The 236,562-nt window shown below is 39.2% G+C and overlaps 6 protein-coding genes, 1 long non-coding RNA gene and 1 pseudogene across 37 annotated transcripts; 3 read left to right on the forward strand and 5 right to left on the reverse strand.

The window, feature by feature from the left end:
- Window positions 1–8,828: 8,828 nt before the first annotated feature.
- On the reverse strand, window positions 8,829–9,255 carry LOC125096384 (60S ribosomal protein L31-like; annotated as a pseudogene).
- An 11,484-nt stretch (window positions 9,256–20,739) lies between these two features.
- On the reverse strand, window positions 20,740–31,307 carry CLK1 (CDC like kinase 1). The gene is made up of 13 exons (XM_047720697.1): window positions 31,159–31,307; window positions 28,616–28,776; window positions 28,149–28,377; window positions 27,082–27,172; window positions 26,618–26,684; window positions 24,136–24,252; window positions 23,881–24,047; window positions 23,044–23,138; window positions 22,817–22,946; window positions 22,093–22,175; window positions 21,581–21,660; window positions 21,229–21,319; window positions 20,740–21,106 (listed from the first exon to the last, which is right to left on the reverse strand). Exons 2-13 carry the CDS (start codon window positions 28,774–28,776, stop codon window positions 20,963–20,965), a joined length of 1,455 nt encoding a protein of 484 aa, XP_047576653.1. The 5' UTR covers window positions 31,159–31,307; the 3' UTR covers window positions 20,740–20,962.
- A 106-nt stretch (window positions 31,308–31,413) lies between these two features.
- NIF3L1 (NGG1 interacting factor 3 like 1) lies at window positions 31,414–72,233 on the forward strand. Of its 6 annotated transcripts, none has more exons than XM_047720699.1 (7): window positions 31,414–31,493; window positions 48,660–49,063; window positions 50,129–50,291; window positions 55,259–55,385; window positions 57,205–57,343; window positions 65,761–65,844; window positions 70,952–72,233. In XM_047720699.1, exons 2-7 carry the CDS (start codon window positions 48,709–48,711, stop codon window positions 71,134–71,136), a joined length of 1,053 nt encoding a protein of 350 aa, XP_047576655.1. In that variant the 5' UTR covers window positions 31,414–31,493; window positions 48,660–48,708; the 3' UTR covers window positions 71,137–72,233. The 6 variants fall into 6 exon arrangements, with proteins under 6 accessions (XP_047576655.1, XP_047576654.1, XP_047576656.1 ...); XM_047720698.1 differs by having other exon boundaries at window positions 31,470–31,493; window positions 48,606–49,063; window positions 70,952–72,232; XM_047720700.1 differs by lacking the exon at window positions 31,414–31,493 and adding an exon at window positions 47,054–47,245 and having other exon boundaries at window positions 48,606–49,063; window positions 70,952–72,232.
- On the reverse strand, window positions 37,753–47,004 carry PPIL3 (peptidylprolyl isomerase like 3). Of its 5 annotated transcripts, none has more exons than XM_047720705.1 (7): window positions 46,862–47,004; window positions 46,030–46,108; window positions 44,597–44,671; window positions 43,108–43,201; window positions 40,744–40,811; window positions 38,512–38,630; window positions 37,753–38,161 (listed from the first exon to the last, which is right to left on the reverse strand). In XM_047720705.1, the coding sequence occupies exons 2-7, from the start codon at window positions 46,030–46,032 to the stop codon at window positions 38,035–38,037; spliced, it is 486 nt and encodes a 161-aa protein (XP_047576661.1). In that variant the 5' UTR covers window positions 46,033–46,108; window positions 46,862–47,004; the 3' UTR covers window positions 37,753–38,034. The 5 variants fall into 5 exon arrangements, with proteins under 5 accessions (XP_047576661.1, XP_047576664.1, XP_047576662.1 ...); XM_047720708.1 differs by having other exon boundaries at window positions 46,869–46,968; XM_047720706.1 differs by having other exon boundaries at window positions 46,030–46,114; window positions 46,862–46,957.
- Window positions 72,234–75,694: 3,461 nt separating the features above from the next.
- On the reverse strand, window positions 75,695–121,539 carry ORC2 (origin recognition complex subunit 2). 10 transcript variants are annotated; one of them, XM_047720690.1, is made up of 18 exons: window positions 121,324–121,538; window positions 118,166–118,214; window positions 116,854–116,957; window positions 116,256–116,399; window positions 105,260–105,349; window positions 100,370–100,462; window positions 99,562–99,593; window positions 96,487–96,547; window positions 94,020–94,213; window positions 92,326–92,424; window positions 88,652–88,761; window positions 86,411–86,543; window positions 85,530–85,626; window positions 82,975–83,121; window positions 82,041–82,212; window positions 79,798–79,859; window positions 78,957–79,075; window positions 75,695–76,889 (listed from the first exon to the last, which is right to left on the reverse strand). In XM_047720690.1, exons 3-18 carry the CDS (start codon window positions 116,948–116,950, stop codon window positions 76,803–76,805), a joined length of 1,737 nt encoding a protein of 578 aa, XP_047576646.1. In that variant the 5' UTR covers window positions 116,951–116,957; window positions 118,166–118,214; window positions 121,324–121,538; the 3' UTR covers window positions 75,695–76,802. The 10 variants fall into 10 exon arrangements, with proteins under 10 accessions (XP_047576646.1, XP_047576644.1, XP_047576643.1 ...); XM_047720688.1 differs by having other exon boundaries at window positions 118,166–118,220; XM_047720687.1 differs by having other exon boundaries at window positions 121,263–121,538.
- LOC125094994 (uncharacterized) lies at window positions 94,207–105,426 on the forward strand. 2 transcript variants are annotated; one of them, XR_007125761.1, is made up of 3 exons: window positions 94,207–94,448; window positions 97,711–97,834; window positions 105,039–105,426. It is a non-coding gene; the product is annotated as an uncharacterized LOC125094994 (long non-coding RNA). The 2 variants fall into 2 exon arrangements; XR_007125760.1 differs by lacking the exon at window positions 105,039–105,426 and adding an exon at window positions 98,711–98,868.
- Window positions 121,540–133,155: 11,616 nt separating the features above from the next.
- HYCC2 (hyccin PI4KA lipid kinase complex subunit 2) lies at window positions 133,156–204,715 on the reverse strand. 11 transcript variants are annotated; one of them, XM_047720715.1, is made up of 15 exons: window positions 204,367–204,428; window positions 203,562–203,595; window positions 200,604–200,650; window positions 178,396–178,491; window positions 170,041–170,118; window positions 169,227–169,328; window positions 164,101–164,280; window positions 159,963–160,043; window positions 158,266–158,381; window positions 152,575–152,670; window positions 148,725–148,841; window positions 144,576–144,663; window positions 141,032–141,191; window positions 140,113–140,280; window positions 133,156–135,821 (listed from the first exon to the last, which is right to left on the reverse strand). In XM_047720715.1, exons 5-15 carry the CDS (start codon window positions 170,089–170,091, stop codon window positions 135,223–135,225), a joined length of 1,758 nt encoding a protein of 585 aa, XP_047576671.1. In that variant the 5' UTR covers window positions 170,092–170,118; window positions 178,396–178,491; window positions 200,604–200,650; window positions 203,562–203,595; window positions 204,367–204,428; the 3' UTR covers window positions 133,156–135,222. The 11 variants fall into 11 exon arrangements, with proteins under 11 accessions (XP_047576671.1, XP_047576674.1, XP_047576668.1 ...); XM_047720718.1 differs by having other exon boundaries at window positions 200,604–200,640; window positions 204,367–204,412; XM_047720712.1 differs by lacking the exons at window positions 200,604–200,650; window positions 204,367–204,428 and adding an exon at window positions 204,602–204,715.
- Window positions 204,683–213,685, forward strand: NDUFB3 (NADH:ubiquinone oxidoreductase subunit B3). 2 transcript variants are annotated; one of them, XM_047720722.1, is made up of 4 exons: window positions 204,758–204,823; window positions 205,449–205,525; window positions 210,800–210,941; window positions 213,395–213,685. In XM_047720722.1, the coding sequence occupies exons 3-4, from the start codon at window positions 210,802–210,804 to the stop codon at window positions 213,549–213,551; spliced, it is 297 nt and encodes a 98-aa protein (XP_047576678.1). In that variant the 5' UTR covers window positions 204,758–204,823; window positions 205,449–205,525; window positions 210,800–210,801; the 3' UTR covers window positions 213,552–213,685. The 2 variants fall into 2 exon arrangements, with proteins under 2 accessions (XP_047576677.1, XP_047576678.1); XM_047720721.1 differs by lacking the exon at window positions 205,449–205,525 and having other exon boundaries at window positions 204,683–204,823.
- Window positions 213,686–236,562: the final 22,877 nt, after the last annotated feature.

Raw genomic sequence — 236,562 nt, forward strand, 5'->3', positions numbered from 1 at the left:
TGTTGGATTCATCAAAGACTTTCCCACAACTGTTGAGATTATTAAGTGTTTTTTGTCTATTTATTGGATTAATTTGGTGCATTACATTGATTGATTTTCATATATTGAGCCATATTCTTTTCATTCCTGGGATAAATCCCATTTGTTCACAGTGCAATCTTTTCATATGCTTGCTATATTTGGTTTTTAGTATTTTGTTGAAAGTTTTTGCATTTGTATTCATAAAGGACATTGGTCTATAGTTCTTTTGTTTCCTTTTTGTTTTTATTTTTTTTTAAGATTTTATTTATTTATTTGACAGAGAGAAAGAGAGATCACAAGTAGGCAGAGAGGCAGGCAGAGAGAGAGGGGGAAGCAGGCTCCCCGCTGAGCAAAGAGCCCGATGCAGGGCTGGATCCCAGGACCCTGAGATCATGACCTGAGCCGAAGGCGGATGTTTAACCCACTGAGCCACCCAGGCACCCCTGGGTAATCTTTACACCCAACAAGGGATTTGAACTCTGATTTCAACAACCCTGATTTCAAGAGTCGCATGCTCTACTGACTGAGCCAGCAAGGTCCTCTGGCCTGCAGTTTTCTTTACTTGTGAGGTCATTGTCTGGGTTTGGTACCTGGTTAACATCAGCTTCATAGAATAATTTGGGAAGTGTTCCTCTTCTGAGTTTGCTAAGAGTTTACAAAGAATTGATGGTAATTTTTTAAACATTGGTGAAATTCACCAATGAAGCCATCTGTGTCTGGGCTTTCCTTTGTGCAAAGATTTTTTTTTTTTTTTAAGTATTATTTTAAGTAATCTCTACACCCACATGGTGCTTGAACTCACAACCCCAAGATGAAAAGTCACATACCTTTTTGACTGAGCCAGCCAGGCCCCCCTCTTCGTGCAAAAGTTTTTAACTACTAATTCAATCTCTTGTTATAAGTCTTCTGTTCTATTTTTCTAAGATTTTATTTGGTTATTTGACAGAAAGAGAGAGAGAGAGAGCACAAGCAGGAGAGCAGCAGGCAGATGGAAAGAAGCAGGCTCCCGGAGAAGCAGGGAGCCTGATGTGGGGCTTGATCTTAACTGACTGAGCCACCCAGGCACCCCTAAGATTTTATTTAAAATTTTTTTTAATTTTATTTTTAAGTAATCTCCACACCTAACTTGGGACTCGAACCCACAATCCTGAGATCAAGAGTTTCATGCTCTGCCAACTGGGCCAGCCAGGCACTCCTATTCCATTTCTTCTATTTCATCTTAAACCAGTTATCGGTGAAAGGAAATTTGGCATTATGAATCAAAATTTTATTTTATTTTTTAAAGATTTTATTCATTTATTTGTCAGAGAGAGTGTGAAAGAGAGCACAAGCAGGGGGACTGGCAGGCAGAAAGAGAGGGAGAAGCAGGCTCCCCTCTGAGCAGGGAGCCCAACTCAGGGCTCAAACCCAGGAGCCCGGGATCATGACCTGAGCCGAAGGTAGACGGTAACTGACTGAGCCACCCAGGCGCCCCTGAATCAAAATTTTAAATAAGCGTATCTTTCAATCCAATAATTCATTTCCATTATATATTCCTATATAAAAAAAAATCACCCCCAAATTTAGTTACATAAAATAACAACTGTTTTATTATGTTCACAGAGTCTGTGGTTCAGGAATTTGGGTAAGGCGCAGTGGAGACTGATTGCCTCTGTGCCATAATGTCTAGGTCCTAATTCAGGAAAATCTAAGGAGTGGAGAGAGGGAAGTAAGTCGAATGACAGAAGTCTGGAAACACCTGGAAGCTGATCTAGGATGACTTGGAGCCTGACTGGAGGACTTACATGTGGCCCTTCTCAGTGACTTGGGCTTCTCATAGCTCGGGAGCTGGATTCCAAAACGCAGCCCCTCAAGAGGGAGCTGCTGAGACCAAGTGTTCCATAAAAACAAGATGGAACCCGCAGAACCTTTTATGATCCTAGTGTGACTTCTGCTATTGTCTATTATTTGAAGCGGTTAGCAGCTCCAAAGAACATGTGAAGTTGTTGATATTGTGGCAGATATTTTTAGAAAAAGCTGCCACACCTATCTTAGAGAAAACTTGTATTTGTTCATTAAAAAAAGCAACTGGCACAATCTTATTTGTAAAGTTTAAAAATGTGTACATATGGGGGCGCCTGGGTGGCTCAGTGGGTTAAAGCCTCTGCCTTCGGCTCGGGTCATGATCCCAGGGTCCTGGGATCGAGCCCCGCATCAGGCTCTCTGCTTAGCAGAGAGCCTGCTTCCCATTCTCTCTCTCTCTCTCTCTGCCTCCCTCTCTGCCTACTTGTGATCTCTGTCTAATAAATAAATAAATAAATAAATAAATAAATAAATAAATAAATCTTTAAAAAAAAATGTGTACAGATATGTACAGATACAAACACAGAAGGAACTGGAAGGGAGTGGGATCTCTGTACCTGTTATCTCCGTGATGGAGATGAAGGAGATGGGGTAAACCTGGGCATTCATATATTTCGATCTACAGTATTTAAATTGTTTGAATCTTTTACAATGAGAATTATTAATCTATTTTTTTGCACAACAAAATAGTAATGTTGAAAATAGTTAAAAAAAGAAAATACCAGTTTTCAATAAGTGACATAATGTATGGATACCTTCGATTTATAAGACAAAAGAATAATGTAAGGCAGGATATATATTGTAGAGGCTGCTTTTAACTTGATCAAGGCAAAAGGACCCACACACAAAGTATCCACAGGCCTTAACCAACCAATAGGTTACTTAGAATCAGGCAGGTATACCAAAAAACGGAAATTCTGTATGTTCCCATACCTCCTCACCTTTAAAAACAACCCCCTTTAAAAACAACCCCCACCTGCTGCCTCGTGGCAGACAGTCTCTGCTTTGCCTTCCTGTTCACTGCTCCTGGCAGTGTATACACTATAAACTTCTATCACCTTTGTTCTGCCTTGGGTGAATTCTCTCACCATGCCACTGGCCCCCCCACATCATCACCCAGCATCTGAGGGCCCCCATCTGATCAGGAGAAACACTCCATGTACAACATAATAAAATGCCATCAACTAAGGCTCAGAGATTAGAAAAACAGGGGTGGGGGCGCCTGGGTGGCTCAGTGGGTTAAGCCGCTGCCTTCGGTTCAGGTCATGATCTCAGGGTCCTGGGATCGAGCCCCGCATCGGGCTCTCTGCTCGGCAGGGAGCCTGCTTCCTCCTCTCTCTCTGCCTGCCTCTCTGCCTGCTTGTGATCTCTCTCTGTCAAATAAATAAATAAATAATCTTAAAAAAAAAAAAAGAAAAAAGAAAAACGGGTGGAGTGTCTGGGTGGCTCAGTTGGTTAAGCCTCCGCCTTCAGCTCAGGTCACAATCCTGGAGTCCTGGGACCCAGTGCAGCATCAGGGTCCCTACTTGTGGGAAACCTGCTTCTCCCTCTCCTCCCAGCTCAGTGCTCTCTCTCTCTCACTTTCAAATAATTAAAAAACAAAACAAAACAAAACAAAAAAACACAAGGGTTTCCAGAGAGATATGAAACATATAAAAGGAGACTTTCTAGAACCTACGATTCAAAGCTCTTTGTAAAGGCAGAGCGATGGCAGTTATCCCATGCTTGACACCAAATTTACAAATCTAGCAGTGGAGTAAATTTCACATGATGCAGGGAAACTAAGAATTTACAGTGGGTAATATACATTTACAAATATTAGTTGCTAATCTGCATACAAAATGAAAATCCCAAGTTTTGCTGTTTAGGAGAAAGTACCAAGCGTTTTTTGTTGGTTGGTTTAAACAAAATCTGAGGGATCCTTCCCATGCTCGCTTTTCTCTCCTTCAATATTCTGTGGCTGTGATTTTGGCTTCCGGCAATGGCAGGATAACTTCTTCCAAACAAACTCTCTTACTAAGAATAACTAGAAAATCTGAACAAAATGTAAAATACATGAGCTTGCAAACACTGAGGAGTTACCAAGGCAGTGATGACTTGTGGGGCCAATATCCTTGAGAAAAGGAAAAGGGGGTGCAAGGAAGCAACCCTTCAAAGTACTGGGGAATTGACCAAGAGTGGCTGAAAGGTTAAGCAGAATTTTAGGCAGCTGCATGGGGTGGAGGGAAAAATGGTGCCGGAAGCCTGTCAAGGAGGACCCCAGGTTTTTCACTTGGGGTCCTGTGGCAGACCCCATTGGAGCCCTGCCCATTTCCCTCAGGTCTTCCCATTACAGTAACTGGAGGTTAACTTCTAGGGGCCAGTATCTCATCTGCATTTCTTTTTCCGAAGTCTTCTTTTGGCTGGCAAAGCCCACGCTACGTTTGGCAGGCTGAAGTGCCAAGAATTCATTCTCTCCAGCCCAGCAGTCCTCAACATTACCCCTTGGGGAGAGCATTCCTCGGCTCTTCTGCCCTGGCTCCCAGAGTTCCGCAGAGCCATTAAGCTCCAGGTACCCCCAACAGGAACTTCCTTGATAATGCGTCTGTCTTGGAGGTCAACACTTTTCCCTCTCCCTTCTTTACTCTGTTATGGGTGTTTTTCTGGAATCACCTCCCAAATAATCTACTTGCGTTTGAAATCACGTTTCAGGGGCTCCTGGGTGGCTCAGTGGGTTAAAGCCTCGGCCTTCATCTCAGGTCATGATCCCAGAGTCTTGGGATCGAATCCCGCATCAGGCTCTCCGCTCAGCGGGGACCCTGCCTCTCTGCCTACTTGTGATCTCTTTCTGTCAAATAAATAAATAAAATCTTTAAAAAAGAACGAAAGAAAGAAATCAAGTTTCAGAGCTTCTGCTTCTGGGAGAACTACCAACTACAGCATTTGGCCCGCGAACTGGTCCTACAGACTGGGGTTCCCAAGATGGGACTCTGGGTGGGGTCGCTCCCTCACCGGCCGGTTCGCAAGGGCCACGCGTGGGGGGAGCAGATCGCCCCGGGAACGCGGTGGCACCGCCGCTGAGACGCCCAGTCGTGAACGGAGCGAGGGTGCAGGTGGCGGGAGACGTGCGGGCTTCCACGGCGCCGCGGGCGCTGGCGAGAGGGCGACGGATCCCGGAGAGACCGGGGCTCGGTCTTGCTAAGTGCGGTGCGTGGGCCCGGCTGTGACTTCGGGGAGCCGCGCAGGAGCCTGCGGGCGACCCGCCCGGCCTCCTCGGGAGTCCCGGGACCGAGCCGTGGCCGCGGCTGCGCACCGGGCTCCTCCACCCGCCCCCGGGGCCGGGGCTGCGGTAGGTCCGAGTCGGCTCCTCTCGGCTACGGGACCCAGACGGGAGGACGGGCAGGGCCGGGAGGACGCGGGAAGTCCTTGGCAGCGGCCCGAACCCGTTCCGCCGCGAGGATTTCTTCCTCCCTCGCCCGGAGCCGGCGCGGCGCGCCTGAAGCGCATCTGGCGAAGCAGACGAAGGAGTGAGGAGTCGCGGGCCTTAGACGTCTGCTCCGGGTAAGTCCCCCCATGACTGCACATCGGGCCCGGTCCCTCCTCGGTCATCCTGGCTGTTGAGTCCCTTTGAAGCATTTGTTCTTTTGTTTTATTTAACTTTTTTTTTTTTTTTTTTTTTTTTTAACTTGAGAGCGTGTGTGCGCGGGCACGAGCGGGGGAGCGGGGTGCGGAGGGAGAGGCACGAGCGGCCTGTGCTGAGCTCGGCGCCCGCCCAGCCCGAGAGCACGGCCTGAGCCGAAACCGGGAGTCGATCCTTCACTGACTGAGCCGCGGCTGCACCGGCTCCGGGTTGCGTAAGTCATTTGTTCCGGTTTGCGCCGTGTAGAGGACGAAACGCCTCCGGTCAACAGGAGCCTGTGTGGAGCCATGACACCGTTAAAGGTACTGCAGCGCCCCCTGATCAGGAGCGCAACCAGGGGAGGTCTGCGGGAGCCAAGACCGATTAAACCCCCTTAAAGATTTTATTTATTTATCAGAGAGAGAGAGAACACAAGCAGGGGGAGCAGCAGAGGGAAAGGGAGAAGCAGACTCCTTGCTGAGCAGGGAGCCCGACGCGGGACTCGATCCCAGGATCCCCGAGATCACGACCCCCGCGAAGGCAGTCGCTCAACCGACTGGGCCGCGCAGGCGCCCTCGAGGTTGCTTTATGACTGAGCGAAGCCAGCGCCGTGCGTAGACACAGCTTGTGCGTGCGCCCTCGCCGCGTGCCCAGGACCCAGAGCGGAGTCGCGGCGGGGCCGGTTGTCACTGTGAAGGCGCCGCGGGAGAGGAGGGACGGGGGTGAACGGGAGGCCCGGGAAGCCACCCGCCGGGATCCCTGCTGCCCGGGGTGCGCGCGCGTGTGCAGGGTGGCGAGTGCCCGGCCCTCCCAGGGGCTCCGAGGAGGAGACTGGCGGACTGCGACTAAGAAGAAAATGATTTTCATTGTAACACCACCTGGCCTAAGTATCCGTTAGGCTCGGAATGGCCCTCTCGGATTTCTTCCTTCCATCGGGTTGCCTGCAAACAACAGGTGTGGGTTTGGATCTCTTTGGTCTGGGAAGCTGTTTGGTTCAGTGGGTGAGCCCCCCGCCCCCCGCCTTTTGGGGGAGAACAAATACTAACAAATCCGGGCTCGGTTCCAGATTCGCTTCTTCTGTGTCCTTTCTGAACTTTTGACTGGGAAGATGGGGGATACTCCCGTTCCCAGATAAAGTCCGTTAGGACAGATTTTGAATAAATGGGGCAGAGAAGAAGCAGGAGGGAAAGGCAGGAGCTGGACATAAAGAAATGCGAGTCCAAACTTAAAATGGACCTCAGCGGGGCGCCTGGGTCGCTCAGTGGGTTAAAGCCTCTGCCTTTGGCTGGGGTCGTGATCCTAGGGTCCTGAGATCCAGCCCCGCATCGCATCGGGCTCTCTGCTCCGCGGGGAGCCTGCTTCCCCCTCTCTCTCTGCCTGCCTCTCTGTCTACTTGTGATCTCTGTCTGTCAAATAAATAAATAAAATCTTAAAAAAAAAAAAATGGACCTCAGCCTTGCAGGTGGCACACCAGCCGCCTCTGCCCTCGCCTCCCCCCAACCCCCCCCCCTGCAGGTACCACCAGCCGCCCCCATACCATCCTCAGGGCTGGCGATGCCAGCAGCTACTGCTCCTTACCCTCATACCCCGAGCTGCTGGGCGACCTCCTCACGAGGTTCAAACTGCAGCATCTCCCAAATCAGCAGGGGCCCCAAGAGCTCCCCTGGACTTCGACCACCCACTTCAGATTTCCCCACAGGAGCCCCAAGTCAAATGGATGGTGGGGAAGAAACGGACTTTTAGCGGACACAGGTGCAACATGTTCAGTGGTAATGTGATTTAAATTTGTTGGTTTCTTTAAACCAGACACGTCTTTAGAGCTACCAGCATTAAATGTGAAACTTTTATTTTACCAAGGCTTACTAAAGGTCAAAGAAATTCATGTCATTTCTGTAGCAACTTGTCAGCAAAAAGAGGACATAGGGGCACCTGGGCGGCTCAGTGGGTTAAGCCTCTGCCTTTGGATCAGGTCATGATCTCAGGGTCCTGGGATCCAGCCCCACATGGAGCTCTCTGCTCAGCGGAGAGCCTGCTTCACCCCTCTCTCTGCATGTCTCTCTGCCTACTTGTGATCTCTCTCTCTCTGTCAAATAAATAAATAAAATCTTTAAAAAAAAACACATTTCTAGGAATTATGAAATATATTCATAAATTTCCAATCTAAAGAATTCTGATGTGGGGCGCCTGGGTGTCTCAGTCGTGAAGATCTGCCTTCAGCTCAGGTCATGGTCCCGGGGTCCTGGGTTTGAGCCCCTCTTGGGGCTCCCTGCTCAGTGGGAAGCCTGCTTCTCCCTCTCCCACTCCCCCTGCTTGTGTTCCCTCTCTTGCTGTGTCTCTTGTCAAATAAATAAAATCTTTTAAAAACTCTGGTGTAACAGAGAGTTTACAATTGTTTAACTACTTACTGTTTTCTCTGGAAACTAAGATCTCATTCATTCGCTCATTTCATTCCAGTATCGTTAATAACAGTGTTATATTAGTTTCAGGTGTACGATAAGTGAGTCAGTAATTCTGTATGTTACTCAGTGCTCAACATGGTAAGTGTACTCTTAATCCCCTTCACCTGCTTCACACATTCCCCCCCCACCTCCCCTCTGGTAACCCTCAGTTCTCTTTATTTAAGAATCAGGGCGGGGGCGGAGGGGGGGGCTGCGCCTGGGTGACTTAGTCCTTAAGTATCTGCCTTTGGCTCAGGTCATGATCCCAGGGTCCTGGGATCCAGCTCCACATCGGGCTCCCTGCTGGGCGGGGAAGCCTGCTTCTCCCTCTCCCACTCTCTGTTCCCTCTCTTGCTGTCTCTCTCTCTGTCAAATAAATAAATAAATCTTTTTTTAAAAAGTGAATCTGGGATTTTGGTTGTTGTTTGTCTCTTTTTTCCTTTGTTTTGTTTTGTTTCTTAAATTTCACATATGAGTGAAATCACATGGTGTTTGTCCTTCTCTGACTGACTTATTTCATTTAGCCCTAGTACCCTCTAGATCCATCCATGTTGTTGAAGATGGCAAGATTTCAGTCTTTTTACTTATTTTTATTTTTTTAATGAGCAGGGAGCCTGATGGAAGGCTCGATCCCAGGACCCTGGGATCATGACCTGAGCTGAAGGCAGACGCTTAACAACTGAACCACCCAGGTACTGGAAGATTTTATTCTTCTTAATAGCTGGGTAATATTCCATTGTATATATATATATACTACATTTATCCATTTATTTATTAATAGACATGAGCTGCTTTCATATCTTGGCTATGGTAAATAATGTTGCAATAAAAATAAGGGTGCATGTAGTCTTTTGAATTAGTGTTTCTGTTTTCTTTGGGTAAATATCCAATAGTGTAATTACTGGGTTAAATGGTAATTCTGTTTTTAATTAATTATTTATTTATTTAATTTTTTTTTTTCAGTTTTATATCTTTATTTCACGATTAGTACTCATCCACAGTAACTGTCTGTAGAATTGGAAAGTGGTGACAGGTACTTAGGTAACCAGCATGTAGAGCTTGTCTGGGGAATCTTCGTTCTCGTTACGTTTTCTGGACAACTGCGCACAGATACGGTATGGAACATTCCTTATTCCTTTGGCCCAGACAGCTTTGTTGCTCCTGGTGTCAGTGTGCTCATCTGGAGTTCCCATCTCCTTCATGGCAAATTTCTGGATCTGAGTGCCCCAGGGGCACACTTCTGAAACCCACTCCATGGATGCGCTTGGGAACATTGATGGTGTGTTCTCTGGTCACTACGGCATTGATGGCAGAATGGCCCTTCTTCTACTCATCACCCTTCTTTGCCAGAGCCATTCTGCTGGGCCCTGGTTGGAAAGACTATTTTTAATTTTTTGAGGGACCTCCATATTGTTTTCCACAATGGCTGCACTGGTTTGCATTCCCACCAATAGCGCACAAGGATTTCTTTTTCTCCAAATCCACAACAATACTTGCTGTTTTTTGTATTGTTGATTTTAGCCATTCTGACAGGTGTGAGGTGATATCTCATTATGGTTTTGATTTGCATTTCCCTGATGAAGAGTGATGTTGAGATATTTTTCATGTGTCTGTTGGCCATCTGTATGTCTTCTTTGGATAAATGTCTATTCATGTCTTCTGCCCATTTTTTTTTTCTTCTGCCCATTTTTAATTGGGTTATTTGTTTTTTGGTGTTGAGTTGTATAACATTTTGGATATTAACCCCTTATCAGATATGTCATTTGCAATTATCTTCTTCCATTCCATGGGTTCTCTTTTTGTTTTGTTGATGGTTTCTTTCACCTTGCAAAAGCTTTTTTAGTATAGTCCAATAGTTTAATTTTGCTTTTGTTTCCCTTACAAAAAGAGACACATCTAGAAAAATATTTTTATGGCTGATGTCAAAGAGATTACTGCCTGTTTTCTTCTAGGAATTTTATGGTTTCAGGTCTCTCCTGTAGGTTTTTAATCCATTTTGAGTTTATTTTTGTGTATGATGTAAGAAAGTGGTCCAGTTTCATTCTTTTGCATGTAGCTGTCCAGTTTTCCCAAAACCAGTTATTGAAGAAACCATCTTTCTCACATTGTATTTCCTGCCTCATTTGTTGAAAATTAATTGACCTTTTAATTGGAGGCTCATTTCTGGGCTCTCTATTCTGTTCTTTTGATCTATGTGTTTACTTTTGTGCCAATACCATATCGTTTTGATTACTACACTGATGTGTATTTTGAAATCTGGGATTGTGATACCTCCAGTTTCGTACTTCTGTTTCAAGATTGTTTTGACTATTTGGGGTCTTTTATGGTTTCATATAAATTTGAGTGTTATTTGTTCTCCTTTTATGAAAAATGCTACTGGTATTTTGATAGGGCTTGCATTATACCTGTAGATTGCTTTGGATTGTGTTGACATTTTATCAATATTTGTTCTCCCCATCCATGAACAAAGAATATCTTTCCATTGTTTGTGTCATCTTCGATTTCTTTCATCAATGTCTTATAGTTTTTAAGGGTATTTTACTTCCTTGTTTAAGTTTATTCCTAGGTATTTTATTGTTTTGGGTACAATTGCAAATGAGATTTGTTTTTGACCTATTTGTTTCTTTTTTATGTTTTGATTTTTGAGTAATCTCTATACCCAACACGGGGCTCAAACTCATGACCCCAAAATCAAGAGTTGCGGGATTCAGGGGCACCTGGGTGGTTCAGTCAGTCAAACATCTGATGTTTGATTTTTGCTCAGGTCATGATCTCAGCGTCTTGAGACTGAGTCCTATGTAGGGGCTCTGTGCTCAGCAGGGAGTCTGCTTGAGATTCTCTCTCCCTCTCCTTCTGCCTCTCCCTGCTGTGCTCACACTCCCTCTCTTTCAAAATAAATAAATAAATCTTAAAAAAAAAAAAAAAAAAGAGTCACATTCTCCACTGACTGAGTCAGCTAGGTACCCTAAGATTGTTTTCTTAATTTCTGCTTCTGCTACTTCATTATTAGTGTATAGAAATGCAACAGATTTCTGTATATTGATTTTGTATCTTGAGACTTTACTGAGTTCATTTGTCAGTTCTAGTAGTTTTTTTTGATGGAGTCTTTAGGGTTTTCTACATGTGTTACTATGTTATCTGCAAATAGTTTTACTTCTTCCTAACCAATTTGGATGCCTCTTATTTCTTTTTCTTGTCTGATTGCTGTGGCTATGATATCCAGTACTATGTTGAATAAAAGTGGTGAGAGTGGACATCCTTGTCTTGTTCCAGATCCTAGAGGAAGAGCTCTGTTTTTCACCTTTGGGTATGATGTTAGCTATGTGTTTTTCATATATGGCCTTTATCATGTTGAGGTATGTTCCCTCTGAACCTATGTTGTTGGAAGTTGGAGACTAAGACTTATAAAAGTAAAAATTCTAGTAAATGTAAGTAAGACTGCTAGAAAATAAGGAAAGAAACTTTGTATGCAAGGAAAGTAAGATAAGTTTTTTTTATAAGAAAGGTATGAGGAGGGGCGCCTGGGTGGCTCAGTGGGTTAAGCCTCTGCCTTTGGCTCAGGTCATGATCTCAGGGTCCTCGGATCAAACCCCACATCGGGCTCTGCCCAGCAGGGAGCCTGCTTCCCTCTCTCTCTGCCTACTTGTGATTTCTCTCTCCATCAAATAAATAAATAAATAAAATCTTTAAAAGAAAAAGAAAGGTATGAGGAATAGGAATACATTTTTGTTGAAGGAAAGGAAGGTAATTTTTTCCTAAAATGAGATTGGTTGTTTAGAGAGAGAAGGCTTAAGACAAAATTTGAATGAAAAAGAAAGTTGTAGGTTTTGAAGGAAACCTTTGGAAAATAATTTTAATGCATGGTCAGGGCTAAGACTGGAATGAAGTACATAACCTTCTGTAGTTGCCTTTAGAATCTCTTACTGCCACTTTGGTAAAATAATTAAATTTAAGCACATTCTTTAAAACCTTCTGAGGTTTGTTTTTTTTTTTTAAAGATTTTATTTATTTATTTGACAGACAGAAATCACAAGTAGGCAGAGAGGCAGGCAGAGAGAGAGGGGGAAGCAGGCTCCCTGCTGAGCAGAGAACCCAATGATGTGGGGCTCGATCCCAGGACCCTGAGATCATGACCTGAGCCAAGGGCAGAGGCTTTAACCCACTGAGCCACCAAGGCGCCCTGAAACCTTCTGAGGTTTTTAACAGACTTCCCAAGATTTGAATTCTAAATGAAGTCTTTTTGACTAACTAGGCTTGTTTATTTGGTGTGTTAAGTTATGTGGGAAGCATTATCAAACATATGATGATAAAATTTCTTAGGTTATATTGCATGGGTAAATGCTATAAATGTTCTAGAAAATTTATTAAATTCCTAAAATTGGGCCCTGGTTACAGCACCATTTAAAGAGAAACTCTTCTCTTGCAGTGAGTTTGCTAAAAAATCCTACACTGTACCTGACTGTGAGAGTAGTAGAGTCTAAAGAAAGCTACATTTATAGCCCTTCAGTGCTAAAATCGGGACCCTGGGGGTGCCTGGGTGGCTCAGTGGCTCAGATGTCAGCTACTATGGTAAAAGATTCACAGTGTATTTCCAGTTGCCAGATTTGAGTTGGTTCTCAGACTGACAATTCATAGATTGAAGGGAAGGCTGGGTTCCCTTAAGGAAGACTCCTTCAACACTTCAGCAAGTGTATACAGTGCCAGTCTTTCTTTGCTTTCCCCAAAGGCCCTTACTATAGTAAATGTAAGCTGGGGAAATTGGGGGATAGCAAGCTCTTTTGAGGGCCTTTTGAGTCAGGGTCTGCTATAAGACTGGGGGCATATGTCCCTCAAAATTTGTATGTTAAAACTCTGATCCCAGTGTGGTGTTATTTAAGAGATAGGGCCTTATAGGAGGTAATTAGGAGCCTTCATGATGGGATCAGTGCCCTTTGAAGAAGATACCAGAGAGCTTGCTCCTTTTCAGTCTCTCTCTCTCTCTCTGACATGTGAGGACGCAGCAAGGTCTGAAAACCAGGAAAAAGGTTTTCACCAGGAACTGAATTAATCAGCACCCTAAGTCTGGACTTCCCAGTCTTCAAAATTGCAAGGAAAAGATATTACTTAAGCCACCCAATCAATGGTATTTTTGTTATAACAGCCCCAAAATAAGACAGGATCTGAACTGGTATTTATCCTAGGGGAAATGGAAATAACCATCATGGCCTTCCTGTTAGAGTCAAGTCCGGATGGTAAATGGAGTCCTGACCCAAGTCTGTCTCACAGGGAGTCCGATGGGTCCCAAGGTCTTACTCTACAGTCATGTCCCCATTCTTTGAAATAAGAATGGACAGTTTAGCAGTTGACGAATTCCTAACATTGATTCCCCAGCTGCAGTATAAGAGATATTGAAGTAGCAAAGGCTGAGTGGAAGCCCCTAAAACTGCTTCCCACCCCAGCCAAGATCATAAATCAGAAGCAAGTCTGCATCTCCGGTAGAGTATTAAAGACGCATGAATGATAACTTCAAGGTCTTTAAAAATGTGGGGATGGTTTTATTTCCCATTTAACTCACCCATTTGGCATCTACAAAAATAAGATGGTAGATAACAATGGGTTACCCTCGATTTAACCAAGTGGTAGCCCCAATTTTAGCTGCTCTGTCAGGTTTAGTATCTACTAGATCGGATCAACATAGTCTATGAAACAGTATGCAAAACAGAAAAGAAACGGAATGCGGCTAGTGATTTGGCCGGTGCAGTGTTTCTAATCACATAAGACAGAGGATGAGGACAGAAGCACGTCACATTTACATGGAATGACCAGCAATTCCTCCTCACGGTCTTGTCCCAAAGCCATATTAGCTCTCCTACTCTCTGCCACAGGATCTGCACACTCCACAGAACATTACGCCAGTCCGTTTGATCAATGACCTCATTTAAATCCAACCTGGGGAAGTGGAAGGTATGCTGACTGTTCTGGAAACACACCTGTAAGTCAGAGGATGAGAAGTAAATCCTCAGAGATCGAGTCTGCCATATCAGCGAAATTTTCAGGAAGAGGACCTGCCAGTACATTCTCTGCCAAGTAGTGAACCCACTGTACCTTCTACCAGTGAAAGAGAGGAGCAGTGCTTGGTAGGCCTCTTTATGCTTTTGGAAATAGCACATCCCACTTAGAAATACTGTTCTTACTCACTTCTCAGGTAACTGGGAAGGCTCTCAATTTTGAGCGAGGCCCAGTGCAAGACCAAGCAATGCAGCAAGTCACACTGTGGTACAAACAGCCCTGCCTCTTGGGTCCGGGAATACTGCGTGGTACTGGAAGTTTCCATGTAGAGACGGATGTTGTGGGAAAGCCTCCAAAGTACGGCTGCGCAGATCTCTCAGATTCTGCTGGAAGGCTGTGCTGTCTGTAGTGGAGATCTGTTCACCATTTGAAAATAGCTTCTGGCATGCAGCTAACCCTGACCGTGAGACATCAAGTGAGTTTGTGACTCGAGCTGCCCACTCTAATCCGAGTATTCTCAGACATTCCTGCCCACCAGGCGCGCACACACACACACACACACACACACACAGCCTCCTGTGAGATGTCTGATATAGGGTGGCTGGCACATCTGTGCCTTCTCCATCTTTCTCTTTTCTCTGGGAGGAAGAAGGGGGAGAGTCTCTAGGTTGGCTTTTCTTGTTGTTGTTTTTAAGTAGGCTCTATACCTAATGTGGGGCTTGAATTCACCACCCCAAGATCAAGAGTCTCATGTTCTACTAACTGAGCCGGCCAGGGACCCTGAGGGTCTCTAGGTTTTATTACTCTAAGAATATAAGCAAATGGCCCCAGGGCCAATGAACCTTTGAAATTTCTGGAGTAGTTCACTTTCTCTGATTTCCAAGATATGTTTGTCCTTCCGTCATTCTTTAACCCAGAACGACAGTCCTTTTTGCGCAGGAAGCCCTAACTGTGAAGAAACACCAAGTGTTCATGGAGCATTGTCTTCCAACACAACCTGTTGATGGGATACATTTTAGGCAGGTCCAGAGGGCACGAGTCGGTCACCTCTTGTACTTATGTTGCACCAGCTTTTCTCCCTCATCTGACACTGTAGGCCTTGGGGCAGTGGAAGGAGGAAGCGAGTGGGTGGCCTGTCATGGATGGGACAGCTCAGGAGGTTGGAATATCTGAAAATAAGCTGCTTTCCCAGCATAGTCCCGCCCAACAGTGACTCTCAAAGATTGTGGTGAGAGAAAGAGCAGGCAGAGCTTGGAGCAGTACACCTGGCCATTGATATGTTTTAGGGACAAAGGTGACCTGATGGGAAGATACACATGGACTCCTGAGCCCCAGGCCAGGGGCCTGGAAGGACTAACAACTGAGAGATTGGAAACAAAAGGTCTGGAGAAAAAGCACGGAGACAGACCCACAGGTGTGGGCAGAAGATACCCGCTTACTCAGAGCACAGCAGGCGCTGAAAATCAAGTGGTCGGGATGATGCACCTGTGAAAGGCCAGCCACCCCCCCCCCCCCCCGCCCTTTCCTGCCCTGGGGCCTCGAAACCAGGATGACAGGAATGGAGACTATGAGTGGACGCAACAGTAAAACTGTATTCTATCCAGTGGGGACATTAAGACTGATACAAACTGCCCCACTGGTGTATGTCTGACCTGCTGGCAGCACAGGTGATGCCTCCCACTGTGGTACTTGGCCTTGAGAAGACAGGGGAGCCATCGGGTGACAAACTTACTGTATCAGACTGCTTCCGCTCTGGAGGCGACGGCGATTTCCCTAAGTGGAATTTGACACATACTCCAAATACAGGTTAGCCTTCCTTGCCCTAGGGCTTTGGCCAGCCAATATCTAGGGTTTTATGGAATGTCTGCTTTATCATAGTGGGATCTTGCTTAAAAGTCATATCAAAAACAGTTTATGACAGGGGCGCCTGGGTGGCTCAGTGGGTTAAGCCTCTGCCTTCGGCCCAGGTCATGATTCCTGCTCAGCAGGGAGCCTGTTTTCTCCTCTCTCTCTGCCTGCCTCTCTGCCTACTTCTGCCTACTTGTGATCTCTATCCATCAAATAAATAAATAATCTTTTAAAAAAAAGTTTATGACAAAAGAGGTGTTATTTTCTTTTAAAGATTTTATTTGAGAGAGAGTGAGTGAGAGAGAGAGCATGAGGGTGAGAAGGGGCAGAGGGAGAGGGAGAAGCAGACTCCCTGCAGAGCAGGGAACCTGACACGGGGCTCAATCCCAGGACTCTGGGAACATGACCCAAGCTGAAGGTAGACACTTAACCAACTGAGCCACCCAGCAAAAGAGGTGTTACAGTGGGCACATGACCATGGGATTTACCAGTCCTACTATACCACCTCACCCCACAAGCTGCTGATCAGATAGAATACTGTAACAGCCTCTTAAAAGTGTTGTCAAGACATCAGCTCAGGGGTGATAATCTGAGAGCGAGCACTATCCTTCATGATGTGGTGATGTGGTATATACTTTGAACCAGTGGCCGTTGTGTGCTGCTATGTCCCCACTGAATAGAACTTGTGTCCAGGAAACAGTAAGTGGAAGTAGTTGCTTCATTCACCATTGCTCCAGCAATTCACTTGGGAACAAGTCCTGAACTAGAGGTTCTGTTCCAAGGACAGGAGGAAACTTCCACAGGGGATTCCCGGTAAGAGTTCCATCAAACCTGCTGCTATGACTGCTGCCTGAGTATTTGGGGCTCTTTATGCTGGTTGACCATCAGTGAAATAAAGATGGCAGCATATCGGCAGGGAAACTGGCCTGATTCCTCTGAAAGACAGGGTTGCTGCTACAGGAGCTGGGCACATACTCTCTTGGTGCATCTAAGACTTGATAATTACAAGTGGGCAATTATACCAACCATGGCCTTACAAGGGCAAGGTAAGCAGAGACTCAGTTGTCAGAAGGGATGAAGGTATGGTCATCCCATCAGGAGCAGCCTTCTAGACCAGCAGAGTACAGATCTAGAATGTATGGTAGAAGAGAGAGGTGATAAATATCAGTATGGACCCCAGGGCCAGTTACAGCAATGCAGTCTTTACAGCTTATTCTAATGAACTTCCTGTTGTTTCTTTTTCCCCCTTTAAAAAAAAAATATATATATATATAGATAGATAGATAGATGTACATATATGTATGTACATCTATCTATATATATATTTTTTTCTTTCAAGATTTTTTTTTTTTATTTATTTGACAGATCACAAGTAGGCAGAGAGGCAGGCAGAGAGAGACAAGAGGAGGAGGCAGGCTCCCCGCTGAGCAGAGAGCCCGATGCGGGACTCGATCCCAGGACCCTGAGATCATGACCTGAGCCGAAGGCAGAGGCTTTAACCACTGAGCCACCCAGGCGCCCCTATATATATATATATATTTTTTTTTTTAAAGATTTTATTTATTTATTTATTTGACAGACAGAGATCATAAGCAGGCAGAGAGGCAGGCAGAGAGAGAGGAGGAAGCAGGCTCCCTGCTGAGCAGAGAGCCCGATGCGGGGCTCGATCCCAGGACCCTGAGATCATGACCTGAGCTGAAGGCAGAGGTCTGAGCCACCAAGGTACCCAGGTGCCCCAGGAGGTTCCTGATTTTAATACTATCAGACCTGATTATTTTATTTTCAAAGGATTATGACCATATATTCAATATAGCAACAATGGAGGATTTTAGCAAAAAAACTAGGAATGATGAACTAGAATCATTATAAAAACCCTAGAGCCAAAATATATCTGAAATTAAGACTTCGATTGATGAAATTAACAGAAGACTGGACAAACTAAAGAAGATCAATAAACTAGGAAACAGACCAGAAGAAAATCCCCAAATTGAAAGATGGGAGAATATGGGGATGCCTGTGTGGCTCAGTCGGCTAAGCGCCTGCTTTCGGCTCAGGTCACAATCTCAGGGTCCTGGGATTGGGTCCCACATTGGGTTCCCTGCTCAGCAAGGAGTCTGCTTCTCCCTCTGCCTGCCGCTCCCCCTGCTTGTGCCCTCTCCCACTCTCTGAAAAAACAAACAAACTTTTAAAAAAATGGAGATGGGAAATATAAAAAGAGAGACACTTCCAGAAAGACAGATTGAAGTATTTTTCCCTGCTCCTTCCACTAAGTACAACTAAAATCCCCAAGCATTATATATAAAACAGAAGAGACTCTGAAAGGTTCAGAGAAGGCAGAGCAGCTGGGGACCTTAGCTGTATCTGATGACTGACATGGCTACATTTCCTGGCTTTTCTTTTTTTAAGATTTATTTGACAGAAAGCATGCAAGCAGGGGAAGCAGGAGAGGGAGAAGGGGGCTCCACACTGAGCAGAGAGCCCTATTGGGGGGATCTACTCAGGACCCTGGAATCATGACCTGAGCCAAAGGCAGATACTTAACCCACTTAGCCACACAGGCGCCCCCTTGGTTTTTATCTATCCTAGACTTGATGCTGGATAAGTTGGCAACCTGGAAACACCAATAGGTACAGACAAAAGTCTTCAATAAAGTTTGTTCTTTCTAGCCAAAGGACCAGGAAAAGGGCAGGCTAGCAAAACAGAGAACTTTTTAAAATTTTCTTTGAGAGAAAGCAAGAGAATGAGTCCGGGGCGGGGCGGGGGGGGGGCGGTGGTTGGAGGGGTAAAGGGAGAGGCAGACTCCCAGCTTGAGCAGGGAGCCCAAAGTGGGGCTCAATCCAAGCGGACCCTGAGATCATGACCTGAGCTGAAGGCAGATACTTAACTGATTCAGCCACCCAGGCACCCCAAGACAGGAAACTTTTAAAAAGACAATGAGTGCTCTACTCCAGCCAAATACCACGGAAAAAAACATGGCATTACTTCTACTCCTGCCAGCAAAAATCAAGTGGGGATCCCAGATTTTCACCCCTGCCAGGCTCTAACAAGATTTCTCAACCCCTGACAAGGTGTTGTCAGAGGCTTGTGAACTGGGACTCTCATCCCTGTTGCGTGATAACGCTCCTTCCAGTCTCCTGTTGTATCCACTTGGAGACCCTGGACTTTCCTCCTCATTCGTGGTGGTAATGGTGGAACATCTCAGAATTTTCGTGCTGTCCAGAGATAATGGGCTGAGGCCACTCCATCCTGTGTCAGCGGAGCCATAGGAGGCGGGAGGCAACAAGTGAAGAGGCAACCCTGCTGAGTTCCAGTGGGGAGTAAGAACTCCCAGCTCTGTCCAGGAGACATTCCAAAGTCCGGCAGCTAGTCCCGGCTAATATTCAAACTAGACAGTCTGGCTCTGGAGTTGAGATCCTCATTCTAGCAACAAGAATTTATACCATGGCCTACAAATATGCTTAATTTTTTTAAATTTCTAAAAAGCCCCAAACTCTCTTCAGCAGTGCAGGAACTGGACATCCACACATAAGATTAATCCTTCAACAAAAATGAACTCAAAATGGATTAGACTTAAATATGAAACACAAAACTGCAGAACTACAAAGAAAACCTCGATGATCTTGGGTATGCTGACTTCTGAGACACTAAATTAGGCATAACCCATTAGAATTTACAATCTAGATTCTAAGAAAACTTCTGCTCTGTGAAAGACAAGACAGACTGGAAGAAAATATTTGTAAAACACATCTACTAAAGAACTATTACCCCAAATATAAAAAGAACTCTTACTATACCCTTACTATTTGACCTAGCAATTACTTCTTATCTACCAAAAAGAACTGGAAACTTATGTCCACACGCAAACCTAACCATAGATATTTTTAGCAGCTTTATTTAGAATTGTCTTTGAAGCATGTAAATGTCCTTTAGTAAGTGAATGGATAAGCTATGGTACATCCAGACTATGAAATACTAACTCAGAAATGAATGATAAAGCTCTAAAAGATGGAGGAAATTTAAATATACATTAAGTGAAAGAAACCTGAAAGGCTAATTACAGGAGTCCAATTATAGGACATTATGTAAGAGACAAACTACAGACAGTAAAGATACCAGTGGCTGCCAGACTATGGGAGGGGAGGGCAGGATAAAAGGCAGAACACAGGATTTTTAGAGCAGTGAAAATGGTTGGTATTCTGTAATGGTGGATTCACGTCCTCTTCCATTTGTACAAACCCACAGAATGTGATGCACCAAATGTCAGCTAGAAAGTAGTCTTTCTAGCTGATCATCTATGATCACCAGACTTTAGGTGATCATAGTTCTAACACATGTACCCCTTGGTGAGGGTTTCTGATAACAGACGACTATGCATGTGTGGGAGTGGGAGGTACATAGGGAATCTCTGTTCCTTCCTCTCAGTTTTGCGGAGAACCCACAACTCTAAAAGTCTTAGAGAAACTAAAAAACAAAACAGAACGGGAAAAAAAACGGACTGTAGAGTCTTAAATGGATCAAGCATAAATAAAACCATAGACAAATGCCTGACTCACTACAGTCACTTAATATTTGACACTTCGCAACAAAGTATTCCAGAAGCTTTTTTTTTCCTTAACATTTATGTAATCTCTATCAAAAAACTCCCCCCCAAAAAACCAAAAAAATAATAACTCTCTATACCCAGTGTGGGCTGAACTCACAACCCTGAGGTTAAGGGTTACGTGCTCCACTGACTGAGCCAGCTAGGTGCCCCTCTGGAAGTTTTTGTTATTTGTTAACAGTCTTGAATGAGAATAAAGGGAGAAAAAAACTGGGGACTAATCTCTAGTTCTTTGTATTCTGTAAAATTTGGACATTACATTTGGTTTCAAGAAGGCAGGCAGATGCTGGCAATCCCTAAAATAGAAACAAATCTAAGTATTGCCAAAGACTTAAAGGAAACCTCCAAAGATGGAAATACAGAGAAGAAAATGGTGCTAAAAACAAACTACAGATTCCTATTAATTTCGTTTAAGCACAAAAATTTTATTCTGAATAAATCATTTTATACAGCAATTACTGGAAAAAATGTTCATTACTTTAGCAATTTACTTAAATCAAATTATCCAAGCAAAATAAACATAGCAATACAAAAATGTAAGAATTTTACAAAAGCTATACAAAATAACTTATTATTTAAAAATTGGACTGATACAGTCTATAAAATCTCTTCAAGAGAACTATAGATCTATGTAGCTTTTTTTAGGGGGTAAAAGAAAGGATGCTTTAAGGCTTCTTTGAGAGTAATCCTTTTAGCTGGATCATACTCCAACATTTTCTCAATGAGGTCAAAGAGAAGCTCATGTTCAGCATCCTGAGAAAGCATAAATTCCTGAAAGGAAAAGAAATAGTCAATAGTCGAAAATTTTCAACTACCATTTATCACAACTTTATTTCTCTACCATAAAAAGAAGGGAAACTCAAGGTTTTAATCGTTTAATGGTCCAGACTTACCTTCAGAGGTTTACAGCGCCTTGAGACATATCTGCCAGCAGAACTGTGTTCGTCCCAGTCTAATCGATCATGATGGAAATATTTACGTTTCCTAAAAACCAATATCCACTGATGTTTATAATGCTGACAATGAAAACTTAAAACATCTAGTGAAAATGACTGGTTTCATCAATTATTATGCTTTTATAGATCAAAGACTAACACTTCACTAGAGACTTGAAAACAGCCTAGCTACTGGCTTCCCAACAAAGGAATCTGTTTAAGTGAAAAAGCATTAGTCTGACTTTTTATAAAGTTCTACAGAAGACCAAGCGGTACAAAGGATGGCACCTACTCTTAAATAAAAACATACCTGGTTTTCTGTATCATATGTTTTGGTAAAGGTCCAAGAATCCTTTCCATCATTGCCAAATGCTCCTTACTATCATGTGTCTAAAACAATAAACAAAACTTGTTAAGCACATTGTGTACTTTGTTCTCATTTAACAGAGCTGCTAAATTTCTAGTCCATAGAAATCAAAAGGAAGGTGATTACTAAAAAGGGCAAATTTTTAGCAAGTTACAGCTGATGATAAATACTAAGGCCCACAGAACAAGCTCACCAGTGATTATCTCCAAATGAACAGGGTAACTGTTACAATATACTTGAAAATTTTTTTAAGTAAAATGATAAATTATGAAGGAAATACAAACACCCAATAGTATGTTACAGAACCTTTATTCCTTTATACTTAACAATTAGTCTATAATTAGGGGAAAAAACTGCCTAAATGTGTATACTTTGCTTTAAAATGTTCACTCACAGAAACACTTTTTTTTTAAAAGCACTTTTTTTGAGCAAAGCCACTGAAACCGATCACTTACTGGAAATACTGTAAACCCAAGGTAGTATTCAATAAGAATACAACCTATACTCCAGACATCACATGGCTGGGACCATCCTAAAGCTGCAAAGCAAAAAGCAAACTGTTAGGAAAAAAAGCTTTATTTCTTGAAGACACTGAAAAACAAACATGAGCTTAATATCTTTAATGTGTATGTATTTTCTTTTCTTTTTATTTGACATTTGACATTTCTTTATTTGACAGAGATCACAAGTAGGCAGAGAGGCAGGCAGAGAGAGAGGCGGAAGCAGGCTCCCCGCCGAGCAGGGAGCCCGATGTGGGGCTCGATCCCAGGACCCCAAGATCATGACCCGAGCCGAAGGCAGAGGCTTAACCCACTGAGCCACCCAGGCGTCCCTAACATTTTTTTTTTTTTTTTTTTTAAGATTTTATTTGAGAGAGAGCACACGTGCGCATCCTTCTGCACACATGAGCTGGGTCGGGGGGAAGGCAGAGGGACAAGCAGACTCCCTGCCAAGGGTGGAGCCCCCCAAAGTGGGGTTCCATCCCAGGAACCAGAGATCATGACCCGCACTGCAGTCAGATGGTCAGCTGACTGAGCCACCCAGGCACCACCTACCCATATTGTGTTTTAAGTTATTAATCTCTTAAAGGGAAAAAGATTTTAGAAAATCCCCACAAAGAATAAGACCAGAACTACAAAGGATATATACAAGTTCCTAAAGCACAATTAAGCAACTTACCCAAAATAACTTCAGGTGCCCTATAATGCCTTGTAGATACCAATGTACTGTGATGTTCATCATCATAAGTTGCGCTTCCAAAGTCTACAACTTTAATATCTGGATTTATTAAGGTACGTTCATCACGTTTCTGAAATCACAAATGATGGGATAAAGAGGCATAATATTAAGAAGGCATATGATATTAACTAATTTCAAACAATGAAAGTGACACACTGAAGACTTACTATTTTGGGATTATATGCCTCTGTGTAGTCAGACTGCACAAATAAGATGTTTTCAGGCTTTAAGTCTGTGTGAGTCAACTTGTTACTGTGCAGAACTGAGAATGAAACAGAAAGTTGTCATCTGAAAATCAAAAACCTAATCAAACTCAAAAGTCCTGCAACAAAAACCTCTCTGATGCTTTTTCTACATGTCCAAAGTTTTCAACATTCAAGAGGCTGCTAGAAAACTACCTACTACCCTCAAAGTTAGTCCACCAGCAGCGAACCACTCAAAAGTGAAGAAGTTAAATTTTTATTCATGAAGCCAAGATTTGCCTATTTCTAATGATGGCTTTTAACATTTGTAAAATTGTGTGAATTATTTTTTGGTGGGGAAAGCATAAAATCTTTCCAAAAATAAAAAGGATTACTTAAAGTCTTAAAATCTTTTTATTTTTTTAGCCATTATTTGGAAAGCAGATCCGTAAATAAGAAAGATTATCACAGCTGATGCTACATACAGAAATGACTACAATCAAGAATTTGAATCTGGACTTCACCATAGAGACCATCAAAGCAGGTATCAGAACCACAGTGGCAAGGAGAAGTAGAAGCAGCAGTTATAAACCAAGCTAAACTACTCTTCTACATGACAATATTTTATTACATGATGGACAATATACCACTTACTGAATGAAAGCAAAACTGACCAACAGCTTGTCATCAACATCTTTCTCATACCTACTCTTAAGTCAGGCTTATGTTAGATCCTATTTTTTTCTTAAAAGATCCAAATCAGTCTGGCATTAAGTTAGTCTCAATAACCTCAAGTTTCTTGAAGACATGCCAAGTACTTACAATTCACTGACTTGCATATCTGATATGCCATCTTCCTGATATGATCCAGACGAAATGGCAGAAAACCATTTTCCTTAATGAAGTCATACGTACTAAGTCCTAGTAGTTCAAACACTATGCAAATGTGACCATGATGCTCAAACCACTCCAACATCTGGACACAGCGGCTATAAATACATGAAAAATAACTGAGTACACCTTCTCACAATTCAAATCTATCTGAGAGCATCTTCTGAGTTCCACTTTGATACTTACAATGTACTACTGGGGTCTGTTGTATTCAAGTGTTCCAGAACTTGTATTTCTGAGCGAGCAGCTTCACAGTATCTATCCACATTTTTAACTATTTTTACTGCTACATGTCTACCTCCTCTGTTAGAGAGAGAAAGTTAAAAAAAAAAGTTAAAAATTATATCCTCTTCCACTTTCCTATTACTCTTTTCAAACTATAACTACTTCTACTTTGACCCACTGTATTTGTTTTCTTGAACTTATGGTCTAGCATTCAGTTTTATCTGATTATACCGAAGTATTCTTTTCTAACAAAATTAACCCAGTTTTATAGGACTATAGCAACACACTGTAAGCAACAAGAATGATCTTTATTTTTTTCTAAGACTTTTCTTGTCGGAGAGAGTGAGCGAGCAAGCACAAGCAAGGGTAACAGCAGGTACAGGGAGGAGCAAGCTCCCTGCCCAGCAAGGAGCCCAATGTGGGACTCTATCCCAGGACCCTGGGATCACGACCAGAGCTGAGGGCAGACACTTAACCAACTGAGCCATCCAGGCATCCCAAGAATGATCTTTAAGTATATGGTGGAATCAGTTGGTACAAATACATGTTGAATGACACAATTTTTTTCATCAAACCACCACTCATATGAATTCTTTTTTTGGTCCTTCAACTAAACTATGTATTAATAGCTATAATGTAACAAGATTATTGGGGTATCACCACTCAACTCGTAGTCTAAAACTCAATACATATATGTAAAACAGTTTCTTCTTTAGTACTTGTCACTGACAAATATTTTATCAAAAATTTTTTTTTTGAAGATTTTTAAAATATTTATTTGAGAGACAGACAGTGACAGAGGGAACACAAGCAGGGGAAGCGGGAGAGGGAGAAGCAGGCTTCCTGCGGAGGAGAGAACCCAATGCAGGGCACGATCCCAGGACACTGATTATCGTGACCTGAGCCGAAGGCAGATGCCCAACCACTGAGCCACCCAGGTGCCCCATTTTATCAAATTCTTCATTTTGTCTAGGTTACCAGAAAAGTTGGGATATGGAAGGGGCATAGTAAGGAGCTCTACTTCTCAGAGCCATACTAACCAGTATAACAGGAAGCCTTTCCCAATAATTCACTTAGAAAAGTTCTGCCATTCAGAATTCAAATAGGAAAACAAAAAAAGATAAACATGTGATACCAATTTAAGAGTTCTCAACCATGGCTGTGTCATCAATTATAGCATTTTCTAAAAATACAGTGTCCAACTACCCTGAAGAATGTGTCAATATGCCTTGGGTGAGCCCAGTTCCAAATACCCAAGAAACCAAGGCTGTGGGAAGTTCTGATTTAGATTAATGACTAGGGGAAGGAGGGAAGCCACAAGAACTGTCACAACTGTGCCCAGTGGGACAACAAAATACTTTCTAAAATAATAAAATCTGGGGCACATGGGTGACTCAGTTGTTGGGTGTCTGCTTTTGGCTTGGGTCATGATCCTGAGGGTCCTGGGATCGAGCCCCACATCAAGCTCCTTGCTGGGTGGGAAGCCTGTTTCTCCCTCTCTCACTCCCCCTGCCTGTGTTCCCTCTCTGTCAAGTAAATAAAATCTTTTTAAAAATAAATAAATAAAGCCAGTGGGCTTATCTGATAAAAAAAAAAAAAAAAAGGATAAAATCCATCCTCAACTTAAAATCAAAGGCTACACACATTATTAATAGCTAGTGTTTAAAAATCCAAAGGACTAGAGTGCCTGGGTGGCTCAATGGGTTAAGCCTTTGCCTTCCTCCCAGGACATGATCTCGGACCCTGGGATCAAGCCCCACATGGGGCTCCCTGCTCAGTGGGGAGCCTGTTCTCTTCCCCACCCTGGCCTACTTGTGATCTGTCAAATAAATAAATAAAATCTTAAAAAAAAAAAATCTAAAGGGCTGGAGGGCTGGTCATCCCCCCTCCCCCAGCTTTTTAAAATATTTTATTTATCTAAGGGATGCCTGGGTGGCTGAGTTGGTTAGGGGTCTACCTTTGGCTCAGATCATGAGCCAAAGGCAGACACCTGGGTTCCAGTGTGCTGGGTTCCAGTCCCCACATCGGGTCCCTTGCTCAGCAAGCAGGGAGCTGGCCAATCCCTTAGCCTGCCACTCCCCCTGCTTGTGCTAGGACAAATAAATTCTTAAAAAAAAAAAAAAAAAAAAAAAAATTATTTATCTGAGAGCACACAGAAGAGGGGGAGGTGTGGGGAGAGGAAAAGGGAGGAGCATATTCCCTGTGAATAGGGAGCCCAACACAGGGTTTGATTATAGGACCCTCAGTTCCTGAGCTGAGCCAAAGGAGATGCTTAACCAACTGAACCACCCAAGTACCCCTATCGGGCTGGAACCTTTTATTGGGAGTTTCCTAGATCAAAGCAAAAAAACCAAGTGAAAGGATATGGTCAGACAACATTCTAAAGCTAAAAAAAATTCTATTGCTGACAGCCCCAAATGCAATCTCAGGCTAGGAAACTTACGCTTTATGATCAATGCATTCCACGACTTTTCCAAAAGCTCCTTCTCCTAAAGTATCAACAATTTCATCTAAAAGAGAGAAATAAATCTCAGTTATATCAAGAAGTGGGAACAGTTTACTTATCATAATAAATGCTATCAATGCAGATTATTCTAGTTGATGCTACAAATTTCCTTATCACTATACATTTTATTGGTCAACACTGTCAAAAAACATTTATAACTATTTTTAGGTCTAAATTCATTCTTAAGCTCATTTTATTAACTTGATTTACTATTTTGGAAGTTCTGCTTAACAAATATTAAATTTCTAAAGAAAGAAAGAAACACAATCCCCCCCCACCAAAAGAAATGAAGAACAAACAAACAAAAAAACAGAGAAAGAAAAGATTTCCAAATCCCTGAAATCTTTATATATAGATTATGTTATCTGAAAAGTTAATAAGTGTTGAAAAATATTCTATACATCTTGCACTTAGTACGTCTCCACTCTGACAGATCAGGTGACCCTCCTCATCATCCTCTACACTCCTGGTTCTTTTCCTTCGGTGACTCTTCTGGAAACGTCAAGTGGGCGGCACCAAGATCATCCAGCCAATCAATATACCCGAGTGAATTCAGGGCAGAATACGAAATTCATTCAGCGGGGAGATATTCAGGCATTCAGATACACGCCAGGCCACAAACGGTTGGCAGGAGCAATTTCAAATTCAGTCCCCAGAAATTCACAGGGCACATAGTTTATGTTAACAGGAGAAAAACATGGCAAGGAACAGATTTTCAGATAAGATACTCAAAGTGGCAAGGCAACAAAACATAATACAATTGTTTTTCTTAAAAAAAAAAAAAAAATGCTTAATTGTAGCATTCACTGAAACATAATTTTAAGTTTCTAGTGTTCTAATTTAATGTTGTTAAACTGCAGGATGAAATATTTACTTGGTCAAAGTAGACTGTGGCCAAATTAAGATTTCCTAACTAATCTAAGAAAACAAATATTGAAACAGTAAATAAAATTAAAGTCCTAATTTTGGGGAGAAAAAAAAAGATTTGGCATACAAGAATAACACTATGTCATTTAAAATGTCATCTGAACTAATATTCAAATTAACCCATAACCCATAATGTTCAATGTTAAGTGATTTGCTTAGTGAAAAAATTAGAGCATGCTTTATTAGAAAAAGACATGCCTAAACCCTCAACCATACAAAAATAAAATGCTTATTCTACTTTTGTGACAAGACTTTATCAAAACAGATTTCCTGAAATACCATAAAAATAAACTAATCTAATTACTTCCACTGATTCACTAGAATGACAATTAGTTGCCAATAATAATAAAATCTATTGCTATATAACTTAATATGTACTGTATTTCAGAATTTCCTATTCAATGCACAAACATAAAAAATCCAAGTTAAACTGAGATGACTTTTTTTAAACAGAACTTTCTCAAATGATCAAACACAAATTCAAGTATTCCTGTTTCACGTGAGAAATAAAATTTACAAAACGTTTTAAAAGAGCTCATACCCCATGTGAACGATGGTGTGAAGTACTGTGGTGAATCCTGTGTTTGCTTTTATAACTACTTCTTCCACTTCTCCCAGAAGACTTGCTACTATGGTTCTGATATCTGCTTTCATGGTCTCTATGACGATGTCCAGGTTCACATCCTTGACTGTAGTCATTTCTGTATTCATCAATGTACCGTCGACTATGATAATCTTTCTCATTTATGGATCTGCTTTCCAAATAATGGCTAAAAAAATAAAAAGATTTTAAGACTTTATGCTTTCCCCACCAAAAAAAATCCACACAATTTTACAAACATAACAAGCCCTCACTGGAAACAGAAAGGAATGTGATTCATCATTACTTACGCGATACTGTGATTTTAATCAGGAAAACATACCCCAACTTTTACTGAAATACAGCTGACATACAGCATTGCAGTGAAATGTATTTTTATATTGAGACACTTTAAATACCATCCTTACCTATCAGATGTTTTAGAATGATTATATTTGCAGCGCTTGTTCTCCCGGGCACTGCTATTTGATCTCTTCTTTCTTTTATGACTGCTGCTGCTTCTCCATTTTCCACAGTCCCAATCCTTTTCATCCCAATCAGGACAATAAGTTCTCTTTGAGTGTCTCATCTACATAAAAGACACATTTTTCCAGTTAAGTTGTAACCCACCTGTCAACATTGAGCAGTTTAATAAAACTCTTCTTTGCAAATTCACTCTAGCTAGGACTTTTTAAATTGGTTTTTTTTTTTTTTTTTTTTTTTTTTTTTAAGATTTTATTTGACAGAGATTACAAGTGGGCAGAGAGGCAGGCAGAGAGAGAGGACAGAGGGACGCAGGCTCTGGGCTGAGCAGGGAGCCCCCCAATGGGGCTCCATCCCAGGATCCTGAGACCATGACCAGAGCTTAAGGCAGAGGCTTAACCCCCTGAGCCACCCAGGCGCCCCTAAAGATTTTATTTTTCAATAATCTCCACACCCAATGTGGGGCCAGAACTCATTACCTGGAGCTCAAGAATCTCTACTGACTCAGTCAGAAAGTTGCCTCTAAACTGTTCTTTTAGGGGCTCCTGGGTGGTTCAGTGGGTTACGTCTCTGTTTTTGGTCTGGTCATTATCCCAGGGTCCTGGGACCAAGGCCCGTGTCCCACATCGGGCTCTCTGCTCATCAGAGAGCCTGATTCCTCCTCTCTCTCTCTGTCTACTTGAGATCTCGGTCTGTCAAACAAATAAATAAAATCATTTAAAAAAATCTGTTCTTTTAAATCGAAGTTCATAAGTCATTGGCGGGGGGTGGGGGGCGAGTGGCTAAGTCGGTTAAGAGTCTGCCTTCGGGGGGCCCCTGGGTGGCTCAGTGGTTTAAGCCGCTGCCTTCGGCTCAGGTCATGATCTCAGGGTCCTGGGATCGAGTCCCACATCGGGCTCTCTGCTCAGCAGGGAGCCTGCTTCCCTACCTCTCTCTGCCTGCCTCTCTGTATACTTGTGATCTCTCTGTCAAATAAATAAAATCTTAAAAAAAAAAAAAAAAAAAAAGTCTGCCTTGGGGGGCACCTGGGTGGCTCAGTGGGTTAAAGACTCTGCCTTCGCTAGGGTCATGATCCCACATCCTGGGATCGAGTCCCGAATCGGGCTCTCTGCTCAGCAGGGAGCCTGCTTCCTTCTCTCTCTGCCTGCCTCTCTGCCTACTTGTGATCTCTGTCAAATTTAAAAAAAAAAGTCTGCCTTCGACTCAGGTCAGGATCAGTCGATAAAGCCTCTGCCTTCGGCTTAGGTCATGATCTCAGGGTCCTGGAATCCAGACTGGCATCGGGCTCTCTGCTCAGCAGGGAGCCTGCTTCCCCCGCCCCCTCTCCGCCAACTTGTGATCTGTCAAGTAAATAAATAGATCTTAAAACCTCCCCTTTCCTGTCAACAACATAAAAATACTATAGGTCCACATATGTGAACTACAGGTCTCCGTTTAAATGTTCACCAGAAACTAGCCCCCAACTCAAACGCACTCATAAACGCCCTTTGCGACAGAACTATTAATTCCGTAAGGCAGATAAACCGATCAAGCTACCAACGTCTTTTATTATACACGTAAGTCAACCGTGGCATCAGGAAACCACGAAATACCATCTCTTGAGGTACCCAGCACACTACGTAACAAAACCTAGCTTTTCTAAAAGCAATCTTACATAATTAAGGGGAGGGGAGCACCTTCTTTCCATTAATGTTTCGAACCAAAAAACCCTGACTACTGTTAAAATAACATTTTACGGAATTGACTTCTCATGAACTACCGTTCTTGCCCGTCCTAACTGCCCAAGTCTCCGCCGCGTCTTCGCACTAACTCTGAATCAAAGCGCTCCAATCCTTCGCTAGGGGTCTGGGGGTAAAGGGGCGCAAAAATGCCAACGCTCCTTCAAACACACCCTACCATTTCGGCTTCTCCGGGTTTCTAGATCTGGTGTTTGTGAACGCCACCGAGAACATAGCCACTAGCGATTTTCACTTTTAAGACTGGAAAGATTTTCAATCTTTCAAGGCTGGAACAGACGTTAAGGGATACCGCCTCTATCGGGTGTGTTCTCTCCACTTGCTACAAACACCGCTCCTTACCGGAGCGTGACACGCACATTCCAGGACCCAAGTAAACACCACCCACCGCAGGAAGCTTCGCCTCCTCCGCCCCGCCGCCATCTTACAGCTCCGCTGAGGTGGACGACGCCGTCGCCAACAAAATGGCGCCTAGGGGCGCTCGGCCCGGCCCTCCCTGCCCAGCACTCCCTCACTACCCCCTCGCCAGTGTCTAGGGCGTCGCGGTTCAAGGAGAAACTCGCGGCAACAGGCTCTGCAGCGCGGGGAAGACGAGCGAGCCGCCTTCCTGCTCGGGGGTGAGAGGAAAAAAAGGGGTCTTCGTGCCGGGGATTACAGGCAGCAAACAAGCGAGAAGAGTGGGCACCACCAGGCGCTTCCGAGGCACAGAAAAAGGGCCCTGACTGCCCAGCCCGCTTCCTTCTGCGTCTTACCGTCCAGGCCAAAGAATCCAAGCCGAAGGAGACAAAGCTTGCAACGCGAAAACGGGAAAAGCCCAACTGGCGGCGACGGGCTCCAACAACAAAATGGAGCTGACAGCCGCAGCGTCGGGACTCGACTCGAAAACAAGGGTGACGCGGCAAACGCGTCCCGCCGCAGGGCGGGGCGGGGCGGGGCGGGGGGGGGGGCGGTGCCTACACCCAGGGATGGAAGGAGACAGCGGTGGCCGCCGTGTGCGCCTGCGCCGCGTGGGGAGCCCGAAGACAGAAGGTGGAGGTGGGGAGTCGTGTCGGCCATGTTGGGGACCGTCTAGGTCTGAGGGAACAAAGTAAGTACTGGAGAGTCGAGTCTCGAACGCGCTCATTAAAAGTGGTGTTTGGGAACGATGAGTACAAGAGAAAGTGAGGGACCGTGATCCTAAATAGCCTGTACACTGATTGCAGCCACCGAACAATCCTTTAAAAAAACACGATCTCCGTCATGGAGCTCTAAATTAGTAATTGTATTTCGACTTTGCTAAGCCTCTGAGACCTATTTAAACTAGTTGAGTCTTCAGTGGTTGGGACTCACACACTGAAATGGGATTGCAAGGATTTTTCTCAAGGAAATGAGCGGGCGAGAGCTTGGAAATGGGAAGTGAGGACCCTTCATAGTTAAACATTTTGGCATTGAGCCAGTCCTCTCCACTGTCAAGGCCAGATGAACTCTAAATCGGTAAATGGAAGGTCGTGAAGAAAGAGTATCAGGAAACAGCCTCTGAACAACAAAATCATCAAACTACATATTAATAGACCAAAGTAATTGCCAGTCCTGACCCCGTGCCCTTCCTCCATTTTGTTTCTTGTTTACTCATCCCAAACTTAGTGGAAAACGTATAAAATTAAACATTACAACTAAGCATAATTTTACTGTTCACACTTGCACGGGAGAGCAACAAATGTAGCCAGCCCTTCACAGATGCACAATTATTGGGTAAAAAGTGATGAGGAATACGAATTTCCAAATTTCTATGGTAGTCTGCATTTCATAAGACCCTTCTCTTCATGGTTTTAAAACCATTTATACTTATAAAACCACTAATACTTAAATCTTTATATTGGGGTCAGGGTCCCCAAATAGGAGGTAAATATTTCACAGAGGGAGAAATTCATCACAATAACTTGTGAAATTCAGGTTGTATTTAGCACTTCTGAATGTTAAGTAAACCTAGGGAATCCCCATCTTTGAAGGATAATAGGTATTCATAGTTACAGAGCTAGTTATTGGGCTAAGCACTGTACATACGTTCTCAAGCCTAACAATCTAGGAGATGGGCATCAACTATATTCTATTTCAGGTAATATTTGCAGTGAAGGACTACAGAGCAATTTGGAAATCCACACAGTAAGATTACAGGGGTGAAAGATGATGAACTTTGGAAAAGTCTGGTATATACTTCCAAAATTAGTTTCCGAAATGGTTTTAAGTTTAGCGAACCCTTACACCTAAACAATTACTAACTTAGTATTTTCATTTATGAGATTATTTTCTGTGTTCTTTAGTGCATGTTATTGATTGTTTTGGGGTGGCACTATGTCCCTCCAGTTCATATTTAAGTCTTAACTGCTGATCCTCCTCCCCAAGATTGTGAGTTATTTGTAGATGCAGCCTTTACAGACCTACCTAAGGTTAAAATGAGGTCAGTAGGGTGGGTCCTAATCCTGTCTGACTGATCTTTCTTTTTAAAGAGATTAGGACACAGACACTCACTGATTGTGTGAAGATAGAAAATGGTCTTCTGCCAGCCAAAGCGAGACCTTAGAGTTAACCTGCTCACACCTTGATTTTTTTAAATTTCTAGTCTGTTTAACAGAGAACTTTAAGTTACCCAGTTTCTGGTACTTCGTTATCACAACCCTAACAAACATAGTGCAGAGATTTAAAAATGGTAATTTGGAGGAAACTTGCAACTTTATTCCCTAATTAGTGAAGTTGAACGTTTTCCCTTTTCTCATTACTTGCGCATTCATATCTCATTGCTTTTTTGAGTATACAGCTCTCATTCGTCCTTGAAGTTTTTGTTTTTGTTTTTTGTTTTTTAAAGATTTTCTGTATGTATTTGACACAGAGAGAGACAGTGAGAGAGGGAACACAAGCAAGGGGAGTGAGAGAAGAAGCAGGCTTCTTGCTGAGCAGGGATCCCAATGAGGAGCGCAATCCCAAGACCCTGGGGTCATGACCTGAGCCAAAGGCAAAGACAGACACCTAACAATTCAGCCACCCAGACACTCCAGTTCTTGAAGTTTTTTAATTGCAATCAAATTTTCGATTTTTATGTAGTTAAACTTGTTCTGTCTTTATCTTTGTCATGTTTGTAAACTGAAATTCTTTCCTTTTCAGAGGTGTTTTTTCCTTTTAAGGCATCTGCAATTTTGGGTAGAAATTGCATGTGGGGTAAAATTCTTTTGCTGCTTTTCTTCATATAATTTACTGATTATCCTAACACAGTTTATGAAATAACTTTTTTTTTTTAAAGATTTTTTTAAAAATTTATTTGACAGAGAGAGATCACGAGTAGGCAGAGAGGCAGGCAGAGAGAGAGAGGAGGAGGAGGCAGGCTCCCCGCTGAGCAGAGAGCCCGATGTGGGACTCGATCCCAGAACCCTGAGATCATGACCTGAGCTGAAGGCAGAGGCTTTAACCACTGAGCCACCCAGGCGCCCCAATAACTTTTCTTTTTAAGGATTTCAGATATTGCTTTTTTAAGATTTTTTTATTTTATTTTATTTTATTTTTTTATTTACTTGAGAGTGAGGAAGAAGTAGGCTCTGCTGAGCTAGCCCAATGTGGGGCTCTGTGGAGCTCTATCCCAGGATCCTAAGATCCTGATCTGAGGTGAAGGCAGACGCTTAACCAACTGAGCTACCCAGACACTCATGATTTTATTTTTTTAAATAGTCTTTACACCCAATTTGGGGCTCGAAACCACAAACCTGAGGTCAGGAAGCCACAAACCTCCACCAGCTGAGCCAGTTAGGTGCACCTGATTGTAACTTGCTTTTAAAAATTTATATTATCATTTATTCTAGATTTGCTTTAGAGTTAATATTATATTGAGTTCCCATCCCTACCTTTATAGTTGGTATGAACTGAATTGAAAAGAACCATTCGTTTTCATTTAAATTCACTAGTGAAATAGTAACTAATCTATCCAGTTTGCTAAACTGATTAAAAGTTGAGTCCTATGTATTAAAATTTATCTATTTACGTATCTGTAGCTTCCTAGAGTGTGCTCCCGTGGAACAAGCAGTGTCCTATGCACCTTCACGTACAAGTCTGAAAGAAACTCAATAAATTACTTACTTGTTTTAGTCTTTTCTTTCTTTTTTTAAGAAAGATTTTATTTATTTATTTGACACAGGAGAGAGCAAGAGAACACAAGCAGACTCCCCACTGAGCAGGAAGCCTATTGCAGGAGCCGATCCCAGGACTCTGGGGTCATTATGAGTTGAAGGCAGACTCATAACAGACTGAGTCACCCAGGCACCTCTAGTTTTTGTTTTTTGAACAAAAAGATGAGAATACATATCTTTAGAAATACCCAACATAGCTTAGATATTGCTAAATGGATTTGGAAACTGCCAAGTTTAACCAAGGTATAAATGGTAACTATTCAATTCACCAAAGGCCTACAGAAAGAGCTCTCCTGGGGTGCATGGGTGGCTTGGTCGGTTAAGCATCTGCCTTAAGCGCTGGTCATGATCCCAGGGACCTAGGGTCGAGCTCCACATAGGGCTCCCTGTTTGGCAGAGAGCCTGCCTCTCTCTCTCCCTCTGCTGCTCTCCCTGCTTGTACTTTCTCGCTCTGTCAAATAAATAAATAAAACCTTAAAAAAAAAAAAAAGGAAGCTCTTTTCAAAGAGCTCCAAACCAAGAACTAACAGGATTTAGGTATCCTAAAGGATAGGTACCTGAACATTTTTAGAGTAGTGAAGGAACTATCATGGTATCTATTGATTTATTATGCCTTAAGCTCATCAAGCTCCCTTTGCAATGAAACAATGATTATCTGGCAACTTCTGATATTCTAGATCAAAGATTAGCAAATTTTCTTTCTTTCTTTTTTTTTTTAAGATTTTTAAGATTTATTTGACACACACAGAGAGAGAAAGAGATCTCAAATAGGCACAGAGGCAGACAGAGGAGGGAGCAGGCTCCCTGCTGAGCAGAGCCCGGTGCGGGGCTTGATTCCAGGACCCTGGGATCATGACCTGAGCCGAAGGCAGAGGCTTTAACCCACTGAGCCACCCAGGCGCCCCTAGCAAATTTTCTTAAATGGCAAGATAATAAATATTTTAGGCTTGTAGGCCTTTTATTCTCTGTCACAACCAATCTATACTGCTACTGTAGCACCAAGCAGTCAGAAAACACCTAAGATGGGAATGGTTGAGATCCATGAAGGCTATTTGCAGAAACAGGTGGCCAGCCTGAGGGCAGTAGTTTGCTAACCTCTGGTCCAAAAGGGAAGCCATATTACTCTTCTTTTTAAAGAGAATTTGGTTGATCAACAATATTCTAGCCTTAGTCTTAGTAACATACTGTCAATTAATAAATGGAACAAAGTATCAGCCGCTCAACTGTCAATGTGATCTGTGTGAACCAGTCAACTCAGTGTGAATGGACAGAAGATAGTGTTATGGATTTTGATCTCAAGATGTCTCCTAATAGGCCCAAGGTGGGCAGCCAGACTATCCCTCTGTCGATCTTTATAGCTATAACTAAACAGACATTGTAAGAATGAGCTCTAAAAAACCCAAACCCCAGCATTTACTAGCACTTAAAAAAAACAAAAGCAGAGTTTAGAATAAAAATTGAGGGAGTGCCAGTCAGTACCAAAACAGTACCAAAACAGACAATCAGTAAAAGCCTCTTAAGAGAGGGGCGCCTGGGTGGCTCAGTGGGTTAAGCCTCTGCCTTCGGCTCAGGTCATGATCCCAGGGTCCTGGGATTGAGCCCCACGTCGGGCTCTGCTCAGCGGGGAGCCTGCCTCCACCTCTCTCTCTGCCTGCCTCTCTGCCTACTTGTGATCTCAGTCTGTCAAATAAATAAATAAAATCTTAAAAATAAAATAAATTTTTAAAAAAAGCCTCTTAAAGAGAAATGACAAAAAAAATCCAGTGCCATTCAGTTGGAAAGGAAAAGTATCAGTTATATGTCAAAACAAATTCTGGCCCAAAAGAGGCTTTAATATTAAAGTCTAGAAATCTGGGGGCGCGAGGGTGGCCCAGTGGGTTAAAGCCTCTGCCTTTGGCTCAGGTCATGATCTCAAGGTCCTGGGATGGAGCCCCACATCGGGCTCTCTGCTCAGTGGGGAGCCTGCCTCCCCTTCTCCCTCTGCCTGCTTCTCTGCCTACTTGTGATTTCTGTCAAATAAATAAATAAAATCTTTTAAAAAAAAAGTCTAGAAATTTAAATGATTAAATTAAAAGGCTGAATCAAAATGTGAAGGCTTTAGGGGTACTGGCTGGCTCAGTAGGTGGAGTCTACAATTCTTGATCTTAGGGTTATGAGTTCAAGCCCCACATTAGGCATAGAGCTCATTTAAAAAAAAACCAAAGTGAGGATGTTAGTATAACTGGCACATTAGTTTAGTAAAAGGTATAGATGGTAATTAAGAGGATATTGCAAGCTGACATCCAAACTGTAAAGAAAGAAAATACTTAGATCAGCCATCTGCAGAAATGATACAAACCAAGAAATGCTGGGCATCAGTTTTAGGAATACTATCAAGGTGACTGAAGCAGACTGAAGAATATGGTTTTTTTTTTTTCTTTAAAGATTTTATTTATTTCACAGAAAGGGAATACAAGCAGGGGGAGTGGGAGAGGGAGAAGCAGGCTTCCTGCTGAGCAGGGAGCCCAATGTGGGGGCTCGATCCCAGGACTTTGGGATCATGACCTGAGCCGAAGGTAGATGCTTAACCACTGAGCCACCCAGGTACCCTGAAGAATATAGTTCTTGATGAGATCAATAGTATAGCTTGATAAATGAAGACTGATTAGGTGAGAGCCCTATGGTGGAAAGGTCAGGAGAGCAGCTTCCATTTACTCACTACAGAACACTTATCACATGCCAGAAGCTTTACACAGATTGTTTGATTCAATCCTCATGAGTCTTATGAGGGGAGGAGTCTTCAGGGATGAGAAAACTTGGAAGATGTTAACCTGCCTAGTAGGAGGTAGAGCTGTGATTCAAACACAGTCCAGGACTCTACAACTGGTGCTCTTAACCATCTAACTGCATTTTTCAAATGGATCACCTGTAGAATTCTATCCTGCAATACTGTAAATGATAAGCTTTCAAAAATGTTCCATGGGCAAATGAGTTGGGAAATTGAGTGCTTAAACTGTACTCGAGGACTTCTCTGTGAGCCTTTACTGTAAATCTAAAGACTAGAAAAAAATAGCAAAATGGACTGGCTGGCTTTTCTAGGTCATCCCTATCTTGCCCTTACTCTAACTGCACAAAGTGAATAATTAATGGAAAAGACTACTTCCAGGATGTGGACAAGATATGACAGGAATATGTAATCAGAGTGCTCAAAAATGCTGTTTATATATGAATGTTTATGTGTAACAAAAAATTACAAGTAGAAGAGTTTTTTTTAAAAATTGAACTTAAATACATTAGATAATAGTTATAGTAAAAAATATGCTGTAATAATGGAAATGAAAGCTGTTTGGGCCCTCATGGTACCACCAACTCCTAGAAGATCTTAGCTATAAACAGGCAGGCAGATGATGTAATCTTTCTACATAATTAAAACTGGGTAAACCACAATAGGTGTGTTCCTTGAATAGTCTGCCAAATATTTTTCCAGATCTATTATAGCTATTGTGCAAATGGATTGGCATGTATTGTTATGTCCTTAATGTGTACATCGTTAAGAGGTCGATAGGTCTTCTCATTTACTGGTAACTTCTCCAATTCATCCAGAGTCTCCAGACCATCTATCACCCTGAAAGAGAAACAATTTAAATGGATGAAAATTTCCTTGGATTGAAACATAATATCCAAATACCTATTATAGCAATTACAGTTTCCTGAAAGGACCATGCTCATAGTTCTTTGAATTCCCTAGTTCAGTGGACAATAAAAAATACCGATTTTCTGCCATGGATATGAGTCAAAATTCAGAAAAAAAAATTCATTTTTATGCCTTTAGACAATAGCAATGGGTAGGAATACTACCATCAAAGTACTCACACAGCACAGCTACAAATGGATCTAATATAAACCAGTCGTAAGATTTTCTTTGGTATCGGAAAGCCCAGAGAAAGTACGGAAGGATGACTCCAAAATACTCACTTTCCAAATACTGTGTATTTCATGTCCAAATGTGGCTGCTTGCCATAGGTGATGAAGAACTGAGATCCATTGGTGTTTGGGCCATTATTAGCCATAGATACAACACCTCTGACATTGTGCTGTAAAAGATACGTCAAAATATTTACCTTTGTTTTAATATAAATATTCCAAATATAGGACTGAAACAAGACCTGTACTTTTTAAGGGACCAAGAAAACATTTAATCAGCTTCTATTAGGGCTAATCCAAATGTTCACTTTTTGTATTCTCTGTATTTCTAAAACTTGTATGTAAATTGGACATGTATCAAATCACATGCCCCAGTTAATTTCATTTTCACTTTGGAGGAGTACAGCCACAAACATTTTTCACAATACCAAGGTATAATAGAAATCCTTACATTTATATTAAGGAACATGCTGGCATGAAACGATCAGGCAGACAACAAAACCAAAATCCCCATAATCTCTTCACATATACACTGGACTCTGGCTAGTTTCTGTATCTGTAAAACAAGGGAGGGTGGTTGGACTAGTTCAGGGGTTTATTCATAACTCAAATGCTCGCAAGGGTCAGCAGGTAATAAATTAATTGGACAGAGTGTACACATTGGGGAGTGATGGAGTCTGGCAAAAGGAATGGTGTTATCTCTTGCCTGATAGCACTACATATTTTTTTTTTAAGCCAATGGCCATTGAGAATATATCTTGGGTCTTCTACACAAGGGCAGTCAGTTCATGACCCAGGACTGAATGATCTAAGGGAAGGTTTCCTACAGCTCTAATTTCAAGATAGTATTTGTTATACAAGTAACTATTTAAAGAATTAAAAGGACTCTACTGATAAGATGGAACACATGACAGAACTGTGTTATGAGGAGGCGCTGTCAGTAAATAATGATTACTCTCTCTTTAGCTATTCATCAGGAAACACTAGTGAGACAAGCAACAGAAATATAGCTACATCAAGATATTAATGCTTTGATGGACATCAAGGAGGGCATGTGATGTAATACATAATATATAAAACTGATGAATCACAGGCCTGTACCTCTGAAACCAGTACTATGTTATATGTCAATCAATTCAATTTTTAAAATGTGAAAAAAAGATATTAATGCTTTATTGTCTTCCTAAAAGGTGACTCCCAAATGTTATATTTGATACATACACAAGAGTGTAATGTACCCCTTAGAACTTAATACTCATTAATCTATTTCTAAGACTTAAGAATCCAACTTACCGAACTGTTGCATATGCCTGTATACTCCTTATCTATCACCTCAACCTCTCCGAGAACCACTATTCAACTATCTTTAAATATGCCGTAACAATATATTTTTTTCTTTTGCTTGTTTTTGAGCTAAGATAGTATCACACTATTTTAGTTTTTTAAATTTAAGTTAAAAAATTTTTTAAAAAAACAGGAATGCATTAGTTTTTTATTAAAAAAACAAAAAAACAAAACCAACAAACGTTTCATGGGGTACCTGACGAGCTCAGCTGATGGAGCATGCAACTCTTGATTTTGGGGTTGTAAGTTTGAGCCCCACGCTGGGTGTAGAGATTACTTAAAAATAAATTTTTTTAAATATGAAATTAAAAAGAAAAGGTTCTTTAGAAAGTTTGAAAAATCAAGAAAATGTGAAAGAAATGTGAAAAGAAAAACAAAAACAGGGACACCTGGGTGGCTCAGTTGGTTAAGCAGCTGCCTTCGGCGCAGGTCATGATCCCAGTGTCCTGGGATTGAGTTCCACATCGGGCTCCTGGCTCAGCAGGGAGCCTGCTTCTCCCTCTACCTCTGCCTGTCACTCTGCCTGCCTGTGTGCTCACTCGCTCTCTATGATAAATAAATAAATTAAAAAAAAAAAAAAAACAGGAAGGAAAATTAAAAATCTCTAATTTCACCATGCTATGCCCTTCCCTTTAACCTAGTGAGACATTTAGCCCTGTTGGTACATTACTGATTAAACATTTCAGGTTGGATCCGAAGATACGCTCACTTAATATTAAGATACATGGGATCGTGAGATTCCAAAATACATTTATATATTCCAAAATATATTTAAGGCAAGAAATTTTTCTTGCCATTTTCTCCCTGATATTTATCAAGTATACTAAAACTACAAAAAAAGTATGTTTGTATACTAATGACATTAACAACATATGTACTAAAAGTTTTCAAGTGTAAACAAGGCATGAAAAAATAGATTTTGAAGCACTAGAGATATACCTTAAGATATTCACTATATTCATCCTCAAATTTCTTGCCCCAGATACTGTTACCTCCTCTTCCGGTACCTATATTACAAGACAAATCAAAAGAAGTTTCTAATTAAAAAAAAAACAAAGTATTGGGGTGCCTGGGTGGCTCAGTGGGTTAAGCCTCTGCCTTCGGCTCAGGTCATGATCTCAGGAGCCTGGGATCAAGCCCCGCATCGGGCTCTCTGCTCAGCAGGGAGCCTGCTTCCCCCTTCTCTCTCTGCCTGCCTCTCTGCCTACTTGTGATCTCTCTCTCTCTGAAATAAATGAATAAAATCTTTAAGAAAAAAAAACAAAAACAAAAGCCAAAGTATCGGTGCACCTGGGTGGCTCAGTGGGTTAAAGCCTCTGCCTTCAGCTCAGGTCAATCTCATGGTCCTGGGATCGAGCCCCAACTCGGGCTCTCTGCTCAGCCAGGAGCTTGCTTCCTCCTCTCTCTGCCTGCCTCTCTGCCTACTTGTGATCTCTGTCAAATAAATAAATATTTAAAAAGAAAAAACAGAAACCAAAGTATCTAGTTAAAAGTTGAAAAGGTTGATTTTCTTTTCTTCTTTTTTTTTTTTTTTAAGATTTTATTTATTGGAGAGAGAGAGGGGCAGAGCTAGAGAGGGCAGGAGCAGGGAGGACAGGCAGAAGCAGGCTAGGCACGGAGCAGGGAGCCTGATGCCAGAACTCAATTCCAGGACTCCAGGATCATAAACTGAGTTGAAGGCAGTCACTTAACCAACTGAGCCACCCAAGTGGCTTCAATTTCTAAAACATATGGGCTGTTTTATAACTATTTATTTATTTTTAAGAAGATTTTATTTATTCATTTGACAGAGACACAGCTAGAGAGGGAACACAAGCAGAGGGAGAGGGAGAAGCAGGCTTCCCACTTAGCAGGGAGCCCGATGTGGGGCTCCATCCCAGGACTCTAGGATCATGACCTGAGCCAAAGGCAGACACTTAACGAATGAGCCACCCAGGCGCCCCTGTTTATTTATTTTTAAAGATTTTATTTATTTGTGTGAAAGAGAAAAAGAGTGCACAGCTGGGGGAGAGGCAGAGGGAGAGGGTGAAGCAGGCTCCCTGCTGAGCAGGGAGCCCAACATGGGGTTCAATCCCAGGACCCCGAAATCATGATCCCAACCAAAGGCAGATGCTTAACCAACTGAGCTCCCCAGGCACCCCAATAATTCTTTAAATATAAATAACATTTGGTAACAAGATGGGATTGGGAGGGAGACAAACCATAAGTGACTCTTAATCTCACAAAACAAACTGAGGGTTGATGGGGGGAGGGGGGTTGGGAGGGGGGGTGGGGTTACGGATATTGGGGAGGGTATGTGCTATGGTGAGTGCTGTGAAGTGTGTAAACCTGGCGATTCGCAGACCTGTACCCCTGGGGATAAAAATATATGTTTATTAAAAATAAAATTTAAATAACATTTGGAGTGGCTGGGTTGTTCAGTTGGTTTAGCCTCTGCCTTCAGCTTTAGTCATGATCCCAGGGTCCTGGGATCGAGTCCCACATGGGGCTCCCTGCTCAGTGGGGAGTCTGCCTCCCCCTCCCACCCCCATTGTCATCCCCCGCCCCCATGCTCGCACATGCATTCTCTCTCAAAAATAAATTAAAAAAATAAAGATAAAATTTGATATGTCCTTTCTTCTCAAAATTTCACTTTACAGACCAGAAAAATAAAGTATCTCTACAAAAAAAGAAATCCTTTCACTGTCAATAGTGTTCATATTTTAAGATGTTATTTATTTATTTTGAAGAGAGAGAGTGTAATGAGCAGGAGGGGCAGAGGGAAAGGAAGACAGAACTGAAGCAGACTCTGCACCCAGCAGAGTCTGATGCAAGTCTTGATTTCACTCCCCCAAGATCACGACCCAAGCCGAGACCAAGAGTCCAATGCTCAACCCACTGAGCCACGCAAGCACCCTTCCTATTTTAATTTAAAGCTAGATGCCAGTAGCTTCTACTTAAAAAATTTCTTGCTATAGTAAGGTAGCCGGGTTATAAAAACTCTATGTGCTTATATCTTTGGTTTTATTTTATAAAAATTAATTTTATTTATTAAAAAAACTTATTTTTATATTTATTCTCTAAGTAGGCTCCAACCAAGTCCAGCGGGGCTTGAACTTACAACCCTGAGATCAAAACCTGGATCAAAATCAAGAGTCAGATACTTATCCTCTTTGAGCCACCCAGCCAACCCCCCCCCCCCAAATATTTTTAATTTGAGCATAGTTGATATACAATGTTACATTAAATATTTTTTTTATTCTTTATCTACTCTCTTCTTCATACTATATACCCAATTCTCTAGATATTAATGGAGAAACTTACCTGTCGGATCTCCTGTTTGAACCATGAAACCCTTGATATTTCTATGAAATATACAGCCATTGTAGTAATTACTGGCACAAAGAGCCAAAAAATTCTGAAAAGAGTAAAAATAATGATTGGGAAATGATGTAACAGAAATGCATTTAAAGCAATGAGCAAACTGTTTTATTTACTAAAAACACCATTAACAATGCATTTATGTTTTTAGGGATTACTTTGGATCTCACTTTTCTGCCTAAAACACTTTATTTATTTTTTTTTAAAGATTTTATTTATTTATTTGACAGACAGAGATCACAAGTAGACAGAGAGGCAGGCAGAGAGAGAGAGGGAAGCAGGCTCCCTGCTGAGCAGAGAGCCCGATGCGGGACTCGATCCCAGGACCCTGAGATCATGACCTGAGCCGAAGGCAGCGGCTTAACCCACTGAGCCACCCAGGCGCCCTGCCTAAAACACTTTAATGGCTTCCTTTTGTTCTTGGATTAGAATACACAATCTTACCTCTACATCTCATGTGTTAATAATTTCTTTCTGTTATATGTTAACCCCACTATCATTCTGAAAATTCATCTGTAAGGAGTAGGCTTACCCACCTAAGGCCTTTGTACTTCTATCTCTATACCTGGAATATTCTTTTTATCTCTTTCCGTGGAAAGCCTTCATTACCTTCTGCACTCAGTTTAAGTATCACTTTCTTGGCTAGGCCTGCCCTCAACTTCTTTTAAATAATTCCTTTCCATTAGTCTCCATTTCAATGCTTTGTTTCCTACAATGCATTATCATGATCTGGAATCATTTTTTTTCTAGAATGACTCTCCCGCCCCCCAACTTATTTTCTCAGAGTATTAGCTCTGTAAGGGCAAGGAATATCTCTTGTTCATTACTGTATTCCTTAACCCTGGCAAGATAGTCTTTCATAATTGCTGAATGAATATATAGAGAGAGCTAACTTTTTCTTTCCTTGTCATTTAAATAATTAAAATAATGTAAGAAACAGTTCTCTTACCTGATATCCTAATAAAATGAAAAGAAAAAGATACCCACCACTCTACAGTTAAAGAAAAATTACCAATCCTTTCTTTGCTCCACCTTTAACATCAAAAGTAAGTAGAAACTGGGGCACCTGGGTGGCTCAGTTTGTTAAAACCTCTGCCTTCGGCTCGGGTCATGATCTCAGGGTCCTGGGATCAAGCCCTGCATTGCAGGGTGTGTGTGGGGGGGTCTCTGTTCAGTGGGGAGCCTGCTTCCCTCTCTCTCTCTCTGCCTTCCTTTCTGCCTACTTGTGATCTCTCTCTCTGTTAAATAAATAAAATCTTTAAAAAAAAAGAAAAAAAAAGTAAGTAAGAAACTAAGTGAGAAATTATGATGCCTAGTTTTTCCTGACACTGGTTTTATATACAAGTGTTCATTGTTTTTTAGGTTAGATAATTTCAAAATGGTTATCCTGCTGCATTAACTCATTAACTTATAGGTACATAATGGTACTCACCTCACAAGTTTTGGGTGTCCTCTCACAGAAAACTTCTATTTTAATATCACCTACATCTGTATGCAGTGTCACTGACTAAAAACGAGAAAAAAACAAATGAGATTTCTTCATGACTTTATGCACTGTATTTATTTCCCAAACTAGGATAAAGATGACAATCTGAATGAAAACACAAAAAACAACATTTCAGAGATGAACTGTCCTCAAAGCTGAGAGTAAGCTGTACTTCCTCAAAACTTATTTCACTGCCTGCCTTTCTGCCTACTTGTGATCTCTCTATCAAATAAATAAATAAAAATCTAAAAAAAAAACAAAAAACAAAACTTATTTCAACAGTAGAAAAAAAAAAAACTCCAGAAGATAAATATGTTAATGTAAAATGCTGTCTACCCTACACATTTGATAGTAAATACTATAGTGGAAATACTTAAGTGTGAATTTTTCATCAATAAAACTGAAAACAATGGTCATGTTAGTAATACTGATTTAAATGGCAACACACCAACATCATTTATATTGAAAACAGTAAGAAAATGACTTTTCAAAACAAAGGTTCCACCATTTCCCTTATGTAATTTAATTCTTAGTGACAGTGTTAAAAACAATTCCTTTCTTCACTAAAGATAACAGTCGTCTGTGTTTCTAGATCCTAAATGTGCAGAGGTAACCATATTATCCTTGCTTGCTTTTTGTTTAGCTCCTGTTCCAGTAACTTGCACATTCCTTTTGTTGCTACATTGTGGGGTGGGGGGCTACTCTGAGGCTTCCTTTTTCATTTCTCTTCTTCCAATAGTTTCTAGCAGTCAGAAAGTATGGTCAGGTTGATAGAGGCAGGAGTGTGTGAGCTGGGGGTAGGGTGGGAGGGATACAGAGCATTATTCTCATTGCTTGTCTTCTATGTCAAGCTCTGGTTGCTACCTTAGATCCAGAACAAAAGGATTCAGTTAAAATTATCACACCTGGGTATACTCTGCAGCTCCCTCTTTCCATGTATATGTTGTAATCAATCTTTTTCTGTAAAAAGTAAATTCTGTGCATTTTAAGTGAAAACACTGAAGAATTTAAAAGTAATTTTGCTTCTGGTTTTGTTTAGAGCAGTCATCCAGTGTGTGCTTCTGTCTTACCATTTCTGTCTTGCCATTAAAGTCCATGCAGTTTTATTTCCCTTGACTGAATTTCTAAAAATTATTTATAATGAAAGACATTAAGAATTGTACAAAACTGGGAACGTCTGGGGGGCTCAGTAGCTTAAGCGTCAGCCTTGGTCTCCGGTCATGATGCCGCGGTCCTGGTACTGAGTCCCACATTGGGCTCCTTGCTCAGCGGGGAGAACCTGCTTCTCCCTCTGCCTGCTCTGCCTGCCTCTCCCCCTATTGTGCTCTCTCTCTCTCCGACAAATAAAATCTTAAAAAAAAAAATTGTACAAAACTTACCATTTTTCTTCTTGATGGTTTCAGGAAATACTACTGCTGAATTTCTCAGTCTTATCAAGAGAAGTTGGAAAACGTGTCTCTATTCTCGAAAGAGAAAACTATGTTTATTTTCCTCTCAACTCACACATGCTCATTTTTACTGCATTTTTAAAAGAAAACGTCTCGAACAGCACCCCCAAGTAGTAAAAATCTGACTATGGAAACGATGAGAACCTTCCCGACTCAAGCCTCTCAATCTCTCACTTACTCCTATTCAAAAGCCTCCCTGCAACTCCTGCAAGTCAGGTACATTTCCACCTTGGGGTCTAGACACTGAGTGTTCTCCCTCTGGAGCACTTAAACTCAGACGTCTGGACAGTTACATCCCTCACGTCCAAGTCTCTGCTCAAAAGTCAGGACTCACTGGCCTGATAACTCTATTTAAAACTGCCTTCACTCTAGGACCTGCCCAATTATCTTCTCCTATAGCACTTACCAATAATACGCTATAAATTTTTCTAAATGAGTCTGTTCCAACACCACCCTCCCCGCCCGGTATGCTCACTTTGAAGCAGCCCAAGAAGCAAAACAAAGAGCTTAGCAAGAATCTCGGTAAGTGAATGAGACTGAGTGATGTTACTTACCTCTTCAGCTAGCACAGCTATTGTTGAAACAAAAAAAAATCCCTTGCATATACCCACGTTTCGAAGTTAGTCTTCGGGCTACCGGAAGTCGAGCGCGGCACCCATTAGAGAGTACGCCCCTCACCTCCTCGCCTCGGTTTACCTCCTCCTTCCTTCCCATTTCAAACCAAAATGACTACAGCTAGGAAGACAATGTAATTTATCCTCACCTGGTACCTTTTGACAGCGAAAGAGCGCTCTTTTAATAAGTGTACAGGGACACGAAATGTAAACCGGAACCATTCCGCGCAACCTCTAGCAATGCCTTGGGCTCCGACGTAAAACGGGGAGGACCAGTTCCGCCTGGCTCCTTCCCATCCCATCCTGCAGTGCCAGGAGGCCGTGCGCAGGACCGGAAGTAGTGAGTGCGGTTCGTGGCGGGCGTGTGGTTAGTGCTCGCTGTGGAGGTTATGAGGGCGCTTCTGGGAGGGAAGGCGGAGGAGGAGACGCGCACGAAGTTTGTCTGTAGCTTGAGGGCATAGGGCGCTAGTGGGGTAGGAGTGCCTACTCAGGAGCTTCAGGCTGGGTCTCGCCTCTTCATTGTCCTGGAAAAGGTCTGAAGTGGGACTGAAATGGGGAGGTATCTGAAGTCACGGAGCAGGCTGCAGTTTGCAGGCTGTAAAGTGGTCCATACTATTGTCACTTAAAAACAGTGCTGACGCTGGGCACTGTTCCCAGCTGTACGGTTACATCTCGACCACTCTGTAAGCGGGGCACGGTTATTTTTATTCTAAGGTGGGCGAAACAACAGACGTTAGGAGATGGGTTACACGGCTGCGGCTCTGGGAGTCGGTCTGGTTTCAGAGTGGGTGCTTCTGCCCACCCGCTGTGCCGCCTCCCGTGGTTAATTGCGGCGTCAAGCCACGCAGCCTCGCAGTTTCCTGATCTGTGAAATGGAGGGTGTTCTCTGTTATTTTGAAGGGCTCTTTCAACTTTAGCAGTACATAACTCAAAACTGTGGTGGGCCACTAGGGCTTTACTTTCACGCCTGCCAGATTTCTAAGAGTCTGGAGAGCGGGGCGGTATCAGTACTTGGAATCCGTAGAAAGAAAGTGTGTAAGGACCTTTAGAAGATCTTCAGGACCCCAGGCTCCAGTGGGTTTTGGAGGCTCCGCATCATTTTAAATCAGATTTTGAATAAGTACACACATGTCGTAGTAAATGTTTTTTGCTGAAAAAGTACATTTTTCTTTTTTTTTTTAAGATTTTATTTATTTGACACACAGCGAGATAGTGGGAGATGCTTAACGACTGGGCCCCCCAGGCCCCCCTGAAAGAGTGCATTTTTCAACAAATTTGTTAAATATTTTTGTGGAAATACTTGGTTTTGAAATTACGATTATCTGGTTAAATTTACATTGGCTACACTTATCTTGTCAGTTATGCATACTATGAATGCTTTTCTTCAAAAATAGAAATGTTCCTGGATTCTAATTGAAGTTGAGTGTTAGTTTTGTATAGGGCTTAGACACTGAAAGGGTTTTTTGAGAAGCTTTATTTTGGAAGTTGAAGGAGTCTTGGAAGAAAGGGTGGTATTTAAAGAACTGGAGAAGGGAGGAGAGTGGTTGAAGCAAGAATGGGGAGAACAAGAATCAGGGCTTGTGTGAGGTCCAGGAAGTGGGGAGGAACATTTTGTGTATCATGTACCAAGCTCATGCTAGGTGACTTACACATATTAATTCATTTGCTCCTGTGAATGGTCTCTGATGTAGGTTATAGTGTCTCCCATTTTGTAAATGAGAAAGTAACCTCAGGTTAAATGAGTTATCTAAGATATCGTGTGATGGTAGGTGGCAGAATTAGTATTTGAACCCAGTAATATGTGACTACAGCTCTTTTGCTCCTTTGCTTTGCTCCCTTGAAGGTCCAGGCCTAAAGTGTGTCTGTGTACCATTTTCTGTGTTTTGACTTCAGATACTCAGTTTTGCCTGATTTCTGTATGTTGTCATCTGTACGCCTCATTCGCAGAACAGTCCGGCTTGTTCATTCCCCAGTCTGCAATCCATCCCGCTCCTTCATGGATTTGAAGGTGCTCGTTTCTTCCTTGAATGACTTCGCGTCCCTCTCACTTGCTGAGAGTTGGGACAATGTCGGGTTACTGGTGGAACCAAGCCCACCACACATCGTACACACTCTCTTTCTTACCATTGACTTGACCGAGCAAGTAATGGAGGAGGCACTGCAAAAGAAGGTGGATCTCATTCTCTCGTACCACCCACCCATCTTCCGACCCCTGAAGCATATAACCTGGAAAACCTGGAAGGAGCGCCTGGTGATCCGGGCTCTGGAAAACAGAGTCGGTATTTACTCTCCTCACACAGTCTATGATGCTTCACCCCAGGGAGTCAACAGCTGGTTGGCTAAAGGGCTTGGTGAGAAGCCTCTTATTCTTTCCTGTTTACTATTTTCCCTACAAATGCTTTGAAATTTTAGAATGTCTTTCCAAAAGAATTTTAACTGCTTTAGCTGTGGGTACCATGATTTTATTTTTATATATTTAAAAATAATGTGAAATCTGGCACCTGTATTTGATAAATGAAATTTTTATCCTTAACGAATAAGGAAAGCATAGGCAATCTTCATTGCTGGATTGAGCTTCGGGAGTCCTCACTCAAGTATCACAGTGCCTAGCACCCGGAAGTTTGAGAAGTGCTTGTTAAATTGAGTCCAGAGCTCAGGCCTCTCCAGAATATACTTCATGCGTCAGTTAAATAGACCTCAGAGTTTTATTGAATGCTTACTCCTGCCCAGTACAATGAAGGACTTTAGCCTATGCGTTTTAGTTTTACCTTTAGTAAGTTACTTTAGTTTACTCGTTTGGGGCTGAAGCTTTTATGATTGTATAACCTGGATTAATGTGGTCAAGTAGGCTATGAGCATTTGCAACCAGAATGATGGTTTACATGAATAAATTTAGGAAGCAGTCACAAATTCCGTATATCCTCTAAGTATTCATGAGTCAAGTGTTTGTGTTATTTAAGAGTCTTCTGGAAAATAATTCTGAAAACAAATTGGTTTTGTATGTACGAAATCCTACATGACGGCGATTTAGGTATATAGGATTTTAGTGTATATGTAAGAGATGTGTATGCATGTATGTTACATAAGTATCTGAGAATTGATCTTTAAAAACTCATTTCCTTAAAAATATTGCCCATAACAGTTTATCTTTTTAATTAAAAAAAAACAAAAACATGGGACGCCTGGGTGGCCCAGTTGGTTGAGCAGCTGCCTTCGGCTCAGGTCATGATCCCAGCGTCCTGGGATCGAGTCCCACATCGGGCTCCTTGCTTGGCGGGGAGCCTGCTTCTCCCTCTGCCTCTGCCTGCCATTCTGTCTACCTGTGCTCGCTCGCTCTCCTCTCTCTCTGACAAATAAATAAAATCTTTAAAAAAAAAACAAAAACAAAAACAAAAAACCCACCATTTTTTCCCTAGGAGTTTGCACCTCCAGGCCCATACATCCTTCCAAAGCTCCCACCTACCCCACAGTGGGAACGCACAGGGTTGAATTCAGTGTTAACGGCACCGAAGACCTGGACAAAGTCATTTCTGCAGTGAAAGAAATTGCAGATGTTTCTGTTACTTCTTTTTCTACAAGGTACGATGTATTTTTCTCCTTTTTAATGTATATTTATCTGTATGGATCTCCGTTATAAATTCTATAACCCTGCTATTTAGACCTATTTTCCCCCAGAGTGGGTTTCTAGGGCAGCACACTTCTCATCCACATGTGGGTGTTTCATGGGGTCTTTTCAAAACAGTAAAAATGACAAGTAACACTGTTTTCTATGTGGGAGGGACTGTGCTACACCTTTTGCTTATAATATTTCTAATCCTCCTGATAATGTTAAAAGGTGGTTTTTTACCTGAGAGTATATAGATAAACCCTATTGATAACACTGATTACATGGATTTACTTTCAGTTTCTAGTAAATCAGTGATTCCCAAGCACTTTTTTTTTTTAAGATTTTATTTATTTGACAGACAAAGATCACAAGTAGGCAGAGAAGCAGGCAGAGAGAGGAGGAAGCAGGCTCCCTGCTGGGCTCGATCCCAGGACTGTGAGATCATGACCTGAGCTGAAGGCAGAGGCTTAACCCACTGAGCTACCTAGGCGCCCCTCCCAAGCACTTTTAAAATTTTTATTTATTTTTGGGCATCTGGGTGGCTCAGTCCATTAAGCATCTGCCTTTGGCTCAGGTCATGATCTCAGGGTCTTAGGATCGAGCCCTGCATTGGGCTCCCTGCTCAGTGGGGAGCCTCCTTCTCCCTCTCCTACTCCCCCTGCTTGTGTTCCCTCTCTTGCTGTGTCTCTCTTTGTCAAACAATAAATAAAATCTTAAAAAAAAAGTCTCTTATGGTTTGCCTCCTTCTCTGTTTTCATCTTATTTTATTTTTCCTTCCCTTCCCCTGTGTTCATCTGTTTTGTTTCTAAAATTCTACATACGACTGAAGTCGTACGGTATTTGTCTTCTCTTATTTTGCTTAGCATAATACTCTAGTTCATCTACATAGGTACAAATGGCAAGATTTCATTATTTTTGATGGCCGAGTAATAGTCCATTATAGATATGTACCATGTTTTCTTTATCCATTTATTTGTTGATGGACATCTCGGCTCTTTTTGTATTTTGGCTATTGTGGACACTGCTGCTATAAACATTGGGGTACATGTACCACTTCCAATCACTATGTTTCTATCCTTTAGATAAATACCTAGTAGTGCAATTGCTGGGTTGTAGGGGAGTTCTATTTTTAAGTTTCTGAGGAACTCGGTACTATTTTCCAGAGTGGCTGCACCCAGTTTGCATTCACAACAACAGTGCAAGAGGGTTCCCCTTTCTCCAAGTCCTCCTGAATACTTTAAAGGGAAAAACAAACAGACCATTCAGGTGTCTCTTATAAGGCCAATCATTTATTTAGGGCAGAGATACCAAAATGGTGCCTCATAGAAGGTTTCCTTTGAAGCTAATTTATCCTCATGCCTTTTGAAACATGTTAAAAGACAAGTTATACAAAGCTGGAACTTAATAATTGTTTAACAAACGAAAATAAAGGGGCGCCTGATCTCAGGTCATGGGTCCTGGGATCAAGCCCCACGTTGGGCTCTCTGCTCAGAGGGAGCCTGCTTCCTCCTCTCTCTCTCTCTTCCTGCCTCTCTGCCTACTTGTGATCTCTGTCAAATAAATAACTAAAATCTTTAAAAAAAAAAAAGATTTTAATAAAATGGAAATCTATATCAGGCTACAACAAAAAGTGATTCTTTCATAAGTGGTTTGATTTTGTTTTGTTTTTAAAGATTTTATTTATTTGAGAATGAGCAAGCATGTGCGTGCACACACAAGCGGGGCTGGTAGAAGGAGTGGGAGATAAGCAGACTCCTTCCCGAGCAGGGAGCCCAATGTGGGGCTCAGTCCCAGGACCATGAAATCATGACCTGGGCCAAAGTCAGATGCTTAAACAACTGAGCCAATGAGGTGCCTCTTAAGAGAGGTTTTTTTTTTTTTTTTTAATATTTTATTTATTTATTTGACAGAGATCACAAGTAGATGGAGAGGCAGGCAGAGAGAGAGAGAGGGAAGCAGGATCTCTGCCGAGCAGAGAACCCGATGCGGGACTCTATTCCAGGACCCTGAGATCATGACCTGAGCCGAAGGCATCGGCTTAACCCACTGAGCCACCCAGGCGCCCTTAAGAGAGGTTTTTAAGTGTAGGCCTTTTATAATTGAAAATGTTTTTTAATAGTATTGAGGAACTTAAAGACTCTCAAGAGAAGTTATAGGACTTTATAGATTCCAATAATGGCAGTCTTGTACCTTATTGAAATACTGTGTAAGTACTGATATTAAAAGACAGTGATACAAATAAAGAAAATTTCAAACAATACAGAAGTCCTCCTTGTTCCTTTTACTCAAGTCCTATATCTTCAGTGCAAATGATCTTTTCCCTGTTTTCAGAGAAGTGGGTATCTTTCCATACAAATACAGGGATCTGAAGAAATGTATAGTTTTTTGGTTGTTTTCCCCCACTTAATTAAATGATATGCTGTATTTGTCTTTCTTATTACCAGGGTGTCTTAGAGATCATCCCATATAGTTATAGAAGATCTCTTTGCCTGATGTGTAATGTTTCTTATTTTAGATGTACCAGGTTTCTTTTTTTTTTTTTTTTAAGATTTTATTTATTTATTTGAGAGAGAGAGACAGTGAGAGAGAGCATGAGCGAGAAGAAGGTCAGAGAGAGAAGCAGACTCCCCGTGGAGCTGGAAGCCCGATGCGGAACTCGATCCCGGGACTCCAGGATCATGACCTGAGCCGAAGGCAGTTGTCCAACCAACTGAGCCACCCAGACGTCCCTAGATGTACCAGGTTTCTTTAAGCATTCTTCTTCCTAACTGATGAGCTCCCCCCCCCCCCCGCAACTGATGCACATTTGGTTTTAGTTTTTCCCTATTACAGGTAATATCTGGGTTTTACCATTAGATTGGGGTCCAGGCAGTTTTTCCTTTTTCTTTCAAACTCCATAGATGATTCTAGTGTTGACAACTACTCTTCCAGATTCTTTTTTTTTTTTTTTAAGATTTTATTTATTTATTTGACAGAGATCACGAGTAGGCAGAGAGTCAGGCAGAGAGAGAGAGGGGGGAAGCAGACTCCCTGCTGAGCAGAGAGCCCGACGTTGGGCTTGATCCCAGGACCCTGAGATCATGACCTGAGCCGAAAGCAGAGGCTTTAACCCACTGAGCCACCCAGGCACCTCCCCTCTTCCAGATTCTTTTAAGGTGTCTTTTAGTTCTAGACTTCTATGATTATATTTAGAGTTTATGGTTAAATAGGGAACTTTCCTGATGCCAGTCTTTTTGGAGAGGCTGTATGGCATTGCTTTTCAGAGGGTGACTCAGGGAGCCCCTACATTAATGTTAATGGGATGCTTATGAAAAATGCATATTTTTGGCTTTTCATCCTAGATCTATGTAACTAGAATAGAGTTTGCTTGAAAATCTGTCCTGGAGGGCACCTGGGTGGCTCAGTTGGTTAAGCGACTGCTTTTGGCTCAGGTCATGATCCTGGAGTCCCGGGATCACGTCCCGCATCGGGCTTCCAGCTCCACGGGGTGTCTGCTTCTCTCTCTGACCTTCTCCTCACTCATACTCTCTCTGTCTCTCTCTCAAATAAATAAATAAAGTATTTAAAAAAAAAATCTGTCCCGGAGAATCTTGTATTCAGTGATATTTGAAAGTTAACTTCCGTAGGGCCTTAAAAAAACGCAGTTTGCTGTAGTCCCATTCATAGAAGTTCTTTTTCACTGGATCTTTGGAAGAGTCCAGCAGCTATCATTTTAAGAAGGTAGCAGATTGCTGATGTACACCTGGAATTAAGAGTAGTTCTGTAACAGGGCCCCTGGAAGGCTCAGTAGGTTAAGCATCTGCCTTTGGCTCAAGTCATGATTCCGGGGTCCTAGGATCAAGCCCTGCATCAGGCTTCATGCTCAGTGGAGAGTCTGCTTCTTTCTCTCCTGCTTCTCCTGCTCTGTGCTGCCTCTCTCTCTCTCTGTCAAATAAATAAAATTTAAAAAAACAATAGTTCTGTAATAATGGTTTCAAAATGAGGTCCCTGGGTCAGCAACATCAGCATCACCTGGAACTTGTTAGAAAGGTACATTCTCAGATCACAACCTAGAACTACTGAATCTGGGGGGTAGAGCTCAGCAATCTTTTTATTAAGTCTACAGGGAGATTTTGTGGTGCCTGGGTTGCTCCTGGGTTAAGCATCTAACTCTTGGTTTCCGCTCAGGTGGTGGTCTCAGGGTCATGAGAGTAAGCCCCATGTTGGGATCTCCACTGAGCACAGAGACTGCTTGAGATTTTCTCTCCCTCTTCTTCTCTCTCTCTCTCACATAAATGAGTCTTAAAAAAAGAAGTTTACAAGAAGAATTTGATGCATACAGAAGTTTTTTTTTGTTTGTTTTTTTAATATTTTATTTATTTATTTAACAGAGAGATCACAAGTAGGCAGAGAGGCAGGGAGAGAGAGGTGGGGGAGCAGGCTCCCTGTGGAGCAGAGAGCCTGATGCGGGGCTCAATCCCAGGGCCCTGAGATCATGACCTGAGACGAGGGCAGAGGCTTAACCCTCTGAGCTACCCAGGCGCCCCTGATGCATACGGAAGTTTGAGAAATACTGTTCTAGAAAATAGTTTGATTTGGGATCGAATCTTAAATTTCATGGAATCTAATCTCTTTTACAGGAGTTGTAAAATGGATTGTTTAAAAATACATTTCATGGGTCACCTGGGTGGCTCTGTCGGTTAAGTGCCTGGTTAAGCATCTGTCTCTTGGTTTCCGCTCAGGTCACGATCTTAGAGTGATGAGACCGAGCCTCTTGGCAGCGAAGTCCAGGCTCAGCCCAAAGTCTGGAATTCTCCCTCCCTCTCCCTCTGCCCCTTTTGTGAGCACGTGCTTGTGCATGCTCTCTCTCAAATAAATAAATAAAATCTTTACGAAAAATAAAATACATCTCACTTACATTTATCCTAAAGGAGCAAGTGATTTTTTTTTTCTTTTATAGGACTGATGATGAGGAGCAAACACGGATTAGTCTGAATTGTAGTCAGGAGGCTTTGATGCAAGTGGTGGCTTTTCTTTCCCAGAGCAGACAGTTCTATCAGAAGACTGAAATTCTGTCACTGGAGAAGGTAATAAAAATACATTACTGTGCATTTTTGTTTGACAGTTTCATTTGTAGATTAGTAGATCGACAGGCTATGATAACTGTTACTTAAAGAAGCACAAGGTGGTATAGAGTGCGTAAAACATCCTGAAAAAATAAATTGAGAAAGGGAGACATGCTAGGAGTGGAAAACTGTTGGTAGATGTCTCAGTCCATTTGGGCTGCTGTAACACATTTGGGCTGCTATGACAAAATACCCCAGACTGGATAGCTTGTGAACAACAGAAATTCTTTTTCTCACAGTTCTGGAGTCTGGGAAGTCCAAGATAACAGTACCAACAGTTTTGGAGTGGTGGTTGGTGAGGGCCTACTTCCTGGTTCATCAGTGGCACCTTCTCTCTGCGTTCTCACGTGAAAGGAAGGACTAGGGGTACCTCTTGGAACACTATTGTATAAGCGAATCCCATCATGTGGGCTCCCCACTTATGACTTAAGTATCCCCCAAATACCTCCTCATAGGGCTCCACCTCCTAATACCATCACCTTTGGGCGTTAGGATTTCAACATTTGAATTTGTGTGGGGACAGAAACATTTGGGTCATAGCAGTGCAGGACTTAAAAAAAAAAAGAAGTTCTGATGTGGGGTCACCTGGGTGGCTCAGTCCACTAAGTGTCCAACTCTTGCTTTTGGTTCGGGTCATGATCTCAGGGTCATAAGGTGCGGCTCCACACTGGGTGTGGATCCTGCTCAAGACTCTCCCTCCCCAGCTCATATATCCACGCTCTCTCTCTCAAATAAAAAAAGAAAGAATATAAAATAATTTTTAAAATTCTGGGTTTTTTTTTTAAGATTAAAAATACTTATTTAGTTGAGAGAGCAAGAGAGAGCTCACGAGCAGGGTGAGAGGCAGAGGGAGAAGCAGACTCCCCACTGAACAGGGAGCTGGATGTAAGGTTCAGCCCCAGGACTCCAGGATCATGACCTGGGCTAAAGGCAGATGCTTAACTGACTGAGCCATCCAGATGCCCCTGAAGTTTCTGTTTTTTATCGTTAAGTGCGGCTGTCACCCAGTATTACAGAGCACTACTTTCTAGGGTTAGAGACTCAGTTCCAGGTTCCAGGTTCTATCTCTTTTATACCCTCCGCCTAGACCATTTTATTTGCTCCTTTAACCTGATTGCTGTTTGTATAATGATTCCTATATCTTGATTTTCTGGCTCAGAATGCTTTCTTAAGGTAAAAAGTTGGGGCGCCTGAGTGGCTCAGTGGGTTAAAGCCGCTGCCTTCGGCTCAGGTCATGATCCCAGGGTCCTGGGATCGAGCCCCACATCGGGCTCTCTGCTCAGCGGGGAGCCTGCTTCCCTTCCTTTCTCTCTCTCTCTCTGCCTGCCTCTCTGCCTACTTGTGATCTGTCTGTCAAATAAATAAATAAAATCTTTAAAAAAAAAAAAAAAAAAAGGTAAAAAGTTAAAAACAAACTCATATTTCCAGGGACTCTCTGACATTTTCCTCTTAATGGATCCCACAGGTACTTCAATATATACAATTACTGACCCTATTCCCTGTATCACCCCTTTATTTATTTTTATTTTTTAGAGACAGCATGAACACCCGTGAGAGCAGGGGTTGGAGGGAGGGGCAGAGAGAGGGAGAGGGAGAGAATTTGCTTTTCCAGAAGTCTGAGCTCGTAGAAGTCAGAGAATGTCTTCGTCAGGTTTCCATCCCCAGGCTTTAGCCTGGTGCTGACATACTAAGCTCCCAGTGTGCATGTTTTCTTCTCACCACGTGCTGTTTGTTTATAGGACGAAGATGAACAGTTTTTCTAACTTCTGTTTCTCCTCAGCCTCTGCTCCTGCATGCTGGAATGGGACGGTTATGCACACTGGATGAATCTGTTTCCTTGGCTACCATGATTGAGCGAATCAAAAGGCACCTTAAACTACCTCATGTTCGCCTTGCTCTTGGGGTAGGAAGGACCTTAGGTAAATATGTACCATTTATTTGTCCTGTGTGTTTACTAAGTAGTATTATATAGTGTTTGGGCAAAAGTTGAAGTTCTTGGTTATATTAATATAAGTGACAGGAAACATGTTAGTTCATGGGAGATGACTGGTTTCTTTTATCAGTCAGGATAGACTAGATTATGCAGTGGTAAACATCTTACTGTCAAACAAGATTTATGTCTCTCTCATATTTATTGTTCATTTCAAGTCAGCAGAAGTCTCCTCACCGCAGACTTATTGCTATTGTAGGGAGGTAGTTTTAGAGGCTGTTAGACCATATTCTAGTGTGGAAATAATCCATTTTCTGTTCAACTCATTGTCCAGAATTAATCACATTGCCAGGACAAGTCAGGACATGAAATGCAGTCCTACCATGGACCAAGAGGAGAGCCGGAAATTATTATTGCTCAAATTAACAATGCAAATGTTATATTTTACCATATGGTGATATTTTATATAGTGAGGTGCAGAGTGACCCACTGCAGTTTGAGTCTTGTAGCCACTGTCTTGTCTTTTGGCTTTTCCCAGTATTTTGGGGAACAAAGAATGTTTGTTGGACTCCTACAGTGAGCTTAGCAGTGTACGGAATGTCCTAAGTATGCAAATTCCCACTGCAAAGGCAGGGGTAGAGCATAATTGTTGAGTGGATCCTGAATGCCGTGGATTCAGATTTCTGTGTCCTGTTTGCTGCATAACTTTGACAGGTCAGTGAACACCTCTGTGTCATGGTAGTCTCATCTAGAAGAACTGCAGTAAAAGTAATAAAACCTTACTCATCGAGTTAGTATAATCCATGTGACAGGGCACAGTGACTGGCGTACATTAAGTATAGTACATGCTAGCTGTTAGTTATATGGAAGGTATTATTATTCCTATTATATTACAGGTGATAAAATTGAGGTTCAGACAAATAGGTAACTTAGTCTACAGACAACTCATGGGAGTTAGTGTCCAAAGAAAATGGATGGCAGAGATGGGATTTGATTTCTGATCCAACTCCAGAGCTGCTTTTTAAATTTTTTTCTTTCAGACTTCAAAGTTTTATTGTATTTATTTCTTGATTGACTTAATTTTTGAAAGATTTATCTCTTTATTTGGGGGAGAGAGAGCATGCATGCGTATGGGCGTGCATGGAATGTGGGGAGGGGCAGAGGGAGAGGCAGAGACAATCCCAAGCAGACTTTGCCCTGAGCAAAGTGGAGCCCAGTGTGGGTCTTGATCTCATGACCCCTAAGATCATGAAGCAAGTTAAAACCAAGAGTCAGATGCTTAGCCACCTGTGCCACCCTGGTGCCCCTGTTTTATTTATTTTTTAATTGAAGTATACTTAACATACAATGTTAGGTTAGTTTCAGGTGTACAACATAATTATTCAACAAGTCTGTAGATTATGCTCTGCTCACGAAGTGTGACTACCCATCTGTCACCACACAATAGTATTACGATACCATTAACCACGTTTCCTGTGCTGTACCTTTTGTCCCCGTGACTTATTCATTCTATAACTGGACGTGTCTCCTGCCCGCCGTGCAGACTTTGCCCGTCCGCCTCCCCTCCGGCCGCCATCTGTTCTCTGTATTTATGGGTCTCCTGCTTTTTGTTTATTTCTTTTGTTTGCTTTAAATATTTTATTTATTTGTTTTTTGACAGAGAAAGACAGAGAGGGAACCCAAGCAGAGGGAGTGGGCGAGGGAGAAGCAGGCTTCCTACAGAGCAGGGAGCCCAATGCGGGGCTCGATCTCAGGACCCTGGGATCATGACCTGAGCCAAAGGCAGATGCTTAACAACTGAGCCACCCAGGGGCCCCTCTTTTTTTTTTAAGATTCCATGTGTGATTCCTCATGGTATTTGTCTTTCTCTGTCTGACTTTTATTTTACTTAGTGTAATACCTTCTAGGTCCATCTGTATCGTTGCAAGTGGCAGGATCTCCTTTTTTGTGGCAGAGTAATGTTTCATTATGTATACTTACCACATCACCTTGGTCCATTTATCTATTAATGAACATTTGGGTTGCTTCCTTAGCTTGGCTGTGGTAAATAATGCTGCCGTAAACATAGGGGTGCATATGTCTTTTCAAGTTAGTGTTTTTATTTTCTTTGCATAAATACTCAGTAGTGGAATTACTGGGTCATATGATATTCCTGTTTTTATTTTTTTTGAGGAACCTCCATACTGTTTTCCACAGTGGCTGCACCAGTTTGCATTCCCACCAATATTACGTGAAGGTTCCTTTTTCTCCCATCCTCACCAACACTTGTTATTTGTCTTCTTGAGTTCATCCTTTCTGACAGATGTGAATGATACCTCCTTGTGGTTTCGATGTGCATTTCTCTGATGATGAGTTATGTTTACTATCTCATCATGTGTTTATTGGCCATCTGTATGTCTTTGAAAAAATTGTTCAGGTTTTCTGGCCATTTAAATTGGACTATGTGGGGTTTTTGTTTTTTTTTTTTTAGTTGTATAATTTCTTTATGTATTTTGGATGTTAATTTGTTATTGGATTTATCACTGCAAATATCTATTCCCTTTTAGTAAATTGCCTCTTCATTTTGTTGATGGTTTCCTTTGCTGTGCAAAAGTTTGTTTGTTTTTTAATTAAGATTTTATTTTTTTGAGAGAGACAATGAGCAGGAGAGTGAGCATAAGCAGGGTGAGGGGCAGGAGAGGCAGACTCCCTGCTGAGCAGGGATTTCCCCATGTGGGGCTCAATCCTGGACTCCAGTATCTTGACCTGAGCCGAAAGCAGATGCTTAACCAACTGAGCCACTCAGGCATGCCTGTGCAAAAACTTTTTATTTTGGTGTAGTCCCAATAGTTAATTTTTGCTTTTGTTTACCTTGCTTCAGGAGATCTATCTAGAAAAGTATTGTTAAGGCCAATGTAAGAGAAATTACTGCCTATGTTTTCTTTTAGGGGTTTTATGATTTCAGGTCTTACATTTATGTTTTTAATCCATCTTGAGTTTATTTTTGTGTTGGTGTAAGACACAGGTCCAGTTTCATTCTTTTGCAGGTAACTGTCCAGTTTTCCCAGCATCATTTGTTGAACAGACTTCTTCCCATTGCATAGTCTTGCCTCCTTTGTTGAAGATTAATTGAGCATATATAAATGTAGGTTTATTTCTGGGCTTTACTCAATTCCATTGATCTAGGTGTCTGTTTTTGTGCCGGTACCATACTGTTTTGATTATTAAGCCTTTGTGGTATGTCTTGAAATTAGGAAGTGTGATGCCTCCAGCTTTGTTCTTTCTCAAGAGTACTTTGGCTATTCGAGACTTTGATGATTCCATACAAATTTGAGTATTATTTGTTCTAGTTTCATGAACAATCCTGTTGGTATCTTTTTTTTTTTTTTTAAAGAGTTATTCATTTATTTATTTATTTGACAGACAGAGACCACAAGTAGGCAGAGAGGCAGACAGAGAGAGAGAGAGGGGGAAGCAGGCTCCCTGCAGAGCACAGAGCCCGATGTGGGGCTCGATCCCAGGACACTGGGACCATGACCTGAGCCGAAGGCAGAGGCTTTAACCCACTGAGCCACCCAGGTGCCCCTCCTGTTGGTATCTTGATAGGGATTGCATTGAATCTGTAGATTGCTTTTGGCAGTATGGACATTTTAACAGTATTCTTCAAATCCATGATAATGGAATGTCTTCCCATTTGTGTCATCTTCAGTATCTTAAATCAGTGTTTTATAGTTTTCAGAGTATAGGACTTTGACCTCATTGGTTAAGTTTATTCCTGTTTTATTTTTGGTGCAATTGTAAATGGAATTGTTTCCTTAATTTCTCTTTCTGCTACTTCATTATTAGTGTATAGAAATGTAACAGATTCCTGCATATTAATTTTGTATTTTACAACATTATTGAATTCATTTATTATTTTAATGGTTTTTTGGTGGAGTCTTGGGTGTTTTTTTTGTTGTTGTTGTTGTTGTTTTTAAAGATTTTATTTATTTATTTTACAGAGAGATCAGAAGTAGGCAGAGAGGCAGGCAGAGAGAGAGGGGGAAGCAGGCTCCCCACTGAGCAGAGAGCCCTATGTAGGGCTCGATCCCAGGACCCCGAGATCATGACCTGAGCCGAAGGCAGAGGTTCAACCCATTGAGCCACACAGGTGCCCCTTGGGGTTTTTTTTATGTATACTATTACATCACCAACAGATAGTTTTATTTCTTCCTTATCAATTTGGATATCTTTTATTTCTTGTTTGATTGCTATGACTACAGCTTATGGTGGCTAGAGTGGGCATTCATGTCTTATTCCTGATCTTAGAGGAAAAGTTTTTAGTTTTTCACCATTGAGTATGATGTTAGCTGTGGGTTTTTCATATATGGCCTTTATTATATTGAGGAATGTTTCCTCTAAACCCACTTTATTGAGCAGATGTTGAATTTTGTCCATTGACTTTTCCTCACCTCTTGAATGATCATCCAATTTTTATCCTTCGCTTTGTTAATGTGGTGTATTAACATTGATTTTATGACTATTCAAGCATCCTTGCATCCTTGGAATAAATGCTGCTTGATTGAGGTGAATGCATTTTTGACTGTGGTTGGCTAATGTTTTATTGAGCATTTTTGCATCTATGTTCAGTGAGGATTTTGGCCTCTAGTTTGGGAGTGTCTTTGGTTTTGGAATCGAAGTAATGCTGGCCTTGTAGAATGTATTTGGAAGACTTCCTTCCTCTTCTATTTTTTGGAATAGTTTGGGGGAGAATAAGTATTAACTCTCCTTTAAGTGTTTGGTAGAATTCACCTGTAAATTCATCTAGACTTGTATTTTTTTTTTTTTTTAAGATTTTATTTATTTATTTGACAGAGAGAAATCACAAGAAATCACAAGGCAGAGAGGCAGGCAGAGAGAGAGGAGGAAGCAGGCTCCCTGCTGAGCAGAAAGCCCGATGTGGGGCTTGAACCCAGGACCTGGGATCATGACCTGAGCCGAAGGCAGCGGCTTAACCCACTGAGCCACCCAGGCGCCCCTAGACTTGTATTTGTTGGGAGTTTTTTGATTACCAATTCAGTTCCATTACTAGTAAATCAGTCTATTCAGATTTTCTATTTATTCCTGATTCAATATTGGAAGATTGTGTATTTCCAGGAGTTCATCCATTTCTTCTGGGTTGTTCAGTTTGTTGGCGTGTAGTTTTTCAAAGTAGTGTCTCATCTCTTGTGTTTCTGTTGTGTCAGTTTTTACTTCTCTTCAATTGTGATTTTTAAGATTTGGGTCCTTTCTGTTTTTCTTGAGTCTGGCCAAAGTTTTATCAATATTGTTTACCTTTTCAAAGAGACGCCTCTTGGTTTCACTGATCTTTCTTATTGTTTGAGCCTTTTTTTTTTTTTTTTTTTTTTAGTCTTTTTCATTTATTTCTGCTCTGATCTTTTGTTTCATTCCTCTATTGACCTTGGGTTTTGTTCTTTTTTTAGTTCCTTTAAGTATAAGGTTAGATTGCTTACTTCAGATATTTCTTGTTTCTTGAAGTAGGCATGTATCACTGTAAATTTTCCTTTAGAATTGCTTTTACTGTGTCTCAGATTTTGGACCATTGTGCTTTCATTTCTATTTGTCTCTCTGTATTTTTTAATTTTCTTTGATTTCTTTGTTGACCAATTGGTTGTTTAAGTTTTCTTAAGTTGTTTGTATCTTCTTCCCATTTTTTTTCTTGTGGTTGATTTCTAGTTTCTTGCCTTGTGGTCGGAAAAGATGGATGATACAACTTCATTCTTCTCAAACATATTGAGACTTTGGGGTGCCTGGGTGGCTCAGATGGTTAAGCATCTGCCTTAAGCTCAGGTCATGACCCCAGGGTCCTGGGATCAAGCCCCACATCAGGCTCCCTGCTCAGAGGGGAGCCTGCTTCTCCCTCTCCTTCTACTGCTCCCACTGCTTGTGCTCTCTCGATGTATGTCATGCTGAAATCAAGAATTGGCTGCCCAATTGACTGAGACACCCAGGTGCCCCACTTGGAACTCATTTTAAAAGAACTTCTTGGGGCGCCTGGGTGGCTCAGTGGTTTAAGCCTCTGCCTTCGGCTCAGGTCATGATCCCAGGGTCCTGGGATCGAGCCCCGCATCGGGCTCTCTGCTCAGAGGGAACCTGCTTCCTCTCTCTGTCTCTGCCTGCCTCTCTGCCTACTTGTGATCTCTCTCTGTCAAATAAATAAATAAAATCTTTAAAAAAATTTTTTTAAAAAAAGGACTTCTTCTTTACTCCCTCCTCCATGTTTTTTTGTATACATTATCTTATTTTACATATTTTTCTTCATAACTTTCTTCTAATTGGGTCTTTTTCTTAACTGCCTCAAGAAGTTCTTTGACATTTTTTGTAAGTCTGGTTTAGTGGTGATGAGCTCCTTTGGGAAGCTCATTTTATCTCCTTCAAATCTGAATGATAATCTTGCTGGGTAGATTATTCTTGTTGGTAGGTTTTTTTTCCATTTAGCACTTTATGTCATCAACATTCCCTTTTGGCCTGCAAAATTTCTACTGGAAATCAGCTGATAAAATTCTTTTTTAGTCTGACATTTCAATTATTATGTGTCATGGTATGGGCCTCCTTGGCTTCATCTTGTTTGGAACTCTCTGTTTCCTTCTGGTCAGGGAAGTTTTCAGCTATTGTTTCTTCAAATAAGTTTTCTGACTCTTTCTTTCTTTCTTCTCCTTCTGGGACACACATAATGCTAATGTTTGTTAGCTTGATGTTGTTGAAAAGATCCATTACCATATCCTCATTTTAAAAAATGGTTTTCTTTTTGCCGTTCTGGTTGGCTGTGCTCCATCACCCTGTTTTGCAGATTGCTGATCCATGCTTCCACATGCACTAATCTGTTGATTCCCTCGAGTGTATTTTTCATTTCAGTTCTATTTTTCAACCCTGATAGATTTTTGTTTTCTGGCTCTATGTTGAAGTTTTCACTGAGTTCTTCCACTTTCCTCTCATTATGATCATTACTTTAAACTTTGCTTGGCATTTTACTTAACTGTGTCTCATCTAGTTCTTTTTCTGAGGTTTCGTCTTGTTCTTTCGTTGGGAATTTATTCCTCAGTCTTCTTGTTTTGCTTGACTTTCTGTGTTCATTTCTATGAATTAGGTGGAACAGCTGCTTCTAACCTTGAAGGGATGGTCTTGTGTATGACCATCCCCGTGTAGGCTGTGTGTGCCCAGTGGCTTTGGCTGGGTGGAGCGGTGTCGGGCATGGGCTTGGAATCCCAGGGCACTCTCTGTTGGGGCTGTCCTAGTGGGATGGCAGGAGCTAAAGTGGGCATGGACTGGGACAGTCCTGAGGCTCTCAGAGAATGCCCTGACAGGACAGCTGTAGGTGAAGTGGGTGCACACTGGGGTGTCCCTCAGCTCTTGGTGTAGAGGACATCCCAACAGGGTAACTGAAGCTGAAGTGGGTGTAAAGCTAGTGTCCCAGGGTGCTCTGTGCAGGGGGTGCCTCGGAGGGGCAGCTGGAGCGGCGGTGGTGCATGGGCTGGGGAGGTCCCAAGGGGCTTTATGCAGGGGGCACCCTGGCAGGACAGCTGTAGCTGAAGTGGGTATAGGCCTGGGGATCCTGGGACTCTCCATGCAGAGGATGCCCTCAGCCACTCTTTTAAAGCATCCCTAGGAGTGCCTGTGTGGCTCAGTCAGTTAAGCATCTGACTCTAGATTTCGGCTCAGGTCATGATCTCAGGGTCCTGGGATGGAGTCCCGTGTCAGGCTCCCTGTTCAGTGGGGGGTGTGCTTGAGGATTCTCTCTCCCTCCGCCCCAACCCTGCGCACATGTGCATGCACTCTCTCTTTCAAATCAGTAAATCTAAAATACCTCTAATGGAGCGATCACTAATGAAGTATCCATTCTAGAACCCTATTTCTAGGGTGAAATACTTGTAGATTTGGGCTTCAAAGCTTCTGTCGTTTTACTCTTCAACTCTTCAAAGGTTGTTCTCTTAGAGTAAATCTATTTAAAAATATATGTCAAATCAATTTGGTAGCATTCCTTTAAGTAGCTGTTTTGGCTCCTCACTTGAGAACAGTGACAGTACCTGCCTACCTCTCACTGTTGCCCGGAAACCCAGGAGAGGTCACTTTACCTTGCAGCAGGGACAAAGCCTAGAGCCGCGCAGTTAGCACTGTTCAGTGGTGCCTTACGTGCGCTTGTGCAGCCGCGTACATCTGAAGAAATAACAGCCCTGTGTTGGGTTATTTATGCAATATCAAAAAATAATCTGCTTGTTTCTGTGAAGACATGTTTTGTTACTTTTTAAAACTCAGTAAGCAAAGTTCTTGTACTGGTGATGAGACCAGGATTGAAGTCTGCATTATGTGAAGGATTCTTGGTACAAATTACAATGTTAAAATGAAGGGGAATTGTAAAGTATTGGTTTTCTTGTTTCTTTTATTTTGAAGAGTCTCCAGTCAAAGTCGTGGCCCTGTGCGCTGGTTCTGGGAGTAAGGTGCTGCAGGGGACAGAGGCTGACCTTTACCTCGCAGGTAGGACGCGTTTGGGTCTCCTTTTCTTTTCATGTGTGTATCCTTCCCCAACCTTGGTTTATGTTTTATGAGATAAAACATAGATTTTAGAACAGCACTTGGTAGATAAATGGATCTAATAACTATTGTTTGAACCTGAACTAAACAGGAACTACACGGAAATTGGAGACAGGCCATATTTTTTGTAGAGGGGGTAAAATCATTTAGCAATTTATTATTAGATTATATAAAAGACTGATGTTGAGCATTTATTTAACCTGTCTTCTTTCCTACACGATTCATGTCAGTTAATTGGACACCTTCTACCCTCCCACCTTAGCCAGAAAATGGTTCTTACTCAGCCCTACAGTCCGTCATTAGCTCCTATCAGCTCTAGCTCCAGAATCTTCATAGAGCCTTTCCTTTTCTCTCTACTCAGGCATCATCGCCTACTTGAAATACTTCATCAAGTCACTAATCTTGGTCTTCCACATATGCCCCCCAAATGAACTGTTCTTCACAAGTATAAATTTATTGGGTATGATACTATCCTAGCTACAAAGCCTTCGGCGATTTCCTTTATGTGTCGCCTTTTTAGGCGAACCTAAATGTTCGTTCTCTTCCTTGCGGCCTCTGCTTATGCGGTTTTCTCTGGCTAGAATGTCTTTCTGGCCTCTTCCTTTACACTTCAGTGATAAGCTCAGATCCCTCCTCAGAGAAACGTTTCCTGTCACTGACTCCTGCCTTCCTCTCCAGTCCCCGTCGCTTTGTCCTTCAGCTCCAGGATGCATTACTGTCGGACAGTCATTGTTTGGCCCCCAGGCGTTACTTTCTGTCATAGGGGAAAGCATCTGACAGGTGACCTGGCCTCTCATTCAGAGGATTTGGAGGCACCTTGTACACTTCCTGATACCAGCTGCATTTCCACCTCTGTTCCTCCTTAGGGTTAAGAGAGCGGGAGTTAAGAATTAACTTTTTCCAGGGCACCTGGCTGGCTCAGTCAGTAAGGGTATGTAACGTTTGGTCTCAGGGTTGTAAGTTCAAGCCCCACGTTGGGTATAGAGATTACTTAAAATCTTTTAAAAAAATTAGTCTTTTGACTTCTAGGACCGGAATCGAGGGTCTTAACCCCCATGGCTACTTCCTAGGCCTTTGCATTGTTACTCCTTTCCTGCCCCCCATGTCCATGTCCCTTATTATCTGTCTAGCACACCCTCCTTCAGAGGCTGCTGGACTTAATACTGTCACATCTGGAAGTATAGCGGAGCAGTATCTGAGCTTCTTAAAAACGTACACAACCATTACCTGTTTTCTATTCTTCTAAAGACATAAAATTTTTGTAAGTCCTCAAACTTGTACCAGATTGAAATAAACTTCCAGTGTATAAATAATTTGACAAAATAGCTTTTAGCATTATATGACTATTTAATTTTAATATTTATTTTAATTTTTAAAATATTTATTAGCATGAAAGCAAGCGGGGAAGGGGTAGAGGAGAGAATCTTCAAGCAGACAGTCTGCTGAGCATAGAGACCAACCGGGGCCCCATCCCACAGCCCTGAGATCATGACCTGAGCTGAAACCAAGAGTTGGACGCTTAACCAACTGAGCATTTAACTGACTTTAAAACAGTCATGGGGGCGCCTGGGTGGCTCATTTGGTTAAGTGTTTGACTCTTGGTTTTGGTTCATGTCATGATCTCGGGGTCATGGGATCGGACCCCGCATCAGGCTCCCTGCTCAGCAGGGAGTCTGCGTGTCTTCCTCTCCCTCTGCTCTTCCCCTTACTCTCTCTTTCTCTCTCTCTGTTAAATAAATAAGTAAATCTTTTAAAAATGATATGAATTATAACATTTTACTTTGAAAGAATTTCAGATCTGTAGAAAGTTGCAAGGATAGTGCAATAAACTTTCGTATGCCCTTCACTTAAGATTACTAATGGTTATAGGGGCATCTGGGTGGCTTAGTCAGTTAAACATCCGATTCTTGATCTCAGCTCAGGTCTTGATTTCACGGTCGTTCAAGCCCCATGTTGGGCTCCACACTGGGCAAAGAGCTACTTAAATAAATGAATAATAAAGATCAGTAATGGTTATATTTTGCCACATCTGCACATTCTGTGTCATATACACGTTATATATGTCTGCGTGTATATATATGTGTGTGTATAAATATCTATGGGTGTGTGTACAAATATGTTTCTACTTACATGTTTCCCCCAAAACCATTTTAAAATAAATTGTATATATGACCTTTTGTCTTATCCCTAAATACCTCAGCATATGTGTCCTAAGAATGAAGATATTATATGACCATGGACAGTGATCAAATATAGGAATTTAATATTATTAAAACATTTATATAAGGGACGCCTGGGTGGCTCAGTTGGTTAAGCAGCTGCCTTCGGCTCAGGTCATGATCCCAGCGTCCTGGGATCGAGTCCCGCATCGGGCTCTTGCTCGTCAGGGAATCTGCTTCTCCCTCTGCCTCTGCCTGCCATTCTGTCTGCCTGTGCTCGCTCTCTCTCCCTCGCTCTCTCTGACAAATAAATAAATAAAAATCTTTAAAAAAAAAAAACATTTATTTAATATGTCATCTATCTGGAATGCTTCTTTGTCCAGAGCACTGGCATTTTTAAGGGTACAGACCATTTGTTTTGTGGCATATCTCTGTTTGGCACCTGTGATTGTTTTCTTATAAATAATGACCTTTTTTTTTTTTTTTAAGATTTTGTTTATTTGAGAGCATGAGAGAAGGGAGGGTCAGGAGAAGCAGACTCCCTGCCAAGCAGGGAGCTCGTCGTGGGACTCGATCCCAGGACTCTAGGATCATGACCTGAGCCGAAGGCAGTTGCTTAACCAACTGAGCCACCCAGGCGCCCAAATAATGACCTTCTTAAAACTAGGTGTTTTTTGTTTTTTTAAATTATTAAGCAGTATGTGCATAAGGTAAATTAATGCAATTCAAAATTGTTAAAATAGTCTTCCTATCTGGTTATTTGGGGAAGTACAAAGTGTCTTCTTATCTGGCTGACCTTGGACATCTGTGATCTGTGAGGTACCACTTTGAGTATAACTTTAGGGATAAAAAGCACCAGCTCAGAGACCACACACACAGGCCTCTGCTGATGTTCGTCACTCCGCCTTTGAGCAGAGCATGGTAGTATCAGGTCGTTAGGGTAATATTGTGGGAAGACCAGCAGATTGGGAGCTTGCTCCTTGCAGGTATAAATCCTCTCATTTGCTCTTTATTCCCCAGCGACCCTCCGAGCTAGGCTTCTCCCCCGCCTTGCCTTCGGCTGTTACTGTGGAGTCTTTGCAGAGTCTCCGCTTTCATGCCTTCTTAGAGCCTTTGTAAAATAGTCCAGGCCACCAGACTTGTCTCTCCTAAAGCACAGCTTCTAGGTGGGCCCATTAGGGTCTTCTTTCTATTACAGATTTAAATACTTTTCTATTACAGATGAAGATGTTTTAGGCGCCCCTGGGTGGCTCAGTAGGTTAAGCGTCTGACCCTTGGTTTCAGCTCAGGTGGTGATCTCAGTGTCGCGAGGCAGGCACCGCACTCAGCTGGCAGTCTGCTTGAGATTTTCTCTTTCCCTCTGCCCCTCTGCCCTTGTGTCCTCTCTCTAAAATAAATAATAAAATCTTTAAAAAATTAATAAAAATTATTCTATACATGAAATTTCATGTATTGAGGAGCAGGGTGAAGTGTGGGGGTTGGAAATCTCTCAGGGGAAAAAAATGTTATTTTTCTCCTTAAGAACCTTCTCTCAATTTTTTATGCTTTTAGGGCTCTAAACATATTTCAGAATTATGCTTATTATGAGTAAGCCAAATTGTGCAGTGTCTTTTTGCTGTTAAATTTGAAGTCATCAGGGTCGTGGGTGGCTCAGTGGGTCAGATATCTGCCTTTGGCTCAGGTCATGATCACAGGGTTCTGGAATTGAGCCCCGCATTGGGCTCCCTGCTCAGTGGAGAGTCTACTTCTCCCTCTCCTCCCCACTCATGGTCTCTGTCACTATTTCTGTCTCTCTGCCTCTCATTTAAATAAATAAAATCTTTAAGATTTTTATTTATTTATTTGACAGAGAGAGATCACAAGTAGACGGAGAGGCAGGCAGAGAGAGAGAGAGAGGGAAGCAGGCTCCCTGCTGAGCAGAGAGCCCAATGCGGGACTCGATCCCAGGACCCTGGGATCATGACCTGAGCCGAAGGCAGCGGCTTAACCCACTGAGCCACCCAGGCGCCCTAAATAAATAAAATCTTTAAAAAAAAAATTTGAAGTCATCAGATTCACAAATGGGGTTTTTAAAAATTCAGAACACTTGAGTTTTCCCAAAATCTGTTTACAAAAGATGAGATCCTCTTCTACCAATAACTTCAAAATTTCTAGAAATTTTGCCTAGGTCAAAGGAAAATAAATGCCCTGTTTTTATTTATTTATTTATTTATTTTTTACCTTGTCTTTAATTTAGAAATAGCCTTAAAACTCATTTCATCTTTATGAATTAGACTGGAGTTGATACTGAAAAATTTGGTGTTCACAAAGCATAAAGGAGTCTTTGGGAAGTATACCTAGGATTTTCTGGAGGTATTTGTTATTTAATATTTATATGAGAGAGTTTTCTGAAAGCCCCATTTCACTTAACAGTGGTCATTTATTTTATAATGGAAACGTTTGTATTTTTTGTTTTTTTTTTTTTGAAGTAGGCTTCAGGCCCAGCATGGAACCCAATGCAGGGCTCAAATTCATAACCCTGAGCGGAGCAGAGATGAAGAGTCAGAGAAGCTTATAACCAGTGAGCGCCCCCCCACACCCAGGGGCCCCAAATGGAAGCATTTTGAATGGACGTTCTTACGGGTCTGGCAGTAGGAGACACTGTTGCATATGTGGCTTTTAGATTCTTGTTTTCAACGGGCCACAGAGAAAGAATTTGGAATTCTCTGTGGGATGGCCTGTCTCTCTCTAAATTGGAGGACATGGAAGAAAACCTGTACCTAACTTTCTAGATTTGTATATAAAGTTCTGCTTTTTACACAGTGCGAACTTGGTGTTTCTGCAGTGGTGGTTCAGCACCCAGCAGACTGCTTGTCTGGTATTTACGTATTTGCCCTTTCCTCTGGTGGCAGGTGAGATGTCCCACCATGATGTTCTGGATGCCACGTCCCAGGGAATAACTGTCATCCTCTGTGAACACAGCAACACCGAACGAGGCTTTCTTTCTGATCTTCGAGATATGCTGCGTGCTCACTTGGAAAACAAGATTGATATTATCCTGTCAGAGGCAGACAGAGACCCTCTTTGTGTGGTATAGAGCATACTGGAGTAGCAGGAGCACAGCCCCAGCCTGAATGCATAACGTGAATCAGTGCAGCTCGAATCCTCCTGGAAGAACGTCTTAGAATGTACATTATTTCTGGTTTGTAAATCTGCTTCCTCAAATGTTCTGTAGCTCATATGGTAAAAATCATAACAGTGACCATTCAGGAACAAGTATTCATTATAAGAAGAATTAAGATGATTATACAGTGTAAATCGTATTTCATTATAAACTCCTGGAAAGATCCACTAAAATCTGTTTACCTAACATTCTGGGGAAGTTGCTCAAGCAGTCTTCTCCTTAGCTTACTTATAGATGGGATGTGTTGTTCTAGATATTTCTGCCCTTGGTTAGTTTAGAAATATACTTTAAAAAACTTGAGATTGGAACACTTATTTCCAGATAGTGGCCTCTAGAGGGTGATAAGGTCTTGTCTCTACGTTCCCATTTATAGATCACTAATCTTTGACCTTCTGATTTCAATATCAGAATGAGGTTTTGTTTTTTTGTTCTTTAATATACATGATCATTATTCATGACTATTTTATTGCTTTTTAGGTAACTTACCTGAAATTTTACTAGTAATACAGAAAGATAGCTTTTAGAATAATCCCAGTTATCATGCAATATTAATTTCATGCTAGGCATTCTCGGGTATGTTATAAACACTTTCAGTCTGTAGAAACAAGAATGTGGGTATTATGATTTCCATTTTACAGATGATTACACTGAATCAGGTTATGGAGTTTGCCCGAGACCACGTGGCTAGGAAATGATGAGAGTTTGAACACAGACTCAGGTAGTCTGGCTCCAGAGTCTGTGTTCTTAACTGCTGCTTAATGACAAGTGATGATAAACCTAATAGAGGAGATATATAGGAAATCCTGAAGGAGAAATCCATTTTAACTGGGATTTTCTCTGGGAGGTATGGGAGGTTTTTCTTTTGAATTCTGTCAGATTTCCAGTTCCTCTGGGGAGTTTTTTCCTTTGGTAATGACAAAAGCCAGTCTTTTAAAATACTGTGTAAGGGGCGTCTGGGTGGCTCAGGGGATTAAAGCCTCTGCCTTTGGCTCAGGTCATGATCCCAGGGTCCTGGGATTGAGCCCCGCATCAGGCTCTCTGCTTAGTGGGGATCCTGCTTCCTCCTCTCTTTCTCTGCCTGCCTCTCAGACTACTTGTGATCTGTCTGTCAAATAAACTTAAAAAATAAATACTGTCTAAGATGAGAAAGGAAAGAATTTTACATTTATTCTGTAGGACCCTTTTCCTACCAGTCATCTCCTGGAGGATTTGGGATCCGAACTTACAAATTATTCTTGGTGGTTCACATGTAATATTGATTCACCACAGAAAAAAACAATAGGACTGAGTCTTTAGAAAATAGGACTGAGCCTTTAGAAACGCCCCCCAATTCAAGGGTGGGAGGAGGAGCCAGGAGAGAGGTGGAGGAGAATCAGCAAAGCATCAGAAGCCAAGTAGAAAGCTTTGATGAGGGATGGCCGACCTCAAAAGTCGAGCCAATGGAGAGCCCACAGCTTCGAGACTCTGGATGGCATTTTCCTCAGTCATTGCTTGTGTTCTTTGTGCTGGGCCCATGAAGATGCGGGAGTAGGACAAAAGTTTGGATGATACCGACGAGTTTATTGTAATTACCTATGCTAAAGATATGCAGAGGGCTTATAGGGAAGGTTTCCTGGGGACGTGGGGAGGGTAGAATTCAGTCAAGAGGTAGAGCTTGTACAAATACTAGTGTAGAGAAACACACAATGCATTGAAAGAGCCCAAGGAAGTCATCCATTGTTAGGACAGAAAGCAGAGGCAGAAATGATATGGTCAGAGACGCTGCTTAATAGCTTGGGGGCAGTGATTCTTAAACCTTTTTTTCCTTTATGGCATACTGAAGGTAAGACACGATTGCACCTTTAACTAAAATTATTAGTCCTGAAGGTTGTGGATTAAAAATTTATGATTGGACATGCTTATTGCCAAATTGTTTTTTTTTTTTCTTCTTAAAGAATGCCATTGTTACCACAATTGTTAAAGTTTATTTGCTAACATTTCTGAATAACTAAAAATACCCCCAAAAATGTCCTCTGGAGTTTTTTAAAATTAAAGTATCACCAAAGATGAATTATTTTCACTTGTCAAATTTTCTGAACTGTTAACTTTAAGGTGTTGATTGTTTATCTATCTCTTTGCTTTTCAAACTTTAATGTGCAGAAGAATGTATGGAGATTTTTTAAGATTTTACTTATTTGACAGGGAGAGAGCAGGAGGAGGAGAGGGAGAAGCAGGCTCCCCACTGAGCAAGGAGGCCGATGCAGGACTCAATCCCAGGACTACTGAGATCATGACCTGAGCTCAAGGCAGATGCTTAACTGACTGAGCCACCCAGGCGCCCAGAGACGTGGTTTACAAATTCAGACTGATTCAGAAGCTCGAGTGGGGCCCAAGCACTTCTGTGTTCCCAAGAGAATGCTGCTGCCATCAAGGACCACACGTTAGGTAGCAGAAGTAAAGATCGTGACCTAAACACGTGGGCAGGCTCAAGGCCAGAGTGTGCTGCTCTCTGCCGAGATTGTTAGGAGAGTGTGATAATTAGCTTTCTATTTAAACTCATATTTAAAGTCACATTTTCCTTAGCATCGGTTATTTCAAACTTATTTCCAGCGTATTAAGACTACTGTAACTTCTAATGCTATTAACAGCCCATATTTCTTCCTTCACATTCCTTACAACTCCTCTATCTGGCACAGAGCCTTCTACATAGGAAGGGTTCAACAAACATGAATGAGAATGTTTTAACAGCAATTTGAAATCTCAAAAGGTAGGACTCTCCTAAGGGGGTAGTCAGGTAATTACAGAAAGCCCAAGAACAAAGTCATTTGCATAATACTTCTTTTTATTCCTCAGTTTTAGGAGCCACACAGTCTGTGTTAAGACAGACCCTCCCGATTTGTCATCTCTGATGATTACTCGGTACTAAGCTGGAAGTCTTCTCACCTCCTAGAATGTAGGAAAAAAACATTTTGAACAATACTTCTGGCTCCACAATGAATTAAAGGGGAAAAAAATCTTCTAAAGTGGTTTTTTTTTTTAAAGATAAGCATTATCTATTAACCATCCCCTAAACTCACTGATCTTTTTTTTTAATTTTTTTTTTTTTTAAAGATTTTATTTATTTATTTGACAGAGATCACAAGTAGGCAGAGAGGCAGGCAGAGAGAGGGGAGGAAGCAGGCTCCCCACTGAGTGGAAAGCCCGATGCGGGGCTTGATCCCAGGACCCTGGGATCATGACCTGAGCCGAAGGCAGAGGCTTTAACCCACTGAGCCACACAGGCGCCCCCTCACTGATCTTTTATATGAATGAAATGTTCATCTATTAAACTGACGAACATGCTAAGAAAATCCGTTTCTTAGAGTATCACAAGAGCTGACTTAGAACTCTCTGCATCAGGAATACAGTGTTATGTCAACTCGGTAGAGTGTAAGAATGCTTGTTCTGCCTCCCCTGTGCCTTTTTGGGGCCTGTTTATTTGGCCATTTTATTAAGAGCAGCCAGAAAAATCCTTCAGATTTTCAGGTTTGTTCACTCTTGTCAGAAGCAAGGATTGAAGTTGGGAGTCTGAGCAGTCCGGCTTTAACTGGTAAGAGTACGAGGAGCACGGATACTGAAACAAATGCAGAGTGTAGAATAATTCTGCTCAGATCTTCAGATCTGTAAGATGCACTTATAAAATTTTTGAAGGACTTAAAAATATTTTTAGTACGAGGCGCCTGAGTGTCTCAGTGGGTTAAAGCCTCTGCCTTCGGCTCAGGTCATGGTCCCAGGGTCCTGGGATCGAGCCCCGCATCAGGCTCTCTGCTCAGCAGGGAGCCTGCTTCCTCCCCTCTCTCTGCCTGCCTCTCTGCCTACTTGTGATCTCTGTCAAATAAATAAATAAAATCTTTTAAAAAATATATCTGTAGTAAAAAAAACCAGTACTATGAAAAAATGATTCTATCCAAATTGGCTTTTTATTTATTGATAGATTGTTGATACATACTGTTTGCAGATAGTATGGACACAAAAATTATAAAAATAAACCAGTAGATATTTAAGAGCAAATGCAAAATTTGCGTATTAGGTAATTAAAGATTTTATATACTTTTTTATACTCTAAGTTATAAACTAGATATATTAAGCAAAAAAAGCAAGGTGCAAACGAGCACATATCATATGCTACCATTTGTGTTTTTTAAAAGGAGATACAGACACATACCTTCCGTGTGCATAGGATACCTCTGCAGGAGGGAGCTCCTGTCGCCGGTTGCATAAGGGACTGGATCGGTGAAGGGGAAGGAAACTCACTTTTTAGTGAATATCCTTTGGTAACAATTTTTAGAATCAAATTCATGTACTAGTTTAAATATTTTGATTATATGTGACTGAACCCTCACACATGGATTTAAATTATATGCCACAAAGAGAAAGGACTTAAATTCTGAGCATTTTGGGAAACAGTTTCATGAAAGGGGTTTACAAGATAAAGTAGGTACTGCCTCAGCAGTTCTCACTTGTTCATGGCAGTGATATTTTAATGAAGGATTTCATTTCCAAGTATGAAATGTTTTAGACAATATGTGAAGACTATAAGCTGACCAGTGGCCAAAGTTAGCCTTTTTCTCTTTCCTAATGAAGAAGGCTTTTGTAAATATTTAGAGGGCTTGAAATTGTTAAAGAAAAAAACTGAAATGTCTTACAGTGAGTTCTGGGTCTACTTGATAGAGAAATCAAGATTAAAATCTGCCATTAATACGCTACTCACTTGTAAGTTATTGAAGAAGAATGTCAATACAAGAATTAATTGAAGTTTTATTTTCTGTTGTCTTAAAAACAATGACTAAATTGTAGTTCAGGACTGTGTTTCTTCTGTAGCCTGGCTTCTTTCTTGTGTCATGAAGGTGATGACACAGATGGTGGCTGTTCCAAGGATCATGATTGTTGTTCATGTGCTTTCTAAGGTGGGTATACACCCTGTAGGCTCATTATGCTTTTCCCACTAACCCAGCTGAAGAGGGTCATGTCCTCCGGCTCCACCCCACCAGCATGGAGTCTAAATCCAAAAAGAGAAAGCTAGATCACCTACTCTTCCCCAGTGTTACACACCTTTCGTTAAGCCTTTCGAGAACAGTAAGCTGATCTGCCTTCTTTACACTCGTCAGCTCTGACAGAGGAGCAAGTAGATTTATGTGATGTCAGTGTTTTTGTACCTCCGTGCTCTGGAACAAACACATCTGCAAACAGTCCGCTCTGGGAGCGTTTAAAAGGCCCTCAAAAAATTGGGAATAATATCATCTCTAGTATAAAAGAATCCGAAAACATCCAGCTCCAAATAGTCCCTGAGCACACAGTTCATTCCAGCACGAAGTCTCCAGAGAGGTAATGAATGAAAGGCACGTTTTCTCCGACTTGAGGACCACTGCATAGTACGAGAGATGGTGCACCAGCCAGGCTAAATCAAGGTTCTCAGCGACGACATTCCTCCCCTCCCAACTTGAAGTCTTGTACACTGGAAGGATCTAATGTTAGATGTAAACACAACACTTCAGACCAGAGGAGTGGCAGCTGGGGTACAACCCTTCCTTCCACAGAAGATTCAAGAGTAAAGGACAACTTCAAGACTCCTCTTCTTCCTTTTCCAGGAACTCACTCAGCGTTCCACTGTCCACAGGAATTAGTAGGTACTCCACCCCGTCGGTTCCCTGAAAGTGAGAAGACCCTGGATGTTAGTCACTTGTAAAGAGATAGAAGGTGAACCCTGTTGAAAGTTAAACAAAAAAGATGGATTTAATATCTTATATAAATACAGAAATGTAAAGATTAAGGCAAAAGGGTATATAGGCTTATCTATCTAAATACACTGAGTTTATAGTTAAACCACTTCCTAGTGGAAAAGATTAGAGGGTCAGTAGATCTCTTTACGCTCCTGCTCCTGCTCTGCTCTTGATTTCTCTGTCCTTTTATTCAGGTATCTCCACCACCACCCCCCCAAAACACAAACTGCCCCCCCCTTTTAAAAAAATCCCAGGGGCACGTGGGTGGCTTAGTCGGCTAAGCATCTGTCTTCTGCTCAGGTTGTAATCCCAGGTCCTGGACGCCCCACTCTGGGAAGTCTGCTTCCCTCTGCCTCTGTCCTTCCCCTGCTCGTACTCTCTCTCAACTACAAACTTAAATTTAAAAAAAAAATTTTTTTTTAAGTAATCTCCACACCGAATGTGGGCTGGAACTCATGACCCTGAGCTCAAGAGTCACATGCTGTACTGACTGAGTCAGCCAGGTCCTGCCCTTCTTAAATAGCCCTCACTAGACTCTCATTTCTATCACCCAACCTCTACCTTTCCAGAAGAACTGTCAGTAATTGCTGGTCTCCATTTCTTCACCTTTCACCCAACCCAGTCCAGCCTAGCTACTACCACCTTATCATGTCATTAGAAGAGCTTCTGTTTGGACTGCCAGAAATTCCTTACTCCTAAGTCCAATACATATTTTCATCTTTTTGGCCTCTTAGCAGAACCTGTACTTCTGACTGTTCTTTCTTAAAACATGCTTCTCTTAGCTTCTATGACCTCATACTCTGGTTTCCTTCCTGGCTGTCTGGCTATTCCTCCTGCCTCTACACATTTATCTTCTACTTGGCCATTACATGTCACACTTCTAGGCTTAGTTCCTGCCTTCAAATCTCACTCCCACCAATGCCTGCTTTTCGTTACAACCTAAATACACAGGGACTGATCTTCTATCTCTAGCCCAGATCTTTCCCCTGGTTTCTTGTCCTAGGAAAACCCGATTGCCTAGCTGATGTCTCCATTTGGAAATCTCAAAGAGTAAGTCCAAATATACTACAGTCAGGAACTCATGATCTGTCTCCCCAAAAATGTTTCTCACCTAATCTCACCAACTCTCTAGTTCTTCAAGCCAGACAGCAGAAATCATTCTCGAACTTTTCCTTCATGCTCGCATCCATCCGTCAGTTCTTGTCAGTTCTGCCTCCCAGGTGTATCTGAACTCCAGCCACTTTTACTCTTCGTCATCAGCTCTACCTACTACTATTAACACACCTTCCTAGCCGGTCTCTGCGCAATGACATTTAGCACTCCCTACCCCACTCTGCCCCATTCCATTCTCCATACCAGAGCCAGAACAGTTTTTTTAAGGACTTCCCTTAATTTTCAAATGAAGATTAAAATCCCTTCCTTGGCCTAAAAGTAGTGCATGGGCTAGCCCTTACATCTCTTGTCTTTTCAGCCTTGTCCTGGGGGACACTGGCCTTTACGGTTTTCTCTGACCAGTTATCTCCTAGTGTCCTTCTAGATCTCAGAATTAACATAACATGGGAACCCGACTTCTTTCAGAACCGTGTACTTTTCTGATCACAGGACACCACAGTTAAAGCTTTAGATGTGTGTGATTATTTGACCAATATCTGTCTCCTCCATTAGACTCTGAGCTCTATCAGGAAGGAGTCAGGTTTTTGCTTGCTACTGTGTGTTGCTACTTCGTGCTCCATAAAGACCCAGTTAATGAATGTGGTAGAAGGAAGAGAGGGAAAAGGGAATAATTTCTAAGGGCCTTTACTCTGGACTAGAACCTTTTCAAGGGCTGAGTACTTTCAACTTTATCTCTTCCTGCAGAACTCAGATGGCACACTGCCTAAATGGATCCTTGTGACCCATCACGGACGCTGCATTTTATTATCAAAGCTGAGTCAAAGGCATGCTTGTCCTTAAGGTGTTCCTAACATATATCATGCTGTCACAGAAAACTCTCACCTTCTTTGTCCTTAAAAGCTTGTGGTCCCTAAATTCAGTTAACTGGGCCCGAAGTGTCAGATCACTATTGACCAAGAATGCCTCCCGACACTGTTGGTAAAAATCTTGAAAAGAAAATCCTAGAGAGTTCAAAAGGAGATGTGAACATAAGTCAGCACTGAAGACATGACCCCACATATCAAGGAACACAAAAAAAGTGCTGTTGCCGTAGTATGTCAAAGCGTTGTTAAGCATTGCTTTAAAAACAAAACAACAACAACAACAAAAAAAAAAACAACCTCTGGCAGAAGCAAAACTAGAGAACACTTAAGTATTAAACACTGTGGCTTACATTTTAAAGAGAAGTGATTGGCTGAAAATACTCATCTGTGACCAAGTAAAACATAAATCTTGTGGGAGCTTTAAACAGCATGAATAAAGTGGACTTTGAAAGAAGGAACTACTAGTAAGTCAAGAGAGCTGTACGATTATTAAAATATTTATCTAAATGAACACATAATTTTCATCCAAGGGGAAAAAAATCTGCTAAGATGCCCAGCATATGAAATATAAACAATTGGTAGACACATGTCCACAGTTACCATAGGAACTTAGGAAATTTTACACAGGAACAGTAAAAATGGGCCGGGCAGGTCTTTCAAAGTGCCCTGGCCAGCAGCCTACTCAGCAGTGTCTCTGTGGGGTTCTTGAAAGTGTGCCACGTGGCAGACAAACTGATCCCAGAGCAAACCATTACTTGGCTCCTGTGAAACACTGCAGTGCTATTATTAGATTCCAGAAAAAGGAATTTATGGGGTGAAACAAAAGTCACACACAATTTAATATCATAAATATTAGATACCAATGTAAGAAGGGTTATCCTGGTTATCCAGCTGATACTTGATCAGTAGCCTGAAAATGCCCCTAAGGGAAAAAAAAGCAAAAAACAAAAAACAATTCAAATCCAGAATGTTAACATCAAAAGAGAAAAGTAAAACAGACAAAGACAATCTGAACTACTTGGTGTAAACTTTTTGTATTTTCTTCTGTTCCCTTCTCCAGGGAACATCCTTTCTTGGCCTACTTAAAAAGGAGAAGCTTTTAAAAATTTCCTTTTAAGGAAAATCTCAGAATGTTTTTAAGGCTACAGGTTGTTCAAGTTAGAAAATGTGGAATATATAATAAAATGTACAGAGAAAAATACTAATGCCATAACCCTAAAATAACAGCCACTAACATCTGATGTAGAAATCATATTTGTGTGCTGTCTTTTCAAATCTTCGTGGAATGAAGTAGGGTGGAAACACATTAATTCATGCATTTATGTATAGTATACACCATTTTATATCTCACCTACTTACTCATTTTTCCATCATTAAAAAGTCTTCCTAAATTTTTCATATCAATTTAGAAATGTACAAAGCGGAATTACAGGGCTGAAAGCATGCTACACTAAGATTTCCAGGAGTCCTTTGGTGTGGCAGAAACTTTAAACCTTTATATTTACATTTTTACGATAATCTAGACAATAATTACTATCAGCATATTTGGATCATCTGAATGGCCACATTATAAATAGATACTGCCAGTGACTCAGCAGCTAAACGTTGGTTAAAGTTTTTGATCACATTCATACCAAGGAAAGACTACATGATATTGGAGTTTGCATAATGAAACAAAATTTCATAGTTAAAAAAAAAAAAGCAGTGGAGGCTAGTACGCAGACATTTAGGGTATGCCAAACTACAAACTACTCGCATTAGAGCAGTCAGAGTCATCTCTAATGTCGAGTACTCACGCTGCACGGATTCCCAACTTCCCACATAGCAGCTTGCGTAGTCCGTTAACAGTAAGCACAGTTAAGACTGAATGAGACTTTTTCTGTTGCAATTCCATAGAAATTTTGATTACTCATTTAATGCACATTTCAACATTAATGCAATGCTAATCTTCAGGTATACAAAGCAGCTTTATAGAGTAAAAAAACTGATCATTAAAGTGTGAAAAGGGGGCGCCTGGGTGGCTCAGTGGGTTAAAGCCTCTGCCTTCGGCTCAGGTCATGATCCCGGGGTCCTGGGATTGAGCCCCGCATCGGGCTCTCTGCTCAGTGGGGAGCCTGCTTCCCCCTCTCTCTCTGCCTGCCTCTCTGCCTACTTGTGATTTCTGTCTGTCAAATAAATAAAAATTTTTTTTAAAAATGTGAAAAGTATTATACCATTTGACTAGAAGTGCCATTGCTCTTGGGAGGAAAAAAAAGATTTCGCTAGTCTCACCTGCTTCTTTAAGAAACTTAAAACACAATAAAAATCATCGATGTTTGGATTAATTTATAGGTCTAATACATTCTAACTTGGGAGGAGTTAGTTATACTACCTTTATAATATCAGTCCACTCATCCAAGAACACAGTATTTTTCTTCATCTTTTCAAATTTTAGTAATTCTCAACAGGGCTTGTTTTTAAACAATTCATCTTGTTAATTGTTCTAGAATTCTGTGCTTGGGAGGGGAGAATCTACCCTCAAAGCCTTTTTCAACAGGTTAATTATCATGCCCTTTATGTTTTGCCAGTTTATGCTATATCCAGCTTTTCTTAGCTTTTATTAATTCAGATACTCCTCTAGGTGAGGCTGCTGAAAGGGCTTCACTGGAGACATTACAGAGATGTTTAAAACCAAGAGTTTGGAAGTCAGGTAGATTCGGATCAAAATCTCTCTGCCCTTTGCTATCTACCGTATAGTGGTGGTGAGGATCAAAGGAGTTATTTTATGTCATTGGCCCTATGTCTGTATCACAGTGTTCAATATATAATTAAAAATAACCATCAGATTGAAGTAAAACCCATCAAAATTCTTTTTCCTCCGCAATGACCCATTATCTTGAGATGCTCTTATTTAGAAATATAAAAATTAAGAAAAAAAATGTTGACACTACCGTTAAGGAGTCTGCTATTGCATAACCCAGTACTGGCAACTCTATTTTTTACTCTCTTAATCCTGCAAACTAAGTAGAGACTTTAGAATTTTAGAATTGCCATTAAAACCTACTCACGAATATCATATAATGTAGATTTTTTTAGAAAAAGAAATTAGAGTTTTCATTCTTACCTTGCATTAGGGGTAAGGCTTCGTAAGACATGAATTAGGGAACTAAGTGGTAACGATCCAGATTGTTTAACCAGAAGCGAATTCTCATAGGAGGTTTCTTCAGTATAAGGACTATATGTAGTAGTTTCATACCAGAGCCAGTTATAAAGACTCTGCTTTGCATGATCCCACACTACAGCATGTGATTAAAGGAAACAGAAGTTACTAATTAGTGTCATATTATCATGTTACTAGAGTCCACTCTAGGAAAGAAAGTGTTAAATAAAAAATGAGCCCTGGGGGCGCGGGTGCGGCTCAGTGGGTTAAGCCTCTGCCTTTGGCTCGTGTCAGGATCTCCTGGTCCCTTGATCGAGTCCCACATTGAGTCCCCTGCCAAGCAGAGAGCCTGCTTCCTCCTCTCTCTCTCTCTGCTTGCCTCTTTGCCTACTTGTGATCTCTGTCAAACAAAATCTTTAAAAAATAAAATCTTAAAAAAAAAAATCCTGAAAATTTTTCATTTTTGCCATTTCCCCATCCGTATCAGTACCTCACAACTTAATTTCATTGTCAACCAACATGTGGATTTTTATTGTCTATTAACTACAATTTAAAATATATTAGTGTTACCAGGGCACAGGGATTTTCACAAAGTCTCAGAATTAAATGCATAAAATAAATGTTGCAATACCACAAAGAGTAGAAAGAGACCAAAATAATAGTTGGGCTGCTTCTCTTCGTGAAACTTCAGGTGTAAAACACCCCCTTTAGAATCTGAATTTTTTTCCCCAAGAATTATGTTCTGAATCAGACTGAGAACACTTTTACTTTTAGCATGTGACCTTATGCATGCAACAAAAGACAAAGTGTACTGAAAAACAATAAAAATGTTATGATTTACAACATTAAGAAATTTCTTAAGACTGATATCCTGAGAAAGAAAAATGGTAATACTTACTGAGAGGGGCATTGAGGTGATCGATAGATGCTATAAGGTATATGTTACGTAAAGATGACAACTGTCCAATAATTTGCTGGCTTTTGTCTCCTCTCAACATTTGGCTATCCAAATTGTGGATGAGAAGGAAGAGTTCCAAAGAAGAATCTAAAAGGAAAGACTATTCAATTATTATTTATAAGGAGTATTTGTAAAGTCCTTAACCACACCCAATGCCTGTGTATTAAAAGATGTGTCACAGTAGTACGGGACAAAGTAACTATTGCATAGAGGTATGTACTTTATTTGAGAAGATAACAGTTTCCCAAAAGAGGCAACAGGTTATTGAAGTCTTAAGGAAATTCACTGAAAATCAGTGGGGACTGAACGTTAAGTGGAATGGTTAGCACCTGAATCAGGTCATCAGGCAGTTTCAGTAAGGCACCAGGAAATAAGGCTCCATGCATTTTGGGTTGGAGGTAAATCTGTACACGTTGCATTGCAGGGCGGGAGGGGAGAGGGGACAGGCACACACCAAAAGTTCTCTCTTTGCATTAAGAGACAGAAAACCCTGATTATCACAAAAGCCAAAGAAGACAAAAAAGGGTGGGGGTGGAATTTAGGATATTGCTCAAGGCATCAGGAAAGTCAGAGAGGTAAAAAAATGTCTTAAAGGTCAATGAAGGCAGCATTTGGAGGTACTTGCAGAGACCAAGATAGAAGAAGGATGAGCCAAGGCCACCTGTGTTTAGTAAGAAAATTATAGGTGATCTTCAAGCATATAGTTCAGGTAGCACAGAAGTAAGAAGTTAAGAAAAATGTAGAAGCGGGATATGTCTTCAAAAAATCTGAAATCACTGAAATAGGAAAAATCAAATAGTGTGAAAGGGCAGTAGAATCAGGTAAACCTCTTCTTATGCTGGAAGAAGCCCTATACGTGTTCAAAAGCCACTGACAAGTCTCTCCAAAGCTGTTAAGAAATAGGACATAATGGAGGATGAGCCTTTTCGAGAGAGTAAGTAAATTTTTCTCACTGTGGCTAGAGGGACAAGAGACAATATAGGTACAAAGACTGACAACATTTTGAAAGTCAAGATGCCACCATAATCAATAGTACCTAAGTTATATATAAACATATTTCTATTTTAGAATTGAATTACACTTAAATGTTGATATATTTACATTTATATCATATGCATACTACATAATTCTGAATTATGTAATTATATATTCAAATTATATACCCATATGTAAAAACTTTTATATAACTTATATAATTATAATTTATATAATTACAAGTATGTTTTATAGAAACAATATATAAAATAGGCATTATATATGAATAGGCACCTATTTTCATGAGCATATAAACAATATCAAAATTCTCTGTCAGATCAATTATTACTTTTTTTTCCCCCTTTTTTAAGTAGATTCCATGCCCAGCGTGAAGCCTAATGTAGGGCTTGAACTCATCACCCTGAGATTGAGACCTGAGCTGATACCAAGAGTTAGACACTTAAATGAGCCACCCAGGCACCCTACTCCTTTTAATTCTTTAGTGGCTAAGTGGTAACTGTTGGACCCTAAATAATTTTATTTTTAATGTTTTGATATGCTCACATAGCCAAAACATCTACACCAAAGGAAAAACAATAACGTTTCTTTCCATTCCACAGATTTTAGTGTATGAAACTGTTCAAATGCAATGATATTTACTCCAAATAAAGAGATAAAAATGTTTCATAAAAATAGTAAACAATATAAAAATACCAAAGATGCATCTATCACCTGGGGGCATTTCACATGGACCAAGTAAAACCTGAGAACTGTTCTGAAACAACAGGCTTCGGGTTATACAAATTCAGGGCGGTATGAGCAATTCTTCCCTGTTAGGTATTAGTGAAGTTCACAGAAAAACTTCACAGAAAGGACAAATTATTTCAGAGAAACCTAATCAGCATTGAGAGAAGTATTATAATTGAAATAACCCACATTTTTGGATACAATAACACAGATATTCCTTGGTTTCAGATGGGGATATGTTCCAATAAACCCATCCTAACTTGAAAATATAAATCAAAAATGCATTTAATACAGTCAACCTACCAAACATCATAGCTTAGCCTGGCCCACCTTACCTGTACTCAGAACTCTTACGTTGGCCTACAGCTGGGCAAAAACACAAAGCCTATTTTACAATAGTGTTGAAAGTCCCATGTCATTTATTGAATACTGTACTGAAATTAAAAAAGAGAATGGTTGTATGGGTACAGAATAGTTACAAGTTTATTGGTTATTTACTTCCATGGCCGTGTGGCTGATTGGGAGCCTTGGCTCTCTGTCACTGCCTAGCATCACAAGAAGAGTATAGTACCACATATGGCTAGCCCAGGAAAAGATCAAAATTCAAAATTGGAAGTATGGTTTCTAGTGAATGGATATTGCTTTTCCACCATCACAAAGTCAAAAAATGGCACATCAATCCATTTTAAGTTGGGGACCATCTATCTGTACATGAATAAGCAGATGTGTATGCTTAGCTTCACCCTAAAACTAGAGCATCTACTTCACGTTACCTTCTTTAAATCTGTTTACTATCCAGTCTAGCTGATCCAACGCACTGCGGAAAGTACCCATATGATCCAGGACTTCTTCTGTTACAGAATTCAGGATCTATGTCATAAAAGTGAAAGAGGTACATCAATTACTACTTATTCTGTCATATAGGATAAATACAACTAAGAAATCAATCCTTTTTTTTTAAGTTAAAAATGCATTGAGATTTCCCATCAAGTCTGAAAAACCACTTAAAAATCCTACTGGTGCTTAAGGATATCGAATTCATCTTTTGGCCCAAGTTATAGCTAAAATGGAACATGGGAGAACAATAAAGATGTACACGTAAGAGGGTAGCAAAAATATCACCCCCCACCAATATGGCAAACGCTAGAATACCACAGAGCTATCAAAGAAAACGATACAAACATTAAAGGCACTTTTAAAAAGGAATACTGTGCTGGTTAATAGCCAGCACCAAAAGGTTTAGTTTTCAAATGATGAAGAAACACAAATGATCTATAATAAATGCATTATAAAACTACAAACTATTATTTATATTATTACTTTCAGAGTAGCAAAGTGACACAAAAGCATAATAAAACTAAAGTCTTCCATAATCCTGTCCTTCAGAGAAGCACAGTTGATATTTGGTATAGGAAACAACATAACATTCCTCTAAGACTTAATACATTTATCAGTTACAAAGTAGAAAATTCAGAGATGAGGATTCAAAGCTAGAACCCTGAGTCCAAACACATGATCTTAAGCACTATGCAATCCTACTACTGTAAAGGCTAAAAAAATTTGAACATGCCGGAATGAGAAGCACCCTCATTCACGTGGGGGTACGGACAGGCAGGGATATAATGTTGCTCCTTTTAACATTTTTGAAACTTACTGATTTCACACTTATTCCAGGAAAGAAGCCATTGATGACAACATGAATGGAATCTTGCAGCACACTGGTTCGAAACCTTTCTAGTAAATCTCTCTTAGAGCCCAAGCCATAAAGCACAATGTTGAACCCCAGGCTGTTAGGAAAGATAGCATTCATGACATTAAAGTTCGGTACCTCTTAATTTTTTATAATCAACTAGTTTCTTTAAGTTGATGAAAAACACGGAAAGGACTAGGGTAACTGAGTAACTACACCGATTCCCAGTTTATACGCAGGAGAAGCACAGCTTTACTGTGTCCACGCCACACTTCAGTTCCAGCTTCGGGAGCTTTCTTTCCAGCTCTTTATTATCCCTCAAGTGATCACGGGCTGGAGGCAAGGGAGAACAGCAGGGACAAGGCACTAACGGTTCCACAGGCTGAAGCAGAGTTTTAATTGATAGATTAAACAGGAAAGGTTTAGCAGAGGCCAGGCCACAAAGGTCTTGTTAAGTCAACTAATACATTAAGTAGACTTTATTTCAAGGACAATGACCATTTAAAAGCAACTACTCAGGTGTTAACAGAAATGTTCTAAGTAGGAAAGCAGCATGATATTTTTAGGAAGATAGTACTGGCTGATCGTGGGGAATGGACAGAAGGAGAGACAGACCGCCAAAGACTATGGACTTGAATTAGGTATTATGGGGAAAACTCATAGTTGTCAGGACCTTTACATGTCCAGTCAACAGGATTTGGAGTGGTTAGATGTGGAAAGTGATGGAAAAGGAGTATTTCAAAATAACTTTTTTTTGGCATAGGCAACTCCATGAATGGGGTGACATTCATTGTGCCAGGTTGCTGGGGCAGGTGGGAATGATGGGTTTAAGAGGAATTAAATTTTATGTATACTGAATTATTTACAGGACATCCACTTGGAAACCTCCAACATACACTGAGATACCTTTATCTGTTGCTGAGGAGTGATACCTGGGCTGGGCCAGAGACACAACTATGGGAGTTTTTCACTGCGAAAAGCAACCAAAGCCAAGAGAGTCAGAAGATCCAGAACACCAAGCACTATGGGTCAAGCTAAAGCTCGACTCCATGACTGTTCATAGAGGTCAGTCGGGAACAGTATTTACGTGACACCCTGTAGCAACGCAGGGGAGCCTAGAAACAGAAGAAAAGCAATGACCCCCACGCACAGATCAGCAAGGTAGCAGCAGCGGCAAAAAGCGGAATTCAGAGAGTTGGCAATTCTGCTGAAGGGGCTGACTGAGGTCTAGGCTGGGAAGCAAAGCTGAACAAGTTATCAGAGCTGACCTATTAGAAGGAGGAACCGGTCTGTAGGGGATGGGATCAGAGTGAAGAGCTACTTTACAAATTTATAACGAACAGATCTATAAACACTTACTGGGAGAAGCTGAGGTCCTAGCAGGAAGACAAGCATGGCCCTTTGATGTATTATTGGCAAAAGAAAACCAGGATCAATTGGGAAAATTGTGTCGATTTCTGTTTTTACTGCTTGGTGGACCTGCCTTCTTACTTATTCCAGTGACCATGTAACAGTGAGTATACATTTACAATAGCACACTTTTTAAGCACTTCCTTATACTAAGATCCTTTTTAATAAAAGTATAAAAGTAATTATAGCAAAAAAAAAGTTTTAATAATTCTTCTAGTTATTTTAATGGGAATTTAAATTTTAACCTGAAGTATCTGAAAAATGGTAAAATGGATAAACTATTCTAAGAAACAATTTTAAAATGGTAAAGTAATGTTTATAGGACAGATATCACAAAATTCTGAAGATCTATAGTACATGAAAATAGAATGAGATCAAAATAAATATTATATCCTCTTTAGGAACTTTGCTGTAGAAAACTGGACTTAAATGTAACTGATATCAATCTTGACAAATTACATTTTCAAATACTTAATTAGATAAGTAGTAACTGAGAATTCCTTAGGAATTTTTTACCATTCCTTAGGAATTCCTTAGGAATATTTTACCTTTGGCTTTCACATCTGATAAATTCAGACACATTTCTTGAAAACTAGAATTTGAGATGAGTCATACAATATGAAATTTCTACATATGAGTCATAAAATTAGGAAAATACCTATTTTTTCTAATTTTTATATATAAAAATATATTGCAAAAAGTTGACTACAAAAAGAAAATTCAATGTTAAACTGCTTTAACACAGACATATAAATATGTTATTTTACAAGGGTATGAAATGTTGATAGTACATACCGTAATTGCAACATCCATTTATGAAATAATTGTTCATATTGTTGATTTAGTTGTTTAAGTTCAGCAGAAAAGGAAGGAGAAACTTTGCCCAATAAGTTACGCAAAGTTTGCTTTAAAAAAAAAAAAAAGAAAATCATTCTCAAACCATAAACATCAAAATCAGTCCAAACTAAAAATATTTCACTAGAGGTAGAGGTTGGAAGAGGCCAGTGGTAGATATATTACTGTAATCAGGTTTCATAATGAGTGCATTAACGGAATACACGTAATATTTCAAGTATGATTTAAGTGTTTTCTTTAAAAAAATTTTTTTTAGAGAGCATGAGACTGAGAGCAAGAGAGAGCGTGCACATGAGTGCAGGGGGAGAGGGAATAAGAGAATCCCAAGCAGGCCCCCCACCTAGTGCAGAGCACAGTCCAACATAGGGCTCGATCCCATGACCCCGAGGTCATGACCGCAGGTAAAACCAAGAGCCAGACCCTCAAATGAGCTGGGCCGGCACTCCTGTTTTCTTAAAAATTTTTAAGCATCGTTTTCAGTACAAATATATAACACTAAAGAATTTCCCAAGTTTTGTTTAGAACCATTTCCATGATTATAAATTCCAAATACAAGGCTTTAATTTGTAAAAAGATCATTACCATAAGTAGATGATTAAGCCTGCCTCCCAGCTTTTACAACAAATCCAAACAGATTTTTTAATTTTTTTTTTAAAGATTTTATTCATTTATTTGACAGAGAGAGAGAGAGAGAGAGATCACAAGTAGGCAGAGAGGCAGGCAGAGAGAGGGGGAAGAGCCCAATGTGGGCCTCGATCCCAGGACCTTGGGATCATGACCTGAGCTGAAGGCAGAGGTTTAACCCGCTGAGCCATCCAGGCGCTCATCCAAACAGATTTTTAAAAACCTACGAATTTGAAGAAATGTGAAAGCTTATGGTAACAGTGAAATATGAATTCTCAGAAAACATTAAAGGTTCTTTATAATTCACCATTATCACTAGTAAAATAAACTTGTATCATTGTTCCTCTACCAAGAGCAGCTGCTGCTTCTTTTTTAAAGCAGGCTCCACACCCAGGGTGGGCTTGAACTCTTGACCCTGAGATCAAGACCTGAGGTTGAGTCAGTAAATCCCGCTCTACTGACTGAGCCACCCAGATGCCTCATTCACATTTAATTTTTTAAAAATTTTTATTTATTAAATATCTCTACCCTCAAAGAGGGGCTCAAAACAATGATCCCAAGATCAAGAGTCACAGGTGCCACTCCAGGTAAGCCCCAAAGCTGCTTCTAACAAATCCATCTTTGATAAATACAGCAAAGTTTTGTGTTTTTCTTTCAGGTTTTTTTTTTTTTAGATTTTTATTTATTGATTTGACAGAGAGAGACACAGGGAGAGAGGGAACACAAGCAGGGGGAGTGGGAGAGGGAGAAGCAGGCTTCCTGCTGAGCAGGGAGCCCCATGTGGGGCTCGGTCCCAGGACCCAGGGACTATGACATGAGCCAAAGGCAGACGCTTATGACTGTGCCGCGTAGGTGCCCCTAGATTTTAAGGAAGTGACTGGGTGGCACAGTGACATAAGCATCCAACTCTTGATCTCAGGTCGGTTCTTGATCTCAGGGTTGTGAGAGCATGGACAGGACTTAAAATAATAAATGAATGAGGGATGCCTGGGTGGCTCAGTTGGTTGGGCAGCTGCCTTCGGCTCAGGTCATGATCCCAGCGTCCTGGGATCGAGTCCCGCATCGGGCTCCTTGCTCATCAGGGAGCCTGCTTCTCCCTCTGCCTCTGCCTGCCATTCTGTCTGCCTGTGCTTGCTCTCTCTCCCTCTCTCTCTCTCTGACAAATAAATAAATAAAATCTTTAAAAAATAAAAATTAAAAAAAAATGAATGAATGAATAAGATTTTAAGTAATCTCCACACCCAATGTAGGACTCAAACTCACAATTCCAAGATAAGAGTCACATGCTCTACTGACTGAGCCAGCCAGATGCCCCAGTATGGCAAAGTTTTTTAAACAATAATGTAAATAAACTGTGGAACGTACATTGCCCTGTACCCAAAACTTAGAAATTCATGCTGGTGAATCAAATATAGCTCACTGTCTGAAAAGAAAACTCTAGCAAAAAGCTGTATATGCATTTTACCTTGGGGCTACCTTTTTCCCATGATTCTATCCCTTAAGTAAAATATTTTTTTAATACTAAAGGGTAGAGTTGGTTAGCTATGTCTGCAGCCAGTGCAAGACCTTCCCTTCCTTCATTACTGGTAACAGGTGTTCCTTTCATTTTAGCTCTTTCGGCATCTCAGTCCTGTGAAACCCTGCCTTTTTTTTTTTTTTTTAAAGATTTATTTATTTGACAGAGAGAGATCACAAGTAGACAGAGAGGCAGGCAGAGAGAGAAAGAAAGAAGCAGGCTCCCTGCCGAGCAGAGAGCCCGACGCGGGGCTCGATCCCAGGACCCTAAGATCATGACCTGCCTTCGGCTCAACCCACTGAGCCACCCAGGCGCCCCGAAACCCTGCTTTGACTCTAGACTCATTCACCCTTCTCCCATGTTGCTTGTATCGAAATAGATGCACTACGCAGATGTTAGTTCCATCTCCTCCCTGAAATAGTTTAGTTTCTTGACATGTTTTCAGTTGTTTTTGATCTGAGTCTCAATACCGATAAGCCAGCTGACAAAAACAGAAACAATGACATCGCATCATGTCTTCTACGTCACAGCAGCTCATCCTCTATATATCTCCTTCTGTGTCTGTGAGAAACCCTGTATACCCTAGAAAACTGCAAAAATTCTAGTTTAAAAATAGTTAAGTCTCCATGCTCTTGGAGCCAGTAACAATCTCTTCTTGACCCAGATTATCCACCCTACTTTCTACTGAAAAATTTTCTCACTCAAATGGGTTCTCTCTTCTCTCTGGAAGGTGATCAATCAAAACCCTGAATATAACTGGTATTTTTTATAAACTAAGATACCAGAACCATAGTATACAGTAACCTTTTACCTTACGGTACTGAGCTGGTTTGCCGTAATTTCAAGAAGCAGATTCACTCTGCTCTTTGCAAGGTCTGTAACTAAGAGGCCGGTCACAGTCTACTTTATGACCAGTGTGCAGTTCAATGAATATGTGAGTTCAAGAATAACAGAGATTAATGCTGCATGGATATCCAAGAAACTATGGCCCTAATGATTATCATAAATCCTGAAGAAATAATAAAGTACTTAAAGAAAAAATTTTAATTATAGTACATCAAACAGATATCAAGTTAACCATTTACCATTTTGTATAATGAAGTATCTATCAGGTCACTTTAATTTGTGTTTCATTTTATCAGGACAATAATTCGGTTTGTGTAAATTTACCCTTCAAATTTGTTGTTTATGTGGTGTACTTTTTATTTTTATTTATTTATTTATTTTTTTAAGATTTTATTTATTTATTTGACAGAGATCACAAGTAGGCAGAGAGGCAGGCAGAGAGGGAGGAGGAAGCAGGCTCCCCGCTGAGCAGAGAGAGCCCAATGCGGGGCTCGATCCCAGGACCCTGAGACCATGACCTGCGCCGAAGGCAGAAGCTTAACCCACTGAGCCACCCAGGCGCCCCTGCAGTGTACTTTTTAGTTCACAATTTAAAAAAAATATAGAAGCAACATTCTTTACAACATACCTGATCCAGTTTGGCTCGCTTTAGTTTCTGCAGTGTTCTGTCAGAGGTCAAAACTTTTGAACTGCTATGAGCTTCAAAATATTCTTCTACCAAATCACTCTGAAAGCGGATACAGCAAAATCAATTCTTAGTTTCAGATATTTTTAAAATTCTGAAGAATTTTTTTTTTTTAAGATTTTATTTATTTATTTGACAGATAGAGATCACAAGCAGGCAGAGAGGCAGGCAGAGAGAGAGGAGGAAGCAGGCTTCCCGCTGAGCAGAGAGCCCGATGTGGGGCTCGATCCCAGGACCTGGGATCATGACCTGAGCTGAAGGCAGCGGCTTAACCCACTGAGCCACCCAGGCGCCCCAGAATTTTTAATTTTTTTAAAAGATTTTATTTATTGGGGTGGAGTTGGGGGAGAACAAGCAAGAGCCCAAGAGCCAGGGCAGAGAGAAGCAGACTCCGGGCTGGGCAGGGAACCTGATGCGGGGCTCGATCCCAGGACCCTGGGATCATGACCTGAGCCTGGAGGCAGATGCTTAACCCACTGAGCCACCCAGGCATCCCTAGATACTTGATTTTGTTTTGTTTCGTCTTTAAAGATTTTATTTATTCATTTGACAGAGACACAGCGAGAGAGGGAACACAAGCAGCGGGAGTGGGAGAGGGAGGAGCAGGTCTCCCATGGAGCAGGGAGCCCAACGTGGGGCCCAATCCCAGGACCCCGGGGTCATGACCTGAGGCAAAGACAAATGCTTAATGACTGAGCCACCTAGGTGCCCCTAGATATTTGTTTTTATCAAAACTAGACTGTAACATTAGCATAAAATAGGATACGTGGAATTCTTTATTTGGTACTATTTTCTTTCTGAAGCAACACCACAGATTAAGGACCAAGGACATTTAATTGTAGTAGTAAAACGGAGTAACTCTTAGGATCATAAAAGTTAAAGAAATGACTAGATGGAAGTAGTCTGTTCCCAAAAACGATTCCTAAGTTCCAACATAAAATTTCCATTCGGACTCCTATCGGGACCTTCATTTTGCCTCGCACAGTTCTAACAAATCCTTTAACAGCTGAAGAACTGGAAATGAGGAAGATATCGACAATAAAGTAAAAGACCAGCTTACCGTTGCAGTGAAATGGCTCGCTACGTGTTCTGCGGACGTGGGGCAGGACTCACCGCCATGCAGGTGAGAAGGGATGGAAAATCTTTCAAGCAGTATAGGCTTCCTAGACTCCCCTGAATCTTTACACACAGCAGCAGGTAATGAGCCTTTTCTCAGGCCACGGCACTTACAGTGTTCTTCCCAACAACTCAACACGACCCACAGCCACTTTGCTTACCACTTGTATTGACTTGAATATATCAACAATGTTATAAAAACCAAACTATCTAAAAAGGTATTCACTGAGAAGTCTTGCTTCCAATTATCCAATTGAAATTTATTTAAAAGCTCATTTTTATACAACTGAACTGAGATGTCACCTTTAGCATGTGGCACTGATACATGAGAATGAATGCAGACAGGCAAAACAGAAAGTTCGGAAACAGACACAAATACAGATGGGCATACTTACGGGAAAGACTGAAAATACAGAAGTAAAAAAAAAAAATTATGTTGATCCCTGAAGTGAATCTCTTTGGGGTAACTTAGCTTTAAGATAGTACAGAATTTTTTTTTTAAGGTTAAAGTCTCCACTTACTGTTTTATCTCTTTTCATTTTCTTAGAAGGTGTTTCTTTGCAAACAGGAGCTGATATAGCTCTATTCTGAGATGGACTCTTTTGGCTCAAGATGACTTCCTCAGTGTCCTCTTCATGTTCTTGGGCAACGCCATCATCATCTTCTGAGTTGGAAGCAGAATATTCACTTTCACTGTCAGAATGAGACCTTGGAACTGGTGGGGGAAAGCAAGTGGGAAAATTTGAGAGTCTGACGAGAGGCACTGGAGGGTAATGGAAAGAGCGTGGACTTTGAAATAAGAGAATTTCACTTCTGGTTTTGTCACTACTTTCTGATTTTCCCAGAGCTAGTTATTATATAAAGTTTTCTGAGCACCAGTTTCCTCATTTCTCAAATGAAGCTCACAGTGCCTAATTTATAATGAACCATTGTGAAGATCACAGCGAAAGGTATGCAAAGCAACTAAGAATGCCTGACACCCAGGAACTGTCAATCGTACGTGGTATCGTTTTTTCTTCTTCCTTGCTAACGAACTCCCATTTTGTAAAATGTGGCAATGTTTCTCACCCTAAGGAATAAGTCATCATGGTAATTATCTTTTCTTCTGCCAGATACTTGTTTTCCCAGCCTCTTCTGCAACTAGGATTGGCTATGTAACCCTCTGATCAATGACACTTGAGGGAAAATTTGCTAGAAGCTTCTGGGAAATATTTCCCTCACTTATGGAGGGAAAGCCCCTGATTTATACCAATAGCTTAAAGGTAAAAAAGCCATTTGCAACATGAAGCATCAAACCAAAAGAGGAAAAACGCTGGTGACAGAACAAGAAGATAGGAAGAACCTGGGTCCTTTATGACACTGGAGTTACCTCAACCATGAAATGGTCTATCCCTACACTTTTCATGATGTGAGATAAGTATATGTCTACGGCTTAAGCCATTATTGTAGAATTTTCTGTTGCTGCCTATACAAAAAATACCATCCTTAATTGACTCAATAAATGGTAGCTACTATTCTAAGTATTACTAACAGACAGGCACATTCCATCCCAGAGCTGATATAAGCATTTTATTTTTAAACAAACCATAGCAACCTCCATTACTCCCCAGAAATAATAAAGCTAGTTTTACACTCATGAAGAATAAAACTATTTTACACTCAACAAAGTAAGTATAAAGCTTTTATAAAAAGTTAACTTCCAAAATAAGAAAGTTTTTTTTTTTTTAAAGATTTTATTTATTTGACAGACAGAGATCACAAGTAGGCAGAGAGGCAGGCAGAGAGAGAGAGAGAGGAGGAAGCAGGCTCCCTGCAGAGCAGAGAGCCCGATGTGGGGCTCGATCCCAGGACCCTGAGATCATGACCCGAGCCGAAGGCTTTAACCCACTGAGCCACCCAGGCGCCCCCAAAATAAGAAAGTTCTTAAGCCAAATCAGTGTATCAATTTCGAACAACACATACATTTCAGAATATCTAGAGTCCACATATAATAACACACAGGTCTAAAGGAAGAGAAAAAAGGATTTGATTTTGGGAGCACATACCTTAGCAGAGTCATTTTTATACTGACTGCTGCCCACGGCAGATGCATGGGTTAAAAGTAGCAGGAGGAGCCAGAAAACGCTTCTACCTCATTGACATGTATACTTCTACATGTCTGGTGGGGACTGAGAAGGAAGAGGAAGTTTTACCTTCTCTCTAAAAGGGATGATTCTTTTTTTTTTTTTTTTTTTTAAAGATTTTATTTATTTATTTGACAGAGAGAGATCACAAGCAGACAGAGAGGCAGGCAGAGAGAGAGAGAGAGAGAGAAGCAGGCTCCCCGCTGAGCAGAGAGCCCGACGCGGGACTCGATCCCAGGACCCTGAGATCATGACCCGAGCTGAAGGCAGCGGCTTAACCCACTGAGCCACCCAGGCGCCCCTAAAAGGGATGATTCTTGATCTCAGGGTCGTGAGTTCAACCCCATGGTGGGCCTAGAGCTTACTTGAAAAAAAAAAAAAAAAAAAAGGACGGGGCGCCTGGGTGGCTCAGTCAGTTGGGCATCTGACTCACTCTTGATTCTGGCTCAGGTAAGGGTCTCAGGGTGGTGAGATGAAGCCCCACACGGAGCTCTGGAGCTCCATGCTCCGCAGAGAGTCTGTCTCCCCAACGCCCCAGCATCCGCCCCACCGCCTGCTCATGCACTCTCTCAAATGAATACATCTTTAAAAAATAAATTTAAAAGATAATAGCAGCTAACACCGGTGAAACGCACCTCAAGGTCAAGCACTATACTAAGCACTTTTGACATCTTTTATTTCCATTGGGGCCGGTACAATTCTCACCCCTATTTTGTAAATGAAAAGCCTGAGCCACAGAGAGGTCTCTGTAAATGGCAGGCCGAAGATAAAAACCAAGCAGCCTAAGACTAGAACCAACATAAACCAGGACTGCTCCTTGTTTAGGTGCTTTTTGTAAAAACTCAGTTTCAAAAGAAATACATACCTATTAATCTTTTCCTCGGACCACTAGGTGCTGTTGACAGATTTTCACTTTTATCGCTGTTCTGTTTAAAAATAAAGCAATACATTTTCATTAATCAAATAATAATGATGACATGTAAATTAATGATGGATGAGTGGAAGAGGCTAGAAAAGAAAAACGTTTTGTTTTCTTTAGACTACCTTTGAATTAGAAGACAATGACAAATGACTCTGTTAGGAAAAAATAGCAGAAAGCAACAAAAACAATGCAACAAATTCCAAAGGATTCCTACAGTGATTCTAGAAGTTGTATTCCAGACATCTATAAAGTATTTTCTATTACGTAAGAAAAAACAAAAGTATATGAATTAGCCTTTTGAACCACTTTCACCCATCAGATTAGCAGAATATTTCTTTTTAAAAAATTGATAATATCCAATGATAATGAGTAGGTGAGGAAATGGGCACTCGTATACATATGGCAGTAGGCCTTTAAATGTGTTTGAAATTTACTGGTGTTGAAGTATCACCTTCTGTGAGGAGGAGAGAAAGACCTCTACATTTTACTCCATTATGTTAAGATTTTTAAGCACTTCACGGAAGTATAAAGTCTGTTTTTCTTTTCCTCCACACAACATAATACTCTAACACCAATAAATTTCTATAGCACATTAAAACGCCCACTGTTGTATAATGTTAGTATTGATAAAAGATAAAGTCCCGGGGTGCCTGGGTGGCTCAGTGGGTTAAAGCCTCTGCCTTCGGAAAAGGTCATGATCCCAGGGTCCTAGGATTGAGCCCCACATCGGGCTCTCTGCTCAGGAGGGAGCCTGCTTCCCTTCCTCTCTCTCTGCCTGCCTCTCTACCTACTTGTGATCTCTGTCAAATGAATAAATAAAATCTTTAAAAAAAAAAAAAAAAGATGAAGTCCCTGTGTTATTTTGGCAATATGAAATTATGACAAAAAATTCACGTTTGTTGTCTTGTAATAGGTTGTTAGTGTTAATTTTAAATGTTAACACAAACTGATTTGGGATATTAAAAATAGTACTGTAATAAATGAACTGAGCCCAATGGATTTATAAAGTATATGAAATTTTCTGATCCAGATCCTTAAAAAATGTTTTTACATTTTGCACATCTTGATCCACATGTGCATACAGCATACAACTGAAACAAATTATAATGAAATAATACTTACAAAATAGACATTCTCAATTTTATTCTCTCATTTTTTAAACTGCAGGTCATAGCCTACTAAACTCATCTCAAGACTGAAAGGTGAGACAGCTGCCTCCATATAGATTAATTATCAGGGATGGGAATACCTGTGTCAAAATAACTGTTGTGGAAAATTCTTGCTCAAAAAGGTAAGGCTATAAATTAATAAATAATGACAGTGTTTGCTACAGAAATTCTTGCAAAGTACCTTATCTAGACAGTTTGCTCATTTGGGCAACCTGGTCTCCCATCAGGATAACAGATAATTCAGCAGGGCAAGCAGCTAATCCAATAAGAGTTCATTCTTCAGGACTCAGTTCAAGACCCTCTCTTTTCTGTGTCCACCAATCCTCAAATATCATATAATGAGTTTTGTCTATACATATCAGTTTCCCATCCTGATAGCTGTGCGTAAGCCTTTTGAGTCCAGATCTCCAAGCCCTATAAATATTCTCTCCTGAACCCCCCACTTCTAAGACAGTGCACTAAGACTGCCACTGTGATGTTGTCTCTCATTGTGGTAGGTCTTCTGATGGTTTCTTGGGGGAACTGACAAGATCCACTTATGTGTTGTGATCCACACCTTGAAAAGGAATGTGCTAATATATCTATATTCTTGACTGAATTATGGGAATGAGTTTTGTTCTTTCATGGTCATACAGTATACACAATATAATACAGGAAGAAAGCATTATCAAAGACAAAAGGAGGCTCTAATATGTCTACTCATGTCTACTCTCACATCTAGACTTGCCTAAATAGGACATTTGTACACAGGCCATAACCATGACCCTGAATGTCTATACTCACATTCTTACAAGGAGTTCCCCAAACTTAGCATATGCACAATTCCAGGCATGTCAAAATTTATAGCCATCAAGCCTGGACACACTCACACATACTCATTGTGATGGGTTCATTGATGCCCATCTGGGCTTGTTCATATCCAGAGAGGGCCACTTGACAAGGCATAATGAAAAAACAAAAACACAAAGGGAAGAATAAAAATTGTCAATTCTTTTCAGCTACCCTGGAACGAATTTACCAAAACCAACCTGGTATTCAAATGTAAATTATGAAAGGATATACTAATGGATTTAATGGATCTTGGCATCAGTCCCACAAGAAACAACAGAACATTATGTATAAAAGAAAAGCAAAGCAAAACCAAACAAAACCCATAAAATTGGGGCGTCTGAGTGGCTCAGTGGGTTAAAGCCTCTGCCTTCGGCTCAGGTCATGATCCCAGAGTCCTGGGATCGAGCCCCGCATCGGGCTCTCTGCTTGGCAGGGAGCCTGCTTCCTCCTCTCTCTCTCTGCCTGCCTCTCTGCCTACTTGTGATTTCTGTCTGTCAAATAAATAAATAAAATCTTTAAAAAAAAAAACAAAACCATAAAATTTCCAGGCCAGTTCTACTAAGGTGAAAATATCCAGAGATAGTTCTGACAGAAACGGCACAGTGGTTGGGTGTAGAAGACCTGGCTTCATTTTTCATCTTTTCGCTTTCTGAGTTAGATGAACTCAGACAATCACTTCCCCTCTCAGAACCTCGGATTCTTTTTTTTTTTTTTTTAAGATTTATTTATTTATTTATTTGACAGACAGAGATCACAAGTAGGCAGAGAGGCAGACAGAGAGAGAGGAGGAAGCAGGCTCCCCGCTGAGCAGAGAGCGTGATGTGGGGGTCGTTCCCAGAACTCTGAGATCATGACCTGAGCCAAAGGCAGAGGCTTTAACCCACTGAGCCACCCAGGCACCCCAGAACCTCGGATTCTTCATCTAATGTAAGGTGTCCCATACACTGAGATGAGTGCCTAGCTGTCATCATGTCTTTGTAACACTAACGTTTTTGCTTGTTTTCAATCAACCACTTACCTTCAACTGAACTTTGTCTGAAGCAGAATGCCCTGAAGAATAAAACAAAAAGGCATTACTTACCACAGTACTTCAATTTTCATCATAGTCTAGTTTCATTAAACTGCTCCACACTCTCCATAAACTGTGACTTCCAAACCCCGAAGCCTTATTTCAAATAGAACGTGGCAAAGCAGTTCCTTCATGACCATTCGGCTAACTCAAGCCAATGATAAGAGGGTTTTGTTTTTTTTTTAATTAACATATAATGTGTTACCTGTTTCAGGGGTACAGGTCTGTAATTCGTCAGTCTTTCTTTTTTTTTTTTTAAAGATTTTATTTTATTTGTCAGAGAGAGAGGAGAGCGAGCGAGCACAGGCAGACAGAATGGCAGGCAGAGGCAGAGGGAGAAGCAGGCTCCCCGCCAAGCAAGGAGCCCGATGTGGGACTCGATCCCAGGATGCTGGGATCATGACCTGAGCCGAAGGCAGCTGCTTAACCAACTGAGCCACCCAGGCGTCCCTGTGATTCATCAGTCTTACACAACACACAGCGCTCACCACAACACATACCCTCTGATCACAGGGTTTGAAGAGTATTTCTAGTTGACCCTGTCAATTTGCACAACTTCAATCAGCACAATTATTTCCCCCTTTTATTGAGAGCTAAATATGGGCATACTAAGGCACAAACTGGGTATTAACTATATTTTGTTGAATGAATTTTCAGAACAGTAGAGAGTATCTAGCAATGCATTTAGATAAAAAAAAGAAGCATAACTTGAAGCAATTACGAAAACTCTATTCAAAGAGCTGAGATAGAATCTTACCCTTGCTACACTGAGGAATGTTTATCATAATTTCAGGATCATTCTTCAAACTGAACGAAACATTTTTTCTTGGTGTGTTTGCTAGTTCTGAAGCTGTAAACAGACAAAAGTATATAAAACAATCTTCAATGGATGACAGCAGATGAAGGTGGAAATAGCTTTATTTCACTTACATAAGTTCTTTTTTTTTTTAAAGATTCATTTATTTATTTTAGAGAAAGAAAGAGAGAGAGAGAGCGCCCATGTGCTAGAGAGTAGGAGGAGGGGCAGAGGGAGAGAATCTTCAAGCAGACTCCCACCAAGCGCGAAGCCTGACGTGGGGCTCAACCCCACGACCCATGAGACCTGAGCCAAGATCAAGAGTTGGCTGCTTAAAAAAAAAAAAGAAAGAAAGAAAAAAAGTGTGGGCCACCTGGGTGGCGCAGTGGGTTAAAGCCTCTGCCTTCGGCTCAGGTCATGATCCCAGGGTCCTGGGATCGAGCCCCACATCGGGCTCTCTGCTCAGCAGGGAGCCTGCTTCCTCCTCTCTCTCTCTACCTGCCTCTCTGCCTACTTGTGACCTCTGTCAAATGAATAAATAAAATCTTAAAAAAAAAAAAAAGAAAGAAAGAAAGAAAGAAAGAAAAAAAGTGGTTGCTTAACCAACTGAGCAACCCAGATGCCCCTCACTTACTTAATTCTTATGGAAAAACAAAAAGGAACCTGCCTGCCACTATCACCAGGAAGATAAACAAACCTGCCCATCTTAAGAGCACTGCCTCTTACCTTTGTTTGCTATGTTCCAAGCATCTTAAGTCTTCTTTCAATTATCTACAGGTGTCTCAAGAAAATACAAATAAACAGTTTTGGCCTTACTGCTTTCTATAATTGTCATTCTCTCTCCCTCTCCTCTCCATTGACTTTACACTCTTTCCATTTCTTTATCATACATGCTTGAGGCATACCTTTGCTAGGGGTAAGAAAGAATGGCCAGAAAATAGGATCTAGAATCAAATGGAAGCTGTGTATGTTTAAAACTCTGCTTTAAAAATTCTTAACTCTCCCACCACATGTGGTATATTTTATTTTGTGTCTAAAGTTCTGTAATACATGTGAATAATATATAAACTATAATAGAGCACTGAACAGATGGCTGTTTCTTCATCTGAGCAGCAGATTAAATAGTTGGTCTAAAATATAGGGCCATTTAAATGAAAACTATAATCTTTACCTTTAAAGATACTTATGTTCTCAATAGCATGAGAGCCATGTGGAATGGAGCCTAACTAAGGAATGGATTTATATTTCCCAATTTAACATACACTGGCCCATTGTTCACTGAGAAAAAAAGGGATATACTATTCAAATTATATCCTTGCCCCCTTTTCCTTTTAAAGGAGAAAGTATACTTGAATTTGTGTAAGTTAAAGCCACTTTACTGACTCAAATTCTTCCTAACCTGTTTCACAGTTTTAGCCTCCAAACTTGAAATGGATCCAGAATACCCAGGACCGTCTCCACAAATGAACTGCCTTCTTTTTTCTAACTAACCTCCTTGGTCTTCTGTATCATTTACTAGAAATTTTTTTTTTCTTTCTTTGAAATTATTCCTCCATTTGGGTTCTATGACATTATTCTGGCCCACAGCTACTGCTGGTAGTTATTCCATCTTTTCTCTGCTTTCTCCTTTGCATATTCTATCTCTAAGTATTCCTAAAAACCAGCCCTTTGCTTTCTCTTCACACCAGAAGAATGTACTATGTTTAGATTAAAGGCTGTTGATCTAAAGGATAGGAAAAAAAGCTTTACATCAACAAAAAGCTACATTAAGCACAAAGTGATTTAGCTGGGATCATTTTGGTTATATGTTGCAACATGGAAAAATTCTGTTTTTAAGTAACTCTTAAACTACAAAAGGGAAAGAAAAGGAAGAACTGAAGAGGAAAAAGAGTAAGAGACAGTTAACCACATACGGCTCTTGACTCTACTAATAAATTGAGGCATAAATTGTTTGTCTTTTTCATTTTTCTAATAATTCATTTGTACTGTATTTTACACAGCTGGTCTGCAACATATCGGAAATTATAAAATAAAATTGTAAAATCTTCTTTGCTTTCTCATTAGGCTATTATTTATCCTATCAACCAATCTATTTTTTAATTTCCCTAAGGTCATCCCTTTCTACAAGCTTGCTAAACTCCTTCCTGTTCTCTATTGGTATTTCTACCAAGTTTGCTCTTTAATTGCTCTTTTGCTTGCATTCATTTACTTATCCAAGACATGTATTTTTTTTTTTTTAAAGATTTTTTATTTATTTATTTGACAGAGAGAGAGCACAAGCAGGCAGAGAGGCAGGCAGAGAGAGAGGAGGAAGCAGGCTCCCTGCTGAGCAGAGAGCCCGATGCGGGGCTCGATCCCAGGACCCTGAGATCATGACCTGAGCCGAAGGCAGCGGCTTAACCCACTGAGCCACCCAGGCGCCCCCCAAGACATGTATTTTAAAAAGCCGCCCAGTCTAACTCCTAGTGTATTTCTAGTCCTGTATCTTCATTAGCCCAATTACATTTAACCATTTATACACAGCAGTATATGACTTTATGGCAGGTTATAGTTATCTAAAAACTACTAAGGCTGGAGCGCCTGGGTGGCTCAGTTGGTTAAGTGTCTGACTTGGGCTCAGGTCATGATCTCACCATCCTGGGATCAAGCCCTGCAGGGGGCTCTATGCTCAGTGGGGAGTCTGCTTCCTCTCTCTCCCTCGGCCCCGCCCCTGCTCTCTTACTCTCTCAAATAAATAAAATCTTTAAAAAAGAAAAAAATACTAAGGCCTTCTACTTCACTGATATAATTAGATGTAAATACAATTAGCAACAATACTAAATAAGTATTTAAAGACCATTACAGAGGAGCCTGGGTGGCTCAGTGGGTTAAGCCTCTGCCATCAGCTCAGGTCATAATCTTAGGGTCCTGGGATCGAGCCTGGCATCAGGCTCTCTGCTCAGCAGGGAGCCTGCTTCCTCCTCTCTCTCTGCCTACTTGTGATCTCTCTCTCTCTCTGTGTCAAATAAATAAATAAAATCCTTAAAAAATATTAAATAAAAATTAAAAAATAAAGACCATTATAACTAAACATTAGTCCTAACTAAAACACGGATTTTATAAAGTATGATCAATTTCAAATTATCTAGAAAACCATCTTTTCATTACTATATATATATTTTTTCCTTCTTTAATGATTTTATTTATTTGACAGAGGGAAAGAGACCATGAGTAGGGGGAGCAGGAGAGAGAGAAGCAGGTTCCCCACTGAGCAGGGAGCCCGATGTGGGGCTCAATCCCAGGAACCTGGGATCATGACCTGAGCTGAAGGCAGACAGCCAACCAACTGAGCTGCCCAGGCGCCCCCATGACTCTATATTTCTTTCATTTGTGTTGACAGAAATGTACAACATAACAATACTTAAGTTTCTTGCATCCCATATAATGGAAGACCTACATCATGGTTATTATATGCATGTTGAAGATCTACTAGGAGAACTTCCACGTGGCTACTCTTCTGGGGCTCCTCTCCACTATTAGTTCTTTCTCCAATGTTCTTTGTCCTGTTTCATGGTTCTGGGGTTTCAGGTTAGTCTTGGTGTCTATCTGATCCTTTCTGTAATAATTGTTTTAGCATTTATTCTCTGGTTTCTCAGCGATCCTACACAGAATCCAGTCATTTTTACAAATCAAAAAACTTTCAATTTCTTTTTTTTTTTATTTTTATTTTTAAAGATTTTATTTATTTATTTGACAGAGAGAGATCACAAGTAGACGGAGAGGCAGGCAGAGAGAGAGAGAGAGGGAAGCAGGCTCCCTGCTGAGCAGAGAGCCCGATGCGGGCCTCGATCCCAGGACCCTGAGATCATGACCTGAGCCGAAGGCAGCGGCTTAACCCACTGAGCCACCCAGGCGCCCAAACTTTCAATTTCTTGATGTGGATTATAAACACTAAGAAATAGATCAGTTACTATAAATTATGGTACTTGCCATGTTAGTTTCAAAATTAATAATGAATTTCATATTAAACCTTTTAGAAAAACTGCATTTTGCAAATAATTATTATGTTCTATTACATAGGTCTTATAATTATTTCTCATATGTCCCTCATCAGTATCAACACTTAAGTTTCTCACTTGATCTTAAATGTTTACGTGGTTACTGGCCAGAATGACTGCATAAAAATACATTACTTCAGAAATACATGTTGGTGTTCTATAATTACAGATTAAAAGCCCTATTACACCACTATTACATTTTACCAGGTGGTTAATTATTATTCCCTTACTCTTGACTTCTTGGTGTCCCAAACCTTCATATACTTATGGGCCTCCTTAATTTTCAAACTGCTTTCACATGTTATTTCCCTTCCTCCAAGCTTTTAAATCTAACCCCCATACCACAGAACCCAAATAAAGTTTAATTTTAATGTTGTATGTAATTTATTTTAGTCTAGTTTTTAAAAATCAGTAATTCGTGTGTAATTAGTGTAAGTGGTAAATTGAGTAAGAAAATGTCACAATAGCCCATTTGTAACAATTTATAGTTTTCTACAATATAAACATTTTTCTATACATAGTATAAAATTCTTATTTAATAAACTCAAAATATTTGTGATTTCGGCGACTCATATACTTAAAAATTTGTTCAGAGCCTGTGCTACATGTGGGAAGAAGATGAAGCCAGGAATCCTAAGATGAGAACCTTAAAACCTAGCTGGGAACAGAACACATATATGAGCATGAAAATCTGACTTTATGTATGCTTGAAAATGTGATTATAAAATGACATACCTCATTCTTCTAGGGAATGCAGTAAGATGATAACTGTGGGGAATGTGGTGAAGCACACCTTCTTAGAAGAGCAACTTACCTAATTTAGCCATCTTTTCAGAATGTTTTCTGTTCTGAAAAGAATAAACTTTATTCCCACCATCTGCAGCAGAGCCATTTTTCAAGGATTCTAAAAGAGAAAATGCAATATGTTTTGGAAAAATAAGCAATAATAACAGAAAAAAATCTTTACTAAAAACCTAAGATTTTTACCCCCTATTGTCTTGCATAAAGGTTTAACAATACATATTTATACATAAAGTATTTTTAGAAATACAAAAGAACTGTTTATATAAACTTGAAACACAGAAAACCTATTATTCTTCACAATAAACACACACACACACACTCACACACACACACACACACACAGAGCTCCCCTCCCAAAAGCCCCTCCAGACTGAGGGATATACATTCATCATACTGTTGACCCTAAGGTGGGAAAACCAAAGAGACTCTAGTATGTTTTCTTTCTGAAGCAAATACACGAAGTGCGATGGAGCTGAGGCTGAGATTTAAATAGTTGTTACACGGTTGCAGCTCTCTATCGAGATAGTGACTTAATTTCATGCAATCATCCCCTTAAATGAAACTGCTACCTGCGACATACCAGATGCACATGGCTAGTAGCACAGCAATTCTCAAAGTGTGGTGGCGTCAGGTATCTCAGGTCCCCGAGGCCAAAACTGTTTCATAACACTAAGATATTATTTGACTTTTTCTCAATCAAGAGTGGAGAATGAGGGGCGCCTGGGTGGCTCAGTGGGTTAAAGCCTCTGCCTTCGGCTCAGGTCATGATCTCAGGGTCCTGGGACGGAGCCCCGCATCAGGCTCTCTGCTCAGCAGGGAGCCTGCTTCCCCCTCTCTCTCTGCCTGCCTCTCTGCCTACTTGTGATTTCTGTCAAATAAATAAATAAAATCTTAAAAAAAAAAAAAAAACAGAGAGTGAGGTATTCCAGATGTGTGACGTGTGATGATGTGTGATGACAGCACCATCCTGTGGGTTAAAATGGAGTGTGAAGCAGATATAAAAACTCAGTTCTTCTATTAAGCCAGACATTAAAGAGATTTGCAAAAATGTAAAACAGTGACTTCTTCACTTATTTCTTTTGAAAATTGTTGTTTTCCATCTAAATATACGTAATTTCTGTCAATATGTAATGGGCTTATTACTGTTATTACAAAACAGTGCCAACTTGTCCAAAGTCAGTGCTCACTATCCTTACTGTTTGAGTCCCCATTATATAAGCACTAATACTTGGCATTACCCAGACTCCTTAATCTTTGCCAATCGAGTGAGTGTAAAAATGAGTCTTATGGGGAGAGCTGTTTTCAGTTTCCCTTTTCCTAATCACTAATGAGGTTGAACATCCTTCCACAACTTTATTTCCAAGGAAAAAATACCTTCTTTATCCTGTGACTTGCCATCTTACTTCTTTATGATGACATTTGATGAAGAGAAGTCCTAAATTTTTTTTTCAAAGACTTTATGTTTTAAAAGCAGTTTTAGATTAGAGCCAACCTGAATAGAAGGTACAGAGGTTTCCTATAGACTTTCTGCCCTCACAAATGCACAACCTCAACAACCCACACCCGCATGGTAATTTGTTACAATCATGAACCTACACTGACACCTCTTTAACATCCCAAGTCCACAGGTTATATTAAGGTTTACTCTTGGTGTGGTACATTCTATAGGCTTTTTTTTTTTAAGTTTTTATTTAAATTCTAGTTAGTTAACATACAGTTACCCAATATAGTTAATATTGATTTCAGAGGTAGAACTTTGTGATACAGGCTTACACATAACACCCAGCGCTCATCACAAGTGCCTTCCTTGACACCCACCAATCCTTTAGCTCACTCCCCACCCACTTCCCCTCCAGCAACCCTCGGTTTGTCCTCAATAGTTGAGAGTCTCTTATGGTTTGCCTCCCTTTTTTTTTTTAGTCTCCCTCCCCTATATTCATGTTTTGTGAACTCATGACTGAAATCATATGGTATCTGTCTTTCTGATTTATTTCACTTAGCATAATACATTCTAGCTCCATCCATGGGGTTGCGGGCGGCAAGATTTCATTCTTTTTGATGGCTTCCTATAGGCTTTGACAAAAGTCTAATGACCTGTATCCACCACTGTAGTATAATACAGAATAGTTTCAGTGCCCTAAAAATTCTCTGTACTATACCTAGTCATAGCTCCCATCCCCTGACACCTGGCAACTACTGATCTCCTCACTGTCTCTAAGGTTTTGCCTTCCCTAGAATGTCATATAGTTGGAATCATAGCCAGTAGCCGCCTTTTCAGATTGGCTTCTTTCAATTAATAATAGTATTTAAGGTTCTTCCATATCTTTTCATGTCTTGATACCTTTTTTTAAGTGCTGAATAATATCCCACTGTATGGATGTATCAGTCTATTCTTTTTTTTTAAAAAGATTTTATTTATTTGACAGAGAGAGAGATCACAAGTAGGCAGAGAGAGAGGGGGAAGTAGGCTCCCCACTGAGCAGAGAGCCTGGCATGGGGCTCGATCCTGGGACCCTGAGATCATGACCCGAGCCGCAGGGAGAGGCTTAACCCACTGAGCCATCCAGGCCCCCCTCAGTTTACTTATTCATTGTTAACTTTTTGGTTGCTTCCAAACCACTGCAATTATGAACAAAGCTTCTATAAACATCTGCGTGCAGGTTTTTTTTGAGTGAATACGAGTTTTCAACTCATATAAGTAAATACGAAGAAGCACAATTGCTAGATCATATGGTACGAATATATTTAGTTTGCAAGAACTGGCAAACTGTCATCCAAAGAGCTGTTCCATTTTGCACTCCCACCAGCAATAAATGAGAGTTCCTGTTGTTCCACAGATTTGCCAGCATTTGGTGATGTCAAGATTTTGCACTTGGGCCATTCTAATAGGTGTGTAAGTGGTATCTCCTTTTAATTTGCAATTTCCTAATGACATACAATGCTTTTAGTATATTTTCATATGCTTATTTGCCATCTGCGTTATCTTCTTGGTGAGATGTCTGGTTCCTCTGCTCATTTTTATTATTTACTTCTTCAATGGATTATTCATTCATTTATAATTATTGATTATTAATACTACATATTAATATATTATAAATACACAATTATAATGTACAGTATACTCTAAATAACTGATATATTAATTATAAATTACTGTTTAATTAATAAATAAAATTTATTAAATAAATGAATAAAAGATTTTACTTATCTGCCAGAGAGCGTACAAGCAGGGGAGCGGCAGGCAGAGGGAAGAGCAGGCTCCCCACAGAGCTCTGCTCATTTTTTTTTTAAAGATTTTATTTATTTATTTACATTTGACAGAGAGAGAGAGAGAGCACAAGCAGGCAGAGAGGCAGGCAGAGGCAGAGAGAGAAGCAGGCTCCCCACTGAGCAAGGAGCCCGATGCGGGGCTCGATCCCAGGACTCGGAGATCATGACCTGAGCCCAAGGCAGCGGCTTAACCCACTGAGCCACCCAGGCGCCCCAGAGCTCTGCTCATTTTTAAATCAGGTTATTCATTTTCTGACTGTTGAGTTTTAAGAGGTCTTTGTATATTTTGGGTAAAATTTCTTTTAGTTTTTTTAAAGATTTTATTTATTTATTTGACAGACAGAGATCACAAGCAGGCAGAGAGGCAGGTGGGGTGGGGGGGATTGGGGGGTGGGGAGCAGGCTCCCTGCCAAGCAGAGAGCCCGATACGGGGCTCCATCCCAGGACCCTGGGATCATGACCTGAGCCAAAGGTAGAGGCTTTAACCCACTGAGTCACCCAAGCGCCCCACTGGGTAACATTTCTTTAACAGACGTGTTTTGCAAATATTTTCTCCTAATCTGTTGTTTAATCTTGAGAAGCATTGAATTTTTTTTTAAAGGTTTTATTTATTTATTTGACAGACAGAGATCACAAGTAGGCAGAGAGGCAGGCAGAGAGAGAGGAGGAAGCAGGCTCCCCGCCGAGCAGAGAGCCCGATGCGGGGCTCGATCCCAGGACCCTGGAATCATGACCTGAGCCGAAGGCAGAGGCTTTAACCCACTGAGCCACCCAGGCGCCCCAGAAGCATTGAATTTAATTTTAGTTGAATATGTCAGTCTTGTCTTTTGATTACATTAAACTAAAAGAAATTCCTCTATAATCAAGTCAAAACCATATTCTCTTATATTTTCTTATAAAAGCATTTATTTTTGCTTTATGTAAATCTTAAATTAAGGTAATTAACTTGTTTATGATGGGAGGAAGAGATCCAGTTCTTTTCATAAGGATACCCAATTGGCCCAATGTTGTCTACTGACCAGGTGGATCCTTAGCTGAGTGGTCTCCAGCGCTACCTCTGTCATGTATCTGATTTTCATGTATGCATGAATCTGTTTCTGGCAAACTTAAAAGGCACAGAAACGAAATATTTAAAGGTACTGTGTGCTTTCTATGTAAACTAAATTAAATGCTTGAGAAATATTTGATAAAAGTTATTAACTAAAACAAATGGTTTCAAATTAGGTATGAATGAGAAACCATAAAAGATTTAAGAAAAGGGGCGCCTGGGTGGCTCAGTGGGCTAAAGCCTCTGCCTTCGGCTCAGGTCATGATCTCAGGGTCCTGGGATCGAGCCCCGCATCGGGCTCTCTGCTCAGCAGGGAGCCTGCTTCCTCCTCTCTCTCTGCTGGCCTCTCTGCTTACTTGTGATCTCTGTCAAATAAATAAATAAAATCTTTAAAAAAAAAAGATTTAAGAAAAAATTTAAAAAAATATAAAAGCATACTATACCAAGACTGCATCAAGTGTCTTTAAATGTACAATCTAATGGAATCCCAGATGCTGCATGCATTATGGATATACTGTCTAAAAAAATCCAACACCAAAATCAAAAGGTAGTGCAGTTCTTCAATCAGCTGACCTCTACCGAACTTCTAATTAAAGAAAAGACTATGTGTGTGTGTTTGCTTATATATACACACATATATATATGTTTATATATAAAAATGTTTAGAGTACAGTAGTTACCTTTATGATTTTCTGGTTCTGACATTTTGATTGACTAATTAACAATGGTTCTTATCACAATGGGCAAGAGTTTACTATAATACATATAAAACTTTTTAATAGGTTTTAAATTACTCAAAATGCACAAAACCAAAATGTTATGTATATAAAAACCACGGAAGAGGGGCGCCTGGGTGGCTCAGTGGGTTAAAGCCTTTGCCTTCGGCTCAGGTCATGATCTCAGGGTCCTAGGATCGAGCCCCACATCAGGCTCTCTGCTCGGCAGGGAGCCTGCTTCCTCCTCTCTCTCTGCCTGCCTCTCTGCCTACTTGTGATCTCTCTCTGTCAAATAAATAAATAAAATCTTAAAAAAAAAATGCTTAAAAAAAAACATGAAAGAAACTGAAGTGGGTAATAAATATAAGAAAAAATGTTTAATGCCAATGAGGGATCTTAATACTAGTTGATATAATCTTTCTAGAAATTTGGGAATATGTACGAACACATTCACCAATAATTCTACAGCTAGGAGTCTCTTCTGAAGAAATAAAAGATCTAAACAAATATTTATGCCCAAGGATAATCACTACTGCATTAGTTACAATGAAAATTTAGAAATAATCCAAAAGCCTAATAGAGGCCAACTATATTATTTATAAATTTGAATCGGTATTACAGAAATAACACTAATATTTCACACCCATTAGGAAGGCTACTAAAAAAAAAAAAGTGTTGGTAAGCATACAGAGAAATTGAAATGCTTATGCACTGTTGGTGGAAATCTAATTTGGTGTAGCTGCTGTGGAAAACATTATGGCAGCTCTTCAAAAAATTAAAAATAGAATTACCATATGATCCAGTAATTCCACTTCTGGGAATATACCCAAAAGAATTCAAATCAGGGTCTCAAAAAGATACTTGTACACCCATGCTCATAGCAGCATTATTCACAGTAGCCAAAAGGCTGAAGCCACCCAAATGTCCATTGACAGATGAATGGATAAACAAATGTATATACATACAATGCAGTAGTATTCAGCCTCAAAAAGGAAATTCTGACACATGCCACAACATGGATGAAACTTGAGAACCTTACGCTAAGTGAAATAAGCCAGTCACACACAAAAATACTGTATGATTCCACTTACATGAAGTACCTAAAATAGTCAAATTCAGAGAGAAAGTAAAATGGTGGTTGTTGGGCTGTGGGGAAAAGGGACTAGGGAGTTTTTAATGGCTAGAACTCCAGTTTTGTAAAATGAAAAGAGTTCTGGAGACTGCTAAACAATGTGAATGTATTTAATACTGAACTATACACTTTAAGATGGGAAATTTTATATTACATATATTTTACCACAACTTTTATTTATTTATTTATTTTCTCATAATTTATTTATTTATTTTTTTTTAAATTTTTTTAAAAAGATTTTATTTATTTATTTATTTGACAGACAGAGATCACAAGCAGGCAGAGAGGCAGGCAGAGAGAGAGGAGGAAGCAGGCTCCCTGCCGAACAGAGAGCCTGATGCGGGGCTCGATCCCAGGACCCTGAGATCACGACCTGAGCCGAAGGCAGCGGCTTAACCCACTGAGCCACCCAGGCGCCCCTTCTCATAATTTTTTTTTAAAAAGATTTTTTTTATTTTAGAGAGAGAGAGCGTGAGGATGGGGGTATGGACAAAGGGACAGGGAGCGAGAGAACCTCAAGCAAACTCCACAATGAGCCCAATGCATGTCTCGATCCCACAATCCTGAGATCATGACTAAGCCAAAACCAAGAGTTGGATGCTTAAATGACTGAGCTACCCAGGTGCCCCTCTCATAATTTTTAAAGAGATTTTATTTAGACACAATTAAAAATCTGATATAATCCTTAAGTTCAAAAATGGAACTGTGAATAAGGCAAAATTAAATATAATATGAATGGGGTGCCTGGGTGGCTCAGTCAGTTAAGCGGCTGACTTCAGCTCAGGTCATGATCTCAGGTCCTGGGTTGGAGCATCGCCTCAGACTCTGTACTCAGCAGAGAATCTACTCCTCCTTCTCCCTTCTCCCACTCGTGCATGCACACAGTCTCTCTCTCAAATAAACAAATAAAATCTTAGAAAGAAAGAACGAACAAACCACATATTTGTCATAGAATTTTCTAGCAGCTAACTTACAAAGAATCAAGTATAGAATTACACTGTTCATAAGACTTAAAAAACAAACCAACTGTTCAAGAGAAACATCAATAAGACAAATCATTCTTGAGAACACCTATCTAACTGCCTTGGGAAAAATCTTCTATTTAAGGCTGAGATCAACTAGCACTTCCATGCAATGATTGTTCTCAAGACTAGATGGATTAACAGACTATAAGAATTAACAGTCTAGTTCCCAGACTAGATGGATTAACAGACTATAAGAATTAAACCAGGTATGTCAAGATGTGTGCTGCTTATAAGCAGTAGCTTATAATAATAAATATCATATAATAATTTGATAAGTAAAGGGATTAATCAATAAAGTATTTAGAGGTGCTTGTTAAAAGGTCATTCTATTCCAAAGATTCTTTGCCAAATGTCCTTCTGTGTCTTAAAAATAATGCATATTTGTTTTCTATTATAATAAAAGATTAGGCAGAAGCTTATTGTTCATTATTTCAAACGAGGCTAAAAAAGATTGCAATAGATGTCACCATTTCTTCTCTAAAAAAAAAAACCTTAAAAGAAAACTCTTCTTCCTACACCTTAACTGAAACACTGTTTTCCATCATATCCACATATTGGCAAACAAGAAAAAACAAATCAAAATAGCAAAAGTCATGTCCTTGAGACAACTCTAAGTTATGAGCTCATCTGTAGTACATGCCCATAGCCAAATGAACAGCTCCATTTCCTGGACTCAGAGACTGTGTATGCACAAGGTTATGTATGTGCATACACATTCAGACAGAAAATACACACCCAACTGTTAATAGTTCCATGTTCTCTAAAAGCATGCATTCTCAATAGAATTATATTGCTCTTAATGGATTAAAAAATAGCTCCTGGTGGGAGGAGAAAGAATGTGAAAAACATCTTAGATATTACAAACGGTCTGTGGTCTTCCCAATGGCCACAGACATGTAAACTGATATATAAACAGATTTGTATCATATATGTAGTATTAAAATTTTGTGGGTGGGGCAATTAGGAGAAAACGTATAAAAGAAGGCTCTTGAGGGGATGACCTCAAGAAAAAACAGGTTGAGGAACACTGGTCTGAGGCAGTTTCCCAGAAGGTGTGCAAAACTAAAGGCATAGGTTACAGATGTGCTGAGTAACGATCCTCTTAGGCGTTTGAGCATGCCAGTCAGGGCTTGCAGAAGGGGCAGGAATAGCGGTTAGAAGCCCGAGGGCATTTATGGGTCTGGAGCATTCTCCTCCATTTATTCCAGTATGCTCCTGAATATCATTTGCTGTGAATGCTATTATGTAAGAAGCAATGAACTTCTACTATAAATATGTATTACTTTTTTTTTTAATTAAAGATTTTATTTATTTATTTGACAGACAGAGATCACAAGTAGTTAGAGAGGCAGGCAGAGAGAGAGGAGGAAGCAGGCTCCCTGCTGAGCAGACAGCCTGATGCGGGGCTCGATCCCAGGACCCTGAGATCATGACCTGAGCTGAAGGCAGAGGCTGAACCCACTGAGCCACCCAGGTGCCCCCAAATATATATTGCTTTTTTCTTAAGATTATTTTTTTTAAAGTAATCTCTACATCCAACATGGGACTTGAACTTACAACCCCCAACATCAAGAGTCACATGCTCTACCAACCAAGCCAGCCTGGAGCCTCTTTTAGAAAAAGAAACAATTAAAAAAAAAAAAATAAAAACACTCTAGGGGTCCCCAGGTAGCACAATCAGTTGAGCTTGCTACTCTTGGTTTTGGTTCAGAATATGAACTCAAGATCATGGAATTGACGCCCATGTCAGTTTCTGAGCTCAGTGGGGGGTCTGCTTTAGATTCTCTCTCCCTCTGCCCCTTCTGTTCATGCTGTCTCCCAAATAAAAAATAAACCTTAAAAAAAAATTTTTTTAAAGATTTTATTTATTTCTTCAACGAAGAGAAAGAGAGCATGAGTCCACAAGCAAGGGAAGCAGCAGAGGGAGAGGGAGAAGCAGGCTCCCAACAGAGCACGGAGCCCAATATGGGACTGGATCCCAGGTCTCTGCAATCAAGACCTTAGACAAAGGCAGATGCTTAACCGATGAAGCCACCCAGGGACCCCAAAAGACAGTTTAAAGACAAATATATTGTTTTCAATCTCTTCTTCGGCCTACCATAACAGGAATGAAGAACTCAAAGTTCTGGGGCACCTGGATGGCTCAGCCGGGTAAGCATCTGACAAGTCTGCTTGTCCCTCTGCCCTTCCCCCTGGCTCATGCTTGCTCTTGCTCTCTCTCAAATAAATAAAAATCTTAGAAAAAAAAAAAAAGAAGAAGAAGAATCCAAAATTCTACGCAGATCATGCCCTAAAAAATGTCAACTATCTAACTGGGGACACTTAAAAAATCCACTCTGCCTACTTAGTCAATTAAGGGATAATGTTTGTTTTTTTTTTATATCATGCCATTTAACACCAGGAACTAAACCAGAAGCATTATGACTCAAGTGACAAAAAGGTCAGGAGTAGCGATGATGGCCATTTATAGGTCAAATATGAGTAAAAAAGCACATACATGACAGAAATAGGTAACAGAGAAAGAGAATGGGTGCACAGAGGTGACCTGAGGAAGACTAGGAGATCCATACAAGCAAAGTCCCTATGTTTTTAATGTGGTCTCAGTTCCAACGTCTCTAGTGCCCAACAATACTGATTTTGTTCCTTGGTCTTTATTTTTTTAAGCCAACTTAAGTAAATCTGTGTTCCTTGAGCTCTAGCTAAAACATAATAAACCTAAAAAATGTTAAATATAACCCGGCAGGAATCTGGCTTAGGTGTAAAAAGAAGAAAAACAACACCAGCATGCCTAGGTTGAAGCAATATTACTTCTTGGAATGTTCTTTCTCTCTCCCTCCCTCCCTCCTTCCTTCCCTCCGTCTTTCCCTCCTTCCCTCACTCACTCCTTCCTTCCTTCCTTCAGGAAGAGACAGAGAGAGTGGTGAGCTTGAGGCAAGGAGGGGAGAGGGGCAGACAGAGAGGGAGTGAGAAAATTTCAAGCAGGCTCCACACCCAGCATGGAGCCCAACATGGGACCAACCCTACAGCCCTGAAATCATGACCCAAGCTGAAATCAAGAGTCAGATGCCCCACTGACAGAGCCACCCAGGTGCTCCCTTTCTAAATATTTCTGTAAAAACCAAAGTAATAATGAAGTGATTTGCTTTATGAAATTATTTCAAATTAGTTAAAAGTGTAAATATCTTAACAAATAACTTTAGATTGTGCTGTAGACTCTAAAAATAATTAAGTGCAGAATTGGTTGCTTATTAAAAAAAAAAAGAAGAAAAAAACTGTAGTTGAGGGGCACCTGGGTGGCTCAGTGGGTTAAGCCTCTGCCTTCAGCTCAGGTCATGGTCTCAGGGTCCCAGGATTGAGCCCCACATCAGGGTCTCTGCTCAGTGGGGAGTCCGCTTCCCCCTCTCCCTCTGCCTGCCTCTCTGCCTACTTGTGATCTCTCTCTGTCAAAATAATAAATAAAAGCTTTAAAATAAAAAAAAAACCTGTAGTTGAAATCAGTGCTTCCAACCTTTCCAACTATACATAAAAACCTTAAGCGCATGCTTTTCTGATGAGAAATATAATAACACAGCACACCTGATGAAGAGTTCTGGAGATGGATGGCGACAGTAGCACAGCATCAAGAATATATTCAACACAACTGAAGTATACACTTAATGTTAAATATGGCAAAGTTTATATGTTGTTTACAGTAAAAAAAATAATATAGTTTGCCACTGCCTAACCTATCAGACTACTGCTACGAATCCAGCAAAGCAGTTTCGGCTACTAGCAGAAATTTAAGTATACTTTCCCCACCCCAACCACCAAAATACCTTGAATATCTCGTCCTAAAACTTCCACATAATTCTGATCTTTTAAGACTTCCTGGTCATCTTCTTCCAAATCATATTCTGGCTTTTTTATTATTTTTTTTGTGTTGACCAAAAGCTGAGCTCGCTCCTTTTTTAATTTGGCTCCTATAAGAACATCCAAAGAATTAGAACACGACAGGTATAAATTCTTTCCAAATATTACATTTAAATAAGTAAATAAACTGTAATACTTATATTGTCATTATTTAAAATCAGGAAAAAAATTCAGTGTTTTCTCTTTGCGAATGTAGGTACTACTCTTCACCACAGTTTATATAAAGAAAAACCTTGAAAGTTTGTTATGGGGGTGGTGCCACATTTTAATTACAATGTATAGTTATCACTTACCCCCAATACTATTTCATGTCAGATAAGGCTTTATTATTTTTAATTTTCAAAAGTTTCAATGGAGTAAACTAAAAAAGTAGTTTTTATTTAGTTTTACTATATCAGATACTTTATGCTATATTTTTAAGTAGGTTAAAATACTTTAAAAAGTGACATAATCCATAACCATCACATAAACATCTCTTCAATTTTATAATTATATAATCAGTACCTCCTTCTCTATCAAGAATGTGATTAAGGACATCATCATCTCCCACAAACTGAACCTCCATGATCTTGTCTTCCTTTAATTCCAGTTTACTCATCATTGCCAACCTAAACAAAAGCAATAAAGAACACAAACATGATGAAAAATTCATTTCAACAACGAAATAAACATTCATATAATACATACATGTATTTATACGACATTTTAAAAAGTCTCAAGTATGAAAAAATGTATTATGCATTATTGCATTAATATTATGCTTTTGATAACAGGTAGATCAACTCTTTATCTGAAAAATGGAAAAGACAGGAAGTGGTGTCTGAGAGTTGGAAAAAGCCAAATTCAATCAAGGCAACTAAAATATAATAATAGGAAAGCAATTCTTCCTATAAAGAAAGCCCTAACCAATCTACAGAATGATAACATTACCAGAAAGGAGGTGTTTAATACATGAGAGTTTAGAGAAGGGGCAGACAAGCAAAGAATAATAATTTGGTAGATTTTAGTATCTATTCACTAGAAATAAATAGTCAATTGGGGGAAGTCCATGCATTTCACTGGTATACCAAACCTGGATCAAATAATCCTTAAGCACCCCCCTTTACTATTACCGCATGCTTACCAAACAATTTTATAGTTAGAATAAGGCTTTCTGGGTATCCTGGTAACCAAACAGTAAACATGCATCTTTCCAATACTTTTACAGTCAGTTCTTCACTGAACAGACTTCAGAATTTGGCAAACAAAAACTTGATCAACTCTTCCTACTCTGAAAAAATTTTGTTTCAGAACTATATACTACTAATGGCTTGAAACGAAATAAGGATGATCCCAACTGGCTCCTAGCTAATCTGTTTACCCCAAAAATGAATTTTTTCTCTCCTCTCTCTCCTATAAATCCTATTTTCCTTTTATCTACTAATATTAGGAACTACGGACTATGTCACTTGTGAGTCAGTTATTTGCATGCATGTAACTTACTAAAGGTTGTCAAGTTTTCTTTTGTAACTAGCACACTTTTTTTTCTTTTTTAAAGTTTATTTTTTTATAATCTCTATACCCAACGTGGGGTCAAACTCACAACCAGGAGTTGTATGCTCTACCAACTGAGCCACACACCTCCCCTCCGCCACACTTTTTTTCTAAAAAATGACATCTTTACATTTTTAAAGTTTTATTTATTTAAGTTACCTCTACACCCAACATAGGGCTCAAACACAACCTGAAGATTAAGAGTCATATATTCTTCCAACTGAGCCAGCCAGATGCCCCTAAAACTAGCACACTTAAATGGCTTGTCTTTATTTTCACTTACCTTTAAAAGCACTACACATTCTGCAGCTGGAAAATTCAGGTAGAGTCACCTGCAATTGTAAAAAGAACTTGGTCAAGGTCGGCTAATAGGAAATGAAAGCAACCAAAGAAGTTCATGAGTTTAATAAACAAGATGAATAGATAAATGCAGTTCTTACAAAGTTATCATGATGGCGTAGCAAAGGACAAAACAACCATCAGTATTTTGGCCAGGAAGTACGAGAGACTGAGAGGATCTGGACATTGGGGGCAAGTGGCTGGAAAGAGGAAGCCAACATTTGAGCACTTACTATATGCTGGACACAATTTTGAATATTCTATATGTTATTTTCATTTAACCCTCATAACAACTCTATTAAGGCTTATGTTTTGTGTATAAAGATAATACTTCATCTGTAATTTATATGACCACTGCCAGCAGAACATAACCTTTTGGGCCATCTTTCTAGTCATGATACTGCTTTCTATTACGGGGAATTTGGATGTATTGGAGGAAAAGTTTGATGCATATACATGATATTTGTATATAATAAAGGAACTTATGATTTCTTTATATTTGTTTTCTGAGGGGCTATTTGTCAGGCACCCTATTACGTACTTTCATGTACAGTAGATCATTAAATCCTCAGATTCTTTGAGATGGTTAAAATATATATAATTCCCCCAGTATACAGATGAGTAAACTTAGGTTAACTATGAAATTACTCATCCAAATTTATACAACTAGAAAGTGTGTTAGGGCTAAAACCCAAGTCTGACTGATTCCAAAGTCCCTAATCATTCTACTACACACTTCTCCTGCCATTAAATACAAATTTGTTACCTTTTTTTTTTTTTTTTAAGATTTTGTTTATTTATTTGACAGAGATCACAGGCAGGCAGAGAGGCAGGCGGAGAGAGGAGGAAGCATGCTCCCTGCTGAGCAGAGAGCCCGATGCGGGGCTCGATCCCAGGACTCTGAGATCATGACCTGAGCCGAAGGCAGCGGCTTAACCCACTGAGCCACCCAGGCGCCCTCCTTTTTTTTTTCTTTAAAGATTTACTTATTTATTTTAGAGAGTGAGAGAGAAAGAAAGAGTGGAGGAGGGGCAGAAGGAGAGGGAGAAAGAAAGAATCTCCAGCAGACTCCTAGATGAGCGCACAACTGGACTCAGGGCTAGATCCCAAGATCTTGAGACCAGAACCTGAGCCAAAACCAAGAGTTGGGACACTTAACCTATGAGCCACCCAGGCACCCCCAAATCCATTATCCTAAATGCTTGTTCTGACCTCTGGATATCATTCATAATATACCTAATTATTTTCCCACCTGGCAGTTTGCACATCCAAAGATTTCTATAGTTCCTCTGTGTTTCCAGTTGATTAAGTTAAACATGCCTAGTTCTCTATCAAGCATACTTTTAAAAGCATGGCCAGATTCCATCTAATCTACTTTGTTTTAAAATATAAACAGCTATGTTCTACAAAGGATATGAAGTAGTGACAATAAGCAAATGCAATAAAACAAATAACAAACTATAATACTAACAGGCAGTCTGGATCCAGGAAATTATATAAAGAAAGCAGAAAATACACCATACAAAGAATGTGGGCTCTGAGCTAACTGACAAAGTGAAAAAGGAGCAAAGCTCAGTTACGTGATTCTCATGAGTAAAAGTTTAGTGGTTCCTTTGGGAAAAGATTTTGAAGAAAAATTTAAAAACAGAAATTCCAGACAACTGAATATTGTCCAATTTCCCTATGGTATTTTACATAAGAACTGCCTGGACAGAAGCACCATAACTTAATCTTGTTTGTAGTTGAATGCATTTATACGTAACTTCTTTTTCTAGATTTTAAGGCATCTTATTACAGTACCGAACCAGCAAACTGAAGAAACTTCTACAAAGACCTTGAAAGAAACCTTTCCTTCCTTCTTCAACAATTTCTGGAAAACAAAACACACACAAAAACAACTTGACAACCACACAATAAAATGCAAATGTTTAGTGACCATCTACTTTTCAAGGCACTGTCTTTGGGTGCTTACTTTTAAGTGGGACTCCTTTCAAGGAGTTAACAAGACAGGTAATAATACAGCAGCACCAAAAGAGTATTAACAGCAACACACCCTCCTTTGAGAGCAAATAGATGGCTACAATTTTTAAAAACATAATCCTTATTTTTTAAAAAAAGCTAAATACCAATTTTAATATCAGATAGAGCTGGGTTCTGATCTTAACGCCACCCTCATACCTGTGTGATTTTGGACAAAATTGTGGCGATTACACGAGATCCTATGCTTGGCAAAAGAAAATGCTAATTAAATGTTTCCTACCATCAGCTTCTTTAACCTTCCACTTTACCACCTAGAGCTCTTGCATTTCTCTACGTCTAACACAAAAGGTGCCCAGGAAATGAATGAGTGTGTGCAGCGCCACACACGAAGGTGTGGAGCCACGCTATTCTTCTTCGGATTTTGCAACTACGGTGGGGAGGTATAACGGTTTTATCAGGATTTCAGCTGTAAGACGGAAAGTAACGCATCCACATCCTTTTAATTGAAAAGGCTCCCCCTGAAGAGCCTGGTTCATCCACATGGTACCGCCAAGCCTGGTCGCAGGGTGACTGCTCGGGGAGGATGCTTCGTTTGGGGCCTTCGGGCGGGGATGACATGTAAGGTTCTCACTCCTGTGGTAGTTTGGGGACGGAGTCTTCCTCCGCAGCCTCACTGTGCCCGCTCCCCTCGGGTCACTCCTGCGCTTCGGCTACACAGGTTCAGTTTTTACAAGCACGAAGGCTCTTGGAGCCGAGAAACTGACAGGCGGGTAGCGCGTCAGTTGCACGGAAGGCCTCGCAGGGCTGGCGAAGCCCCCAACGGTGCTTCCAGAAGGAGCCTCTAACCCCGACGAGGATTTACGTACTTTGGCGGGTGCCTCGCGCCGCTGACCAGTTGGCCGCGCTCGGCCAGCCGAGGGTCCTCGGGCCCGCGGGGGCCGCGGGGAGCCCGGGGAGGGCAAAGAGGCAGGCGCAGCGACCCAGCCCGGAGCGCCGGGAGGCAGCCCTCTCCGAGACGCGGGCCCCAGCTCGGCTGCGGGGCTGGGCGCCCCCGGACTCACCTCACAAACCCCGAGCTAAGCGGGAGAGGGAAGCCGGCTGCCGCGTTGTCCCACCACGCACCTCTAGGTCTCCGCCAGGAGCCGCTGAGGCCTCCCCGCGCCTGCCGGACGGTACTCGGGTGACTGGGCGCCGCAGGCAGGGTGGCTTGGGCCCCGGCAAGAAAGGCCAAATTCCGGCTTAAGCACAGCCGGAGAGGGCCGTGGAGTCTCAAGAGCCAGTAGGGAAGCCCGGAAGCCGGCTGGGGGATGGGAGGCCCGCCTGCCGCACACCGAATCTCCCGCCCTGCTCAGGGGGCGGAGTCCAGGAAAGCCAATGAAAAGTGGAGTCAGCCGAGAGCGACGTCGCTGCCCGCCAGTCGGTCTCCGCCTGTCCGCCCCGCCCATCAAGAAACCTGAGGAAAACGAATCCCTAAACCCTGAGTTCTGGGCCTTTCCTGTCCTGTTATCGTTTCCGGGGAACCGGGAAGTAAGTGTTGGTTACACCTGGGGAAGTTTGCAGAGGTGTAGCTGGTGTGTCTTTAGGCAATCTTAGAAGTCTTCATTAGTTTCTCTACACATCTTCTTTTGAGGAAGAAGATAATGCGAATGAATCTGTGTTTGTGGCTTGTTTTCGTTTTTGTTTTGTTTTGTTTTGATTTGACATAGAGCACAAGTAGAGGGAGTGGAAGAGGGAGAAGTAAGCCTCCAGCTGAGCAGGGAGCCCTATGCGGGACTTGATCCCAGGACCCCAGATCATGACCTGAGCCGGAGGCAGTCGCTTAACCCACTGAGCCACGGACTGAGACACCCAAGCATCCCGTTTGGTTTGGTTTTGTTAATTTATTTCTTTGGGGTGAAAGGTAGGATTCCATATATCTAAAGGGTTTGGAGTAGGGAAGAAGGGAGATATTCCTCTCTGGAAACAAGAGAATATGGAAATGAGATCAGACTACTAAGGGGATGGAAAGACTAAGAACGAGCAGATGTACAAAGAGCTAATGAAGAAGAAAAGATTGAACCTATTAGGATACAGTCTTACCCACTCACAGAATACGATTTCATTTGGATTCGACAACACTACAGAATCCCCTGCGTACCAGATAATGATACACCATTGAGTGGGACAAACACCATCTCTGCTGTCACCAGACAGCTTCCTCTATTAGAGGAAGATACTGAAGGGACAAGACTGAGAAAAATGCTACCATATGAGAAGTTCAGTGTTTATTGGACCACGTGGCAGAAGTATCTAACCAAAGGACAGAAGTCAGGAACAATTTCCTTGGAGGAAGAGATGTTTAAACTGAGAGTTGAGTAGATTTAAGCCAGGCAAAGAGGAAACGTAAAATTTTCCAGGTTAGAAAGCCCAAATCAATATAGCATGTGCATAAAGGGCCAAGAGGCAAGTGCCAAAGTTGGGTCTGTTGTTTTGAGGGCTAGTTTGGCCCTTGGTGCACTAGTCAGTGCTGCACTAAAAGATCACTCTGGATAAAGCAGGTAAGAATGGAAGCATAAGGAAGGAAGAGATGGAATCACCATTTTGGAAGATGTTTAGGAAATCCACTTGAGAAAGAGAAATGATGACAACCTGAATACCTCAATATTCCATTTTGGTTGCCAGAATTTAAGAAAACAAAGGATAAAGGTAATTTTCTCTACGTTGGAAATAAAGAATCTGGGGAAGCGTGAGCAGAAAAAAGAGTAAAGAACATAGTCAACAGTTAATAAAGTACTTGATAAGTTTTTAAAAATGTGAAGATCTAGGAATACTGAATATTTAATATATTCTTTAACTAATATATTCTATGTTTCTATGATATAAACTCTCGTCTCCTCTTCAGATCTACACAAAAGTCTATAGACTCAGTGGCCTTGAGTGGTGGGTTTTGAGTATGTTTTTATGGTATATTTGTGGAAAATAGAGGGAAAGGGATGGGTGTCCACGTGTCTTTTTCTTCTTCTTTTTTTTTTTAAAGATTATCTATTTGACAGGGAAAGAGAGCAAGAGAGAACAAGCAGGGGAAGTGTCGGGCAGAGGGAGGGGGAGAAGCAGGCTCCCCACTGAGCAGGGAACCTGATGCAGGGCTCCATCCCAGGACTCCAGGATCATGACCTGAGCTGAAGGCAGAGGCTTAAGCGATGGAGCCACCCGGGTGCCCCTCAGTCTTTTTCTTTGGATAGTTCAATTTACTCAGTTAACTTTGAGCACCTACCTGTATTGTGAACATAGTGCCCAGATATGTTCCTTACCATTAGGGAACTTAAAATTCTTGTTTGATAGAAAGAATCAGGTAATTTCGTTACAATAAGGTTTAAATGCAAGGATAAAATGTGCAGAGACTTAGTTCAGCTTAGCTAAGCAGAGAAAAGGCAGCAGAGGAAAAGCCTATCCAACTACAGATGACAGAGAATAGGGGTGGAAAAGGGATTTCAGGAAGAGTATGGTATTACAAACTGGGTGTGATAGTACAAAGAAGTTTGGTGTTAATTTAACCTTAAGTAAAAGTTAAGAATGGTAGGGGATGGAATGGGAGAAGTCTGGGGCTAAAGAATAGAATTTATCCTTTATAATGGAACCATTGAATAATTGTAGCCAGGGACTGATGGGTGTTTTATATTAATCACTAATGAAGGTAAATTTGAGAGGGGTAGGGGTCTAGTTAGGAAGCTATCAAAGAACTCTGGATATGAAAATGAAGATAGGAGCTTGAGATGTAGTAATAGAACCGGAAAGGAAAGGATGACTTTGAAAAAAAAAAAAAAAAATAGGCAAAGTCAGCAGGATTTGGAAACTGGATATAGAAGGAAGGAAGAAGGAAAATATAAGTCCCAGGTTTCTGGCATGGTTATCTGGGTATCAGCTCCCCAGTGTTCTGCGAAAGATTACAGATAGAGGGAAAGAGTTTCGCTTCAGGCATCTTGACTTTGAAATCCCTTTGAAAGAGAGACCAAATTATCCTGCAAACAGTGGTTTTAAGAGTTTGAAATTCATCCAAGAGATCGACAGAGAGAGATCTAGGGGTCACCAGTGTATAGATTAAAGCCAAAGGGAGAAAAAAAGAATTGCCTTAGGATGATGAATAAAAGATTAAATGAAGTGAGGTACCTCATCTTCTGAGACACGCAGCAAGTAGAAGCACATAGTTGTGGATATAGTTGTTCTTTGAAGTGGTGGGAGAAGACAGGAAATTAAAACCTTCTAGCATTATGGCCTCCATTTAATGAAAAAGAGCTGAGGCTCCTGGGAAAGTGGTACTTCAAGTGATGAAGCCTTTGAACAGAAACTGAAGGGAATGAGACAAGTAAGCAGGCCAAGAAGTAGAAGGACTCAAAGTGTTGGGGGCTTAAGGTTGGGCCAGTGAAGTTGTACTGATGCCTATAACGTTCAGTGAACTGTGTAAGGGAATAGAAAAGGTGGTGTGTAGCGTTGAAATGGACGAGTTAAACACACACACACACACACACACACACTGCATTAATCTCTTTCTTATACTGGCATTTACTATTTTATATATTTCTCTGGGAACAAAATTCTTGAGTCAGTGGTTCCGGGTGGAAGAGGAAAGCTTACCTATGAAGGCAAAAGATTGTTACAGAACTAAAGAGTTTTCAGTGCTGATTTCACATGAAAATTACCTGGGGAGGTGATAAAATTGCTAATGCTAGATCCCAATCCCAGGGAGTGTGAATGTGGCCTTAAATGTGGTCATCAGAAATTTCCCAGATGATTTTAACATGCAAGCTAGGGTTGAGAACCACTGAGTCAGGGAGAATGAAAATTTTTGTTAAATGTGAAATCACCTAGATGCTATGCATTAAACACATACTTGCTAAGGATATGATAGGTCTAGAATGGCAGTGGCAAATGCCTCAGCAAATAATATCTACCCAGAGTTTTTAAGATACAAATTTGATTTCAACCCTGCTCTGGAGAAAACGATTACTTCTATCCAAACATTGAGGAATAAAAGAGAATAGTAGTAAAATCCTATTTTATCTCCAGGATTTTCTCATGCCAGGGATGATGAGGAGGCCCTTCTAAGGCACAAATTAGTAATACAAGATTTGGCAGATTACTCCTTTAAAAATATACACATAATAATTCAAACTCTGGGAAATGAGTCTTAGAATCTAATCTTCAATACAGAAAGTTTTACCATGTTCATAAAGCCATTATTTATAGTAGTTGTTAGTAGATTTCTTGAAATTCTGATTTTCCTTGAGGAAATGATATTTCCTACTGAATACTGATTGGGGAGAATAAAAAGTATTTTTGAATTGTTTTTAAATTATACAATGATTCAGAATTTAATTTTGTACTGGGTAGCATGATCTGGCCATAAAAAAAAGTTTTCATTCCTAATGTGTATTAAATATTGTTAAAGTGCTAAAAGTGATTGGTCCTTCAAGTGAGGTTTTTTTTTTAATATTTTTATTTATTTGACAGAGAGAGATCACAAGTGGGCAGAGAGGCAGGCAGAGGCAGGCAGAGGCGGGGGGGGGGGGCGCCCCCCCCGCCGGCACAGGCTCCCTCCTGAGCAGAGAGCCCAATGCGGGGCTCGATCCCAGAACCCTGAGATCGTGACCTGAGCTGAAGGCAGAGGCTTAACCCACTGAGCCACTCAGGCGCCCCTCAAGTGAGTTTTAGAAGAGAGCCCCACCCCTTTCTGATGTAACATGTGAGGAAAAGTAGGGGTGTAACTACGGACTATTATCCATTTTACTTGGATTAGGACCCAGGGCCAGATTTAGACCTTTAGAAACCCTCAACATAAATGACCGTATTTGTACCCTCTCCTGTGTTGTTCAAAACAATATTAAATTAAAAAAAATTAAATCATAAAATAATTATAAGGAAGTCCAACAAAATTCTGATTTCCTCCCAAGCCACCTGGCAACATTTTTTGCAAAAGAGGGATGCAGGTAAGGACCTGTAAAATATTTTTAAGTTCTTTGAGAGCTTTCTCTGCATTGTTAAACTATAAACCAGGTTTTTCTCAACTTAGGTTCCTCATATAAACCACAGAAAGACTATTTTTAAATTTTCCTCTTAAGAATGGTACTCAAGGATAGTACACAACTGGAACTATACATAGGAGATAATTTATAATCGTGCATTCCTAAGTTTTTAGGGCTTGAATCTTTCATGGGTTTAGTTTGTCTATTAGTAATCTAGTTCTGCTGAGATCCCATCTCCCCTTCCTTCCTATCCCCTATAGGGGCCTTGGCCTTGTGGGGATAGGACAAGTATACCAGTAGTTGAGAATAAGCAATACTGTATGAAGCAGCATCCCGTGGTAGTTAAGTGCACAAGCCCATAAGCCTGAGTGTCTGGTTCAATCCTAGCTGTACCACTTACTACCTCTGTGACCTTAGACAGATGAACTTTCCTTTTCTTATAAAAGGAGAATAATAGTATTTATCAGACACCATTATATTATTGAATTATTGCATTTCCTTTAAAGTGGCTAGAATGGTGCTTGGGATGTCCTAGAACCCGGTAAATGTTGTTATTGTTTAACTCACATGAGAAGAATCTCTGGACCATAAATTGTGACCTGGACCACAGTTGTGTATGTGTTAGCAGGACAGTGTCTCTACTATCTTAATATTCACTATTTTACTACAGTACCTTAAAGTGGCTTTTCCCTTTGTATTTGCCCTGTATTTTCTAAGGTTTTTAAAATGAGCAAATACTGCGTTTTTAGTAAAAGGAAAAAATGTAAACTGTCAAACTGGTGAATCTGATCCTCCCTGACTACTGCAGATCCAGAGTAAAGGCAAAAACAAATTAATCCAGGCTTCATACTTTGCCTTAACCCATTCTCTTCTGGCACTGCTATTCTTTATCAGCAATTTGGGATTAAGGCATAATAAGAATTTTCAAAATGCATTTTATATTGCTTGGATCGGAAATAGAAGGGAGAATAAAGCCTTGGTCCATAAACAAAGAATAAAAGCTATGGGGACAGGGGAGGCCTGAGACTTTTCTAGAAAGTACAAGTAAAGAAAGGAAGAGAGGGCCTGGGGCTGAGCTCTTCATTCAACCCCTATTCTAGGACAAGGCTAAAGTCTGTCTTTAGAAAACACACTGTGGGAAGGACCAAAAAGTTCACTGACTAGAGAACTAACTACTGGTAAGATGACAGGGGAAACAGGCACTTTCACACGTTGCTGAAAAGAGTGTAAATGACAGCAGTAATGCTGGCTCATCTTTAGAAGGACCTTAGGAGAGAAAATTTTCTAACATTTCAGTTTTAGAAACAGTTGTGCTTCACCTGAGAAACTGATTTGTTTTACATTAAGGATTCTGAAGGGCATGTAATTAATCTCTCTATACATTTGGCTGCTTTAAAGTTCAGAGATAAATTCGTATCTCAACAATAACATACAGAAACATATGGCACATAGTTTATGCATTAATTTCACTTCTGCCTTCATGTTATTTATTATTTTATGGGAGTATATGTAATTTTATATATTGCTTTAATTAGTTCTATAAATTGCCTTAATAGGGTGTCCTATAAACAAAAAGTTCAGACATAGCATAAATAAAATGGCATGCTTTGAAAAAAATACAACAAAGGACCATTTTAAGGTATAAAATTTAGGTAAGATATAAAATTAACTCAGGGGAATCCGGTCAAAAGCCAAATAAAGCTGTATTTTTATACTGTACAAAAGAAAATTTACATTCTCAATGTAACTAGATACATCTAGGGGAAAATTACACATCTCTCAAGAAACACAATATTTAACATCTTAGATATGTTTCTGCATTGCAGACTGATAATGAATTTTGTACATCTTTATTTACAATAAATTAAAATAGTTTTTATCTCTGGCAGATATTTACAAGGTCAACAAGGACTACATTTCACATTTCAACAATCAACAGCATTAACCAATTCAGTAAGACAGTTAAGATAATGGCTTACATGCACCAATAAATATGATCTTAAATGTGCGGTTTTTTTCTTCAGCTCTGAAAAAATATAAGTTTTCACTAGTCCTAGTTTTGAAAGGACATCAGTCAATAGAAATCATATTTTTCTCATGCCTATCCTATTTAAATATTCACCAGCACAATTCTCTGAATGCTTGGGACATTTATACCAAGCTGCAGGCTGATGCTGGTCTTTAAAAACAACAAAACAAAACAAGCAGAGCTGATCTATACATTCCATATCCTTTCATAAGCAAATATGTGAAAGTGGGATATCTCCTGTTTACTTGTCCACTGTGACAGAGATCAGACTATATAATGCTATAATAAAAACCCTTCAGAAATTATAGCTAAGAAGAACCAAATTATGAAAAAAATAGTGGGAAAATAATCCTTGCACCATAAAAATGGTTTCTCTTAACCAGTTACAATGAACGCATAGTCAGCATAATTTTTAGAATGAGAAGCAAAAAGATTCATTGAAAGTAGTTGAATTTATTACAAGTATTTATTCGTTTTAAAATAGTTTTTAAGTAATCTCTACACCCAATGTGGGGCTTGAACTTACAACAAACAAGAATCACGTGCTCTAAGAACTGAGCCAGCCAGGCACCCCACAAATATTTTTAAGCAACATATGGAGCATTGAGCTTATCTCTCAATTCAGTCTGGATGATAAAACTTAAAAAAAAAAAAATCCAAAACCTACATTAGTAATTAAAAGTATTTAGTAATTAAAAGTAATTAAAAGTAAAAAAGCCAATCTGCCAATCTTCTCTTTCCAAGACAGCTGATCAATACATTCATTACTTTTTAACTACCACCTGATATGAAAGGAAAAAAATCATAAAACACAAAAATCACAAAAAAAATGTTTGCAACATTAGTTGCATTTTGTTTCCCCCCAAAAATCATTACTTAATAGTTTAAGTAAATCCACTGTTCTTATTGGTCTATACATCTAAAAAATGAGTATTTTAGCTCTTTTCTGCAAAGAAAAAAAACACCCAGAGTGATCATGTACATAAGTTATGTAAAAACATACCATTTTAGGCCAATATCATACTTACTGGAAATAACTGCCATTACTTAAAAGGTGCAGTTCCATAACTTCCCCCTCAATTTTATTTTAAAAAATCCATGATCTCATACATACAATATACTAATTTTAGGAGTGTCCCCCTCTTTTTAATTCAATACTGACGAGTAGAACCCTTAATTTGAGTTAAGGAGACCTGAAAAAATGTGTCATAAGGAATAATGTTTGGCTTTCTCAACTGGTACTTTAGCTGGAGGTACAAAATGTTGACATAAGAAAACCTCAAATGGAATCTTGTAGGAACTGTATACCTATGTTGCAGAGCAAAGAATCTTACAGAATTTATTTCCCCTAGGACTAGAAAGCAATCTTATGTTAAAGGGACCTCACTCTTTCGCAGTTAGGTACTTTAAAAGTTATATTTGGTTGAGACATTTTCTTTGGTAAATTTTATAATCAACAAAGTTGTAAAGAATTTTCTCTGATACAATTAACACTGAGCTGTTGACACTCGAATACAGCAAACCAGTTTGATATCAATTCTGTAGTTGGGGATGGATTGTCCAATTAAGTTCATTTCTCTTTGAAAATAAAAGAATTTCCTTATTGAACCTACCTCCAGATACACAATTATTAAAAAAAAAAAAAGACTCCTATATACTGTAAGTGACACTTAACTTTTTTTTGTAAAAACCTATAAGCCTAATAGCATGATAGCAGACATCTGTATGTGCCTTAATTTGTAAACATTTTCTCGAGATCCAAAACAAAACATAGAACCTACATTCCTGTACCATGCTGCCAGTTATTTCACATCATTCCCAGCTCTCTGCTAACTTCTATTCTGAATTGTTTGCTCTTGTGTGTATTTCTCATGTGACTAGTGGTTAAGAAATACTGAAATGACTGAAGTTTCCAAAAGTCTGTAGTTGTGTGGACAGGTTGGGAAGGAATGTGCCTATACGGGCAGGGAAGGCTTGGATAATGAGGGCTCCTCTCATTCTAATGGCAGGATCATCATACAGATTTCTGGCACCACCAAAAATCTAATATAGTTTAAGTGCACATTGGTTGATTTTATGAATTTATTTCCTATGTATATTCAGTGCCAATACAATCCACCCGTTAGGTACACAATGCAGGTAATACTAAAATTTATGCCTTGTAGTATCAACATGACCAACTAGAAATGGAAAATTGTACCAATCTGGTGACTCATGATTTTATGAGTACTGTCAACAATTTTACACTGCATTCTATCTTACAATCTGGCAAATATTCTAATTTTTGAGAGTTTAAGTTATCAGTAACTTCTAGTAGGTTTTCAAATAACTTGTTTCCAGAAAGCACTTTAAAAAAATTAAGCATTACAAATAAGTGTCTCAACCAACTTAGTGGTTTGAAACATGACAATAATCATTCAACTTGAAAGATAGAAAGTTTCATATTCAGACTTTAACACAGCCATATTATAGAAAAGTTGCTCTAAAATTCTTACAGATTTTCTGACCACTGGTATGACCTATTAAACATTTTTAACCTGAAAAACAAATATATAACTGGAATACTGATTAAAATAAAAACTTACTTTATAATCCAAGATCAGAAATGGAGAGCTCCTCCTTGCCAGTGTTTATATAAATAGTATAACTACCCCCTAATGACAGATACTAATTTTTTAAATTTACAAATGAACATGCAGAGAATTAAATGAGACAACTGATTGTCAACTGAAGTACTCAAAAATGGACCCATACAAACCTCACAAAGTGAGGTAGCAGAAAACACCTCATTTCATTAAAATAGTCACAAAAATAGTGCAAAAAAAATCTGAAAGTTATTCTCAGTATTCCAGTGTCTAATAAATAGTTACAATTAATTTAAAGCTATTAAGTGGAATTTGAGAATATACATTGGAAATATTGAGCTTATATAGCTGAGACTACCCCATTTAAGACATTTTATATGGTATATACACTTTAAATGACATAATGGTCAGCATTCCATTTTGGAATCATAAGCTTCACACTATAAACCTTTATCAACCACATAAGGAAATATTGCTTGTATCTATCTATTCTAAAGAACAAGTAACGTTCAATTTTTTTCAACATTAGAAATTAATGGAGTAAATTTTATTTAATCTTTACTTTGCAATACTCCACTGTGCAACACAATTAACTTGCTACCCAGGTGACTGTGAAAGCTGGCTGATTCAATTACTTTTAAAATAGCTAGAAACACTGATCAAAGCCATTTCTTTGGGTTGATTTTTGCATTTAAATAAATCCCCAGAAATATAATCAACTACAAAATGGCAGCATACAACTGTTATGTGGCAGAAAATAGTAAGGCATAAATTAGAATAAGAAAAATGTATCTATCCTTACATCTGTGGTATAGATACCTACATTTCTAACACTTCCCCATCTGTTCATTACTCTACATTTTTTCTGGATTAAGTACTTTTCTTAATGTGCTGTATTCACCAACTACTAGACCAGAACTGTAAAGAAACTGCAGAAATGGAGAGTGTTACATACCACATTTACCATAGTACGAGTACAGGGAGGCAGTGGGGTGTTAATACGCATTTGACAGGAGACAGGAGTTCTATTCTGGCTCTGCTTCTTAGTTATGTGATTGTGATCATGTCACAAGCTTTTGAGCCTCAGTTTCCTGAGGACAGCTATGTGGGGAGGGAGCACTGGGCGACTAGCTAGATTATTTATAGGGTCTCATCTAGCACAAAAATTCTGACTCTATAATAAACAGGCACAGAAGAATAATTGAGAGAGTAAGAGTGGGGGCAAGGGTCAGGGTTTTAAATTATAACCACTTCCCCCTTCAGCTTCTCAAAATATTTTTATATTTAAAAATCTTACTTCTAGGTTAGCTTTGCACACTTTACACTTTAGGTTGATTTCTAGTAACATAATTTAAAATTAATGTAATAGAGAAGAGTTACCAAAAGCTTCAGGTATTTCTTTGTATTTCTTAATTCAACCTGGCATAGATGGCATCAATCAAATTGATTTATTATAGAAAACAAGTATTTTCTCTGTAATAAGCTTTTCCATAGAGGGAAAGACCTTTTCTTATAGGTATAGAACAACAGGTTGTTAAAGAATAAAATATGAATATTGCTGATATATATTTGTAATAGCTGTTATAGATCTGAAAAGTATTTTGAATAACAATAAACAATGCAAATGAATATTTAAAAATTCTTTAAAAATTTGACTTATGATTCACTGAACTAAATTTTAACGTATCTTATATAGGAAACCTGTTCCAAGACCCTGAATGCACAGTTTGAGCTAAATGAAATGTTACTTCATTAAGGCCAAATCACATAACTTAAAAGAACAAAATGTTACAGGGTTATGAAACATTAACGGGTATGCATACATACAAAATATGTCTGTATATACACAGATAAATGATATCCTCTAAGTTGAAAGTTCTCCAAAACCAACTTTTCAAGTCGAAGATTTTTAACAAAATAAGAGAGATTTATTTTATTTATTACAGCTTTTGCTGTAATTTGGTACTATTTTAGGTGGGTTTTGTGTGTGCTTTAACTAAATCATGTTAGATTTAGATGCCAATAAACGCACGACTTGAATTCAAAACAACCTCCTAAATAAACCAGGCATTTCTGCCATAAAATGAATGACCTCCAGCCATGGCCAAGCTCTTACCCCTTGGTAAGAACAATGCTCTTTTCTTTTCCTACCTGAAACTTTCCTTTTCTCAATATGTTAGAGATCTATCTCCAGACCTCATTTATTTTGGCTGCTTTCAAACTCATTTATCTGACATCCCTTAAAATTAAAAGGGACATCTAACATATGTTTTTGTGATATATACATACACACCCTGCACACGCGTGTGCGAGCGTGCCCATGCACAAACACAGATGTACACGTGTGTGCGCGCGTGCGCGCACACACACACACACACACACACACTCCAATACATTTCTATTTATAAACTTTTCACTTTATCCCAGACTTTGGCAATGTTGTAGTAGTAGTACTAGTTGTACTAGTTCAGGTTCTAGTTTTCCATTTTCTAAGAGCTGAAAAGTGTTACAGACCACCAAATTCAAATAAGCATCTCATTGTTCTTAAAAAGATTCTAAAGAAAATCCCCTCCAAAACAAAACAAAACAAACCCTCTTACAATAAAATAAGAGGAGGAGGGGGAGGTTCTCGATGTGGAAAAAAACAAGAGGCATTTTTCTGGTTATTTTATTTATCAAAATCTATTGTAATTTTAATTGATAGAGATAATATTTTAAACTTTGTTAATTAGGAGAATACTTGTTTTCTATAAATTCAGTATATTTTTCTTTCACAATAATAAAATTAAAATGTCTAAATGTACAAAGCGCTAATACCTCTGATGTATTTTGTGGAAGGATAACGTATAGCAGTTCAAGTCATAAAATGACTTTCAAAAACCGATATATTTTCTTTTTTTCAATCAAGCATTAGAGCCTGAGACCCAAAAGAACTTATAATGAAATCTTACCCAACCAAATCAGAACTAAAAAAAAATTTTTTTTACTAGTAATGCATTTTTGTAGCCTCTTAGCACAGTTACCAAATGCTACTTACATACATTCAACATCTAGCTTACTGGCATGATTTCAAAGTTTTATAAAAATGAGAAACTTCTGCAGATATATGATTAGAAGGTACACAAATTGCATTACATTAAACACAAAGGCAGTGTGGTCCTTGTAGGAGAAATCAAGTCAGTACCCCCTGGTAGAAATGTTCTAAAAAAGTGTGTCACGTTGAAGCATCAGTGTTTTCAGCCAATTACCCGTCCCTGATGTGATTCCTTGGAGTATATGATCTATCAGGACTTCAGGTTTCTTAATCCAAAATATCTGACTGAATTTAGGTACATCTAGAAAGCAGCTGAAAGGGTTTCTCCAATAGTCTGACATCATAGAAAGTGGGTTGAGAAATCCCTCTCTTTACCTGAAGACGTACTTGTACTACTTCAGTCATCATCAGCTCACAAAGGAAAAGAAAAAAAACCTATCAAAACTTCCCCTCACACACACAGTCCCACACAAGCTAAACAAAAACCACCCCCTCCCCCCCGCCACAAAACCCCAGCACCAAAGTGTCAATCATTCCTGGGAAATAGAACATGCCCCTTGGATTCTCTGATTTGTTAGTTGTTCAAACTTTAAGGACAGAAATGACCTATGTCCTTGAAGGGAGGAGGGAAGACATGTTAATAATGACTGTAGAGCCATTGAGAAAGTGCATTATCAATTACACAAACAACTTTGAGCCCTGCCCTCCAAAGGAGGGGGCTACAACTTGATTTAAATGCCTCAGTAACTGAACATTTGTGTCCTCGAAATAAAGGAGATGGGGGGAAAAGAACCACCCACATTTTAATGAAAAAGTGCAGCAGTCTACCACCTTTCCCCATGCTTCTCAAGAAAATACACAGACTCAGAGAAGTCCAAAGTCATAGCAGAATCTCTGAGGCACTCCTGGTTAAAAGAGAAAAAAATATGATCCAGTAATCTCCATAATTCTATAGATTATGAGAACAAACCCGTTTTGTTTTTCTTTTTTAAACGAAAGCCAAAGAATCATTTCATAGGGATCATATACACCATTTCCTCTAACATATCCTCAGTCTCACAGTGTTGAAATGGGACCGATCAGCCTACGATGGATTGCACATCACCCAAGAAGAAAGGAAGGCATGGAAAATGCATACATTTTATACTGCTTCACAAACGCATTTACAAGGAATAAGGTGAAGAGAAGATATAGGAAGGAGGAAAAAGAAAACCTTATTGCTGTTTCCATACAAAATACAGTATGAAGATACCTAAACTAAATCAGATCTGATTACGATGACCAATATTTTCACAATGTGGGATGAAGTGTCTTCTTATACAATGAAATGTTCAGTTTAAAGGGTAAGCAGAAAGATGAGAGAGGAGGTCAGAACTACACCTGGGATATTAGCTGCATATTGAAACTTGGGGATCGAGACTGCTTGGTTAAGGGGGCTCCTGGGCTGAGGAGCTCTTTACCTTCTCCAGCTTGACCTAGCCGGTCTTCCTGCAGACTGATAGTTGAGTATCGATTAACCTTGTTAGCTGCTAAATTAGTAACTCCCTCAGTGCCAACCCCAATGCTGGTACTTGCTTGACTGCCATTTACATAGTCAAATGATTTGCTTGAGGAAGCACTGGCTGTCCGGATTAGACTTATACTACTGGTTTTTGGCACCACCTGGCCAGCAGGCAAGCTCAGGTGTTTCTTCATCGGTGTCAGCTCGATTGAATCTACGCTAAGATCAGTTGGTTGCTGTACATACTGCCTGCGAATGACTGCATCTCGAGGGCTCTCACTGGATTTGATGACAGAAGCTGTTTCTTTATCCTTAGCTGAACGCCCCGTTGCTACTTTCCTTAAGCTTCCCCTCTGAGAAGAGGAGGATGGTTTGGTCCCAAATGGCTGACTGCTGAGGGAAGCCCCTGATGAAAATCCTTCATCTGCATCATTTAGGTTTACCGACTCTTCTCCATTTACACCCTCAGCACCTAAAAAACAAATCAGACAGACTCAGCAATAGCTAAATTAACAGAGAAGGAACTGAGAATAAAAACTCAACTGACCTTATCTTTTGGGTAATCTTCACTACAGTTTGGCAAGGGCCCTGTTGTCAACGCTTCTCCTAAATAACTTAGGGGAAGAAAGCTTAATCTACACAGAATCCTAGTATGTTATTCACTGTGTTTGTTCAGCTTTAATTAGTCCAGCTTTTGTAAGACTATCCACAAACGAACTTAGTATCGCAATATTTAGGCATATAAGACAACTTTAGATGAAGTACAATTCGTTACAAAATCTTTATAATATACCCTTGTCTGAGGTGACCATATCTATTTAAAAAAAAAAAATCAAAAATTTTCCTCATGTCTTCCTTTGCCTACCATAAAAAAGACCATACAAAAGAGACCCCCTTCTGACTGCAGTCACCCAGAATAATGCCAAACTCATTATGAACCCTACAAGCCAAACCCTTTTTAAAAAGGACAGTACAATTTTACATTTACTCAACAACCAAGTGCTTCTACATGGCTTAAAAACCTTTAACATGGAATCACTAGATTTTCTAACTCAAAAAACTGTACATCACTTCTAGTAATTTCATACTTATATTTTGTCTTTTGGAGATATCTACTCAACTGGTTTCCATTTTTTCTCGACCAATTAATGTGAAGAAAATATCTGATTATCAGAGAGTAACTAGCAGGGATAGTTAAGAAGAGTTTTCACTTTCTATATTATGCAGCTGTAATAATTTGGATTTTTCATCTTGAGATGCATTATTGTCATGATCACAAAATACAATGGTGTCCCATTACATTTTATGCAGAAACTACAGTTAATGAAATAATCCTTATCTTGGGATTTTTGCTAGAAGGGGAGAAGCATATCTAATACATTCAATTTGGGTTTTCCGGAAAGCCTAATTCTCTTATCGAAAGTATGATCAACACTCTCTTGGAAAGTAATACACTTGCTTCTTTCAAAATGGATAGCAGTTCACTATATTATTATGTATGTTTGCCAGACAGCAAGAAAGTTTAATCTGAATCCACATACAGATATCAATATTACAGTTAAGGTAAAATATTAGGAAAGAATTCTAAACAAATATTACTTTGAGATACAGGTTATCTAAGTAAAATATACATAAAATATTTAAACACAACCTTTATTTAACATAGTACCTGGAAAAATAAAAATATTTTCTTATATGGATTAGTTATTTCCTTCCTTCAAAAGAACAAAATAGTCTATCTTTAAAGCAAAAGGCATGTTATTATATCCAGCAGTTTAAAATCTTCAACCATCATGCAAAGCCATATGAAAATGCAGCCGACACCACTTCTCTCAACCCCTTCTTCGAAACAGTATATGATGTAACTCAAAATGAAACTCTAAATTATATTTACATGTTATCATCTTAGCAATTTACTTACAGTTACTATAAAGAACTCTGAAATGCCCAAGATAAGATATTTACTGGTTCACAACTGGCATGAGTAATAGAAAACTGGAGTGAACAGAAATGTATCATCAGATATATTATCTATACATACTGAGGAAAGGAGACTGAGAGACTTAGTGCTAGCGTCTAAATCTTGCCTCATGCATATCTGATGCCCAAGCAGTATGGTCATAAAAGAGATGATAGTAACATAAAAGCCACCATGCAAAAGAACCTACTGATACTTTATACACTCAGAAATGTTATTTCAATACAGTGGAATACTGACTATACTTTAATCACAGGCACTGTCCTCAGTTTAGCAATGATTTTAAATCCTAAAAGTCACAAATAAAATGTTACTCGACCATCAGGATAAGGCTAGGTGATAGGCTTATAGCCTCCTCTTCAATTTCAACATATAACAAATATAATTTTAATCGTAAACTGATTTAAAACCATCATACTAGAAAATTCTTTTAAAAGGCCAAATATTAATGTCAATACAAAAGCTCCAGCTGACTTCAGAATCACTAAAACTTTTCATAAGTTTTAGTAATTTCCTTCCATTTAAAAAACCTCAAGAAATAAAAAGGCAAGTATGTCTTACTTTTTTTTCCTTTCTAATTTTCTCCCTGGGTGATACTACTACTCATGATCTATAGGGAAGATAACAAAAAAGGATCTTTAATGAACTTACTTTCATTCTTTCTTTTTAAAGATTTATTTATTTGAAAGAGAAAGTGTGTGAGTGGAGAGAAAGGCAAAAGGAGAGAGAGAGATAAGCAGACTCCCCACGAAATGGGAAGCCTGATATAGAGCTCATTCTCAGGACCTTGAGATCATGACTTGAGCCAAAATTAAGAGCCAGGTGCTTAACCAACTGAGCCACTGTGCACCCCTGTCGTGAACTTTTCTATTCAGTCTGCCTTTCCTTATAAATTTAGCTCCTATTAATATTGATTTAATGATACAATTAATCCAGATTAAAAGTAAAAGTAATTTTTGAGAAATTTCAAACACACTGAAAGAAACTACTCCTTCTTCCTTGTGGTGATACCCCACCCTCACAAACTGAAATTTTTATGAGTGATAGGAGATATTAAAATATGGTATTTTAATATTAAATTAGATATTTTACTTTTTACTTTTTTAAGGATTTTATTAAGTGATCTCTACACCCAGTGTGGGGCGTGAACTCACAACCCCGAGATCAAGAGTTGCATGGCTCTACCAATGAGCCAGCCGGGCACCCCTTAATAGGATATTTTAAAAGAACTACTATTTTGGTTCCTTTTTCAAACTATATAACTTTTGATGAATTGGAAGAAATGCTTCAACCTAATCCCACACTCTAAAATTTTATCAAGTCTTAACTATCATAACATAGTACTACATTTAGCACAAATAATCCAACATTCTAATAATGGTAGTGGATATAGCAAGAGGCTCATTTAGTCACCAGGAATGTTGAGAAACAGGCTTTTGTTCAATGTAGGCCGACTCTGGGTTTGGCATCTATGAATATACTTATTTTTATTTCTTCTGACTACCTCAGAGAAAGAGAGAAAATGAAAAGGGAAGGTTACATCTTTCACAGGATCTTGTAAAACAGCATCAACTCCTTTGGGTCCCTAGATCATGCACATGCAACACTGTTAAGTGAAGTTAAGGTCAATGTGGGCAAATGGGCAAGGGAACAGACAGCAGATTTAGATTCTTACTGAGCATGCTCAAATTTCCAATGCACCAAAGAGTAAGACACTTCCTTAAGGTGGAAGGTAACTGCTTCATGTATGTTTGGTCTTATGTAAAAATATATAACCTATTTTTAAACTATTGGCTATATTTTATTAATTAGTATGAAGTTTCCATAGTAGCAATACATTAAATAATGAAAAACCATTAGGCCACAGTTCGCTCTTTCACAAAGTCAACTCCTATGGGCATCACATGTAAAACAGCAAATAAATAGTTTTCTATTGGAGAGAAGTATTCTTTTACAGATGGTGGTGGTGATGGTGGTGGTGGTAGTGGTAGTGATTTGGGGGTAAAAAAAAATTTTCATTTTGAGATACCTAACATTGTAGAAACAAGGATCTACTAGGATACCTGAACTCTAATATATTTCAATTCTGTTTGAGAGCTATAGAAAACAATCATTATTTACAATAAATGACAAAATGTAGTGTGGACCAGTATAGCACATTTATAGAGGGAAGAAGCTAGTAGTTTGTTAGTCAGACCCAAGTAACTTGACCCACAGATTATAAAAAGTGATAAATACTGGTTTACTCTGTCAAAGAAGTAAGAAATTCTTGTTAACTGACCAACTTGGAATTAGAGATAAATCGGCCAGCTCCACTTTAATCCAATTTCTCAAGTATAATGTATTTATGTTTTAAAACTTTCTTCATGTATTTTTAAGGAATAAATTATTATATAATTGAAATCAATTTATATTGACTAAAGGCTCATGTCCATTGGGTGCATTTTTCCTTTCCTAATGTTAGAATAAACATGCTCAGTAATGAAAAAATCCCAAGCATTTGCAGACCTTTTGGAGACAGGCCTCTGCCTTGTTAGTAGCCATGCCAAGCTGCTCTTTGATTACACAGAATGCAGACTCCAGGCCAGCACAAATGGTAACTAAAGATCGTACTTGACCTGGCGCTAGGCATATGGGGAGGTGTGCTTTGCAAGGAGGAGCTAATACACCCTAGGATAGTGGAAACACACACTAGAATGAAAAGATGTTCTGCTTGGGGATAGAGAGCCAGGATCCTTCTCCAGCAACTGCCTCACTGACTTCTGCCTCCTCATCTCTGTCCTACCCTCTGTTGTGGCTGCTGCTGAGTTGGGCTCCGGTGAGCCGTGCTCAGGGGTCCTGCGCACCAGCACCTCCCCCTCTTGAACACGTTTGATCCCTAGGTCAGTGGAGCCGTGTTGGATCGGGGAGCCAGGAATACTCGAGTCAGCCTCGTTTGAGAAGTCAAAGCCATCTGGGATTCAACATATAAAATTTTAGTGCTTTTGTGCTGCTCTATTCTTTTCTGAGCATTTTGACCCAGGCAGATAAGAGAATGTATATATGGATATGATAAAAACACAAACACTATTTATATAGTTACATGTGTGTGCACAGCATGCACACACATAAGGCGGCAGATGAACAATGTGAGGTTCGCAAATGAATAGCACAGGAAAATAGGGATCATTAAAGTGGCAATTAATAGATCTTAGGCAAGACAGCTTGACTATTCAAGTACCATATGCCTATGAAATACTGATGGATTCAGCACCTCAAAAAGGAAAAGCAAAGATAAAGATCGAAAATACAATAACCAACTCTTTTATAGATGGCTTGTATTTCACCATTGGTTTGGTCAGTTATATGATTTTTTTCCCACAGTGCTCATACATGCACCTTTTTTCCCATTACGATAAAGGCTTAAAGAAATTTCTTCCCTATTCTTATTCCTAGTTCAAAAAAAGACAAAAATTAACTTGATCTTATTTTTTGTTTTAACATTCCCAGAGCAATCTAAATTAACATCTTTCTACCTTATAAAAAAAAAATGTATCTGTATCAAAATAAATTCAGGCATTTAAACACATTTCTAGCACTATATTTAAAAATTAAATTTTACTTTAATTATACAGAGTACTAAAAATCATGTGTTAACTTAGTTTATAAAAACAGTGATAAATTTGCTAGAATCCATGAATGGGCCATAGGAATTTTATACTCACCTTCTCTCCTCCATCTATGACGACGGATTGAAGCTGTTGTAATTGCAGTCCGAGAAATTCTCGGCACTGTTGGAGTGACTTCCACTTTAAGTACCTTCTGGCCTTCTTGTGAAGAATCAGGAGCATCAAATGGTAATGAGTTCTTCATGGCATTGGCAACCTAAAATATAATATAAAGTCTATACATATTTACACCAAATATATAATTTATGCTTATTTTACACTTCACGTTTCCATAAATTTTTGAATATGTATATAAAATGGTACTATAAAATGTAAAAGTACACAATGTGTTAGAAAAGTAGGTGCCTCCATTGTTCCTTTGTTTTTGTTTTTGTTTTTTTGTTTTTTTTAAGATTTTATTTATTTATTTGACAGATCACAAGCAGGCAGAGAGGCAGGCAGAGAGAGAGGAGGAAGCAGGCTCCCTGCCGAGCAGAGAGCCCGATGCGGGGCTCGATCCCAGGACACTGAGATCATGACCTGAGCCGAAGGCAGCAGCTTAACCCACTGAGCCACCCAGGGACCCCTGTTTTTGTTTTTTAATGGGGGGAGATGGGCAGGGAGAGAGAGAATCTTAAGCAGATTCCATGCTCAGCATGTGAGCCAGACACAGGGCTCAATCTTACAACCCTGATGTCCTGAGCCAAAATCAAGAATTGGACATTTAATCAAGTGAGCTTAATCAAGTGAGCCACCCACACACCCCTGTTCTGTATTCCTTCAGGCAGGCTTTTAAAATGAGAATTTACTTTTAAAATTTGGAGTCACATACCCCAGAGATTCCTTAAACTTGTTCACTTTCAAAGAGAGAAGGCATTCTGGGGCGCCTGGGTGGCTCAGTGGGTTAAAGCCTCTGCCTCTGGCTCAGGTCATGATCCCAGGGTCCTGGGATCAAGCCCCACATTGGGCTCTCTGCTCAGCGGGGAGCCTGTTTCCTCCTCTCTCTCTCTGCCTTCCTCTCTGCCTACTTGTGATTTCTGTCTGTCAAATAAATAAATAAAATCTTCAAAGAGAAAAGGCATTCCAAAGAAAGAAAAATTACCTAACATCTGAACCCTGTGAAAGAAAATTTAGAAGTTTCTGATTCTTCAAATGAAAAATGACATGCAAAATTTTATTTCTCTTAAAAAAATTAGCTTTCTTTCCACTCCTTTGTTTCCAAAAGGAGAAATTTTCCCTGAACATGTCTGGGATTTTGCTTTCTGCTCCCTCCACAAAAAAGGAAAATATCTGGCTGGAAAGTAACTATCATCGACTGACGCATGTTTCTTAATTGGGTAGTGTTAATCTAGCAAAGATCTTGAGCTGAAGAACTTTCTCCTTTCCTCTCCACTTGGAAAGGACTAGTAAAATGCAGCAACCTGGACAAGTGTGCCAGCTCTGCCAACTCAAACTTCTCCAGAGGGCTGTTCCAACATACAGACCAAGAGGTGGGGAGGTAAGTCTTTCAATTTAGCTTTCATCAGGAATAAAGATGAAGCCTGTTTCTCTACCTGCCAACTATTTTAGCTGTTATCACCTGCTCTAGATTTTAAGAAAGGAGTGTTGTTTGTTAGCAAATTATTGTAAATGCTACCTCAATAAATTAATAAAGTATAAAAAATAATAAAAAGAAAATGGCTTTAAAACTTGTACTCCTGGGGACGCCTGGGCGGCACAGTCAGTTAAGCCACTGCCTTTGGCTCAGGTCATGATCCCAGGGTCCTGGAATTGAGTCCTGCCATCAGGCTCCTTGCTCACTGGGGAGGCTGCTTCTCTCTCTGCCTCTGCCTGCCACTCTGCCTGCTTGTGCTCTCTCTCTCTGACAAATAAATAAATAAAATCTTTAAAACAAAACAAAAAAAACCTTGTACTCTTGGGGCACCTGGGTGACATACTTGGTTGAGTGCCCAACTCTTGGTTTCAGCTCAGGTCACAATCTCATGGCTCTGCACTCAGCACAGAGTGTGCCTGAAAATCCATCACCCTCTCCCTCTGACCCTCCCGCTTGTGCTCTCTCTGAAATAAGAGAATAAATCTTTTTAAAAAGTGTAAACTAATATAATTGCAATTAAAATCTAGAAATAAACTTGATTAAAAAATTGTACTCTTTAAGTTTACAAATGAAAAAACATAAATATTCTTAAAATACCATTATACTACTATAAAAACCTTAGAAAATACAAAACTTACAAAGAAAAACCATCCAGAGTTGAACCACTGAGATAACCGTAAGCCTTTGTATGTTGCTTCTGTCTTGTCCAGATTAAAAAATAGTTGTAAAGTGCTTGACCATTTAACATAAGCTAGCATTTTTCTTTAGTACAAAATTTTTGAATATATAATTTCTTTTTTTTTTTTTTTAAGATTTTATTTATTTGACAGACAGAGATCACAAGTAGGCAGAGAGGTAGGCAGAGAGAGAGAGGAGGAAGCAGGCTCCCTGCTGAGCGAGAGCCCAATGTGGGGCTCGATCCCAGGACTCTGGGATCATGACCTGAGCCGAAGGCAGAGGCCTAACCCGCTGAGTCACCCAGGTGCCCCGAATATATAATTTCATCAAGTAAACATAATCATTCTCTGCTGTGAAACACCTTTTGTTTTGATTCCTCTGCAATTAGAAATAACACTAATGTTGTGCTTATAATACATTTTAAAAAATTCAAAGTAGTTTTCTGGGATGTGTTGCTAGACATGGGGTGGCAGATTAAAGAAAAAAAACACATTACTGAACTGCTTCTGCAAAGGAATGTTCAGAGTTGTGTTATACTGCTACTGGTAATAGAAGGATTTTTTTAGAAATATATTTATTTTGTGGAAGAGTACGAGATCTTTTTATTTAGAACAAAATATTAATTGGCTTTCTTGTCATGCCTATTGAGAATCTTTTTCTCAGTTTTTGCAATACATATTAATTTTGTTTTTAAAAAATTTGGAGGTTTAGGGCGCCTGGGTGGCTCAGTGCATTAGGCTTCTGCCTTTTGTTCAGGTCATGGTTTCAGGGTCCTGGGATCCAGCCTCCCATTGAGCTCTCTGCTCAGCAGGGAGCCTCCTTCCCTCTCTCCCTGCCTCTGCCTATTTGTGATCTCTCTGTCAAATAAATAAATAAATAATCTTTTAAAAAACAAAATAAAATAAATTAAAAAACTGGAGGTCTAAAAAAAAAAACCAAACTGGAGGTTTTGAATTTAGATGCTGATGTGGTCAAAAAAAAGAGCCCAACCCTTTTTTGGTGACTTGTCCTATCACTTAAGCTTAGAAAATCCTTCCATCTTTAGAAATTTGAGTAAATGCTTCTAATCTTTTCCTCCTCCTTTTCTTAAAGGATTTTAAAACATTTAATTCTTTAATTTATCTGAACTTTATTTTTATTTTTGTATGTGGTAGTAGAGGATCTAAATCAATTTTGTTTTCTCTCCAACAGTTAACCAATTGTTATGGAATAAACCTTTCTCCCTTAATGATTTAGATTGCCTCATATGTTATATACTGAATATTTTCACTCACTAGTGCCGCTTTCAGGCACAGGTATGTTTCATAAAGAATAAATATAATAACTTACCAACAGTGGTTGAGAAAAGAGTTCTAGCTGAGCTCTATAAATGATGTCATCAAGGACTTCTTGGCCAAGGTCCCACTGCCCATTATACCTGTGGAAAAGCCAACTGTTTATTATCTTTAGCAAATTCTTCTAATATTTAACAATAACGTTTTCATTGTTTCAAGTCCTACCTATAGGTCCAAATCCTATTTTGGTTCTAAAATGAGATTTTCACATTAAGTTGGTTTTTTTTTTTTAAGATTTTATTTATTTACTTGTCAGAGAGAGATCACAAGTAGACAGAGAGGCAGGCAGAGAGAGAGAGAGAGAGAGGGGGAAGCAGGCTCCCTGCTGAGCAGAGAGCCCGATGCAGGACTTGATCCCAGGACCCTGAGATCATGACCTGAGCCGAAGGCAGCGGCTTAACCCACTGAGCCACCCAGGGACCCCAAGATTTTCACATTAAGTTTTGCATCATTTCATTTCTAAACTATCCCACTTTTGGTTACAAGAACAAATGAAGAGGGGCACCCTGGGTGGCTCTGTCGGGTAACAGTTCAGTTCTTGATCTCAGCTCAGGTCTTGATCTCAGGGTCATGAGTTCAAGCCCCAGCCGGGCTCCACATTGAGTGTGGAGCATACTTAAACAAACAAAAAACCGCACACACAAAAAACAACAAAGTGAAGATTTCAAATACTAATGTTTAAAATTGTTTACAAATATCTCTTCACAAACTAGTTTTTATCATGTGCTGATATTTAGGGTAATCTACTTAAATGCATTTATGAAAACTTGGGTTATGAACTATGTAGAAAGACAGTTTTCCAGAAAGAAAGCCTGACCAACTTCCAGACACCAATTTATTGACTAGTTATATTTGGGCTATTTTAAAAAGTACTAAAAGGAATATGAACAATTACACACCAACAGACTGGACAACGTAGAAGAAGGATAAATTCCTAGAAACATACAACCTAGCAGGACTGAATCATGAAGAAATAGAAAATCTGAATGGACCAATTACTGGTAAGGAAACTGAAGCACTGACCAAAAACCTATCAACAAACAGAAGTCCAGAAGACTGGAAGGCTTTACAGGTGAATTCTACCAACATTTAAAGAAGAATTGGTACCAATCCTTCTCAAACTTTTCCAAACAATAGAAGAGGAGGGAATACTTCCACATTCATTTTTCAAGGTCAGCATTATCCTGATACCAAACCAGACAAGAACACTAAAAGAAAATAAAATTATAGGCCAATATCCCTGGTGAACATAGATGCAAAATCCTCAACAAAATATAAGCAAATCAAATTCAACAATACTTTAAAATGATTATACACGATGGTCAAGTGGGATTTACCTTTGGGTGCAAGTATGGTTCAAAATCTGCAATTCAATCAACATGATACACCATTTTAACAAAATGAAGGATAAAAAGCATATATCTCAACAGATGAAAAAAACATTTTTGACAAAATTCAACATCTATTCATGATAAAAACTCAATGAAGTGGTTGTAGAGGGGACATATCTAGAAGTCATATATGACAAGCCCACAGCTAACATCATACTCAATGGTGAAAACCTGAAAGGTTCTCTAAGATCAGGAACAAGACAAGGATGCCTACTCTCCCACTTCTAAAAATTCAACATAGTACTAGAAATTCTAGCCAGAGCAAATTAGGCCAAAGGGGCGAGAGGAAAGGCACCAAAATCAGAACAGAGTAAAACTGTCTCTATTTGCAGATAATGTGATGTTTACAGGAAACCCTAACAATGTCACAAAAAAAAATATTAGAACTAATACATACAGTAAAGTTGCAGAACAGAAAATCAATACACAAAAATCTGTGGCATTTCTATACACTAATAGTTAACTATTAGAAAGAGAAATTAAGAAAAAAATTCCATTCACAATTGCATTAAAATAACACCTAGGAATAAATTTCAACGAGAAGATGAAAGATCATGTACTGTACACCTGAAGTTTTCATAAAGACACTGATGAGAGAAATAGAAAAACACACAAATAAATGGAAAGAGACTGTGTACTCATGGGCTGGAAGAATTAATAACGCTAAAACGTCCATACTACCCAAAGCAATATACAGATTCACAATAATCCCCATCAAAATTCCAATGGTATTTTTCACAGAAATAGAAATAATCTTAAAATTTGTATGGAACCACATAAGACCCTGAATAACGAAAATAAACTTGAGAAAAAAGAACACAGTTGGAGGCATCACGTTTCCTGATCTTGAACTATATTACAAAGCTATAGTATCAAAATAGTATAGTACTGACATATAAAACAGGTAGATCAGATGAAACAGAAGCCAAGAAATAAACCCACACATACATGGTCAGTGAATTTACAACAAAGGAGCCAAGATTATACAACCAGGAAAGGAGAGTCTCTTCAATAAATAAGTACTAGGAAACTGAATAGCTACATACAAAAGAATGAAACTGGACCTCTATCTCATATCACACACAAAAATCAACCTAACGTGGATAAAAACCTAAATCTGAGACCTGAAACCATAAAACTCTAAAAAGAAACACAGGCATCAGCCTTAGCAACACTCTCCTATGACCCTCCTCAGGCAAGAGAAACAAAAGCAAAAATAAACTACTGGGACTACACCAAAATAAAAAAGCTTTTGTACAGAAAAGGAAAACACCAACAAAACGAAAAGGCAATCTACTAATGGAGAAGTATTTGTAAAGATATATCCAATAATGGGTCAATATCCAAAATATATAAAGAACTTATACAACTTAACATTTAAAAAAATAATCTGATTAAAAAATGGGCAGAAGACCCAAACAGACATTTTCCAAAGAGCACATACAGATGGCTAACAAGCACATGAAAATGTAACTGACATTACTAATCATCAGGAAAATGCAAAGCAAAAACCACGATGAGATATTATCTCATACCCGTAAGAATGGCTTTTACAAATAAAGAAATAAGTGATGCCGAAGATGCGGAGAGAGGAAATCCTGTGCACTACTGGGGAAAACGTAAACTGGTGCAGACAGTATGGCAAACAGTATGGAGGTCCCTCAAAAAATTAAAAATGAAATTACCGTATGATCTAGCAATTCCACTTCTGGTGTACATCCAAAGGAAACAAAATCACTAACTCTAAAAGATCTGCAGTCCATTCATTGCAGCATTATTTACAGTAACCAAGACATGGAAACAAGTGTTCACTGACAGATGAATGGATAAAGAAAATATATTGTGTACAAACACACATGAGTATTATTCAGCCATAAAAAAGAAAGAAATCCTGCCATCTGCAACAACATAGACAGATCTCGAGGGCATTATGCTGAGTATAGTAGGTCAAACAGAAAGATAAATACTATCAGAGCTCACTTATATGTGAAATCTGAAAGAAAAAAAACCCAAAATCACAGATACAGAAAACAGACTGGTGGCTGCCAGAGGTGGGGGTGGGGATGGGGTTGGTATAAAGAGTGAAAGCGGTGAAAAGGTACAAACTTCTAGATGTAAGATAAATCAGTCTGGGATATAATACACAGTATGGTGACTAGAGTTAACCACACTGTACTGTGTTATTTGAAGTTGCTAAGAGAGTAGATTTTAAAAAGTTCTCGGGATGTCTGGGTGGCTCAGTAGGTTAAGCATCTGCCTTCGGCTCAGGTGATGGTCCCAGGGTTCTGGGATCAAGTCCTGCATCAAGCTCCTTGCTCAACGGGAGCCTGCTTCTCCCCTGCTTGTGCTCTCTCTCTGACAAATGAATTAAAAAAAAAAAAAATCTTAAAAAGTTCTCATCACAAGAAAAAAATTTTTAACTATACATAGTGATGGATCCTAATTAAACTTATTGTGGTGATCATTTCACAGTATAAAATTATCTAATCATTATATTGTACACCCAAAATTAACAGTCTTATATGTTAATTATATCTCAATTCAAAAATTGTTTTTAATCATCATCATACTGCTTTCAAATAACAAGTATATATTCATTAAAAAAATACTAAAAGGAATTCATATTGGAAAAAGAAGATAACGTGTCCACCATGGAACAAGATTCAGTGTTGTACAGCTGATAAGGAAAAAGAGAAACAGTAAGTTTCCAAACATTACAAGAATTCACTCGGTTTCATAGTCTATCTACTTACATGGCATAATAAACCCCTGTGAGAAGTTGCACCATGAATTCAGGATCCAATACTATTCGACCACAGAGTTCTTTCCAGTGTTTTTCGTGTTGCCGTGGAAACCCACTCACACAAACCCTAGGAAAATACGGCATTTGCCATGTGTGATTTCCTGATTCATTAAACATTTTTCCTTTCATAAATTCATTCATTCAGTTATTCATTCCTCATATTTATTGACTACCTGCTTATGTACCAGTCACTGTCCTGGGCCTAGGCAGATAGTTATCAACAGGCAAAAAGATAAAAATAGAATCTGTGCCCTCACAAAGTATACACTCTAAAGAACTATATCAATAAAAGCAATAATTTTTCTCAAATAGCTGTGTCTGTCATCTTTCTCCCTCTTAAAAAATGTATAACTTTTATACATCCCAAATTTCATCAGGATGAATGAGTGGGAGATACAGAAATCTCAAAACAAAGGTACATTTCAAAATACCTGATGTCTATGAGGCCATTTTTTAAAAGATTTTATTTTTAAGTAATTTCTATACTTAACATAGGGCTTAAATTCAAAACCCGAAGATCAAGAGTTGCATGCTATACCAACTGAGCCAGCCAGGAGCCCAGTGAGGCCATTTTTAAATTAAAGTGCCACAACAATTCTTTGTCTTCATCTCATTAAGAGATGCTTCTAAAAGTTATGTTGAGTAATTATCAAAAGTTGTAATGTACCTATATTATTTTAATCAATTAATTTGTTTGAAAAATTATAATGGTGAGTCCAAAGAAACTTTTCAATGTTTAGTGCATTATGATCTCAAATTTTTTTAATTGATTATTTATTTGACACAAAGAGAGAGAGATCACAAGTAGGCACAGAGGCAGGCAGAGAGAGGTGGGGGAAGCAGGCTCCCCGCTGAGCAGAGAGCCTGATGTGGGGCTCAATCCCAGGACCCTGGGATCATGACCTGAGCCGAAGGCAGAGGCTGAGCCACCCACTGAGCCACCCACATGCCCCTCTGGAAATTTTTTTAAAATCTCAATTTACAGGGCACCTGGATGGCTCAATGGGTTAAAGCCTCTGCCCTCCGTTCAGGTCATGATCCTGGCATCCTGGGATTGAGCCCCGCATCGGACTCTCTGCTCAGCAGGGAGCCTGCTTCCCCCCTCTCTCTGCCTGCCTCTCTACCTACTTGTGATCTCTATCTGTCAAATAAATAAATAAATAAGATTAAAATCTCAATTTACATATATATTTTTGTAGCAGAAATATACAATGAAAAGATCAATAAAAGACTTGGAAGCATAGGGGCATCTGGCTGGCACAGTCAGTGGACCATGTGACTCTTGATCCTAGGGTTGTGAGTTCAAGCTCCATGCTGGATATGGAGTCTACTTAAAAACAACACCAACCAAACCAAACCAAACCAAACGAACCAAAAAACCCCCCAAAAACCCCAGAGGTACAAATAAAACCTACAACAATGATTAAATTGAAGAAGAAAAAAAAAAAAGACTTGTAAAGCATAATATAGCATTAAGATAAAATATAAGTAAAGTGGTAGGGAATTCAATTTTAAGGAGAAAAAGAAATAATATAATGTCAGACTATTCAAAGCCTGTTCACCTATTCTTCATATGGATGATGGTTGGTATTTACATTATACACATTTAAAATACTAACCTAGCAATTATTTTATTATGTCAATATCTACATACTAGCAATCATACCATTTGCAACTAGTTAAGATAAAATGAAAAATTTAAATGTTAACTTCAAATGTGTGAGAGCTATACATATTTTTAAAATTCTTTATGGGATATATGAACGAAAGTGGGAGGATCACTAAACTCTATCATTTAAGAAAATCTATTTTTAAAAGTCTATTAAGTGCCACAAAAATTATAGATTTGGCAGGTTTTGTTTTAATGAATCAACAATAGTCCCTTATAGACCTAACTGTAGATAGGCAGTAAGTGCTTAAATAGTGTACTCTCCTGATAACAGTAACCAGGTTAGAGACAAAAATTTTGTTAGTCATTCATCATGTTATTATAGGCAAGTGAAAATAATACAGCTATTTTAAGAGAATCAATAAAATCAAACTTTTAGCTAATTGGCTTTTCCCCAATTAGCAAAAACAGTTTTATTATAAATAGGACCCTACTCTCGTCCCAGTTAACACAACAGCATGAACTTGAACAAAGCATTTATGGGTGGACAATCTCCTGGGGTGGCCATGAATTCCTATGATCCCTCTGTCCTGGTATTCACACTCTGTATATCCCCTAGTATTGAGTACGGGTGGGAACTGTGACTTGCTTCCAGCCAGAATATGGCAAACATAATCGGATTTCCATGACTACACGTACATGATTATATGATTATGTTATATAACAAGATTGTACTGCCAGGTCTTAAAAACTGGAGTTGTCATAGATTGCCTATGCTGGGAAGACAAAGAACTGAGGCCAGCCTTCAGCAGACAGCCAACCTGCAACTAAAAGAACTGAATTCTGTTAACAAAAGCATATCAACACCTCAACTGAGCCTCAGATAAAACTGCACTTCTCGCTGACATCTTAACCACAGCTTTCTAATACCCTAAGCAGAGGACCCAGCTAATGCATGCCTAGACTCCTCACCCACAGAAACTGTGGAAATAATAAATACGCACTATTTGAGCTGCTAAGTTCATGGTATGTGGCAACTTGTTAGGAGGCAATAGGAAACTAGTACAGCACTTGACCTTTTTTGAGGGGTTCAGTCTCCTCAAGTAAAAATCAAAGGGACAATCAACAGATGAATGGATAAAGAAGATGTGGTACATATATACACAATGGAAACTATGCAGCCATCCAAAGAAATGAAATCTTGCCATTTGCAACGATGTGGAAGGGACTAGAGGGTATTTGCTAAGTGAAATAAGTCAATCAGAGGAAGACAATTATCATATGATCTCTCTGATATGAGGAATTTGAGAGGCAGGGCAGGAGGTGCTGGGTGGTAGGGAGGGATAAAATGAAACAAGATCGGATCGGGAGGGAGACAAACCATAAGAGACTCTTAAACTCACAAAACAAACTGAGGGTTGCTGGCGGGTGGTGGGGTAGGGATAGGGTTGGCTGGGTTATGGACACTGGGGAGGGCATATGCTGCGGTGAGTGCTGTGAAATGTGTAAGCTTGATGATTCACAGACCTGTACCCCTGCGGCAAATAATACATTATATGTTAATTAAAAAAACCAATTGGACGGAATGAACTAAGGGTTCCTCCTAGAACTGAAATTCTCTAACTCAAAAGCTACTCTGACTCCAAACTAATTTATATTACTTAACTTTTTTTTCCTACAGTGGATGTTTACTTTTCAACTCAGCTTAGCTCTGTCCAAATTATTAGAAATTCTGATTTAGGAATGACTAGAACACACAAATACAAATGAGACATACAAATAATTGGTGTTATTGCTAATCTTATCCAAAGCATTGTTATTTGTGAAATATATAAATGAAAAAATTCACATTCCTTTAGACTTTCTCCATATATAGGACTATTTATTCAAAACTCTCCAAATGATTTATAAAACTTGGCATACAGGCAGTGATTAGGTCTATCACTCAACCACCCTAAACTTACAACATTTTGGATTGATGTTCAGCTAGAAAATACTTTTTTAATGCCGAAATATTTTCAAAAGTCATGATACATGAGGGATGATAAGGATTCCTACAGGAATGTAAGCTTCCAGAGTTTTGTTTACTGTTATATCACAACAAATTAGAACAACACTTAACCATAGAATATGTGCTCAATAACTATTTGTCAAATAAATTAATATGAAAGCTGATGATAATTATTCTCACCTGGAGCCCATCCGACAAAGAGACTGGTAAGATGAAGCAGGCATATACACAATAGCAGAATTATAACACAACATGAGGAAACTCAAGACTTCAAACCTAGAAAAAAATAAAACAAAGCAAAATTATTTCTAATGGAAACTGATTTCTTTGTTGGGTAGTTATAACAAGAATGCACGTAATAGTGACCTTCCTGAGTTCTCAATCAGATTGCTGTGATATCCTCCTCAATGGTTTTTCTGTTTTCATTTTCCTTATTAAAGATCACATTCCTTGCTACCATCTAGATTTTCTTCAACCAAAAATAAACCATTGTGCTTGAACAGATGATTCCTTATTACATTAATCCACTGTTCCCATTGACTACATGATAAAATCCAAACCATTCATGGCATAGAAGGCCTTTAAAATCCACCCTTGGGGTGCCTGGACCGGTTGTGAGTGCCTGGACTGAGTTGTGCCAACTCAGCCGGCTGAGCGTCCAACTCTTGATTTTGGCTTGGGTCATGGCCTTGGGGTAATAAGCTTGAGCCCCACATCAGGTTCCGTGTTCAGCACGCAGTCTGCTTGAGGTTCTCTCTCCCTTGCCCTCTTCCTTGTACTTTCTAAAAATAAGTAAATAAATCTTTTAAAAATATAAAATCTACCCTCAACCTACCTCTCCAACCTTACTTCCCTCCACTGCCTAATACACCATACTACCTCAATCTTCTTACCACTCCATGAATATATCATAACTTTTCATAACTCCTTGCTTTTATGGAGGCTGCCCTTTCTTACTAGAACTTAATTTTTCACTTGGGAAATTCTGGTTTAGGTTTCAAGTGTTGGCTCAAATTCTTAACTTAGACATAATATCATTCTTAATTTTCCTGACCAAAGGGAAGAGTTCCCTTTGTTGTGTATCTAATATGTATTAGATACAGCATTTATGGCAGGGAATCATATCTTTGTCTTTACTGTTTTACCTATTTAATAACAAGCAACTTTACTCATTTATCACCTCTATCTCTAGTGTCAAGCATAGTGTCTAATACATTATAATTGCTCAATAAACTTTTATTGAATGAATAAATGATTTTATTTAATGAGTAAAGATTTCTCTTCTTTTTTTATTTTTATTACTTTTTTTTTTGAAAGATTTTATTTATTTATGTGACAGAGATCGTAAAGTAGGCAGAGAGGCAGGCAGAGAGGGAGGTGGAAGCAGGCTCCCTGCTGAGCAGAGAGCCCGATGTGGGGCTCGATCCCAGGACCCTGGGATCATGACCTGAGCTGAAGGCAGAGGCTTAACCCACTGAGCCACCCAGGCGCCCCTCTTTTTTTTTTTTTAACCAGGGATTTTTTTTCTTATTTGAGACACGGAAAGAAAGAGTGCACGTGCACACATTAGCAGGGAGAAGGGCAGAGGGGAGAGGAAGAAGCCGACTCCCTGCTTAGTAGGGAGCCTGAGCCTGAGCAGGGACCCTGAGACCATGAACTGAGCTGAAGGCAGATGCTTAACTGACTGAGCCACCCAGGTGTCCCTGAGTAAAGATTTCTTAATCTATACAGTCTCTAAGGAAGTGATTCCTTAACCTGGATGCACACTACTGTTACTTAAGGGTATTCTGGAATGATATACTCCTGTGCCTCAACCCAGACTGACCCAATTAGAATCTTTGAGGGCATGACCCAGGAAAGTTGTTCTTCTAAAAAGCTTCCCATAGGTGGTAAAGAGTAAAAGGAAACTCTTTGTACTATTTTTTAAACATTTTTTGTAAGTCTGAAATTATTTCAAAATCAAAAGTTAAAAACTGAGTTGAAAGTCTGACTTGGAAGCAGTCATATCTTCAGATCTCTTCTCCTCTATGCTGTAAGGTTTACTGAAGATTTTTTTTTTTTTTAAGATTTTATTTATTTATTTCACAAAGAGAGATCACAAGTAGGCAGAGAGGCAGGCAGAGAGAGAGAGGAGGAAGCAGGTTCTCCGCTGAGCAGAGAGCCCAATGCGGGACTCGATCCCAGGACCCTGAGATCATGACCTGAGCCGAAGGCAGCGGCTTAACCCACTGAGCCACCCAGGCGCCCCGAAGATTTATTTTTTTTGAAGGATAAAAGAAGTTTCTACTTGAGAACCACCAAGCACAATTGTGGTTTGGAGTGAGGGTTGGGGGAAGGGATACCATACTGAAAACAGGAAAATTAAATATTTCTTACTGGATATTGAAACCTGGGGCACCTGGGTAGCTCAGTGGGTTAAAGCCTCTGCCTTCAGCTCAGGTCATGATCCCGGGGTCCTGGAATCGAGCCCCACATCGGGCTCTCTGCTCAGCAGGGAGCCTGCTTTCTCCTCTCTCTCTGCCTGCTTGTGATCTCTGTCTGTCAAATAAATAAATAAAATCTTTAAAAAAAAAAAAAAAAAAGAAAAACCTGAAGCTCTTCTTCCCTTCTTGATCACCAGATGCTAGGCAAGCCCTCTGAGGGCCCAGAAAGAGTTTTCTCTTGGGAATTTGACCACCCTAAGAGGAAAGACTTAAGAGGCAGAGATTTGGAAAGTTCTCCAACTGAATGGTTCAGTGAAGTTTATGGTCGACTGGCCCTACTCACAAGGTCAGAGCTGTGCATAGTTTATTTCCTTTCCTTCATCTTCCGGGGATGTCTGGGGAAGATTATCAGACATCTGAGGAACCCCACTAACATGAAAATGAGATCAAAATAAAGAAATACAAAAAGGGAAAAAAAACTTTCAACAGGGTGCTTGGGTGGCGCAGTCAGTTAAGCATCTGCCTTCAGCTCAGGTCATGATCCCAGGATCCTAGGATTGCCCTCTGTTGGGCTTCCTGCTTAGAATGAGCCTGCTTCTCCCTCTCCTTCTGCTTCCTGCTCCCCCTGCTGTGCTCTCTTGCTGTCAGGTATGTAAATTAAAAAAAAAAACAACAAAACTTTAAACAAAGTAAATTATCATTAATAGTCTCAAAAATATAAGAGACGTTTTGGGGAAAAACAACAACCAGGATCTATTTTAAAAGAACACTAGAAAACCAAAAAAGCTAGATATACAAAATATAATGTCAAAAACTAAGAACTCAAGAAGACTGGTGGATGAAGTTGAGGAAATATCACAGAAAATAGAGCAAATGGAAAAAAATACAGCAGATGGGAGAGAAAAGAGGACCACTCCAAGATTTCCAACATCCAAATAATAAAACCACCAGAAGACAGATAGTATAAGACCAAAGACATAAAAAGAGACAAATAATAAAAGATCAGATAAAACGGAGAGGCTGAACGAATTAACAAAACAATTCAAGAAAATTTTCCCGTTTAAAAGACATGAGTTTCTAAATCAAAAATGGGTCTACCTGGGGGGGGGTTGGGGGAGCCAGGTGGTGGGTATTAAGGAGGGCACGAATTGCATGGAGCACTGGGTGTGGTGCAAAAACAATGAACACTGTTACGCTGAAAAGAAATTAAAAAAAAAAAAAATGGGTCTACCTAGAGGGGCGCCTGGGTGGCTCAGCAGGTTAAGCCTCTGCCTTTGGCTCAGGTCATGATCTCAAGAGTCCTGGGATCAAGCCCGAGTCAGGCTCCCTGCTCAGTGGGGAATCTGCTTGTCCCATTTCCCCTTCCCGCCATTGATGCTCTCTATCTCTTAAATAAATAAAATATATTTTTCAAAAGATTTTATTTTTATTTATTTGAGAGAGGGGAGAGAGAGAGCAAGCAAGAGCACAGAACAGGGGGAGGGAGAAGGTTCTCTGCTGAGCGGGGAGCCTGATACAGGGCTTGATCCCAGGACTCCAAGATCATGACCTGAGCAAAAGGCAGATGCTTAACCCACTGAGCCACCCAGGCACCCCTATGTCAGATTCTTAAAAGGATGAAACCATTTGTTGGTGAGACCACTCCTGCTTTTAAACCTGATAAAGTCGAACAGAAGCCTGCAAATCTGAGTGGCACTGTTCTACGAGACATTGTGGTAACCTGAGAGAAGAACAAACTGCAATAACAGTTAATGACTGCGACTTCAGTTATGTGCCAGTGTCTGACTCATTCTTCAGGTCACACCTACTGCCATTCTGTGATATGCTGTAACACAGGCATGGTTGGTAAGCTTTAATACTCATATTGATGTACTAGTAAGTTGAGTTAAAGCCTCCTTAGGATGAATGCTAAGAAAATGACTGGCTTGAGGGACTGGACCTAGTTTATCATCGGCGAATTTCTATGATCAGTATTTCTGCTCAAGTTGATCATAAGGTACAAATAGTAGTAGATGAGGGATAGGATGGGGTGGAAAAGAATCAAAATGATACAAAAATATGAAAATGTACATAGTGGCTTTATAGAACAAATTAATTCCTTCTTCAAATCTATTCCTAACATACACTGGCTCTTCAAAATGTTGGGCACATTCATAAGGATCATACTGATGTCTGTTATCTGTCACAGAAATGCTATACTAAACGTAGATGCCCAGGTAAACATAACTGTTTTTGTTTGAAAGAGCCCAGGTCAAAAGCCAGGGCATTATCTGTATAGTAAAGAATTTGGCCTTGCCCAAAGAAGTCTGGCCTTTGCCCCCTTGCTAGGAAGAAACCTATGTCATACCTGACAGAAGTGTCTTTGTTTAGGGTAAGGACTAGTCACATTAGAAACAACCACCATGGAGTGCCTGGGTGGCTCAGTCAGTTGATTGGTTAAGTGGCCAGCTCCTGATTCAGCTCACATCATGATCTCAGGATCCTGGGATTGAGCCCAGTGCTCAGGGAAGAGTCTGCTTAGGATTTTCTCTCTCTCTCTCTCCTTCTACCCCACTCCCCCAGGGTTCTCTCTCTCTCTCTAAAGTAAATAAATCTTTGAAACTAACAACCAACAAATCACCATGGGATTTAGGGTGGGTCATACAGCCTCAACCAACCAGGAGGCTGAGATCAACCTTGCAAGCAGTCAGTCTAATCAGTCGTACCTACAATAACGGAGCACAGTGAGAACTCTGGACACTGAACCTGACTTTAGGCATACTGTCACATGTTGATGCTGGGAGGGTAGTGCATCCTGACTCCATGGGTGAGGACAACAGAAGCTCTGCATTTGGAACCCTCCAGATTCTGTCCTATGCATCTCTCCCTTTGGCTTATTTTAATCCATATCCTTTCCTTGTAATAAACCTTAACTCTGAATATAACAGCTTTCATTCAGTGAGTTTTGAGTCCTAACAAGTTATCAAACCTAGGAGTGGTTATGGGAACTCCCCAAACCTGCAGTTGGTGTCAGAACTGAGGGCAGTCTTGGGGCCCAGGCATTCAAACTTTGCAGTTTATCTAACTTCAGGAAGGTAGGTACTCTCATTCACCCATTCTGCAATGAAGAAAGCAAAGTGTAGAAAGTAGGTACACTGCCTGAGAGGACAAGCTTCTAAGCTGTAGTGCTAGAAAACAAACCTTGGCTTAGCTGACTTTATGCCCACAGTTTTAGTTTTTACATTACCTTATGCAAGATGATCACACACAGTACCGTGCATTAGATGGACAGGTATTTAACCATTATAATGTATTTCACTATTATGACATCTTATTTTTTTAAAGATTTTATCTAGTATGACATCTTAAACCTCTTATCTCTTATCTCATCAAACTTGAACCAAAATAATTATAGTTAACTATTAAGCACAGATTAATAACTATTACGGTCTATAGTTTTGACCATTACCGGTTTTGTGCAGTGAATGTTTCCCTTTGAGGATGAAGATCACTATAAACAACCCTGATGAGATCATGCTGACACAAAGCCCCTTCTGTCAAAGCCATGGATCCAATTGTTGAGGGCTACAAAAAAAAGATAAAGTATCTTTAAGAGACACAGTATCTCTAAAATGAAGTAAAAATCTGTATCATGTAAGGATATTTAATTTTGCTTTAACATTGAGCCCATTTCTTGTTCAAAACCTTTCCATTTTTCAGTTGCATACATTCTATAGTTCTTTTTGGAAATTATATTTAATATATAAAACTAAAAATATACTGCTTTATTTTTTGAAAGATTACAGGATCAATCTATATTAGGACAAAGAATAAGAAAAGTTGCTGGAAAGACTAAAGGTTACAAATATACCACTTTCATTATTTTTTATTTTTCTCAAATACACCAATTTTGTCTGCACCTCAGAGCACACAGCAGTTCTGAGACTGTGCATTTAAATTCTGTAGTTTGTCTCACTTCAGGTAGGTGGATATTCTTATCAATCCCATTCAATAATGAAAAAGAAAGGTGCATGGGTTAAATGGGTGAAGGGGATTAAGGATACATTTGTCATGATGAGCACTGGGTACAGTATGGAATGGTTGAGTCATTATACTGTACATCTCAAACTAGTAACACTGTATGTTAACTAACTGGAATTAAAAACTTGAAAGAAAAAAGAAAAGCACAGAGTTATTTAACACAAACAATAATGAAGACTATGATCAAATGTTTAATAGTGACATAACTGATTTCATGTTTCTGAGGTTAGAAGCATCCATTCATAACTGTTTCACTATCCTCCATTTTATTACATAACATGATACACAGAACTTAATTAAAATCTATTACTCAGAAATATTCTATGCTAAAACAAGCCCATTCTATTGGAGGCATTCTATTTCCAATATAAAATGAAGTCCCAGGAGAATTAATTAAGAAAATAAATAGCTGCATGGAGCTGTAGGACAACTGGATACTGTCTGGTACTGTTAGTAAGAAAACGGAATATAATTTTTCAATTGCTGGTGAAGTTTCTTTAAATGCTTTCCTTATACTTTATACACTAAAAGGTCACTATAGACCAGAAACTTGATTCATAACATATATCCTTAAATATAAACATACACCTTTAGATCTGGGATTTCAGTTTAACAGGAGTCTCCTACCTATATGATTATTAGTGTTCTCTCATTCTTCAACCAAATAAATATAAGCAAAACTCAGAAGTATAATGTATAATGTATAATGTTAATGAATAGCTACAATTATATATATATATATAAATAATTATAGTGTTAATATCCTTCTAAGTAGACATTTTCCTAAAAAATAATAAAAAATTAATCTAAAACAAATTTCCAATTACGGGAGACTTTAAAAACTGAAAGAATATTTTTAAGAATTCATAAAAGACTAATAAAAAAGTGAAAATGACAGCGATGGAAGAATAAGAAAGAAACAAGAACTAGAGGAAAATTTTTCCAACAATTACTTTCTACCTCTCTTGATAAGAGCTTGGCTTTAGATCACTAGTTATAAACAACTACTTTAAAAAAAGCACATCCATAAAGATGTGTTAGGAGCATTTATCTCTGGTAAAAAATTGACTTTCATCTCTTACTCAATATAATTTTAAATAATTCTACCTTTCTAATCTTACTTACCTCATGGTATATTGAAGGCTTGGATAAAGAAGGGATAGTAAAAGATAGAACTTTATTGTTTCCATCTTTATCAGCAATTTCCTATAGTTAAAAAATAATATACAAAGATAAATAATCACAGGATTATACTGTAAAAAATAGTAACTTCTTTCTTAATTTACCTAATATATCATTGGCAACTAAGGAAAATTTTTAGAAACAGTAGTATATAAAAAATAGGGATACCTGGGTGGCTCAGTTGGTTAAGCATCTGCCTTTGGCTCAGGTCACGATCCCAGGGTGCTAGGATGGAGCCCGGGGATGGAGCCTGCATCGAGCCTGCATGGGAGGGGGAGGTGCTCCTTGCTCAGCAAGGAGCCTACTTCTCCCTCTCCCATTGTCCCCCCCCCACACCCCACCTCCGTCTTCTCTCATATAAATAAATAAAATCTTAAAAAAAAAAAAGACCCTCATTTGAGAGGTGCCCTCCAAGAAGAAAGATTCATCCTTTTCTCTGAAGAACAAGAAACTTTAAGAGGAATCCAAACAAATAGGCCTTACTAAGTTTCTCCCAAGTTTACCCTTAATCATTCCTTTTATGTCCCATCACATTTTCCCACAACTACCCACTTTTCATCAAACCTAGTATAAAATTACTCAGGCTTGGGGGTGTCTGGGTGGCTCAGTCGATTAAGCATCTGCCTTTGGCTCAGGTCATGATCCCAGGATCCTGGGAGATCAAGTCCCACATTGAGCTCCTTGCTCAGTGAGGAGTCTGCTTCTCCCCTTGCCTGACACTCACCCTGCTTGTGCTCACACCCTCTCTCTAACAAATAAACAAAATCTTAAAAAAAAAAAAAAAAGAATATTACTACCCTAGTGTATCTTTTCTAACCAAATTTACACAGTTTAGTAGTTGAGTTACCCTTTGAGAGATATGGAGCACAATACTATAGCTAAATCAAATGCAATGTGACAGCAAAGACATGAAGCAGGTACACAAATCAATTTTCATGTTAAATATACAGACAGGACAGGGAGATTAAGTGATTAGATCTGAGTCAAAACAGAAATACACTTAAAAATGAGAAAAACATAATATTTTAACACAGGATGAATCCTGACTAAAAGAAACTGTCACAGTTATTTAGCAAAAGACTAATGACCTGAATTAAGTTAAATATTAACATAATGAATATTAGTCCCTGTGATTAAGTTCATAATTAGGTAATTTCTACTGAACTGCAAAAAAATTCTTGTGCTTTCTTTTAAAAGCATTTTATCTGGGACGACTGGGTGGCTCAATCATTTAAGTGTTTGCCTTTGGCTCAGGTCATGACCCCTGGGTCCTGGGATCAAGTCCTATATCGGGTTCCCTGCTCAGCCAGGAGCCTGCTTCTCCCTCTATCTGCTGCTACCCCTGCTTGTGCTCACTATCTCTGACAAATAAATAAAATCTTAAAAAAAAAAAAAAAAAGCATTTTATCATTCAATGAAAAGGACAATGGTGTCCTTCATTTCTACAGTCTCTGGCACTTCCAGCTTTCTACAGTTATCAATAAAGATCTGCCTACAAGACGCTAGCAAATAGAGGGCTGAAATCCTCCGGCATCACTCCTTTTCTCCACTGCCTCATTTTAGTCTGTTTTTTTTTTTTTTTTTGACAACTCTTATTAGTATACATTACTAGCATAAAACCCAGTGAGAGAAGGCTGCCCCCCACAGCGTACCTAGAAGTTAGAGAGAGACTGAGCAGTTACACAGCACAAAAGGAAGAAACAACAATAAAAACTAGCCAACAAAACACAAACCCATAAGAACTTCCCTGTAGGACTCATTTCTGAGTTTAATATGTCACAGGAGAGTACCAATTATATGTGAACAATGGCCGTACCTCCAATTTTGGCAGGGAAATGGGTTTAAAAATTCCTTAGGGAGGTCATTTTATGACTGTATAGTCAAACTAGTTACTACCACATTTGGGCCATTATGACTCAGAGAAAGTCTACAGTAAGGTGAACGGACCTAATTTAAGTTAGGCAATAAAACTTTAATTTTTATTCCTAAATTTCAAATTAAACCAAATAATTTTATTTATATTTACATGTATCTCTGAAGAAGGATGTTCTGAAATTTGTTTAAGTTGAGGGCAATATACAACTTCCCCTGGGGCTATGTGAAGCAAGGGAGAAGTTCTGGGGAGGGCAGGAGGAGAAAGAAATATATGAAAGAAACCCAGTGCAATAAGAAAAACTGAGGGCCACAGAGGAGAGAGAACACAGACAGAAAGGGAAATAGAAGAAAGAAGCCTGGTTACACTTCTGAGATATAATTGAGCATTTACTTTATAGTACCTATTTCTAAGATGCTAAAAGATCCAACACCAACAAGCACTGTCAAGAACTTGTCAGTATTCTGCTATAAAAATATTTGCTTCATTTGTCCCACTAGTAAATTTTAGTACACTAACAAATTAAAGGATAACTTAATTTTCAGCATAATCTAAAACACTAAATTTAATTATTAAATCAATAAACATCTATTAAGTGCCTGTGCTAAACACTAGAGGAGTGGGTAATATATGAAACAAATTTCCTGCTTTATTTATTTATTTTAAAGATTTTACTTATTTATTTGACAGAGGGAGAGAGACACAAACGGAACAGAAGCAGGGGGAGTGGGAGAGGAAAAAGTAGGCCTCCCACCAAGCAGGGAGCCCTAAGTGGGAATCAATCCCAGGACCCTGGGATCATGACCCAAGCCAAAGGCATACTCTTAACAACTGAGCCACCCAGGCACCCCTAAATTTCCTGCTTTAAAAGAAAAAACAATCAGGCAAGTTAGAAACAGACTTTTATACCTAGACTAGTTTTTCATGTTAAAAAACTCACCCTTAATTTTCATACTACTACTACTGCTGCTGCTGCTGCTGCTGTTAATGACATTTATTAAATTCCTCAGGCAACATGCAGATTCTATTTGTTTTTAATTCAACTAACCATGTTTTATTTCTGTTTTACAGATGAGGCAACTGAAGTGAAGATATTAAGTAGCATGCCCAAATTTAATGCAGCCAATAAATGGCTAGGTCTGGTTTTAAACAAAATACAAGTGATTCCAAAGGCCATACTGCTTCCTCCAGATATATGTTACAGTGATAGAAATGTTTTCTAGGGGCACCTGGGTGGCTCAGTGGGTAAAGCCTCGGCCTTCACCTCAGGTCATGATCTCAGGGTCCTGGGATCAAGCCCCACATCAGGCTGTCTGCTCAGCGGGGAGCCTGCTTCCCCCTCTCTGCCTACTTGTGATCTGTCAAATAAATAAATAAGAATTAAAAAAAAAATGTTTTCTAATGACTTTTTAAGGGATAATACTTTGAAGACTAAGCAGTGGTACAGAAGAGTATTTACTGGGAGACTCAATGTTTTATGAGGTACTTTATTACCTCTCAACTAGTAAACTTAATTTTATTATGTGGAGTGCTTGTTTACTATGAGTACTGAATACAGAGAAAAAGAGCAGGAATTTCAATAGCAATGTTCTAACCGGACACTTGAAGAAAAAAACCCAGAATAAGGTTTATGGTAATTAAGAATCTCTTAGAAAAAGAGTTTCAAACAGGAGAGTATCAAAAACATATTATCAAATGATTATTAGAAATAATTTCAAAAATTTTAAACACAGCACATTCAGAAACATTGGTCAAATAAAGAAACTTAAAGTCACAAAATATTAACACTATCAATTCTAGTAATTTCACCTACTTTATAAAATACCATTATCAGCAAATACTTATTAAGTCTCTCTAGACTCAATTATATTAACTTAAATAAATTATTCAGTAAACCTCTCAATTCATTTTTTTTGTAAGTATTCTTTTGGTGTCTGGTTTTTTTGGTTTTTTTTTTTTTTTTTTTGGAGAGAGAGAGAGACAGAGTGTGCATGCACATAAGTGAGGAGGTGAGGGATAACGGGAGAGGGAGAGAATCCTAGACGTGGGGCTTGATGTCATGACCCTGAGATCACCACCTGAGCCAAATCAAGAGTCGGATGTTCGATCCACTGAGCCACCCAGGTGCCTGTAAGTATTAAAGTATTACCTCAGAAGACTTTAAATAAAATATACTTAAAATTTCCCAAGCTATCATTTTCAACTTACCAAATTATAAATTCCTAACAGAAGTGCTTCAATGCAACCGTTACTCTGTCTGTCTCGGCTAACCGTGAGCCGTAAATAAACCCACACCAATTCGGGCAAGAACTGCAGTGTGAACCTCTTAAGTCGAACTTCAGAGCTACGATAGAGCTCAAACAGCTGGTGGCAGACAGGCTCCAGAAGCTAAAAGAAAAATAGAGTGCATTAGCTATTTCCATTCTTTTGGCTGCAACTGTGTTTTTGTTTCCGATGCATATATACATGTATATTTTAAAAATAAATTCTCAATATTAATTTTTGCACTGTTGAATCAATGGGACCCAAACCTTAATCTCTATGTACAGACTACATATTAAACTGACCAACCTACTAGCCATAAGAATTTTGTGCCCATATCAACATATTTTTCAATACACTGTATCATTAAACTTATTAATTATTTCACCAATGTACTACATTTGTATTTAGTAAGTCCTTTTCTATTATTACTAGCCCTCCCTATCCTCCATTTGGAGGATATTCCATATTGGAAGAAAATAACTTCAAATGCTCTTGTTGGAAATAATCTTTAAATCTCAACATAGACTATGATTTAAATAAAACCAAGAAAGGGATTTTGCAATTTATAATATTTAGACATCCAAAGTGATAGCTAATATTTTAAATACAAGTAAAACAAATTACTTTTATGTTTTAAGACTGACTTAAATTTTAATTACATGTATTTGAAAGATTTTTGAAAAGAAGGCAAGTATAGAGAAACAGCTTTTCCAGTGTTTAATTTTTCATATAGTTTCCCTATGACTTATGAGGATCTTAAAGTTGAAGTTGTTTAAATAAACCTCTCCCTTTTTCCTACTACCAATCTAGATGGTTTTGTTGAAATAACTACAGTCTATACAAAACTGGGTATGATTTTACAGTGCAAACAAAACACTGACAGGAAACTATAAAATTACGTTTAAATTTTAATTTAAAAAATGAATCATTCAGTATTTATATGCTTAGCTCTATTTATATGCTTAACTCTGAATGATTAAATAATGCATACACATTTGGAAATCTGCTTAAATGTAGTTATATATGTATGTAATAATCTAACACTCTAGAATAAGTCAATATTTTCACAACTGTAAATTAAAAGTAAACAAATCCAATGTTAATCATACAGTTAATATATTTATAGGAATTAAGCTTAGCTCTTAAGGAAAGCTAAAAAAAAATTTAAAAATACAAACACCCTAGTATCTAGAAACTACTAAGTCTCTTTATTTGAAATCACTACTATAGTATATTTTTAAAGATTTTTTTATTTTTAAGTAATCTCTACATCCAGCATGGGCTTGAACTTACAGCCCCAACATCAAGAGTCACATACTCTTCCAACTGAGCCAGCCAGGCACCCCAGTAATATTTAAACTCTTTAAAGAATTCCAATTTTCCCCTTACACAGAAATCTCAACCAGTCAGACAATTTGCCCAAAGTCACAAAAGTAGTGGTAGAAGAAGACACTTAAAATTGAGGTCTTCCAACACCAAGCTGACTCCCACTACACCACATTTCTTATACTAGAATAAAGGTGGAGGGTAGAAGGTGAAGATTGTTTAATTACAGAGAGCATGTTCCACTTAGTGTCAGTGATGAAGTAATTTCTGAAAACAGTCAACTGCTGACATCTTTTTAAAGTACTGACAAAATCAATCAGCTCTTTTGGGGAATTAAAGATCACTGTTCTCATAAATTTATTTATTAAAAATATATATCTGTGTTTCAAATTATTTTTCTCTTCAGTAGAGACTCCAAAATTGCTGTCTCTAAATTTTATTAGCCATGGTACAACTACAATTTTTTTCCTTTTTATTTTAAGTAAACTCTACACCACACGTGGGGCTCAAACTCATGACCTTGAGGATCAAGAGTCACACACTTGACCGAATGAGTCAGCCAGTCACCCCAATTACAATTTGCTTCTGTTATAAAGACCTTAAGTTCCCTTCCTCAGCAGCAAGAACCACAATGGCATGTAAGAAACCACATTTTAATTAGGCATAGCAAAACCAAAATTTTTACTCTTTTTTTTTTTTTAAGGGGGAGGAGGAGTAGCTGGCAATCCAATAATTTTGGTGAGAAATCAATGATGAGGGAAAGAAAAGGTGTAATTGCAGGAACAATCTTTGAGGTGGCCAGAGAAGCTGTGATCCAGGCCCAAGTGGAAGACAGTCTTCGATGCAAACTGGGACACTTCATTCATCGCAGCAGAAAAGGCAGGAGAATGCAGGTGGAGAAGCTGGTAAAGTGGTAGATATGAAAAGAGAGTTCCCAATTACCTCCTTCTTTTTTAATGCTATAGAAAGCAAGCTGAAGATGACGGAAAGGAGGGTAAGACTAATGAGGAAAGGGAATGTGTAAAACCCACAGTGGGGACAGTGTACTAAGAAGGTAAAGCAAGACTGCAGGACAGTATTATGTGACTGAGATTTTTAGTCCTACATTTTTTAAAAAAAGATTTATTTTAGAGAGAGGGAAATGGAGAGAGAGAATCCTCAAGCAAACTCCCCGCTGAGCACGGGATCCAATGGGAAGCCTCAATCCCAGCACCCTGAGATCATAACTTCAACCAAAATCAAGAGTTAGGACACTTAACCAACTGAGCCACTCAGGCGCCCCGACTTTATGCACTTTAAATGCAGGACTGGGGTGCCTGGGTGGCTCAGTTGGTTAAGCATCTGACTCTTGATTTCAGCTCAGGTCATCGGACCCGTATCTGCTCTGTGGCAAACTCCCTGTTGAGCCAGAGTCTGCTTCTGATTCATTCTCTCTCTCTCTCTCTCTCTCTCTCCCCCTCTCTCTCTCTCTCTCTCAAAAACTAAATCAATAAAAGATAAAAGCGGAGAAAGTCAACAAAGTTGTTGTTGCAGCTGATTTCTCCAAGTATGTCCAGCTGCTCAGGTATAAGCATGAAGGTGAACAGCTGGGTTTTATCCAGTGTTGAGATTTTCCCAAAGAAGAAAAATTAATGGAATGAGAAGCAAAGGAGCTAAGAATGTTTGCAAGGAAACAGACTATGATGTACCATGAAAATTTAGCTGGATGAAGAGAGAAGTGAGATATGTGAGTGAAGAAGGAAAGGCAATCAAATCAGGAAAAAGTGATAGGATTAACAGACTGGATGGAGAGCTCCTTGAAATGGAAGAACTGCTAGAGTGTCCAAAGGATCTGGAACAAGGGAAAGGAGAAAAACTATGCAATACGTTAGTCTAGAGATTAAAACTTCAGCTGCAGTACAGGTTGGATATGATATATAATACCAAACTAGGAAATTCACTTTCTGAAGAACTTTAAAGGTCTTTAAAGCAAAACTGTTAAGACTGTCATATGTTTCAATTAATATTATATATGGCATGTGATAATTTTCTGAAATAATTTCCTGTTAACTAAATAAAACAGTTAATTGTGTTTCAGAATATAACAAAATCAGTACTAAAAGGGCTTCCTTTTAAGGACTAAGGTCCAGAAATGGTTTGTGATGCTATAGAGCTAAACATTCTGCTTTTCTGAAATAGGACGACATGGTTAGAACCTAATGAACTGACAAGAGAAGACGTGGAAAAACAGATCTGCTCTGGTAACTGGATGATTACAGTGACTGCTGTTGAGCCTGAAGCGCTCAAGCTGTAATTTTTCCCAGTTCTAGCCATGACAAGGTCTCACACATAAGTACTGCAAAGTATTACATTATAAAGAAATGTGAATAACTTTTTTAATGTCATATCTTCTAAAGTATAAAGGAAAAAAGGAAACCAATCCTTTTTATATACTTTTGAGTCCTAACGAATACGATAGCATTTCAGAATGTCATTTTGTGTTTTACTATTCTTCTAATTTATATTTAAGCGTTTATCATGTACATGACAAAATATATTCTAGGAAAGTAATAAATATAGAATATAAGACCACTGCCCGTGAAGAGCTTACAATCTAAAGAGAAAGCATAAAACAAATTTTAACAAGCAAAGCTTAATGTTAAGACAGTGCAAAACAAGGGGCAGGAAATACACACATTCATTATTCAAACAGAATTCTGAAAACTCCTAACCAAAAAGGATATGAATATATATATAATATGTATTACCTAAAGTTGTAAAACATTCATAAATACACAGCAAGAGAAAAAGCAGCAAATGATCCCGCAGCTGCCGCTACAAAGAGCAACAGATACAAGCCCGACTGAGAGCCGATCCGCGTTTAGGAGACAGGAGAGAAGGAGGTCAATAAGCAAAAGCTTTTAGTGGTAGGACAAAAATTAAGATGCACTTTAAATTAAGCTGCTGGTTAGGAGATGATTACCTGAACTTCTTCAAACTCATTCCAGTACACAGCAGAGGCACTCTTGGAGGCTGTATCTGGGAAGATAAGAAGCTACTTTCCTGTGTGTTCCTTTCATTTTCATTTTAAAGCATACACGAATCCAGTGGTGATAAAACTGTGTCATACTATTGTGTTAATGGAAAGATAATGTGTGTATTTTGCATAAGTTAACATATAGATAAAATAGCTGCATTTCCCCCTTCAATCGCAAAGGTGAGTAATAGGAAACTTTTTCTAAGTTTACTGATCTTTACTACTTACGCTAAATAGTGCTTTCTCCAATCATTTCAAGCTAATTTACTAGCAGCATCATTTCATGTGACCAGCTTGAGTTCACAGATAGGAGAAATATACACAGTTCTGTATCATCAATAGAACAACTGCAAACAATACTTAAAATTAAAAACTTTGAATCAGTGTATGGCTAAAATTCGGATTCCAGAAAAGGAAGCATTCCAAACAGGAAACAGAGAAGTTTCAAATTAAATAAGTAACCCAATGAGATGATGGTCATTCAAATCAAGAATCAAAACATACAGTCCTGAATAGAAACAAACCTGATCAAAACATTTAAAATAATAAGAGGGAGGGGAAAGGGAAGCCAAAGCAACTATCAGAATGAAACACAGCAGAAAGTTTTCCAGTCCCATAAGAAGGATTTTTAAAAAGAGAAGGGAGAACTACAAAACTTAGATATGCATTTTAGTACACATATTTCATCTTACTATGTTAAAACTGTTTTTCTTACAAACTTTCCTACCTCATTATTTGAATCCTGAATAACTTTATAGAGGGCTGGTACCAGTGTTTTTTTCCGGTGTAAAGTTGCTGCATAATTGGTGATCTGAGTGTCAGGTAATGCCTAAAAGAAATATCCAAGGAAATCAAAAGCAAACTTAGTATTTGGAAAATGAGGAAATTTGTTTATCCTCAGTTCCTCTTGAAAAGATTTATGATAGAGTCAACTAAGAAAAGTAAAAATAATACAAGAAATAACCACGAGAATTAATAAAACAAATTAACTTGGAATGTTATAGTATATAGTTCTTCAAACTACTCAACCAAGAAAAATGATTAGAAATCACACATTATATCAAGATTTGCTGAAAGAGGTTACCCCAAATAATCTACTCTAAAAAAAAAAAGTGTAGGATATATTTTAATTCTTGGATTTTATGTTTACAAAACATTTATTTCTAAAGTATTCAGAAATTACAGTTTTAAATCAAATCAATGGGTGATTTTTAATTACAGGAAATAAAAATGTAAGGCACAAATCCTACATTTGTGCCTTATTAAAACTTGGAAGCTTCCCCTTTTATTGAATGTATTTAAAAATTCATATAACCTCTCAGTAATCCTATTTTCATTTTTATATATTACCTTCTAGTCATTATTCACCTTAGTGCCTTTTTAAAGAGTTACAAATATAGAAACACATTATTTCATATTGTGCCATTTCTACTTCATATCATAGCATTTATTTCAGTTTCTCCACAGAACACTTGGATTTATTGTTTGAATTACTGACATACAGAATCATATGACACATTCTTATCCTCAATCCAACTTACCTTGAATTCTGATAACCATTCTTCCACAACACCACGTTCAGATCCCAGCATCTTCTACCCTCTATTCCTCTTTTATTTCTGAAAGAAAAAAGCACTGAACTTGAGGATAGCATTGGGTACTTAAACTACCAAAGGTAAACAATGTGCAGCTTTCTTCAACAAAGAAACTAACCTAGCACATACTTCAGACTGGAGCTCAATTAAAACAAATTTATATTTAAGAAATAAATTCTATTTTTAGTGGTACATTTGAAACCTATTTCCCTAATACTTTTTTTCAAAGATTTTATTTATCTATTTGACACAGAGAAAGATCACAAGTAGGCAGAGACGGAGAGGCAGACTCTCCACTGAGCAGGGAGCCCGATGTGAGGCTGGATCCCAGGACACTGAGATCATGACCTGAGCCGAAGGCAGACACATAACAACTGAGTCACCCAGGCACCCTGTCCCTAATACATTTATATTTTCCTCGACAATCATATTTCAAAGTGGCAAAAACAAGTTTAGTGAAATCAAACTGCACGTTACCCAAGACGAATGAAAAGTCTACCTTTAGAGCCTCTACCAAATATACAACTGGAATTAGTTACATATCACAGAACAAACCTTGTGACAGATTATGAATGACAAAGACAGAAAAGCTAGAAATCAAGGGTCACATATTCAGCAAACTGATTATAAATGTATATGTACTATACAAATAAGGCCTTTGAAGAAAATGGATTTATATGTTTTCTATAACGGAAAGATGTCCAAGTACAAAAAGCACGTTGTACAATTATATAAACTATAATTCCATTAAAAACACATATAAAATGTGAAAAAAGCCTGGCATATATATACTAAATTAAACTGTCTACCTCTGATGGGGCGCCTGGGTGGCTCAGTGGGTTGAGCCGCTGCCTTCGGCTCAGGTCATGATCTTGGAGTCCTGGGATCGAGCCCCGCATCGGGCTCTCTGCTCAGCAGGGAGCCTGCTTCCTCCTCTCTCTCTGCCTGCCTCTCTGCCTGCTTGTGATCTCTCTGTCAAATAAATAAATAAAATCTTTAAAAAAAAAATTAAAAAAAAAAAACTGTCTACCTCTGAGAGAAGGAATATTGAGGATATTCTAATCATGTAACCTTGAATTATAGAAAAAAAAATGTATTATTTTTAAAGTGAGGAAGACAATTAAAAGGTCTTCATTTTTAATTAAATTTAAAGGCTCAGAAGAGGGGCGCCTGGGTGGCTCAGTGGGTTAAAGCCTCTGCCTCTGGCTCAGGTCATGATCCCAGGGTCCTGGGATCAAGCCCCACATTGGGCTCTCTGCTCAGCGGGGAGCCTGTTTCCTCCTCTCTCTCTGCCTGCCTCTCTGCCTACTTGTGATCTCTGTCAAATGCATAAATAAAATCTTAAAAAAAAAATAAATAAAGGCTCAAAAGAACTAGATGAAATAAAGAACTTCTTTGAGGGGGAATGAAACATCTTCAAAGCAACTGAAATAAAAAAGTTTCTTTATTAAAAAGATATTTCCTAAGACTGTGTCAAATTTCACACTGAATTTCTACCTTAAAAAAAAAGGAATCAGATTTCCTTATTCTACCCTTCAATTCCAAAAGGATTCTTCAATGTCTCTATATAATGCACTATACCAAGTATCAGGGAGGAGTACAAAGAGTAAGACATGTCCTTTATTTTCAAGTAGCAAATGCTGTAAAGAGAGACTGATGAATTTCGTCAAAATAAATTGCTGGAGTAAAAGAGACAGTAGGGAAACCTACAGATTAAGAGAGATTAAAAAAAATCAATAGCCAAAGAATTTGGACTCTGATTCAAACAATTAAAAAGAACATGACACAACTGGAAAAAGCTGAACATGACTGGTTATTTGATTATATTAAGGAATTATTATAGGCTATTTTATATTTGTTAATGGTATTATAGTTACTTTTTTTTTTTAAATAGTGCTTGTCTCTTAGAGTTATATACTAACATATTTACTGGTGAAATAATGTCTGGGATTTGCCTTAAAATAATCAGGACAGGGGCAGGGGCATGGGGAACCAAGTAAGGAAAGTGAATTAGGTATAGATGAAATACGATTGGCCATGAATTAATACCCACTCAAGCTGAATAACTGGTACACAAATTTCACTGCACTATTATCATCACTTTGTTGTAAGTTTGAAATGTTCAACAACAAGCTTTTGTCTTAAACAAAAAGGATTAATGAACACTACATAAAAATTAAAATGCTATACCTATACATACTCAATTTTGCAAGCAATTTCTGGGAGTTCAGATCAACTAAAGCAATTATTAATAGACATGGACACCCAAGTTACAGACTCTTGCTGAAGAAATGAGACTCTTAAAAATAACTTCGCAACGACGTGGATGGAACTAGAGGGTATCATGCTTAGCGAAATAAGTCAATCAGAGAAAGACAATGATCATATGATCTCCCTGATATGAGGAAATTGAGAGGCAACATGGGAGATTTGGGGGGATAGAAGAATAAATGAAAGAAGACGGGATAGGGAGGGAGACAATCCATAAGAGACTCTTAATCTCACAAAACAAACAGAGGGTTGGGGGAGGCAGGGGGGGGCATGGACATTGGGGAGGGTAGTGCTATGGTGAGTGCAAAATGTGTAGACCTGGCAATTCACAGATCTGTACCCCTGGGCCTAATAATACATTGTGTGTTAATTAAAAAATAAAAAATTATAATAAAAAAATAACTTCACAAAACAGAGCACAACCATACATCCAAAAGATAATGCCCTTCAAAAAAGTCATTTTCTAAGTTTCATACATTTATTACAATGATTATTCAAATCAATGTCAGAACTCCTTTTTTTCTTTTATACCAACTAAGTGGTAGTAAATACTTTCTGAAACCTAGTTCTTCACCTAAAAATGTATTCCATTATATAACTATGATTAATGTGCTTCTTACTCTATGCAAATTATACCTCAATAAAAAATATTTTATGAACAACTGTCTAAATATCCTAAGGTAGCTGCCTCTGATAGTTTCTCAGAACTCAAGGAAGCAACTGAATAAAAAGCAAAGGCAAGAGTCAGTCAGAAATTCATTGATCCATACCATAAATATTTCTTAAACACCAACTATAACAGCCATTATGCTTATAGTTGGTAATACAATGATAAACAAAACCAGACATAGTTTCACTATATAACAGATCATTTATCTAGTGTAGGAGACTAAACACAAATTTTGGAAAGAGATGAAGAGTAAGAAGAAAAGACACACAAAGGCATAATAAAAGGAACCTAATATTGATGAAGGAATCAAAAAAGACTTCTCTAAGGTAAGCTGAGGTAACAAAGATCAATAGAGTTAAGGAATTTGGAAAAGAACATTCTAGAAAAAGGCAATGACCTATATACAGGCCCTGTCACAAGAAGAAACCTAGAAGTTACAGAATCTAAAAGAAGACCAGGAACACAGAAAGCAAGGGACAAGAGCTGAAGGTGGGAAAATGGTATAAATGGGAATTTGTAGTCTGCATTAAGTGTGGAAAGGGCTAAGGTTATTAAGCAGATGAATAATAAAATTCAAGGCTTGAAAAACTCATCTGGGACGCCTGGGTGGCTCAGTCGCTTAAGCAGCTGTCTTTGGCTCAGGTCATAATCCCAGGGTCCTGGGATTGAGCCCCGCATCGCATCGGGCTCCCTGTTCAGCGGGGAGCTGCTTCTTTCCTCCCTCTGCCTGCCTCTCTGCCTGCCTCTGCTCGCTCTCTCTCTGTCAAATAAATAAATAAAATCTTAAAAAAAAAAAAAAAAAGAAAGAAAGAAAGAAAAGAAAAGCTCATCTGGCTACAATGCAGAGAAAGGACTGGTATCCCTTTTCAAAGCTAGATACAAATTTCCCAATAGTATGAAGACTAAAAATTCCAGGCTTGCTACAGTATTTGCTCTGAGAGTTCCTACCAAGTGTCTGGAAATTAAAACACCTGAACAGCAATTGACAAGAAAAATGTTTTTTACTTACAAAGTACCTGGAAGATAGGTAATCTGGGTTACATTTTTATTAAGCTTCAAATGAAGTATAGTAAAGCAAAACCTACATTAGTTTCTCCCGCTAACATCTCCATTCCTCTCAAGTCTCTTATGAAGGTATAAACAAAAGGGGCTGTTTTGTTAACATAACTTGTAACGTCTCTTTATCACTTCATTATTTCCAACAAGCTCAGTGGACCACAAGATTAAGGGGAAAAACAGAACTTTACACACTCTCTGAAGAGTGCTCCAGAAAAGGAGGTAAATACTTAATGATAAATTTATTACCATGTAAGGAAGAAAAGCATAATTTCATTTTAGTGGTGACAAAAAGGACTTATTTCCAATAGACAAAATGGAACTGAAAAATAAACTCTTGTATCTCTATTACTGGATTTCTCTTTTTTATTTTTTTAAAGATTTTATTTGACAGACAGATCGCAAGTAGGCAGAGAAGCAGGCAGAGAGAGAGGAGGGGAAGCAGGCTCCCCGCCGAGCAGGGAGCCTGATGCAGGGCTCCATCCCAGGACCCTGAGATCATGACCTGAGCCGAGGGCAGAGGCGTAACCCACTGAGCCACCCAGGTGCCCCATATTTTTTTACATAAATGTTTTAAATCGAAATTTTATTTTTCCATAGCAAAAACAAATTTGGTGGGATGCCTGGGTGGCTCAGTGGGTTAAGGGGTCCTGTAATCAAATCCTGTATGGGGTTCCTTCCTCGGAGCGGAGCCTGCTTCTCTCTCTGCCTCTGCTGGCCACTCTGCCTGCTTGTGCTCTCTCTCTGACAAATAAATAAAATCTTTAAAAAAAAAAAAAACCAAAAAACCAAATTTGGTAAGGAAAGTAGTGTTTATTGTTTTACATATTTTGCAAATCTCATAATTACTTCTGCATTTAACTGGCTGATGAAAACCTTCACTGTATATTTATCAGAGAATGATAATGAAGGCAGCAAATACTGTTTGACCCTACAAACCTACTTAAGGGATCTCTAGAACACACTTTGAGCATGGACTCTGGAAACAGACTAAGTTTAAGGTCACTTACTACAGCTTTGTGTAAGCCCTCTTACCCCCTTCCTAGCTATACTTAATTCCTCTGTGCCTCCTTTCTCTCAGTTCGAAAAGGAAAACAGCAGCGCAGTACTAATTTCATACAATTATTATATACTTAGAACAGTTCTTATCACAAAATAACCACTATAAATGTTTGCGACAAGTATTATATACTTAATTTTCCTGATACTATATGCTACTTTAATATGGCCTCTGTTATTCCCAAATAATAGACAAGAAAATTAAAGTGTAAAGAGGTCAAATGACCCACTCAAGGTAACACGGTTTAACTGGCAGAACTCAGATTTTAATTTAATGTCTACTCTAAAACCAACAGTTGAAAAATGTACCTTGGTCCCTTTCTTATAACTCATACTATTCCCCACACAGCCTTCTATATCCTGGCCATACTCACCTTTCCGTTTTTTCCATAGCTTTGTGCACCCCTTTACCACAGGGATTCTGTATAGACTGTGCCAGCCTAGAATGCTGTCCTACTACTGTTATTTACATAGCTGGCTTCTTCCACTCCTGTCAGTCTCAGCCAGCCAGTCTTAACAACTTTATCTAAACAGCATTCCTTTCTTCCTTTTCTAGTATTCTCCATTCCAACAAATATGTTCATTTCCTAGTGCTTTGGATTTTGTACCTTGCTTCTTAGATCTTATTACTTATTATTGTTTATCTTCCCCAACAAGATAGATAGCAAGTTACATGAAAACAGGATCCATGTTGGTTTCGCTCACATCTGAATGTTCACTATGTACTCAAAGCTAACAAGCACAGTAAGGTATCTGGACTTATGGCAGATAATTATGCGTGTTTATTTAATCAATGAACCACATGGCTTATATGACTTTGGACAAATCACTTAAACCCTCTGGGCTTCAGTTTTCTACAAGGGTAAGTTACTTACTACATTTAAAATCCTAAAAATATATTTTAGTACCTTTATTTGAAAATAGAATTGTATAGTTACAGAGAAATTTGTAAATATGGATTTCTGAACTATTCCCAGTATCTTAGTATCTAGAGGTAGCTGTGAATACAATTACAGATGTACTGCAGGTTTTCTCTTTACTTATCCATACAAAACATAATTTTGAAGTTTTTTTCTTTTTTTCTTTTTTTTTTTTTAAAGATTTTATTTATTTATTTGACAGACAGAGATCACAAGTAGGCAGAGAGGCAGGCAGAGAAAGAGAAAGGAGGAAGCAGGCTCCCTGCTGAGCAGAGAGCCCGATATGGGGCTTGATCCCAGGACCCTGGGATCATGACCTGAGACGAAGGCAGAGGCTTTAACCCACTGAGCCACCCAGGCGCCCCTGAAGTTTTTTTCTGTTGCATATTATATCCATCCCCTTACCTGGGATATAAAAACTATATTTAAAAGCAAACATTAAGGGCTCCCTGACTGGTGCAGTCAGTAAAGCATGCAACTCAATCTCAGAGTCACAAATCTGAGCCCCATGTTGGGCCTAGAGACTACTTAAAAAAATAGTGAAATCTTAAAAGCAAAACTCAAGCCGATATTCCAGCTTGCAGCTCAATTCAGGCCATACTGCCTCAATTTCATAGTATTTAACAGTAAAAAAGATATCACAGAAAATAGTTATCCTTTTGGTGACCATGGTAATGGCAACTTTTATTAGCAAGCCCTGAAGACAACATAATGAGCAAAATAATAAACTGCTAGAACATGATCTGAAAGAAGTCAATAAACTTGCCAGAAAGCAAAATCACAGAACTCATCCAAGTATAATAAGCTTTCCATTGCATACATGTGTAGAGACTATGTCTTAGCTGACAGTAAGCATGTATTTTTTTTTCTCCCCAAGAAACTGTCAATTTACAGAAAATGAGGTTATAAGAGGCAGTACAGCCTAATGGTTACAGTATGGGCACTAGATTGCCTGAGTTTGAATTCCAATTCTATGACCTTTGTACAAAGTATGTATCCGAGGAAAAGTAACTTATTAATTATATTGATTTTACTGATTTATGGCCTCAAATTCCTCATTTATAAAAAGGGGATAATGGGGTGTCTGGGTGGCTTAGTCATTAAGCATCTGCCTTTGGCTCAGGTGATGACCCAGGGCCCTGGGATCAAGCCCTGCACTGGGCTCCCTGCTCAGCGGGGAGCCTGCTTCTCCCTCTCCCACTTCCCCTGCCTGTGTTCCCTCTCTCACCGTGTCTCTCTCTGTCAAAAAAATAAATAAAATTTTAACAAAATAAATAAATAAATAAATAATAAAGAGGGAATAACAGAAGTACCTACGTCAAAGGTTTTTTTTTTCTTTACTTAAATGCAATTTAGTTAACATATAGTCTATTACTAGTTACCAGGGTAGAATTTAGTGATTCATCAGTGCATGTGACGCCCAGTGCTCATGGTATCAAGTGCCCTCCTTAATGTGCATCATCCAATTACCTCTTCTCCCCCACCTACCTCCCCTCCAGCAAACCTCAGTGCATTTCCTAGACTTCAGCGTCTCTTATGGTTTGCCTTCCTCTCTGTTTTCATCATATTTTATTTTTCTCAAAGGTTTTTTTTAAAGATTAAATAATACATCAGTGAGAAAAACTAATTATGAAAACTGCTCTCAAGCATTTCTAGTAGAACAACGTTATTGGATAAACAAAGCTATACAATTATCAGGGAAACATATTAAATAGTAAAAAGTGGTTTTACAAACTAGGCCAACAACTCTGAAAATATTTCAAGGTATATTTCTGAAATTTAAGCATTCAAAGACACATGATTATTATAAATAACAACTTCTTTAAAAAAAAACCTACAGTGCACCATTCAATATGATAGCCACTAGCTACATGTGGCTATTTAAATTTAAATGAATTTAAATAAAATAATAAAGATTCAATTCCTTCATTGCACTAGCTACATTTCAAGTGCTCAGGAGCTACATGTGGCTATTGTCTCCCATACTGGAGAACACAGACAAAGAACATGGACATCATCACAGAAATTCTATTGGACAGCACTTATGTCAGTGTAGCTATATAATATGATTTTGCTGAATATATTCAATTATTCAATAACTGTAAAGATCTGGCAACAAGGTTAAAAGGCACAACTATTAAAAAGGAAACACTTTCAAAAGTAAAACTCAGGGCAATAATTAAGATGCGATTATTTCAAGTCTCTTAGGTAAAACTGCTAAATAAGTAGAAGCTACCCACCAAAGATAACCAAAAATTCTAACATGTCTAATTGTGTGGAAAACTCATTCTTTATACTTTAAAAAGTTAAATTCCATAATTTTACCTCTGTTCTAAGATCAGTTTTCTAAAGGAGGAGGTGGCACAGGAATGCAGCAGAATTCAAGTGTGGAATTCATTTGTTGAGACAAATTTTCCAGCGCTATAAAAAAAAAAAAATTGAAAACTATGAAATACTGAGATGGTATTCTTAGAAATGTAACAAAAACAACTTTAATAAAAAACATAACACAATTATCTATTTTTATAAATAATGAGGGATTAAAAAACTTTCTATAATAACCAGCATATACTTGTGTACCATCATCAAACCTAATTTTAAAAATACTATATTTGGGGAAAAGGAGTCTCACTTTTAGTTTCAAATTTCCCATTAATTATCCATAAGACCTTAAGTAGGTAACCTAAATATTCTGGAGCTTCACTTGAATTATCTATAAAACTAAGTCCTTTTCAGTCAAAAATTCTATGAATCCAACTTTTGAAACATGTTACAGTGATATCACTCTCGTACATACATGTACAAACACTCATTAAAATTTCAATATGCAGTATAACATCAAACTTAAGACGTATCAATGGCTACAAAATCATTTTGGATAAGATTAACAGAACTGAAATTTTATCATTTTTTTAAAAGAACACAGAAAATGCTATTACTTGAAATTTGAATACAAAACATACAAAAGCTTTTTTGATCAGAGAGAATCCTTTTCAAATTGCTAAAAGTATAGTTTCCTCATAAAGTAAAAACTATTTTCAAGTAGTTGCTGACATTATGCTCTACCATTTTGACTCAGAACTGTACCACAACTTTAAATTCTAAAATACCCCAAAATGTTCATTAATGAAATGTGATTTAAAAAAATACAATAATGCAATAAAATTCTCTTGAAGTTAAGTTACATTATCATCTGCAAAGTCTCTGATGTTTTTCAAACTAAAGATGCATTAGGGCCTCCTAATAGAATGATAGCAGCTGACTTGTTAGCTCTTATCTACTGACTGTCACATACGATTTTCATTTCCTGATTTCTGTGGGTTAAAAAACTTGAAAAGGACTAATATAGTATCTCGGGAAAGATACACCAGGAGCTGGTCATACTTTGAGAAGGGATATTTGATTTCAAGGAAACTCATTGTCTCCCTTTTCTTAACATTTTATTTTTAAGTAATCTCTACACCCAACATGGGGCTTGAACTCAACTCTGAGGATCAAGAGTCCCATGCTTTACCAACTGAGCCAGCCAGGAACTCCAAGGAAACTCTTTTTATACCTTGGGAATTCTGAGCCACCAAGACAACTGTCAGATTTTGAAGCAGTGTAAGCTGGCAGTCTTGAAAGCTATACTGGAAATCTCTGTAGAGATGGGTCTCCAACAATCTTCCAGGGTTAATGAAACAGATATTCACTAGGTTCTCAATTTAAGAAAGAAAAAAAAAGTATAAGAAATGGAGTTTTATTTTACTTTAACACAGCTCAACTCCTGATAAACTGGAAAAAATAAGCCCCTCAGTCATTTGAACAACAGAAAAAAACATATCAGGAAGGTAACACTATCTGAAGCCTCTACTGTTCTTTCATACATAAGGTCTGGCATACAATAAAAAAATTACTAAATATGTTCTTTCATATTCTTTTGAAATTACTTTCAAAAAATTACTAAATATGTTCTTTCATATTCAATGTTCTTTCATACATAAGGTCTGGCATACAATAAAAAATTACTAAATATGCTAAGTGACAAATATATGACCAATAATTAAGAGAAAACTACACAGAGTCAGATCCACAGATGATCAAGTAAGATTTAACACACAAGGACAACAACTGTAAATTCTGAATAACATACTAAAGAAAATAGAGGAGAAAATGGACAAAACTGACGAAATGAAAAATTTCACCAATGAGTTAGGATATATAGAAATAATTAAATGTACATTGTAGAACTGAAAAACAGAATATATGTAATTAAGAACTCAGTATATTGGATTTATAGCAAACTGGACACAGCAGACCATACAATTATTAGACTAAGTCAGTAAGAAATACTGAACTATAGCTAGAGAAAGAAAGTAGGAAAGAAGACAGAAAGAAGAGTAGAAGGTAGGGGGAAAGTTAGAGGAGAGGTTTAAGAGAAATGGAAGACATGCTCAAAATATCTAATATACATACAACCGAGGTCCCAGACAAGAGAGGAGATATAACCAATATTCAAAGAGAGAATAACAGAATTTTACAAAACTGATGAAAGAATCAGAGATTCAAGATACTCTGCCAACTCCAAGCAGAATATACTCAAGGAAAACCATGCCTACAATATCATAATTAAACTATAAAAGGAAGGAGTGAAGGAAAAGAAAAAGTCACAGAAATTCAAGAAAAAATTTAGTTGACCTTCAAAGAAACAGTAAGACTGACAGCAAATTTCTCAACAGAAACAAAAGAAACCAGGACATAACAGAATGACAGTTAAAGGACAAAAGAAAATAACTACTAATCTAGAATACAGTAAATATCCTCTAACTACCTAGCAAAAACATCCTTTAAAAATTTAGGGAGTGTGGGACGCCTGGGTGGCTCAGTTGGTTAAGCGGCTGCCTTCAGCTCAGGTCATGATCCCAGAGTCCTGGGATCGAGTCCCACATTGGGCTCCTTGCTCGGCAGGGAGCCTGCTTCTCCCTCTGCCTCTGCCTGCCACTCTATCTGCTTGTGCTCACTCTCACTCTCTCTCTCTGACAAATAAATAAATAAAATCTTTAAAAAAAAAAAATTTAGGGAGTAGGGGGCACCTGCTTGGCTCAGTTGGTTAAGCCACTGCCTTCGGCTCACGTTGTGATCCCAGAGTCCTGGGATTGAGTCCCGCAATGGGCTCCCAGCTCCATGGGGAGTCTGCTTCTCCTTCTGACCTTCTCCCCTCTCACAGTCTCTCTCACTCTCTCTCAAATAAATAAATAAAATCTTAAAAAAAAAAATTTAGGTGGAGGGGTCCTAATGAGAAAAATATGCAGCCAAGAATACTTGATCCAGCAAGGCTGTCATTCAAAATAGAAGGCGAGGGGCGCCTGGGTGGCTCAGTGGGTTAAAGCCTCTGCTTTCAGCTCAGGTCATGATCCCAGGGTCCTGGGATCGAGCCCCACGTCGGGCTCTCTGCTCAGCGGGGAGCCTGCTTCCTCCTCTCTCTCTGCCTGTTTCTCTGCCTACTTGTGATCTCTGTCTGTCAAATAAATAAATAAAATCTTAAAAAAAAAAAAATAGAATGAGAGTAAAAACTTTCCAGGACAAAAAAGAACTAAAAGAATTTGTGATCACTAAACCAGCCCTGCAAGAAATATTAAAGGGGATCCTTTAAGAGAAGAGAGAGCCCCAAAATAACAAAGAACAGAAAGGAACGCAGACAATATACAGAAATGGTGACTTCAAAGGTAATACAATGGCACTAAATTCCCATCTTTCAATAGTAACTCTGAATGTAAGTGGGCTAAATGCCCCAATTAAAAGATAAAGGGTATCAGACTGGATAAAAAAGCAAGTCTCATAGGTATGCCATTTGCAAGAGACTCATTTTAGACCCAAAGACATATCCAGATTGAAAGTGAGGGGGTGGAAAGCCATATATCATGCTAATGGACACCAAAAGAAAGCTGGGGTGGCAATCTTTAAATTGGACAAATTAGATTTTAAACCAAAGACTGTAACAAGAGATGAGGAAGAACATTATATCATAATTAGCGGATCTATCCAACAAGAAGATCCAACAATTGTAAATATTTATGCCCTTAACATGGGAGCAATTATATAAATCAATTACTAACAAAGAAAAACACTGATTATAATACAATAATAGTAGGGGACTTTAAAAACCCCCTCACTGCAATGGACAGATCATCTAAGCAGATCACAAGGAAACAAGGGCTTTGAATGACACATTGGACCAGATGGACTTCACAGATATATTCGGAGCATTCCATCAAAAAGAATCCCCATTCTTCTCAAGCGCACATGGAACATTCTCCAGAACAGATCACATACAGGGTCACAAATCAGATCTCTATCAGAATAAAAAGACTGGGATCATTCCCTGCATATTTTCAGACCACAATGCTTTGAAACTTGAACTCAATCACAAGAGGAAATTTGGAAAGAACTCAAATACATAGAGGTTAAAGAGCATCCTACTAAAGAATGAATGGGTCAACCAGAAAGTTAAAGAATTTAAAAAATAATGGAAGTAAAAAATGAAAACACAACTGTTCAAAACCTTTGGAATACAGCAAAGATAGTCCTAAGGGGGAAGTATATGGCAATACAAACATCTGTCAAGATCAAAAAAGGTCTCAAATACACAACCTAAAATTATACCTAAAGGAGCTGGAGAAAGAACAGCAAATAAAACCTAAAACCAGAAGGAAAAGAGAAATAATAAAGAGCAGAGCAGAGGGGTGCCTGGGTGGCTTAGTGGGTTAAGCCTCTGCCTTCAGCTCAGGTCACGATGTCAGGGCCTTGGAATGGAGCCCCACATCGGGCTCTCTGCGCAGCAGAGGGCCTGCTTCCCCCTTCCTCTCTGCCTGCCTCTCTGCCTACTGATCTCTCTCTCTCTCTATGTCAAATAAATAAATAAAATCTTTTTTTTTTTAAAGATTTTATTTATTTATTTGACAGAGAGAGATCACAAGCAGGCAGAGAGGCAGGCAGAGAGACAGGAGGAAGCAGGCTCCCTGCTGAGCAGAGAGCCCGATGCGGGACTCGATCCCAGGACTCCGAGATCATGACCTGAGCCGAAGGCAGTGGCTTAACCCACTGAGCCACCCAGGCGCCCTAAATAAAATCTTTTAAATGAATGAATGAATGAATGAATGAATATCAGTGTAGAAATCAATGAAATAGAAGCCAAAGGCCAGTAGAACAGATCAACAAAACTAGGAGCTGGTTCTTTGAAAGAATAAGATTGATAAACCCCTATCCAGACTTACCAAGATCAAGAAGAAAAGAGAAAGGACTCGAATAAATAAAATCATGAATGAAAGAGGAGAGATCACAACCAATACCAAAGAAATACAAACAACTATAAGAATATATCATAAGCAAATATATGCCAACAAACTAGGCAATCTGAAGAAACAGATGTATTCTTAGGGACATATAAACTACCTGAACTGAAACAGGAAGAAATAGAAAACCTGAACAGACCCAAAACCAGCAAGGAAACTGAAGCAGGAATCAAAAATCTCCCAACAAACAAGAGTTAGGGCTGGATGGCTTCCAAGGGGAATTCTAACAAACATTTAAAGAACTAATACCTAGGGGTGCCTGGGTGGCTCAGTGGGTTAAAGCCTCTGCCTTTAGCTCAGGTCATGATCCCAGGGTCCTGGGATCGAGCCCCATATGGGGCTCTCTGCTCAGCAGGAAGCCTGCTTCCCCCTTTTTCTCTTTGCCTGCCTCTTTGCCTACTTATAATCTCAGTCTTTCAAATAAATAAATAAAATCTTAAAAAAAAAAAAAAGAACTAATATCTATTCTTCTGAAGCTATTTCAAAAAACAGAAATGGAAGAAAAACTTCCAAACTCTTCCTATGAGCCCAGCATCACCTTGATTCCAAAACCAGACAAAGACCCCATCAAAAAGGAGAACTGATAAACATGGATGCAAAAATTCTCACAAGATACTAGCCAATAGGATCCAACAACATATTAAAGGGATTATTCACCACCACCATGTGGGATTTATTCCTGGGCTGCAAGGGTGGTTCAACATCCACAAACCAATCAATGAGATACACTACATTAATAAAAGAAAGGACAAGAACCATATGAACCTCTCAATTGATGCAGAGAAAGCATTTGACAAAGTACAGGATCCTTTCTTGATTAAAACTCTTCACAGTGAAAAAAAAAAAAAAAACTCTTCACAGTGTAGGGACAGAGGGAACATACCTCAATATCATAAAAGCCATCTACAAAAAGCCCACAGCAAATATCATTCTCGATGTGAAAAGGCTGAGAGCTTTTCCCTAAAATCAGGAACACTGCAGGGATATCCACTAACACCACTGTTGTTCAACATAGTACCAGAAATCCTAGGCTCGGCAATCAGACAATAAAAATAAATAAAAGGCATCCAAATCAGCAAAGAAGTCAAACTCTCACTCTTTGCAGATGACATGTTACTTTGTGTGGAAAACCCTAAAGGCAACACCCCAAAATTGTTAGGACTCATACAGCAATTCAGCAAGTGGCAGGATATAAAATCAATGCACAGGAATCAGTTGCATTTATACACACTGACACTGAGAGAGAAGAGAAACTGAGGAGTCAATCCCACTTACAATCACACCCAAAATCATAAGATACCTAAAAATAAACCTATCTGAAGAGGCAAAGGATCTGTACTGAGAAAACTATTGAGCAGTCATGAAAGATATTGAAGACACAAATATGGAAAAACGTTCCATGCTCATGGATTGGAAGAAAAAATGTTGTTAAAATGTCTATACTACCCAGAGCAATCTATACATTCAATACAATCCCCAACAAAACACCATCCACTTTTTTCACAGAGCTGGAACAAATAATCCTAAAATTTGTATGGAACCAAAAAAGATCCTGAATAGCCAAAGGAATGTTGAAAAAGAAAACCTAAGCTGATGGCACCACAATTCTGGATTTCAACCTCTATTACAAAGCTGTAATCATCAAGACAGTATTGTACTGGATCAAAAGCAGACACATTAAATCAATGGAACAGAATACAGAACTCATAAATGGACCCTCACCTATTCAGCCAACTAATCTTTGACAAAGGAGGAAACAATATCCAGTGGAAAAAAGACAATCTTTTCAACAAGTGATGTTGGGAAAACTCAGACAGCCACATGCAGAAAAACGAAACTGGACCATTTCCTTATATCATATGTTTTATAGACTTAAAATGGATGAAAGACCTAAACATGAGACAGGAATCCATCAAAATCCTAGAGGAGAACACAGGCAGCAACCTCTGTGACCATGGCTGCAGCAACTTCTTGATAGACACATCTTCAAAGGCAAGTGAGACAAAGGCAAAAATGAACTATTAGGACCTCATCAAGGTAAAAAGCTTCTGCACAAAGCGTGCCTGGGTGGCTCAGTTGGTTGAGCAACTGCCTTCAGCTCGGGTCATGATCCCGGAGTCCTGGGATCGAGTCCCACATCGGGCTCCCAGCTCCACAGGCAGTCTGCTTCTTCCCCCGGCCTTCTCCCCTCTCATGCTCTCTCTGTCTCTTTTTCAAATAAATAAATAAAATCTTAAAAAAAAAAAAAAAAAAGCTTCTGCACAGCAAAGGAAACAGTCAACAAAATCAAAAGATGACCAGGGGAATGGGGGAAGATATTTGCAAATGTCTTATTGGATAAAGGGCTAGTATCCAAAATCTATAGTTTATCTAACTCAACACCCCATGAACAAATAATCCAATCAAGAAATGGGTAGAAGACCTGAATAGACATTTCTCCAAAGAAGACATACAGTCAACAGACACCTGAAAAAATGCTCATTGTTTGGCATCAGGGAAATAAAAATCAAAACCACAATGAGACACCACCTCATACCTGTCAGAATGACTAAAATTAGCCAGTCAGGAAATGACAGATGTTGGTGAGGATGTGGAGAAAGGGGATTCCTCTTACACTGTTGATGGGACTGCAAGCTGGTGTACCACTCTGAAAAACAGCATGGAGCTTCCTCAAAAAGTTGAAAATAGTGCAACTTAGCACTAGCACTACCAAGTATTTACCCCAAAGATATAACATTTATATCTTTGTGATCTGAAGGAGCACTTGCACCCAGCAATGTCCACAATAGCCAAACTATGGAAAGAGCCCAGATGTCCATCAAGAGAGAAATGGATAGGGGTGCCTGGGTGGCTCAGTAGGTTAAAGCCTTTGCCTTCGGCTCAGGTCATGATCCCAGGGTCCTGGGATCGAGCCCCATGTCGGGCTCTCTGCTCAGCAGGGAGCCTGCTTCCTCCTCTCTCTCTCTCTCTCTCTGCCTGCCTCTCTGCCTACTTGTGATCTCTGTCTGTCAAATAAATAAATAAAGTCTTGGAAAAAAAAAATAAGAGAGAGAAATGGATAAAGAAGATGTGGTATATACACAATGGAACGTTACACAGCCATCAAAAAAGGGGGGGGGATGTTGCCATTTGCAACAATATGGATAGAACTAGAGGGTATTTTGCTAAGTGAAATAAGTCAATCAGAGAAAGACAATTATCTAGGATCTCTCTGATATGAGTAATTTCAGAGGTAATATACATTACCAACCTTGACGTTTACTTTGTTGTCAACTGCATGGAGTAAAAGAATTTGCTTATGTTTTGGAGCACACAATGTACAAAGATACAATCAACAACTGAAAGGGGTGGGAACAGACCAGTAAAGAAGCAGAATTTTTGTATGTTACTGAAGTTAGTATAAATTCAAATTACAGTGTTTTAACTTTAGGATGTTAAATGCAATCCCCATAATAACCACAAACACACACACACAGCTGCAGAATATACACAAAAGAAAATGAGAAATGTAAATATTTCACTAAAAAAATCAACTAAATGCAAAAGTAATACAGAAATGAGGAACAAAAAAGTGATAAAATATACAGAAAACAAATAGTAAAACTATAGAAATCCTTATCAGTAATTACAATCAATGTAAATGGATTAAATTCTTCAAAAAGACTAAAGTTTTGCAGAACAATAAAAACACATGATCCAACAATATGCTGTCTACAAGAGTCACGTGAGATCCAAGGACACAAACAGATTGAAAGTAGAAGAATACAAAAAGATAATCCATGCAAATAGTAACTAAAAGAGATCAAAGATGGCTATACTAATAACTGATAAAATAACCTTTAATTCAAAAAAGAGACAAAGGAGGACTTATAAAAGATCAATACAGCAAGAAGACATAACAAATATTTATGCACCTAATGAGAGACCATCAAAATATATGAGGCAAAACTGACAGAAGAGAAGAGAGAAATAGTTCTATAATATCTGGAGACTTCAGTACCCCACAAAAGGAAATAAGGCAAACAGAGGATGTAAACAACACAATAATCCAACAAGATCTAACACATGCATACAGAACACTATACCCAACAAAAGCAGATAAATTCTTCAAGTATAACTGGGTCATTTTCCAGGATGGAAAACATGCTAGGCCACAAGTTAAGTTTCAGTAGATTTAAGAAAAACAGGTATCACACATAGTACTTCCTGTGATCATAATAGGAAGAAGCAAGAATTGAAGAAAATTGGGAAAATCCACAAAATTGTGCAAATTAAACAACACACTTTAAAACAACCAAGAAGTCAAAGAAGAAATCACAAAATAAATTGCAAAATACCTGAGACAAATGAAAATAAACACACAATATACAAAACTTATGAGATGCAACAAAAGCGGTGCTAACGAGGAAATTTGGAGTTATAAATGCTTACATTAAAAAACAAGAGAAAAAAAAAAAAAGAGGGATGTCTGGGTGGCTCAGTTGGTTAAGCGTCTGCCTTCGGCTCAGGTCCCTGGGATTTAGCCCCATGTTAGGCTCCCTGCTCAGTGGGAAGCCTGATTTACTCCTCTTCCTCTGTCTCCCTCCCCACAACTTCTGCTTTCTCACATGCACTCTCAAATAAAATTTTAAAAAATATTTTTTAAAAATAGCCACAATATCGTTACATATAAGAAATTTTAAAGTAATTCCTTAATATAATTAAATACCCAATTGATGTTCAAATTTACAATTATGCCAATTTTTTAAAACACTGAATCAGTACCCAAATGAAGTTCACATATCAGGACTGGATGACATCTTTTTTTTTTTTAAGATTTTATTTATTATTTGAGAGAGAGAGAATACAAGCAGGGTGAGTGGGAGAAGGAGAAGCAGGCCTTCTGCCAAGCAGAGAGCCTGATTCGGGGCTGGATCCCAGGACCCTCGGATCATGACCTGAGCTGAAGTCAGACATTTAACAACTGAGCCACCCAGGCGCCCCTGGGTGACATCTCTTAAATCTCTTTTAATCTACAGTTGTGTGTATCCATCTTGTAATTTATTTGTTGAAGAAAAGTTATTTACCATTTTCCACATGTCTGGATTTGGCTGACTACACCCTTATGATGATTTAATATATTCCTCTGCCTTCTGTAGCTCTCAGATTGTGGTTGGATATAGCAGTTTGACCAGATTAGGTTTATTTTCAGGAAGTGGGAACCATTCATATTGTCTGTAACTTTATAACATCTGGTTGTCACGTTCTGTGATATTAGCAGCCTAAGGTTCCTTAGAGATTACCAAATGGTTATAAATAATTACCTAATTCTATTATTCTTTCTTCTTTAATTACTTGGAATATTTCTAGAAAGAGAAATTTCTCTATCTAGTATTTGGTTACTTAGTAATAGATAGCATTTTTACAGGAAAGATGGGATAAATGCTTAATGTTTTTCCCTTTTTTTTTTTTTTTAACCAGCTTCCAAAATGAGTTGGTTAACAAGGATCCTCTACTGGTAGGCAATTAGTTTTGCTTTAAGTATCATTAAAAACTCATGGGCTAAATATACTTGGTATGTTTCAACCCACTATAGTTATTATTCTTACCAATACTCAAACTGTCCCAACTTTGCCCAGTGGAAGCCTTTTCATGCTTGACTCCTGTCAAGGCAATAGCTAATTCAGCAAGCCTACCTGTTCAAACCTTGCACATTCCCAAAAAGGGTTTGTTACTGTGGCCACTGGTTAGTGTATTACTTTCCTAAGGCTGCCATAACACAGTACCACAAATTGCATGGATTAAAACAGCATAAATTTATTATCTCACAGTTCTGCTGGGCGCTAGAAATCTAAAATCAAGATGTCAGCAGGGCCATACTTCCTCTGAAACTTGCAGAGAATCCTTCCCTGTCTTTTCAGGTTCTGGAGTTGCCAGCAATTCTTGGTACTCCCTGGCCAACCGCTGTCTCTGTTGTCACACTGCTATCTTCTTACTGCACCTGTGTCTTCTCTCCTCTTCTTAGAAAGACACCACTCATACTGGATTAAAGGTCCACCCTCCTCCAGTATGACTTCATCTTATCTAATTACATTTGCAACGACCCTATTTCCAAATAGGGTCAAATTCTGAGGGAATGGGGGTTAGCCTTCAACATAATTTTGGGTCAACACATTCAACTCTAACAGCTCCTGGAAAATGAACTCCTAAAACGTTGTGGTAAGTGTTTTGCATTCTTGTGGCCTTGAATCAAACTGCATCAGTCTGTCAAAGTAGTCTATATGAACAACAGGACTATGGTAAAATCAGGTTTTCTTTAGGAGGTCTGAAACTTCATTAACTATGGTATGTATGACTGATACCCCAATAAAAACCACGGACATCTAGGCTCAAAAGATCTTCCCTGGTAGGCAACATCTTACACATGTTGTCACAACTCATTACTGGAGAAATTAAGAGCATCCTGTTCAACTCCACTGGGAAAGGACTCTTGCTAAGGTCACACCTGGTTTCCTCCAGATTTCACCTTGTATGTCTTTTGTTTTGCTAATTTTTATCATTTCACAGTAATAAAGTATAACTGAGTATAATGACCTATGAGTGATTCTAACAAATCATGAAACTTGGAACTGGTCATGGGAACCCCCAACATAGCTCAAAAGCTCTTTTGACATAAACCTAGTAAATGACAATAGTCTTCTAACTTCCTGATACAACTAGAAGTCACAGGCTCATCTTGTACAGCTCTTGCCCTAGACAGGATCAAACACTTCTCTAAGGAAGCCTTGCTCCTTTCAGTGGGAACTAAGAGAGACCATATTCTGGGTGTAAAGATGGGCATGCCTTAAATACAACTTATTCCAGGAAATTACGATGAATTTTAGAAAAAAATCTTTCAAATAACAAATAACTTTTTAAAATACTTGGTATTTAAAGAGTCAAGGAAGGCAGCAGTATCTAGGTTTAGTGGCATTCTTACCTCTAAATAATTCTCTTCCTTACCTAGTTAACTGACAAAGTTCAGGAGAAGCTCTTCCTGAAGGCAAAAAATATTTGAGGGAGAGGCATGCTCCTCACTGAGCAAGGAGCCCAATGTGGGACTTGATCCCAGGACCCTGGAATTAGGACCCTGAGCTCAAGGCAGAGGCTTACCGGACCGAGCCACCCAGGCACCCCATGAGTTAATCATTTTTAACTATAATCCAGAGCTACTATCAGGAAAAAGAGAAAGCAGGAAATTGGATAAAGGAGGATAGAGTAGAGGTGGGCATCTAAGTGCCTAAATATTTCTTCCTTTCTCCTTATCATGACCATTACTTCTTTTGGAATACTACAAGAAAACAGATATACTGTTTCTAATTTTAAATATAATTAAATGTATACAAAGGAGTTTACCTTTAAACTTTAGATTTACAAATTAAGAAAACAGTCACATCTGTCAATCTTTTTTTCTTTATAGCATTATGCTTTTGTTTTGTTTTTTAAGATTTTATTTATTTATTTGACAGACAGAGATCACAAGTAGGCAGAGAGGCAGGCAGAGAGGAGGAAGCAGGCTCCCCGCCGAGCAGAGGGCCGGATGTGGGGCTTGATCCCAGGACCCCGAGATCATGACCTGAGCCGAAGGCAGAGCCTTAACTCACTGAGCCACACAGGCGCCCCTGCTTTTTGTTTTTTAATGAATTCCTTCCCTATGCTAAAGTTAAAAACATACCCACCTTAGGGTACCTAGATGGGTCAGTCAGTTAAGCCTCTGCCTTTGGCTCATGTCATGATCCCTGGGTCCTGGAATCAAGTCCCATGTCAGTCTGGGATTGAGTCCCATGTCAGGCTCCCTGCTCAGCAGGAAGTTTGCTTCTCCATCTCCCTCTACCCCTGCCCGCTGCTCTGGCTCTCTCTCAAATAAATGAAATCTTTAAAAAAAAAAAAAAAAAAACCTGCTTACATTTTCTCCATAAAGATTTTATATTATTACTAGTATTATTTTATTAGTTAATACTTATACAGCATTTATTATATGCGGGACACTTTTCTAAGCATATTTATTTTTTAAGAGCATATTTATTTTTTAAGATTTTATTTAGGAGAGGAGATTTTATTTTATTTTTTTTTAAGATTTTATTTATTTGACAGACAAGTCACAAGTAGGCAGAGAGGCAGGTAGAGAGAAAGGGGGAAGCAGGCTCCCCACTTGAGCAGGGAGCCTGATGTGGAGCTCAATCCCAGGACCCTGGGATCATGGACCTAAGCAGAAGACAGAGGCTTTAACCTACTGAGCCACCCAGGCGCCCCAGGAGATTTTATTTTTAAGTAATCTCTACACCCAATGTGGGGCTCAAACTCAGAACCCTGAGATCCAGAGTCACATGCCCTACTGACTGAGCCAGCCAGGCATCCTCTAAGCATTTTTAAAAATTCATCTGTTTATAAAAACCCCATATGGTTGGCACTGTCCCTATCCCCAACTTCTAGATGAAGAAGCTGTCACTAACAGGTTAAATCACTTGCACAAGGTCACTTGGCTAGTAGTGGTGAAGCCATGTCTTATCAGTCTAGACTACAAGACCTCTGAACATCTCACGAACCCACAGGATATTATACTTGTTCATTACACTGAGAACATCATGCTTATTTTACCTGATTAGTAAGATACCTTGGAAAGATATAGGCATGCCAGAGAGTGGAGAATCACACAATAATTTAAGGACCTGAGACCTTGATGAAGTCTCTAGGGATCTAGTGTCTAGAATATGCCAAGACATTCTCTTCAAAATTAAGGACATGCTGTCATGACTTAGTCCATCACCACCACTTAGAAAGAAACATGGTCCTTGGTGGACCTCTTTAAATTCTGGAAACAAAATAAACCATTATTTTAAAGCGCTGCTCTGTCCCATTTCTTGAAAAACCAATAAAGCTGCTAGCTTTAAATGGGGCCCAGAATGTGACAAGGCAGTGACGCAGGCCAATGTGGCAGGGCAAGACACTCTGTTATTTGGGCCTTAAGATCCAGCAAACTCAGTGGTGTTTGAAATGTCTCTAGTAGATGATAAAGCAGCTGTATGAAGCTACCAATAGGCCCTGATAAGAGAATCACAACACAAACCACTAGGCATAAAGCCCCACAGAGAAGAGGGTTTTTCAACATTGGTACAATTAGCAGATTGGTCACTCCTAAAGTTGTAAGGGGCTGTCCTGTGGCAGGATGTTTACCAGGATCTCTGGCTCTTCCCCCACTCGATACAAGTAGTACCACTCCCAAGTTGTGATAAAATGTCTACAAACATCGCCAAATATCTCTTGGGAAGCAATATTGCCCCTGGTTGAGAATCACTGCTTTAAAAATATTATATATATATATATATATATATATATAGAGAGAGAGAGAGAGAGAGAGAGAGAAAGAGAGAGAGGGAGAGAGACGGACAGCATGAGCAAGTGAAGAAGGAGAATCCCAAGTCAACTCCATGCTGTGTGTGGAGCCTGACAGGGGCTCAATCCCATGACCCTGAGATCATGACCTGAGCCAAAAACCAAGAGTCGGGCACTAACCAACTGAGCCACCCAGGTGCCCTGAGAATCACTGCTTTAGAATAAAGCTTTGCCCTCTTCTTAGATGATTATGCTACATTTGAGAAAGAACTCCTTGCCTGGCTTTTGGGTCCTGATAGAGAATGACCATGGGGCACCAAAGTGGCCGTCTGACCTGATCTATCCTAAAGAACTGGGTGTTGTAACCCACCAAGCCATAAAGTGGAATGTGCTAACAGCATCTCGATCATTAAGTGGAAGTGATACTGTACCAGACATTAGCTCTTCCTATCCTTTAGGGCACATGAGATGATAGTTCTCTACCTTCTTTAAGTCAGATGTGACCCCATGACTTGCTTTGACCAGAGAGCAGAAATGATTCCTGTAGAGGCATTTAATTGCCAGTAGGTACTCTCTAGCTTGTTCTTCCCTTGCCACTATGACAACAGAAGCAGAGAAAAATATAAAGATGTACTGCATACCCATCATATGGGAAATAGCTGCCCTGTAGTCACCCAGACTTGCAACGCTTTACATGAGAAAACACAAATCTTTTTCTTTTTTAAAATTTGAAATCATTATTTGAAACTGGTTATTACCACTACAGAAGTTGCTGATTCTGACTATGAAAGGTTATACGTAAGGTTAGCACAGCCCTGAAAGCACAAATAAACCTTAAAAACAAATAATACCCTACTCAAATACCCATGGCACACAAATGGCTCAAATACCCTATTAAATGTCAACATTCCCTTAATCTATGAACTTGCAGAGTCCCGTATGATCAAGAAAGAAAAATTCTGGCCTGGTTTATACATGGTTCCACAGGAGATGGAGGCATTACCCTGACACAGAGGTGGTCCTGAAACACATGATAAAAGGGAAATCCTCCCAGTAGGCAGATTTACATGTTCACCATGCCTGAGCAGAAAGACGACCAGAGGTACCTATCTAAGGACTGGCTACACAAGCTCTGTCACTGTACTTGCTTAATCTGCTCATGAAAAAACTGGCCCAGTCAGTAGGAACAGAAATTATGCCCTGGCTCGACAAAGATGTCCCTCATCAATGTTAACCTATAATTCCATGACACGGCAAGCTATCTCACACCTCCATGCATTTTCTTAAGCTACTCTCCTCCTCTCTAGAATGCCTTTCATACTACCCTCTAGCCAACCACCTTACTCTTTCAAGACTCAGACAGTCACTTTCTCTTCAAAGCCTTTCTTAGCATACAACCCAGTATCCATTCAAAGCCCTGCTTTCCCCCTCATTCACAAATTCTCAACCTAGAATCCACAGACCCCCTGGAATCTGTGAATCAAACTCATAAATTTTGATAGGAAGAAAACTGTATCATTCTTTCTATTTTTATGTTTTTTTTAAAGATTTATGTATTTATTTTAGAGAGAGAGCATGCACGAGTGGGGGGAGGGGCAGGAGGAGAGAATCTTCAAGCAGACTCCCCACTGAGCATGGAGCCTGACATGGGGCTCCATCTCACCAACCCAGAGATCATGACCCTAGCCAAAACCAAAAGTTGGTCACTTAACCAAACTGAGCCACCCAAGCACCCCATATCATTCTTATTACTAATCTCTAAGATTTATCATTTCATTTTATTATAAATGTAAGCAAAACAATAAAACAAAAAAAATGCACAGCATTTTCTGTGTCTTGGGTCACAAACAGGTATCACAGGGGGTTTCACATCAAATTACAGTTGTTGCAGACACCAAAGTATCATTGATACTCATCACTACTTCATGCCACATATCTCTGGCTAAAGAGCTTCTGCCTCATGCTGGAAAACAAAAGTTTCCAACAACAGTCTCTCTTCTTTTTTTTTTTTTTTAAGATTTTATTTATTTGACAGACAGATCACAAGCAGGCAGAGAAGCAGGCAGAGAGAGAGAGAGGAGGAAGCAGGCTCCCTGCTGAGCAGAGAGCCAGATGCGGGGCTCGATCCCAGGACCCTGAGATCATGACCTGAGCTGGAAGCAGAGGCTTTAACCCACTGAGCCACCCAGGTGCCCCAGTAGTCTCTCTTCTTAAGCACACAAAACATCAAGAGTGATTCTAATATTTTTTAATTTTTTAAAAGAAGATTTTATTCATCCATTTGTCAGGGAGAGAGAGAGAGCACAAAATCAGGGGAGTAGCAAGCAGAGGGAGAAAGAAGCTCCCTGCTGGGCAAGGAGCTCGACGTGGGGCTCAGTCCTAGGACCCTGGGATCATGACCAGTGCTGAAGGCAGATGCTTAACCAACTAAGCCACCCAGGTGTCCCTAGAATGATTCCTTTAGGACCTCTTTCTCTGGCGTATGGAGAAGGGAAACAGCCTTCATTCCTCTCCCCTAGGAAGCAGGGAACAGCTGATTTCTTTTCATTACTATTACTCTTTCAAAGCAATGACCTCTCTCTCTCCATCTTAAGTCTCTTGTAAATCGATGCAGTAGGAAGAATCACAGTAGTAACTAGTCCTAAGAGTACACAGTACTTAATACTTTTCATTCCCAGAAACATGTGTACAGGCTTATTAGTCCTATTCTTAAACTATAGCTTCTCTAGGGCAGGGACTACTCCTCTGTTGTGTTTGCATTTCCAGTTCCTAACAAGGCCTAGCACATAGCCCTTATTCAAGTATACTGGATGAACCCCTTAACAGCAACAACTGGGTAGTCAGCAGCAGACTCGGCAGAGAGAGAAGCAAGCACGGCAGACTCCTGGTTCCCACCCAATACAGATGCCTACCTGCACCCCCACTGATATATTATAAATGCTCAACTATTTCTGAACCTCACTTGTAACCAAATATGGCCAAATGACAAAGTTCTGGTAAATGAGATCAGAGGAAGTACTGTGTGAATAATTCTAGAAAGGCTTCTTAAAAGATGAGAGGTTGCCCTTTTGTTCTCTGCCTTTCTTCTTCCTTCCCTTTGCCATGAACTTGGATGTGATGACAGGATATCCAGTAACCATCCTGTGTCCTTGAGAATGGAAGCCACACGCTAAAAATGGCATAGGAAAAAGACAGGAGGAGCCTGGACCCTTGATAACTTTGTGGACGTGCCTTGTTAGTCCTAAACTGCCAATTTCTGATTTTTTTTCCCACAAGACAAAGAAATGAACTTCTATCTTGTTTAAGCAATGATTATTTCTTATCTGTTTCTAGCAGCTAAACACAATTCCTCATTGATAAGGTGAAAAAGAGACTCAGCAACAATATGTGGTCTAAGATGCCAACAGCCATCTCAGCTCTGCTTCAACTTGATGATGATAAAATGTAAGACATTTCCACAGAAACGGGACAGACTAAGAAGCAAGATAAAACAAGGAGCCTATACTCTAAGAAGTATTATAGCTCAGCTGGAGGGGTGTTTATAGTAGTTTGGTACAGTGACAAGATTTCATAATGCAGTACTGTAATTTCTTGCCAACATTTAGGAGTTATGTTCTAGAAAAGTAACATGGCTTATAAAACTGTCACTGCCAAGACCAAATTATATGAAAATAAGAGGTTAGGAAAAATAAATATTTTGATGAAAGATGTTAAATCAGCTGTTTAAAAACTGTTCAGTAACCTTTCTACAGAATAACCCTTCAAGTTTTCAGGTAATATTGTTGTATGCACAACTATCAAATAAGGTTGATTTCCCATATATTATACAGACTACTGTACTTCATAAATATTTTGAACCTGCTCTACCTCGCTTGCATTTAACAACTTTATATTATACTTATGTTATTTGTACTTGTTAAGTCTCAATGTTTCAAATTCTTAGCGAATGTACCATTTTCTTTGGACTGTTTTCCATCCTTATATCAAGAAAATAGAAAATAATTTGAATGTCTGTGTCTCACCAAAATTTATATATTGAAATACTAACTAACCCCCAATATAATGGTATTAAGAGGTGGGGCCTTTGGGATGTGATTAGATCATAGGGGTAGAGCACTCAAAAATGGGATGTATACACTTAGAAAAGAGACCCCAGAGAGCTCTCTTACCCCTTTTGCCATCTGATAACACAACAAGAGGACAGCCATCTCTGAACCAGAAGTGAGCTCTCAGTAGAAAAACAATTTGCTGGCACATTGATTTTGGACTTCCCAGCCTCCAGAACTGTGAGAAATAAATTGTTGTTTAAGCCACCTAGTCTATCATACTTTATTATACAGCCTAAACTTACAGAGACAGAGTTCTTTTTCTATTTCTCCATTCCCCTGAATTTAGGCTAGCTTTGCGAGTTGCTTTAACCAACAGAATGTGATGGAAGGGACATCATGTAAGTTCCAGAGGCTAAGCCCTAAAGAGTTGGAGCCCTGAAGCTTCTACCTTCACCTTTTTAGAATGCTACCCTGAGGGGCGCCTGGGTGGCTCAGTCGGTTAAGGGTATGCCTTTGGCTCAGGTCAAGATCCCAGGGTCCTGGGATCGAGCCCCACATTGGGCTCCCTGCTCAGCAGTGAGCCTACTTCTCCCTCTCCCTCTGCTGCTCCCTCTGCTTGTGCGCGCGCTCTCTCTCTCTCTCAAATAAATAAATAAAATCTAAAAAAAAAAAAAAAAAAAAAGAGGGCACCTGGGTGGCTCAGTGGGTTAAGTAAGCCTCTGCCTTCAGCTCAGGTCGTGATCTCAGAGTCCTGGAATTGAGTCCTGCATCAGGCTCTCTGCTTAGCAGGGAGCCTGCTTCCCCCTCTCCCTCTGCCTGCCTCTCTGCCTACTTGTGATCTTTCTCTGTGTGTCAAATAAATAAATAAAATCTTTAAAAAGAAAAAAAAAAGAATGCTACCCTGAAAATGCCATTAAGATTGCCAGACTAGCCTACTAGAGAATGAGAAGCCACACTTTAACAGACAGCTAGCCCCAAGTGTTAACATGTGAGTGAGGACACCCTCGACCTTCCAACTCAGTCAGTTCTCCAGGCAGATTCAACTACATGAGAGAGCCAAGTGAAACCAACAGAGGAACTTCTCAGTCAACCTAAAGACGATGAAAAACAATAAATCTCTTTGCCCTAAGCCATTAAGTTTTGGTGTAGTGTGTTGGGCACCAATACCAAAAACCACAAAAAACTAAAACAAACAAAATCCCAACTTTAAAATAACAATACTTAATAGTTCCTTAAGATGAGAAATATCACTCAAGATTTTTCTGTTTTTATCTTCAATTCACCTATTGTAGTATCCCTGAGGTAATGCTGATTCCAATGCTTCATTCCACTATGATTAAAAAAATAAAATTAGAGGCACATGGGTGGCTCGGTCATTAAGCATCTGCCTTCAGCTCCGGTCATGATCCCAGGGTCCTGGGATGGAGCCCCACATCAGGCTACCTGCTCCACGGGAAGCCTTCTTCTCCCTCTCCCACTCCCCCTGCTTGTGTTCCCTCTCTCACTGTGTTTCTCTCTGTCAAATAAATAAATAAAGAATCTTAAAAAAAAAAAAAAAGAAATTAATGTATGAAAGTACAATAGGGAGCCACTGAAGTATTTTGCATGAAGTAAGTAATATGTGATAGGTACTTCAGAAAGGACACTCTGGTTGCACTCTAGAATGGGCTGGCAGGAGGTAAGACTGACTCCAGGATGACCCTTAAGACTGCTGGAATGGTCCTAGTGAAACGCCCAGAAAGAGACGAGAGGCCTGAACTATCACTGCTGCTGGGGCCACTACTACTACATTTACTATGTATTTATGATGCACTAAATACTGTAATAAGAACCTTACTTACATTTGCTCATTTAATCTAATTACCCTTCAAATTTTTTATTTTTTTTAAATAAATAGACTCACAAGAAGTTTCCAAAATATGTGCCAGGAGGTCCCAGGTACCTTTGGTCCAATTTCCCCCAATGGTAACATCTCGCATAAATATGGTAAAATATCAGGAAATTCACACTGGCACAGTCTACAGACGTTATTCAGATATCAGCAGTTATAAAACCACTCACTTGTGTGTGCAGTTTTATACATTTGTGTAACTGTTGCCACAATCAAGATACAGACTGTTCTATCAAGAGGCTCCCCTCTCCCTGATCTTTAACTCCCGGTAATCATTAATCTACGCTTCATGCCTATAATTTTGTTATTTTAAGAACATTATATAAATGGAATCACAGAGTATATAACCTTTTGAGAGTGGCTATTTTTCACTTAAGACTCTTCCAAATTGCATGTATCAACAGTTCATTCTTTTTTATTGCTGCATAGTGGTCCATGGTCTAAAATGTGCCAGTTTGTTTAACCATTCCCTTGAAGAACATCTGAGTTGTTTCCAGTTTAGGGTTATTAGGAATTAAGTTGCTATAAACATTCATGTACAGATTTTTATGTGAATATAAGTTTCAATTTCTCTGGAATAAATGCCCAAGAATGCAACTGTGCAGTTGTACTACTCTGTTTTTAATGACAAAGAAATTGAGGCTACAAATGTGAAGCCAGAATTCTAATCCAGACAGTACACCTCTAAGTCCTAACTCTTCGTACTTCTAAAGACTGTAGATTGAGAGAAGTAAATGAAATTTAAAAAGTAGTAAGAAGGTACAGTCAACAGAAGCCAGCATTGTTGAGATGAAGGATATATGAATAAAGTGTCAAAGATAATACCAGGTTCCAGCTTCAGCACATAAGATGATAAAAGATAAAATATGAATTCACTTTAAGACATACTGTATTTGAGGGACCTGCAAGTCATCCTCATTCAGCAGGCAATTAGATTATAAAACAGGAACCAGAGATCAAGGAAAAGCTCTGGATTAAAGACAGACTTAAGTATCATCACATTTAGATGCTAACTGAGCAAATAAAATCAGAGGAACAAGGTACAGAATGAGAAGAGATTTGACCACAGAATTCTGAACAGAAACATTTGTTCCTTCTAGGTTTTTTCCACAAACAATAAATAGTAAGTGCTGTGACAGACTGCAAGTTCATACTAACTTTAGATTTTACAATCATCAAGTAGAAAGTACAGAGGCATACTCCCTATTCCCTTTTTCATTTAGAAAGAAAAAAACTACAAAAGGAATATTTGCTGGTTAAAAAGCCTCACTACTACTCTGTTTAAAATCATAATGGTGGATACCTGTCACTTTTCATTTGTCCAATGTAAAAGGCCAAGACCAAACCCTACTGTAAGCTATGGACTTTGGGTGATAATGATGTATCAATTTAGGTTCATCAATTGTAACAAATGTACCACTCTATGGGGTAGACTGATAATGGAGGAGGCTATACATGTGTGTGGGGTGGGTATGTGGTATATTGTTGTACCTTCCACTCAATTTTACTGTTAACCTAAAACTGCTCTAAAATATAAAGTCTGATTAAAAAAGTGTTTTTAATCCTCCATACAAAAGGACATATAAAAAGATTAGTTTCATTCGCCACTCAGCATCCAACTCCCTCCACACATTTTTTCAAAAAATATATGGGGAAAGGAATTTAAAGAAGTAAACTGACAAATCTTGGTAGCTAACAAAAAAGTCTGTATTAATTATGAACCAAGCACTATCAGGAATCAAGGATTATGTCAATTATACCTCAATTTAAAAAAAAGAGTTAAGGGGCCATAATAACAAAAGTGACAGATAAACTCAATTCAAACACTTCTGGGAGTTAAGTGTTTTACATAGAACAAAATAAATATTTTATAACCCATGCTTTGCCATTCAATAAATTGGTGTCACTTACCATATTTTATGAATTTTTTAGCAGTTATATTTCAAACCTAGAAAGAACTATAATTCTGTAAGTGATCAAAGTCATACCTCTTAATATATTACATAATTGAGTTTTTACATCTTTCTCCAAAATTAGTCTACTCATCTACTTTTTCTTATACTTGTCTCCATGGCAGAGACCCAAACAGAAAAGTTTAGACTTTGTTAAAGATGGACCATGAATTTCTTTCATTTTTTTTTTTTATTAACATATAATGTATTATTTGCTTCAGGGGTACAGGTCTGTGAATCAGTCTTACACAGTTCACAGCACTCACCATAGCACATACCCTTCCCAAATGGATCATGAATTTCTAAAAAGGGCTTATATTCAACACACTCACAGTTTCAAGTTTTAACATATATTAACATATATATTAGTAAATATTTACACAAAAGATAAATGTGGGGGCGCCTGGGTGGCTCAGTGGGTTAAAGCCTCTGCCTTCGGCTCAGGTCATGATCCCAGGGTCCTGGGATGGAGCCCCGCATCGGGCTCTCTGCTCCGCAGGGAGCCTGCTTCCTCCTCTCTCTGCCTGCCTCTCTGCCTACTTGTGATCTCTGTCTGCCAAATAAATAAATAAAATCTTAAAAAAAAAAAAGATAAATGTGTATCTTCACTGTATCATAGCAATATCCCAAAAGAACTTTAATCAAGAAAACTCCTAATTTGTATTTTCCAGTGCTATTTAATTCTAAAACTAGATAGCTTTCAGAGACATTAAGAGAACAAGATATGACTCAACATCTGTACAAATTAGCACAGGTCTGAATTGTGGAAGAAATTAGTTTGGTTTATGGAAAGCAGCTAACTGTCAAGTAAAAACTAATCCAAAACATTCAGGACAATTTTTATGTTGACAACTTTAGCTGCTGGTCAGAAAATCTAGCCTGGCTATGACATTAAAATGGTGAAATTTTATTGAAATATAAAAATATTGATAGATTTAGTAGCCCTTTCTTTCAAGTGAATACTGCTGCTATTTCATCCCACAAACATGAGAGCCATAAATTAGATCACTAATTCTAAAGTGGACGCCAGTGATGAACCATATTACCTAGGAGATCTTTTTTTCCTTCATGATATATCTACCTCCCTTCACATTCCTCCTACCACTAAGATTCTGAAGGGAAGTGGAGATAATATAATAGGTATATGTGTATGCCTATTTTTTTTTAACTCCCAGGTTATTCTGATACATATGTAACTCTCCACCTTCAGGAGAATTTGTGAATTAGGTCCAACTCTATTTTTTAACACTGTATCAACAGCAGACAAAGGACCAGAGCTACAAAGAGCTAAGAGCTTAGAAGGCTCTGCAGGTTAAGGGCTATATTCACACCAGTTGTAAGCCACCTTCAGAGCTTTCTGTGTCAGCTCCCTCCAGAATTCATGATGCTGTATTTTAGACAATGACAAATACTCAGTTCATCATCCTGAGAAAGGCACATAGTCTACTAGCCAGATAAAAATATAAAAAAGCTATTTTGGACATCAAAAAAAACCTAAGAAACCACAGGGAATGAAAGACAGAAATTCCTCTGTTCTTGAATTAAAAGAACAACAGCAAAGTACTTTTTTTGGTCTAGCTGATAACTTGTTCAGAGACTTTCTGTCCATGTTTTATCATTTTAGCTTTTTATTATGTAACAGCATTGGTTTTTCTATTATAAAGCTCAGTCAAGCTGAAAATCTTAATCATTATAGAATTTAATAAACTACTGTTAAACACCAAAGCTGAGAATTAAAAACAATCAATCTTAAGTCCCTACTGCATGTCAAGATGGCTTAAGAGATGGATTTAAGAAGCTTTGAATAAGGTCTATTTTAAAGCAAAAATGATACTTCTTTACAGCCAGTGTTTCAAATTCCTTATAAACAACTCCAATACTGAAATATGTCAGAAAACTGGGCTTCTAATGATGCATAAATAATAAGCCAATTATTATTACATTCTAATTCTGACTACTGTTTCTTAAATCACTGGGTAATTTCCCACTCAATGTGCAACTTCGTTGCATTCTACAATGACACCTACTGGTCATTCAAAATCAGCCATTAGTTCTCTAAGACAGCCCTAGTAGGCTGGTTACATAAGAAGAAGAAACACATACACACAGAAACACACACACACACACACACACACACACTCTCACACCACCCTGAACAAAAGCAGAGATTTGTTCACAGGTACTACAGAATTCTACCTAAAACAGAAAGTATTCTTTCTGACTAGATAGTACCACTCTTGCAAAAAGATAGGAAGACAAAGAGTGAAACACCAAGTATCAAAATTTTTAACTTAAGTCTTGATAAATATCTCCATACTAACATTTCAGAACAAACTCCACCTCTTTTTCCCAACTGATTCTTACAACAAAATGAATCTTTTAATTTAGGTTCTGGGATATACTAATATAAATTATCATTAACACAAAAAGGAAAATTACACACTTGCTCTACTACATTAGTCCTCATCTTCTCAGGTAAAGGCTACATTTCAATCAGCTTACACGTTATCAATTTTTAATGCTTCTTTTAAAGTTCTCCAGTGTGCTATAAAATCTAATTTTAAATGTAGTTCGTCCTTCCATACAAATACTGAATGAAATTCCTGTTTTACTCTACATTCCGTTGTGCAAACAATTATAAAAACTCAGACAAAAGATAATAATTTACAGTTCATTGTGTCTGTAAATACATTTTACCTCAGCTGGAGAGGTTCAAAGAGCGTAATTCCTAAACCTAAGAAATAATTCATAACTAGTTTATCAGACCTAACAAGCAAATTACTTAAAAGATGACTTCTTCTCCCCACCCTATCCCCCTTCAAACCACCACATTATTTTCACAGTCCCTAACATCCACAATATGGGGGGGGGGGGGTCTAACAACTAATTTTCTAGTCATTTTCCAACTTGCACTTACCTCCTACAATAGATTTTTGAGGCTCTCCACTTTCCTGAAGATAAAAAAATATATATATATTTATAATCAGCCGTCACCCTCAAAACAAATTCATGAACTACAAAACATGAACCTGGCTACTAGTCTCAGACTAACATTTCTCTCAACCCAAGTCCGTATTTGGGATAAGCTTCCTGACTATCCTTCAGGCTTCTTCACCGATAGGAGCCTGCCGACGTAGTAAGCGCTCAAACCAAGGAAAAAACTATTCTAACACATCACCAGGTTGCAAGACCTCCTCTTCCAAGGGCGACAACCTAGTTGTTTGGGTAAATAACAGCCAAGGGTTACATAATGTATAGCTATAAAGAGTTTGAGGGATCTGACCGCCAGTAAATTATGTTTCTTCTCCACACACCCTTCCCACCCCGAGAAATGGCCATAAGAAGCAATTCCAGGATTTCTCTCCGGTGCCTGCAATGCCGCGTCCTTTTCTTAGAGCTTCGTGCAAGGAACTCCTCCATCCCTCACGATGTCGTCTGGCTCCCGCCTCTCTCCTCTCTCTGCCATTGCCACCGCAGCCCCTCACGCCCTAGGCCCCCACGTCGCCCCGCAAGGGTCAGCCTCCACCAGCCTCAGCGGCTTTCTCCTCACGACCCTTCCAAGCTGCAACCTGGTCTACGCGAGGTTCCGGAACCACCAACACTCCAGCTACCGCCTTCCAAGACCACCCTCGTCACATCCTCTCTACGGTTCCCGCAGCCCGAGGAGAAAACCCCTCCTGATCTAGCACTCCGCGTCCCCCAAAGGCAGCGCCGCCGCCTACCTGTCACCCCGCTGCCTCCGGCTTCTCACCGCCACCGCCTCCCGCAGCAGCCTGCCAACTGCAGCGCAACAACCAGCCTTCCCATTGGCCGCTTCCACGCTCTAACAACTCCCTCACTTACTGGCTGGAGCATGCTCGCGGCCCTCCCCTCTGTGCAGTGTCTAAGGATTCCGGTCTCCCAGCAAGGAAAACATCGCCTCTTCCCTCCCATTCTCTCCTCTACAATTATTCTTACCTCAGTCGGACCCCCTATGCACAGATACGCGGAAAAAATGTCGAATTCTAGCACCCTTCATGTCCTCCGCACTCGGTCCAGGAATCCGTGACCTAGTGCGGAACGTTAAATGGCACCTCCGCTTTCCTGCCGTAAGGCACTGCAGGGGACAACTTCCGTTTCCGCTTGGCGCCGGCTGGAAGATTGACTCTTGAGTGTCGTGAGAGGTCAGATTGCTGTCAGGTAAATTAGAGTTGGTGGGAGGCCTCTTGGTCAGGAATAAGAGTGAGACTCTGTTCTGGGGATTGTAGAAAAGGGTGAGGCTAAATGGAGAATGACCTTGAGCGTATGTACCTCGAGGGAAGGGAATCGAAGAAGTAGCAATAGTGAGGGGTACTTTGTAGAAGGATGCGGTGAGAGTTACTGTGGTTAGGTCCATACGCTTTTTTCCTCCTTTCCCACCCGCAAACCCCCGCCCTGTGTTTTCTGGTTTACCTCTGAATTGAATAAAGGCAGAACAGCTCCAAATCGAAAAATCCTAAAATAAGAATAATTGCGATGCCTGCCTCACAACACTCATATATGGTTTCAAGTAAGGCTTTTCTGGTGTGAATGTTTATGATAACGTTAAAGTGAAAAAAGCGGGATACAAAATCCCATCCATTTTTAGAATGATTACTATTTTTAAATTGCATATAAGTAGGCGCAGAGACTGGAGGAGACACTAAAAGTTCACTTGTCTTTTATTTCTTTAATGCCCTTAGTCACAATTTTAAAAATGAGGGCTAGTTGGGTTATATACTTGAAGGTCGTTGGTAAACCATAAAATTACATGTACTGTGAGTGGCATTATCCTCTTATTTTCTAGTTAGGGAAAGTATGCCAGCCCCCACTAGTGGAGGTGGAGTCGATCTCCACGAAAGTAGAGATTCACTCCAAACACAGGTAGCTAGCTTTTTAAAAGTTTCATGATTATATGTGTTTTCTTTGTTGAACTAATAAACTTACTGTTTTTTGTCTGAACCGTTCTGAAACTAAAATAATTATCCGATGTTGAATCCTTGTCATAATCTGTCATTTATCTGATTTTAGTTTTTATTGTGAAATATACATAGCAGAAGGGTGTATAAAATATAAATATGTTTAAAGAGTTACAATTAAGCAAACCCTATGTAACCACCCGTCAGGTTAGAAAATAAAACATTGCCAATAACTTAGAACTTGCATTCTCAGCAGAGGTGGTTATCCTTCAAAGAGATGAAAATTGGCTCTTGGAGGAGAGGTGAAAAAAATCTTAAAGACTACAATGGCTGGTGGCCCTCCAAAGAGCCATGGTGCCTTAGCAGATAAGTACGGTATATCCGTGGTATTAAAATTTCACTGGGGGGGCTGCCTGGGTGGCTCAGTGGGTTAAGCCTCTGCCTTCAGCTCAGGTCATGATCTCAGGGTCTTGGGATCGAGTCCCGCATCGGGTTCTCTGCTAGGCAGGGAGTCTGCTTCCTCCTCTCTCTCTCTCTCTCTCTACTTGTGATCTCTCTCTGTCAAATAAATAAAATTTAAAAAAAAATTTTTCACTGGGACAGGGGGTGAAAATGTGTTAAGGAACAAAATATCTGAAAAAGCTCCTTTGGAGTGCAAGAATTAAAAATAAACTGGAAAGTACTGCCTTAGATGCTCCCTGTATGAGCTTCTGTGATTCTCTCTCTTCCACCAAGAGTAACCACCATGGTGACTTGTGATAAACATTCACTTTTTTTGCTTTAATTTTTCCATCTATGGTGCATTTCTTAAAAAAAAAAAAAAAAAAAAGAATTGTCTGGTTTTTCAGTTTATATAAATAGGATGAAAGTGTATGTATTTTTGAAACTCAAACCTTGTTCATTATTTGTGAGATTTGTTCATACTTTTGCATGTGGTTTTTCATTGTGTACTCCATAGCGTGACTTCCATAAATGATTCATTGTTATTGTTGGATATTTGAGTTGTTTACAGTTTGGGGTTAGCCACATAAACCTGTCTAAGAAGATTCTTATAAAATAGATCTATTGGCGGCGCCTGGGTGGCTCAGTTGGTTGGGCCTCTGCCTTCAGCTCGGGTCGTGATCCTGGAGTCCTGGGATCGAGCCCCGCATCGGGCTCTCTGCTCAGCGGGGAGCCTGCTTGTCCCTCTCTCTCTGCCTGCATCTCTGCCTACTTGTGATCTCTGTCTGTCAAATAAATAAATAAAACCTTTAAAAAAAAATAAAATAAAATAGATCTATTGTTAAAATATATATATGTGTGTGTATATAGTTACACACATAAGTTTTTAATAACAGTGCTGTCCAATGGAAATATAATGCAAGATTCATATGTAATTTACAATTTTCTAGTAGCCATATTACAAAGGTAAAAAGAAACAAAGTTAATTTAATTATATATTTTGTCTAAGCCAGCATATTCAAAGTATTATTTCAAGATGTAATCAGTATTAAAAGTTATTAATGAAATATTTTACATTTTCTTTATACTTTCTCAAAATTGATGTATTTTACACTTAAATATGTTTGTATGTTAAGTTTTCATAAATATAAACACTTGATCTATGTTTATATTTTGCAAAATTTACAACTAAAAAAATAAATCCATATGCCTAAATTGTTCCAAACACACTAAAATTTTCCAATAACTGATTTGAGAATCCAACTTAAAATTTAAATTAATTAAAATTAAATAAAAGTTGTGATTCCCAGTTGCACTAGTCACACTTTGAGTGCTAGTGAAAACCATATTGAATAGTGCAGATCTAGACCATAAGGTATTCAAATGTTGGACGTTTCTAGTTCAGACCAGTTTTTCACAGTGGTTGTGCTAAGTCACATTCTCATCACCTGGGTGTAAAAACACAGTGTGATGTGTTTCCTACAAATCTCACAATCTTGCAAGGTAGGTTTTATCCTCATGTTATATGAGGAAACAAGTTCAGAGAGATTAAATTATTTGCCCAGAAGTTTATAGCTATCAGTGGTGCATCCAGGATTCAATCTGTATAGCACCAAAGTCTGCACTGAAGTAGAAATCCAAACTTCCTTCAAGTGATAAGGATATCATTGTTTGATTTATGGCTATTTTGAAATAGAAATAATTTTTAAAAGAAAATGAAAAGTTCCCTAGAAATTGTGTTGTTCCGCTCTTTGAAAAGTCATTGAAATATTCTACTTAGTAAATGCCTCTAACGGGACACTTTCTGAAATATTTTAATGAGGTAGAAGAGAAAATGCATTGAATTTATTAAAGGAAATGAAGAGAAATTAATATGTATACTTTTTTTCAAAAATTTCTCCCAAATTACTTAATGTTTTGAACATAGTAATATTGTAATTTAAAAATAGCCTTCGTATATGGTAATGCATCCATTTTTCTTTTTTTTTTTTAAACAAGGGGGTGGGAGGGTTAGAGAGAGAATCTTAAGCAGGCTCCGTGCCCAGCACAGAGCCTGTTGCAGGGCCTCATCTCACAACCCCAAGATCATGACCTGAGCTGAAATCAAGAGTCAGATGCTTAACAGCTGAGCCACCCAGGAGCCCCTCCATTTTTATTCTCAAAATCAAACTATTTCACCAAAAGATTTTTTTTTAAATGTTTATTTATTTGATAGAGATCACAAGGAGGCAGAGAGGCAGGCAGAGAGAGAGAGAGGAGGAAGCAGGCTCCCTGCCGAGAAGAGAGTCCGATGTGGGGCTTGATCCCAGGACCCTGGGACCATGACCTGAGCCGAAGGCAGAGGCTTTAACCCACTGAGCCACCCAGGTGCCCCTCACCAAAAGATTTTGACATTTGTTTTATATTCTTTTCCAGGTATGTTGATACTCAATTAGGGTTAGCATTCTAGAACTGACATTTGCCAAAATCAGGGTTTGTCTTATAATTTCTTTAAAGATTTTTGGAATGAAACATTAAAAAAAATTTTTTTTTTGTAAACATGGTTTGAAGAAACCAAGATATCCTAATTAAACACTTCTTAAAGTATTTCTTTTATAATAATGTATTGAATCTCAAAATCAGCTTGAAATCTGAAATGGTAATTTTTTTCCCTCTATTATTGAATCCACCAAATCATAATCAAATGTTTCACTGAAATTGTGAATGTTGTTTTAACTTGCGTTTAGTGAGAATTGGTTTTCATTCTTTTTTAAATGTAAAAAACATCAAAATAATGTTTTGTGATTATCTTAATATATTTAAATATAAAGTGTTGGTTAATTTGTCAGAATTACTATGTATAACCCCCCCTCCAATATTCTGGGAACTATTGTTTAATGGAATGAACATTTCACATGATACATCTTTAGTATACATTGTCTAATAATTACCTCTGTCTTCTAAAATGCAGTGTAAGAGCCCTGCCTTATTATTGGGCCTGCTCAGAGTTATAAATGCAGACATAATGGTAATAATTATTTGGTTTGGTTTTATTTCTGGAGAGCAGTGATTGTAGACTTGATACTGCTAATCTTATACAAAAGGGGTATTAATTCATACCTCCTTAATTTGAAGTTCATAGCAATTTAACTTGGGACTGAACTGAAGTTTATTTTTACATTATCTATGCAAATAACACTAGTGGGGTGCCTGGTTGGCTCATTTGGTAGAGCATGTAACTATTGATCCCTGGGTTGTGAGTTCAAACCCTGTGATGGATGTAGAAATTATAAATAAATAAACTTTAAAAAAATAACACTTAATAAAACGGAAGTCTTTATTATAACCATTACAGGCATATTTTATTTAAGGAGCCGTAGGGGTCCTAAGGTCTCTGTTGGTATAGTTCAGGAGTTCAGCAAACCATAGCCTGCTGGTCAAATCCAGCATATTGTCTGTTTTTATACTGCCCATGAGCTAACAATGGTTTTTACAGATGAACATTTGCTAACTGAGGAACCCTAACTTTGAACCCCAGTTAAGCAAAATGTTATCCCCAGAAAAAGGAATTTCATTTGTTTCATCTGACCTATATTACAAAAAAATTGTACTCACTTATTATTATATCTTGAATTTATAAGTAAAGTTTTTTTCTCTTGTTATATAACTACCTACAAGATATCCTTGATTTTACCTCTTGGTCCACAAAGCCCAGGATATTTACTATCTGGCTCTTTACAGAAAAAGTTTTTGTGATCATAGATATTTAAACATAGTAACACTGCATTTTAAAAGAATCTTCTGAACAATGCAGGCAACAAAATAGTATGTACATTTTCATTATGCATATTTACACATTGTGAAAGGACTAAAGCAAAGGAAACAGTATTGCTTAGAAGTTAGGAGCAGGTGCGCCTGGGTGGCTCAGTTGGTTACACATCTGCCTTAGGCTTGGGTCATGATCTTATGGTCCTGGGATGGAGCCCCACATTGGGCTCCCTACTCATTGGGGAGTCTGCTTCTCTCTCTGCCTCTACCTGCTCCTCCCCCTGCTTGTGATTGCTTTATGTCTTTCTCTCTGCCAAATAAATAAATAAATAGAATCTTTGGGGAGAAAAGAAATTAGGAGCAACGGCTCTGAAACCAAACTACGAAGTTAAAAATCAATTGTACCATTTACTGTTTTTGTTACCTTCAAAAAGTTCCTTACCTTGTTGGAGCTTCATTGTCTTCATGTGTAAAATGGTGATAATAACTGTAATTTAAGTTCAAAGAGTTGTTTTAGGAGTAATGGATTTAATACATGTTAAAGCACTCTGGTGCACCTGGCACATAGGGCACAATAAATATTAGCTCTCCTTACAATGAAGAAAGGAACAAAACAGTAAATGGTTATCTCTGAGTGGTGGGATTATTTTTTTAAAAGATTTTATTTATTTTTCAGAAAGAGACAGAACACAAGCAGGGGGAGAGGCAGGTAGAGGGAGAAGCAGGCTCCCTACTAAGCAAGGAGCCCAATGTGGGACTCGATTCCTGGACACTGGGATCATGACCTGAGCCAAAGGCAGATGTTTAACCAGCCGAGCCACCCAGGTGTCCCAAGTGGTAGGATTATTGATTTTTTTTTCTTTTTTATATTTTGTATATGTATATTCTCTGTGAATATACACTAGTTATGTGATAGGATACTGTTTTATAAAACCTGTTAACTCAGAATTTTCAAGTATTTATTGGCTCTCCTTTTAAAACATTAACAGTGTTTGGGTATTTAATATCTACGATTGGCATAGTTTTCTTTTGTGTTAATCTTATCCTTTAGACATGGCCCACGGACATGGGCATGAACATGGCCATAGCAAACTGGAACTTCCAGATTATAGACAATGGAAGATAGAAGGGACGCCATTAGAAACTGTCCAGGAGAGGCTGGCTGCACGAGGGCTAAGGGACCCATGGGGCCGGTAAGAATAATTAAATAATTCAGATAGAATTTATTCTAAAGGATCAATATCTATGTTCCTTTTTTTTTATTATTGTTTTAGCTATTCTAGGTTTTTTGTATTTACATTTGAATGTTAAAACAAGCTTTTCAGTTTCTACAAAAAAGCTGCTCGAATTTCAATTAGGATTACATTAACTCAGAGCCGAACTGAGGATAATTGATGTCTTAACAAGTTAAATCATTATATTGTATACCGAAAATAATATTACACTGTATGTTAACTAACTGGAATTTAAATAACCTAAAACAGTTCACGTCTTAATAATATTGACCCTTCCAGTCTATGGGCAGTTCAGATTCTGTGGAATTTTCTCAGTAGTGTTTTATTGCTTTAAAAAACCAATTATTTTGTTAAATTTATCCCGAATTATTCCATATTTTATGCTATTGTAAATGGTAGTGTTAAATTGCCAATATTCTCTGCTAATATGTGAAAATACAATGGAGTTCTATACATCTACTTTGTATCTTGTTACTTGGGTAAATTCACATTTTTGTTCTAGCAGATTTTTTTTTATAAATTTCTTAGAGTTTCCTTAATAGATGATCATTTTGTCTAAAATCAGTGTTCTTACTTTTCAATTCATAAACTTTTTCTTTCTTGCATTATTACACTGGCTACTAGTACTATACACTACTAGTATAATGTTGGATAAAAGCATTAGCTGACATCCATGCCTTGTTCCTTTTTTTTTTTTTTTTTTTTTAATTTATCTCTTTAAGTAATCTCTGCTCCCAGTGTGGGACCCTGAGATCAAAAGTCACATGCTCGGGGGCGCCTGGGTGGCTCAGTGGGTTAAGCCGCTGCCTTCGGCTCAGGTCATGATCCCAGGGTCCTGGGATCGAGCCCCGCATCGGGTTCTCTGCTCGGCAGGGAGCCTGCTTCCTCCTCTCTCTCTGCCTGCCTCTCTGCCTGCTTGTGATCTCTCTCTGTCAAATAAATAAATAAAATCTTTAAAAAAAAAAAAAAAAAGTCACATGCTCTACCAACTGATCGATCCAGCCAGGAGCCCTTGCCTTGTTCCTAAATGGGGGAAAGCACTCAGTCTTCTACCACTAAGTATATTCGTTGTAGGGCGTTGTGGAGTTTCTCTTGAGTGTTGAATTTTTTTAAATGCTTTTTCTGCATCTATTGAGATACTCACATAGTTTTTTCATTCTGTTAATATGATGAATTACTTTTACTGATTTTAAAATATCATACCAATCTTCCTTTTTTTTTTTTTTTAAGATTTTATTTATTTATTTGACAGAGAGATCACAAGTAGGCAGAGAGGCAGGCAGAGAGAGAGGAGGAAGCAGGCTCCCTGCCGAGCAGAGAGCCTGATGTGGGGCTCGATCCCAGGACTCTGAGATCATGACCTGAGCCGAAGGCAGCGGCTTAACCCACTGAGCCACCCAGGCGCCCCTCTTCCTTTTTTTTTTTCAGTCTCGGCATTCATGCCTAAGGGAAACCCTTCATCATAATATATTATCCTTCTATATGTTGCTAGAATCAATTTTCTAAAATTCTGTTGAGAATATTTATATCTGTGTTCATGAAGGATATTACCCTGTAGTTTTCTTCTAATGTCTTTGCTTTTGGTATCTGAATTAGATTTGATTAACTCTCATATTTTCTAGTAAGTCAGATTTTTAGAGTTAAGTGGGGGTTTTTCCATATAACATAATTTTTTCCATTCATTTATCCCTACCTGTGAGAGTAGACTTTTTTTTTACTACAGCTCTCCGAATTCTGTTTACTTCTCTGTTCAGGATACTCAGAAGAATGATTGCCAGAGCAGAAAGTCAGTCCTCTTTTTTTTTTTATTAAGAAGTCTTCTAAAGCTCAGGCAGCTATGACAGGGAAAAGCCCTTGATTCTCTGGAAGAATTCTCTGGAAGAAGTGTTACATACTCTTCTGTGCCAAAATATATCATACATTACCCTGTTGAATCTTTAGAACAACACTATAAGGTAGATAGTAATCACCATTAAGTAAAAGAGGAAGCAAGCCCTGACAGGTTAAGTAATTTGACTACCCTAAAAAGTTGTGAATGTAAGTGACAGAGCAAGGTTTAATACCCAAGTTTCTAACTTCCTCTTTAAATGATACTGTAATGACTGGTACGAAAAAAGTCACACAGCTGACCTCTCATGAGTAGCCTGAAGTGAGTCTTGCATTTAGGAATTCTGTAAAATCCTAGGTATTAATGGCTGTGAAACCATCAAGTCTTTTTCTTCTGTTTATGTGTGAAATGTGGGCATATAGACCTAATTATCTTATGTCACAGAAAGATTCGTACTATGATCCACTTAGATTATCTTAAATAAGGTTGCATTTAAGTCTATAAGAAAGATGAAAATTAAATCTGTTTTAGTGAATATGTAATTTGTATGTGATTATAATTTTTCCCTTCTTTTCCCCTCTAGCAATGAAGCTTGGAGATACATGGGTGGCTTTGCACACAATGTTTCCTTTGTTGGTGCATTATTAAAAGGATTCAAATGGGGATTTGCAGCATTTGTGGTAGCTGTAGGGGCTGAATATTACCTGGAGTCCAAGAATAAAGAGAAGAAGCATCACTGAAGATACTACCTGGAAGTATCTTAAAGGCTTCTTAACTCTCTTATAAAAATAAGCTTTTTCAATGTAGCCTACTCTGTGTGTTTTTCCCTTAAAAAATACAAGTAAGATTTAATAAAGTAAGAATGCATGTGCTAGTCTGTTTTTGTCATTCTTTTAAAAAAATGTCTCGGGGCACATGGCTGGCTCAGTTGGCAGAGCACGAGACTTTTGATCGTGGGGTCGTGGGTTCAAGCCCCATGTTAGCTGTGGGGATTACTTTTTCAAAAATGTGTTAAGCCGTATAAGATTTGGTTTGAAATATGTGGGGCGACTGAGTAGCAGTGGTAGTGCATTCTGCATATGGCAGAAAGCCAGCATATATTTGATTGTTACTTTTTCAAGTTTTTTTAGTGTGGTAAAGTTTGTCATCTTAACTGTTTTTAAGTGTGCAGTCTGTGGTACTAAATACATTCAAATGTGCAACCATCACCACCATTCATCCCCGTAACTCTTTTTACCTTTTAAAACTGAAAATCTATGCCATTAAACAATAAGTCCTCATTACCCCTTCTCCCAGCCCTTGGCAGCCACCATTCTACTTTTTTTCTCTGATTTTTGACTACTCAAAAGTACCTCATATAAATGGAATCATACAGTATGTATCTCTTTGTGACTGGCTTATTTTACTTATCACAATATCCTCAAGTTTCATCCATACTGTAGCATGGCCAGAATTTCTTATTAAATCTGAATAGTATTCCATTGTATGTATATACTACATTTTGTCTTTCCATTCATCCATTGGTGACCACTTGGTTTGCTTCCACATTTTAACTATTGTGAATAATGCTACTATGAACATGGATGTACTCTGAGTTTTAAATGGGAATTAGCCTTGCTGTTTTTAACCATCCTCTGCAAGTCCTTTAGATTATGCTGTAAAACACTTCCTGCCCAGTTCGGACTGACAAATCCATATATCATGTTCATTTGTCTTTATTGTGATATTATCTACTCTTACCTTAAAGTCCTCATTATCCCAATGATTTGAAAAGTTTGACATTTTTTTCTGTATCTCTAACAACAAACTACACATTCCTCCCACACTGAAGTTTTGAATTTTTTAAAAAAGATTTTTGGGGGGCGCCTGGATGGCTGAGTGGGTTAAGCCTCTGCCTTTGGCTCAGGTCATGATCTCAGGGTCCTGGGATCTGCGGGCATCAGGCTCTCCACTCAGCATGGAGCCTGCTTCCCCCTCTCTCTCTGCCTGCCTCTCTGCCTGCTTGTGATCTCTCTGTCAAATAAATAAATAAAACTTAAAAAGATTTTTGGTATTTATTTACAAGAGAGAGTGAGTGTGTGAGGACAAGCGGGGGGAAGGGCTGAGAGGGAGGGAGAAGCAGGATCCCTGCTAAGCAAAGAGCCCAGTGTGGGATCCTATCCCAGGACCCTGATATTATTACCTGAGCTGAAGGCTTAACTGACTGAGCCACCTAGTTGCCCCAGATTTAAAATTTTTATTAATTAATTTATAAGTTAAGTTGAGGCATAAATTCAACTTCTTGAAGTGGTAATATTATTGCTTGAATAACAAAGTTAATACAAAACTCTAGTATTTTTCTTTATAAATTTCTTCTTTGTAAACATAGACTTGAGAAATCGCTAAATACATGAGACAAGAATTCCTAATAGTGGTAAATGGGATGTGGTAAAATGGAATAATAAAGACTACAAACGATAAGGAAAGTGTTTAACAGGCGATAAAGAACAATATGAAAATACAAATAGCAAGATGCTAGATTTAAATTTGATCGTATGAATAATTATATTAAATATAGAATGATCAAAGTGAAACTCTAAAATCTTTCAATTAAAACAAATTTTCAGGGACGCCTGGGTGGCTCAGTTGGTTGGACGACTGTCTTCGGCTCAGGTCATGATCCCGGGGTTCCAGGATCGAGTCCCACACTGGGCTCCCAGCTCCATGGGGAGTCTGCTTCTCCCATCTCAAGCTCTCTCCCACTCTCTCTCTCTCTCTCTCTCTCTCAAATAAATAAATAAGTAAATAAATAAATAAAAATCTTTTAAAAAAAGAATATTGACAAAATAAATTTCAGAATAAAGACTATTCTCACTCAATAATGGAGGATTCAGTCCATTAAGACATAAAAATCGGAAATGTATATGCACAGGGCTTTATTTTTTTATAAATATGTCCAGATTTGTTTATTAGTGATCTGAAACCAGGCCATTACAATAAAGTATGACAGCCAACAGAAATTTTGAAGTAAAAGATAGAAGGGGTTCCTGAAGTTGCACAGAGCTTTAAATTATATGAAACAAATAGAACTAAAGGGAGAAATGGGCAAATCCACAATTAAGTTGATGGTTTCAACACTCCTTTCTCAGTAATTGATAGAAAAAGTAGAAAATTATTTAGCCTATAGAAAACCTGAATAACACTATAACTTGATACAATATTTATAGACCATTCTGCTCCAAAACAGAACATTCATTCTTTTCAAGGGCACATGGACCATTTATCACAACAGACTATATTCTGGGCCATAAAACAATATAATTAGGAGGACTAAAATTACACAAAACATATTCTCAGATCACAAAGAAATTAGGCTAAAAGTATCTGAAAAATCCATCCATATTTGGAAATTGGATGGCACACTTATAATTCCCCCTGCTCAAAAAAGAGGTCTAGGGGGGTGCCTGGGTGGCTCAGTGGGTTAAAGCCTCTACCTTCAGCTCCGGTCATGATCCCAGGGTCCTGGGATTGAGCCCTGCATCAGGCTCTCTGCTCAGCAGGGAGCCTGTTTCCTCCTCTCTCTCTGCCTGCCTCTCTGCCTACCTGTGATCTCTGTCTGTCAAATAAATAAATAAAATCTTAAAAAAAAAAAAAGGTCTAGGGAAACTAGAAATTCTTTTTTTCCTTTTTTTTTTTTAAGATCTTATTTTTTTTATTGATTTGAGAGAAAGAGAGCAAGAGTGCAAGAGTGGAAAGGGAGGGGCAAAGGGAGAAGCAGGCTCCCAGTGATGCAGGAAGCCCCATGTGGGACTGATCCCCAGAACCCTAGGATTATGACCTGAGCCTAAGGCAGACACTTAACTGACTGAGTCGCCCAGGCATCTCAGGAATTTAGAAATTCTTAACTGAATAAAATGAAAACACGAATACCAAAATGTGTGGGATACAACTAATAAGACTTAAACTCTACCCAAACTGATAAAAAAAAAAAAAAAAGAATATTAGTAATGAAAGTAGAGACATTACTACAGATCCTAGAGACATTAAAACAGTAAAAGCATTTTACAAACAACTTTATGTGAATAAATTTTGATGATATTGACAATGGCCTTAGAAAGACAAAACTACCAAAGCTCACTCAAGAAGTAGATAACCCAGGATGCCTGGCTGACTCAGTCAGCAGAGTGTGACTCTTGATCTCAGAGTCATGAGTTTAAGCCCCACATTAGGTATAGAACTTAGTTAAAACATTAAATAAAAACAGTAGATATTCTGAATACCCATAAGTAAACTCATTTGTTGGGTTAGGTGAAAAAAAGATGGAAAGTGCAGTGGTTGACATGTTTATAACAGAGAATAACAATAATTTTTCTCTTCTATTTTAGAGTATTTCTTATCCATCATAATTTTTTCTGGAAGCAAGGAGTAAAGTTTTTCCTTATATTTTCTTTATTTGAAAACTATTGCCTAAATTTCTTGGGAGCTGCAGAGAATACAAACCACTGTCATCTTAGCTCTTGCCATTACTTGGATTAGAACCAGTTAAATGTAATATTCATTCTTAAAATGTATGACCGAAGTCCAATTGGAAATAATGTTAATTATGTGTTTGCTAGCCTCATAAATAAACACTGTGGATGATTACATGTAAAAATATTATTAGCTCCATTTTGTATGTAGGGCAAGTCCTTGGTAACGTAACAAATCTTAAGATGGCACACTAGTAAATTCCAGACTTAGATTTTCAATCCAGGTCTGACTCCATAATAACCACCATATTGAGTTACCTAACATGTTGTATGTGATAAGTACTATAAGATGCCACAAAATTATTCTTTTAGAGCTTATGTCAAAACTATCTAATTTTACAGTAATTTCATAGTCTTTCTGTACTTTGAACAAAACTATTTTGATACACCTACTGAAACAGATTCATACATTTTTTAAAAACATGAGAGGGAAAGAAAGTAACATAGAGGACATCAGGGGACAAGGTGGTATAGAAAATGTGCATAAAGACAAAAACATAGGAACAATTAGTATTTATACACGTGAATGGTCAATATGTTAGAAGAAACAAATTAGAAGAAAACAAAAAAGGTAAAGAAGGGGTTGCAGCATATCGGCATGATGGAAGCAGTAGAGACAAGCAGAACTTATTCTTCAGTGTATATTTACAGCCATAGGGTGCATTTACAGTATCCACTTGCTGCTTCAGTCAAATGTAGATTTTAATGATACTGTGGAAAGGAAGATGCTTTCCTTTTTTTTTTTGTTTTTGTTTTTAATTTTAGAGGGAGAGCACATGTGAATGGGGGAGGGGCAGGAAGAGAGGGAGAGAATCTCTAGCGGACTCCAGCACTGGTGCGGAGCCTGAGGCCAAGCTCAATCTCATGACCCTGAGATTATGACCAGAGCAGGAATCAAGAGTCCGACTCTTAACTAACTGATTCCCCCAGGCACCCCCAAAGGAATATGCTTTCTATTGGGTTTTAAAGGAAATGTGCAGTCTACATATTAAAGTAAATTTGTTTAGCTTCATAGAGACATAAAACATTGGCAAGGCCCACTTAATAAGGGGGTAGAGAGAAGTATTCTAGGAAAAATAATTTGAGTCCCACCGTTCATTCTTCTCTTTCTCTTCCCTGTTTCTGGTAATATTTACCATTTTTCCTTTAAAAATTTGGTTACCAGAGAATAGACTCATTTTCTAACATGATGGCCCCCCAAATGGGATGCATATAACTTAGGGAGAGAAGAGAAAATATTTAAACTTACATATATATTTTTTCATGTTTAATAAAAATGAATTCAATTTTGTGGAAGTTTATTATACAGATTGACAGTGAGATTTTCCCTTATTTGCTGGATTCCAAGTGGTCACATAGAATTTATAGTAAATAGGGTATCTTGAAGGGAAAGCAGGAGCTCTACTCTCCAAAGGAGAGAATAAAGGAACTTCTCACCAACTTGCTACAGACTGTACGTTGTATGTGCTTGGTTTGTGGAATTTACTATCTACTAGTTTTAACTCAACTAATCTTCATGAAGTAGATAAGTGGCTTAGAAAGATTTTTACAAAGAAAGTGCTGATTGAAGCTAATACCGATAATGCAAAAACAAGAGACAAGAAGAAAGTAACAGAGCTATGAACTCTTGTCAGCAAAATTACTAAGTAAATACAATGATCTAATCATGAAAACAGCCAACAAAAAAAAAAAAAAAAAAAAAAAAGCGAGAAGACTGAAATATGGACTTGGACCCACTATCAGTACAATGGACCTTGCCCTAAGAGTACATCGATCTGAAAGAAAGAGAGAGAGAGAGGCAGAGGAAAGAAGGCAGAGTATAAGAGACTCTTAACCATAGAGAACAAAATGAGGGTTGTGGAGGGGAGACACAGGGGGATGAGCTAAATGGGTGATGGGTATTAGGGAGGGCACTTGCCATAATGAGCACTGGGTGTTGTATGTAAGTAATGAATCACTAAATTCTACTCCTGAAACTAATATTGCACTGTATGTTAACTAACTAAAATTTAAGTAAAAACTTGGAACATGAGGAGTACTCTGATCTGATATATTAACTAATGATAACACATAGTTGATGAGGGAGCAGGAGACTGGCTGAAGACAAAGCAAAAGCAAAAGCTTTGCACCCCCTCTCCATCCACTTCCCCTCAGTCATATGTGTAGCATTCCTCAGGCACCCCTGACTGCCATGAACAATAAACAAATAGTTAACTTGCAGAAATCACAATCCTACAAGATAGGAGTTTCCCTTGGTTTACAAATGTCCTAGCGATCTACAAACAAAGAAGTTACCTTATCAATAGCACAATTTCCAGAGGCAAATAACTCAGTTCCTCAAGCCCTAAATAAAGTTAAATTTCTTCAAACCCAAATCTCACTGACAAAGATGCTTGATAGCAGAAATGTGAATGGCTTGCCAAAAGACAACATTGATCAAGCCACAAGGCCTCCAGTATCCTGGTATCCTGGCACTTTGTAGGCCCTCTTTAGCATATGAAAGTTCCGTTGAAACCTCCCTTCCCCTCACCTTCCCCCAACCGCAGGGTACATAACCTGCCATCCCTCACAATTGGGGCAGCAGCTCTACCTGCCCACGGGTCCTGTCCCTGTGCTTTAATAAACCACCATTTTGCACCAAAGATGTCTCAAGAATTCTTTCTTAGTCATCGGCTCCGGACCTCAGCCCACCAAACCTCACCTAGGTTCTGGAACTTCTTCATAGTCATCGTGATAAGCACATATTTTTAAATGCTTAATCTTTTATTTTAAAAAAATCATTTACTTCAGACAGAGAACAACCCGGGAAGAGGGGCAGAGAGAGAAGCAGGTTCCCAGCTGAGCAGGGAGCCTGAAGTGGGGCTCGATCCCAGGACCCTGGGATCATGACCTGAGCCTAAGGCAGACACTTAACCAACTGAGCCACCCAGGTGCCCCTGATCTTTGCCTTAACTTTAACTTCTACGTTTGTGTATTTTTAAAGTACATAGATGATAATATTTACATATTACGCATAAAATGTTAAGACAAAGATTTGCGTTTAATGTGATTTCTCCTTATGATAGTCATTGTCATTAAAAAATAGCATTCAAAAAATTCACCAATTTTTAAAGTATTTTTTCAATGTACAGCTTATTACATAAAACCCAGGTAGTTTACAACAAAAATTGAGTGTTATTTCATGAAGTCTCTCATTCGGTTGGCAACATGAGCTTCAAAATTTGATATAATCCTGGTGATCTTCAAAATCCCTAGAGTTGCAAGGTATTTAAATTCAAATAACTGGGCGCCTGGGTGGCTCAGTGGGTTAAGCCGCTGCCTTCGGCTCAGGTCATGATCCCAGGTCCTGGGTTCGAGCCCCGAATCGGGCTCTCTGCTCAGCGGGGAGCCTGCTTCCTCCTCTGTCTCTGCCTGCCTCTCTGCCTACTTGTGATCTCTCTGTCAAATAAATAAATAAAATCTTTAAAAAAAATAAATAAATAAATTCAAATAACTATGCTAATGGAAGTGGAATCCTCCTAGTGAGTTTTGGCTTGCCGCCAATATCAGTTTGGAAAGTGGGGGAAGAGAGTTTTGGTGTTGGGGGGTTTTTTCGCTTTAAAATTTTGTGTGTGGGGCGCCTGGGTGGCTCAGTGGTTTAGGCCGCTGCCTTCGGCTCAGGTCATGATCTCAGGGTCCTGGGATCGAGTCCCACATCGGGCTCTCTGCTCAGCAGGGAGCCTGCTTCCCTCCGTCTCTCTGTCTACTTGTGATCTCTCTCTGTCAAATAAATAAATAAAATCTTAAAAAAAAAAAAATTTGTGTGTGTGTGTTGGAAAATCAGCTTCAGAAACTAAGAGACTAGAACACCTAATGGAAAATACACTTACTTGCCAATGATTCTATCAGAAAGGATATACTGCAGAGACAAGCTTTACCTTAATTTTATATATTGCATTATATGTAAAAGTATATAATATTTTATTTTTACGTTGTATTACATTATTATATATTATAAATATTGTATATAATAAAATATTCAAAATGTTAACTCAGATACAGATTAAATTATTAAATGCTGTGTATCGTCTTAGATTGAATTACCTTTGATACATGTAATTTAAATCATAGCTTCAGCCATTTAAAAAAAAAAAGACAAAATCAGGGCACCTGGGTGGCTCAGTCCATTAAGCATCTGACTCTTGATTTTGGCTTGGGACGTGACCTTTTTTTTTTTTTTTAAAGATTTTATTTATTTATTTGACAGAGAGATCACAAGTAGATGGAGAGGCAGGCAGAGAGAGAGAGGGAAGCAGGCTTCTTGCTGAGCAGAGAGCCTGATGCGGGACTCGATCCCAGGACCCTGAGATCATGACCTGAGCCGAAGGCAGCGGCTTAACCCACTGAGCCACCCAGGCACCCCTTGGGACGTGACCTTAGGGTCTTGAGATACAGCCCACCTCAGCTCCTTGCTCAGAGCCAAGTCAGCTTCAGATTCTGTCTTTTCCTCTGCCCCTCCCCCTGCTTTCTCTCTCTTTCTCTCTCTCTCTAAAGTAAATAAATAAGAGCCACCTGGGTTGCTCTGTCAGTTAAGCTTCTGCCTTAGGCTCAGATCATGATCTTGTGGTCCTGGGGTTGAGCCCTACTTCAGGCTCTCTGCTCAGCAGAGAACCTGCTTGTCCCTCTCCTGCTCCCCCTGCTTATGCTCTCTTTCTCTCTCTCTCTCTGTCAGATAAATCAGATAAATAAATAAATAAATAAAGTATTTTTTAAAAAAAAGATAAAGTAAATAAATCTTAGAAAAAAGACAAAAAAACCTCTTGTCTCAAGGTCTGTGTTTTTCTGTTTAATCTTGTATGGAAGAAAAAAGAAAAAGAAAGAAAGAAAGAAAGAAAGAAAGAAAGAAAGAAAGAAAGAAAGAAAGAAAGAAAGAAAGAAAGAAAGAAAGAAAGAAAGAAAGAAAGAAAGAAAGAAAGAGAAAGAAAGGAAGGAAGGAAGGAAGGAAGAAAGAAGGAAGGAAGGAAGGAAAGAAAGAAGACAGAAAAGGAAAATGAAGTAACTCTTGAAATGTGCCCCCAAATTACAAAACTAATTGAAAAGAATTTTGGTCTTTGCAAAAGACTTCTGTTTCTGAGAATTTATTACAAAATAAAGAGACTACATATACTTCAAATGTAATGTAAATCCGGTTTTCTGCCATTTGGAAAAGTCACACATTTTCATCCTGTGTTTTAAAGCTGAAAGAATAAGTTTTTTTTTTCTAGTTAACTCTACCCCTAACATGGGGCTCTAACATCATAACCCCAAGATCAAGAGTTCAGACTCTACTGACTAAGCCAGCCAGCATACCAGGAATAATTTTTAGTAATATTCCAAACAGTTCTCTTCAAAGCAAATTATGGCTAAAAGAAATATTTTGCTTTTAGATTTTTACCAATTACATTAGTTGTAAATTAATTAAATCTCATTATAAATAAAGCATTTATGCCTCCTACAAATGTTCCACCTACTCTAATTTTAATTACTCAATTCCCAAACTGAATTTGGAAATAATAAGGGCATTAAGCCTACATCTTCCTGTTGATCTGGTAATAATCCAACATCTCTCTAAAATTAGTTATTTAGGGCGCCTGGGTGGCTCAGTGGGTTAAGCCGCTGCCTTCGGCTCAGGTCATGATCTCAGGGTCCTGGGATCGAGTCCCGCATCGGGCTCTCTGCTCAGCAGGGAGCCTGCTTCCCCCTCTCTCTCTCTCTCTCTCTGCCTGCCTCTCCATCTACTTGTGATCTCTCTGTCAAATAAATAAATAAAATCTTTAAAAAAAATAAAAATAAAATTAGTTATTTAAATACATTAATTAGACATTTTTACCTTATTGTAAAAGAGCAAAGAGATTGGGGAAAAAATGTTTGCTTCATACGTTAATTTTTTTAAGTTTTATTTAAGTCATCTCTACACCCAACATGGGGCTGGAAATCACAACCCCAAGATCTTCCAACTGAGCCCCCCAGGTGCCCCTGCATTATCCACTTCAATGAATTACACAACTAAGTGGATGTTGTGTGATTGTAGCTCTTCTTGTGCTATACGTGTGGTATATTTTATTTCATTTATTGCTACCAAATTTCCGTGGGAAATACTAACTGTTCAGGGACGTAGTACTGAAGGCCAACTTTGTGGTTCACAGTAACTCTAGGAGTCCTGAAAATAAAGAATGCCTGTGGTAGCACACATGGGATCATTTCACCGAGGAAGAATCAGGTCCACAGACAGTGGTAGCACCTAGGCCTGGGAATCCCGCATCACAGTAACATAAAAGTGTGAGGGTTTAACACAGATATAAAGTCTTAAAATTAGATCTTATGTGGAGACTGGACTTCCTAGTGAAACAAAATTAAAACTAAATCTCTTATCTGTAGATGCTGATTAAATTCTAACAAAGGAACATGTCACAATTTATGGGAATTCATAATGCCGGGCTAAATAAGATTTAATAAACACATGCCTCCCTGGATGAGACTAATTGAAAAGCCTAGAAGGAGTATCCAGAAAACAGGGCCTCCTTTGTCATTTCTGGGCTGAAAACAGGACCTCATAATGGCCCAATGTACTCATCCAGGAGAGAAACATTTATCTTGGGCCGTCATGTACAACATGTACTCCCTTGCCTGCACACGTGTCATGAGCACAACTTGCTCCAATCGCACTTAGTTCCCTCTGTCACTGTCCTGATTATTAAGGCCTCTCCCTCCTTTCCTTTTTTTTTTTTTTAAGATTTTATTTATTTATTTGAGAGAGAGACAGTGAGAGAGAGCATGAGAGAGCAGAAGGTCAGAGGGAGAAACAGGCTCCCTGTGGAGCTGTGAGCCCAATGCGGGGCTCAATCCTGGGACTCCAGGGTCATTACCTGAGCCGGAGGCAATTGCTTAACCAACTGAGCCATCCAGGCGCCACCCTTTTGTTTTTCTTTTTCCCTTGTGGTACTGATAACATTCACAATGAAAGTGGAGGCAAAGTAGGGCAGACGACCTTTTTCCACTAGAGCATCTGGTCCCCCCTCACCTTCTCCTTTCTCCTACTTAGATGTCTGGAGTAATCTTTTCATTCATTGCCTCAGGGTTTGCTGGCCAAACCCAATAACAATCCATATATTTAACAATATAGGGATTAAACTCAAGGTATTAATTCCTTAATTCATAACTTGTAAATGCTTCCTTATATTTCATCTGAGTTTGTGCATAATTACATCCATTGACTAACCCACAAATCACACAGGTTTAGCTGCAATGCCATAAGAATTCCAAAGCTCGCCATCTAGCAACTTGTTGAAGGCCAGGCTATATTCTCTGAATTCCCACACTCCTTTTCACTCCATCCATTCTGGTTTATATTAGGATTGTACACATAAGCCACATACAACTCTACAATAATACTTGAACATTGTTTGTACAGCAAAAGTGTATCCCAGTGTTTTTAACAAAGAACAATATGATCTGATAGCCATGTATGTAGGTTAGGTTTCAATGATAGCTTTAGAAGCAAACAATCCCTCCAAAATTAAATTTTTGCAGTAATACAAAAGATATCAAAAAATACTTTATTTGGGGGTGCCTGGGTGGCTCAGTGGGTTAAGCCTCTGCCTTTGGCTCAGGTCATGATCTCAGGGTCCTGGGATCAAGCCCCGCATCGGGCTCTCTGCTCAGCAGGGAGCCTGCTTCCTCCTCTCTCTCTGCCTGCCTCTCTGCCTACTTGCGATCTCTCTGTGCCAAATAAATAAGTAAAAAACCTTTAAAAAAATACTTTATTCAACTTTATTTACATAAAAGCATCTTGTTATAGAGTTAGTATTTGTGTCATTAGCCATGGTAGTTATCACTCAATTTTGACTGAGGCAGTAGGAATATAGCTATTTGTCTTAGGACGTAATTGATGTGAAGGCCTATTTTAATTCAGGCTGCATATTTATACAATTGAAATTCTCAATTTTAAATTGATAAAACTTCCATAGCATGCAGGTAGATCCCAACTTTACCTAGAGTTTGACCACATAGTCAGAAATTTTAAGTTATTTTTGGAAAAATTTTTAGCTGAGATATAATTGATATACAACATGGTATTTTTTTAAGTATATGAAATAATGATTTACAATATGCATATACTATAAAATGATCACCAGAATCATCATATCACATAGCTAAGTTTTTTTTTCTGGTGATGAGAAATTTTAAGATCTACTCTTTGAAATGTTCACAGGAAAACTGGTAGGTTGGCATTTGATCTATCTGGCCCTAAGGGCTGGGGCAGAGGGCATTTACCCAATCAGGTCTGGAAGGAGTACTGAAAGCCAAAGCCAAAAAATCCTGTCCAAATGAATTGTGCAAGTAAAAACGATGTGGGGATAGATTAAAACTCAAGGGAACCACCAAGCCAGGTAGGCAAAGAAGATAAATGAAACAATTCTGCTTCTTGTACTTGGGGTTCATTGAGCTTCTTTCATCTATGGATTTATAGTTTTTATCTAGTTTGGAGTTTTCAGCCATTATTTCTTCACTTTCTTCTGCCCCTCACATATTTCTCCAGGGACTCCAATGACATATATGCCAGACTGATTAAAATTATATTAAAGTTTTCCTGATAGGGGTACCTGGGTGGCTCAGTTGTTAAGCATCTGCCTTCGGCCTCAGGTCACGATTCCCAGGATCCTGGGATTAAGCCCTGAATCCGGCTCCCTGCTCGGTGGGAAGCCTGCTTCTCCCTCTCCTACTCCCCTGCTCGTGTTCCCTCTCTCACTGTGTCTCTCTCTGTCAAATAAATAAATAAAATTTTTTTAAAAGTTTTCCCAATTGTGTTTTTTTCTTTTGGTGTTTTTCCTCTCTGTGTTTCATTTAGCCTAGTTTCTATTGCTATGTCTTCAAATTCAGTGGTCTTTTCTTCTTCAGTAGCTAATCTACTGCTACCCTCATACAGTACATTTTTCACCTCAGATGTTGAAGTTTTCCTCTAGAATTTATTGTGGATCTTTTTATATCTTTCATGTTTTGGCTTAATATGCTCAACCTTACCTCTGTCTTTTTGGACATATGAAATATGGTTATAGTTTTATCTTAATATACTTGTCTACTAATTCTATCATCTGTGACATTTCTGGAGTTATTCTATTGATTGATTGCTATCCTCATTATGGGTTGTATTGTCCTGGTTCTTTATGCTTTTGTAATTTTTTTTTAAAGATTTTATTTATTTAGTTGACAGAGATCACAAGTAGGCAGAGAGGCTGGCAGAGAGAGAGAGAGGAGGAAGCAGGCTCCCCGCTGAGCAGAGAGCCCGATGCAGGGCCTGATCCCAGGATCCTGGGAACATGACCTGAGCCAAAGGCAGAGGCTTTAACCCACTGAGCCACCCAGGTGCCCCTGCTTTTGTAATTTTTAAATTAAATGCCAGGTAGTGTGAACTTTACGTTGTCAGGTGCTAGATATTTGTATTTATAATTTTTTAAAAAGACTTTATTTGTTTATTTGAGAGAGAGACAATGAGAGAGAGCATGAGAGAGGAGAAAGTCAGAGGGAGAAGCAGACTCCCCATGGAGCTGGGAGCCTGTGCAGGCCTAGATCCCAGGACTCTGGGATTATGACCTGAGCTGAAAGCAGCTGCTCAACCAACTGAGCCACCCAGGCACCCTATAAATATTTTTGAGCTCTGTCCTGAGATGCTGTTAAAGTATTTATAAGCAGTTCAATCTTTTTGAGGCTTGCTCTTAACTTATACGAATCCAGAGCAGCTTTGAGTGTAGGGCTAATATTCCTCCACCACTCAGTGATCCATGAATTACAAGATTTTCTACTGTGTGGTACAAACTTGATTCATCCTTGTCTCTGGATGAACTTTGAGAATTGTTTCTTCTGCTTCTTTCAGGTAGTTCTTCACACTTAGATGGTTTCTCCCCTCATGTGCACTGATTAGGAGTTAGCTGGAAACTTCAGGGGAAAAAACTTCAGGGGAACTCTCTAAAGACCCCTAGAGCTGTCTGTGCATTGCTCTCACCTCTGGTACTGTGCTCTGCAAACTCTAACCACTTTAGCCTCCCCAAATTGTGCCTCCACAGTTTGAGGAGATGACTAGGCTTTGCCTGAGTTCTCTTTCCCTGTGCCACAACCTGGAAACTCTTTCCAGGCAGCAAGCTCGGAAAATCATAGGGCTCACCTCTCTCAAAGATTGCTGTCCTACACTGTTTGATGTTCAGTGTCTGCACTGTTGTTTCACACATTTTGTTTGTCTGTTTTTTTTTTTTTAAGATTTTATTTATTTTTTTGACAGACAGAGATCACAAGTAGTCAGAGAGGCAGGCAGAGAGAGGAGGAAGCAGGCTCCCTGCTGAGCAGAGAGCCCATGTGGGGCTCCATCACAGGATGCTGAGATCATGACTTGAGCCAAAGGCAGAGACTTTAACCCACTGAGCCACCCAGGCACTTCTGTTGTCTGGTTTTCAAGTTGTTTCAGATGGGAGGGTACTCTAGGCCTTCCTACTACATCTTGCCAGAGAAGAGCTATAAAATCAACAGAACCAGCAGGGGTTGCTTGAACTGCATCTGAGCTTCTCCACATTCTGAGATATAGATGGTCGTATATTGGCAAGAATAACGCAGTCCAGGAAACATTATTCATTCACTGAACAAACTCATTCATTCACTCAACATTCACTCATTCACTCAATAAACATTCAAACACTATGGCAGAGATGGTTAGCTGTCTACTAAAATCCACTTCCTTTCCATGTTATAGAATTGTCCTTGGGAAGTGGTTGCCAGCTCAGGCACTGTGGTTTTCCAGACACCCCCTACCCTCCACCTACAGACACACACATCTTGCCTCTCAGTATGGCCATATGTTTAGTATTCACCAACGGAACGTGAGTGAAAAGGAGATGTATGATTTCCAGGACAAGGATTTTAAGAAGCAGGTATGCCTTCTTCATGCTCTTTCCCCTTCTATTGACTGACTGCTGAGGATAACAAATCACTCGGGAATGATGAAGCCAAAATATGAAAGGAGTCTCAGTCTTAGTCTCTGAAATCACTGCATGGCAGGAAGCTACCTGCCAGAAATACCTGCGTTGTTTAGCAAGGGAATGACCAAGTAAATTTCTATGGTACTAAACCACTACTATTTTGGGACTACTTCGTTAAAGCAGTGAGTGTTACCTAGCTTAGACAGGGGCCCACTATATCCAAGCACTGTGCTAAGTGCTGGATGTATGATGAGAAGCAAAGGAATCATGGTCCCTGGTTCATGAGTCTTTTTATTTTTTTAAGATTTTTTTTTTTTTTTTTAACTTGTCAGGAGAGAGAGAGTGTCCACAAGCAGGGTAAACGGCAGGCAGAGGGAGAAGCAGGCTCCCTGCTGAGCAAGGAGCCTGATGCTGGACTTGATCCCAGGACCCAGGGATAGTGACCTGAGCTGAAGGCAGTTGCTTAACCAACTGAGCCACCCAGGTGTCCCTGGTTCATGAGTCTTAAAAGTTAGTCATGAAGGATAAAAATAAACAAGAAAAAAATATATATACAGTCACTTCCTGCAGGACACCTCCCTGATTCCTGTCTTCCCTGTAGAATATATCTTGCTTTTTTTTAAAAAAGATTTTATTTATTTATTTGACAGAAAGAGAGAGAGAGAGACAGCAAGAGAGGGAACACAAGCAGGGGGAATGGGAGAGGGAGAAGCAGGCCTCTCGCTGAGCAGGGAGCCCCGTGCAGGGCTTGATCCCACTACCCCAGGATCATGACCCGAGCTGAAAGCAGTCGCCTAATGACTGAGCCACCCAGGCACCCTGTATCTTGCTTTTTATTTTATTTATTTATTTATTAAAACGATTTTATTTATTTATTTGACAGAGATCACAAGTAGGCAGAGAGGCAGGCAGAGAGAGAGAGGAAGGGAAGCAGGCTCCCTGCGGAGCAGAGACCCCCGATGCGGGGCTCGATCCGAGGACCCCGGGATCATGACCCAAGCCGAAGGCAGAGGCTTTAACCCACTGAGCCACCCAGGCGCCCCATGTATCTTGCTTTTTAATAACCAAACTTCAGAGAACATATTTTTCCCCGATACAGTGTTCAATATTTGTATAGGAAATGTTTATATTTATATCCTTCCTCCAAACTCAATACTTTTTTTATTTTTTTAAATTTTTATTATTTTTTTAAATTTCTTTTCAGTGTTCCAGAATTCATTGTTTATGCACCACACCCAGTGCTCCATGCAATACGTGCCCTCCATAATACCCACAATACATTTTAAGACAAAATGATGTGTATAAAATATCCTGCATTTTATTTCAAATACAATTGGTAAAATACCAGAATCACAAATAGGTATTTTTTTCAACTTTTAATTTTCAAACGTTTCAAGTCTAAAAACCAGAGAAGTTTAAAGAACACACGTACCTTCATCCAGAGTGACCAATTGGTAACAATCAGACATATTTGTTACATCTCTCTTTCTTTCTTTTTTTTTTAAATTATTTATTTGTTTGATAGACAGAGATCACAAGTAGGCAGAGAGAGGAAGGGAAGCAGGCTCCCCGCTGAGCAGAGAGCCAGACGCTCTGAAGGCAGAGGCTTTAACCCACTGAGCCACCCAGGCGCTCCTATATCTCTCTTTCTAAACACGCAGGTGTGTGCAAGAACTCACACACACATACACACACACACTTTGCTGAACCATTTGAAAGTAATTTGCAGGCATGGTGATACTTTATCCCTAAATTCCTCAGTATTTATCTCCTATGAACAAGAACATTTTCCTACATGATCATAATACCACTATCACACCCAAGAAATTAAAGATAAATACACAATATTATCTAATATACAACCTATGCTAAAATCCCATTTGCCTATAGCTGATTTTTATTAACTTATTTATTATCCCTTTATCTCCAAAATAATACTTCTGCTCCCCAATAATTATAAGTCCTCTCCAAACCTAAACCAATCTTAACTTAATCCATAGACTCTGTGCAATTTCAAACAAAATCCCAGCTCATATTACTTTACAGATATTGATAAGCTGATTCTAAAGTTCATATGGGGAGCCAAAAGACCCAGAATAGCCAACATAATATTGAAGAAGAACAAAGTTGGGAAACTGATGTTATCTGACTTCAAGACTTACTATAAAGCCACAGTAATCAATACAGTGTGATATTGGCAATAATAGATCAATGGAAGAGAATAGAGAGCCCAGAAACAAATCCCCATAAAGACAGTCAACTGGGAGCTCCTGGGTGGCTCAGTCATTAAGTGTCTGCCTTCTGCTCAGGTCATGATCGCAGGTTCCTGGGATCAAGCCCTGCATCGGCTCCCTGCTAAGTGGGAAGTTTGCTTCTCCATCTCCCACTCCCCCTGCCTATGTTCCCTCTCTTGCTCTCTCTCTCTGTTAAATAAATAAATAAATAAATAAATAAAATCTTAAAAAAAAAGACAGTCAACTGATTGTTGACAAAGGAGCAAAGATAATGCAATGGACCAGTTATTCCTTTCAACAAATGATGCTGAGATAACTGGATCATATACAGGCAAAAATTAAGTCTAGACACAGATCTTACACTGTTCACAAAAATTAACTCAAGATGGGTCATAGACTTAAATGTAAAACACAAAATTATGAAACTCCTAGAAGAAAACATCAGAGAAAACTTAGGTGACATTGGGTTTGGCAATCACTTTTTAGATACAAGGCCAAAGACACAATTTATAAAATAAATAAATGATAAGATGAACTTTACTAAAATTAAAAATTTCTTCCTGTGAAAAACAATGCCAAGAGACTGAGAAGAGAAGTCACAGAATGAGAGAAAATATTTGCAAACCCCCCCCATCTGATAAGATACTTTTATTCAAAATGTAAAAAAGAAATCTTAAAACTTGGAGCACCTGGGTGGCTCAGTGGCTTAAATCTCTGCCTTTGGCTCAGGTCATGATCTCAGGGTCCTGGAATCGAGTCCCATGTCGGGTTTCCTGCTAAGTGGGAATCCTGCTTCCCACCCTCTCTCTTCCTGCCTCTCTGCCTACTTGTGATCTCTCTCTCTCTGTGTCAAATAAATAAATAAAATCTTTAAAAAAAGAAATTTTAAAACTTAACAAGAAAACCATCTCATTTAAAAATGGGCCAAAGACCTTCAAGGGCATCTTATCAAATGTGGCATACAGATGGAAATAAGTACATGAAAAGATGCTCTCCAACATATGTCATCAAGGAACTGCAAATTAGGACAACAAAGAGATGCCACTACACTTTGATTAGAATGGCCAAAATCTGAAGCAATGACAACACCAAATGTTGGCAAGGATGTGGAGCAACAGAGACTCACATACATTGCCGGTGGGAATGCAAGATACCAGCAATTTGGAAGACAGTTTGGTGGCTTCTTATAAAAATAAACAGTCCTGCCATACAATCCAGAAATCCTGTTTCTTGGTATTTACGCAAAGGAGTTGAAATTTTATGTCCACACAAAAACCTGCACATAGATGTCCATAACAGCTTTATTCGTAGTTGCCAAAACTTGGAACTAACAACATGTTCTTCGGTAGATGAATGGATAAATAAACTGTGGTACATCTGGACAAGGGGATATTTTTCTGTGCTAAAAAGAAATGAGCTATCAAGTCATGAAAAGACATGCAGGAAACTTGACTGCATATAACTAAGTGAAGGAAGCCAGTCTGAAATGACTGTATACTGTATGATCCCAAATATATGACAGTCTAGAAAGGACAAAACTATGGAGCTGGTAGACAAGTGGTAGTACTATCTCCATACAAAGTGGGAGAGGAGGCATTCTATTTCTTTTTTTTTTTTTAAAGATTTTATTTATTTATTTGACAGACAGAGATCACAAGTAGGCAGAGAGTCAGGGAGAGAGAAAGAGGGGGAAGCAGGCTCCCTGCTGAGGGGAGCCCAGTGTGGGGCTGAGGCTCTATCCCAGGACTCTGGGATCATGACCTGAGCCGAAGGCAGAGGCTTTAACCCACTGAGCCACCCAGGCGCCCCAGGCATTCTATTTCTATTCTATTGTATTCTAGCTACCTCTAGTTAGCAACAAACAGTCAACAAGCCTGGCCACCTGGGCTCTAGATTTAGACTCCCTGCTTTTCAACTAAAGCCCTGCCAATTGTTTGAACTCTGGTTACTTACTCATTCCACCTCTCTAAGCCTCTGTTACTTTGATTAGTAAAATGAGGACAATGGTTCCGACATAGAATTACATGAATTGATGTGTATAAAGAGCATATTAATGTGCCCAGGATAAAATCATAGCTATCACATACTGCATGCCTATTTTCAAACGGCAGGTCCCCTTGTCAAAGTAATTTTGCAGGCCTCAGAAGGGCATATGGGCATATCAGTTTCTCCACTGGAGTCTGCTCTGAGCCATGGGGGCTAGCCCTATTTTTAACTTCAGTGTTAGATCCTGAAACTGTGTGCACTCATCGATGTCTGAATTCTTGCACTCAGCATAATGTTTTGCTTCCTAACATTTTGTCACAAAATGTTCATTCATAAAAAAGGAAAACCAGAGTGTCCGAACATTTACTTTGTGTTAGGAAAGGGCTCCTCACTGTGGGGCAACAAATGGAAGTAGGTCATTGCAAGTAAGGAACAGCAGCATGGAAATAGCCACATCTGTACCTAGGCTTGGCCTACATCTGTGTCAGCATCTCCCTCCAGGCCTGGGACATCATTGAACCAGCTGGTGGCCTTGGGCTCTGATGATTTCTCTTTCCTCTGCCCTTGACTGTCTTACTCTGTCACACTCTGTACTCAACATATTCCTTTAGTCCTTCATGAAAGCAGATAACAGATAGAACTCCAACGGACCAAAGGAGAAATCAGATGGACATGGAAACTAGCAAAATACAGTAGAGGGATGCGTGATCACTGCAACAAAAGATAATTAAATCCTGGTTAACAAAAAGAAGAGGGTCAAGGACTGAGCCAACACTTAAGGAGGAAACGAAAGAAAGGAAGTCTATCTATAAAGAGAACAGGAATGACCAGAGAGATGGGAAGTTAATCTGGAGAGAGTTGGCTCCTAGAAGCAAAGGAAGAAAGGAAAGAAAGGGGAAAAGAAAAGAAGAAAAAAGAAAGGAACAAAGGGAAAGAAAGGAACAAAGGGTTTCCATAAGTAGGAAGGGGGCAGATCAAATGTGACCAACTAAGATGTGGTATGCCTATCAGATTAGGAAACCTCATCAATCTTTTCCCATTCCACTTGGGAAGCTCTGGCAACCAGGCCTTTCTTTTGTAGATGGGAGATTAAAAGAGTCATCCCTGATAAATCTGAGCAATTTAAAGGAAAACTGAACATACTGACAATGGCATTTCCCCTAGGAAATAGCTCAACCAGATCCTCCCCTGAGATGTTCAGAACGGATTAGACCTATTTAGAAGGTCAAAGCTTCCACTCCACTTTTGTTTGCCTGTTTTTTGTTTTGTTTGTGTTTTTTAAAAATTATTTTATTTTTAATTTTATTTTATTAAAAAAATTTTTTTTTATTTGGCAGAGAGACAAAGAGGACGAGCAGGCCCCCACTAAGCAAGGAGCCTGATGTGGGACTCAATCCCAGAATCCTGGGATCCTGACCTGAGCCAAAGGCAGATGTTTAACCAACTAAGTGTCCCCGCCTGTTTGTTTTAAAAACAACTTTATGTAATTTGCATAGATAAATGCAATCCTTTAAAGTGTACGGTTCAGTGACTTTTGACAAATATATACGCCCATGTAACTACCATCTAATCACTGTACAGAATATTTCCATCACCCCAAAATTTTTCTTGTGCTCCTTTACAATCAACACTTTCTTCTCAGGCAAACACCGGTTTACTTTCTGTCACTATAGATTAGTTTTGTGTTCTAGAATGTCATATAAATAAACCATACAGTACTTTGTGTACTGTAAAATAAACTATATTTGTAATTTTTGTGTGTCTGGATTCTTTCACTCAGCACTGTTTTCTTCCTAAACCTTTAGTTATAAAAATGCTCAATCATAGAACAAAACTGAAAGAATTTTACAGTAAATACCCATATACTTACCACTAGATTATACTACAGTTGACCCTTGAATAATGTGGGGGATTAGGGATGCCAATTGCCTGTACATTAAAAATCCATGTACAACTTCTTTTCTTAAAGACTTTATTATTTTTTTAAAGTAATCTCTATACCCATCATGGGGCTCGAACCCACAACTCTGAGATCAAGAGTCACATGCTCCACCAGCTTAGCCAGCCAGGTGCCCCCATGTATAACTTTTGACTCCCCAAAAGCTTAACTACTAATAGTCTACTGCTGACCAGAGGCCTTACTAATAACATAAATAGTGATTAACACAGAGTTTGTATGTTATATGTATTATAGGCTGTATTCTTCCTAAAAAGTAAGCTAGAGAAAAGAAAATGTTATTAAGAAAATCATAAGGAAGAGAAATACACTTAGAGAACTGTAAAAACTCTGCATAAGAGTGAACTTGCACAGTTCAAAGGTGTTGTTCCAAGGGTTTACTGTATTAGATTCTACTATTCTTGCTTTCATACATCCTTGTGTCCATTTATCAACCCATCTCATTTTTTTCTGTATTTTAAAGACCTCAGTACATTTCCCCTAACTACTTCAGCATGCATATCAGACATAATTATCCACATTATTGCATGAATCTGTTGCTTGTTTCTTTTTACTACTGAGTAGTATTCCATTGCATGGATATAGCACAGTGGTTTATCCATTTACCTATTGATGGATATTTTTTTTTTTTTAGATTTTATTTATTTATTTGGCAGAGAGAGATCACAAGCAGGCAGAGAGGCAGGCAGAGAGAGAGGAGGAAGCAGGCTCCCTGCTGAGCAGAGAGCCCGATGCGGGGCTCGATCCCAGGACCCTGAGATCATGACCTGAGCCGAAGGCAGCGGCTTAACCCACTGAGCCACCCAGGCGCCCCATATTGATGGATATTTAAGTTATTCCCAGTTTGGGGTTATTACGAGTAAAGCTGCTATGGCCGTTCACATACAAGTCTTGTAGAGATATATGCTTTCATTTATTTTGAGTAAGTACTGAAGAGTACATATGTTGGGTCATACGGTAAGTATATGTTATGATAAATAGCCAAACTGTTTCCCGGGTGGTACCATTTTGCATTTCTGCTAGCACTGTTTTAAAGTTGCACTTGATCTGGGGCACCTGGATGGCTCAGTGGGTTAAGCCTCTTCCTTTGGCTCAGGTCATCATCTCAGGGTCCTGGGATCGAGCCCCACATCTGGCTCTCTGCTCAGCGGGGAGCCTGCTTCTCCCTCTCTCTGCCTTCCTTTCTGCCTACTTGTGATCTCTCTCTATCAAATAAATAAATATGATCTTTAAAAAAAAAAAAGTTGCGGTTGATCTCTATTCTCACTGATGCTTTATATTGTCAGTTCTTTTGATTTTAGCTATTCCAGTAGGTTTTTATTTATTTATCTTAAAGATTTTATTTATTTATTTGACCAGAGACAGCGGGAAAGGGAACACAAGCAGAGGGAGTGGGAGAAGGAGAAGCAGGCTTCCCACCAAGCAGGGAGCCCGATTTGGGGCTTGATCCCAGAACCCTGGGATCATGACCTGAGCAGAAGGCAGATGCTTAACCTACTGAGCCATCCAGGTGCCCCTCTGGTAGGCTTTTAATTTGCATTTCCCTAATAACTATTAATATCACCTATCATTTCCTGTACTTGTTGGCCATTGTGTATCCTATTTTGTGATGTGTCTGTTCAAATATTTGGCACGTTTTAAAAGTGGGTTATTTATTTTATTATTATTGTTCATATATTCAAGTTTTATGTCCATGGCAAGATCTATATTGGAAATATTTTCCCCTGGTCTATGGTTTTTCCATATTTTTATTTTCAGTCTACTTGTATCTTCGAATCTAAAGTGTTTTCCCTATAGACAGTTCTAGTTGGAGTCTTAGTCCAGTCTAACAAGCTTTCCTTTTGACTGGATTATTTAGTGCATTTCCATTTATTGATACAGCTGGATTTGCATGTGCATTTTACTTTTACTTTTTGTTTTCTATATGCCTTGTGTCCTTTTTGTCCCTCTATTTTTCTTTTCCTTTTGCATTAAGTGAACATTTTTTAATGCAGCATCTTAATTTCTTTTTTTTTAAAGATTTATTTATTTATTTATTGGACAGACAGAGATCGCAAGTAGGCAGAGAGGCAGGCAGAGAGAGA

This window comes from Lutra lutra, chromosome 3 (assembly GCF_902655055.1).
Source record: "Lutra lutra chromosome 3, mLutLut1.2, whole genome shotgun sequence".
NCBI lineage: Eukaryota > Metazoa > Chordata > Mammalia > Carnivora > Mustelidae > Lutra > Lutra lutra.

What these genes read in the sequence shown, in the direction of transcription:
- NDUFB3 (XM_047720721.1), top strand. Translation starts at nt 210,802, where the DNA reads ATGGCCCACGGACATGGGCATGAACATGGCCATAGCAAACTGGAACTT. An exon ending in CTAAGGGACCCATGGGGCCG is followed by an intron (nt 210,942 to 213,394) that starts GTAAGAATAATT and finishes TTTCCCCTCTAG; the next exon opens with CAATGAAGCTTGGAGATACA.
- CLK1 (XM_047720697.1), bottom strand. Translation starts at nt 28,776, where the DNA reads ATGAGACACTCAAAGAGAACTTATTGTCCTGATTGGGATGAAAAGGAT. An exon ending in CACACCATCGTTCACATGGG is followed by an intron (nt 27,173 to 28,148) that starts GTATGAGCTCTT and finishes TGACGTTTCCAG; the next exon opens with AAGAGTCACCGAAGGAAAAG. An exon ending in TTGGGTTTACAGTATTTCCA is followed by an intron (nt 21,661 to 22,092) that starts GTAAGTGATCGG and finishes TTATTGTTTTAG; the next exon opens with ACACATGATAGTAAGGAGCA.
- HYCC2 (XM_047720712.1), bottom strand. Translation starts at nt 170,091, where the DNA reads ATGCTGGGATCTGAACGTGGTGTTGTGGAAGAATGGTTATCAGAATTC. An exon ending in AATGGTTATCAGAATTCAAG is followed by an intron (nt 169,329 to 170,040) that starts GTAAGTTGGATT and finishes TATTTCTTTTAG; the next exon opens with GCATTACCTGACACTCAGAT. An exon ending in CTTTGTCGGATGGGCTCCAG is followed by an intron (nt 148,842 to 152,574) that starts GTGAGAATAATT and finishes GTATTTTCCTAG; the next exon opens with GGTTTGTGTGAGTGGGTTTC.
- PPIL3 (XM_047720705.1), bottom strand. An exon ending in GGACACCCAAAACTTGTGAG is followed by an intron (nt 43,202 to 44,596) that starts GTGAGTACCATT and finishes TACTCTTTTCAG; the next exon opens with AATTTTTTGGCTCTTTGTGC. An exon ending in AATATAGTGAATATCTTAAG is followed by an intron (nt 38,631 to 40,743) that starts GTATATCTCTAG and finishes TATCTTTTACAG; the next exon opens with CACAATGTCAGAGGTGTTGT.
- NIF3L1 (XM_047720698.1), top strand. Translation starts at nt 48,631, where the DNA reads ATGTTGTCATCTGTACGCCTCATTCGCAGAACAGTCCGGCTTGTTCAT. An exon ending in CTGGTTGGCTAAAGGGCTTG is followed by an intron (nt 49,064 to 50,128) that starts GTGAGAAGCCTC and finishes TTTTTTCCCTAG; the next exon opens with GAGTTTGCACCTCCAGGCCC. An exon ending in GTTACTTCTTTTTCTACAAG is followed by an intron (nt 50,292 to 55,258) that starts GTACGATGTATT and finishes TTTCTTTTATAG; the next exon opens with GACTGATGATGAGGAGCAAA.
- ORC2 (XM_047720690.1), bottom strand. Translation starts at nt 116,950, where the DNA reads ATGATGAGTAAACTGGAATTAAAGGAAGACAAGATCATGGAGGTTCAG. An exon ending in CAGACAAAGTTCAGTTGAAG is followed by an intron (nt 96,548 to 99,561) that starts GTAAGTGGTTGA and finishes ATTTTTAAACAG; the next exon opens with AACAGCGATAAAAGTGAAAA. An exon ending in AAATGGATGTTGCAATTACG is followed by an intron (nt 86,544 to 88,651) that starts GTATGTACTATC and finishes CTTTCCTAACAG; the next exon opens with CCTGGGGTTCAACATTGTGC.